The sequence below is a fragment of the Polyodon spathula genome, chromosome 11 (assembly GCF_017654505.1).
Source record: "Polyodon spathula isolate WHYD16114869_AA chromosome 11, ASM1765450v1, whole genome shotgun sequence".
In the NCBI taxonomy this organism is placed as follows: Eukaryota; Metazoa; Chordata; class Actinopteri; order Acipenseriformes; family Polyodontidae; genus Polyodon; species Polyodon spathula.
In genome coordinates this window covers 40,304,535-40,592,892 of record NC_054544.1, presented here as the reverse complement: position 1 = coordinate 40,592,892, position 288,358 = coordinate 40,304,535, and the positions used below count along the sequence as shown (strand labels likewise).

Below are 288,358 nucleotides of genomic sequence, written 5' to 3'. Positions count from 1 at the left end.
GTGTGAAGATTCAAACCGTTTGCACTTTTTGCTAATTTAGTCCAATTCAGCTATAGGAAAAAAACATACCTGGATAATTAATTTAAGACTGGAGGATGTGGATCTTGGAGATGTGTTTTAAACTTTATAAAGGTCATAGTTAATGTCAATGCATTCAGTGGATGGTGGTGGGAGAGATAAAAATGATCCACTATTTGTAGATACTTTTGTTCTTTGCACTGCGGGACACAGTGCTCACATTCATTATTGATATATCGAATGCCTTCAGTTTCCTGCTTCACAGCCGCCCCATTTACTTTGTGTCCTACTTCCTGAAATCTCAAGGGCAGGTGGAGACGAGTGCTAGGGAGGCCTGCTGCTAAATTTAGTGAAAGGCATGTGTCCCTAGATAGTTTAATATATGGTCTTGTGCAAATATACTTTGTTTTCTGTGGTAGAACAGTTACACATTCTACCAATTAAATCTCTTTTTATAAACAGCTCAGCAGCTACACATAAAAATACAAAATCATCAATAGAGGCTCCTTATCCTTTTAACATGGACTATTTATCCTCTCTAGTGATCAATTCTGTTTTCTTGCAAATATTCTGCCAATATTTACAATTGCAAAAAAAGGGGGTGGGCAGGCCGAAAAGAGTCTAAAATATTGTTTCTTTAAGTAAGTTTTTATACAAAACAGCTCTGAGTGCTAAATTGATACAATGTTTATCAGAATCCTCTAAACACAACATATTTGTTGCATTACAATTTGAAATCTAAGCAAGGTTTGTGATTATAATTATTAAAGCACCCCTATGGCTATGTTTTATTGAAGTGCCTACTATTTCAACTGCTCATTTATTTCATAAACTATTGCAACTTCACATTTCCACTATTGTACTGTAGAAACTCCATGGCAAAAAAAAAACTAACAGTACCCTGTGACCTAAGATTTCTGTAATTGTGGTGTTGTGAGGTTTTTATTATTGGCTTTATAATTTGTACATGACTGTATTGTATTCTTCTCTAGGTCAACGCTAAATGCTTTAGGTATTAGTTTCCTTAATATTGACCTATGACTTAATATGGCTGGCTTAAAGGCAATCTGACTTTTTTAATGTTTCTGTAGTACAGTCATTACACTTGAGTTATTGTCTTTAATGTTTGTTACACAGCTGTATTCCGTGTACCAAGTTCCATTACTGGTGCTATCCAGTAAAGTGAACAGTTTCACAGCCACATAGTTTTTACCTGTAGTTACACTAAATACATAGCAAAAGATTTTTTTACATATCCAATTTACTCCACGTTTAAAAACCACTCCATTAGAGAACCCATCTATTCTACCGTTAGTTGTGATTTCTTTTTGTTCAGAACCACGACCCCCTCCCATTTTGACTTCTTGTTTTTAATTTGCAGCCTCAAAAAAAAAAAAAAAAAAAACAGACCTGGGATGTAAAAATAATGTAATTTGCCCCAATCCCTGTATTGCTTACTGATCAACGAGACCATTATCTTCTATTTGTCTCACATTAGAGCAAATGTAAGTAATCATTTCATGGCTGATATGTTTTCCTGCTAATTATCTACATTAAATGAAATGTAAGTGCCCCTGTAATGAACTGATAATTAGCTTATTGAACAGGTTCTTTGAAATCATCAGCTGGATTGATTATGAATCAGATGATGAGTATGGTGCTAGTTATCTGTTAATTAGGCCATAGCCATCCTCAGATATATGAACAAATGATTATTATTATATTATTATTTTTATTCTTTACAGGTAATTTGTATTATGAGATGTTCCAGGGCATTTGTCAGGCATATTAGTAAGTTGCATTAAGATTCACCCAAGGCCTTGAGCATGCTGCTTGCCTAGATGTCAATCTAGCTTTGCTCTAAGAACAACATCAATCCTATTGTGTACAGAGTCAATGGCATTCTTGAACTATAGTAGGATAAAGAAATGTTTTCCCATGAGGGCAGCTTAGATGTTTTTGGAAACCCATCACCGCCAGACCTGTTGCAAGTATTACTATCTGATAAACAATCTGAGATGCCAACGTCATGTGTTAGTGTTGTGGAAAATCGAATGGAAAAATACCCTGATTGGTGACTTAGACAGATGCCATGTGGGAGCAATCTTTTATTGACTGGGTGATGAAGACCTAATTCTAGAAGATTTTGGCTTAATGCTCAATACACAGCAGTAATATATCATTCTCTAGGCCACATTCATGGATATCAAGAAAAAAAAAATCCCTTTTGTCAACAATTTTTCAAAACTGTTGCCTCCGCCAGTATCATAAAATGCAGTGGAGAGGGAGTATTCAAATTGGGTATTCAGTAGAACATTGCAGTCCAGAAGTAAATCTGACTCCAGCTGTTTATACGTAGATGCTCCTGTGATTATTACCCACAGCTTGGCCTTTTGCAACCAAGTGATTGAAATAGTAGATTATTGTTTAATTGCAATCCGAGTGCTGTATCAAACTTAATCGAAAGGCAGTGCTCAACAAATATATTTCATGCAGAATTGGAAATCAGAATAAAGTATGACCAATAGTCAGTTAGCTCTAATTGTATAAAGACTGACCTTGTAGTAAACAACCATCTTGGTTTTTGTACCACTTTCACGACTTTTGGTTTTAGTGTAACAAAGTACATGACTTAAAGTGAGAGCAACATCCATTAAGAACTGATGGGCAGATAAATGTTTCTGAGTTAATATCCATTCTGCAAGTCTGTCACTATGAATTTTGGATAGTGGCAAAGATGCCATAAACAACAGTACAACATCATCCATGGGGACTAAACTGAGACCACCAGAACTTTCACAGGCTATGCTTATATAAACATTGTGCTGCTTTGTATTTAAAAGAGAAAGCACAATCAAATACCCTCCAGTATAACTCAGATGCATGGTGGGTTATGTAAAATCTTCCTTTGATAGTGTGTTTGTTTTTATCCCCCCCCCCCATGTATAAATTCCACAACATTATTTTTTATTAGCCTTTGTCAGATTCTCTGTTCAGGGTCCCAGTCATCAGGAGAGCAGCTTTGATTGCAAGCAGGGCTCCAGCTTTCAGATGCAATTAGAGATAACAAAAAGCACAATGAACACAGACTACTACTATTATCAAAGCTGGGTCCTTTGCTCACCCTCCCTGGTTGCTAGTTGGATTAAAGCTCTCCCACAAACTATTGTAATGTAAATTGTATAAAGAGAAGTGTAAGTGTTGTGTGTTTTGGGGATTGCAGGCCAAAACCTACTGTGAAGAAACAAGAAGAGCAATCCAGAAAGCTGCAAAGATTGCAAAATGGGCTCCTGAGACACTGACGCCAATTTACAATAAATTGTATGAACAGCAAATTAGATTAGGGTTAGACTTATGGGAAGATACCAAGATTTTATTCCTTCTGGTAAACTGTGACCTCAGCAAAAAAGGGGTGCAAAGGCACCCCAGTGTGTTTGAAATGAACGTATCTCATATCTTACAAGATTGCAGGTTATCCTTACATGTGATTCAAGTTTAGAATTGTTTATCTTTATGTTGATAGCAACAACATACTTATACAACTTGGGGAAAATGGGACACTTCTGCTAACTGCCAGAATACATTGCTGAGAGTTGTGCAGCGGCTGAGAGAGATGTAGAAATGGTGTATCGCTTCTAAAATTATTGTTTTATCCCTAAATCTGTATTCATGAAAGTGTGCATCTATTTGTGTATAATACATTTCCAGCACTACATTTGATAATTGCATTCTTTACAACACCACGCTTATTACCTGATACAGCACAGTATTGAAAACATCATTTTATTATTTTTTTCCATCTTCAGGGAGCAAAAAAGGCATGTCTTTCTGTCACAAAGTTGGCCGGAGTGGGGGACGTCAAACCAGAAACAGGAACCAGGAAATAAATGACAGAGAGGTGGAGTTTGGTGGAGCTGAGCGAATGGTCTTGCTCAGCATTTAATAAATGAACAGACAGTCTGAAAATAAACGGTTGTAAGACAAACAAAAACACAGGACTCGGCACTGGTAGCCAAAATGAACAGACAAACAAAATGGACTAACACTAAACAAAACACGGTGAGCAGATATTTGAACTATTACTACTATTACTATTGCAATTATTATTTTTACCTCCAATCCCGTTCTCCACTCACCGAACACACAACCCCAAGTGAGTGAAAGCATGCTGCTTTTGTGCAGCTGTACGGAGACTCGATTGCTAATTAATCATTCAGTTGGAGTCGCGGTACAGCTGCACGTGAATTAATAAAGTGCAATTCCCCGTGCTCACATATTATTACTTTTTACTTGCACGTGAAGTGCTGTGCAATCCTCATGCCTAAATACAAATATATAATTTAAACACTTGTGTTACACAGACCCGTTTATATCCTGTGTACCAATGACTATTCACCAACATTAACACACAACACAAAATACACACAGGAGCGGGCACTTTGCCACACTTATACTGTATAATCACTTTGCCACTCATATACTGTATAATCTACCATGTGCAAGCTATATATACATTTCCAGCACTGCATTTGATTGTTGCATTATTTACAGTAGCTTGCATATTACCTCCTACAGTATAGTACAGTACATGTGCCGCCATCTTTTATAATGGTGCTATTTGGGCTTGTATTGGCATTTTTTAATTTTATTTTGAGGAATGGAGCCGTGTCACAGAGACGGCAGAAGTGGGCAGTGTCAGACCCAGGAAAAGGAATGAACACGAAGACAGATGATGTGAAATGATGATGACGCTTGCTTGCGCCGGTTTATTGTAAATAAAACGTTTAAACACGAAAACAGAAACAGGACACGGCACTGGTAGCCAAAATAAAAATGACAAACAAAAACGGACTAATACTTAACAAAAAACGGTGAGCAGCTAGACACACAAACAAGGTGAGTTTTAAATAAACAAGTATCGTGCTGGTCCCACCAGCACGTAATAGCAATTGAAATATTTACTTCTCCTACCCTCTCTCTCCCGTTCTCCACTCACCGAACACCCAACCGCGAGTATGTGACAATGTGCATCTATATATACTGTTGTGCTGGGATTCAATTACCAATTAATTATTCACTTGAATCCCAGCACATGAATTAATAAAGTGCAATTCCCCGTGCTCACATATTACTACATTTTACTTGCACGTGAAGTGCTGTGCAATCCTCGTGCCTAAATACACATATACATTTTTAAACACTCGTGTTACACAGACCCATTTATATCCCGTGTACCAATGTCTATACACCAACATTTAAACACACCACACGCAACACATAACAGATAATATACACAGGGGCGGGCACTTTGTCACATATACCCCCCCTGTGCAAAGCACACATGGCCTCAATGGCCACCTCCCCCCTTAAAAGCCCAAAAGTCCCACCCAAAGTCCTTGGCCAAAACCGGAGGCTTCCAGGGGCCCACAGGTCATAATGCTGTCAGCAGCAATGCTGACAGTGGGGTAGCATTCTCCTGCCAGGGTAGTCCTAGCAGTGGAAAGGCTGCTTGGGGTGTGGTCTCCTGATCTTCCCCCTTCTTCGGCGCCGGCAGCTCCCCTTGGTGGGGCTTCAACCACAGTTCTTCCTGCAGGGAAGAAACTCCAGAGGGAGCAGGTCTCCGGACCTCCCCCACGATCTCCGGCAGTGAAACTGCTGTTGGGGTTGGTGGTCTCCAGACCTCCTCCCCCTTCTTCATGGCCGGCAGCTCCCCTTCATGGGGTTCCGGCCACGGTACTTCCGGCTGTGATGTGGAGCGGCGGGCAACCCCAGGCGATGCAGAGGCATCCTTGGGCGAAGCGAGGCTGGCAGTCAGGACAAGCTGGGGTGCGGGTGTTGGCCCTCTTTTCGGCCACTGTGGCCGGGAGGTTCTTCCCCGTGCTTCCCTCAGCAGCCTATGCAAGGGCTGCTGAGGACCGCCAGTATCTAGTCCTGGTCCTTCTGGTGCAGGGAGAGGCAGCTTCTGCTCCTCTCCCCCTGATGGAGGTGGAGGCAGAGGAAGCTCCAGCTTCTCTCCTCGTGATGGTGGGGGAAGTGATACCAGCAGGCATTCACCCTCTGCTGGTGGGGGAAGTGATACCAGCAGGCATTCACCCTCTGCTGGTGGACAGGGACCCAGCAGGCATTCACCCTCTGCTGGTGGAGGAGGCAGAGGCAGCTCCTGCTGCTCTGCTCCTGCTGATGGAGGTGGCAGAAGCGTGTAGTCTCCTGCCAGTGAAGGTGGCGGAGGCAGAGGCAGCTCCTGCTGCTCTGCTCCTGCCGGTGGAGGTGGCAGAGGCAGCTCCTGCTGCTCTGCTCCTGCCGGTGGAGGTGGCAGAGGCAGAGGCAGCTCCTGCTGCTCTGCTCCTGCCGATGGAGGTGGCGGAGGCAGCTCCTGCTGCTCTGCTCCTGCCAAAGGAGGTGGGAGCGGCATGTAGTCTCCTGGCGGTGGAGGTGGGAGCAGCATGTAGTCTCCCCTTGTTACAGGGGACTGGTGCGGCTCTGGAGAGAGTGGTGGGACCTCTGCCTTCCTTTTCCCCTTTCCCCTTCTCTGCCACCTCCTCCCCTTCTTCTCCTGCGGCAGTTCCTCCTCTCCTTCCTGGTAGGGGCAGCGCACCACCGGGTGCCCAAACTCCCCACAGGCAAGGCACCAGCCCTGGTCCTCCAGACCACAGAGGAACTCCTCCAGGTCCTGGAAGCCATCTCTCCAGTCCCAGCCTTCCATGTTTTTTTTTTTTTGTTGTTGCTGTGTTTTTTTTTTTTTTTGTTTTTTTGACAAAACACCTCTCCTGGTCTGACGCTTGGAGGCGCTGTTATCCCACGCAGGACACCACGTGTCATAGAGATGGCCGAAGTGGGCAGTGTCAGACCCAGGAAAAGGAATGAACACAAAGACAGATGATGTGAAATGATGATGACGCTTGCTTGAGCTGGTTTATTGTAAATAAAACGTTTAAACACGAAAACAGAAACAGGACACGGCACTGGTAGCCAAAATAAAACAAGCAAACAAAAACGGACTAATACTTAACAAAAAACGATGAGCAGCTAGACACACAAAAGGTGAGTTTTAAATAAACAATTATCGTGCTGGTCCCACCAGCACTTAATAGCAATTGAAATATTTACTTCTCCTACCCTCTCTCTCCCGTTCTCCACTCACCGAACACCCAACCGCGAGTATGTGACAACGTGCATCTAAATATACTGTTATGCTGGGATTCAATTACCAATTAATTATTCACTTGAATTCCAGCACATGAATTAATAAAGTGCAATTCCCCGTGCTCACATATTACTACATTTTACTTGCATGTGAAGTGCTGTGCAATCCTCATGCCTAAATACACATACACATTTTTTAAACACTTGCGTTACACAGACCCGTTTATATCCCGTGTACCAATGTCTATACACCAACATTTAAACACACCACACGCAACACATAACAGATAATATACACAGGAGCTTTGTCACAAGCCTATATTTATTTTTTATGTTATGTATGCAAGTTCTGTTTGTGTAGTATTTGTTTAAAAAAAAAGACTGAAGCAAAAAACTGTATGCGCAATGAGACTTCATATTGAAATACAGGTATGTGTCAACAATCTATTTCTTCATTTTACAACATTTTGTACATGTTAAGATTGCAAATACAATATGCTATTTATTTGTGTAGTTGATTTGTGTTTGTGGACTTTTTTCTTACCAATTCAACACTTTGAGTTGTTTATGCCACTTAAAACAATTCTTCCTAATTGATACGTGTTATACATTCGATAACAAGATTGAATTGGTGGTTCATCTGGTGATTTGGCTTTTGTTACACTTAGTTCAAACAGTTCAAATGTTTGTCTCACATTGCGGGACTGTTGTCATGAGTTCCTCTGAGTTTGAGTTTGAAACCACTGACAAAGTAAGTAAAGATAATGGCGAATGTTTTAGATGTAGAACATGAACGTCACATGAAACCAGCAACACAGATCGTTTTGCCTAACCTAAAACAGATGAAGACTTAAATATCATTGCTGGTCATCGGTTTTCTAAAAGTACTCGGGCAAAATGTAAGTGGGCTATAAGCTTGTTGGAACAATGGTTAAAGCCAGGAACGAAATGCAAAAGCTGAGTTTAAATCTAACATCTGTGTAAATGATGGAGATTTACAAAGAGATGATGAAATCGCTGTTGTTCCTGAACCTGTCCAGAAGATATGTGGAATAAAAACTACAAAGTGGTTTTATGAAAATTGTATTAGAATATGGGGTAAACTGTTTAATGGATTCTATAAACCAGTTTTGTGTCGTTCTTTTGCTTTAAGGTATATATTAACTGCCTTCCATGTGAGCTCAGTTATTGCTAGGGTTAATTAGAAACATGTTTCATATGTTTTTAAATTGTGTAAGCTCTTGCAGAATAGACACCTCAACTCTAAGCAGCAGGCAAGCAATCTTTTATTGTGCAATTCCACATACAGCGCATTTATCCATTTTTAATATATATTTTTAAGTATAATATACTGACAATATTGAATTGGTTATTATTGGGTTATCTTCCTGTACGCTGAACTTTATTGAGCTGTAACATCTGTGTTAAAGTGTTAAAAGATTAACTTTTAGATTACATGACAAGAATAACAACGTAATTACACGGTAATAACATGTTAATATCAATGGCTTCCATCATGTTGCATGGTATCTGATGGAATTACTGCAGCATTAACTAAAAGTTGACTTTGTTGGTATGATAACAAGGTAATTGAATGTAGATATCCCGTAACATGGATTAGTTTACAGCAGTGTATGGTTATTGTAATGGATCTCCTACTAACGGCTGATGAGGTAATATTTCCGACATCAGGCACTTACTTACCTCTGAACTACAGACGTTTGTCTTGGATATTATACACCAGAGAGACACATGGAGAGATTTCTGGTGAATCATTGAAAAAATAATACAACAAGAATCCCTGAATTATAATATGCTTCCTATAGTATAGTGTGCAGCTGTGGCAAAAAGTTTTGCATCACCCTATAGACATTTTTCTTCATAAAGCAAATGAAACCTGCTGAATAATGTTACGTTAACGTACGGAATTACATACCACTTTGTAGTTTTCCATATACTTAAAGAAAAACGGAAAAATTGAAAAATGAGACATTTTGAAATCTAACATGCAAGACGTTTGGCCATAGCTATACAGTTATGAGAGTGTGTACAGTGTAGTAGTAATAATTGTATGTAAATCCACGTCAGATGCGATCCGTAGATTGCTTGTGCCTACCCTGAAATGTATCTTTTGTATGAAAAAATATAATGTCCATTTTTGGTTCCACATACGTGTATGAGTAGTAAAACAAACATTAAGTCTTAATAGCGCTAAAAGATTTAAAATCCCAAAGCTGCAACATCTTGAGCCTGAGCAACAAAACAAAAAATCTAATCCAAAGGATGTTAGTTTCCTTATACAATCTGCAAAAAAATATTGATGCCTCTCTGATTTCCTCTGACATTTGTCATTTGTGCTTTTGTTCTGCCTCTATTTATAAATAATATTTAAATCCAGATAATATTTGGTTTATAAGGTTCACTTTATTGTACTGTTCACTTTCTTGGAAGGGGATCGGAGAGCCCTTTGAGAGCCACCAAAATGGATTGCATTATTCTTGTTCAGTGCTTTGCAGAGAAAGATGTATGAAACCGATAACTATGACATTTTTTAACTGATGTTGCTGATGAAAATCTGTACTGACAGAATGTAAAGGTAGGAAATGGCTGAGCGGTGACCAGAAGAAGGAACTGAACACACAGGTCAGGTAACTGCAGTTTCAAAAAGATGCGGTGTGCGCCATTTATTAAAGAACGAAAATAAATAAAACGTTTAAACAGAAAACACTGCTCACAGAGCGAAAATAAATAATTAAACAAAAACAAATCTCGAACACAAAATACAAATATAGGTCAGGCTGGGCAATCGCCTTCACTGTTCCTATATCTTTTTTTAGTTTTCTCTTGTCTCTCTGCTCTCGTTCCGCCTCTCCAACACCCCACACCTAGAGGAGGGAGAGCTGCAGGCTTAAATACCATGGTCGAGGGGTTTAATTACTTTGTAATTATTCTATTACCCCTCTGCCACAATCTGCACGAGTTAATTAATTTGTGTGACTGCTGGCTAGTTTTAAAACGCACTAGCCGACAGCCACACATTAACACAAGGTTTTTAATATAAAACATATACAAAACAATAACACACTTCATTCATCGACATTTATATAAATAATAAATAAGCAAACACAAAACACAGTACAGGGGCGGAGGGGGAAACCCCGTTCTAAAATAAACAATACTGTACAGGGCTGCTCGCCCTGTTACAAAAGGGTTAAAGGCTTTTCAGGAAGTCATGTGGTAAAATCAAGCAGAATAGCGCTGGGCTATGTAGGTAATGGTTGAACTATGTACATTACGCTTCTGTGTGTTTTCTTGTATGTTCTGTTGTACAAACATTGACCCATGGTGGTTGACCTTTCTTTCCTCCACCACGTTCAAATTGCTCTGAGCTGGATGGTTATACAATATCATACCAAATGTCACCTTACTATTTTACTTATGTGAAAGATTTAACTGTTTTTAAAGGTTTGATAGCCCCTTTGAAGCAGGCGAAGAGACAAGAAAGGTATTTTTAAGCACTTTCATGAAGATTTTATTCATTACAAAAATAAAAACAAAAATGACAAAACAAAAACAAAACCTAACTCCCACATGGGGTGCTACACTATAATGTTTCACTTCCACTTATAACTGTATCGAACAGATTAGCTGTTTACCGACTGCAAAAACCTTATAACACACCAAGGTTTACACGGTGCCTTGTTCCAACTGACAGTCTCTTCTCGCACACACAGACTGCTCTGAAAAAAAAAAAAATACCTGCCTGCTACAGACAGGTGACATTAATTTAATTTAACAAAATAATTACACCTGTGCGAACACAAGCCCACTCCTACATTTCTCTGGTAGGGACAGAATTTAACCCTATCCCTGGTAATCCCCAACACATGGCTTCCAGGCAGAGATCTGCTCTGCCACACGCACTATTTAATAGTGTCTGTAATGAGACCCTATTTGGATCACAGAGTGACATGTGGTAATGACAAGCCTCATTGAAAGGAAGAGAAAGTTTGCATACCTACAGCTTAACAAAAACTCTGTTTGAGCACGATATTCAAAGTTGGCTGCCAGTAGAGTTTGCCTTCTAATAAAGAACGGTGTGGGGAAGGCTAGAGTGTGGAGGAATGTGGTCAACAGATTCATATTTTTTAATGCAAATCAAATTAACATATCCAACAACTAAAAACATGGTTGGGAAATCATGGGGCCAGTTCCTAATTGTCAAGAAAATGACAAAACCGTGGAAATTTAATTCACCAGAGGACAGAAGTTATTCCTCAGAGCAGTTTTTTAATTTATTAGAGTGGGCCATATGCCAAACAGGGAACAAATGAAATAACCCCCTCTTTATTACAAAATGGTACCCTTGGAAATATTAAATCACATTGCAATACGTAACTGTGGCAGGGGCACTGTCTTTAACTGGATGATGAAGTACTGCATAAGCTGGCAGTGCTACTATGAAATAGGCCCCAGAGGTGTAAACAATAGAGTAAATGTCTTGCTTTAATCAGTTTTGTGATAACTGGTCAGAGATCTTGTTGGAAGGAACTTAAAGATAATGGATTTTAGCAACCGATAATCAATTCAGAGAAATGTTTATAAATATGAAACAATATAAGCCTAAAATAAATACAGAGAACAAGAAGAATGAATTCCAGTAGCTTATTGAAAAGGTGCACTGAGGAAGGAACGTAATAGATTGTTAAAATATAGTCTGTGATTATTGGATACCAAGGTATTGATATATTTTGTATAAGTGCAAAATAAATCCAAAAAGATTATTCAAGATTTTTTTTTCCTTTACAGTCCGAGAGAAGCCGAAAGCAAAAAAAAAAAAAAATGTGGATCTGAGCAATATGAATAGTCCCTTTACCACAGCCGTAACACGGACAAGATAGCTGCTTCCGCGTCCAGCGCTCAAAGAAAAAAAATCGAGGACATTTGCCAAGCTTTTTGAGATGTTATATTAATAAAATAATGACTTGGACAGCATTGTTGAGGAGTTAGGTGATAAATCGAGTGATCAGGAGAAGATTTATCAGTATGCATTACTATGAAGAGAGAGAAATACAGCAAACAAGGAGTGGGGCAGGGCTGGAGATGCAGCACTGAGTGTCCTTTTCATATGCAGTGCCTTTTAAACCTGTTTTATTGTGAATACAATTACTTTTAAACAGGGTGTGTAAAATAAACAGCTTTATTTGACCTTCAGCACTTGACAGGCGCTGAATAAATGGATGGCAAAGGGTTAATCGTTCAAAGTCTTAAAAAAATTGCAAAATCCCTCAGGCTACATACAGTACTGTAGTATTAAAGAAAGTCATATAAACACAATATCTTCAAAGACTGACAGCAGATAGAGCTGGTGGTACCCCCTGTCTGTGCACACAGCTAGGCTTCCTCAACAGCAAGACTAAACCCTCTGAAGTTGTAAATTTCACACTGAGCTGCCTTTAATTGTACTCAGGGGTTTAAAATCATAAAATCATGCTAAAAAATACCCTGGAAAACATTATTATAGCTGACACAGTTTCTGCACATTTTTATTTCCATGTCTCTGAAGTTAATTCACTTTATTATCTCCAGCCTGCAACAGTTATATACAAGTCTTTCTGTCTGTCACACTTTTTGCATTTTTAAATATATTTAGAGAATCGCTTGACCAATTATAATGAGACTTGCTAAGGAAATCATGTATCACAAGGTATTGTGTATATTTTAATCTGATAGTATATAGAGACTTCCTATCTGACAATATGTAATTTGTCACATTTACATTTTTACATCTATCTAGAGAAGTTCTTACCCAGTTACTGTATGATGCAATGTGAAAAGAACATTCCAAGCACAGGTTTGTTTCATGTAATGAAGTGTTCAGAAAGTGTGTATCCACTGATATCTAATAATTTACATCTGCCATTGATTGCAATACAGTTACTGTACTCCAACTTGCAATATAGTTTCATGGGAAATAGTGTAATTATTTTTACCACTACTTCAGTAACTACTGGTGTGTTATTGCCCATGATTTAGAAAGCCAGCAGTGGATTATTAGCAATAGTGGTTTGACAGTGTTCTTGGTCGTTGACTGGAAGTGGGGATGGCTTTGCTTTGTTCCAACAGAGAAAGCTATGGATTAAATTGTAAGGTCCACTCAATAAGGGCGTTACTCCATTACACACAACTATTTTTTTTAGGTCAGCATCCCCATATCCCAAATAATCCTGCCCTGTACAATAATTGTCTTTGGTTTGGTAACAAAAGTCCAACATTCAAAACCTTAAAGCAGTGGTGGGCAACTGAAATGAATGAAAGGGCTGCATGCATGGCCCTAAACAGCCCTGAGGGCCACCCGACCCGACAACATAACCAAATGCCAGAAATTGCCAATATAAATAAATAGTAAAGAAATAATCAAATATACATTCACTGACTAAAATATAAGCAGCGTTACCATTTCAATTGAATAACAAATATAAAGCTATATTAAAAGTATTATTAACCATAGTTTCCACCAGCTTTTTGAAGTTCGAATAGCTCAGCAGAGACATCGCCATCAGTCTTTTGCTAATTGTTTGTTTATTTATTCCACTGCCCTGACCACTTTTCGAAGCAGCTGGTGTTTGACTCTCTGATACCCTAACATGTGCCATGTCTTGACAAGCAGGTTTTAAAATCATGAATAGAAGTTTTTTTTTTTTTTTTTTAATAAAGTGGTTTGGTATAACAAAGCTAGACTGCCTGAACATAGACAAAACGAGACCTTCCTTTAATGCCCCATTATCCTGGGACTAGAATTTTCTTCCACTGAAAGGTTACAATATTTTATACCTGCTTACCATCTGCCCAACCCACAGTTACGTGGCTCTATAGTAGAATTACAATACTCAATTTTGTATAGTATAAACTTGGCAAGTTGGCGAGGGTCATTATAGCGTTACGTGTCCCCACGTGCTGCTACAACTGTTTAAATAATGTACCTGTAATTTTTCTTTTCATTGTTAACATTCTGACAATTTTTTACACTTATACCTTTAAAGTCTGTTCAAAACTTTTTTCAAAATGACCACTCTAGTGCACTGGTGTCAAACGGATAACACAACAATATCATTTTGCAACTTTTTTTTCATCACTAAAACTTCCAGAAAACTTGCCAAATTGAACGGATTTGTGTCGACCAGCCCTATTTCAATAATTGTATCATGTTTTTGCTTTGCAACCCTGCTATTGTTTATTTACCTAATCGGTCACTGTGCATTAAAATGGATTACCGAGCGCAAGTAACGGCACTTGCGAAGTGCTTTATGAAATGCACACAGTGCCGACTTCTGAGTCTTCGCAATCTCTTCGTAATCTCATTACAATTGCAGATTTTTATGAAACAGGCCACTGGAAGTTAAGTGTCTGCTGGAACCTGAGGTACTGTCCCCGGTTGGATTGGTGCGTAAAGTCTGGTTCGATCGTCAACTTAATCTGGCACGACTTGGACGCGAGGCTGTCCGACAACTAACAAAAACATATTTTGAGATCCAAAAGGATGAAAACATACTAGAATATGTGTGCCTCACATATAACGAGTTCACAAACTCACTTCAAGATCTGGCTTCAGTCTCCATTGCAGCTGCTCTCCCTTCTTTCTTAGTGTCGTTTGAAACTCCACCCATCATCACAGCTTGTATTCAGTCCTCCAGTTTCTCGTGAAATTCACAATAAACTAACGTGTGCCATTTATTTTTAATAAGCAAATAATGAATTCAATTAAATTAAATTTGGGATTATATTACACTGCAGATGTATACACAATAAAAGTGACTGGTTTTGTCTTAATTTAAATGTGTTTTAAGTATTTTTATTATTTTCCGTGTTATAAGCGGTATAAACCACTACAGTGCGGTTCCGATGGCATATACCACTTCTGGGGTGGGAACCACATGGCCCATTGTGGTTTATACCTATATATATATATATATATATATATATATATATATATATATATATATATATATATATATATATATATATATATGCGCGCAAAGCATGTTAGAATAAGAGAGATGCAAATGCCCTACAGGTGGTTTAAGGTTTGTAATGCATCCAGAATGTAATTGTGCTCCCTTTACCCCCACAGGCCCGTTAGGTCTTGCAGCACTGCTCGTAATTACATATATCAGTCCAGAATCAAACTGTTTCACCTTACTTTTTTTAATATAATTGTACCATTTCTCAGGCAGCGGAGGAGTTAATCTGGGAACACAATAAATTTACTTGAGTGAAAATTGAATTTGCTGTGCAGGACTGTGGAGTATGCAAAAAAATACCTCATCATTGCAAATGGAATATGGAATAAAGCAGTTCTAATGTTCATTGTTCTGTAGACATTAGATGAGAGCTATATCTTCCACACAGCCTTCGAGGCTGAACAAGTCCCAGTAGAACGAAGGTTTGAAAAGAATCAGTGCAGTATTATTTTTTAATAAAATCGGAAGGTTAGAATAATGCATCAAAAGACTTTTATTTCCCTTTTGGTATAGTTTGCTTTTTGAAGGCAAATATACACTGAGTGTACAAAACATTAGAAACACCTGCTCTTTCCATGAAATAGACTGACGAGGTGAATCCAGGTGAAAGCTATGATCCCTTATTGATGTAACCTGTTAAATCCACTTCAATCAGTGTAGATGAAGGGGAGATAGGTTAAAGAAGGATTTTTAAGCCTTGACACAATTGAGACATGGATTGTGTATGTGTGCCATTCAGAGGGTAAATAGGCAAGACAAAAAGTGCCTTTGAACGGGGTATGGTAGTAGGTGCCAGGCGCGCCGGTTTGAGTGTGTCAAGAACTGCAACGCTGCTGGGTTTTTCACGCTCAGCAGTTTCCAATGTGTATCAAGAATGGTCCACCTTCCAAAGGACATCCAGCCAACGGTAGGCCAGTGGTCAAAAATGGCTCATTGATGAAAGAGGTCAAAGGATGCTGACACGAATTGTGCAGAGCAACAGTTGGGCTACAGTTAGTCAACTGACAGTCCAATACAACATTGGTGCCGAAAGACCCATAAAAGAATGCACAACTTGTCTTACCTTGACACGAATTGGGTATGGCAGCTGATGACCTAACAGAGTTCCACTTCTTTCAGCAAAACACAAGAAACTGCGGTTGCTGTGGATTAAGGAACAAAAACACTGAACACTGCATGATTAGAAAAACATTGCCTGGTCTGATGAATCCGGGTTCCTGCTGTTTCATGCTGATGGGTGGACAAGGGTATGGAGAAAACCACATGAGTGCATGCATCCATCATGCTGCGTGTCAACATTGCAGGCTGGTAGTGGTGGTGTGATGGTGTGGGATGTGTTTTCATGGCACACATTGGGCTCCTTGATAAAAGTAGAGCAATGTTTGAATGCTACAGGATATCTGAACATCATTGTCAATCAGGAGCATCCCTTCATGGCAGCAGTGTATCCATCTGCTAATGGATTTTTTCAGCAGGATAATGCCCCATGCCACAAAGCTAGGACTGTCTAGGAATGGTTCCACGAACATGACAGTGAATTCAGCTTACTGCAGTGGCCTGCCCAGTCACCAGATCTCAATCCAATTGAGCATCTGTGGGATGAAATGGAATGAGCTATTCAGAGTAGAGCTCCACCACCAGCCAACTTGACACAACCGTGGGAAGCATTGGAGTCAACATGGGCCAGCATCCCTGTGGAACGCTTTCGACACCTTGTAGAGTCCATGCCCTGACGAATTGAGGCTGTTGCGATATTAGGAAGGTGTTCCTAATGTTTTGTACACTCAGTGTAGATATAATTTACCGATTAAACAAAACAGTTTTCAAACACACACAAAAACACAAAAAAGGTTCACACAGTACCTTAAGAAAACCACACAGGTTTCTTCCCTGTGACAGCCTCTGTTCTCACAGACTGGAGACTGTGGCAGGTGGCAGTCATTCATAATTAGAGCCAGCTCAACCTCATCCTGGCTCCCTCCCGTAGCATTCTGGGCGATGTTTTGGTCCATCTCTTCCTCCCCCTAGTCTCTCACTATAGATATACTGATGCACAAAATAAATGCAATATATTTAATCAACTATTTTAAACATAGATATAAAATAAAAACCACAGAAAAGGTAACAAAAATACAGATCAAAAAATCATGATAAGTTTTCAGTTTGAAATGTGACACACTGTCAAAATGAAAACATTACCAAGTTGCTATCGGGTATGACCTCCCTAAGCATTGGCACAATCTTGGCAACGTTGCCGCATACACCTAGTCAGCCTCTGGATAGACTGAGATGATCCACCACTCTTCCTGTGCAGCTACAGCCAGCTGTCAAAGGTTGGCTGGCCACGGTTGTCTATTTTGGATGGCACTGACGATTTGGTCCCACACGTGTTCTATTGGACTAAGGTCAGGAGAAAAAGCTGGCCACAGCAAGACCTTGACATTGTTTTCTTGAAGTTGTGCAATTGTAATCCTAGCACTGTGTGGTCTTGCATTGTCCTGCTGGAAAATCGATACTTCAGGATTGGCTTGCAGGAATGGGAAAACTGTTGCCTCAAGGACTTTTCATTTTAACAGTAGAAGTCTCTGCTGACAGTGAGTTTAAAACCAGCAATAATGTATTCCTGTCAGTTAGGAAAACTCTTAGAAAAGCAGGTAAAAGACGAGGCCAGACACGACCCCCATAGTTCTATAATCAACTTAATCTGGCACGTCTAGGACGTAAGGGTGTCCGACAACTAACAAAAAACATCTTTTGAGATCCAAAAGGATTAAAATGTATTAGAATATGTGTGCCTCGCATACGAGTTCACAAACTCACTTCAAGATCTGGCTTCAGTCTCCATCGCAGCTGCTCTCCTTCCTTACTTAGTGTGATGTGAAACTCTGCCCATCATCACAGCTTGTATTCATTCCTCCAATTTCTAGTGAGATGGCACTTTCGATGCAGAAGTTCACAATAAACTAATGTGTGCAATTTATTTTTAATAAGCAAACAATGAATTAAATTAAATTTAATTTGGGACTATATTACACTGCAGATGTATACACGATAAAAGTTTCTGGTTTTCTCTTAATTTAAATGTGTTTTAATTATTTAAATTATTTTTCTTCCCACAAGGTGGTAGCTGTCAGGTAGCTGTGTTTTAAGCGGTATAAACCACTTCAGGCCATGCGGTTCCGACAATCTATACCACTTATGGCGTTATATATATCATGGGAACCAAACGGCCCATTGTGGTTTATACCTTACATATAAGATTTCTAACATTGAATCCTTTATCAGTGAAGAGATAAATTGGCAGCAAGATCAATTAATTTTTCTACACTGCTTTTGAAGATGATACACAGTTTGATTTATTTATTTGCACACAGGACCATGTAGCACAGTGTGTTGATATGATTAGACTTCACATTAGACTTTATTTTGATCCCAAAACCACAAATTGGTACTGTACCTGTTGTCTCAAAGAAACAAAGGTCAGGGATTGGTAAAGCATGGAGACTGCTTCAGGATCTCTTAAGATGGTGGTCCCTTCAGGTAAGCTTGAGTTATGTTTTCATAGCTTATACTGCTTATGTTATCCCAACTCTTGTGGATAACTAAGACTTCAGTCCAGCATTTCTTATAAACACAAAAATGACAGAATAGCCTTATAAATTAAATAAAAAAACTAGGATTAACAATCCATGAAAAATTAAGGATAGTTTTGCTAGTAGTTTTACACTGAAGAAGCAGTCTATACGTTTGTCTCTTTGACTTAGGTAAGCAAATCTGACATTTAACAAAAAAGAAATCCTCTTGGAAATGTACTGGTAAGAGTTTAGTAAGAAGCTTTGGGAATCTGGTCCCTATAGATGTATGATAATATGGACAGCACATTGCATATGGAGAGTAGAGTGCATGCTGACAGCAACACTACATTTAGTAAAGATGACATACTGAATAAAAAAAGTCTTTACAGTAGCTGTGCCAATGTGTTCAGGTCTTCGTGACTGTTTAGTTGTGCATGCCCTCTCTGTGAATGATTCTCATTTCGCATTGCGCACCGGTGTGATAAAGCTCAGAATCACAAGAAAGCTACGAATGGGGATTTTCACATTTAAGGAAAGGCTTTTGTCTACATCATTTTGTCGATTTGGTTTGCGCTAACAACACATGTGTTCAGTTGTTGCACATTTTATAAAACCAGGAAATTGGTCTTTTTGTTAACACCAACCCTGATAGTTTGATGTACAAAAGTCATGCAATCACTGATGCTTCAATCTAGTTAATCCTTTCATTCGTGGCAGGACCTCAAAGTCCCACATCATCTAAGTGTTAACATATGCCGTTGGAAATCATGTTAGTGTATAAATATATGTACAAAAAAAAAAATAATAATCCTGTTATGTTGTATACTCAATAAAGGAATTCCTTCTTCAGCTTGACAAAAAAAATCATGACTGAATTGGTTATAAAAGAAGGCTGGAGGAGATGGCTGTTACACACATTAGGTTGGTTTGTAGACCTACAGTTTACAGAGGGAAATTCTATAGCAACATAATGCCAGTTTCACACGCAGCACACCAAACTCTGCCATGATCATTTCCAGGGGGTCAGGACAGGTGACGGGCTCTTAAAGAATGCTGAGTCGACCAAAAGAGGTGCCATTCAGGTCAGGACACATTCCTATTTTTTCAAATAGATTAAACAAAGATATAACAGTATGGAATCTGTAGTGGACAAGAATTGCATATTCATATGAATTCCAGTTTCATTGAAGTAGATGTAATAGGTGTAATATCTGCATAGCTCATGTTTTGTAATTATTTAGTAATGTTTCTAAATTATCAAGTATTGAGAATAACACCATGACAGTATCATCCACTCCATGAGTTAATTATTTTAAAGTATAACCCTTTTCAAATTAAGTGTGTACATAGCGATGAGGAATCTAGTTGAGACTGTGGTGGAGGATAAAATAAAATTATTGTTGTATTTCTAAATATTTTCCTTGTTTTAACATAGTTATTCATTAGAAGTCAGTCCCCTAAGCAAAGAACAGTCACTTAACCTCATGTAATTATCTTTTAGACCAGACTGCTGATCTTACTGGATTAAGGAGTGGAGTTTGAATGCTGTACATATTGAAACATGGTGTAAAAAATGTCCATAGGTTTATAATGAATCCAAGTTAATCTATTGGAATTAATTTGACTTTACAGCCCTTAAATAAAATGTAGCCCAATGTTTTACTTCTTTTTTTTATCTGTACCACAAGGGGGCATAGTAGCTCAGCAGTGATTTCAGCTGCAGACTGGTCTAAGTGATATTGTGCACCACAGGATACACCCTCCTTAGTACAATCTCTCAGTCATGTGTCTTTGTTTGAACACAAACTGGGCGTTGGATCCCACAAGATACATTCCATTTAGCATCCATGCAAAATCTCTAGCATCAGCTACTCAGTTATCTACTCATCAGGCCTGACTGACAAATGTGATGGCTGCTTCCGTTCCATGTGGTGACAGCAGAGTGATAAGTTTTTTTTTACATATTTTTTCACATGATAAAAGTGCAATACATTTTAGATTCTATTTTTAAGCAATCAGTAGACAGAGTCATATTAAAACCAATAAAAATATGCTTATTTATTTAGTTTACCTCCAGTTTAATTGTATGTAACTCTAGGGTTACACCCAACGTGAAAGACCAAGCCACATAACTGCTTCAGAAACTTCCACGTATTGTAAAATTATATTGATGCATTATGATATTATATTGATGCATTGATGATATAAATAATAAAAAAAAACAGACTGGTATCTAAAGTAAATAAGTAAAAAATGTGAAAAAAGCAGGATTTTGACTTCGTATGGCTTTGTTTGTTTCAGAAATGTGTTATTTTAAAGCTAAATAGGCTATGTCTAAAAGCAAAAACAAATGTAATGTATATTTTAGATTTCTTATTTAAAGATCTTTTTTTTAAATATATGGAATTTACATAATTTGAGCTGTAATGTGTTTTAGGGCACTGTGCACTGGAGGATACAATTAATAACTTTTGTAAAAATTAACATATGTTAAAAAAAGTGAAATATGTTCATTTGTGATCTGTATGTACAATAAATACAATTAAAACATTTTCCTTTTGCATAATGCCTATGTGACCTTTTAAACGTTAAGCATGACTAAGTTTCTAACTGTGACAATTCGCAGCCAGTGGCCATATTCCTCTCACTTACTCTGTATAGTACCAGAGTGCCAATGTAAGCAACATATACTTGTAAAACAGAGTGACATTCCTTTTCTTAAATATGTGCTGGTTTTTGAATACCAGCCCCAGTTCATTTGGACCAGTCTGAACCTTGGGGTAAGTGACCAATTCCTAATTAAGGTCTTCAAAACTTCCGCGACTGTGACTTTCATTACTCTTCTCTGTTCCCTTATGTAATTGCACCTTCCTTTTTTTGTAGTTGGTGAGTTGATGCAGCAGAAGGCTTGCAGACCTAGAATGGGGGAGTGGAGAACTCCATCACAGACAGCTTTTCATAAATGATTAAGCAAGTTGCAAGCTGAGTAACTGTGCTTGGTGTTGAAAGAAAAGGAAAGACATGTGATTTGTAGGCCAGGCGAAGCTGAAGCAATCCCAGCGCCCCCACTGCATTTAATATTTCAGATCTTATAGATCACAGTTCTTGCACTATTTTATGAGCGAAGTTATTGTGTCCTCAGGTTATTCAGTAACACTGGACAGCACAGCCGCATTTTTTTTCTGAAAATGTAATTTGGAAACTTGATAGCAAGCTATCAGATCTAAAACAGGACTGTGGTCTGAATGAGTAATGAGTATCAATGTGTGTATACTTTGACAATTGAAATATGACATTTAAAAGAGTGGAGGGTTTGGAGAGGAAGATAAGCAGATTTGTGTTCTTACAGCACATCTAGAAGTGGTAAAGATAAGCGGGGAGTGTGATACAGCCTTTTAAATTTGTATTTCTAAATGTGTACATATGACTTTATAAGGAAAAAAAGGACGCTCAAAGCCAGGAAAAAGAGAAGTCAGTATTGGAACAGAACCCAGAGGCAAACATCTTAAGGAAGTTTACTCTTGTAAGGTTAGCCTCCAGGTATTAAACAGTGAATTGTTATCTCTCTAGAACTCTGACATGGTAGTTAAATTAAGATTTTTGTAGCCAGGGACTTTATTAGTCTATCACGTATGTTGTGGTGACGTTACTATGTTCAGTGCAGTAAACATACAAAATAAATCCTGCTTTAAGGGATTCACAGATATGTTTTGACATGCACATTAAAAACATGCCTGTATAAATGTACGAGTTGAATAAAAAAAGTGCTGGATTTCCATTTTCTATAAACAACTGATGTTATGCAAGCCCATGCTTCAGATTAATTTAACTGGTGACTGCCTTTTTCCTGCTGAACTCTGCACACTCCTGTCTGTCAAGGTTTTTCCTATTTTCACTATGACCATGCTGTACCCGTCCCAACTGTTCAACTCCCCTCTAGCACTTTCCAAGCAAAAAACTCTTCCAAATAGGGGCAGTTCATTGCCCATATGCTATCTAATGTCTGTGTTAATCATCTGCTGTTTACATTAAGGGCAGAACATAAGTTATTTCGGAATGCCACCGCCTAGTGTATTAAGTAAATACACTTGTGTGTATCGATAATTCCTTAAGAAAACAAGGGGTACAATATAAGAGTTCAACTGACAGGGGAGAATTGATTGCCATATGCACAATTTAGGTTCCAGGTTAATCCAAAGGAAATTATTTGTATGAATTGAACATCAAAGGCGTTTCCTCTTTTTATTAGGAGTTAATTCAGTCCGTCTCCACCCAGCTTGACCTCTGGTACATTTTTGAGCTGATACTAGTGTGTGTTGAAATCCAAAATTCTGCCATTATTATTATTATTATTATTATTATTATTATTATTATTATTATTATTATTATTATTATTATTATTAATGCCACTATGTCTACTACCTCCATCTATTTCTACAAAAAAAGAAAATCACTAGAAATGTTAGTAGCCCACTATGTTTTTCCATGATCATCATCACTTGATCTGAGACTCATTAAATCATTTCCCACTCTGAAGCTGTGATGCTTTTAATTATATTTTATGGCATCACAGATTGGATATGGGGTAGATCTGGAACGGATTGTTTTTTTTTTTTTTTACTAACCCATCACAAATAGAAAACACTTTGTGCGGCTCCTGCTTTCATTTATCATTTGAATCTTAGGTGGCAACCCATTGTTCCATCTCAGTGGCTTTCTAATTCTGGTCTCTCTTGCCATTTGCTCACAATAACGAGCCCTTTGAGGCTACAGCTGCCCACCAAAGCAGGTCTTCTGTATCAAAAATTGCATTTGTTCACAGGCCATTCAAGAGGTAAATACTCCATATTCTTATAATAAAAGTTAGCAGTAATAACCTGCAAGCAACCCACATTTTTACAAGGGTTTAATATCCAGTATAGCAAGTGCAAGCAATGGGGATGCAGAGTGGAAATGGATGTAGAGAGTGCCATGACATCTGTGACCCTGTGCAAGCTAATTACATCTTGGTAATTAGCTTGTTTGCCTTGTTACTGTTGTCTAAATAATGGGCGTAGCCAGTGTATATTGGAAAAGCACAATCCTTGTACCAAAGCTCTAATCCTTTCCTCTGTGTCCTAATGGTTCTAGCTGTTTGTGTAGACGTTTAGTTCCAATTCTTGGCTACTTTGTTTCTGTTGAAAACAAAATCCATCAACTTTGCTTGTCTGAAGCAATTGAAATATACAGTTGACCAAAAACATTTGTTTAAAAGTGAAGGAGCTTTGTGTAAAGTTAAAACATTTGCAGCCAGTTTCACAGACCCCTGTGTATCTAGCGAAACACTGTCTAATGGTGATGAAACTTGCCAAGAACCATGTTTAGCTCAATTTATTGAATGTTTAATAGTGTTACCCACTGCACTAAATTTGATTTTAAAACCAATAAATGTCACAGACACGATTGTTTCATGAATGTGAATGTGACATCATCTTTATGGAAACCATTGCACTCCTGAATCTTATAATAACTGATGCATCCACCAGGATTGTAGGCTGTACTGTAGGTTACTGTGGCAGGAGAATGCAAAGCCAATAGACTGACCAGGAGCCTTGTGCGGAATGTGGGTTTCAGTTCCTTCATGCTTTCAGTGATATGTCCCCCAGGTAGCAGACAGAGAGCAGCCAAACTGCAACAGAACTTGACACAAGCCCCTGGCCGGAATGCTGACAATTGAAATCAGCTGAAACCGCTGTCCAGGGTACTGAGGCTGGAGTAACTCCAGCTGACCAACATAGAGGAGAGTGCTGCTTTGTAGTGGTGTATTACGGTAGTTGCTATGTCTTTTTAAGCTTCTGCCCTAGCTCCTATTTTCTTAATTGTTTTTTTTTTCTTCTAAAGATTGTGTTTTACAGTTTTGGTGGTGGTTCAGATTTGCAGGTATATAAAATAAAACTAAAATGATAACGATTTTCTCTAGTCTAGTGTTTCTGCATTCAATGAGATTGTTTTGGCTTTTATTAATGTCATTTAAGGTTTGTAGTGTGTTTGGCACTCAGAATAGTCTACATTTTTTTAAGGAAATAAAGCTGGCGCACACATACATGCATGCATACACAAATTACAATACACCACACTTAATGCCATTTAGAAGCCACAAAACAGACCGGGGCCGTAGTGAATTGTGATGGGAATGAAAACTTACCATCTTGGCCAGTCTTAGCTAACACTTATATGGGCTTTAGACAAATATACAGTACCTATAGAATGTCTACACTCCCTTGAAGTCTACACCCCCTTTTTTCACATTTTGTTGTGTCAGTGCCTCAGAGTTTCATACATTTATATGTATACACACCATACTCCACACTGTTAGGGGGAAAAAAGTTTTTATTGAGAAATACTCCACCCCCCTGAGTTAATACTTGATGGAAGCACCTTTGGCAGCAATTACAGCTGTGAGTCTGTTGGGATAGTTCTCTACCAACTTTGCACACTTAGATTTGACAATATTTGACCATTCTTCTTTACAAAACTGTGTCAAGTTCCTTGGGGAGCGTTGATGGACAGCAATCTTCAAGTCATGCTATAAATTTTCGATTGGATTTAGGTCGCAGCTCTGACTGGGTCACTCAAGAACATTTACCTTTTTGTTCCTTAGCCACTCCAGTGTAGCTTTGGCTGGGTGCTTTGGGTCATTGTCATGCTGAAAGGTGAGCTTCTGTCCCGTTTCAGTTTTCTTGAAGAGGGCAGCAGGTTTTCCTCAAGAACTTTTCTGTACTTTGCTCCATTCATTTTCCCTTCTATCCTGACAAGTGCCTCAGTCCCTGCAGATGAGAAACATTGCCATAACATGATGCTGCCTCCACGCTTCACAGTAGGGATGGTATTAATTGGGTGATGCGTTGTGTTGGGTTTGCACCAAACATAACACCTTGCATTTAGGTCAAAAAGTTCCATTTTAGTTTTGTCAGACCACAAAATTTTTTAGCCACATGGCTACAGAATCTCCCGAGTTTTTTTTTGCATACTTCCAATGGAATTCAAGGTGGGCTTTCTTGATAATGACTTCCTTCTTGCCACCCTACCATACAAGCCAGATTTGTGGAGTGCTTGGGATATTGTTGTCATATGCACACTTTGACTCTTCTTGGCCATAAAAGTCTGGAGCTCTTGCAAAGTTGCCAGTGGCCTCTTGGTAACCTCTGATCAGTCTCCTTCTTGCTCGGACATCCAGTATGGAGGGACAGCCTGATCTAGGCACAGTCTTGGTGGTGCCATACACCTTCAACTTCTTAATAATCGTCTTGACCGTGCTCCAAGGCATATTCAAGGCCTTTGATATTTTTTTATACCCATGCCCTGATCTGTGCCTTTCAACAACTTTGTCCCGGAGTTCTTTTGAAAGTGCCTTTATGCTCATGGTTGAGTCTTTGCTTTGAAAATGCACTACCCAGCAGAGGAAACCTATAGGAACTGCTAAATTTATCCTCAAATCATGTGAATCATTACAATTTAACACAGGTGGAGGCCACTTAACTTCGTGCGTGAGCTGAAGGTGACTGTTTACACCTAAGCTAATTTAGGATTGATAATACAAAGGCGGTGGACACTTATCCAACCAAGTTATATCAGTTTTGATTTTTTAAACCATTTTCTACAAATTTCTAGAATATTTTTTCGATTGGAAGTTGTGGGGTAGAATGTGTAGATAAATGAAAAAAAAAAAAAAACTATTTGAATGCATTTTAATTCCAGGCAAGAAAGGTTTTTGTGAAAGGGGGTGTAGACTTTCTATAGGCACTTGTGGCACATAGAAAGTAAGCTGTGTAGAAATAAAATAGAATTGCCCAGAAAATAGGTACCCCTAAAAAAAATAATAAAACAACTAAACAATAATATAATTGTGATGGTGGCACCCCGTCAGTAGGTGGCGCTCTAAGGCTCACTGGCAGCCGTTTCATAGACTATTGTTGTTAAAAAACTCAATGGTGATTATATGAAGACAGGTTGCTGTATTGTGTAAAGTTCAACCGAACTTTTATTATTATTTTGCATTGAACTGAATAAATAAACATCATCGTTGCATAAAATACCAAAATAAAGGTAGAAAATAAGAATATAAACTGTCTTTAGGGCATATATAGTTCAGATGATGATTATTTTGGAATATTAACAAAGGATGAATAAGGATTCTGATAGATGTGTAAAGACAATGTGGATGTGAATAATTATTAATTATTGCGACCCGCTCTGTGCCATTGATAGTATTGCTATAATTATTAAAATCATTTCTAATTCAGAAAATGAAACAGAATGTCGAAGTTATTGTTATAATTCAGTTTTACTGTTGGATGTTACGGTTGAATGGTAAATCAGTAAGATTGTGATGTGTTTAAGTGGAAAGAAATCTGAAAACGCTTAAGTGAAAATATTATTTGCTATGATTTAAACAGAAAATGCACAGTAGTATGATTTAGTAAGTGGTTAATGACAAAGAATAATTATATAGTTGCATTAAACAATGGATAAATGAATGCACTATAAATGTAAAGGAAAAGAAACAAGTGGAAATGATGACGGTGAAAGTTAATAGGTAAAGCCAATCAGTTAGTACTTGTTAATTGTTTACAAAGGTGTACATGAATGGGAGTGATTATAGGCATTGCTACCATGTCTCAGTATTACTATAATACTGTATACTGTTTAAGTATGATAGACTATTGTTGTTAGAAAACTCAATGGTGATTATATGAAGACAGGCTGCTGTATTGTGTAAAGTTCAACCGAACTTTTATTATTATTTTGCAGAGACCAACAAGTGGAAGCAAAATAAATATGTTGCACCTGAATTGAAGTTGATTCTCATTCTGTAGGTGTTACACACTGTATATACAGTAATTCCTCACCAACTGCGTATTTGCCAACCGCGGCATTCACGGTTTTCCTTTTGTATACCCATTTGCCAACCGCAGCATATAGATTTGTATATATGCGGTTTACATATGACGCATCCGCATATTCTTTCGCGCTCCCATCTCGCCAGTATCTCCCCCTACCAGTACCAGCATCATCTCTCGCTTTGTCTCGTGTACTAGTCATAGTAGTATGCACATGCGGTCTCGTTGCTTCGTGTTAACTTAGTGTAACTGCCACAAGTCAACAGCACCCTGGCCTTCAACTCTAAGGATTCAAGGTAAATAAAACATGACTTTTTATTATGTTATAAATGACTTTTTACATGTTACATTACCAGTATGTTATAGTATTTGCATTGTTTTTATATTACTGTGTTTTTCATTTGTGTTTAGTGAAGGAAAATGCAACTTAGATAGGCTTTGATAAATGTAACCACGGCCATGGAGAACCTAATCCCCTGTTTCCCATAAGCTCTAGTATTTGCCAACCATGGGGGTTTTCAAGAACATAACCCCTGCGGTTGGCGAGGGATTACTGTATATGCTTTTGGACCCAACAGGTACTTCAACATAAGTTGCAATCCTTCATTTTTGAATAATAGCAAAAGTACTCACAGTAACCACTGCCCAGAATGACACATTGATATCTCTATGTGTGAAGTGCCAGTCGTGTTCTTTATATCTGAGGGAAATAAAAAAGCCTTTTTTAATAGTCTGCATTCTTGTGCTATGAGATGTTGTAATAGCTGATTGGTTCATGTTTTATCAGTCTACATTAGTTACCAGATAACCATGAACGACAATTGACGAGGAAAGGGCCAACATACTTTTGTTCCTCAGCCTACATTAACATATTGTCACAAACCATGCAGTAGGATCTACAGAGCCCAGAAGGATTGTAAAACTTTTGTAGACCTCCGTAGGTTGACCTCCTTTATCTTATTGTTCCTATCATATCACTTGGGAGAAAAATCCAATTCCCGTCATATCACTTTGAAAAATCCAATACGGAAAGAACACATATGTTAAATTTATTATAAATATATGAATGATTTCCATTACATGAGAGTAGGTGTTAATCATGCTGATTTGAAATCGGCTCTCGCTAAGATAAGCACCAACTAAGACATAGCTTTACAGTAAACTAATGTGGTCCATCTGTGTTTCCATCCATTTGCGTTTCCTTCCATCTGATGATGTAGATATCCTTCTGCCTGGTGTTGATGGCTGAAATATAATGTTGGTTCCAGGGATCAGCTTATTTTGCCTCCCCAGCACATTAGCACACCCAATGGCTGCGATGCTGGCTCCGGGGATCAACCCAGTGCGGTCTCCCCAGCGCATCAGCAAGACAACTGTCTGGATTGATCTAAGTAGGGTACTTCTCTAGGGTCTTCAAGTGGGCACCTTCCATCCTGGATATTTCATTGACTAACCCACGACACTTCAACAGGCCTCAACGGTGATTCTGGCATCCTAGAATCACCCCCCTCCGTCCCACACACAACTCAACCCAGCTTACTAACCAATACATCAGCATTTCTTTCTTTCTTTCTTTCTTTCTTGTATGCTTGAGATCCCCAACCAGTATATACAATCTATACTATTTTAAATGTTACATATATGCATCACATCTCCATATGTTAAATAAGCAAAACAGGAACATGCATGATCAAAATTAATGATATCATGCAACTTGGTTTGTATGCCATAAAAAAAGATAGATGAATGTGTGTGTATAGACAGATAGAATTAATAAGGAATAAATGTTCTACACATTTTTATGCACAAGTGTAAGTTAATGTACTGATTCCAAATATGAAAATAACGAGAATCAGAATTACAAGATTTGTTTTTTGTTTATTTAAAAAAAAAAAAAATAACAATAATGAAAAAATATCACTGTATATTTTTATTATACACAAGAAACATTTTTGTAAATAGCATAAAATCACTTTCTCCTTAAAGGTGCTTTTTACCTGGAAAGAGTACATCAAACATGCAGGTCATTTAAGATACAAGATAGCTTAGTTACACAAGACACAATTAAAGCTACCTTAGCACCCATATCATCTCAAGGGAACAACCCTTGAATAAATATTAGATTGTCTATCAGTTACTACAATACACAAGGGCTTATCTGTTTACTCTAGTCTTTATTAACTCATATCTATATATCTTGTGTTGTCTTTTCTGCAAAGGACACATCTTAGGAATTATACTTTAATCAGAGTGTTACAGTGTTGCATTTTATATTCTGATTACAGTGAGTAAGTATATACATATGTTATATAAATTGTGTGTCTATTCTAATGTTAATTTTCTTAATTGGACAATGGATAATATGTGAACATATGTAGTCATTTGTATAAAACATTCACCAAATGAAGGGGTATATTTTCATTATAAAAAACACATATTTAAATATATTTATGAAATAAATATATGGTTATTTCATAAATATATTTAAATATGTGTTTTTATAATGAAAGTATACCCCTTCATTTGGTGAATGTTTTATAAAAAAAAAAAACATATATTGAGAGCAATATATGTTACATATACTAACTCATAATCCTTATATTGAAAATACTATAAAATGTCATAACCAATCTATATATAATGTATATATGAACATATATGTGTACACCTAAAAACCAAATGAAGAGAAATAACAGCATATAAGTGTAACATATATTGCTTTTTATATATGTAAAATGTAAGTTCTTTCTGTATGGGATGATGAAAACCAGTATCTTTTAGATGTTTATTAATCTTCATTGTCAAGCCTCCACACATAACATATTGGAAGATCTCTTGTTCTTGATACAGCTTGAAGTGTAATAGTCCAGGCTTCTTTACCTCTCATAAGCATAACAACATGTTTGCTCTTTATTTGTATTCATTTTTTTGTATTTTGTTAATTTATTTTCACAGCACTCATCCCGAGTACCTTATTGTTTAGCCTTTTGTTTTCAGACTTTATTTTATCTGTGACTTAGTTTTAACCCTTTATCCTTTTTGTTGCCACATTATGTACCGATATGACAGCAGACGAGACCGCACAATATATCGTGCACACATACATACGGACCATTCAAATACACAATTGGCTCCATAGCTAGGTTTCAAATTAATCCACTGATAACGCCACTGTTTTATTGAATACTGACAGTATTGTATCATGAGGAAATACTATATAGGTTTCATTAAAGGCCAGCTGATCCGACATATTGTAGCTGTATGTTTTTGAAGCAAAATAAAAAAAAAGTCTTTGGATACTGTCTCTTTTTTTTCTGAATGATTTTATTTTTTCTTAAGTCGTGCCTTACAAAGTCTACTGTGGTAGCACACTCTGATTTGTAAATGTAACGAGTTCATTCACCTGCAAAGTAAACATCAATAAATATTTTTATATACACAATACACAGAAATGCTTTGTTATTCATTCTACTCACCCATTTGAACATCATGATTAAGCCCAGTTTGTAAGGTTTTGAGTGTTGCCGGAATGGATTTTTTTTGTTATGACATATTTTTTGTAAGAATAATAATTAATTCTAAATACGCTTCTAACATGTTAATTGCAGCCTACTATGATTTCTCAGTAAATAAACAGTCTCTGCACAATTAGCAACAGCATTGCGCAGACTGGACAGCTGCATAAAAATGGCCAGAAATTACAATTAACAGAACTGTTTGTCCCGCTGTGAACAGGATGGGTTTGCAGGGGTGACGTCAGGCCAGAAGGAGGACGAAGATCAACAAAGGTATGGCGGTGAATCTGTGATTCTACAGTGTCTAGAGTTTTGTTGTAAATAATACTAACAAACAAAAAGATTTAAACAATGCACAAAACAAAGGGCGCGTTGGCCAAACAAACAAAACAAACGTGGACGAACCCAACAAATACTGTGCTGGAGCTTCCAGCACGAAATAACAATTGTTAATATAATATCTCCTCTCTCCTGTTCTTCACTCATGAACACACAACCCAGAGTGAGTGAAAACATGCAGCTTTTATGCAACTGTACCAATACTCGATTGCTAATCAATCATTCAGTTGGAGTCTCGGTACAACTGCACTTGTGCTCGTAACTCATATTTATATCCAGTGTATAAACACCAACATTAATACACTACATACAACATGAAGGGGTGGGACACTCCACCATACCCGCCTCAGGTCTTTGATTGGTTAATCGTATCACCGGTCTGGCTTTAGGAAAATGTTAGCATGCCTTTCACAGCAAGAGTGCTGTGACGGTGATTGGCTTTCCGGAGTGCACCTGTCCACCCCTACGAGCAACCTATGGAATAGCCAAATAACACAATGGACCACAAGATGGGTCTAGGGCGTGTTTATACAATTAATTTACAGATGTGTGACAACACACAGCAAAGATAACAGGCAGGACCCCCCACCCCCTCTGCTCTTCATCCTTCTCTCAGTCTTCATTTCCATTCTTTGATGGTACACGTTGGATGCCAATATGAATGTGGAGCAGTCAAGAATACATATAACTGTATATGTAAACACACTACTGCTGTTCATGTCAATACAAGACTCGGTGATAAAACATAACTGATGCGCCCATCTAGTATGTGTGGATGGGGTGGCGGTTAGGGTTCTGTAATATTGTATGTTGAACATGGCATTGCAGTTGATGCGAATATCATCACTATCGTAACATAACACTGTCAAGCAGTTGATCAGAAAACCGTTGAAGTGTATTGAGCACTGCACTATTCATCGCCCTCCCCATAATGCATACTTAATGGGCTCCATCTGTGTCTGGCTGTGGTGTGCTCTCATTATCAATTACGATGACACCGAAACACTAAGCAGTTTATACCGCACATGGTACCAAGCTCTCCATGTAACACTGCTTCTACCTGCTTTGTATAGGTACCCAACTCCAGAGTGGACTGTTACTCCGACACTATTTGAGGCAGCGTTGCGCAGTTATTGGAACTAGCGCATCGCAATTATCGTGCAAATATTGGTATATTCAGACGAGTTAGGGCTTTCGCCCAATTCAAATCTGATTGCGCTATGTGCATATTGAATGTCCACCTAGAATACATTTGCATCACTTGTTTCTAATTACCAATGCATTACCATATACTAATAGGACTAACTATAGTATTAAAAGTATTGAAGGAACAGAACAGGCATCTGCACAACAGGGAAGGCAGTGTGCTGGACAGAGGTGAGTGCATATTTCCACACTCGTCTGTTGGGCATGGGAATATGCTATAAATGTCACTATGATATGAACATGTTATATATGTTATTATGGAAACCAAAAAAAGAGGCTTATTGCTTGTATGTTTTTGCCACAAATTGACTATGGTGATGCAGTATATAGGTTTGCATCACCATCAACTTTAGGTAAACTGGACTCACTGTATCATGCAGCATTGAGGTACAATACAAATACAAGATTTAATACACATCATTGTATATTATACGATTTGGTAGGCTGGACTTCTTTGGCTTTACGCAGGTTGAAGCACTGGTATATTCTGGTATATAAGGCTATTCAATGTAAATTACCCTCTTATTTAAATGAATACCTTATAGCTTTCCATAGTAACCATAGCCTCAGATCTCATTCTTTTTTTGCATTTTAAAATCCCCTATGCTCTTGGAATGAGTTCCAGTTCAAACTAAAGCTGCATAACCAGATATCTTTATTGCAATTTAAGAGTAAACTGCATGATTTTGTGACTGAGAGTTGTAATTGTTTTAAATAGTTGACTACTTTTTCATATTATGAATATTGTTTTAAATGTGATTTGTCTGCGTCTTAATTGTATTTTATTGTGTATTTGTTCTTGTTGTCTGATTGACTTGCTGCTACCTGCTTGGCTAGGTCTCATTTGTAAAATAGGTTTTAATCTCAATGTGACTAGTTAAATAAAGGATAATAATTATCTATCTATCTATATATATATATATATATATATATATATATATATATATATATATATATATATATATATATATATATATCCTGGTATTGACTGTTGATCTACTAAAAAACTTTTTAAAAAAATAGGAAGATATTGCATAGTCGGCAACCAGTTTGGGTTCATACAAGTACTAATATATTTGTGCAGTTTTTGCAAAGGCTTTGTTGGGCACACAAGCTGTCATCTTATATATATATATATATATATATATATATATATATATATATATATATATATATATATATATATATATATATATATATATATATATATAAAATGACGACTTGTGTGTCTAGAAAAAAACTGGTTTTCTGAATAAGGTGTCTAGAAGGGCTAGTATTCCGATAGTGTCTTAATACTAAGTGGGTATTTGGTATCACGTTTTTGGAATACTGGTATCCAGAATACGGACGGAATTCATTCGGAATACCCTATGTACATGGCATGGAATAGCTATTCAAATTTCCCACTATTCCAAATACAACTGGAATCCTGACAGAACAGGACAACCGGGTAGAAATATAAGTGCAGTCAATTGCACCTACCACACGTGGCAGGTGCGCGACCTCATAAAAACCCTGCATTATCTCCTCCCTATTTGCTCTGGTACTGGGGAATTTAATATGTTCCTCAGCACGTCGCAGCAACGTGGTTATGAACCAGTCGAGGTGGCGGGATACGGCTGACTGGGTGATCCCAACTGTATCACCTGCTACATTCTGGAAGGTCCCGGTAGCCAGGATACACATACAGACAGACACTACCAATTGCTCAGACAAGGCATGACTGCACAGGTTTGTTCTGGCCAAGTCATCATGCAGTATGTGGCATAGATGAGTCGAGACGATACCTGAACACTATCTGCTCATTGCTGAGCTCCTCATATGTGTGCCAATGCCGGTACACCCTTTCAGCATATCTTCGCCTATGTCAGGGTTGCTGTTGCTGGGTGTGGCTTGCATCATTCACATCCACATGTCGACGGACACGCTGCACATTTCCCATTGTTGCCTGTTTGTAGTCAGTGCTGGAATGGTAGTGTGCGCGGAGTTAACGCAGGCCTTTTACAATCCTTATTCTGCACGTCAAAAACCTGGTTTTGTGCTTGGCGCATACCTTCGAATATACCAGGATCACGCATGTTGTCGGCCACTCCCCCCTTATAACGCGATGCATATATTTTATTTCTGCACAGCACAGAATGAAATGTGACGCGCAAAAGGACGTTTCGAATATGGCAACTTGGCACAATTTTGGCACAACGGCCCTTTGCGACACTCATATCCCTCTACGTGGTGTGCAAACCTTTCAAAGTAGAATGTGTTTCAATATTCGGATGTTATCAATTTGCATGTGGGCTAAACTAATGTATTTTAGGCATTGTACCATATATCTTTTTGTTCTTTTTATACAGACACAGACCACATCATCCTCCATTAATAGCCTTGAATGTGACCCTGGCACTAGAGACCTCTCTCACTTGGATTCAGGTAACACATTCTTCATTCTTAATTAATAATGGGGCCATTCTGCAGGTACAGCAAGGCAGCTGTGCCAAGCTTTCTGAATTTACCAGTGTTTGCTGAGTTCAACCAACTGACAATTGTGCAGTAGAACCTGAAAAATAAGAACAATTAAATATCTCTGTTTAGACTATTGCGTTGTTCTTCTATAAGCCACTGTTTAGTTAGTTGTTTAGGGCAGTAGGTTGCTCATTTAAATTCCACTCAAAATGAGAAGGAAAACAAGTTAATTAGTGGCATTTGAGTCTGTCAGGTTGTGATATTTATGTAGTTTAGAGATGCATGTGTCTCAGTTGCGTACATACTTGTGAATTGTCAGAGACAAATTCAAGCCAAAGTTGGCCAAGAGCCAGCCACTACATCAGACCGTCTAAAAAAAAGTAATAAAAAAAAAACAGCACATCATTATCAAGAGTAATCACTCTCTGAAAAAGCAAATGCGTTGAGCCTTTTTGAACAATCGAGGTTACAAGAAAAAACCTTCATAACAGCTGCCAGGCAGCCATCTTGGACAAGTCAAGATCACATAACACATTTACCATAGCTTATACCTTTCCAGTTTCAAGTCAGTACAACAAATAATCCCAGTGATACAGTTGGGTATACTGCAGCATGCTGAATGACCTTGACTTTGACATCCAATCCAATATGGCAACCAATTTTCTTGCTGACGCAATTGCTAAAAAATGAGTGCTGTCACAAATAATTGCTTTTATGTGAACTGTTTTTTATTTTGGAACGTGATTAGAATTCGGAGAGTAGCTGATCAAAGGTGGCTGGCTGGGGGCAGGTGGGTTCACAATTCTGAATAATGTACTATAAATAAAATGACACATGAAACAAAAGAAAGTTGCTGCTGTTGTTTTAATCAATTACAGTACCTTTCTACTAAGATACACAGCAAAACACGTTTTTAGTTACCAAGTCACAGAAATTAAAGATAAAATTTGGGGAAGCGACTTCGATTCAAGTATGACTGATTTTATTTACATTTGCAGGTATTTTTTTTTCTTTCAGGATACCTGCTTTGTCATGGTTATGGTGACTGAAATACAGTCACTGCTCAGCTTTCATTTTGATTTTTTTTTTCAGCTCAGTTTAAATTATTATGCAGACATGGTTTCAACATCCCCTGTAATAGTTATAACAATTGCATTATGTTTTTTTTTTTTCAATTATGCCAGAGATTTTTCTCATAGAGCTGTCTTCATATCTTGACAGAATAGAATTTAAAAAATCCCTTACATAAGCACTTCAAACTGAAGTCTCTGCTGTGAAGATTATATTAAGTATTTAGGTTGGCAATTTCCATCCATATAATATGACTTTTCTCAAATGACAATTTCTCCTTACATATAATACAAACTGCATTGTCAAATATACAAATGCAGTAATTTTGCAAAATGAGGGGACCCATGTTTATGTATTAAGTAAGTCTTCCAGGTTTTATAGGTATCATTAAATAATTAACTGATTTGGACTTGGAAGGAGGTCATATTAGTTAAATTAAATAACATAGAGTACAGGTGGAACAAAGACTAAGAGGACTCCTGACCTCAAGAACTGGAATTGTGCTTCCATGATATGCGGTATGATAATGCAAGATAAGTAGTGTGAGGGGTATAAGGACATGCCAGGACCTTCAAAAGTGATGTTGTTGTTGTTAATTTTACCCTAGAACCCTGCTATAGTGTTCTATGCACAGAAACACACACACACACACACACACACACACACACACATATATAGTTATCTGTAATTGTGATTTCATGTTTGTGTTTTATACAGACTGAAGATAAATAAGAGACTCCCCATGTATTTACTTATCACAAGCCTCAGTACCGGTAGTTTAATTATAACTGTTTTATGTATCTTGTACCGGTACTTGATTTTACTCTTAAAGGTATCCGTATTAACGTTTTTTTGTAATTGCTCTTATTTGAAATCGTTCTTATCTATTTATCGTACTTACTATGTGCTCTGAATGAAATGTGCTCGTATAGCAACTATTTCTACAGTTTAACTAGTTTAACTGCTCTTAGTTGAATTTACTCTTAAATGTTATGTATTTACTGTGTTATTTATTTTGTTTTAATTTGAATTTGGTATTAGTTTCTACTGATTGTGTTGTACTTTATAACTGCTCTGATCTGTGTTGTGATATTTTGTAATGTGATTCTTTGGACTGTGGTATTTTGTAACAACTGTAAGTATTTCTTAGGTCTGCTAAGAAATGACAACTATAAGTATTGAACTATAGCTGCTAAGAAATAAGACGCTTCTATAATAATAATAATAATAATAATAATAATAATAATAATAATAATAATAATAATAATATAATAATAATAATAATAATATTGAGTTACCCTTCTGATCTTCTAAAAAAAACTTATTTGACAGTCAGGATATGTGGCATTCAGATGTTCACTTATGGTATTATGTGTCAGGCCAAGGTAGATTACAATGTAAACTGGCATGAGTTCCTGCTTGCTGGAATCCAGTGTAAACTGTGAAGACTCCATAACACATACACAGTAACTCCTGCAAATAACTATGTGCTAATCCATTCAGGGCCTTGTAACTTAACAGCAAAATCTTAATATCAATTATATTCTGCACAGGGAGCCAGCGTAGAGAGGCCAAAACAGGGGTAATATGTTCACTTTTTTCTTGTTTTTGTCAGAATTCTTATTCTGAATAAGCTGCAAGCAGGATACCACATGTTTTGGGGCACCAGAAAAAAGTGCATTACAATAATCAGTTCTAGATGAATCAAAGGCATGCATTAGTCTCCCGGCATCAGATACAGAAATAATTGGTCAAAGTTTGGCTATATTTCTCAAATGGTAAAAAGATACTTTAGTAACTTCTGTAATATGAGTGTCACATGAGAGATCAGGATCAAAGACCATGTGTTGCATGCTCACCCTAGTAGCTGTGATTTAATGGGGATTTCAGGTTCAGGCTTAGCCCTAGTGCATCAAATGTATTGCAATTCTATTTTGTTGCAACTTTATCCCCCATATTCTGACTCGCTTCCTAAATCTGTGTCCTTAGCTGGTAGAGATCACTATTTGGCATTTTGAGTTGCATGAGCATCCTAATCTGGACTGTTTCCTTCTTGCTGCCAAAAACGTTTTAAACAAGACATCAAAAGCAGTTGTGTTGATCCTCTGTTTTATTCCACTTACCACTTTAGAAACTGTTGTGCAAATTCTGGTAAGGCGGTATATCGGTGCAAGGCAAAACATGCTGTGATACATGTTTCTATTTTCTGTCAACAATAAAGTCTGGTGGGTTTTTGCCTTCAAATATACGTGGATCAGTGTTTATTTGGATATTTACCCCATATTTGTGTTCACTTTGCACCACTTTATTCGCACCAGTATCCATGGCAACCTCTGAAAAAACAAACACTGTGATTGGGAATTACATGACAGTTGATCAACCAATGAGTACTGAAACAAAGCGAAACGGACAGAGATTTGTGAAGTACTCTAAAATTAAATCTGATAATAACGAAAGCTCTGCCAATCTGCATGCAGTGCTTACACTAACGTTAATCCCAGCTGTGAAAGGATAGCGCCAGGAATGAGACTCAGAGTCAGGGAAAGCTGCAGTTCAAGCGTGTATCCGCACATTTATTACACAAAGAAACAGGAACAAACAAAGCAGGCGCAAGTGCCAAAATATAAGGTTAAACAAAACATTACAATACAATCAGTGCCTTCATACCAAACTCCAAAAATACAGTACATAAACACAGGTCCAAATCTTACATTCCCACACACACTATTTATAGAAGCAGGGCTTCTGCCCTGCCACATAGCTCACCCCTTGTACAACGCACATATGGCCACAATTGGCTACCTCTCCCCTTAAAACACCAACCACTCACCCCATGTCTGGTTTTCTCCCTCTGGATGCTTGTGAGTTGGTTGGCAGACAGGTTGGTTGGGGTTGTGGTTGAGGTGTTCCCCTTGCCTTCTCTATCGGCCATGGTGGTCTTGGGCCTTCTGTCAGGAGCGACTGTTTAACCCCCTTTATGACTCATGGGTTTCTGTGATGAGGTGCTCGTTTTAACCCCCTTTCTACCCCCTAAACCCAAGTGACTTTTCCCCGCTCAGGACTTTTCTGTAAAGGGTAGCCCCAATACTGGCAGCGGAGCTATGCCCTCTGCAGGTGGCGCAGCTGTCGGCGGTGCAGGGCAGGACAACAACAGCTCCTCCCCATTTGGCTCTGGAGACAGCTGGGCTTCTCCCTCTGCTTGTCTCTGGGAACGGCTGCCCCTCCTCTTCTTTCTGGCAGGTTGTTTCCCCTTCTCAGGCCCTCAGGCAGATAGCTCCTCCTCCTAATGTTGGAGGGGACAGCAAAGAACCAAGTGCCCAAACTCCCTGCAGGTGAGGCACCAACCTTAGTCCACGAGGCAGACGAGGAGGGTCGGCCAAGCATCCATCCTATGGAGCTTGGGAGGCAGAGAGGCCCACCTCTAACTTTACAGCGAGCTGGTCTTGGGCCTTTAGGCAGAGCCAATCGTCCGGGGACTCCATCTCATCCTTCGCATACATCATCACAAAACGAGGTTCCTTCTATGGGAATTCCTTTCTTTTGTGCCCAATCTCCAGGCAGGCCCTGCAAACTGCAGTCCTGCTCTGAGTCTGAGGGGGCTGTATCCCACCCTAACACCATGTGTACAAGGATAGCTTCAGGAATGAGACTCAGTCAGGGAAAGCTGCAGTTCAAGTGCGTATACACACATTTATTACACAAACAAACAGGAACAAACAGTGGACCACCATCACAAACCTGGTCCTATTTTTGTGAATTCGTCGCGCGACAACTGAGCAATCGGAGAACAGCTTCATATCATGTGTTTTGAAATCAAGCCTGTTTCACTTTGTGACAGGGTGCCCAACCCTTATGTGTATTTTATTATTTATGTAGGTATTAATTTGTTATTATTATTATTATTGTTATTATTATTATGTGCAGACAAACAAAAGCCGTCCAACATGATTATTTATTAAGATGACGGTGAAAAGCTGTGCATTTGTGCTTTGTTTATTTATTTAAAAACCTCATGCAGATGGTGACCATCTCCCGAGTTAATTCATTGATTAATTGTTGCTAATCGGGAGATGGTCAGCTGTATAAAAACCTGCAGCTTAATGCCCTGCAGGAGAGAGTGGTAAAGGCGAGATGCGAGTCTAAATTAATAGAGAAACAATTGCTATATCTAAAATATACTTGTTTAGAATTGTTAGTGTTTGTTTTACTTTGACCAGAGTGCCCTTTGCTTTCTGTTGTGTGTTCTTTTGTTTAAACTGTTTATTTTTTTAATTATTAAATAGGAACGCAGCAGCACCGTCTTGCCCGTACAACAATTGTATTGTTTCATTTCCTGGTCTGACGGCACCACTCACACGCACCACTCAAATAATAATAACAATAATAATAATAATAATAATAATAATAATATTAATAATAATAACAAATGAATACCTACATAAATAATAAAATACACAAGGGGTGGGCAGCCCGTCACACACTTTCACTGAAAATGGAGGTGAAGATCATACTTGCAGTATCTAATTTCCCTGACCATTTTGACAAGTCAAAGCAATTCTAAAAAAAAAACAAAAAAAAAAAAACACGTAATATGGGAGTCGATTTCTAATGATTGGGTGTGCCTGGTTTGTATAATTTTATACATGATTAAAAGCATATCGCCTAATACATTTCCGTATCGTTTGTTTGTTAGTAATCATGCTTTCTGAAACATCTGGCAAATCTCCAGCTCTCACGTCATGTTTGTGAAGCTTCTGGTGTGTATGGTGTTTTCGCAATGAATTTGTCGTGTCGCCCCAGTAAAAATTGCGTTGTGTCTGGTGTGTGAAGGCCTTTCCAGAAGGAAATGATGCAGCAGCTGCAGATTGTAGAGACAGCTGCACTCATTTACCAAGGGGTTATGCGTGACAGCATAAAAGGGGCTGGAGAATCACAATCTGCTCTTGCGCTTGATTTTTTGTATTAAGACTAGAAGGACCGTGTGAGACCCAGAGAAACCTGTGTATAAAGAATATTCGTGAGTGTTTTGTTTGTTTATGTCTGTTAATAATTGTCGTGTGTTTATAAACCACCAGACGACTAATACTTATCTGGAGCTGTCGCCTTGGGCCAGCGCAAAGCCGGAACAACACTTCACTGCAGTCACTGTAAATAATTGTTATTAGCCACCATGAGTACTACTGCACGCACCCGGACTGGTGACCGTGGCTAATATTATTGTAGGGCGGATAACGTTTTTATTACTTGAGCTGCAATCCCTGTTTCTGTTCTCCGTGTTTTACACATTTTTGTGTATAGCTGGAGCCTATTGTTTGGTCGCCAGACCGGGAATTACAAAAATAAAACGTTCTTTTTCCAAACCGGATTACAATTGTCTGTCTGTGATTATTCCTGCACTGCATCACCTCTGCACCTGTTCAGAATCAGCAGCCATTTTGCCACATGCACCAAAAGCAGTTGAATTATTTTACTTGAAAAGCCAAAGACCAAGTTTGCAATGAGATGAGACTCAAACCCCTACTGGGAGGAGAAATGGAATTACTCTAATGAGGGAAAGAGAATTTCTAAGAACAGCATACACACTCCTAATCAAAGTGACTAAATTATACTAAATTGATGTTGAAGGAGGCATAATAAACCAACACCCCTCAGCCCATCACCTTGACAACCTTAATGAGGTCACCGACTTTTATTATCCGACCCCATTATGATACACATTTAATGTCATGGTTATATTTTGTATGCTGCATAGGTCACTGGTGGGCCATGACTATGATTGCCCTTCATGCATAATTTAGGTTTAAATTCCACATGGTTTTTACATATTATCATTTCTAGTAATTTTCCCTTAGGTTTTAAATAAGAATGTCTTAATTGCATTCCAAACATGGCCTTTTTTTACCAAGAAAAAAAGGTAGCCCCAGAAATGAATATGAAATGTGAACCATTAGTGGCAGTCTGGCACACTCCTAATATCTGCCCTAGCATCCAGGCCCCTCAGAGGCACAAGTTTCAATATTCAACTCAGCTGACTGGCCCAAAAATTCAGCTGATTATTATGACGAGTCATTGACTGAAGTAAAATAAACTAAAGTTGTATCTGTTGCTAAAAACAGTTAAACCCAAATTAATTACTATATTTCTCCAGATATAACAAGCACCCTGTGTATATCACACACATCTCTTCTATACTGTCCTATGAAAACACCATTGTGTACTATGAAGAATACTATAACTGGAGTGTATTGTGTACCTTGTATATAACATGCAACCTTTATATATTAAGCAAAGAAATTTATCCAAAATGTGGAAATGGATCTGCATATATTTCAATAATGACAGTAATGAAGAGACAATGCAAACCCCAAACTACTGCTGTAGAACTATCCAAATGAGGACCAATCACAAATAAGCATGGACCTATTCCTGTTTATAGCTTGTATATTAGTTGGGTTGACAGGGACTGTCAATGGAAATTAGCATATTGGCTAAATTGAACATGCATCATGTAAGTGACACTTGTTATAATTGTATGTGTCCCTGATAAATATATACAATAAACAAATAAACAAACAAATTAGTTAAACACTTCTTAACTTACATGTTTAGATTTCTTCCACTCCTACATACGTTACATATCTGTACATTACTAAGTGGTATCTTTTTAAGCACTAGTTTTTTGGTTCATTGTTACTGTACGCCTTCAAATGGTAGAGGGGGTAACTTCCACTGTGTAGAATGGGGTTTGCATCTTTTATTCTATTTCATTTCTCATTGACCTAGTTTGGCTAGGATTTAGTTGGTTAACATCATGGCTGAAAGCCTGCTAAACAAATACAGTAGACCAGTGGTTTTCAAACTGGGATACACATACCCCTGGGGGTACTCGAGCGCTCCTCAGGGGGTACACGAGAAAAATCCTGTAATGGCGGACAACAGATTTTTATTTTTTTATTTAAATATATTTTTTATCACATTGTAGTACTTTGCGATTTAGAATTAACAATGTTGAATCTCTTTTCAAATAAAACCACAGCCATACCGGTGATTCCCTATTCCAGACCTATTGAGTGTGTTCATATCATATAGAGAGTGCCCATCAACAAGCTGTCTGGCAGCTGATTAACATGAACAGACGACTGCACTAAACATTAACATGTCAGCATTTTGTTAAAAGCCATTTTTGACTGCATGATATTAATGTCACCTTTCTACTTTAATCAAATTTAGTTTTTGGAAATATTCACTTCAAAACAATGTGCTTATTCTGGCTGGATTCGATACTGCACAAGACACACATAGCATTTTAAATGTCCAGCTCAAGTGTTAAACCATAACTTTCAAGTTAAATTTGTTGGAAGAAATGCACTACTTCTGATGAGAATTGCGTTCTGATTTTGTTTTAAATTAAAACCCTAATTTTGTTTTAAAAAGCATAACCTGTTTTTGGACTCGTTTTGCCACTTATTGGTCTGGATTTTGAAATAATTTAAATAGCATTTTTAGTTTTAATTGTATTTAATTTATATTAGTTTAACAGCAGTTTTCCATGAACAGTAATTCTAGCCCTTCCTCCTTCCCTGTGCCTTCTGAGCCAGCAAATCGAGTACTGTTTATTTTTATTTTTTTTAATGACTCATTTAAATTTTTTTTGTAACTTCAAATCCTATTCATTAATTTTAAAATACAGAATAACATACCTGCTGCATTGTTTACTAATCAGGGTGTAGTTTTACTGAAATCTGTGATAAAAACCAGGCACATCCATCACATTGGTAGGTAAGCATTTATATATATATATATATATATATATATATATATATATATATATATTATATATATATATATATATATATATATATATAGTTAACATCAGTAAGTACTTAAGCATAGTAATTAGAAAATACTTTTTTTTTTTTCGTTTTCATAGGCATATTATGACCCTATATGAGATGGGGGTACACGGTAGAGTAGATTTTTTGGAAAGGGGTACGGGGTAGACAAACGTGTACCCTAGCAGGCATTTTGTTGTACCTGGAGAGTACTAAAAGCAACAAAACTATTTGGCACAAAAAATGAAGCTATTCATGACTCCATGATATTCACACTTACTGTAGGGTAGAAAGTATTGAAATTGTTGATGCTGCCTCTGTGGACCGTCTTAATAGAATTCAAATCAGCTTAAACCAATTTTCTATGGTTCTGTTACTGCCAAAATGATTTTTTGTCCCTGTCAATCATGTGTTCCAATCTCAATGTTCTCTTACATGTATCAATGATATGAAGCAATATGCAACGCATACTAAAAGAAAAACTCCCTTTTAGTAATTGCTATTTCAAAAACAGGTGATGCATGACAGCAAAGAACGACTGCAGGGTTTGTTTGCGAACCACTTTTCTGAACCATCAAAACTCAGACTAATGGTTGATTTATAGCTTGTCAAAATTTGTCATTTTGATAGATACATTGAGACACCAAAGGGTGCTGATGAGAATGGAAATGGTTAAAAATAAGTCCAATCTAATGTTGTTACATACTGAGTGGTGTTGCCTGGATATGCAGCATCAATGTAATTGAATTGACTTGAAAGGTTTACCAACCAAGTCAAAACAACCATTACTGTGAATCACAGTGAATCCACACAAGAAAACACACAGACACACACCCACTCATGCACGCACACACAGACACACATATATATATATATATATATATATATATATATATATATATATATATATATATATATATATATATACATATACACACACACACACACACACACACACACACACACAATAGCTGGAAACCGATGATGTGTGTCTGTGCAACACCTCCAGCTATAAACCAGTTTAATAATTAAAAGGAAAAAATTCTGTGCAGTTTCTCATCAACTGATGGTGTTTCAAAGCTGTGAGATTCAAGATCAACAAGTTATTAGAATATTAAGAGGCTTTTCTAAACAGCTGACAGATTAATTCCAGTAAAGATTCTGATGAAGAAAATTATTTTGGTTACTTTATTATTGCTAATCATTCTGTCCATCCATCTTTATAATTTTGTTCTATATTTAATATTTCTCTTTAATATTTAAAATATAAACTTGTTCCACCAAACAGTGTTAAACAATGCATGTTTCTTCAGGAAAGAGAGATGAAACACAAATATTTAGCTTTGTATAGTTGATGCTATAGTCTTCAGTGTTGTTTTTATATAAGTAGATAAAGTAGATATTTGCTTAGATATAAACAAAAGCCCTGCCACATGTAAATAATGTATTAATTCTATGTATAGTTTAAATATAATATTGAACACATGTGTGTACTAGATATGGCAGGTTTTTGCAGTTGTAAATAAAGTTGAAACGTTTTGAATTTAAGTTTGGCAGGGATAGGGTTAAATTCAACTGTGTGGAATGTGGCTGGGGCTTAATTGACTAACTGATGATCAATTAAGCCTAGCCACATGGTAGTCTAGTCTGTTGGTCTAGTTTCAGCAAGCATGCAGTCTCATTGCTGTGTGGAGAGCGTGAGAGCATTTAATTTAGGGGATTTTGTTTTTAGTTGTTTTCTCACTGTGTTTTGTTTAGGAGTTATTTTGATTACTCTGTTTGTGTATGTCCTTTTGCACTAGGGCTATCGTTGCTGGGACCCTAGTGGCATCCACCTGTCCCTGCAACTGTGTTTATTTGTAATGAAACCTGGATGCCTCAGTGGTGTTGTCAACTACATCCCTCTGTCTCTCTCTCATCATTCAGCGGACACCCACAACAAAAGTAGCAGGTACCAAGACCCCTTGTTACAATACAAAATACAGCACTTGTAGATGTAAGCTCCTTTCCCGTCTTATTCCTAAAATGATAGACAGATAAGATGAGTGAATGACATACAATATATTGGCAGTGCCACAAGAAAATGCAGGCAGTTAGAAAGCACATATTTTTGTGATATTTTATAATGGGGTCAAATCATTGAAGTGCTGGTCCAAAAGTATTTTTTTCATCTCTTGTACTAATACTTTCTGTTGAAATTTGTCACAGTTTGCAAATACAGATGAATCCGCTTTATATCACGATTACCATGCAGGCATAATTCGTGATATAAAGCAGGTCAGAATATAAACCGGGTTTCACGTTTACCTATTATAGCACATTCCCAGTATGAGAAAAAAGAGATAACATTGAATTAAAGAGCAGTGTTTTAAAACTGTACACTTAGTCTTTCTTTATATTTAAACAAATGCATATAGTTTACAATAGGACAAATATGTTTTGTATCATCAACTGGAATGAAACAGTTTGTGTCATTATCTAAAAAGCACGAACTGTTGACTGATGAGAGCGATCAATTAGGTGTTGTACTAGAGATTAGTTTTTTTTTGTGAGACTGACTGTTAAACATTTGGTGGCATTGGTGTTTTGTAACTGAACTGTATCACATTAAGACTGTCCACAAAGCATTTGACAGGATGCACAAAATGTCAGTTTATCAGCCGAGATGATTATTGGTTGTTAGTTGCACTGGAAATTAATTCAGTAGCCAGGCTCCTGCCAGGATCATTATTTTTTATGTTCATCTGCAAACAGTTTAACTACTGCAAACAGATTCTATAATTTATAGCACTAAACGTCATGTTGGAAGATGAATGACCTAGAAGATCACCTTTTGCATTCTGTTCCTGTTTTGAAGAGGGCACATACATCAGTCTGGAACAAAGCGACAGGAGAAGCATGGAAATGCCTTATGCAGCACAGCAATTTGAACTGCGCTGTAGTGTATCAATGCAAACATCCTCCTCCAACAGACTTGAAATTAAATTCCGTTGGAACATTCTGATTCCACACGTTTCTGGCGTCTCACTTACATTGCTCTGTATCATGCTGAGATGTGTACTTCTGTTTGTGTGGTTTTCTTCATATATTCAATTTTATTAAATAGGCCACATGTCATCTTAAATCATCTCTTTTGTGAAGTGCAGTGTATGGCCAGAATGTATATTGCCAGATCTAATATCATCTAAAGGTAGAAACAGATATTGAAGTGATTGTAACAGAAAACAGAATTAAATTAATCTATCCTGCTTTGCACTTCCATCAACCTAATGTAGTATCAGATGTTTTGAAATAAAAATACATGTTTAGTGTAACACCATGTTTCTTTCAAAACTACACATTTAACACCTGTGCACTAAAAGGAACACAAAAGGCAAGATTAGTGGAATCATTGCGTTTGCTACAATTAACTATGATTTACGTTTTTTTATTTCTGCGTAAATCCTTATTGTACATTCATACTAACTATTCCACCCCACAAAAAAAAAAAAAAAAACGACATTTGAAAAGAGTCTTCAAGGCTTTCTGGGGGGGGGGGGGGGGGGGTAGGGAAGCATAACCATCTTTCACAACCCTCAATGGGCTTAAATGTACAGTTTCTCCTTGCTTCACCATAATTAGTGTTTTCAGAAGGAATTGAGTTGGAATCGTTAAAAAGCAAGGTGAGTTTTGATTAGGGCTGTATTTTTTTCTACAATTAAACAAAATGCTTTTGATGGAATTTCAGGGTCTAAGAATAGGTATTTCAAGATATTTCACCTTTAAACATAATATTTATTAAAGCAGAAAAAAATTGTTATTATAGAGCAAATGTTCCTACATATTGCAATGCTTACCTGAACAACAGTACATGCTAAACTGTAGAATATTTAATTTGTCCACCTTATGAAGTGTTTCAATAATTTACCATAGGCAACCTAAACTGGCTGCCAAGTTTCCTAAATGCAGTGTAAGAGGTAGTGCATCAGTAATATTTGCTGTATGCATTTAAGTGATACAAAATATGTATATTGTGAACGATCCTCGCAACTCACGCCGTTCATTTTCTTTTTAACTAGACCCAGGACACAAAAATTGATTTTTAAAGTGCTTTTGCGCTATTTTTAATAAACACAAATGAATATAACAAAACCAGCAAAACAGTAACAAACACCTAGCTCTCTCCTGGAGCTCTAACTAAGCATTAATATGTCCCTGACTAATACGTAGGACGGCTAAGCCGTTTATCTGCAACACAAAACCACTAACACACAGGCTTCACACAATGACTTACTTTGTAACGACTGTTCTTTCACGCACGCACCCTCTCCACTCAGCAGCCCTGATCAGTCTGACATGGCATTCTCACATGTTTCTAGCAGGGAGGAATTTTAACCCCCTCCCTTCTATCTCACAATATGTACACCATTCTTTCAGAAATGGGCATTTTCAGAGAACTCATGAAATCTGTAATATCCATGAAACAAATACAGCTTTACTGGGATTGTGATATAAACAGAAAAGATGATACAGTATAAAGTATCCATTTTAATGATGTGTCAGTGCTTGTTTGAAAATAACACTATGTGTGTCTTAACATTAAAACCTTTCAATTATAATGTTTTTACCCCACCCTTTTTTTTTTTTATAGGTGTCTTTTCGCATGTCCTAGGCCCGTTGTCCTGCTCAGTCTTGCCCCATTAGTTCTCAATACATTTATAAAACAGATAGATAATACCTGAACCTTATGTTTATGCTTTTATCTGTTAATCCCCTTAGAAGTTTGCAACAGATGCTAGATATATTCAAACCTGCATGTCATACTAATTTTGAATGCAGAACATGGTTTATGCACTCTGGAAAAGTGTACAGAAGTGTGTTTACTGGCACCCTGAAAAAACCTTTATCTCTGCTCAGGTGAATGGGTATATGCAGTGCGAGAGCTCTAGTGAACCTAATAAAAAGACTTATTGAATATTAAAAATACTTTTATTGTAGATTATATATGTCCCTTAAATAATGTAAAAAATATGCTCCTATTGAATAAACCTTATCAATCACGTAATTATCATGACTTTTCTATTAAGCTACATTTTTAATTAAATCTACTTTATTGCTTTACACATTCCAGTAAGCATTCATTTGTTTATACAAAATTGCAACTGACAGGAGCCTTTTTTGTTATTGCAGTGTTTGCTTTTTTTGAGCTTTAGTTTAGCAGCTCTGTTTTATGTGAAATAACCAGTCGAAAGCTGTGGTTACATCTTGTTATGCTATAAGTGCATTAAACAGAATGTTTTTTTTACAGAGAGGCACTGGCTTTGCCTCCTGTGGTTTTGTTATAAGTAACTGTTCCGCCAGTTTTTTGCTTGCTGTCTTTGAGCAGAATTGATGCAAAGACATCTTGGTAAAGTGGAGGTTCTGATTTCAGTAGAAGTCAGTAGGTTAACAGCTGTATTTGAACCACATCAGTCTGTATACCCGATCAAAAGTCAGCTGTATATTATAAGGGATTTGATTTAAGTTAAAAGCTATAGGATATTTTCACGGGACACAAAAACCATTCCACATTGTAACCAGAATCACAGAACAGTCAACATACTATTAGATTTAATTTCTGTCTGCTGATAGATAATATCAGGATTATTTGTCATTTCCAGCCAAACATGTTATTAGCACATAAATACTAGTCTCTAGCCATTGGACCTGTTCTTTGTGTTGGCAGGGTAGATATGCTGGTTTAAAATGAATATTTAGGACCTCCGTGGATAGCTCTTTTAGGTGTTTACCCATTCCTCAATTTGCAAATGGTGTATTGCATTGACTCATGTTCCTCTTCTAAGAAATACACAAGAAAAAACAAACAAGCAAAAAAAAAAAAAGAAAAATGTATTTGGTTAATTCATTAGCTTTTGAACCCTGACCCTGGATTTGAGTTGCATGTATGCAGCTATGAAACTGTTTGCCAATATATTAAATGTTAACATCAGTTACATTGGCAACCTTTGACCCCAGGACTTTGCTGTTTGGTTGAAGTTATTGGCTGTTCTCTTTATGAAAGAAATATATTTAATAGGACCATTTCTTGGACTTATTATATACCTGGCTACCCTGTGAAATGTAAAAAATCTAAGCTGTAAAAGGTAGAAACAAACAAACAAGTTTTTGCAAAAGCAGACAATTAAGTTTATATCTTGATAACACATTGTTCATCCTTTTTTTAATGATTTTAAAAGAACCTGTCTGTTTGTCCATAGTTAAACTGGCAGCCTAGGCAGCATTACCCTAAAGATTCAACTTAGGGCTTTATGCAGCACTAATTGCATTCCCCAAGTCCTATAGTATAAAACTTGATGTCAGATCAAACTGAGCATACCATTGGTCCCATCTGTAGTCTACAATCTACGGCAATCTGCAACCAGAAGTTAAACAAAAGTAACAAATTAATGTGTATAATTTGCATATATAATTATTAACAGTCCTCAATTAATTATACTGCCTACATGGGGTTTTTATGAATCCCATTACCCTTTTATATATCACTGTTCTCTTATAGAGGGTACAAAATTCAACAAAGTCAAGTAAAAGGAGCTGGAAGTAGGTCAGAATTTTACTGTAAAACAATAAAAGTAGGCCTAGGGTTGCACAACAATGAGAGTCATAAAGTGATCTAGTAATCTGGATTTATACTGCATCTGCAGTACTGTATATGCCTACTATAGTACATCATTTGAAAATGTAGTCAACGGCTATACTATGGGTCTCAATTTGAATGTGTCCTTTACTTAAAGTTGCTTCATTAGTTGTGTCTATTTGTAAAAAAAAGTAGATCGGTAATAGCAATCCTAGGTTTGTATTGTTAAAATCACTAGTTCTAGTAACACAAACACTCAATGCCTGTGGGACAAGGTGGCTGTGGGGTCTTTCCAATTCAGGCACTGTAAGGAACTGAAACTCTACAGACATAAAGAGTAAATAATTACAACACGAGATCTCATCAAAAATATAATTTTATACATAAAGGTTATAAAAGTGAGCTTTTATCTGGCCAAATGGTGTTTTGATCTGGTTTGGCAGTTATTGCTGCTTTATTGAAAGAGTTTTAACACAAACTTTATTTCACCGGGTCATCTGAGTGTTGTTTTATTGTTGGTTGCTCACTTTTACAACCTTTATGTTTGACACTACCAGTATGTGTTTGATACCTTTTGGCACTGACACATTGAGAGAGACAATAAAATGGTGAGCCCACACGTCAAATGCACTGAAAAGGTTAAGATAAAAGATGTTTGTTCCATTTTCCTCATTATAGTTTAAATTGATTTCAAACTCAAGCTTTTCTTGCAGTTTCTAAGAAGAGACTGCACAGTTTTCTCCTGTGTGTGTTGGCTTGCTTTTCTGAGAGCAGGGCAATGTCATTTTGATCTGAAATACTCATTCCCTGGACTCCCTCAGTCTGTCATTTCTGGATCCAATCCTGTGTGAGGATACTTTTTTTTCTAATATGACCACACTGAGGTTTTTGAAAACTAAGTTACTATATTGTATTTGAAATGTGTCAGGTCTGGGCTGCATGAGAATTCACTTAAATGACTGCATCGCAAGGTATTTGTAAATGTTAGGTTTCTAGCCTTTGTTTGTCCATTAGGGTTTTGGTGTCAGTGGTTTATGGGTTTTAAAGCTCAATTCTCTGAGGTTATATTTAGTCCAGAATTAAAGGTGAGTGGATATTATTGTTAACCAGCCAAGGCCTAAGCACTAACACAATGTGATTAATTGGTCATATAGGGGCAGAGCTTCCTTCAGCTCTTTACAGAGGTCAACCTGGAGGTAACCAGATGGCAACTGCCCTGACACTTTAATTGACCTCCTATTATTCTGCAGATACTGAAGATGCAATGTTAATGTTGGTATTACGTTGATTTATTGGAATAGAAAGAGTCCAAAATTATAATGCATTCTCCTTGCATGTGGCAGAGCCTTCTAGAAAGTCAAGTTATTCCTAGTTAAGGGTATGTAGCAGCAATTCCCAGTATTGCGTATCTATTGAGAAGTGCAGTATTGTGAAGGTCCAGTCTAGGTAATTCATTTAAATAGTACAGGACAGTATAGGGCAGTATGATCAAAGGAAGGTAACCCAGGTGCAGAATATGTTGTAGGTTCTTATATGTAAAGCTGTGCAATCCTATTTTTTGCTACATTTTTCCAATAAGTTTAATTAATCAAAAAGGTTTTTTTATTTTGTATCCATTTGACATTGGAAAACACCTCCAATCCTTACAGCCCCTAAAGCACAAACATACCATTGTATTAGAACAATAAGAAGTAACCTGTATGTAGCATGGACTACAATGTGCAGCTATACATTTCATTGTTATGGTTTATTGAAATTTAGCACTGCACTCTATAGGGATCATTTATGGGGGTATATTGAATGTATGAATATTAAAAATAAAAATATGTATAGGTTAGCAACCAATCCCTACACAAGAAAAGACATTTTCAGAAATTGCTAATTTTCAAAATTAAATTGACAGTATATTTTGTGTAATAACAGTCCAGTTTAATTGTGGTTTGTCTGTATGCCCTCTATGTTTACTTTCCACCTCAAACCTGTTGTATCTTGAATTACTTGTTATCTCTTTGATTGCCTTCAGTCCTGGAAGTAGAAGCAGCTGCCAACCGAGCAATGACTATGAGCCTTCTATCAGACTGCCTTGGTTACCATGATTAAAACATGTGACTAGAACAGAGAGATAGTCTGCTCCTCCATACTGCCCAATAATTAATGGAGGGATATAATACGTCTTAGGGTTGTCATTTGTGTGACACAGTAATCAATCATTTACACAAACCTTATTTGAAACGGGGAGAAAACATACAATATAAAAGCTGTGTTTAATATATATTAAGTTTGTATTGTGTGAGTGAATCAAGTACCAGTAATTGGATTACTGAAGGCTACCTAGTTTGTAAAATGTCCATCAGAATCTAAAACAATTTAATTTCTGATATCCAGCAAAACTATACATTGATTCTTGTTCAGTACCATTACATTCAATTGGCTCTGGTGCAGAAAATGTACATTTTCATGGTTCAAAGGATCCAGGAGCTAATTCATTCTTTTATTAAATTTTTTCAGGGGGATTTCCAGTGTATTTAGTACTGCTTTTGCTCCTTCCAGCCGCCTGAATGTTTTTCTTGTATTGTTTTTTAATCTATCAAGTCTCCTCATTGAATAAAAGGTATTCTACATAGTTTTAATGAAACTTCTTATTTTCATGGACTTTCTTATAAAGAGCAATACAATGAATACACCAAAATTCAGTGACAAGGTGTTCTTTAAATATCTGGTTATCTAATTTCGTTGGAGAGGGGGTGGTGAGTGACAACATATTGTAAGCATGCCGTATGCAATCTGTACTTACCATTGATCGGATAATTAAATGCGTGATCTTACGAATAGCACTTCAATGAAATATTTTCAAAGGCATCTAGTATGGACTTCATCATCTAGCTGCGTATCTGTTAGTTATTTTAATTTTCAGAACTGATGGGTACTGTCCATGCTGTCATGATCCCAGATGCAAGAATGATAAAAGCATGTTCATCGACTTACAAAACCCCACATGGGCTACTTCACTATCCTCTGAGGGGTTTTGTTCAAATCAGATACAGGTACCAAGAGCAACATTTTTCCTACAAATACATTTTAATTATGGCCTAAAAGTTCCAACCAACAAAACAAGTAACTGATAAAGATTACTGACATTTCTTGGCCTTGTATACAGTGTCAGCATCAAATAATTGCACACAATTATATTTTTTTGTTAACTGCCAGTTTTTGAAAGCACCATAATTCAAATGTAATCCTCAGGCCAGTGAACATTAGTCCACCATACAATTTGGCAAGATTCCGCACAATTATCATTTTCTGGTTTATAGAGGTGATGTATAGGGATGTTGCTTTCAAACAGATATCTGACTAGGCAGAGGTGACTGGAGTAATATAACAGCTTCTTAGGCAACTGCCATCCTTTCAACGTTTTAAGGTACAGTTATTCAGTTATTCACTTAGTCAGAAAATCTGAGTAATATTGTACTAAAGAAACTTGTTTGTCTGCCACAAGTTTCAGACCTACTCATTGCTCTGTAGTTTAAACCATGGAAGCACATGTACACATGTTATATTCAAAACCGTCAAGATACTCTTGTCGTGTGTTTCATGTCAGATTTTTGTAGGTAGAACGGGGTGGCTAACCTTGCTCAAGTTTGAGCTCATTGGCCAACACTATAAATCTCCCTAGGATGTACCACCGTTCTTTTTTTCAGAAAGCTTGTCCTTTATCAATCTTATAACTGATTGTGTCCTTGCTGTCTGAAAGGTCATACTGTGTCCCTTGAGTGACCAGCAGCCTAGAATTGTTTTGTAAGACTAAGGGTGTGGCTGTAAATGGTTTTTACATTAATGATGTGGAAATGCACACTAACAAAGACCTTTGGGCTTTTATCGCATTCCTTGTCTTCCAACACTGTGTGACATTTGTATTAATTCATTAGTGTATTTATTTAAAGAAAGGGATTCAGCAAGACTGTGTTATTTCTTTTCAGGTCCCTGTAGAGTGATTACTGATTATTTCAGTCATCTACTGCACATAGCTTGATCAAAATACCACAAACCAAATTACAAGAAATCCAAATTGCTTAGTTTTGTACCCATTTAGCTGTCAATAAATGTCCATTGTTAAATGAAACTAACAGGGGTTGAAACAGATCAGGGGTTGCCAGAGTTATAGTGCAACTTGAGTGTTATAAATGTACTGTTAAGTAACTTTTTGTTTTTGGTCTGGGAGTTGAACGAAAAAAACTCTTACACTGTCCATAGAATGTGTGGTTTTAAGTTTAGAAGAAGTTTTAAATTGTTCAGTAGTAATATATGACCATACCTCGGTGATCCACACTCTACTAACTTTCTTTAACGATTGTGGAGGTGGAAATATCTGTTTTCCAATATTTAATACACATATTTAAACACTGTTTGAGAAGCACCAGCCAACTGATCACTGACTATGTCTGTCTGTCTTGCCCATTGTATCTGAAAATGACTTGCAATACTTAGATGCACATTTCATGAATTACAATATACTATTTTAATTGTATTTGTCTAATCATGGCAGATTTTACACAAACCCTCTGCAATTCAGTCCGAGACCTCAAGATGTCTGTTTAACCAAATAAGTGCTCCAGTTAAACTGATCTGATGAACACGGTACATACACATTAACGAATAATTTAACACAAAATCATCCTAAAAATAAGTGGTCATATACAGCACAATTGGAAGATAAAGCATACAATCAAGGCTTGAAGTTTTAGGTGGAAACACCTAATCAACTTCATTAAAAAAAAAAAAAAAAAAAAAAAACTGCCAGATAGCTTGCAGTTTATCTGCAAGCTGGTACACAACTGTATGGGGAAACTTCATTTAGGTTTCTGGCCTCTATTTGCAATGATCTTCTCAGATACTCTTTAAGACACACATGGGGGTTGTAGACTTAGATTACCCCTTTGTCTCTTTCATGTGTAAACCTGTCTGCGTCAATTTTATTAAATAACAAGGGACTGCGTCAGTTACATTGGTTTTGAAGGGGACTTAGGTGTTGTATTGGATTCTTGATGCTGGGGCATGTAGAGGCATTAATAATACAGTAGACAAGGGGTTCTCAACCTTTTTCCTTCTGAATGGGACCAACACTTTCATGCTGCAGAAGAAGCTTGATTCTGAGGGAGCTGTCTGATGAAATGTCAATGAGCTCTTGTAACAGCTTTGATGGGACAGAGGGTGGCAGTTTAGCTTCAATTTTCTCACTATTGGGGTTTGTAGCCCACAGGTGTGTAGTGGCTTGTTCCGTTGTGAGTTCAGGAAAGTAAGTATTACATTTGTTGAGTAGACCAGACAAGTGTTCCGCCAGCTGCGATTTGATTACATCAAAGTCAATGTTTCGTTCCTGAATGAAAGAATATAAGAGCTCAAACATATCAGTAGTCCCCCCACAGACACAAACTTTCCAGAGTTATAGTTTCCTGTTGAATGCGTCAATTTTCACGCTGGGCAATAGAAAGTATGTAAGTTTTCCTTGAACTCTTCCTGCCTCAAGATAGCCATCTCACCTCTGTATGCATGAGCAAAGAATGGTGCTCTGTGTCCACTTCCTCACAAAGTGCAGCAAAACACCTGGAGTTTGTTGTGCTGGATTTAATCAAATTAACAAGTGTTACCTCTGTGTTCAGAACACTGTGAATACCTGGTTCAATACTTTCACATCAAGCACCTCTCAATGTAAAAAGCAACATGTCCAAACAGCATGAGGGGCAATAGCTTTCCGCTCATTGCTGCGACTCCAGCAGTACAGACCACAATGCAATTAGTCCAGCTGATTTCTGCTGAAGTCATAAAATCATCTAACAGTTTGAAAATATTGGCTGACTTTGTTGTCTTGAGCTCCTTGCAAAACAAAAAGTCTTCCATTATTCTCTTATTCCACACATAACGAGCATAGGCGAGTAAACGGGACATTTTAGAAATGTCTGTGGATTCATCAAGTTGTTGCAAAATCATTCATTCATCCAATCAATGCACTGAAATGTCTTCTGACATACAAGCGATCCGTCGTTTAACAGTGTCATTTGACATTGGTACTTTTGCCAGGGCCTTGGATTTCTGCTCGTATTGGATTTTTTTGCTTTAGCAATTTTCTGCGCCATTATGTACAATGACACTACCAGCTTTGTATCCACAGTAGTTGCTTAGCCTCTCACTCAAAAAATGAATGCTGCTTGTTTTTATATAAAAATATGTCTAATTTGGAAGGTTTCAAACATTCATTGGACAGTATTTGTACACATTATCTACTGCAGTTAAGGTATATCTCCACTTCCAGTACAAATAAAACCGAAATTCAAGTAGCTGTCTTTGTATTTCCTTAATTTTGCAAGGTTAATTACAGCTTTACGTGTTTGTGACAGGATGGAAGTGAGTGGTGACGTCAGGCCAGAAGCAGGAACAAAAAATACTGTCACCAGTACTGCAGGAAAAAGAGAAGCGTGGTGCGCCATTTATTAAAGAACAAAAATAAATAAAATATTTAAACAAAAAAACACCTTGCTCACAGAGCGAAATAAAAGTGATAAAAAAATAAATAAATCACAAACACAAAAATAACAAAACCCAGGTCAGGCTGGGCAATCGCTTTTACTGAACCTCTACGTTTTGTTTTTAATTTATTTTCTCTCTCTCCTCACGCTCTCGTACTCTTCTCTGTACACCCACCTCGAGCAGGGAAAATTGCAGGGTTTTTATGCAGGTGACCATCTCCCGATTAACAAAAAATTAATCACTTAATTTGGGAGATGGCCACCTTCTGCACAGGTTTTTAATGTGGATGGGACTGGATGGGAAACAAATACAAAAACATACGGTCACGTCGTCAAAACAATAACATGGCTCTCACCATCATTTTTAAACAACAATAAACACAAATAAATAAATCATAATACAAACACAAAATAAACTGCACAGGGGCAGAGTGGGAAACCCTGTTCTAAAAATAAATACTGTACAGGGCTCCTCTCCCCGTTACAGTGTTTAACTCACAACACCACCTCCTCGCTGTTCTTCTAGCCCTTACAGTTAAACTTGTTGGGGGAAGTTCTGTATCATCTTTATTGTGGGTTTTGTTTTTTTGATGCCTACGGTCGAATAAAAAAATGTATCCATATCTGGTATTTATTGTGTGTTTCCAACGATTTTTCCTCTGCTTTGTCATCTGTTGTGCTCCTGCTGAAATAGCTCAATCACACCATGTGGGAAATTCACTGATACAGGAGACAGAAGGTTGGAGTTTGAAATACCACTTGTTTATTTTCGCCACAAGGTGGCACGGTTGCACAGGTAAACCCAATACCAACGATGGTAAAGGGTTTTCTCTTGGTGCACATGCAGGTGCCCGAACTAATAATCGAAACAGAACGAGAAAGAAAAAATAAAAACATTGAAAATAAAACACTGTTAACAACCTACAAATAAAAGTTGCTGCTTCCTGCAGCTTGCCACAACCATCACTATCCAAAGCGGTTCGGGTCTTCAGCTATACTTTGCTATCCCCTCGCTTTTACTTACAGGGTTGCCCAGCCTTCCCCAGCTAAACTTGCCACGCCCCTCTCGGGTACATAATTAAAACAAAGTGAAGCTGCTGCCTTCTGCAGCGGGGCTTGCCTCTCTTCTTCCATTCCAGACAGTTTATCGGTGTTTAGGTTGTGTACTCCAGCTTTTCGTAACCAAGCTCCTGCTGTCATATTTTCTAGAAGGGCAATAGTGATGGGATAGCCAAGCATTACTTTTATAGGTAAGACAACACACCCTCACCCAGCCTCTTCGTGTCATTGCCATGGTTGACAGGTGGATCCAACAGGGCCCCTGACCTCCTCCTGCAGGATCATGCGTGCGTCAGATCGCCAGCACAGATCTCGCCCTGTTACACACCATGCATAACCCAAGAACGTGTTACGTAATCTGAGAACGGATCAATTTCTGCTCATGTTTATGACATGCTGAAGCTAATAGGTTTAATAATAGGTTTAATAACACATTCACTGGTTTATTTTTACAGGACTCCTTGAAACCTCCTCAAGGCCCCCTAGGGGACCGTGGACCCCCAGCTGAGCACCCCTACAGTAGACTACTCTTGGGGTAAAGGAGTTTGTCTTTTTGCTTGATTCAGAGTTGATATTTTCGTTTTGGTAATTTATATGCAATTTGGGTTAAATCCAAACACCAGAACTACCCTATCCATTCAAGTGTTTGGTAACCTGTGTCCTGAAGACATTTCAGACGTGCAACCCCGTACCCTTATCCCTCATTATCTTAATAGGTGCATGTGGAATTTACATCAGATTGGTTCAAGTCAGAGGAGAAAAGTTTGGTAGACATTTAGCAAAAAAAAAAAAATCTGCTGGGTTGTAAAAAAAAAAAAATCCAAAACAAATTAAACCTTAGAAAAAGGAAATTCCATCTAAACTGCGTTGTACTGTGTTTTCCACAATTTTATTGCTGAACAAACGAGTACAGTGCCAACTTCAGCTACTCTTTTAGAATAACAAGTGTACTCTTCAGAAAGCTTCATAAACAATTGCCCATTTTGTGGGTTCTTACATGAGCTGTTAAGATATAATGCTGCATTTTTATAACCACATCTAAAAACCAATGCTGCTTGGTGGAAAACCAAGTTTATGGGGATGTAGCCAGTATACAAATGTGTATATGTTGCTTTGGACTATTGCACAGGCACACCCATAAGAAATACAGATGTCTTGTACTGGGAAGGGGTGGCGACTGCGTTGTGGTAATTGGAAGTTGCCTATGTTTTGTGTGCTTGTTTTAGATTAACAGTGAACAGTTCAAACCATCCAACTCCCACCCCCTTGCACGATACTGCAGAAATATTCTTATTTACTTTTAAAGATAACGACCCACTATCCATTCACACTTAAGATCTAGATTATTGACTCTTGAGATCTAGAACCAGTTTCACGACTGCAGTGCATGGAAATAATTTTCAACTCCTCATAGCAGACCACTTATCTGGTACAGGTCATTGTGCTACATAGATGCAAACTATGTAATTAATAGGGTTGTCAAATCTATTTTCTTACCTTTAAAAAAAAACAAAAAACTATTGGAGTGAAACACTTGCAGTACATGAACTTAGAACTAAGTTCCTGTAATTGTCACAGTAGCATGGTATTGTTTGTGGTGTATTGAAAGTCAAGAGCCTTACAAACATGCCCCTATTAAATAAATGTTGGTAGACTGTATTTCGGTATACTTTATAATGGCCTGGATAACCTCTGGGCTTGTGTCTCACACAGTCATCAGAAATTCATACAGTATGACTCAAATTATATATTGATTTTAAATAGTGTCAGGGGTCATATTTGTGTGACTTTACAGGCATATTTTTAATAATAACGTTCTCTTCTATACCCCACAGGTTGTTTGGATCTCAGACTGACCACCGGACCAACCTAGGAGTGCACAGAAACCACACAGGTAAATAGGCAAAACGGTTATTCATTATTAAGGCAAACAACAAAAACAGAACACAGTTTTTTGTTCACAAAGAAATGTCAATAAACACACTTATACCCCTAAAATAACAATGGCTTTCCCATGGGTGCTAGAAGTTCAAATCCACACAGTAAATTGTCAGGTAAATAAGCAGTATAGTTCTGTCCCACCGGATGATTTAAAGATGTCCCACACTGTTTAGAAGGTAGCTTAGTTATATCCACAATAATTAGTGTCACATGACCTTCAATGGCTTCAGAGTGTCTCTTCCTCAAAGGACAAAAAACAATATTTTCCAAAAGTGGTCTTCACCATAATGCAGGCACTTTAATTTATTCACGAAAGTCCAACAGGCTCCTTGCCAATACTTTGCATCCAGATCCCACCCCAGCCTCCAGGGGGTGCTTCCTCCCTCCCTCTGTGACGTCGATCCTGCAGAAACAATTAAAACAATCCATCCTTAATAGTTGCTCTCCCCTCCCTGTCTCACTCTCTGAGTGGGGCTAAATCACTCACCTCACATTCGGCACCTCCCTACAAGAGCATTAGTCTTCTGACCCGGCTACTGATAATTTACTCTAGCAGGAGAAAGCCTTGTCTATCAGGCTGTCTGCAGGTAATACAGTAGTCCATCTTTGCAGTCCTTCTGGAAAGGAGGGAGAAAGAAGGCAAGCCCTGGAGACGGACAGAACTACAATGCGTCAGCACTCACAATACAACAGAGATATCTTCCAGTCCAACAGTATACTTATTCCATTCACAGTCCCTGTGTACTTTAGTAACTAGAACATTAGCATCCATCAAATGAGACACTTGCATAAACAGAACGAGTTACACCACTCTGAAACAGTATTCTCTTATTCTCAATAATGTAAGAGAAGTTAAGTTTCTTCATTGTGGCATGGAGTCTTCACTGCATTTAGCTGTGCCGTTTTATTTCCTTCTGCTCCTCTTCAAGGTATCTGTTATTTAGGATCCTGTGCTGCTGCTTCTTTCTTTCTTTCTTTCCTCCCTTCCTCCCTTTTCCAAAAATGGTTGCAGTCCAGTGTTCCCCCTGTCTGCTCTTCTCTGTTGTTTTTGTTCCAGTTTTATGGGGGAACTAATCAAGGGGTGCTGATGACTTGCACTTGACTACAGTTCCCAATTATTTATGACCATGCCTGTGGTAAAACAGTTAAAAATAATGAAACGCACAATATAAAACTACAATACAATTAAAACTTTGATATTTGTGACAATAGATGTTTAAATGCACTGATTAAAAGGGCAAAAACATGAATTATAATTTATTACTGCAGACTGATAAGGTCAACTGTCAATCTAGAGGCAATAAAACAGGCTCAAATGGTTTCTTATTATGCACTGTTTGAAGTCCCCTTCGTTATGCATTGCTGTTTGTGAAGGCCATCATTACTGGGTGGATTTTTTTAAATTAGCAGTTGGCTAGTCCTTAAGGATTGCTACACTAGTTTGGGTGTTTTCTGAACTCACTAAGACTTGCAGAATTAGATATTGACCTATAATATAGCACCTAACACCCCTGGGGTTCATTCTTTTTTTCTCATTTAAGAAAAAACCCAAAACATATTTGAACATAAAATATACTTTTTAAAACATGTCAGCAAACACTGTGTGAAGTTTAATTGTTGCTGTTTTTATACATATAAAGCATTCTTCTGTAGATGACGCCTGGTTGTATCTTTAAAATGGGGGAACGGAACAGAACTCTGCATTGCAAGATTTCTTTACCTTTTTTAAATATGGTTTGAAAAATATAATTTAGTAATGAAGTTTAAAATAGATACTTATAGTGAATTTATCATCTGATGCCTTTGGGATTCAATAGAAGATTAAGTATTTCGCCTTTTGTTTTCTGTGAAGTAAGCTGTTTGCCGCCATCCCCTGTCAATTATATCATATCTCTGTTAACATACAGTATGGTTGTTGGCGGTAACATGAGGTTTGGTAATGTCAACATCACAAAAATCATAATCACATGGGCAGCTTTGCAATCAGCTAGACCCAGCATTATTTAATGGGATGTTTTGCTAAATTCTAAGAATTTGATCTGTATATTTGTAAGTGCAGTTGTACTCTCAATTTTAAGATGTGAACTAAAAACTAATTTGGTCTCCTGGGACAGTTTGACTAATGGAAACCACAGCACCTTTTGATGACCAGACTCTGCCATTAGCCTGGTATCAGTGACTTATTAACATAAAAATCATTACTTTATCACAAAATTGCTTCAAATGTTATACAGTGTTAAAAAAAATAGGATAGGCTGAATCACCAGCTATAGAGAGAGATTGACAGGTTAATACTGTATTTTGAATGCTCGGTAGGCTTCTCTCTTCAGATAAGGAGAGCATCCCTCTCAGTAAAGTAAACTCACACTAATAAGGTGAATTGAAATACGCATATCTTATGTGCTATAAGAAGTTTTGGGTATCCATTCCTGAGTCCCATTCAAAAATGTGACCAGAAGCTGCACTATAGTGAGCTGCACTATAATCCAATCCAATCCAATGGTCATCTTTGTGGTCCTCAGCAATCTCAGACGACAAGGCACCCAGTTATTTTAATCTCTTTTATTGTAGTTCTTTTGAAAGACAGCCAGTTTGGCTTGAAATGCAGTAATAAAATTTAAAAAAACAGCAGCTGATTCTATATAGATCTAGTCTGACAGAACAAATACAATGGGTTATTTTCAATTGTTATTATTTTATTTTTTTTACAGCAGTTGTCCACCGTGTTTATTTTGATGCACATAAACAGGAGCTGACAATGAATATACAAGGAATTCATAGATTTCTTTCAGTTTTCTTTTGGAAAAGTACAGTACAGTCAAAAATCCAAACATCTACTGACATCAATTTTAAAACAGTTTTTATTCTAAAACACTTGAAATAAACATGGCCAAAATCTTTTTTGAATATAATATATATATATAGAATATATATAGATATAGCTATTATATATTAATATATATATATATATATATATATATATATATATGGCTTGGAAAAATAACCACCTCTGATTGGTTAAACAGCATCACTTGACCGTGCGTATATATAATTTATACCATGGCTTGCATACCGCTTCATACTGAATAAATCACTACTCACCACTGCATTCTAAATTCCATGACAAACTGCCATTTTATTTGTTGTTAGTTACAAAACCACTGCCAAAAATGAGTGTCATTTCACTTATTTCCTTTAATGTATTTGGGGATGAAAGAACAGACACAACAATTGATGAGGAACAGTTAAATGAAATAGAAGAAAACAAAGATTGAAAAAAACTACAGCATGGGCTGATTAATGTACTTAAAGAAAAAAAAAATCATTCATTTTATGGAAATAAATCCAAAAGAATCTCAACAACATAAGGAAATTTTATGCCAGTACAGTTAAACTAAAGACCAGTATTCAGTCTCCAGTTTTATAATGCTAAGCTGGACTAAACACATATTTTAACAGTAGAAGTTTTAATACCTCTGTTGACAGCGAGTTTAAAACCAGCAATAATGTATTCATGTCAGTCAGGAAAACTCTTAGAAAAGCAGGTAACGACAAGGCCAGACACGACCCACCGAATTACCGGCCTAGATTTTAAACATCTGCGGGAAACTGAGGTACTGTCCCCTGACACCGCAGTCGGACTGGTGCGTAAAGTCTGGTTCGATCGTCAACTTAATCTGGCATGACTTGGACACGAGGGTGTCTGACAAATAAGCAAAACATATTTTGAAATCTAAAAGAATGAAAACGTACTAGAATATATGTAAACTTTATATTAAATGCTTGCATATAACGAGTTAACAAACTCACTTCAAGATCCGGCTTCAGTCTTTCTCTTATCAGCTGCTCTCCTTATTTCCTTATCCACCCATCATCCAGTTGCACTCAGTCCTCTAGTTTCTGGTGAGATGGCACTTTCGATGCAGAAATTCACAATAAACGAACATGTGCAATTTATTTTTAATAGGCGAACAATGGATTAAATAAAATTTGGGACTGTATTACACTGTGGATATATGCACAATAAAAATTATCACCACCCCATGCATGGTGTATATCATGGGAACCGCACGGCCCGTCGTGGTTTATACCTTACATATATAATGAATCATAAATCAGTACTATCTATACACCTCCCATATTAAAGACTATAAGATTGGCATTGTCAGAAGACCTGTTCATTATACTGTACAAAAATCAAAACATATATATATATATATATATATATATATATATATATATGTGTGTGTGTGTGTGTGTGTGTGTGTGTGTGTGTGTGTGTGTGTGTGTGTGTGTGTGTAACAGAGCCTTCAATAATTACAGTATTGCCTATAAAATGTGGAGTCAACTAAGTCTTCCTCATGATAAGTTAGAATGAGAGAAACTTTTGTCAACATTTGTAGAATGTAAATCTAGTAATAGAAAAATATGAGAAAAATACACAATAATACTAAAGATCTCTTGTTTCTTAATTTTAAATACGGAACCACAAAATATTTTGTCAGTAACATTGACACCCTTACTGAATTATTTTTAATTTACATTGGGGTATTGACTTTAGAAAAATCTATTAAAGTGTAAAAGACACTTAATACACATGCGTCCGTATAGAGTCACAGGGTTATACCTTCGGAGAGTCTTTTGAATCCCATTGGCCCAGTTGTGTTTTCTTTTTGACCCTTTCAATACATTTTCAATGCACCATGTATTCCTGCAAAGTCTAGTATATCGTATATTTGATTAAAAACCCATTAAGACATAGAAACCTAAGCCACAGTTGACTCATGATTACGTTTACAATAGGGTTCTGTGTTACAGTGGATTGTATCACACATATAATTCAATAATTGTTTCGTCTGTCTTCACACCACCCCACCCAGTAAAAGATATAAAGCAAATATTTGAAAAGCTGGGACATATAAATAGTCATGGTTGAATTAAGGGATGCCACGTCAGGATACTGGAGCAGCAATGTAAAACTGAAATAAACGAGGATACAAGATAGTTCTGTGAGGGTAACCCAAAGATAATCATTTCTGGTAGTAGCTAACAAATGTTAAATGTCTACCATTGTGTGTAACAAATATTTAAATCATGATATTTGACATTTAACCATTTTAAAGAAAGGTCTCAGTTTCCATGCCTTATTGTCAGGATATGTGTTGCACTTGCACTTCCTGTGTCAAAGTATATTATAGTGACATAAAGCATGCCAGTCAATGGGAGAAGTAGCTGGTTGGTTAATAACAAGAAAGCACCATTGAAGGGGTAGGGATAATTTTACACCCCTGGTGAAACTACCAAAAAAGTGCAACGCTACCTAAAAAAAATGTTTACAAACATATATTTTTTTAACCTAGATTAATAGCATATTAGAATGAAAATCCATGTTTACTACTAGATATGTTACTTTCAAAACTGCACATTTTGAGACCACCTACGTAGTCAATTAAACTGCACAGCAAATATGATATTAGCTACAACCACTTTAAATGTACAGCATCAGCAATTACCATAAAGGCATGAGGGCAGAGCAGATTTGGGTTTTGACTACTGATTTTGGGCTGTTCTTGGAGTGCCCGTCTTATAATTTCTATAAGCTATGGCACTGACCAAGATATTGGGGGTCCATAAAGCCATTAACTCCTAAGTTTCATACCACCAAGACGTGAGATAAACGACTCTGTAATTTAATTCAAGGGTAAGGTATTCATTGACTTATTAACCATAAATAATTTGAAAGCAAGCAAATTGCATTGTTCTACATGCAACAGTGAGCTGCTTATGTCAATACTACGTAACAGTATTTAAACAGCCCCTAGAACAAGCACATTGTCCAATATTATGCTTCTGTTTCTCATATTTTTATTAAACAGGGTGCAAGACTGGTAAATGATAATATTGTGATAAAGACCAATGTGATAGTACCATTTGCTCATATTCTGTACTGGGAGATTTTAATGTGCTATAATAAGCAGAGAGTCACTACAACAGGATTGATATTGTGACGAGAAGGCGACAACACATTACTCTGACATTAAAGTCAATGCGCTGTAGTTTTGTTGTAGTTTAGACAATCCAGATCAATGTATGTGGATAAGCTAGAAATGTACTATATGGTAATGGAAGCAGTGCGTTAGTAAGCCAGCTAATATAAGTGTTAATAGTGTTTTCTCTGGGTTTCGAAACGTAATAGTTTGCTTGTGAAGCTACAGGGACTTCTTTGGATGAATGCATTTTTTGATAGCAGCATGTGTTGCTACTCTGTATGTAGTAGCCACCAACAGTAGCCATTAAGGAGCGCTGATTCTTATAAAGATGGTCACTGGCCAGTCCAGAGAAACCAGACACACCTGTGGAATGGAGATTGATTTGCACTAGATAGAATCTTGACAACTTTAATTATGTGATATTATATACAGTATGATGTATACCTAAAACAAAAGCATTTTCCTGATTCTTGTTTTTTTTTTTTTTTTTAAATACACTAGCAGTAAATATTATGGTGTCACCAGCATTGTAACAAAATGAATGGGAATGGGACATGTATTGCCTCTTTTATCCCACTCAGAACCCTTACAATCTTGGTAACCCTGAAAAACAAATCATCTCCTGCTTAAATATCTTCAAGACAATTTAAAAAACGTATTTCTGGCACTACTCTGTTAACAGGTTGTGTGTTAAAGGGCAGTCTCAAAACAGCTCTTATAAAAAAGAGGACCCGTTACACAGATGACATCTATGTAGAAGTTAAGATGTACTGGAATTATCTCATATAGGATTTCTAAAAGATTAAAGAAAGTTCTTTGATTGCTTGCCCTGCTTTTCATCTGGCCTGTGTCGTTAGTGTCAAGGCACAACTGGCTACAATGTCAAAAAGTACTTGGTTGGTTATTGACCCAAAAAAAGCATTAAAGGGCTGGAGTCAGTTTCACTCTCCAGGTGAAATGACCAAGTCGACACTGCAAACAGCATTTAAGCCAAGTACAGTAAGCATCATTATTTAATTAATTTATTTACAGGATTATATAGCGAATAGAAATGCATAGCAGGGAAATGTTTGGATTTATTTTGTTAGCTAAGATATGTAAACAAAGTACAACAAATGGAGTAAACAATTATTAAGAAATTATATTTTTGTAAACTGATGAACATGATTGTTGAACGGTGCTTCTAGTGTGTAGGAGCAAAGCTCTAGGAAGCTGTTTTCAAGAAGATTTATTGTTCTTTAATCAGCATGGCAGATGGTAATTATGAAAATGATTTGTGCTGATCTTTTTCCTTCTCTTTCTTTTTTTGTGTTATTCAGGGGTGTTTTGGAAGCACAGGAGGTGCAGTACTGTGGTTCAGAATTATGCCTTGGGATATTCTGGCTGTGTTCTATACAACTGAAAACAATGTGGTGTGCACGAGTGTTGATTTGATAGACATTGTTATCTATTGGTGGTATGTAAATTCAAGGTCTCATCTGGGTTGCAGTTGGTAAAGATCCCACAGAATTAGACAAGACACTGCCTTGTTTGTAATGGGGGTGGGGAGCACCTTCTTAATAACATCACATGAAATTATATGCAATTCCTTTTTCTTGGTTGGAGTTTAATATAGATTTAAATATATTTTAAATTCTACTTTTTTCTATTTTTACAGTAATGGCAAAAAGGTTGAAGGCCATGTTGGGTAACAATCCATGTCCAGATGTCTCTAATCCTTAGCCAAAGCTATTGTACTGTAGCAGACGTCTCAAGTCTCACTACTTTGAGGAACATTTTAGGCATTAGACTTCTCACTTCTAAAACAAAGGAAATTGCAATGCATTTTAGTGGCGTAATACCAAATCTCACTCCAATTTTTTCATATATCATGCAGTTGAATGTTCTGACCTTGCCCTCTGACCTTTGTGCTGCTGTGATGTTTGCCTCTTGACCAGATCGTCGTTGTCAATGAGAATTTGTTCTCAATCTTCGTATCTGGTAAAGTAAAGGCTAAATGAAAATAAATGAAAAATACCTGATATAGTGTTTATAATCAAGATTGTTTTGGTTACTGCATGTTGCAGTATCATATTTCCCTATACCTTCCAGTAAGTTTTCAAGAACAATAGCCTGCAGTTAAGTCATTCTGAACTAAGACTAATTGGTAAATTAAACCAGCTGTATGTGGTTGATGTCGCAATGGGTTTTCACCTGGAGAAAACCAGTGAGCACCTGAAAGACCAGAATTCTTGAAGCCTGAACCAGTAGCAATATAGAAATACTAACAATCTACTAATGAAAATCTTCTAGTACACTTGGGTCAGCTGAACCCCTACATTAAGTTATTGTATAAGAACAATCTTTTGACACTTAATGCAATGTGCTTAACATTTACATTCCAAACTAATTTCCAAATAAATCAGCAATTATTACAGCATTCCCTTAAGTGAAACAGGACCATACTTTGTTGTGGTGTTTGGATGAATATCAGGTCTTAGTGAAGTTACACATGGGCTTCACTATGAACTGTATGACTGCTCAGCACTCGAAAGCTCACGATGTTATGAAAATGACACCTTTTTATAGTTCAAATTGGTCCTGTAATGTTAATGATTATTTCAATAATGTATTTATTTTTTAACAGATACGTTCCATCTATTTTTAAATGTATTGATTGCTGTATTATATATGTGTCCTTGTTAAAGTGAAGATCTATAATATATATCTAAAAGTATATCTAAAAGGAATAAAACAAACTTATTAGGCAGCTGAAGGCCTGATCGCCTGATTCATTAAGAGAGTGTTTATGTACCAGTAGTCAGCACTGTACGTTTGCTTGATAAATCACAACATATGTGAATATATAAGACCAAGCCAAGCCACCTTATGCAAGCCATATGTTATTTTCAGACTTTGTTCTGTGGTCCAATGTTAGTAGAAGTATCTCTTCTCTTGACTTGTACCAAGCCTGTTAAGTTTAATATTGTGTTTAATTCATTTTGATGTTAAGCATATGCAGACTAGAAACCGCCAGTGACATGTTTGGTTCTGGTTGCACTGTTCATTCCACACAGTTGTCAGGGCAGGACATATTACAGGGTACATGTACAGGGTATACTATCTGAAATAGAGTTTGCTGATGTGGATAAACACAGTTTTTAGCACTGTTCTAATGCTTTCCCAGAATGCTAGCAGAATAATGAAACACATGAGAAACCCATAAAAGTCCAGCAATAGACATTTACCAAGGTTAAGTAATTAATTATATGCTCTGTATCCTGTGATTAAAGCAGTTTAATATATCACACATCAGTTAAATATATGTGCTGATGTATGTATTCCGCAACATGTGTTATCAAATAACAGAGATGGCAGCAGCTTAGTAAAAGCCGAACTAATAGCTGAAAATACCTCAAAATGAAAGATGTGGGTAAATGAAATCCACTAATAGAGTCAAAAGAAGATACTGTTTTGTACAGCACTGTACGCACCAATACGACTGGCTGTATGCCGGCACACTTGTCGGATTCTGCCTTACATAAGCACGGGAAGCTCTTTGTATTGCGATACATTGTGACACTTGAACCCATTGAACAGAAAGAAAAAATGACACAACACAGGGTGTCAGAAGAGGTTTATTTTACCTTGAATCTTTAAAGTACCTTGCTCCAGATATACCAGAGAAAGTATATCATGGTGTCAGTTTTTGTTATAGTGGTCATAGCATTGAAAATTCCAAAACCCTCAATTAAAATCCAAAGGTAAAAACTTGAAGAAGTTATTAAGTTTGTCACTGTAAATGACGGTCTTGCTGATTTTGTGATGTGGACTAATATATTCTGTGGCTGAGACCCAAATCTATATCGACTCGGCTCTCAGACATGATAGGCTATTGATTAGCCCACAGAGCCTTCTCACCCCTTGGGAAGCATGTTCAATAACTAGAGACAACCATTTTCAATTTAGTCAATTTAGAATGCATTATTGTTTTAAAACCTATACTTTTCAGGTAATTGGTACTCAAAGTGACATACTGAAGAGTCAATCTAAATTGTTTAAAGGAAAACCAAATGTTTTCTGCACTCCGAAAATAAAATATAAGTAGTTCTACTTTCCTTGTTTTGTTTCAAGTTTCCTACTTTTCTTGTTCTATTTGTTAATGCAGATCAGAGCGCTTGTTTTTGATGAACAAATTTGGTGGTTCAGTGGTTAGTGCTGCTGCTTCACAGCTCCAGGGTCCTGGGTTTGATTCCTGCCTCAGGGGTCTGTCTGTGTGGATTTTGCATGTTCTCCCCGTGTTCGCATGTGTTTTCTCCAGGTACTGTGGTTTCCTCCCACAGTCCAAAGACATGCTGGCTAGGTGGATTGGCCTCTCTAAATTACCCCTTAGTTGCCCTGCGATGGACTGACATCCCATCCAGGCTGTAGTCTTGCCTTGCATCCTCTATCTGCTGGGTTAGGCTCCAGCTCAGCACGACCCTCTATAGGATTAAGCAGTTACAGATAATGGATGGATGTTTGGTGCAATGGCATGTCAAAACATTTGTTTTTCTTAGTCTATGCTTAGTGTTATTTTATATCATTACAATTTGCTCTTCGAAGGTGTACATTTGGAGGGGAAGCACTTGAATGCTTTTTTCCATGTGCTTTCACATTTACATGTGCTTCATTGAGTAACACAGTGCTGAATATGTTTAAATATGAATCACAAATTAGTTTGTAGTTTTAGATTTTCACAATTTTGAAGGTTCCACTTAACTTTCTTGCTATTTGATAATATGAAGGCAGTGAGCTAGGGTTCTCACTACTTCTGGTCTCTGTGAAGCAGTCAACACATGCATTAAACAGTATGTAAACTTCTGCAATATAACAGCTTTACTACTGAACATGTTTTATTTAAAATGGTACAGCATTACACTGTGGTCTGTTCCTTGTATAAAAACACATACAAGTTATGTTTCATTAAACAATATAGATGTACCAAAAAAGACCACTTACTGTATAACTACACATTTATGACAATACAATAAATTATCTACAAGCTCTTTAATGCCACTTAAACAATGGCATTGTACACCAGGAATATCAAATTAGAGGAACATTCAAAAGCAGTGGCTTTGATTGAAATAAAATACAAAGCAGTGGAGAGAGAATCTTACAATACATGTCTCATGTTATTGATGTTAACCACCTGACTGCTACAATGACTTATTCGTTTCATCTTAAAAAGCTCTCATCAAAAGCTATGTTGACGGGTGCAGTCCACCATGAAAAAATATAACTAATAAACCTAACTTTGAATTTAGCCTCCTCAGAGCCACACATGATCACATTAATAATAATAATAATAATAATAATAATAATAATAATACACTATTTTATATAGCGCCTTTAAAAGCAACATCTGAAAGCGCTTTACAAACAAACAAAACAGAAATTAAAACTCATAAAAATGCCTTTCTATAAAAGTAGATCTTTAAGCTAGATTTAAAAGCATTAAGAGTGACAGAATCCCTATTCTCTATAGTGTTCCAATGTTTTTTTGGGCTATAACAAAAAGCCCTGTTGCCCATAGAACGTAGGTGAACAGAGGAATCCAAGATCAGCTGAGCAAAGGTTGCGTGAAGGGGTGTAGACTGATAAGAGATCAGATAAATACTGTGGAGCCAAACCATGTAAAGCCTTAAGTGGCGCCATTTCTCACCAACAGCCATTTTATATACACTAAATTGAGTAAGCACATTGTTTTTGGATCATGTGGACAGTCTTGCTGTGCTATGTCATTGCTACAACTGAAAGAAACAATATAAGATGTGGTTTCCTATACCTGATTATAGTTTAAACCACCTATATATATAATATATATATATATATATTATATATATATATATATATATATATATATATATATATATATATATATATATAATATGTTGCATCGGTCATGCAAATTACACATTGTCTCGAGGTAGTTAAATTGCTATATCCATACTTAAGGAGTATTGATTGTGCTGAAAAAGAACCAGAGGAACATCCTCCCTACAAGATGATCTAATAAAGGCACATTAACACGTAGTGTGTTGATTCTGGGAAACGTTTTATTCTAAAGGTTAATTGACTTCCATCATTTTCTGTACAAGCCAGGACATTGCTTGGTTGCAAGCGTGCCTTCATTTACTTGCTTGTGCAAGTAGCCATACATTGAGATACTGTGGAAAACTGCACACATTACTGTTGGAGGTGAGGGAAAACAGATGATTCTTCTTCACTATAATGTGCTGCCTGGTATATCTATTTTGGCAGTTCCTTTTATTTTTTGTGTTGTGCAAACTTTAAAAAAATTTCAAACAAGAGTTATTGGTTTTCTTTGACTATAAAAAGATGCTCTGCTTCCACAGAAGTGGAGCCTCAGTATATACAGTAGCTGGGGGCACTGGCTCAGTTTGCCCTGTGTGTCTGCAGGTGCAGAACCACAGCCAAAGTGATGATCATACGAATAGTCAGTGGCTAAAGAAAAGCCTCTGGTCACTATAGCTCTTCCTCTCCCATCTGGCCCACAAGTGCAATCAGGTAAGGGTTTTCTCAGTGATTTTGGATCTTTACAAGACCTTTTAGGAAAACCTGTCAGTCACTGAGCAACTGGCCCTACAGCTATGAAAGGAAGGCGCAGAGCAGGTGCTTATAAAAATCAAATCTGTTTTCACAGAGTACCAGCAGTTTGTCAGAGTAGCATGTGCAGAGAGGGACATTTACATTAACAAAGCTCATTGATTTTGAAGCTGTCAATGAATATTTCACACTTTGTCTGCTTTTTCACACGTGCACTGGGGAACTTGTTAGTGCAACCTTATGGGGTTGTAGACTTGTTTCTCTAGCTTATCCTCACAGCACAAGCTTGTGCCATGCATTCATGTTGCTTTTTTTAAATAAGTTCAGTTGTCATTTTAATGTTTACCTTTTACTTTACATTTTTATGATGCTTGAAATCATTTTGTTTTCGTTCATTTCCATGTGCTGTTCTTGCTACTTTCCAGCTACAATCATCTCTGCTGTTGAATTCTCAGTGCCTGGGCATTGTCAAATTTTTTCATTACAGAAATTGAAGTAACAAAGTAATCTATTAACTTTCTAGAAAAAAATAAATCAACAAAAAACTACAGCCACAGCAAATTTGGTGTAAAGAGACAGCTGTAGGGAAGAAGTAGCTGTATTCTTTAAGTACTTTGACATTCTCAGTAAAATGCCACACAGGGATTCCCCAAACACAATTCAACATTGCTGTTAGTCCCCCTTTTTATTATTTACCAAAATATTTCAAATACAATGATATAGATATTAGGGGTGGATATTGGGACTTAGGATATTATTGTAATATATTGCAATACTAAAGACAATATTGTGATATGTATTGGAATCCAACGTCGAATTATGCTGATGTTGATTATTTTTTCTACCAAAATAAAACCACATATACAAACTATTTCGTTATTTTTATGGAATTTTAAATATTAGAATATAATATGGCAAATTAAACTCTCACATGAAATGCCCAGTAACTCATTTTTGTTGGATCCTCTGAAATGTGTGCATGTGCTCCCAGTTTGAAAAACAGAAAAACAGTGCTGGTTTGAAAGCTATTTAAATGTAATTTTTACATTTTTATTATAAATAATATCTTTATTTTCATTTTATATTAAGCATGTTTTTTAAAAGTGCATCCCATGACTGTGGCCATAAACACGGGTTTAAAGCTGCTTTATATATCGGTCAGTGCAGAGACCCGGGGTTTGGAATAAACGACTGATCTTGCTTTTAAGATTTGATATGTATTACAAAAGCATAAATAAGTGCTACATATTTATTTAAAATAAAATAAAAAATAAGTAGTGTTATAAACTATTTATGTATTTGCTTTGCTATTTTTTTTTCTAACAACTTACAGTACCAGAACCACTGTTATTTTTTATTTTTTATTTGATGAATATTGGGGTTGCTTAATTAATGTCTATCATTATTCATCTCCTATGTAAACCCCAATCTCCCCAAGCTCCTTTGCTGTCTAGTGTTTTGCTTTCTAGCTAATGTGCAGACTCTTTAATCTAGCTTAATTTCGAAATATGGCTAATCCACGTTGCTTTGTTCTCCCATCCGATTTGGACGACTATGATCGGAATAATTTTTCCTATCTGCTCTGGTGATCCGTTCCATCCTGTAGCAGCATTATTGACTGCTTCACCTGCCTCTCTGAGTATCCAGTCTCCAGCCCAGCGACCGCACCACTCAAAACGCAGGCCTACCTCTCAGCTCCCCTTGCAGCTTCATTATAAAGATTGTCCCATTGCCTTTGGTGCCGAACCTCCTTTGGTCAAGAAAATCAATTGTCTTTTGCAATGCAAACAAACCCACAGTGCACATTATCAACAAAGTATGCTCTTCCTCCCCCCTCATAATGCAACTGTTTCGATGGCTAAATTGGATCTCAGTTTCTTGCAATTTCATAATTCAAGCCTGTCACCTTCCTGGTACCCATAATAACCCTGCTGATGATGCTTCTCGCCTACAAATATCCTGTTTCCACCAATCGGTCCCTTCGGCATCTCCATCCACTCTGCAAACCACACCTTTCCAACTGCTCATGCTCGACTAAACTCGGCAGTCTCCAACCTCCTGCAATCCAGCCGACGCTACATGGCTGCAGCCTTAGCCCCAGACACAAGATCATCCTACACTACAGGCTGGGCACCGTTCTCAACTTTTTGCACTCAAAACTATGCTTAACCCATCCTATTCAACCAAGTCAGCATCTTCGCCTTCATCGCCCATGCAAGAGACTCTCTTAATAATTCAAATCATACATCTCTGGCATCCACTACTCGTACCGCTTATTGTCTAGTCCTTCTCCAACCCTGCTTTCCATAGCTGCAGTTTGCTTCACGCTTTGAGGGATCCTCAAGAGCTCCCCTTCTACCTCCAACTCTTGCCTACCCATATCAACAGAAATCCTGCTTTCCCTAATTTCAGCTCTTCGGAAAGGCTACTTTTCCCCTTTTGAGGATCTCATCATGGAAGTCTAGAGCTTAACAGCTTTGTTCAGTTTTCTAAATGCTCAAAATTCATAGTTTCATCAGCCTCCAGCTTCCCCTCATCCGGCATCTGTTCATGCGACCTTTTCATGTTCCCTGACTCACACTTGACTGGCTGGCTCTGGACCTCCAAAACCAACCAACTCCATCAAGGTCATTTAATTCAACTATCAAAGATTCTCCAATATGCCCCTACTCCTCCATGACACAGTACCTCTCCCTTAACCCTTTGCAGTCCATTTATTCAGCGCTTGTTAGGTGCGTCAGGTGCAATTTATTTTCACACACGCTGCTTATTTTATAGGCCCTGTTTAGAATATATTTTTTGGAGTAAAACAGGTTTTAAACAACATCAGTACTGCATCACCAGCCAAGCCTCACCCCTTGGTCGCTGTATTTTTCACATACCTCTTTATAGACGTGCATCCTGATAAATCCTGTCCATTCACTTTATCACCAAACTCCTCAATAATGCGATCCATGTCATTATTTTATTACAATAACTTGTACCAAGTCAAAAAGCTCTGCAAATGTCTTTGAGGACTGGATGCGGAAGCAGCTGTCTGCTTTGTGTCCATCTCATCTGTGTGGTGCAGCTGTTAGTTCTATTGCCCACACACCCCTTTTTCCTGCTTCATTCGGCTCCTGTCGGTCTCACTCAGCCATTGAATGGTTTTCTCTGATTTTGCCGGAGAAAAAACAATTAGAGACATGCTTTTTGATGATGTTGGACAGAGTTAAACAACCTTTCCTCCCCTCAGACCCACTATTCATTGATTCTTCCTGCACTATTATATCCTGTTACTGGTTTGCATCCCATCTAACCACTCTTGTTTCCAGAACTGGCCCTCTATCCCAATCCTATACCCCTCATTCACTTAGAATCGGGCCAGCTATGTCCACTGCTAAAGCTAACATTAATCTCCATTTAGCCATTGAGGTGCAGGACCGCCACAGCAATCGACTCTTACATTATTTCATCCCCTACCGACATAGCTCATCAAAAAAAAAAAAAAAAAAAAGGCTACTATGCCTGGTGTGGAGGCTAGCTGACCACTGGGGTCACCAGAGGCTTTCTTCGACTAGGAAAGGGTTTTTTTCAGCTCCACTGAGCGGCAGATAACACAGTGTAACATTTTTTTTTTTTGTTGTTGTTGTTGTTTTTGGGTACTAAGTGTTATTTCCTAATTGCTTATGCCTCAAAAGTATAGAAAATGGCTATTATTCCCCACAAACTTTGCTTTTGTGACCAGGACAGTGATATTTCAAAATATCACTATTTCCAATGGGAAAACAGGCAAATGTGTGTCTTTTCGTTCATATGAAGTCAGAAAAAAACAACATATGAATCCAAATTGACATGTATTTATACTAAAGTAATACAAAAATGACTACAAAAGATTTAGAAGTGAGTAGTTTTTCGAGATTTACGATTATACTGTATAAATATCGGTATTGTTGTTCAAATACCAGGTTATTGTATTGCCTGATGAATATCGTAATATACTGGTATTATTGTACACCCCTAATAGATATACTGCTGCATCCTGGTACCTTTACTGTACTTCATCTAATTGCAGCTAAACCATTGGAGAGGCTTTAAATTACAACACATGGAGTAATTAAATACTAGAGTCACAGCAACTTTTGATATAGCGCTGTTTTTTCCAAAGTATTGACAGTGAGGAATATAATAATAATAATAATAATAATAATAATAATAATAATAATAATAATAATAATAATAATAATAATAAAAACAGACCTTAAATGAAAAAAAAAACAATGCAAGTAGTGATAAGTTTTGAAAGACAGGAAGAGTCAGGAATAGGTAGGGGCCATCCATCGGATAATTCAATGAGGCTGACTATACCCAGTGATATACATGGGGAATGTATTTACACTGATTCATCTAATTAAAACCAATAGTCTTGTTGGGTTTATTTTGATGCCAAAAGATATAGTAAGAGGTGTATGGATCTGGGGCCCATTCAGAAGAACTAAACATTGCGTTTTCAATAACAGAATAGTTATTAAAACTAATTAGAGACAGTCTTGTGTTTTGTTTTCACTTTATTTACACACTTTAGAGACTCTTTGTGTTTAAACAGCAATCCATAATAATTTTGTTTATGCATATTATACTTTACCACATAATTTATTCCAGACTTTATACTGCAGTTTGCCATCATACAATTGCACTGACATGTGTGTGCAAGATTTCTGTAAATCCCTGGGCATATGTTTAATTTGGTAGATGTGCCTTAGCGGTGATACTGAGCTAAGGCTGTGAAGATGCTACAGACAATGACAGGCGTCTCTTTATGGTTACATTCTGAACCACATGGGAAAGTTACACGCACAGTGAGATCATGTAGATTATTCTAGGCAATATGGCACAGTGATGGTGGGAGCATTTATAAATTATTCAGCACTTTATAGAGGACTTATTCAATATAATACACACATATACTGTACAATGATTGAGGGAAGACATGAATATTGAGGTATTTGTATATTTACGTCTTTGCTCACAAATTGATTATTTTTCAGTTGCCATAACGTATCGCCTGCATAATTAAATGCCTATGTATGATTTTGTTTTTTTTAAACTAAATAAACAATGTGGTTGCTGTGAATTCAAAGGAATAAGCTGTTGTTGTGACACCACTGGTACAAGTTATCCATTCAAATATAAGAACTATACACTTTTGGAATACCCACCTGCATAGTACAGATCAGAAACAATCCATTCTGATTCAATATCAGCTTGTTCGCCTTTCGATTTAAATGGATCTTGCTAGAATATACCAATCTGATTATAAGTATTTGTGCAGTGCACTCAACAAAGATGATATAACAGTTTTAAATCCTCTAAACCCACCGACTCAACACTTTATTTTTATTTAGTTTGATTCTCTATGGAAAATGATGTTAGAAAAATCACTAGTCTGTCAACATAATCAACATGATTGGCAGGAACAATACAGAGTAGAGCAATAGTCCCTGAACATATTTAAGCCTTGAACAGTCATCTAAGTTATATTTGGTCTGAGTTTGATCTTGATAGATTGAACAGTATAGGTTAGTCCTTGAGTTAAATGATTAATTAGGATTTCCAGTAAACTACTTGCACCATTGAAGAAAATAAATAACTGGGGAACACTGTCCTTTGTTTCCTTGGATTGAAAAAGCTTTTGAAGAAATCGTCCCCTATATGTTCTCCTTCTGCCTGAAGTTTGAGCATACCCCTAGACAATGTGAATGAATTAAAAAGTAGCTTCAGCATTTGTAATACAGACTCAAGTGTATTTTACAGTGCATTTTTTGTGCAGTTCTCTTTGGCTTGTCGCTGATGGTTGAGAGTAAACCCTCTTCTCTGCAATGTTTAAAAAAAAAAAAACCTTTAGCTTGAAGGATGAATGAAGGACAGATACCCACCAAGTATGGGTCTCATTGTATATATGTCACATGGGGACTCGTGACAGTGGTAGGTAATATTTAATAAATAACTAAAATAACCTCCCCATAGGTTTTTTGGATTTCGAGGTGACCACGAGACTATTTGACTACAGGTAAAAATCAGTTGTTTTCATTTTCCACACAAAATACTGAACACAGCAGAAATCACACTAAAAGCCACAAGATGGGGCAGAGTCTAATAAAAAGACATTATAAAACTAACTAAAATGTAATTTTTTAAAAAGTCACTATTATTCCTAAAATTATAAATACAAATCTCAATTTTACACTAGTAATTCTATGAAGTATCTTTGTTCTATTTACATTTGTCCTACCATTAATTCTTTAATGTACAAATTATTATAATTTTACCTACTTTACCCAGTTTATAGCAGTCTGTCAAATGGATCCTAGGAATGGTACATGACTGACTGTGCTCAATTATTAATTTGTTAAACAAAGATAAATACACACAATATTCAAAACAGTACATTAATCAAAATAAATTGCACAGGACAATTCAAAGAATATAATAATAATTTACATAAAAGAACAAAGACACACAATAATTGCAAATTATATACCACCCCACACTTGTGACATATCGTCAAATTAACAGAGTAAAACGATTGTTTTGGACGTTTTCAGCGTGTGCCTTATTAGCCAGTTTCGTGTAACCCAGACTTGAACAGCTGTCCTATGAGCTTGCATTTGCCCAAGCATTAAGTCTAGTAAACATTGTTTGCCAATTATCTTCCTGAATGTGGTTCTTTTCCTGGTTAATGTAATCCAAAAGGTGATCTATTTCACACTACAATCCCTCTGTGTCGGTTTACTGCAGTATTTCTTCATTTAACTTTCTGGAAGTTTTACTTTGTCAGAAAGGATGCTTTGTTGACAGTCCAGTTTGTTTATAGTGATACTTTTAGCTGTATGGGAAACAACCCCCTCCACCCCTAGAAAGCCTACAGTCAAATAACCTTTTTATTTATGTATTTAAATATACAGTACAATATTTAAAGGTAATCCTTTTTTTTTTCTTCTTAAAACTTGAAATCACCTATTAGTCTCCAGTGAGTGCAATCACTTAATATAAAGACTCTCTGAGCCAGAAAGGAAGACCTAGGGTCTTATTCTGAGGGCCTTTCTCAGGCAAGTTGATTCGTTCATGTCTTCTGGCTATAGTTAATTCCAACCTAAGTCTACAAAGCCTGGCTACATCTTCTTTCTATAAGATCAGTGCATTTATATGCCTGAGGTCAAGTTCACTTAAGTGTCCTTACTGGCTCCGTTTCATTGTCAGTCATTTAAAACACCAGTTATTAAAACAATTGGTGTTCACATAGTGACTCTGCCTAAAGAGTTGCATTTAAATAAAATATTAATTTATTAATAAAATTAATAATAATTAATTAATAAATAAATACATAAAATGACATTTAACCAGGATTTAATTCTGCACATACACATGTGCTAGAAGAAATCTGGGGAAAGGGGATCCATCTTCATCATAATCTTAACAACTAATGCATCCAAAGGTTACATTTTAATTCGCTTCAATTTAAGAAACTATCATTGATTTACAAAATAATAAAAGGGGTTAGAAATCTGTCTTTTGTGTATTTATCCTAAACATGAACCCTTAAATATATAGCACTTCAGCTCCAGGTGTGCAATCAGTCTATGAAGATGGTCTGTGATAATTATGGCATACATGGAACCAATTAAGCTGTTACATTCAGTTTGAAAGCAGTCAGTGAATCCCGATTTTTCTAATGCCTCATTATATGATGGATTCTGAATCAGACTGAGCTTCCCAGCTCTGGTTGTCCACTTTCTATTTTTTTTTTCTCTTTGTCAACTCCAGTAGCATTGATGTATGAGGCTACACCAAAGCAAACAATGCAGCAGTATCATGGTGACCACAAAAAAAGCAATACGCTAATGGGCTGTTTCTGTAACTAAAACATGACCTGAGGGTTTCAGGCAGCATAACACACATTGCTTCATTATTTCACTGAAAGCCAGGAAACATATGGTGCATAGGTCTCTCATATACGATAACTGCACATTACTGTAGTTTTGAATCTTAATTTACCTTAATTCTAAAGGAAAGTTAGAAGAAATTAAGGATTGTAAATATACAGTGCCTATAGAAAGTTTACACCCCATTTTAAAATGTTCACCTTTTGTTGCCTTATAGTCTGGAATTAAAATGTATTCAGATAGTTTTTTTTTTTCATGTATCTTCACATCCTACCCCACAACTTCCAAGTGAAAAAAAAATATTCTAGAAATTTGTAGAAAATTAATTAAAAATAAAAACTGAAATAGCTTGGTTGGATAAGTGTCCACCCCCTTTGTAATAGCAATCCTAAATTAGCTCAGGTGTAACCAATCACCTTCAAAATCACACATTAAGTGGCCACCACCTGTGTTAAATTGTAGTGATTCACATGATTTGAGGATAAATTCAGCAGTTCCTTTAAGGTCCCTCTGCTGGGTAGTGCATTTCAAAGCAAAGACTCAACCATGAGCACCAAGGCGCTTTCAATAGAACTCCAGGACACAGCTGTCAAAAGGCACAAATCAGGGGATGGGTATAAAAAAGATATCAAAGGCCTTGATTATCCCTTGGAACATGGTCAAGACAATTATTAAGAAGTGGAAGGTGTAGCCTCTGTTCCCCGAGGGGGAATGCGAGCAGTGGGCTGAGGATACAGAGGGGAGAAAAACGGGTAAAAAATTGGAGACAATTAAATTTAATTAAATTAAAAAAAAAAAAAAAAAAAAAAAGTAGAGGGTGGTTGGCACCACCAAGATCCTGCCTAGATCAGGCCGTCCCTCCAAACTGGATGACTGAGCAAGGAGACTGAGCAGAGAAGCTGCCAAGAGGCCACTGGCAACTTTGCAAGAGCTACAGGCTTTTATGGCCAAGACTGGTCAAAGTGTGCATTTAACAATAATATCCCAAGAACTCCACAAATCTGGCCTGTATGGTAGGGTGACAAGAAGGAAGCCATTACTCAGGAAAGCTCACCTTGAATCCCATTTGAAGTATGCAAAAAAAAAAACAGTCAGGAGATTCTGTAGCCATGTGTTAAAACGTTTTGTGGTCTGAAAAACTAAAATTGAAGTTTTTGGCCTAAATGCAAAGTGTTATGTTTGGCTCAAACCCAACACAGCCCATCAACCAAAGAACACCATCCCTACTGTGAAGCATGATGGTGGCAGCATCATATTATGGGGATGTTTCTCATCGGCAGGGACTGGGGCACATGTCAGGATAGAAGGGAAAATGAGTGGAGCAAAGTACAGAGAAGTCCTTGAGGAAAACTTGCTGCCCTCTGCAAGAAAGCTGAAACTGGGACAAAAATTCTCCTTTCAGCATGACAACGACCCAAAGCACCCAGCCAAAGCTACACTGGAGTGGCTAAGGAACAAAAAGGTAAATGTCCTTGAGTGGCCCAGTCAGAGCCCAGACCTAAATCCAATCTAAAATTTGTGGCATGACTTGAAGATTGCTGTTCACCACTCCCCAAGGAACTTGATAGAGCTTGAACAGTTTTGTAAAGAAGAATGGTCAAATATTGCCTAATCTAGGTGTGCAAAGTTGGTAGAGATCTATCCCAACAGACTCACAGCTATAATTGCTGCCAGAGGTGCTTCCACCAAGTATTAACTCAGGGGGGGTGGAGACTTATCCAATTATGATCTTTCAGTTTTGTATTTTGAATATATCATTTTTTTCTCAATAAAACTTTTTTTTCCCTTAACAGTGTGGAGTATGGTGTGTAGATAAGTGGAACAAAAATCCTCATTTAAATGCATGAAACTCTGAGGCACTGACACAACAATGTGAAAAAAGTTCAACAGGGTGTAGACTTTCTATAGGCACTGTATATGACTGCCATTGGATCAAAATGACATTTTGATTTATATTCAGTAAAATGATGTCCATCACTAACAAACAGTATTTGATTGCTGTGAATCCAATCGACTCATCAGTATTTTCTCGGTCTGCATCATCACAATTTAATGATATGAAGTTTTTACCAAAAAAAGAGTATGTTTGGCTAATAATACAGCACTGGTCGTATTTTTCTGAATAAATATTCAACTGACACTAATTGCATAGTCTGTATAAGATAAGAGCTGTACTATTCATTCTTAATAAGACAATATTCCACTATTGTAGACTGCTGAGGTAATGTCAACCAATCAGAGCGCCAATTTCAGCCTCTGCCAAAACGCATCTCAAACAAACTCCATTCATGACACAACCAGTATCTTATTGACTTACCATAGTTCCTCATTCTTAATATTGGCAGTTTGGAACAGTAAATGACTATTGGTGGGTTATACTAACACTCATAGGCTTCCAACCTCAGTCAATTCACTTGTACTTGTATTGTTATTCCCACAAACATTTGTTAGTGTTTAGTGGCTACCCCTGATCATGTTGAGAGTATATTTCTCTTGCACATTTTGTATGACCAGACTCGCCAAAACAAATGAATGATAAATGCACTCACAATGTGATAAGAGTAGCCACTGAACACTTATAAACATAACATGTATTATTAAGTAACAGACTACTTGTGCATGTAAACACCTGTGAATGAATGTCCAAAGCTAGAATTCTGAATACGTCTGTCTGCATGTAATTGAGAATAATAGAAGGTTATTAAATGGCTTGGAAATGTCCATCATCCTGATTGGTGCATGCATTTCAGTCTTGTATGGTGAAAAGAGGACAACCAATGGTTTGGATCTCTTACCATTCCAATCAGGAAACTCATTTACATATCTATAATTGCCCTTTTAAAAGGACAATAACATACAAGGCGCGCCTCATACCTAAAAACACACCTAACCTGTGTATTGCATCAATATATGCCATGCCTTCTTGTGTGGTGTTCCTCACATATTAATGTAAATTGTTCTGAAATATGTATTTGAAATAAAGAAGTAACTAGAATGCGGTTTGCTTAAGACAGTAAATCCCATTCACTTTAATAATTCCACCAAGATGTTAAGCTAGGGTTAAAGATGATCTTTCTGCATTAGCCTTGAGAACAAAAAACTATACCAAGAAAAAAACAAAACAAAACAGGCCAGCAGTTTGGAAGATTTAGTTTCCCATTCCCATGTGCTGTCATCTATGAAGTTTAACTATTTATTCATTTGAAAAGATTTTTGCACCTGATCATTGTTATGTAGGATCATCATGCTGTGTGTTACTGTTGAATACCTTCCTCTGACGAGGTGCCCACTTCTTGTGTATTTTATTATTTATGTATTTATTATTATTATTATTATTATTATTATTATTATTATTATTATTATTATTATTATTATATTGTTTATGTGCAGACAGACGGAAGCCGTTCAACATGATTATTAATTATTTAAGATGACAGCGAAAAGACATGCGTTTGTGTTTTATTTATTTAAAAACCTTGTGCAGAAGGTGACCATCTCTAATCTGGAGATAGTCATCTGTATAAAAACCTGCAGCTTTCTGCGTCCAAGAGGGAGTGGCAGAGGCACGACATGAGCCTAAATTAACAATGAAACAATTGCTTTATCTAAAATATACTTGTTTAGAATTGTTAGTGTTTGTTTTACCTTGGCCAGAGTGCCCTGTGCTTTGTTGTGTGTGTTCTTTTGTTTAAACTGTTTATTTTGTTAATTATTAAATACGAGCATAGCAGTGCCGGTTTGCCCGTACAAGCATTGTTATTGTTTCATTTCCTGGTCTGACGGCACCCCCCACATGTAACACTCAAGCCACCAGATCACCTGATTTCCCTAATTGTTTTGCACAAGTTTCATTTCAGAGAAAATAATTTGGTTGAATTAAGAACTGACATGTGGCAGATGTTTGGATAATTGGATAATCATCTACTGAAGGAGTATTAAGGGACAGCCATGTGGGGAAAAAAAGAGTGTGTTTAAGGAAAGCATTGTTTTGTTCAAACTGTAATTACTGTGCTCCCTTGCTATAAGGTGGATATAACGCTCCTACAGCATGTCCCCCAATTCCCTATACTAGTGATTCATGCAGCATTTCTGCAGTAAATACAGTACCAGTGTTCAAACTGTAAACAACTTTTCAGTCTAACTTCTGTTTATGTCTCTCCCTTTTGATAAAGTATCTGACCTGAAGAAAAACTGTGCTGGCACTTTATAACACAAACATCTTATTCAGCATTTGTTTTATAACTAAATAAATAGTAGGCCTATTAAGCAATAATGCTGGTATGTGAAATATATTTTTATAGTAAAAATGATCACATATGTATACTATATTGTAATTCCCACACTACATCATTATGAAAGCGTTTACTTGTATGATTTTGTTGTGACATTCTGCTGCTTTTATAACTTTCATCGTCAGACGTGAAAGAGATAAAGTCTTCAGTGCCAATAAACTCGAGGTTATTATTTGTATTTGCTGACACATGCGGTGCAGATACCACATCAATCGTCGTTTCATCAATATAGCCAGATGATTCTATAATGATGTCCTGGACCCAAGAAAAAGAATCCCTCTCACAAATAATGAGAAGAAATTGTTCCTGACTGTTCAGTGTACATGGTTTAAATGTCCTAGTTTTAATAATTTTGCAGGGTTCTTAAGTACCAAAACCACATGTTGCTGTATTCGTGCAAAAGATAAACTGAAAAATTCAGCACACAACACTGAGTTTGAACAGTGTTATTCATTGTAATCTTTTTCTCTTTCTTTGGTCCACATTTAACATATTCAAATTCAAAGTCTTATTTGGGACCTCTGCTGCTCTAAAAGTTGTCATTTCCAATTAATTGTGAATGCACTTTTTTTTTTTTCAAATTTATCAAGGATACTCTCAGATGTTGAAGTATGGCAGGATAACAATTATTTTTCTTCTGTAACTTAATTTTACTTGTATCATTGATTTAATCAAATAAAAAAAAAAAATCTCAGGCGTTCTCTTATAATAGAAAATAATTTATTGATTTTCATTTTTTTGAAGACAGAAGGTAAGTACATCTGGACTTTACCTACTAGTCCAAACATTGGCAAGGTTATTGTTTCCCTGGACTCACCTCGTTTGTATTTAAAAGTTAGGCTGCAGCATCAAATATATTACAAGCTTTAAGGACAAGGTCCAAATGGTTAGTTTAAAGTTCATATTTTTTTTAAAAAACAAATTAATCCAGGGAAAAGATACAATTCAAGCACCTTTTTATTTGTAATTCTCTCTCTCTCTCTCTCTCTCTCTCTCTCTCTCTCTCTCTCTCTCTCTTATTGTACTGTAATGTATTATTTTTGCATCCTAATTATAGAGATTTGATTCATTCAGCACTACATGCTACAATTACTTTCTGTGCTAAAACTAATTTAAATTTGCTTTCATTTAGTGGGACACATCAGATAAAGGATATGAGTTCAGTGTTCTAGGAGCTGCTGTATGCAAAACCTTCTCTTGAGCTAAATGTTATAGAAAAATGATTACAGCAAGGTTTTTAGCTTGATAATTATATTGAAGGAACTCATGTTTTTGATTCATTGTTCATTTTCCTTTTTATAAAGTCCTTGATGTGGGTCATGCTCATTTTTATTACTAGTTACCACAAGAGCCTCCCTTGGCTGTTTTACTACAAAAAGGAACTGCTCAGTATGACTATGTTACTACTGCTATTCTACAAAGAGAACCACTGATTTTGTGGAGGCTTGCATGCATACATAAGCAAACATATTAAAATACAGCAACCAAGAATGAAACAGCACTTACAGTGATTGAACAAACATTGCTAAAATGTAGTATCCAGACATGTATTATATTGTAATGGCATGGAGCTTTCTTTGTTTCCATGGTCCCAGTTCTATTGTATTGAAAGAGGTAGGTTAGGTCAGTAGTTCAGGAGAAGCAGATGTTTTTTTCAAAGAATGTTTTTAGTGACCTTTGTCATGTTCAATGCATTTTGGAGTAAAACAATTATAAACCTTTGTAACACAAGAAAGTTAGGTAAATACATATTTCAACAAAACTATTATCTTCACTGATTGTTAACCGAAAGATATTATAATAGAATACTGAAGCGAGCAACTGCCTCAATTTATAATTCTCAGTGGCCTGAATTAACATGCATGTCACATGTATTTTCTATAGAAGGCTATAGAACTGAGTAAAAGTCATCTGTGTCTTACTTAAATGACGCTTGAAATACTTTTTACATATATAAAGTAAAAAAAAAAAAAGAAAATCGAAAAACAATTGCCCAATTAAAACAGCCCTTTACCTGTGGCAAGCCTGAAAACACCCTCTCTACTGAAGCTTTCCCTTCAGAGTTTTAGTAATCACTTGCAAATAGAGGTCAAAGGGCCAAGTCTTGAAAGGAGACCAGATGGAGAATTAAGAGCTATAGCTACCCTTCGACAGATGAGAGTTGTTCACCAAGTTTTTTTTAAAGGGGCTGGGATATTGCTTGCCGAGTCAACTGTTGATTTCCACCACTTTGATTTTAGTTCAAAGCAAGAACAATTCTAAACAAAAAGTGATCCTAAATGGTTATTATTATTTATTGAAAATCAGAAATAAACACTTTTCCAAAAACACTGCTCACAGAGCCAAAATAAAAGTGTAAACAAAACAAACCTTTGAACACAAAATATGCTGACAAACAGAAACAAGCAACATGGTTCCTGCACGCACAGCGTTTGTTATTTTTCTTTTACTTTCGTTTTACTTTTCTTCTTGCTCTGCCTGACATTCTTTCTTCTTCTAAACACCCATCCCGATCAGCAAATACTGCAGGTTTTTATACATGTAATCATCTCCAGAGAGAAATAAATTAATCAATCCGGAGATGGTCACATTCTATTTTAAGTGTGCGTGGCCGACATTCAATTTGTCAATAATCACTGACTGCCGATCATATATTCTCACAAGCTGTCTGGCAACGAGAAGCTGTTAACACAGCCTCTGCCAAACCACATTTAAACTATACACTAATATTTCCCCTGTAAATAATCCCAAATAATACACAGAACAATAACAACAAACCATCACCTTCAAATCACACAATACATCTTGAAATCATAACAATACAATTATCTTACATTACATTTATTTACAAGCAGAGCTTTGCCCTGCCCCACTAACTACAGTGCCAATAGAAAGTCTATATCCCTTGAACTTTTTTCACATTTTGTTTTATCAGTGCATCAGAGCTTCATGCATTTAAATGAGGATTTTTTCCCACTTATCTACACACCATACTCCACAATGTTAAGGAGAAAAAAAGTTTTTATTGAGGGGGAAATATATATATATATATATATATATATATATATATATATATATATATATATATATATATATATATATATATATATATATAAAAATACAAAACTGAAAGAACGTAATTGGATAAGTCTCCATGCCCCCCCCCCCCCCCCCCCTGAGTTAATACTTGCTGGAAGCATCTTTGGCAGCAATTATAGCTGTGAGTCTGTTGGGATAGGTCTCTACCAACTTTGCACACCTAGATTAGGCAATATTTGGCCATTCTTCTTTACAACTGTTCAAGCTCTATCAAGTTCCTTGGGGAGCATTGGACAGCATTCTTCAAGTCATGCCACAAATTTTAGATTGGATTTAGGTCTGGGCTCTGACTGGGCCACTCAAGGACATTTACCTTTTTGTTCCTTAGCCACTCCAGTGTAGCTTTGGCTGGGTGCTTTGGGTCGTTGTCATGCTGAAAGGAGAATTTTTGTCCCAGTTTCAGCTTTCTTGCAGAGGGCAGCAGTTTTTTCTCAATGACTTCTCTGTATTTTGCTCCATTAATTTTTCCTTCTATCCTGACATGTGCCCCAGTCCCTGCCGATGAGAAACATCCCCATAATATGATGCTGCCACCATCATGCTTCACACTAGGGATGGTGTTCTTTGAGTGAAGCGCTGTGTTGCATTTAGTCCAAAAAGTTCAATTTTAGTTTTGTCAGACCACAAAACTTTTTACCACATGGCTACAGAATCTCCTGATTGTTTTTTTGCATACTTCAAATGGGATTCATGGTGGGATTTCTTGAGTAATGGTTTCCTTCTTGCCACACTACCATACAGGTCAGATTTGTGGATTACTTAGGATATTGTTGTTCCATGTACACTTTGACTAATCTTGGCCATAAAAGTCTGTAGCTCTTGCAAAGTTGCCAATGGCCTCTTGGTAGCCTCTCTGATCAGTCCCCTTCTTGCTCGGTCATCCAGTTTGGAGGGACGGCCTGATCTAGCCAAGGTCTTGGTGGTGCCATACACTTTCCACTTCTTAATAATTGTCTTAACCATGCTCCAAGGGATATTGAAGGCCTTTGATATTTTTTTTATACCCATCCCCTGATCCGTACTTTTCAACAACTTTGTCTCAGAGTTCTTTTGAAAGCCCCTTGGTGCTCATGGTTGAGTCTTTGCTTTGAAATGCACTACCCAGCAGAGGGAACCTTCAGGAACTTCTGAATTTATCATGAAATCATGTGAATCACTACAATTTAACACCGGTAGCAGCCACTTAACTTGGTTTGTGATTTCGAAGGCTTTTGGTTACACCTGAGATAATTTAGGATTGCTATTACAAGGGGGGGCCCCTCCAAATACTACCCTATGCCTCAATGTGGCGGAGGGGTGGCCCTGGGTGTCTGCTGGCAATGTACAGCAGGGAACAATCTCCAGCAGGTCCAACCAGGCTGAGAAGGCGCTAGACACCCAGCTAAATAGGGAGGTACCGGTCCTAGAGGCCCAGCAAGCCAAGGGCCGGTCAAGCATCAGCTACGACAGTGAAACAAATGGGCCCCAGTACCCTGCACGTCCCTGCGCCCGTTCTACGGCAGCGGAGCGATCAGGCCAAGGACGAGGGGCTGCTAAGAATCTCAGGTAGTAGGTCGTCTTCAGGAAACCGACCACGGAAATGGATCACCAACCTCGACATCGCCACCTTCAACGCCAGGACCATGTCGAGGGAAACCGACCTGGCAACCATCATCGCCGAAATGGCCAACATTAGGTGCAACATCCTCGGCTTGTGCGAGACGAGACGTCGAGAACCGCTGCACGTGCGTTGGGAAGACGGGTCGACAGTCGCTCTAGGCGCCGGCGAGGGGAACAGGACTGTCGGCGGCGTCGGTTTCATCGTCTCCAAGCGATGGGCGCCTTTCATAGACGAGGTTGACCTGACCAACTCCCGAGTCGGTGTGCTCACACTGCTGCTGCCCAACAAGACCACCATCCGCATCATGCAGGCCTACGCGCCAACGGCAGCTGCAGACGACGACGACATTGAGCTGTTCTACGAGGCTGTCGAAGCGCCCATCGAGCCACATACCACATCCTGATGGGCGACTTCAACGACAAGTTGGGTCGGGGGCTGGACAATGAGCAGTTCATTGGCCCGTCCAGCAGCGACGACCGGAATGAACGGGGTGAGCGGCTGGCAGCAATGGCCGAGTCCAACTGGCTCTACATCGGCAACAGCTTCTTCCAGAAGCGCCTCGGCCGCCGCTGGATGTGGCTGTCGCCCAATGGGGCGACCAAGAACGAGATCGACTACATCCTCTGCAGCCACCGCCACATCCTCCAGGACGTCTCGGTCATCGGGAAGGCGTTCTGCACTGGCAGTGACCACCGACTGCTCAGGGCCAAACTGGCCATCGACGCCAGGGTGGAGAAGCGCGCATTGGCAGCCAGCAACAAGACACATCGACAGCGGCAGTCCACCACCGACCCGACCGTCTTCAGGCACATCATAAACAATACCAACTGGTCGCAGACTGATGACAACATCACCAACGACTACGACCAATTCGCGAACAAGCTCCGGTCAGCACGTGATGCAGCTGCAAAGCCGAGCACCAACAATCGAGCCAGCCGAATATTGGACAACACCAAAGCCCTTCCTCAGAAAAGGCGGCAAATGCGGGCAGATGGCGCAGACCACGTCGAGTATGTCCTACTGTGCAAGCTGATCCGGGCGCGGCTCAGAACAGACCTGGAGCAGTACAAGAACAAGCTCCTGCTAGCAGCTGCCGAAGAGCGAAAGAGCCTGAAGAAGTGCAGACGGCTGATGCAGCAGAAACGCGGCCAGATTCCGGCATTCCGGCTAGCAAAGTCCCAGTCGACCCGCCCGACCTGCAACACAACACACTGCCAGCCATTCCGCCGGTGCTTATCAGCGAGGTCCAATACGCGATCAAGAAGACCGAGAAGGACCGAGCGCCTGGACTGGACGGCATCGAGATCGAGCTGTTCAAGGAGGGCGGACAGACGCTATGGGCAGCCTTGGCCAGCCGTTTCAGTCGCTACTTTGCGCAAAGTAAGATCCCGGACCAGTGGAAGACGGCCAGGACAGTGCTGCTGTATAATAAGGGCGACTGCGAGCAGCTCAGCAACTACCGGCCCATCTGGTTCCTGTGCACCACTTACAAGATCTTCACCAAGGTGCTGCTCAACCGACTGGCCAAGCAGTTAGACGAACAACAACCACTCGAACAAGCCGGCTTCAGGGCCGGCTACAGCACCATGGACCACATCCTTGTGCTGAACCAACTGCTGGAAAAGAGCCGCGAGTACAAGACCCCCTTGGTGTTCGCCTTCGTCGACTACGAAAAGGCCTTTGACACAGCCGAGATGAACGCCGTGCTACTCGCCCTCCAACAACAGGGCATCGGTAACGAGTATATAGCCCTCTTGCAGGAATTGAACAGTGGCTGCACCACCGACATCAACCTATTCGACCGACCACTGCGCATCACAGTCGGCCGTGGGGTCAAGCAGGGTGACCCGATATCGCCCAAGCTTTTCACCACCTGCCTGGAGCACGTATTCCGCCAGCTCAACTGGGACAACACTGGCATCAAGATCAACGGCCGATGGCTCAACCACCTGCGCTTTGCCGGCGATATCGTGCTGATCGGCAGCTCGGTGGCCGACGTGCAGCAGCGACTGACTGAACTCAACCAGGCCGGTGCCACAGTCGGCCTCAACATCAACATGGCCAAGACCAAGTGGATGCGAAACGCACAGGTCGCTGACAACACCATTCACATCGGCCAGAACCAAATCGAACAGGTCGACAGCTACATCTGTCTGGGCCAAGAACTGACGATGGAGCACAAGAACAGTCGCGAGCTAACGCGCAGACGGAAGGCCACCTGGATCAGCTACGCCTCCATCGCCGAGGTGGTCAACAACATGGGCAACAACATGAACCGGTGCGCCGCATTGTTCAACAGCACCATGCTGCCGGCTATGCTTTACGGCGCAGAGACACGGTCGCTGACTGCGGCCGACCGGCTGAAACTGGCCGTCACCGAATGGGCGATCGAGCGCCGGATGGTTGGCGTCAAGCGGACGGACCAGATCGGCAACGAGCAGATGCGGCAGATGACCAACGTCAAGGACGCAGTCGAGTTGGCTGACAAGTCGAAGAAGTGCTGGGCCGGCCACCTGGCAAGGAGGACCGACGGCCGATGGACACTGGCCGTGATTGAATGGCTGCCACTCGACATCAAAAGACCGCTCGGTCGTCCAGCCACTCGGTGGAGAGACCAGCTCCGACAAGAAATGGGACGGAATTGGATGTGGCATGAGACCGAAAGGCTTGGGTACTCCTCTGTGGTCTGCGTCGACCAGACTAATAGCTGGCGACGATTAACAGACCGAAGAAGAAGAAGAAGAATTACAAGGGGAGTGGACACTTATCTAACCAAGCTATTTCAGTTTTTATTTTTAATTAATTTTCTACAAATTTCTAAAAAATAAAATTCACTTGGATGTTGTGGAGTAGGATGTGTAGATAAATTGAAAAAAAACAATTTCAATGCATTTTAATTCTAGACTATAAGGCAACAAAAGTTGACAATTTTAAAAGGGGGTGTAAACTTTCTGTAGGCACTTTAAGTGCAGGGCTTTTCTACCTTGTCACATGCATACTAGAAATCATGGCAGATACAGAAGGTGTTGTATGCTTGAGGTATTCTTTTCTACTGTTGCAATTGTCATAGTCCTGTAAATGGGCTTAGGTGGGTAAATTACTTCCAGTACACTCAACAGGACTCTCACAGGTGTCAGATATTTAAAGAGTTTGCTAATGTCTGCAAATGTTATGCAACTTTCCTTGCATTGTGAATATATCTTGCATATAGTCAAAAGTCTGTGAAATTTAAAAGAAATGTAAGGAAATTCCTAATATCGCAAGACTGTGGAAATCAATACATTTAAATAAATGTATACAGGAAATGAATCGCAATGCACAAGCTCAGAATGCACCCAAATTATCCAGGTGTATTTGTGTTTGAGGTGAGACAATGGCTCAGAGTCTTTGAAAGCATAGAAAGGGCAACTTTACTTTAAAAGGAGATTATAATGATAGCTGACAGAAAGGAAGAAAAAAATAACTGGCATTAACAATGCGAAATGTAGAAAAAACTATACCACATGGCTCTGTCACTATAGTCTACAAATTACAAATAACTGTCATTTCTTTTTTTTTTTTTTTTTAATACATCAAAATGACTCCAAACCAAGACAAACCTGTTAGGATGGGGCTGTAAATCAATGAGAAATGTCTAATTATACTTCACAGATAAAGAAATATAAACTCATATAATAACAATGGTTTTTAATATATAAAGGCCGAGTAAGTGTGTGTTATAGTTTTCATGTTGTTTCATAGTGTTTTAGTGCCCTGTGAAGGCAGTTTGGTCTTCGCCCAACTTTCACTCACTCCCCAGGCAACATAAATGCAGTAGCAAGTGTTCCACAGGATATAGATGATATTAACCAAACATATTTGAAATTTGAGTTAAAGAGAAGACCACTTGAACAATGAAAGGGTTTCTCAAACAATTCACATAGAGGTTGGGAGCGCTCCATCAGTGCCACCAACATCTGTTTTTACTGTGCTAACTGAGAACTCATTTTTTGTATATTTAGCAATTGAACAACTAGGACTAAATTTAATATAAACAAAGCTTATAGAACTGTAAGCTTCTTCTTGGTTGGATGGTATTTACATACTATTTTAGCTTAGCAAATGAGTTAAGTGAAGTAAAAAATAAGTTTTCCTCAATATTGTGATTTGCGTAAATATTCACAACATCTTCATCTAGACTTGAGGAAAAAAACACTTGTGATTTAAAAATAAATTAGCAAGGAAATCTGCTTGCCCACTTGCTTGCAGTCAATATTAAACTGTTTGCAATAATTCAGGATGCTATTTTTATTGCCACCCTCACCACCACACGCTACCTGTATTGCTTGCCTTGGCTGTCTCGAATGCCTCTTTCCAGGTCTTTCTTCAGCCATCAAGTGTTGATTAAGGAAACACAATGTTGGCCATGTGTGAGGCCCAGCTGCTCATCCACAACTTTTGATGCATGTCTGATCCTTTAATACTTGACCACTTTTCAGCTGCCACAACTTTTATACCCTGAAAATGATCATGTAACTCCTGCAGGAGCACTGTGTTGTAGAACACAGTGGGAGCATCGCTTTCTCAGTCACATTTGCATGAATATTAACTCATCATGTGAATCACAATGGTTTGCTAAACTATTTTGCTTTTGCGTAAATTTGATTTCTCAAGAGTTAGAAAGCAGTGGCTCACTACTGCTGCACATTTAGAAGAACATGTTTCTGTCTTTGCCACAGTGTTGTGTTTGACATTATACCCAGACTGCCTGCAATCAATAGTCTAATTGAATATGAATTGACTGAATTGAATTTCTTTAGAAACCATCATTTTCATAATATAATGAATTATTTAGTACAGCTTTCTTATGAACTGCCAGTAAAAGTTCTGCCTTTTGGTTATTATTGACCATTTATATAATTGGATTAGAGTGCATTTCTGAGTTGTTGCTGTAATTATTATAAAGTGACTCAATTCTAGACCCAAACAGCAATATAACAAGAGCAAGAGCTGTTAACTACCATTTGTTTGTTCATTTATACATTTATAGAGAGAAAGAGAGAGGATGCTGAATGAGAGTTCATGGCATGTGATTTTTATTGGCTATAGGAAGATGTCCCAGTAAATCACAAGCCTCGTTTATGTAAGCTCCTAAGGCTAACAATCATTCAGTATTATGTTTATACCACAATTGGATTTTTAAAAGTAAATAGCAATACAATTTGTACATTTTTTCATACTAAATCAATTGATTCAGGGATTATTTTACCTGCCGGATTTTTACTTTCATTGTCAACAGTATATGCCTGTTTATGGCCTCTTTGCAACCATCAAAGTCTCTTGAGGGCAGTGACTATCTTTTACCTATTTGGTATATCTGCTTCCTGTTTATTTGTTTCATGTTGAGTGAACCATTATAAATAAGCGAGATATATATATATATATATATATATATATATATATATATATATATATATATATATATAGATGATGATCAAGTGTCTAAGTGTTTTTGAAGTTGTGGACCTAGTTAGAATAAACAAAATGAGTTTGTCAATCTTACAGAAAGTATTGCCAACATAAGCCTTTCCAACTAAGTGACACATTGTTTTAATTTATTAACGAAACAACAGCAGTTGCTTACAGTCCCTGGATTACAGAGACGCTTTCTTCCCTCTTCTCTCCCAGCTTTGAACCATTACGCGGTTAGAGGGTTTGGTGCTCACTCTGAACTGCTGAGGCAGCTAGAACCAGGCTTGTGGTATGTTTATGTAAATCAAGGTCCAATTTTTTTTTTTTTGTGCACTCTTTACTAAATAGATTTCTGAAGTCCTTCTGTCTATGTAACTTTCTCATTCTCATTTTTTCTGTTGAAAAAAATAGATGAGGCAGAACAAAGTATTTGGCTCTGAAATGCTTTATTAATGTTGATTTGGGAACATGCGCAGCTGTCTAGCATACTATGTACTTGGGCATGCACGCAGTACATTTGCCTTTTTCTTTTTATCACCAACCAGTTGCCAAACATGTTTTTTTTTTTTTTTTTTTTTTTATGAGGATGTACTTTACAAAGGTGTGGCTGATGCTTTATGTTGTATGGAACCTGCCAATATTGCTTTAATTAGTTATCGGCACAGTGAACAGCCCTTCAATAATTAATCTGTTTTTAATACTGAGGAGCTTTCGATTATGACAGTTTTTTGTTGGCCAACAAAGAGCCAACTCCTTTACTGCTACTATTTATAACAAAAAGAGTTCATTAATTAAGAAATGATGTAGCCTGACTTCTGGAAGGTCTATAAACATTGCTCTCATAGTCAGTAAAACAAAATACACTTCAAATTCATTCTAGGATGTTTTTCTCATCCATTTTTTCTTTGCACAGGCATTGGTTTTTGGGCCATCCTTGTGAGTGAAACTAACACAGCACACTTTATATAACAAGTACGATGCAGGGAAAGGAAAGCATGTTTCAAACTAAATTGAGCAGCTGACTTCAAAGCATTTGGCAAAACATTTTGCAAGGCAGTGTAAATTAGAACAGCCCAGCCCGTTAATTCTGAGTATGAATTTGAATGAATGCAAGATAGATTGTGTGAGATGGGAGAAAAAAAATCTGTAGCATTGAAAACTAAAGGTTATTGAAAGATAGAACACTTGTACAAATGGAGTCATCTTGTATGCAAAGAATATAATTCAGATATAAAAATGGCAATAGTGCCCATAAGTATTGACACTGTGTGGTTTCAGATGCACAACCACTCACATAACTGGATGAATGTACTGTTGCTTGTTAATTAAACAATTGTCAATGACCATACACGTCTTTTAACCAGTTGTCCAAAATACAAATAAACCAAAATAAATTGGTCTTGTCACCCTGTGGCAGGGGTGGGGTCTGCCCCTGTAAAGAATATGTTTGTTTGATTTGTACATAAAAATATTAATTTTTGATAAAGCGCGCCTAATTTAAATGAATGTGCAGCAGGTGGTCAGGTGTCAATTGAAGAATTGATAATCCATTAATCCCGGTCACCTGCCTTTTAGTAGGAGCAGCGCTCAGCCCGAGCTTGGTCATCTTTTGTTTTGTTAGCTGTTTTCTCACTGTTTTTTGTTTTTGCCCTTTTGAGTGCCGTTTCAATCACAAACCCTCTGTATCTCTCATTCTCTCAGTAGATACCCACACTGTAACAGAACACCCCTGTTACACACCCATTTTGTGTATATTTATAAAAAAAAAATTGATACAAAGTCAAATGTATTATAGTTTGTAGAACCTTATTAATACAGTATAAAAACATTGGGAGAAGTTATTCAAGGTATATATGGATTGCACATATTATACAATCTGTACACTATCTGTAGGGTATAGTATTTTATTAGTATTTTGTTGTGTTTTGGATAACGTAGTATACAAGAGGTGCTGTGCTTTGCTTTGCTTTGCAAAGTGCCTTTCAATTACACAGTTTAAAAGCTAGACAGTACATCATAACAAATGACAGGAGTGTAATCAGAATTTCACAGTGTTGACTCAAACCACATTTCCCTGAATGTCATGCTTCCAGTATAGATGCAGAACTGTTCTAACAATATTCTATTTTCATGATGATCTAGCTACATTTAAAAAGTATAAGCAGGAAAGGGAAGTCTAACGTTTGATCCTTGATTGGATAGCCATCAGAATTAAAAATGTGGACCATCATAGATCACCCTCTTAAACAAACATATGTGTTCCAGACACTTATTTATATAAATTAGTGAATGTATGGAACTTAAAAATGTAATCTCTATGGACAGGTCTTTAGAAAGTCACGGGTCTTGGGTTGTAATGCACTATGAAAATCAAATGAGTTTCACCATTCGAGGGAATATCAAACATATATTCTTGGCTAAATAATTAAATGTTTTTTTTTTTACATTTTAATTAGACTGTGCTGTCAAATAGTTGGTAATCTGTTTAGTAATACAAAGAGCCCAATAATGCAAGGTTGTTTCCAATCAACGTAATGTGGAGCAGGTTTGACATTTCACAGATTTTGTGTTTGTTTGTTTCTTTGAGCTGCAAGTATGCTGGTGGTGTCTATTTTAAAAGTTTTGACATTTTACAAGTAAGACATTTTGTTTTCTAAACTGGTGACTTGAATAACAACAATCCAAAGGGAATTCACAGTATGACAGTTAGACTTTAGAAAATGTCTACCCTAATGAGCTGAAGCTAGTTCAGTTTAGTTTCTAAAAAGAGGAACGTGTTATTTATTTTTTTGTTGTTGTTGAGGAAGGATTCAGTTTGTAACCATGACGTTCAGGTTCGCCCCAAGAGCCTTGTTATCAAAACAAAGCTCTGTGCACGTTCAATGTTTTGGGAGCAGCATTAATAAAAGTGCCACCTGGTGTTTAAATGGTGAGATAACGGCCTATTGGTGAATTATTGCACCTATAGACCAATAATAATAATAATAATAATAATAATAATAATAATCAAAAGATATGCAGACGCAAAGTCATTGTCCCTAAAATCAAGTAATCTGCTCTTTATTAAATAGTACTGGAGGTTGTATGTATGTCCCGTTTTTGGGCTGTATCTTTTTGGCCCCCTTGCTTTCTTGATTGTACAGAGTATCCCTTTCAAGTGCCATATTTACATAATGAGTGCTTGGTAATTGTTCCTTAATGTTTACTTGATAGTATGAACATTTTGTGAACATCTATTTTTATGTGTAGAGAACAGACTGCTTCTCAGTTATGATGAGGTTCAGCACCGCTGCGTGGGTGGAACTGGTTAAGGATTTCAGTGGACATGTACAACACAGTTAACGCTCCTACTGTTATTGTGCATGTGCTCAGAGATTAAGTCTGCCCAGCAGATGCAACTCCATGTTTGAGCCTTAACCAGGACTCCATCATCAGAGGCAGGGTGATTGCCACTAGCGCAGGGCTCCTGAGGTATTAACTGGGGCTCTGAAGTTCTACTCACTGTAACCCCAGGTTGTTCGATTTACAGTGGGTCTCCTTCTCCTCACTCCAGAGGCTACTCAAAAAAATAAACTGAATGATGAAAAAGCATTAATGCCCATAATGTCTTCCAGATTTCGCTGGGCCACTGGATGTATAATAGTTGAAAATCTATTTCGCTACAATACAGATGGCAGGCTTATTCTTGCAATCAGCTAATCACACTGTTGTGATGCTGTACTGCACCTGGAAGATCCTTGTACAATGCATAGGGAGGTTTAATTACAGTACATTGACTCCTCCATCCAATGAGTGACACAACCCCATATACAGGTACCACCCTGACCTGCTCTTCCCATGGGGCTATTACAGGCACTGCAAATACAAATAAGTAGATTTACAGAATCGGGGGCCAAAAATGCCAAATAATGCAAGTATCCTCAATGTTTTGCATTAATGAACAGTCCGACTTTTGTTATTAACGAGTGCTGTCATTCACAATTCTGTCAATAGGTGACATAATTTTAATAAGATGATGTAAAGAATGAGTCATTCTATTCTAATTTAATTTAAACCGAAATGTTAATCTTTAACAAAATAAGAAAGGAAGGCTTTGAATCTGCAAGTGATTACATCTGAAAGTGATTACAGCCCATCTTAGAGGGGGGGGGGGGGGGGGGGGGGTTTAGACGGGGCGGCACACCATTCATTTCCTTTGAAACCAAAATGTAGTAAAATGGATAGATTCCATATTCTTTTTCCAATGGAATCTGTATTATAGCCACCACTTTATCTGAATGGAATCCCTGTAAAGGAATTGCAGAGTTATTATTTTTTTTATCCAGTTATTATTATTGAAACCCCTGCTGTAGCCATCATAAACTAGAATTAGTACTTTGGTACAGTTACAGTATAAAATCCTATTTTTGTTTAAAGAAATCCTTACTGTATACACATACAGCATATATGAAGATGCAATGCATTTTTAAATCATCTATATCTAGACATTCAGTTTGATAATGTAAATGTCTGCATTCTATGTTATATACAGTACAGTATTATATCACCTGCAAAAAACTTAGCAGCAACATTTAAACCATACCCTTAATGACTTAATTGAGCCAGTTACTCCTTTGTTCGGGTATTAATCTATGTTTGGCATTTGCCATCTGCTGCTTTTATTTTTATCAATATTTGCACACTGCAGATTGATGCAGTGTACTGCTGTCCCACGCAAGCAAACTAACAATAAAAATCAACTGTCCAGCACACTCAAAACAGCTTCAAAATCCAGAGGCATAAAATGTACTTTAAATTCCACTAATTGAATAGCCCCACAGTGTGCAAAGTATTGTAGCGGCAGGGCAGCTGTGTCAAGACAATGTGGCAACATAGACTGTATCATGGACTGGGCAGAGGAATGGGATTGTACTTTAAAATGTCTGGACTAGTTTTAAGTGTGAGTGTCGGTGAGAGAGTGTAAGTCTATAGAATTTGTAGCAAGTGCCTGTTGTCTCTTTTACTCTTTTACTTGGTTGCCAGCTTGATTAGCCCGATGGCAGCTGTTAACTTGTGTATGAAAGTGGAGAGACACATCACTGAACAGGGAGGAGGAACCAACCACCAGAGCCAATGGCTGTGCTGTATGTTGAATGGACCAATGGTGTGGAGCAGGGGTGGAGCTACAGCCATAAAAAGGGGCACTGTGCTGCCGGCTGGGTATTGTGTTGTGCATAGTGATTAAGGGTTGTCCGGCTTCATGCAAGATAATAAACATGTTCTCATCATGTGTTTTTGTTGGGAAATAAGCAAAAACAGGCTTTGTAATATACCTTGTGTTTGTACCTTCTTTGTTTTTGTTTTTTTGTTTTTTTTAAATTGAATACAGTTTTATTTTAGGAATTAATAACATTAAAGTATGTGTTGTTTCATTGAAATAATAATAGACTCTGATGTAATATTTCAAGTTGTTTATTGGCTACAATGGATTCGTTAATTTATTTTTAACCAGATAAAAGTTTTTGATGAGTCCACAGTTCCCACTTCAACTTGAATATGAATCAATTGAAAAACAACAGTATTGTGTTATAGTGTCAATGTTTAAAGTATTTAAATCCCTAATTCATCCTTGACAATACCATTTTAATTTGCCTCTTAACATTGCATTTCATTTCTACTACATTTTCTTCACTTCAGAAATGCACTTGAGAGCAATGCAGACCAAGATGAGAAGAAAGCTGCTTTATTGTGCTGATCCTTAGGAGATTAAAAAGGACAATTAATTTAGCAATGGTAAAAAGGTATTTTAAAAAACTTAGGCCTTTAACTACAAAAGTAAAATATATAATGGAATATTTATAATGGAACGAAACTTGAGGTAAATTCTATTTCACTATAATTTTTATTTCACTGATATAAAGATAGGATCTTCACCTACCAGTGTGTTAAATCATAAAATGTGCTGAAGAAAATATTTAATGCATTTTCCTAGTGTCAACAGTCCTTGAAGTGTATGAGGTCTGCAGTTGATGAAATAGGCATGGTCTGTACCATGCATGTAATATGATTATGTTCAGTCATTATGTTGAGTTCAGTGCATTTAGTTTCAAAATTGAATAAGGAACTTTGATAACTCATAAAATTTTTAAACAGGAAATGCTTTGATAGGCAATATAAATTCCAAGCAGGAAGCTTTGCAGTTGCAAAATGTGGTTTTCTTGAGCAAGGGCATATGAGCTTCAAAGGATTTGATTCAAATCAAAACAAACCAGGAATGATGTGGTGTAACTGAACAGGCAGAAATTGTGTGCAAGTGTTTTACCAACATTTTAAGTTTATGTAAATACAGTGAATGCAAATACTTGACAAGTCCTGCAGAATGTTGTTCTGTGTTCTGTTGTTCTGTGTATGAATCAGATGCATAAGATTTATGACTTAACTGATGATCTGAGTGATTACTGCCTATGTGATACTACATTCTGGTTGGGTAGTGATAAAAAATCATATACTTTCGCTTGGGTGAAATGTGTTAACTTTTACATTCTTGAAGGGCAATGACTAGGGGTCTACATAAACTGTGGAGAAATTAAACATTTTTTTTATGGGTTGGTCATGGCATAAATAGCAAATGTTCTCGATATTTCCTGCATGTAGAATATATGCAGAGTAGTATAAAAAGCTTAGAAATACATATTTATGTTTAACTTAATAAAACAGTTTGTTTTGTTTGTTAAACACCAGAATGCAGCACCACCAACATTTGCAGTTGACCTTCTGTCAGTGATGTGAATATCTGTTGAGATGCACATTCTGCATCTATGGAATTGGTTGGAATTATAAGTCAGCATTTTGCCAACTTGTAGAGATTTGGAAACCGATCAGAAACAGAGTCCCAAAACTCAGTTACTTTTAACGGTATCTGGCATTCTTTGACAAAGATCGGTAAGCAGCACGTTTGTTGTCTTAATCTTTCTACCATCCAGGGATTGCTTTAATTAGCTCAGGGTCAAAGCACAGAAAACGCAACTGATTTGGATTAAAAATGCAAATAGTACTAAAAATGTAGGCAGCCGGTTGTTTAAACCAAGGTGGTAGCGACTGATCGTACCTGTAAAACCGATTTAACTTCTGAACACATCCAGAGTCACGTTGCCAGATGAACTATTTACTACCATTTGCATGTAAGGTTCCTGCTGGAAGCTTTTTTTATTTATTTATTGTCGGTCATCTTCATGCTATTTAACTGTTTAACTAAACGCGTAGACGACGATGATCCATCCACTCAGCCTGGTGACTGCCGCGTTCACTATGTCTACATCATACAAGGCAACAGACACTCAATCAATGATTGGATTGCTATCACATTACTTTAAATAACTGTTTTTGCATTTGCAAAAGAAGTTTTAAAACAATGTATTTTATGATTAGTACACATTTTATTTTGAATGTTAATTTCGCGGACGATGGCATATTTCACAATTTCCGCAAAATCACGAATTAAGTAGACCCCTAGTGATGACATTCAGGAAACCTCAAGGGCATCCAGTTGTATTTACTTCATCTAATCCTTAATTCTCCTTAATGTTTGTTTGTGCTTTCTGCTTCCTGCTTTCCAGGATAGCCCACTACCTATTTATACAAAAAATTTATACAAAGGTATCCTGCCAGAAGTAATGAGGCCGTACTGCAGGTCTGGTTACTGTTTAAACTTCATAAATGGAATGGCCAGATTTGAATCTGAGCATTCGGATCCAGTTTGAATATCAATTGGGACCTTTTATAATGTTTTGGCCAACAGCCTGATATTCATTATTGCAGCGCCCCTTGAGAGAATCCCTGTAAGGTTTGTGAAATTCACAACCACATTGGCAAAGACAAAGCATCTGATGTGTACGAGGCATCAAAGTGTGCCAGATTGCAGAAGTAATCAGTAATCAGGATGAATCTTACTAGAAATTAACAATTGCATTTTCAGTAGAATAGAAAAACTTATAACAATAATAGCATAACACAAATATACTATATTGAAAAATAACAGCATAGTCTGTTTTCTTATTTTCTTGTTTTCTTTTTTAACAGTGTTCAGTTGCTGAATAGTTGTCCGGCTAAGATAACACCCCTCTGGTGCTCTTATAGCCAGAGTGTTCTGTAAGATGGAGTTAGCCACCAGATACAATATGAATCAGTAAATAATTATGTATTAGTTGTCATGACACACATGCATCAACATATGAAATTAACTGAATAAGTACGAGAAAAGCAATAAGTGTATGTTAATAAACTATAATAATAAAGTAATTGCTAAATTAAATTAACACACCTCGACTGTTAAGAATTTGGGTCTGGAAATAAGTGAACTCAGATAAAGAGAACTGTATAAAATAAAACGTTGTTTATTAATCAATAACACACAGAACACACATCTCCAAGCACGAAACCCCGAGAACCCCCTTTTACACCCTACTAACACACGGCCCTGCACGTGTTGAGATCATTCAGTAAACACCCGTCCTTACAAGTGCTGATATACATTGTAACTATTTCTTGTGTGCTGTGCACGTGAACACACTCTGCACCTGCAGAGTAATACATAACACCGACACATGTTAAAAAATGCAGCAGCAACATAGAATACATGCACATTATTTAACAGAATGGTGAAGCAACTCACCAGAACAGGAAACACCAAATTTAAATTTTTTCTTCAGGAGCTCGAACAATTTCCAAATTTTTATAGCAAGACAAACAGTAGGTGCATTTTGCCATTTGTTTACACACCATTTTGTAGCGATGAGGTGCACTCGTGGAAATCAGAATACAAAACGAGGCAATGATATGACGGTGGCTCTGGAAAGATCTAATAAACCAGTCAGCGTGCCTCAAGACACTTTCGCAATGACAAGTCGCTTTTGAAAAGACTGAATAAACCATTTTAATTTAAGTTTGATGATGATGAGTTATCAAGTTACAAAACAGTACTGTATCCACTGTGAACAAATCGCTATCAGTGCCAAGAGGATGTTATTTTAAGCAAAGTTCCTGTTCCTTTAGCCGGAGTATTTACAATGGGTAAAATCAGTTTACGTATGTCAGGTAGCGAGATACATACCTTTTCTTGTTTGTTACTGTTACTGTTTGTTTCAGATTTAGGTATACTGGATTTACACATTGAAGTCTTTTCTTTTTTTGTGAACAATTATTTTTTACTTATTTTCCTTTCTTTTCTCCACCCCTTGGGAAGAGGGAAATGGGGGAGACAAAACAGATAAAAAAAATTATCACAACAATACAGAAATACAACATAATATCAAGCAAAAACAAGAATATTACAACGATACAATAAACTATTAAAACTAAAATATCAAAGAAATAATGTACCTTAATTAATTGAATTAAAGATATCCTAGGGGATATGACATACTATGCGCTTGATCTTATGTATCCCATGCTGCCATCGTGTTAGCAGTGGCTAAGTGTAGCAGAGTCGTAGATCTATCCAAAAGAATGAAAAATTAAAAGAGTATAACACAGGGGCGTTGTCTGAGAGTAATATATTTTGGATCCCTGTGAACTTCACAAACCACAAAATATTACAGGATACTTATTATATTACCTTGTAATGTTTATTTTAAAAACGAGCAATTTCACTTGAAACCAAATGAGCTTCCTGCACACATGCAATATCAACCGTTTTTCTTAAGAAATAATCTAAGCACTATGCTCTCTTTACAGGATAATTTGCCTCTCGCCTGGGTTCTTCATACACTTTCCAGTCAGTGTAGATTGAGGTGAAGCAATGGGTCCCTTGTGTGAAGTCGCCATCCAAAAAAGTAATTAACCCTTTGCGGTTCTTTTAATCAGTGCTTGTCACACGCGTTATGTCCAGTTTATTTTCATACGCGCTGTTTATTTTACATGCACTGTTTAAATTTATTTTTTTCTGAGTAAAACAGGTTTAAAAACCAAGTAATTGCAAAAGTATACCGAGTAATGCATCTCTAGCCAAGCCGCACCCCTTGTTCGCTGTATTTTTCACATACTTCTTTTGACGTGCATATTGAAAAATCCTCGTTTTATCAACAAACTCCTCAATAATGCAATCCAAGTCATTATTTTAATACTATAACATCACAAAAACCTCTGCAAATGTCTGTGATATTCGTTGAGCACTGGCTGCAGAAGCAGCTGTCTCCTTTGTTTATGTCCGTGTTATCTCTGTGGTGCATGGGGCCCATTTTTTTTTTGGCTTCACTCAGCTCCTATCAGTCTCACTCTGCCATTGAAAGGTTTTCTCAGCTTTTTCTGGAGGAGAAAAAATGACTAAAGACCTGTGCTTTACGTCTTTTTGAAAGGAAAGGGAAAATTGTAATGTCGGACCTCGTCCGACATAGGACCGCAAAGGGTTAACCAATTTTTATATAAAAAATAATCAGAAATTAATATAAAGAGCACAAGTTGTTAGGAAAGAGATCGAACAATTATTGGTGTTAGATCTCCTTCCCGACCTGTGAGGGCACTATGTAAAAGGAACGGAGTACCCTTAACTAAATGGCATGACAATTTATTCCTTAGGGTAGGTGGAAGTCAGTCATTTAGGAAGGGGGCAGAGCTACAGAACCCAAGTTCAATGACTTGGACAGGAGACGGCATGGCATCCGAAGATTGGAGGAGCGGATGCGCTCGTTAACCTAGGGGTCATGAGCGAGGGTATAAATAGGGGACATAGTGAAAGTGATCTTTTCCTTTGTACATGGTTAGCAACAACCCAGAAGGAGTTATTTGTGAAAGAAACCATGAGTGTTAGTTTTATCTTGTAATGCTGTTTGTTTGTATTGTCTGTTTCAAGATTACTAACACGATCCAGAGTTGTAGCTGCAAGACAGCATCAAACCCGGATATCACCACTCACTTCTCACTGAGGAACTGTCTTTGCACCACGAGCACATAATTCACGTACTGTCGGAACTGTGTTTTGTGTTTTGTGTGGGTGAGAAAAGACTGGATTTTTGGTTGTGGGTCAAACCTGTTGGATTTACAAACTGGGCCATTTTTATCATTATTATTGTTTACAGGTTTTGCCATAAGGCTCTGGACATTATAATCATTAATAAACACCATTGCACCTGTGAATCATTGTCCGTATAATTAATCCGCTCTGCACTGCACTCACCTGCACGTATTCACCACTTTGCCACAGTTGTTCAATTATAAATGAAATAGCGACGCAAGCAAGCAGCCATCCCAGCGTTAAAGTCGCGTGACCACCTGAAGTCCTTTCTTTTATTATTGTGTGACTATTCCTATGGTGAATCTTGAGGTTCAAACAGAAAGATAAGGAATTGGCATTATTTCTATATGTTTGTTTTAAATGATAACAGGAAGTCCAGAATATGGTTTAAAAGTGCAATTTTCAAACATTAGTATGGCTATAGCCAAATAACGTTTTTAGCAAGGATCTTTGGAAATGTCTTCATTTGTCCTGGTTTCCAGTATGTTTTTAAATAAACAGTGGTGTGTTGGCCTTTCTCTAAAGATTTAAGATTCATGGTCCAGATTTTCTATATATTGTTATAAAGAGCAAGCTAGCTTCACATAACGTATTGCTAATTTCTGGTATGTATGGGTGTTGTACAGTGCAGTTCATGTATATTTTATGGACCATGCTGCTCAGTACCCTCTGTCATGTGTTGCGAGCAATGTAGCCTTGTGCAAAAAAAAAACCTTTTTCAGTAAGCCATTCCTCCCTGGAGGCCGGCACGCTAATTGCCCTTTTTATTCACTTTGGCAAGCATTTGAGTGAGGCTCGGGTATCCCATAATGAAGGTGCAGCAGACATTAAAAGAAAACAGAAGCCCATCAGCTCTCAGATCAACTGTGACCTATTGAGTGTAGAACAATGGAGAACAAAGTCCCGTCCCGTCCCCATCTCCCACATCGTTGGGACGGGCTTTGTTTAATAGACTTATGTTTGTGTGTATATATATATGATTGGAGCAACTTGTACTGACTAAATGATTTGTATGACGGCCCTCACTTCAATGCATAACCACCCAATCTCTCTTTCTTTAGACGTCTGTCTTTAGCTCTCTCATTTTTACAGTGCTGCCAGAACCATAAGAAAATGACTTGCCAGAAAGAAGCACAAAAATGTCATTAGCTAAAAAAATTACTTTGTTGAAAATTTAAACCAACTTCTATTTACTATTGTGTTTTGTTTAGTTTTTTATGTAAGTATGCAACAAACTCATCAGGCATTAAAATAATATAGCTTTAAATCTGCCCTGCACCTTCACCTGCTAGTGACTCAATTTAAATCTGGGAATAAGTTTGGGGTCTGGATTTCACTGTAGTATTTGTGAGTCGTCTTTTTAGGTTATGAAGAAAGTAAAGCTACAGGGTATTCTGCACTTTTTCATGTACATGTACAATTAACAATATCCCTTTCCTTCTGACCCACTAAACACCACAGGATTTGTTTGAGAGAAGACTAATGAAATCTATAAATAATAAAAAAAAAATAAAATAAAAAATAAATAAAATAAATAAATAATAATAATAATAATAATAATAATAATAATAATAATAATAATAATAATAATAATAATAATGTGTTTTATTTTTTATGTTGGTGATGCAATATCATTCTGCAATGATTTCCCTGTAAGTATCTATTATCCCCATCAGATCATTCCCACGGTAATAGGATTTTACGTAGAAACAGTTCATAGTACATTTATTCTAATCATTATCAACATCACCATCATAGCCTATTTACTATCAATACAATAGAGATGAATTAGGCTATTCAGCTTCATAGCATGCCACTCAATGACTAACAGATCCTGTTAGAAAAGCAAAACAAAAAACAAATATGGCAGTTCCATAGACTTCAAGTCATGCATTGAAAACACTTGGTTGTAAAAGTTAAACGAAGCACTGGGTCAGTGACCAGTTTTCCTCCAAGGAGGTGAGCCCCTTCTCCAGGGACTGAAACATCACTTAGAGAAATCTGCACAACAGGCTCAGTCGGTTTCCACAACCTGCTAATTAGCTGTGGGAGAGAGGTGAAAGAAAGAAAGCATTGCTCTGATTATAGAAAAGGTGCTTGCATTTTGCTAAAAAAAAAACTAAAATATTTGATAGTTTAGGCATTAGAATATTATAATCGTACATTATTTATAAATAATATTTTCTCTGGATGTCTCTAGTGGAATGCAAAATGTGATTTCAATTTGGAAAATACAGAAGAGCTGGAAGCACATAATTTTGAACAAAAACGTTTCACTTTACATTGTCTCAGCCTGAGCCTGCTAGTTTGCTTGCATAACAGTTGATGATGTACAATACTGTATGTAACTGACAGAAGATGCTATAGTAACACACATGCCTTTTAACCCCAGATAGCCATGAAGTTCTGCTGGGTATTTATGGAGCCAAATATTGAAGAACTCTCTTACTGGGCACTTCCTTAGCAAATATATGTTTTTACCTTGCATTTTTAATTAGCAATACTGTTCCCTTATACTCAAACCCACAGAGAGAATATCTTATATCTTCTCAAAAGCAATTTAATGAAATAAAACTGAACGAAACTCAGTTACATGTATTAATTGACTGTAAGCTTGGCTTTACTCCTAAAAGACTGGTGTGGAGGGTGTAGTACTTATGGGAAGAGTAGTTCTATTTTAGATTATATTGGTCATGTATGATTTAAATCTTAAATTCTCAATCCCCAATTGACATGGGCAGTATATATGGCGCATGCAGAAAAATAAAACAAAATTTTTAATTTTTTCAACTAAATAAGTCTTCAAATAAGTCTTCAATGTACTGTATGTGGTGGTATCTTTATTTCAGTTAGGAAGTGGTAACTCAGCCTGTGGCTAAAACAGGTTGAAAAATGAGTAGGGGATATACAGTAGATGTATGTTGTCTGAGTGAACGTCTTGTGTGAAATGCAGTGAAACTGGTGTAGGTCTGGAGGTGAAGTTCTTGGTATTTTATTTGAGCTGAGAAAATTTGAGTTTTCATATTCCTCCAATGCATTGCATATTTCATTTGGTACAGTTTTTTTGTTTGTGTTTTTGTAAATAAAGTTTATTGAATATAACTTTGTGTTACATATGGCAGGTGAATGGCTATGTAGTGGCATGGGGACCCTCATGTCTGTGTGTTTACCTATGGGGAGCAACTCATTCAGTCACTGTGTTTTACCAGGATTGTAGCTTCTAATTATTTATATCTAAACCGCTGGCAACCACGTATGTGATCTGGGCTAGGGTTTTAATCTAGCATAAAGAACAGGAACTACTATGGGGGATTTTAATAGACGTATAGACGGGTGTGTCAGGGAGAGGGTTCCTGGAGTGGGACGTCCCTGATAGTGGCAGTAGCGCTTGTCTTGGTCAACTTTCATTTCTGGAGTTTTTGTGTATTCTTGCTGATGCACTCTACCATTGTTGGTATTGTCACATGCTCCAGAAGGCATAAGTACAAGCTGTCTCAATGGAATGTGATATAACCAGAGCAACTTCATACTTTCAGATTAGTTAGATGTGATTGCAAAACACATATGTTAAAATGAAGTTGGGCTGGGTGTATCTGAACTTGAAATATCACAAGTATTTATTTATTTATTTTATGAAAGAAATGTATTTGGTAGAACAGAATATCTTAAAATTGTATTTGTTTCTAAAATGTATTTGAGAAGGCTTGTGTTATTGGTTATGTTTAGTCAGATGTATTTCTGCTAAAATGATGTTCTTATTTTTGTGTAAGGCAAAACAAGGCTATACATTCCCTTTGATTTATTTTTAAACACAATGGGGATTTCAGTGATTTTTGTATTGACATATTCTGGGCGATTTATATATATATATATATATATATATATATATATAATAGATATATATATATATACTATATTATCATTATATATATCTCTATTATATATACAGCTCTGGAAAAAATTAAGAGACCACTGCAAAATTATCAGTTTCTCTGGTTTTACTATTTATAGGTATGTGTTTGGGTAAAATGAACATTTTTGTTTTATTCTATAAACTACTGACAACATTTCTCCCAAATTCCAAATAAAAATATTGTCATTTAGAGCATTTATTTGCAGAAAATGACAACTGGTCAAAATAACAAAAAAGATGCAGTGTTGTCAGACCTCGAATAATGCAAAGAAAATAAGTTCAGATTCATTTTTAAACAACACAATACTAATGCTTTAACTTAGGAAGAGTTCAGAGATCAATATTTGGTGGAATAACCCTGATTTTCAAGCACAGCTTTCATGCGTCTTGGCATGCTCTCCACCAGTCTTTCACACTGATGTTGGGTGACTTTATGCCACTCCTGGCGCAAAAATTCAAGCAGCTCGGCTTTGTTTGATGGCTTGTGACCATCCATCTTCCTCTTGATCACGTTCCAGAGGTTTTCAATGGGGTTCAGATCTGGAGATTGGGCTGGCCATGACAGGATCTTGATCTATTGGTCCTCCATCCACACCTTGACTAACCTGGCTGTGTGGCATGGAGCATTGTCCTGCTGGAAAAACCAATCCTCAGAGTTGGGGAACATTGTCAGAGCAGAAGGAAGCAAGTTTTCTTCCAGGACAACCTTGTACTTGGCTTGATTCATGCCAAAGCTGCCCGATTCCAGCCTTGCTGAAGCACCGCCAGATCATCACTGATCCTCCACCACATTTCACAGTGGGTGCGAGACATTGTGGCTTGTAGGCCTCTCCAGGTCTCCGTCTAACCATTAGACGACCAAGTGTTGGGCAAAGCTGAAAATTGGACTCATCTGGGGGTGCTTCAGCAAGGCTAGAATCGGGCAGATTTGTGAAGGGCGCATGAATCAAGCCAAGTACAAGGTTGTCCTGGAAGAAAACTTGCTTCCTTCTGCTCTAAATATGCTGGTGGCAAGAAAAAACACAACATACTGAAATAAGGAGTGACACACAAAGCCTCCAGGTGAGAAATAAAAAATATTAGCATATTTATTAGTGCAACATGAAGTTCAAAATGAACACACCTTTAGCTAGCATGTATGAGCCAGCCATGGGTGAACACATGTCCACAGGGTACAACAGAACAGAGAGCCATACCCCCAAAATAATGAGCATGAAACCTTTACAATAGTGGCAGAAAAAAGCCTGGGGTTTCATTTTGTCTACATTATCAACTTGACAGTTTTTCAGCAAGCTTTAATAACCAAAATAAAAAAAATAAATCAGCACAGACATGACGGGGTAACCTGCAATCTACCGGTAATGCTAATTCTATTCTTTGCACTTTTTTTTTTTCCAACTATGGCACTGAAAGTAGTCTTTGTTGCTCTGTCTTGGAAGGTCAGCTAGCCATACAATTATGATCGAGTGGTCCGTAAATAAAGTATGTACCCCTTTTCTATATCTTAAATACAATTCTAATCTCTTGTAAGTTATAAATAACATGTATAACATTGATGCTTCATCCTCTGATGAGACCGTTTTCAGATTTGTAATTTACCAACTACAAATCTGCCAAACAAAACATTGTATCTAAGTTGTCCAGGTGTTATATCTAAAGCTAAGCCCACACTTACCCCCTTTCGAAGCGCAGCGTGTTGTTAAGGGGTGTATTTCAGAAGAATGGAGCGGGATTCCACTTTCAAACAACTTGTACAGTAAGTGTCCTATTCCAGAGTATGCTGTTTCATCTGCCAGGTATCAGGTTTCAGTGGTTAACAAAAACTTGGTTGTTGAACTTTTCACGCAATAGAGTTGCTTTGGTGTTGAATCAGCTTATGTTGTTGTTGTTGTTTTTTTAATCAACAGCACTTTTTTTCTGGCTAGGGACATGCTCTACTCATGTGTTCCCATCTCTCCAAGGTTGAAAGAAAGGGGTTGGGCTTTACGGAAGAGTGGCCAGAAAAAAGCCATTGCTTAAAGAAAAAAATTAGCAAATACGTTTGGTGTTCGCCAAAAGGCATGTGGGAGACTCCCCAAACATATGGAAGAAGGTACTCTGGTCAGATGAGACTAAAATTGAGCTTTTTCGCCATCAGGGAAAACGCTATGTCTGGCGCAAACCCAACACCTCTCATCACCCTGAGAACACCATCCCCACAGTGAAGCATGGTGGTGGCAGCATCATGCTGTGGGGATGTTTTTCATCGGCAGGGACTGGGAAACTGGTCAGAATTGAAGGAATGATGGATGGCGCTAAATACAGGGAAATTCTTGAGGGAAACCTGTTTCAGTCTTCCAGAGATTTGAGACTGGGACGGAGGTTCACCTTCCAGCAGGACAATGACCCTAAGCATACTGCTAAAGCAACACTCGAGTGGTTTAAAGGGAAACATTTAGATGTCTTGAAATGGCCTAGTCAAAGCCCAGACCTCAGTCCAATTGAGAATCTGTGGTATGACTTAAAGATTGCTGTACACCAACAGAACCCATCCAACTTGAAGGAGCTGGAGCAGTTTTGCCTTGAAGAATGGGCACAAATCCCAGTGGCTAGATGTGCCAAGCTTATAGATACATACCCCAAGAGACTTGCAGCTGTAATTGCTGCAAAAGGTGGTTCTACAAAGTATTGACTTTGGGGGGGTGAATACTTATGCACGCTCAAGTTTTCTGTTTTTTGTCTTATTTCTTCTTTGTTTCACAATAAAAAATATTTTGCATCTTCAAAGTGGTAGGCATGTTGTGTAAATCAAATGATACAAACCCCCCAAAAATCTATTTTAATTCCAGGTTGTAAGGCAACAAAATAGGAAAAATGCCAAGGGGGATCAATACTTTCGCAAGCCACTGTACAAGTTTACAGCTGGTGATTGGTTTAGAAAAAAAAAATCGAATGCATAAAACAAAGCTGAAAGCTTCAACATTATCAGCATAATTTCCAGGACTGCATACATTTATAGTGGCTGACGGTAGCAGACCTTGACTCGGCTCAGTTGGAACCTACAGTAGATTGTTTTATGCACATAGGCATTTCTCACAATTATTAGACCCTTGGCCTTTACAGCAGCTGGTAAATTTGTTATGAGCCTGCTTTTTATTTAGGGAAATCTGCATCCATTCCACAGATTGCTCAATTGCCCACAAATAAGCCAGATGAATATAATGTTTCACAGCCACACACAGATAGTCTTCATCAAATTTATTGAAGCACAACTGAGCTTTAATGTAATGGTAATCCTTGTAATTGTTTCTGAAATATTTTACAAGATACACAAGATAGGAAGTGACAGTGGCTCCTTTTGGAGTCTACATGTATCTAAAAATGTGATTATTTTATCTGACAAGTTTATTCTTCTGCATTCAGATTTCCCAACAAATGCAACTGGCTTTTTATTTATTTATTGTAATTCTGTTTGCTTGCATAAACAGTAAAAGACCAAAGTATTCATAGAAGATTGTTTTCATAAACACTTACATTTTGATACTGCACAATATTTTCTACAAGGATCAAATATGTACATTTTTTTAAAAGTAATTCTAACAATTTGTCAACCAAAAGCGGTTATATTCGAAATATTCCAGATTGAAGATTTGGGGTCATTGGGGGGACCAGCTGAGCAGTGACAACTGCTTGGTATTAATCATGTTTTTGCAGCCTTGTATAGTATAACATATAGTTTATTCTCCTCTGTAAAGTCAGTGAAAGCTGTCTTCCAAAATGGCTTCCTAAATCAACATGCCTCATCAACACTTTCATAATAAATATGTCTTTCTGTGTCCTTTTTTTTTACTGGAAATCTGTTTTTCTACATAAAAGTTAATAATTATACACATTCTATGGTTTTAAATCAACAACACTGTACATGTTTTTTGGGTTTTTTTACAATATGGTACATTTTTCTTTCAGTCTGTTAATATCTATATGCTGTTATAGTAAAAAAGAAGACAGCATTCATTTTGTTTCTTAGTTCAAATCTATAGAATAACCTAGAAAAACAGGGAGCTACAGTACCTTGTGTGTTTACATTTAAGAGACAAAACTTGAACACTTATACATGTAAGTACAGCGTCAAGCTTAATTTTCCCAGTTTCAAAAACCTGACATCACTTCCATTTAATTCATGTATTGAATTCTCCAGCCTCATTTCACTGCATGCTTAAAAAGGCAGTGTAGTGGTAAGGCTTTATATCCATTAGTGGATAAGGACTACAGTTAGATCCGCCACAAGACCATGATCACATATGGATTTGACTATTAGGTTTTAGTTGAAAAGGTGATTAATAGCAACCAAAACTGGATCTACGAGATGTCTGTGTTGTTGCAGTGGAGCCTCTCGCCTTTATTTAATTTCCTTTGTGGTCTGACGATTTATTTACATTATTAGATTTTTTTTAAAGGAAACTTTTGAAGCTCATTGAGCAGAAATTCTTGTTAGCAAGGAAGTCCCTGCCCCCATGCTAAGATGCTCCTTAAGGGAATGCATTCAGGGCATGAGAGTGAAAAGCACTACCAGTACGTTTCCTTAAGTGCTGTAAGTCCAATAATAGGCCATGTTGCATCAGCACACCATGTTGACACGGTGGCAGGTGCAGCCATTCCTGGTTCATCTCTTAACTAATGAGCCCCCATCCAACATTCCCAGTTTCTCTATAGTGATGACACTGAAATTAGCAACACAACCATGTTACAGGTCATTCCTTTTATCATTAGTCTTGCAATCAGAGTTTTATAATTTCGTACAGCTAAACTTCTTTTGACAATAAGAGATCCAACCATGAATAAACTAAGTATAAAACTGCAATTGCTAATGCTTCTATAAGGAAGAAACTTCAGCTGAGAGCTCTGTGATGTATATTCTGTCAGCTCTTCAGAGTAATGCACCTGTAAACTATGGCCATTTCTATATTTTACAGATATCTAAGGAAGGTGAACTGCCCTGTTTTTTTTATTTTTTATTTTATTATTATTTTATTTTGTATTACTATTATAGTTATGGTTATGATTCCTGAACTGAACATGTGGAAACCATACCGGTTCTTGGTAAGAAGATGTTTCAGAGTCTCAGGATCATGTGATATTGGTAGGTGTTTTATTTTATGTACATTTCCTTTAATTCATATTAGTTGATAAACTGTTATGCAGTGAAGACGTAATTGAGGTGGTGTGGCTGGTAATATGAAAGCACTGCAATATAGAGAACAAGGCACACAACTTCAATTAAAAAAAAAAAAAACAAACAACTCATTATTGTAAAATCCAGCTTAAAAGATACATACTACTGTTTCGGTTTTTCTTATTCACATTTCATTAGTTTAGAGTACATAGAATCTCCTAATTCTTGTATTTTCATGTTACCAGGTAGCAATGCTTAACAAGGACTTCTGAGAATGTCCCTCTCCAGACGTTCTATAAACTAGATACAAAAACAACTACCAATGGCTCTCTCCATTCGTGTTGCTATAAACACCTTTCATTTGTAATATCAGGGTGTATCTTTCGATTCACAGCAGTGTCCAAGCAGGAAATGATTTAAACAACACAGGTTATCAAGGTCAGAACCATGAATCCTTCTCTGGGAGCAGATTTGCACTTCTCCAATATGCAGAACCGGGGCCTTCTGGTGCAATCAGGTTATGAAACCAGGTCCAAGTTAGGATAAATAGCTACACTTGTGTGCAACCTTGAATACAGGATAGGGATCTCCTGGACTCTTTTAGCTTGATTCAAAATTAAAAAGAAATTAAAGGCAATTTGTTGCGCATTCTACAATACACCAATTTCCATAATGGTGAGTACTTTCCTCTGAAGTCTTCAGAGAGACCTACTATAGATCAGCCTTTTACTCCTTTTATTACTGGGGCTTTAAGTGCATGGAAGCCAGAGTGCTGAAGACGAGTTATATCCAGAACAGTTTGATTGGTGAAGCTGTTAATTAGGAATAACAAGCATCTTGTTGAGTTCATTTAGTGTTTGTTATTTGAGGACCATATCGCTAGGTTATACTTGAAGATGTGTCCCTTGTGTCTGGAGGCTCTCTATACTGGAGAGGATCTTCTTCTGATGGCCGGCTAATGTAATTCCCAGTTTACCCAGCTCACTGCAAATAAACATTAAAAAACACTTGTTAGACATTTAATGTTCGCAAAAAGAAAACTCTGAAAAAGTTATGAGACTGATGTCCATTGCTGTTTATTTATGTATTTAAATTATTATGATGTTGTCCTTCCAATTAATATAGCATTGGAATCAGACTATAGACAACATGTAGTATGATGTTCACCTGATTCCAATAAAGAATTACTTTGAGACCAAACATTTTGTTTTGTGAACATGACCATGAATGTTATGCTTCCACAATGTCTCGGTATCAAAACGCATAACCATCAATATACTGGGAACTTCTCTGTCACCACACAAAAATAACGTATCTTCTGCAAATGCTTTGAGGTGTTTACATATTTATGATTCATTAATTTTGATAGATTTTAGATAATAGACTTTTTAGCATGAGTACTCATGGCACTTTTTCCCCCTTTTCTCCAGAATTGGTTCCTTCATATTTTCCCTTGCGTAGTCGTAGCTCCTGCTGTTAAGGACAGAAGATTCTGCTGTCCATTCAGCTGTATGGCCTGGCTTAAGCAGTGTGAAATTCCAGTCCCTACATGCCAGTGTAATTGAGGTATGGACACTTGCCAGATTCCACACTGCTGGGACACATAACTCACGGTGCACTAAAGCAAAGTACTTGAGTGCATTGTGGCCCCAGCCCATTGCCAGATAATTCCCCTTCATACTTGGCATAAAGAATGGCATAAAAATGAGCTACAAATTATTCCCAGTTAGAGGTGCCAAACACAAAGGCGACAAAAAAAACCCAAAACTTACACACAAGATTCATGACACTGTGCATATAAAGTTACAGTTACAATTGGCTATCTTGTTGAACATCTTCTCTGTGATCACTTTCAAAGTCCTTAATGTTCAGTCTCGGTGTCATATCTGATCTGTCAAATTTCCAAGGATTCTTTGAGTTTCAAGGCCCCTGCTGTGATATAACCCAGGCACTTAACCCGATGCTGTTTACGGTCGACTCTGCATACAAGCAAGCCAATATTTTGTTGAAACTGAAAAGTGGTACAGCTACATTTTATCAGTTGTCAGCATTCACCAATGGTAAACAGTTCAGAGTACCACTGGCTCAACAACAAGTGCAGACTGAAATACTGCCTACGTAAGATAAATGTAGTTGAATGTGGTTTTGTATGTGATTTTTAAGGACACTGGTCATATATACTTTTAAGATAATTTAGTTTTAACCTCACTTTCCACCAAAAACACAAACAAATATTACATATTGATTTGTAATGGGCTTGGTTTTAATATTTTACATTGTATTGTTAAGGAGATTATGCAGATCTGCAGTTCAGGGGGTTAGCAGAGTTGGAGGAACAGGGAGTGAAATCCCTACCCTATTTGTTCTGGTATTGCAAGTGAGAAATTAAGTGTCCTCAAGCTTGCTATATAATCTGTCATTATGTAACAAAACAAGCATAGCAAAATAATAAATATGGGTCTGTTCTATCAAGGTTGAGTTCTTTCCTACCTGGTGCTTATGTACAGCACTGACTCCAGCAAGATGTAGCCCGCTGAGGAAAAGTTGTCCTTGTATTGGCCCATCTTGATGGCGTCCAGCCATTCTTCAACAGTGTTGACAGTAAAGTCTGGTGTCATAGGGTCTTGCCTGAGAAGAGGAGATCACAAGAATGATCGTTGTTGGTGGCTGAGCAACTACAAGAATGGGATTGTGATAACCTGGACCTACTGAATTATCTATCAACCAGAACAGATGACCTCTACAGATCCAAAGATTCAATAGAACCTCTGCTGACACCCAGTGTATTCAGCGTTCACTTCAGCCCTCTGACTGGATGAGACTCAATGCAAGGAGCTTCCAGGCACATAGAATAGACAGAATCTATCACGTCAGCCCACCTTCATCCAATAGTATACTGTATCTGCTTACATTCCAGTAACAACTTAAGCAGATAGGATACAAAGATGACAATGGCGACAACAGAAATATTTCTGTGATCAATTTTACAATTCAAACCATGTCAATTTGAGACGCTGGAAAGTTTATGGACAAAGGACAAGTGTTTTTTTCTCATGTGATAGTCTGTATACCTACTGTAAGCCTAATTCCATCTATGGTACCTGAAGATGGGAAGAATAAAAATGTTTTATAAAGCCTTTAGTTCATATCCTCCACACCAGTGTCAGTTGTGATATAGACTGTTCACAAAGAACCAAATTAAGATAAACTGGATTCAATTCACAAAACATGGATGTGAAGACTTAAAGAAGACTTAGTCTGTTTTAGCCAGTCCACCATAACACCCTATTCTTTGTATCTAAGAGCTTCAGTGGTTCATAGTGAAATCTCAGGAGTCTGAACAAGCTGCTTTTTCACAGTTCCCTTTAAGTGAATGTATCCATTTCATACAGGTTTTTCAATAGCTCGGAAGTACACTGTCCATAATGGTAGACAGTTTATTTGTATCTGTCCTACTTAAACTGACATCCCCTGTCGGATTTCATCATGACAGAAACTTTGCCCAGTGAGATTAGGTTAAAACATATTTGGTAAAGGGTTTCAGTTAACTGTAACCAACTCTCAGATCCTTTACTCCTGCCAAGATCCACTACTGCACAATAAGAAATGTAACCCAAAAACCTATACTTTAACTGTGGCAATACATTGCTGAATAGATATTCACATCTGGTTCAGATTGGAACTGACGGATGTTCTAAGGAAAAATATTTATGCACCAAGTTTCTAATTGGTCCTGCAGTCTCTTACCACACTGAACTGTTGGCTAATTGCTTCAGGCTGCTGGGGGTTCGGATCAGCTTGTCGAGGGTGTTGACAATCTGCCCAAACTTGGGCCTGTCGCTGCGCCCCTTCTCCCAGCAGTCCAGCATGAGCTGGTGCAGCACGACTGGGCAGTCCATGGGTGCGGGCAAGCGGTAACCTTCGTCTATCGCTTTTATTACCTAAGGAGGCAGATTGAGGTAAGTGTATTTAATTAAATGCTTATCTGCAAGAATGTTTAAATCTACAAGGTAAATAAATGTGAAATTGTGTCAAATGCCAATTTAATATTCTATTATATCTGCAGTTCAAAAACAATATGGGATTGATTGATTTTTTTAAAATTATTATTATTTGTAATAGGTGTGTAATGTTTTCATTTATTTAAATTTATATGTAATATGTATAGCAGGTAAATATTATTTTTTTCCCAAAATGTTTTATCTGGGACAAAACAAGTGTGTCTGCACAAACCACATGCCTGTATGATTACAAATGCTTTTCATTTCCTGCATCTGACAAATTATTAAACGGTGATAACAAAAGAAAAATTAAAAAGTTCATATTTTTTGCCTAGAGGGGTTTCAATTATTCCAAATTTTTTAAACAAGTTTGTGCAGAATGCATAATCCCCAATGATGCATTGCCCTTGGTTTGTGCAGTGTGTGCTGGTGTAAAATATTGTATATCACCCATCTAACGGGTCACTGGTAGAACATTTAACTTATTAAGGATGCTGCACAGAGCTTTGAACAAATGTTCTGGTTATATAAATCCCAAAATACTTGCTGCATTTGACACACCTATCCCTGAACATTTTTACAGACATTTTTAGCTACTATAAATATCATTTTTTCCAGACCTAAGCATACAACATTAGTTTAAAATTATTTTACAACATATGGAAAAACTGCAAGGGGATTTGCCAAGTTGACTCACAAAGGGTCTAAGTTCCAAACATGTAATCTTTTACTTTTGGTTTTTAATTGCATGTTTACTATTTTACTTGAGTCCCCTATGTGTTCTATTCGATCATACCTTGGCAAAAACATGCATTCTGATATACTGAGACAGTATGTGCAAAAATTGGGCTGAAGTATAGCTCAGTGAATTGATAATACCCTGGTGGAAAACTACATATTTCAAAAGAAAAAAAATCATAGTGATACCTGATGCAAATCATAGTGATACTGTACCTGATTCATACAATGTGAATACAAAAGTGTGCAGACAGTATGTCTGTATAACTGTATGAGACAGCTGTGGAAAAGCAGTGTGTTTCTAATTTGCACGCATAGTGCAGGTGTTTGTTTTTTCAGTTTAGTTTAATATATTTATTTAGTGGTTTCCCACCAGGGAAATTATACTGATCACGCAGTGCCAACTCTGTCCTCCAGTCTCTTCTGAACAGGGACCCCTCCACACATTAATGGTGAGTTATTTGTCAAAATCTAATATGGGGAACCTTCTGTGGTTGTGCAGGAAACACATATTAGAATATCAAGAAATAAAAAAAAAAAATGGAGACTCATTGTAAGTGCCCTGTGGCACCATACTTTAATAAAGAGGCAAACCCCGCCAGCAAGATTTTACTGATGAGCAAAGGGCATTTGATAGTAAAGTGCAGAAGGCAATTCAAACTCAGGATTGTGTTCATTTATTTATTTCCACTTGTAATGGACAAGTTTGGGAATTTCCAATTTTCTTGTTCCAGAAAGGACATTGGTACTCACATCTTGATTGGACATTTCCCAGTACGGTCGTTCTCCATATGATATCACCTCCCACATGACGATGCCATAACTCCAGACGTCACTGGCTGAAGTAAACTTGCGGTAGGCAATCGCCTCTGGTGAAGTCCATCTGATGGGTATTTTCCCACCCTAAAAAGTACAAGACGAAGCTTAATGTCTATATAGTTGACTAAAGGGAAATACTTTTTCTCCTACTGTGTCTTCACTGGTAAAAAACAGCCAAACCTGATTCCTCCATTGACAAAAGAGGGTCAAGGTGTGTACACTAAACCCTTTATAAAGTAATCAAATGTGATCACCAAGCCACCTTGGATATTTACAGCCTACATTTGTCAGTTTAGGTTTTCAACCTTAGAGGCTTATGATCAGCTTTTCCAATGAAAGCTCATACTTTATTCCAGCCAAGATTGGCTTTTACACTAAAATATGGATCTTCCCTTTAAATGCTTTAATTCTGATGATGTTTCTTTTAAGCAAAAAGTTATGATGTCACAGAGACACAATAGATTTGTTTTGGTTAATGAGCCAGAGGAAAGCCTTACAAATGCCATGTGTTAGGTTTAATTGGGGTCGTCTAGACCTGAACAGGGCAATGTCTCTTCAGTATTAAAAAGCCCCTAGAGCAGCTCACAAAAATGGCATACAATATGTATTTCTTGAATAAAACCTGATTAACTTTCCAGCTTGTGGGCTTTTTTTTGTTTCACAGATTTTAATGAGGGGCCATGTAGCTTAATCTGTTACAACACTGGGCCATTCGTCTCATAACAACCCAGGATCTACTGAAACTAAAAGTAATTTCAAACTGATGGATGCTATGGAACAGAAGGTGGTGTTTTAGCTAAGTCACACGTGAACTGGCTTTCAAATCAATTTCAGTAAAAGCAAATCCACCTTTTATACTGAACATTTCAGAGCTTCTCAGAAAGCAATGTAGTCAGTTGGGAAACAATAATAATAAGTACATCTCAAGGTACATCACATTTATTTTAATTAAATGATATTAGTCAAGTGTGAAAATGAAAAACTGAGCCCCAAACGCATGGCAATCACTGACGAGCAACAGCATTAGTTTCAGTGAGAACTGAATCTTAAAACAAGGGGTTGACATGATATTGGGTGATGTTGAAATGTAAGTATCGCAAATGTGAGAACAATAATCTGAGGGGCAGAAACAGAAAGCTCTTGAAAGGAAGGTGATATGCCTGGTCTGTTTCAGTTTGAGGCTGATTTATAATATAAAATATTTCCATCATTCACAGGACAGCCAATCAATCAATCAATTGTGACACTGCTGTTGTAAAATGTCTTGTTTTTAGTGCCTTATAGGGTCAATCCTGCAAAACACTAGGCATATTTAGAAAGTGGAGGTAAACGGCCCACTTTGAAATGCTCAGTTCAAATGCCGCCTCTCCACTTTAACCCAGGAGATTGATCATAGTACTGCACTCATACAGTAGTGTCTTTACTGAAGGAGACAAAAGTTCATTTTGCTTCATTTACCTTGCTTACTCATTAGCATAACCTACCCTTGTAGTATAGGCAGCCTCTGGGTCATCCTCCAGCACTCTGGATAGGCCAAAATCAGACACCTTACACACAAGGTTACTGTTAACAAGAATATTCCTGGCTGCAAGGTCTCTGTGAACATAGTTCATGTCAGACAGGTACTTCATTCCAGAGGCAATGCCTCTCAGCATTCCAACCAGCTGAATCATTGTGAACTGTCCATCATGCTTCTGCACAAGAGAAGAATAGGGAAAAACAAGCTTTAAATCTCCCACTACTAGCTTGCCACAGTAATTGTTATTTCAGCTCTGGCAGTGTTCATAAAATATAGATCTAAAGCACAACAGGTAAATGCAGATCACATCTGTGAGCTGAATAAAAAAACTGATTCTGAGAATAAACGTCTATTCCCTCATTAGAAAAGCTCTTACTAACTGTGTGTGTGTGTGTGTGTGTGTGTGTGTGTGTATGTATGTGTGTTGAACTCAAATGCACTATAAGAACAAATCGTGTATACAGTACTGACAACAACTGACAGCTATGAAATAACAAACAAGGTAGTTTCCATTGGTTGAGATTTTAGTTGAAAATGGTTTAACAGTTATAAATTTAATCTGCTTACATTTTATTTAGTTCCTATGACCAGCATACAGTTGTATTTACTGACAAAAATGTGCATGTACTGTATGTATTGATCATACATGTATTTGGCAAATAGAATTGGTGACTTTCAACCACATTTGAATCATACTGAAATCTCAGTCCCTAAAGTCTCTGTATGGTTGCATACAGGGAGCTGTTTGTTTATTGTATTTTTTTATTGACAGTGTTTTGGAGCTGAAAATAGTAGCCTACAACAATTCACAAAATGAAGGCAGGTTGCCATTAGTCTATATGACCCAACATAGGGATTTACTGTACCAGGAATTATGTATCATTAAGTAATGGGCCCCATTATGCCAACCCGCTCTATAATCCCAGATAATTCCTCAACATGAAGGGTCTTACTGCTCTAACTCAATATCAATCTGTTGACAAGGAGCATTTGTACACTATTTTTATGGTGATGAGATCTTATGCAAATTGTTAAGGATTATGGACATGTTTTTTATCTGTTAGATTCAGAATATAAGGTGTACTGATTTATTTAGTATTACTATTAAAAAAAAAAAAAAAGCATATATGAAAACGTCAGTCTGGATTTCATGCTGCACATAGCACTGAGGCAGCCCTTGTTAGAGTAGGATATTATCTGTTGATAAGATCAGACTCAGGCTTTCCCTCAATTTTAGAAATCTTCTCCTAGGTCTATGTGCTATGAGTTAGTGCTTTTGATACTGTGGACCACTCAATTTTATTAAATCGTATTGAAAGCTCAGTGGGATTGTCAGGAGGTGTCCTATCTTGGTTCAGGTCTTATCTTTCTGATAGGTTTCAGTTTATCTCTGTTGGGGAGGAGAAATCGGTGTTGACTGCGGTGCTCCACAGGGTTCTATTTTAAGTTATTTTTTATTTTCATTATATATGTCACCTTTAGGTGGCATTATTTGCAGACATGGACTGAACTTCCATTGCTACGCTAATGAAGCTCGGTTATATTTGTCTTTAAGCCAGGAAATACTTCTGCTGGGGTGCTATTAACTGCTTGTCTTGCTGAGATCCAAGCGTTAGAGGTCACAGAACTTTTTAATGTTGAATTCTAATAAAACAGAGGTAATGTTAATTGTCTCTAAGAACTGACTACAAAATGTCAGTTTACTTGAGTTAGACTTTATCAGTCTCTCATCAGAACTGAAACTTGAATTTAGACATTTGGGAGTTATCTTTGACCCTGATCTATCATTCGAGACTCATATTAGGAAAGTTCTTAAAGTATCCTTTTCTTATTTGAAAAATATAGCGAAACTCAGACTTAATATTTCTGTACCTGATGCGAAAAGACTAATGCACGCATTTGTTTAATCTAGAATTGATTATTGTAATTCAGTTCTCTGGTATCCCAAAATGTGTGGTGTCTAGCTTATAGCTCATTCAGAAAAACACTGCTGACTAAAACCAGAAAAGATTAACATATTACTCCTGTTTTGGCACGTTTGCACTGGCTTCCTGAGCAGGGTAGAATAGGTAGATTGTAAGACTTTGATTTTAACTTATAAAACCCTAAATTGATTAGCACCCAGTTATTTACAGGAATTATTGACCATGTATACTCCTAACCACACTCTCAGATCACAGGATGTGGGGCTGCTGGTTATTCCTAGAGTGAATAAAAATAATATGGGAAGGGCCTTTTCTTGTAAAGCTCCTAAATTCTGGAAATATCTGTCTTTTTCTATCAGGGAAGCTGGGAAATCTTACTGCTTTTAGGGCAAGATTGAAAATGTATTTTTACAAAATAGTTTTATCTATCTTAGTTTTCCTATTTTACAATCCAAACCACATTTTATTTTTGTCCTTTTTTAAATACTAATTTTATTACATTTTATTTTTGACTCTTAATTGTTATATTTCTACAAACTAGCTTTGTTTTTGCAATTAAAACCACATTATCACATTTTTTAAATTATTTTATCAAATTCTGTATTACACTTTTAATTTAATGGTAATTGTTCATTTTCTTGTGTGTGAAAAGCGCTTTCAGATCCTTTTGATGAAAGGCGCTGTTGAAATGTGAACTTGTTGTTGTTGTTGTTGTAATAATTGCAAATGATATTCAAAATGTGTTTGAAACACTGAAGAACCAATTCCTGTATTTTTGTTTTTTAAATTGACATCTCTATTAGGAGGTAAAGACTGGTTTCAGTGACTTCAAAATCTGTCAGGCAGTAGTTTGTTTTTCAGGGGGGTTTTTTTGTATTATTACCCTACTGTTATTTATCTCCTGACCTAGATATGTGGGGTATATGCAGGTCTCAAGGGTTCTGCTATTGAAAATCACCAGACCCATTCCTCTGATGACACACTGACTGATGCCCTCAAATACTCAATTTGCAGTCTTGCTTTATCAATCATGGCTGATGTCAATATATTGCTCAAGTACTGTAAAAGTCTTAATATAGTGGAAAAATCAAAGATGTTTGGTTTTGCCTGTGATTTGATGCTTCATTGCTCCAACCCCTAATTAAATATACAGCTATGGCCACCTGTTTTGCATCACCCATATATAATTAAATATTTTTGCTGCATAAAGTTGTATGAAACCTGTTGAATAATGTGACATTAAGATATCGAATTACATATCACTTTGTAGTTTTCTATATAAAACTGACACATTTTAAAATGTGATATTTTGAAATCTAACATGACATACTTACTACCGGAACTATTATGGCTTCTGGTAGACTTTAGCGATATCAATTTGTTGTTTTTTCGATTACATAATATTAAATAAAAGATCTACATTATGTTCATATAGGTGTTTTTTTTCCCTAAAATATTAGGTGATGCACAACTTTTGGCCATAGCTGTATGTATTCAGAACAATACAGCATGAGCCATTACTCATAAAACTGACAGCATACTCATATTAGCTTGTATGTGAGCAATAGAGAATATTTATGCATTGTGGGGAAATACATGTTTTAGCTTTTTATTTAACATTTTTATTTCTATACATATGTAATTAAGATATCCTCGCAACAAAAGCACTAGCAATGCTTTGATTAATGAAGTTACTACAGAATACAGTGATGGCATTTGGCAATGTTGGGAGAGTAACTGTGCTAATATAGTGGAGCCTGATCAGCTTGAATGCTGAGGTTTGGGTTAAGTGGTGATCTCATCTACTGCACTTTGATATAGAGGTAGGTGAGTGCTACGATTGTATTACCAATCTAAAACAGGTTGACATTCTAGTAGATACAATTTCATAGAATATTGACTTTGATCTGTAAACACAATGATAAAACACCTCCATGTTCTGTGAAGGTGTACATTTACAGATGTCTTTATTGATCAAGTTTGCGAATCACGCAGCACAGCTTTGTAGGTGAAGCGTTGTCAGAAAGTCACGGCAAACAGCCAGTGCAGCTGATTTGGATTTTGAAGATTGTTGGTTTATTTTTATTTTTTCTTTGTGTTTCCTTGCTTCATGAAAACTACACTGACAAACAGCATGTTCAGTTCCATGCAGTTGCTTATGGAAAAACAAAAAGCTGTACATGTCTTACCTTAAGGAAGGAATCTAAGGATCCATTCTCCATGAATTCTGTTATGATCATTACTGGCTTGCCTGTAATTAAAAAAAAAAATACAATAAAAAAAGAACTGTGATTTATCACTTCTCATGAATGAGAGCCAAATGGAAACAAGAAAAAATGTCTGCAATTGATTAGTGAAAGCCTAAGACTACAAATGACAGCAAAGAAGTGATTCTGAAGCTTGGTTAAAATTTTAAGCTTATAAAAAAGACTGAAATCTCTTGAAATGCTTTGTAATTGGAGTCTTATCTCATCCTTTGTGTTTGCATTGGTGTCAATAAAGTAAAGAAAGATAACAGTAGAATAATTCCTATTGAAAACCTTAAATGTGTAAAGCCATGGAAACCAGATGTAATGTGTGTATTTAAATTACAAATATTTAATTGTGCAAGACCAGTTTAAGTTAAGCAATGTCATATGTTTAATAATCTGGCTACTAACAGGGATTTTAATATTGTTTAATTTAGACTATAAATAATAAAATCATTCTGCCTGCCATTAAATCAATAAACAAAGTAAGTTATGAGATATGGATATTTTTTATTACTGTACAAACTGACTTACAACAAATCACTGACAGCACCAATAACTCCCAATTTGATTCAGTTAATGGCAATGGCATATTTAAAAAAAAAAAAAAAAAAAAAAAGTAAATGCGCCTCATTTAATCTGTCCTCTAAATTGTGCCTCTTATTCATTATGACAGGGTTTAATCAAAGCTTTCAATAAACGTCAAAAGATAATTAGAGCTAGCAATCCACCAAGGATATCTTTGTCCAGAAATATCATGAATGTTAATGAGTTCCTGTTTAAGAGAAGAGGGGGGAGTCAAATGAAGGGTGCTTTATGATGGATTGGAGCAATGGAAACGACAAGGGCAGCAGTGGGGGATTCTTTCTGCCAGTGGGAATACTGTTCACCCCATCTCAATATGTCAGCTGCTACACATCATGCAGCTGAGCACCTGTGCTTACAAATGATTAAAATGCTCCCCAGATTTCAAGCAGAGAAAACACAGTGTCAATCATTCAATCAAGTGTGTCTCAGGCTCTCAACATGAAACCACTGGAACGGATTTCTTGATTACCCTTACAAGCTTCAACACATATCTTCAATTCTGCAGTTCTAGCATAAATCTGCTCCACCCCAAAACCCCCCTTACACAACTGCTAATCCTATGCATGAATCAACAAACTGTGCAGGAGAAGAAAATAATAATAGAGTATACAGCAAAGGGTTACCTGTTCTTCACAAAAAACGATAAACATGTTTATAGTAGAAAATCAGGTGCTGGGAAATGGTTGGTGTAGTTAACTAATCAACTGGTCTTTCAAATCATACAACAACCATGACTTTGGCACAGTTGATGATTTAATACATGGCAGGTGCATTGGCGGCAAACAAATCTCACAGCTGTCTAAAGTGTATCTGATTAATATATGTATTGAGTACAAATACCAGAAACCAAGCAGCGTAGATAAATATCTACACAGAAAAAGGAGCACATGTGTGCAATGAAGACACTGGTTTGCACATATTATTTGCTGCCCAGTTTTCCAAATGCTTTATATAATCTGCATGTAAACAAGAATTCAACCACATATGTTCTGAAGGTGTTTCCTTTGAATCCGAGTTTGGCATTTAAACACTGTACATTTGGTTTTCCCATTTTAAAACAGTCAGTTACAAAAGGATCAATTCTTTGTGCATGTAAAATATCCCCATTGTGTTCCCGTCATGCATTCCAGCTATGGCCTAATATTACAGCTCTATGGGTTTCACAAAAGCACAGTTGCTGAATGTACTGGACATCTCATAAACATACTGTATGCTGTACTGAAGTTTGGTTTTAAAACATGCCTCACACCCTTAAGCCAGCACCACAGGATTGGACCTTACATCTGTTGATAAATGGAGGGTTTCATTCACCATGGTCATTGATTCATCACACTTCATGGTCACAAAATCAAAGGAAAACCACAGGGTGCCTTGACTGAAATTAGATTGTGTTGGGGTGCCAGATATTATTTAATGGTACTTTAAACATGTAGCCTTAATATATAAAAACTTTGTGTGAAAAGTAGAACCCTTTGCACAAGTTTAATGTTAGACATTAGACACTGGTGTTAGGTAACTGTTAGATCTTACCTCCAACACAGCTTTTCTCCTCCCTCACAAGATAGCTTTGTTGTCAGTTTGCTGAAGTAATAAAACTAGCATTATTCTGTCCGCTTTACATTATCCTATATATCTCTATTATGCCTGAAAAGGCTGCAGGTGTACAGAGCGGTGCACAATGTTACAGCTACATTTTACATGAAGTAGCTGTCTGGGGCCAGGACTTGTAAATAAAGGCAATGTCAGCCGTGATGAATAGGCCTCATTTCCTGAATCTGAAGCTGCTAATGCTAGGAAGCATGTTGGAGACAGGGGAGGTCAATAACCACGCAAAAGCAACACAGCAGGAACCAAGAGACTAGGCCTCAACAGCCTGGGTAAAGGCTGTTATACATCACCCAAATTAAATCACTATCTCATAGTGATAAATTCCCTCCCTCAGCACAAAAAAAAAATCCAATTCCCTTTTACTTTTCTCCCATAGACTAATGTAACTGTCAGTCTTGCTTCAGTTAAGTGACCAAAGAGTACAAAGACTGAGCAGGCCTAATCTCTGATGTTGGCTCTTGTGACTGGTTTATCAAGGTGATGGATGGAAAAGCCAATGGCATTTATCTTTACTAAAGGGGTGGTCTTAAACCTGGATCAGACAGCCAAAAAGACAATGACCTGCATATGCCCAATGGGGACCTGGCTTTGGAAATAAAGTTGTTGCTATAAAGAAACATAAAGCCTCAGCAATAGTTAGCTGTTTTTAGGTGTTTCTTAAGGAAGTACATTTCTGCTTTGGGCTAAAAAGATTAGAAAAAGAGAAATTAGTTTTAAGCTATAACAGACTTTAACTTTTGTACAAAAGTCTGGTACTTCAGGTAAATCTTTTAAACTGAGGAAGAGGGATCCGTCCATACGTATGTGTTTAACATTTATTGTACATTTTACATATATTTTGAGAGATGCTTGTCCAATTCTTTTTTTTTTTTCAATTTTGTCGTCTCCAATTTTTTACCATGGTTTTCTCCCCAATTTAGTGTTCCCAATTATTATCTGTATCATCGGCTCACCACTCACAACCCCCCCGCCAACTCGGGGAACAGAGGCTGGAGCACGTGTCCTCCGAAAACTGCTCCTGCCAATCTGTCATTTTTCGCACTGCGGATCCACAGCAAGGCCACCAGACCTATAGTGTCGGAGGATAACACAGATCCAAGTCTCCACTGCAGAACCACAGGGGCTCTATCGGCCACAGGGGTCGCTGATGTGCGGTGAGCAGTGGATTCCCCTGCCGACCTAGGCCCTTCCCACCCGGGCAGCGCTCAGCCAATTGTGCGCCACCCCATGGGAACTCCTGGTCACGTTCGGCTGTGACATACCCTGGACTCGAACCTGCAATCTCCAGGCTATAGGGCACATTCTGCACTCCATGTGGAGCACCTTTACTGGATCCATGCTTGTCCAGTTCTGATGAAACATGATAAGGACATTCTTTGAGTTATTTAACACTTTAAATTGGAGGATATAAGAAGTCATCTGTCTGTATGTGTATCAATTATTTCCAATTAAGATTGGTTAGAGCATTATTTAGCACAGGATATTAAGTGCCTGGGATTGTTTACAGATGTACAGTATTTAGTGAGATAGTAAGCTGTGATGTTCTACTAATGGCTCTATTTTTTTAATCTATTGTTGGTCTGGGATATACAAGTCACTAACACTCTTGTTACCTTTAACATTTATGAGTTAAAAATCAACATAAACCTATGCATTACCCACTTCCCATAAGTAGAGGAAATGAGGAAGTGCATCTAATTGAGTTTAAGATCAAATGCAGTCATCCCCCAACAAAGATAAAAAATGACTAAGTAAAATAACATCTCTAAATATCTCTATTTTGCTAAATTAATGAATCAGAAATTGTATTTAATATTTTCAGCAATATTGTCCGAAACGTCAGATGAAAAGCAGCCATCTTTCATCTTGTTCACAGATTGCTCTCAGGAAGGCAGCTTAATGCAGACGTGCTATACCTTTGGACAGTCCTAGGGCAGGTAAAATCTCACTTGGTAAGAATATAATTGGCAGGAGGATTCACAACCCACAGCATACAATGAGAATATTGTCACGTAAAAGAAATACAGGTCTCAAAAAAGCAAAAACCCAATATCCCAGTATTGTTTATACACAACTCAATAGACAATTTAAATTCTCCGGTAAATGTATTCTGTTCAAATGTTAACTTTAATGGAGTTCACGGGCCATGAGCCAGGGCTTCACCCCTTCCTAATTTCACCCGTCTGTCATTATTGACTAATTTCACCTGTCTATCATCATTGACTCCCTATTTAAACCCAGTCACAGCTCAGGTCATTCTCTTGTGTTTTGCTTTTTCCCTCCTCCTCCTCCCTCCTCCTCCTCCTCACTTCTTTTATATGCCGTATGCCTCTGTGCCAGTCCCCTCTGGGGGGAGAGTGAGTCTCACTTCCCCGACCTGGAGTTCCAGTAACTCTGCAGGTTCTTTGTGTGGTAAGATGGGACCACCGGCCACACTATTCTTTTGCAGCTAATGCGCTATATCTTGCCTCAAGAAAGAAGGGTCTTACTTCCTACTTTACCCTCCTGGGACGTGGCCCTCTTATTCTTAGTGCTCAAGTCTCATAACTAACAATTATTCTATTTTCTTCCTTATGTCAGGGCTTCGTATGAGCCATTCCGTCTTCTGAGGGTCTAACCCGGTTGATAACTGGGACCCAGTCGCGAGGCCGAGCCTATACCGACTCTCCGCGATGTCAGAGGACTGTCTTTTCAGGGGCTCAGAGGCCATTAGGACTAGCCACGGCTCCATAGGGAAGGCTCTCTCGGTTGGAGTCCAGCCCGTCCTTTTCTCTCTACCTTGTCTAGAGGACAAGCCTCCAATCCTAAATTGCAAAAAACACTCCCTTCCTCTCATAGCCCTGGCTCAGGCCCCGTGAATGAAGTGTTTCAAGCATCACTGATTTATATGAATAAATGCATTGTGGAATTGGAGCCAGATAAACATTTCAATATGGATAAGCAGACCAGCTTGTAGGTTTACGTCTTGATAGATAATCTTAATCTTTCAGAATCATGGTTTAAAATAAAACCTCACACTACATGTATCTGAAGTAATGTATTGTTTTGTATTGAAAATAATCTTCCTTTAAATATTTGTTATTGTATCAGTACAATAGGGATCCGTCAGAAACTTTACCTGTCTGATCAAAAGGGATAATTTAACTGCAAGCTATTCATGTCAAATAGCATTTATAAATGAAGGAATCCTACAGGCATTCATCATTCAGTAACCACACTGAAACAGACACAGGTGACATTCATGGAATCCTGCGATACAATCGCACAGTAGTAAACTTGGTTTCTTGATCTCAAAATTGCACCTAAAGGCACGTCAGTCTAAGCATTGGAAACAAACAATACAAACACGTGAACATGTATTAACTGCAAAACATTTCCTTTAAATTATTATCTGCAAAAGAAATACGGCTTGACTAAAGGCTCTAATCCTTGATGATTTTATTAAGGAAATACGCTTTTATTCAACGCTTCAGGTTATTAAATTGATGTATGTCTGAAACTAACATGCTCTATCTATATCTCTTAATTACTCATAAACCTCCAATACTGAAAGTGTGATTAAAACTGGCCTGTAGAAGAGCTATATACAATACATCAATCAAACCCAAGTGTGCCATTGGATTTTGAGTGTGATTGTGATGTGTATGTGAGGGTGCCTGTTTACAATATCTGTGAAATAAGCTGTCAAATAACAAATTCTGTGTGAATATGTTTCAGATAAGTATATATTTTTGGTATTTGCCTTAAATAGACTGATCTACCAATCTGATATGTTGTATCAAATTGAATATCTATGTTATTAAAAGCAATGATTATACAGCATGGAAACAGCACAGTATGTATATGCCTTTACACAATCTAATTTCATATTTTTAGAAAGTACAGTGGCTCTCAAATGTATCCCCCCCCTTGGACTTTTCCACATTTTATTGTGCTACAACATGGAATCAGACTAGATTTAATTAGGAGTTTTTGCCACTGATCAACACAAAAAAGTCCATAATGTCTAAGTGAAAAATAAAATCTACAAATTGTTCTAAATTAATTACAAATAGAAAATAGAAAATAATTGATTGCATAAGTATTCACCCCCTTTGACACACCTAAATAAGCTCTGGTGCAACCAATTGTTTTTAGAAGTCACATAATTAGTTGAATGGAGTCCACCTGTGTGCAATTAAGGTGTTTCACTGATTTCAGGTTAAATACACCTGTCACTGGGAGGTCCCAAAGTTGGTTAGTACATTTCCTAACAAAAACTACATCATGAAGACAAAGGAACATTCAAAGCAAATCCAGAATAAGGTTCTTCAAAAGCACCAATCAGGGGTAGGATATAAGAACATTTCCAAGGCATTGAATATCCCCCGGAGCACAGTAAAGTCCACTATTAAGAAATGGAGAGAATATGCCATCTAGAACAGGCCGTCCTCAAAAACAGGCAAGAAGGGCTCTAGTCTGGGAGGCCGCCAAGAGGCTTATGGCAACGGAGTTACAGTCTTCCATGGCTGAGCTGGGAGACACTGTGCATACGGCAACAATAGCCCGGGTGCTCCACAAAACTGGCCACTATGGGAAAGTGGAAAAAAGAAAGCCACTGTTGAAAAAAACAAATCTCGGCTAGAGTTTGCCAGAGGGCTTGTGAGAGACTCTGAGACCAAGTGGAAGAAGATTCTATGGTTTCATCATCCTGAGAACACCATCCCTACCATGAAGCATGGTGTTGGAATCATGCTATCATCTGCGTCAGGGCCTGGAAAGCTCATGAAGATAGAGGGCAAAATGGATGCAGCAAAGTACAGAGAAATTGTGGAGACCTGGGACTTGGGAGAAGATTCATCTTCCAGCAGGACAATGACCCTGAACATACAGCCAAAGCCACACTGGAGTGGCTTACAAACAAAAAGGTCAATGTCCTCGAATGGCCCAGTCAAAGCACGGACCTCAATCCAATTGAGAATATGTGGAAAGAGTTGAAAATTGCTGTTCACCAAAGGTCCCCATCCAATTTGACAGAGCTTAAGCAATTTTGCAAAGAAGAATTGGCAAAAATTGCAGTATCCAGATGTGCAAAACTGGTAGAGACTTCTCCAAATAGACTCATGGCTGTAATTGCTGCCAAAGGTGCCTCTACCAAATATTGACTCAAGGGGGTGAATACTTATGCAATCAATTATTTTCTGTTTTGTATTTGTAATTAATTTAGAACAATTTGTATATTATATTTTTCAATTTGACACTATGGACTTTTTTTGTGTTGATCAGTGGCAAAAACTCCTAATTAAATCAATTTTGATTCCATGTTGTAACACAATAAAATGTGGAAAAATCCAGGGGGGGAGGGGTGTGTGAATACTTTTGGAAGCCATTGTATTTGCTGTTAATTAAAAATCCAAGGTTATTGGTGCATTAAAATGATACCAACTTTTAACTTGGCAGAACCAAGTTCAACATGGAGAACAGTTACACAGTGTAAATATCCATAAATCATCAACTAAGAAGTAAATCACCATAATATTGTATTTGCCTTGCAACAAAATGTAAAATCTAGTTCACGTTATCTTTAATTTAAGTTTGTATTTCCTACTAAAAACATATACCAGAACAATTTCATATACAAACACTGACTGTCCAATATACACTTTACACAATCCACTCCTAAACTCCTTTAAATTTCACATAATAAAAGGGAAAGAATTGAAGGAAATGCATTGTCCTTTCTCTTAATCTGGAGAGGCATGGCCTAAAACTGAGGAGGCTATACGTCTTTTATTCTGAGAAGCTTTTGTCTCTGATTTGAAGATTAGAGAATAAAATAAGTCAATTTCTTTTTCTTTACTTATGATACAATACAGCTGTAACCTGGAATCAGGCTGTAATTTTCAAATTTTAAGAGCCAATTTCTGACACTGCTAACCTCGGTGTCAATAGAGTATTGATTTTCCAATCCGTGTTAAACCAGTTGGCAGAAAATAGATATATCCTGGGTCTGTGTTTTAACAGCAGTTCATTTGAAATTCTGTTAAATTATCTCATTCCCTGATAAAATTGCTTTTTTTTTCAGAGTTAATCCCTTGATTTATTGAATGTGAATGCAGTATATAAGAGTCACTGAACTCAAGGTCTGGCCTGGTCTGTATCATTTCTATAAAGCACATACTGAAATAGAAATACCCCAACATGGCATCATAGCTTTGCCAAGTAGACAGCAGTACCAGAATACAGCTTTAAAAGTGTTCATTTCAAGAGAATTAACTGTAAGCCAAAAGAACACTTCTATTTACATAACTATTAGCATATGTGCAACACTGGGTTTGTTGCATTTATCTTTAGCTTGCAAGGTTATTGTTTGTTTCTAAGCATAAATGCATGTAATTGAATGACTGCCTCACCAGAGACACTATTTTCAGTAAAATATGTGACTTTACAGTAGAACTTATTTACCAGTTCTGTAAAAAATCAGATATCATGAAATACTTGTTCTTTTAGTAGTAGCTAGTATCTTTTCTACTGATGTTACTCTGAACACCAACACCAATGAGATGAACTGAAATGTCAATGACCAGAAGAATATTGGTATGTGCTTTGTATGTTGATAGTTGCAGAACCAGATTGATAACTGAGACACCTTACTGACTAAACCAACTTTCAGACAGCCTAGAGATAAACCGGCAGATGGCTAGATAACAGGTAACTGTACAAATAAAAACTGACTGACACAGGAGTAAATAGATATTCAGAAAGACAGCAAATGCAATGTGTAGATTGTTGTTCCATTGGTAAAACACCAATTTGCACAACAATAGGGATATCCGAGTGTTGCTTTGGGCATTATAGTCTCCTGTTGGTAACTACAGTTCTTCCCTCAGGGGCTATAGTTTCGCACTATGAGCCTCCTCTCCAGTCCATATATATATATATATATATATATATATATATATATATATATATATATATATATATATATATATATATAAATGTTGTTCATTTTTAGATTTCAAAATAAGTTATTTGTTCTACCACTTGAAAAAGACCCAATTATATTTCAATTAATTTTTTGTTTCCATTAATTAAATGTGGGGATATGTGAAAATGACAGCTGAGTCTCAGTTATGTGCCTGAGGTGGTTGACCTGACCACACATTAACTGCCACATGCAGCCTCCCTGCATTCTGTGTAACCTGTGCTGTGATCTGTGAAATTACTCCACTTGGCCATCAATTACCATTGGTATCAATTCACACTGGATGAAACCCATCTCTCAATTGCATTCTCCCCTTTTGGAGGTTCATTTTGTGTAGGTAACAAATCAGTTATGATGACTTTCATAAGCTCATACCTTTTGCTCTCTTTTCTCTTTCTTCTTTGGGGTTTAGGCTCAAGTTCAACTTTCAAAATAATTGCTTGAACTAATGTTAAAGTTAAAATATAATTTAATAAGTTGCCTTATGAATATCTTGTATTACTTTTTAATTGTGTCATCAAGTTTCATCATGTACAGCACAATGTATTATAAACCATTTAATACACTGACTTTTTTTTTTTTTTGTGTGTGTGTGGAGTTATCTGCACATAATAAGAAGTTATCAGGGCTGGTGAGGGCAGACACCTGGAACAAAAATTACAAGGGTCAGCTTCATCACATATGGAACTAGAATTGGGGTAGACCACTGACCCAGCACAGAATAAAAAAACATTTTAAAACTAAAATAAAAATGGAGATTGAGACGAATTGGATTTTGGATCCTAGGACCCCCCTGTGGTTGAGGATAGAGGGGAAAAAAAGCACCTAAGGACCAACCATAGGAAGAAGCTGCTGGATTTTGTCTGTGAGACTCCAAAAGCACAGCTGAGGGGTGTGTGACGCCAGTCCTGTGCTGGAGGAGGCTAAAGAAACCGTGACAGAGGTAGTCAGATGCATACTAAGGGAGCAATGGGAGGCAGAGCAGTCCAGCTTGGCCCAGGAGGGTGCTTCTGGTGCCAAGAGTATGGACACGAGGAGGAAAAATGCCAGTATGACCATAAGAAACCACTGGAGGAGCTGCTGAAGGGAAAGATGGAGCGGTTACTACAGAAGCCGGAAATTTCTGTGGAGAAGTACACACCGCGAGGGATCGTCAGCAGTCACAGGAAGCACTGCTGAGGAAAAGACAGTATGACCTGCAGCAACACATACAGACCCAGGATCAGGGGAATGAGTGGTTACAAGCTCAACAAGAGGAGCACCACAAGCTCAAGAACCAACTGCAGGAGGTAAAGAAAAGTATGGAGGTTCTCACCCAGGAGAAGGCAACTGCCATTGACCAGGCCGAGCAGTGTGAGAGGAAGCTGGCAGAGTGGGGAAAAAAAAAAAAAAAAAGTTTTCACAGAATCACAGCCCTGTCAAATCACTGCAAGGCAAGTTGAAAGAAGCAAGATGGTGAGAAAGAGTGATATTGCTAAACAGTCCAGAACCAAATCTGAGAGGGATAAGGTGTTTGATGTATACACAAGTGCTCTGCATTAAATATGTATTAGCTTTACAGCCTTGGATTTATACTTAACTAATTCCCTGGTCCAATTTGCAAAGTGGTTGTTAATTTCAGGGGCTGCATTCCCTTTTTTCACCTTTATATAGGGAATTTCTCCAACGATTTTCATCTACAGTAAGTGAAAACTTGTAAATTCAAATCTGTACAAGGAAGACATTGTTTTGTTTGTTTTTTTAAATGGCAAGGTTAAACTTGCACATTGCCATTGCATTTCCCAGACATAATATGCCTAGAGACGACACTGGGGAGAGTTTAAAATACAGATGTTCAGTTTGTTTCCTTTCCCCCAATAGAATCAACACAGAGCCAACATTTTAGAAGGCCAGCACTAGAGTTTGAGATCTAAGAAGAAAAAATGCAATTAGCAACAATAAATAAATAAATAAATAAATAAATAAATAAATAAATAAACTGCTTACTATTAAATATTCATGGTCATAGAAATGCACCCAATTATCAGATAAAAATTATTCATATTCACCACATTATAAATATGCAAAGTGCCCATAACAGCACAGAGGATTGTTGATTCCTGTAATATTCTTGTAGTGTTTTTGATAGTGTATTTTATAAAAGGAAAACAAAAATCTATACAATTCATATACTATCTGTTTTATTATCCCACTTCCTCTTCAGAATTGAAATTACTTTCTGAAGACAAAACTTTGAATCAAGGCAAAAGTAAAGATAGTCAGTCTGTCCAAAACACTTTATATGTACAAGTACAGCAAAGCTCTAAAAGATCCATATAAATATATCATACAAAAGTAGTACAAAAAAGAATCAAAGAAACATGTATATTAAAAAAATGTGTTATTGTATGTTAATAAAGATGTAACATAAAAAGGAAAACAAGACACAATTGGGACTTGTACTGCCATGTGTTCACAAGCTTCAAAAAGGGGGAGAGGGCAAAGTTTGTCCTGGTTCGCATAATACAGACATTTGATATTATTGAATAATATTATAATTAAGCAACATATAGAATTAAAATAATTCCTCAAACCAGCTTGGTTTGAGGGTCCTCCACCTGGCCTGCTGGACGAGACAATAGACCCCCCCATAACAGATAGTTGCAAGGGGTAGCCAAAAAGGTGGAGTTGCGGCAATGTGTATTGCTTGTCAGGACATTTCGAGGGGTTTGATCAAAAAGGCCTGTTTCTGTATATGACAGTGGAGGGCTTGTACATTGAAGTAAAAACAGTATGAGCTTAGTTACTTACACTTGGTCACGACTCCCTCCAGTCGGATAATGTTGGGGTGGTCGAACTGACCCATGATGCTGGCCTCGCTCAGGAAGTCCCGCCTCTGCTTGTCTGAATAGCCGGCTTTCAGGCTCTTGATAGCCACGTTAATCTCTCGCTTGCTGGGCAGCTTCAAGCGACCACTGCACACCTCCCCAAACTCGCCTGTTGAAAATTGAAAAGATAATGAAACAATGTTCCATTTGGACCTCTCAAAGTTCCATTGCTGCTTTCTTTCAACCCTTTGACATTTCTGGGAAACACAGGAGTTCTGAACTGAAGTTCTTATATAGTTCTTATAGAATATTGATCATTCCCTCATCTGTTTTTCAGATGGCTACTAATAAGGAAGATTTTTACAACAGATTTTTTTTTGTGTGTTTTAAAATATGTTGTGCTGAAGATTCCGATCTACGTACTTATTTTTTTTCTTTGTTAATTTGTACATACTGTAAGAATATTCACAAAGAGAGCATCTACTTTAATGATCCTAACAGTGACATTTCTTAATGCCACCATTATTTAACTGCACTAATGTGCTGTTGTTATCCCCCATGGGTAATTCATTGAGCCACTTACAGTATTAACATGAATGAAATCCACAGGACATTTGTATTTAGATCTGTATAGAATCTAGTGCAAAGAAATCTTTCATTTTGACTTCCAGGTGAAGCCTTCCACAGACTGCATTGCCAATGGTGCAGTTCATCCTTGTGGGGCCTGTTTCCCAAAAGCAACTTTAACCTAACCAGCATTGTGAAACCATCCTAAGTGCAATGTTTGCAACATACCATTGTCACTCCAGCCACTCTTGAACAACTACTTGAATTCACATGCGATCTGGCGTAATCTTAACATGTTCGTGGAGGTCGCAATGCACCGTGGGAACATAAAGACACAATTTAGATAGAGCTGCTATTCAGAGGATAGTTGCTTTGACTCATCAGCACAACCACAGACACCCTTGTAGTCGGCTCGATGCAATATAGTTCACATAAGTGAAATCCTGCCATTTCTTGCAAACCTCTTTGCCTCACGGTAGACCAGTGTTTGAAGCTTTTACTTTAATTGCAATTTCATACTTATTCTTTTTAGTTTGATTCATTACTTTTTTTTTAGTTTTACAGAATAATATATCCTTGTTTATTTCTACCAAATTTTGGGTCAATATATTTCATTTTTTCACTTTTGCCTGCATTTTCAACCAGTGGTGCATTTTTCGCTTGATTTACAAGAAGACTATGATTTATATTTAGGCTTATATTAGTTTCAAATGTGTTTCAAAGCCTAACGATGCGCGTGAACATCACAAACAAGCTGCACTTTCACGTGGGGTTTTGGGAAACACGTCAACAGAAACTAAAAGCAGCCGCATGTTCATTGTGACAATGATCATGAACTCCAGGTAATTCTGTTATCGGGAAAAGAGCCCCTGGTCCAGGCACCTCCAAAAGTTCACACCCATGCTTGTGGTGTAAAAACACATCAAAGACGTCTGTAGATTTCTCAAAGAAACTGCAACACGCCCAAGTAGACAAAGTACATTTAAACCTCATCTTTGACAACCATTCTTTCTTGTTTAAGGCTATTCTTAACACTGCCTCTGATTAAAAGACGGTTACACCCTGGAGTCCAGTCCTATTAAATCCTCTTTTTTTTGTTTAATCATTATCAGAACCCTGAAAAGAACTGGAGCCCGAGGGCATTTTTTAATGAGTGTAACTAAAATCTAGGTTTGCGATTATTAACACAAGGTTATTGAAGCTGTACAGAGGTAGCTTAAGGGACACTTTATTAAAAGTACAGAACCATCATCATCATTGATCTGTATGCAACACTGCATACATCTTATTAAAAACCGGTCTTGACAAGATCAGAATTGTACAGAGAAAACAATTACTAGAAGAGCTTGGTGCAATAAAATAAAATATTGGACAAATTCCTGAAAAAAAAAAAAAGTTAAAAATTATTTTTATTTAAAAAAAGATGTTGGAAAGAGGCTATAATCTGAAGCATAGTCCTAATTTTAGGTATCTTCGCAGTTACATGATAATATTAAGCATAAGACGTGCTTTGTATGTATCTTCAAAACCTGGGATGAATACTAGACTGTATATGAATACTTTAAAAAACTAAAACAAGCCATCTCAAAAGGTGAGAACCAATTTGGGATGCAGCTTTGTTCATTCTTTAACAGCACAGTAGTTATTGAAAGAATTAGAATCTTGGGATACAATAACATTTTTACATAGTTGTCAGTAACTTTTGTTTTGTATTGCTCTTACCGGCTCCTATTACCCTCTCAATTCGAATACTAGATGCCTCAATCTCCTTGGCAAAATCTCGAACAGCCTGATTAGGGTCTTCGTAAGTGTGTGGGTGTATGTAGGTCTTGCTCCCAGGTAGCTTCACTGTCAAGAGGACAGAAAAAAAAGAAAAAGAAAATGTGTCAGTCAGTCTCTCCTGTTCATTAAGAACCTGCTCATTTAGTCACGGGAGACACAGCTTCACTTTTAACATCATTAAGTATTTTCTTGGGCAGGCATTAAACTGCAATTTTGTACTGCAGATAGGCTTCAGAGAACAAGAGATTTCAACATGATCATTTATCACCATCTCTGCCTAAGTGCTTTGCCCCTGAAGATTTTTTTTTTGTCACCAAAATTGCAAATATGCCTGATATTTTGAAGTTCCAAATGCATTTTTCTTTCTTAGCGTGTGCATCCAACGAGCATATTTGTTCTTACACTTTAAATGGTGCCTGTTGACAGTATCTACAGTAGGTTCAGTTAACCCTATCTGAATGCTTACCTCGACCATGCTGGAATTGCAGTTTTTCCTCATCTGGATCTTGTTTCGCTTTGATGTAGCCACAATGCCTGAGAAGCAAAGAAGAAGGTATGCATCTGTTGTAGCCAATATCAGTATTAGCTTATACATTAGTAATGTTGTGTTCATAGCTTGTTGGATAAGACAAGAACATGAGAGTTATTATAGAGGCGCTCCAGAGTGGTTTGTTTAGAAATACACTGCTTTGAAAGTAAGAAGGCTACTGTGATGGAAATGTTAACAATGGCATGGGTGGTTCATCTAAAGAACAACAAATCATGGCACCTGGTTTTATGAGTGGCTAAATCCTGTGGATCTTTTTTTTATAGTTCTGCTATGCTGTATAAGCTCTTTTATGGTTGCAGTTTTCTTTGCTTTTACTCCATTAGAATAAATGTAATCAGTCATCAGTCAATTGCACCAGCAGAGACATTAAAACATGCCATTGCTCTAAATATAGCATGTATTTTTGAGTCTATGTCTTTAAATATAATTAAGGTGAAAAGCTAAATTGTGTAAGATTCAAATTATGTGTCAACCACTCTCTTGCCTACAATTAAAAATTATGCTCATTTGCTTAAGTGCCCATTTACAGCTCTGCATCTTTTTTTTTTACTTTCTAATGAATAAAGGTTATTAATTGGATGTATTTATATTTTGCTGTCCATGCTGTAAAAAAAAAAAAAAAGAAACAATTTAAAAACAAGAACAAATCTCCACACACGATATGGAAAAAGTCCTGGGAATTATTAGTATGGATATGTAGAACTGTTAATTCACACTTGTGTCAAGTGATTCTACTGGTCTGATGTTTCGTCCTGTTAATTCTTCAAGAAATACATTAACTATTCAATGTCTAGTTACAGTATTTGTTAATTGAAATGCCACATGTTACCCAATCATCACCATCTCCTTTTGTGACTAGTTAATTAAAAAATAAAATGACTATTTAAAAATGCATTTGTCCTGTTATGTTTCTACATAAAATGGCTTGTTAATGGATCAAAACCTGGTTTGATAAGCTAGATTTTTTAAACTACTGCTTCAGAATAAATAATGGGGCACAGAAGATCATAGATTTCCGTTTGGAAGGATACATTTGGAAGGATACGTTTACATTTTAAGATGTTTTGATGGTAACATATTTAGGTTCTAAGTTTGCACTTTCCAGTTCTACTTAAGTATTTTTTAAAAAATCTTGAATATCAGACAACCTACAGCATTCTAATGAGCACATTTTTACAAGACTGAAGAAAATATGAGGAAGGCAGCAGATCCCCGCTGTGAACAGAAGGCGGTTATATAGCGCTCAATAACTCTGAGCTCAAATTCAATTTTAAATTTGAATGTACACTTGAAAATGACATTAAGACTAAATAATAAAATATAACATAAATCAATTTTCTTTCTCCAGCCTTTAATATTACTTTTTTCTCTGCAATAACCTCTATCGAATGTCACAAAATACAATTAAAATGTTCCAATGTGCAGAAAAGATGTAGATGTAGACGCAATAGTATAGTACACATAGTTAGCTATTATAAAGATAAGCTATTTGAGATATAATACACAGCTAATATATATATTTTTCCTACTGATCAACACAAAAAATTTCCATAATGTCAAAGTGAAAAAGACAATCTACAAATTGGACTAAGCTTAGCTAAGCTTTTTTTATTTTTTCATTTTATTTTGCTTGTTACTTTTTACACAGCCGAGTAAGCAAAACATGAGCAGTACATGTTAGTTACATTGAGCAACTGTGGCAGTAAGAATAGAGGTCAGGGTCCACTGCCATGAGCTTTAACTCGTCCCTCATGGTTTAAAATCTAAAATCAGTAGCAAATGGGGGTGGTTGGGGGGAGGGCATCTGTTTATTTGTTTCCCTCTTCCTCAAGACAGCATGTGCCTGTGATTACTAGCCATCTACCCCTCTCTGGGCCCAACACAGCCTATTAGGCACAACACATGTCTACAAGGGGTGTCCGATTAGACCATTTGGTAAACGGGAGGTGACAATCAGACCTCAGGTGGGGAGAAATCTCAGAAGACCAAGACTGTGCTTCTTCTGCATCTGCTATGTGCTGCGCTGATGGTACATTACAGAGACACAATGGGGTCCAGCTCTAATTTACATACCGTGAACAACTGGGGTCTGGAAAGAATATTTAAAGCACTTTTATTAACTACTGCAGTGTCAGGTGAGAGAAAATATGATCATATGTAATTGAACATTTATTGTTTAAAAAATATTGAAGCTGCAAAAAATGCAGGTTTACTCTTTTGAAATGCTGCAAACATTACAAAATAAAATAAGCAATTTACACTAACTAATTAGCAACAATCAATCATTTGCTTGCTTAACGCTAGCTATCCACAAATAATAGACTGTTATCTTTCATAAAAACAGACTATAAAGAAAAACTATCTGTAAATAACTTCAAACTTTGTGAACAGGGCCAATTGCCAGTAACAGTCATTACTGTTGCCTCCTGGCAGTGTCAGAAGATACTGATTAGAAAGAATTTTGTATTGACAAAATGTCTATAAACAGTCTACACAACTCAGCTTTTCAACTTCTACTGATTCCATATAAACATAATGCCTTGACGTAAGACCTTGTTTTTAGTAGACAAGATTAAATACAGTAGACGACATGCTTGGAACTTTAAGAGCACCAAATTCAACCGAGTTAGTGCAAGTAAGAAAGATATTTCTGAGAACCTCATGTTGCCATTTTGAGATTTTTGTAGGCCACCCCCAATCTCTATACCAACATAATTCTGACACTGATATTTGAAACTCTACTGCATACTACACGTTCCACCCCTTTCCTTTTTAATTTGCATACTAATACAGTTTTAACCAGCTTTAACTGCAGGCATCTGTTTGTCTTTCTGAATTTCAATTTCCACTATCTTGAGTTTTATAGTGAAAATATAAGACTAGGTTCTGGTCATAATTATAATGGCAAACAGAGTTACAACCCAGAGCTACCAACATATTGCAACCTTGTTGAGCTAACTTTAACATGTTTTCCTGTCACTTAATTTACAAATAAAACAGTAATTGCCAGTTATTGCAAAGCTAACAGTTGGTCTCTGATAGACATTTTCTAATTCATTCATTCTTCCATTCCCCTGGAATCCACCATTGCAGGTTGTTTTTTTTTTCAAAATAAGAGGAGTTTTATTTACAGTATTAATTAATGCAAAGTTCCTTCCCTAAGGAATGAAACTAAAGCAAAGGAGTTAGAGGGCAGGACTAAAACGAAGGCATTAAACAGCAATAACTATATAAATTGCATGTCAGATGGCACTGCTACAGGTGCTTACAAGTTTAACATGATAACCATCTGTTTATTAGGACATTAGGCATCACGCCACGGTACAGAATGTGAAATTTATGTCTTAGTAGCTGATGTGATTGCACATGTCTGTTTTTCTAATACAATCAATGGTGTCACCGTTTGTTGTGTGGTCTAAGTAATTGTTGTATCTGATTTAAAAAATAACTCGGAAGCTGCTGGTAGATGTTTGCAGTACATCTTAAATCAAGAGTCAGCCATTTGATGAATTTGCTGATGTTCTTCGGGTTGCTTGGAGTACAACAATGTGACGTTGACACCTTCAAGTCAAGGTACCAGCCACGTTCTCTGTAAACCAGTATGCAGGTTATAAATAACAAAGGACAACCACATTAAATCCTTTACAAATTCAGTACCCGGCAATTTTGTATTTTGAAACAAATCTACAACAATAAAACAGACCAGACAAGATATAGAAACATATATCTAATACCTTATAGGTGGAAGCAGCAGGATCAACCCATCAAACCCTTGAATAAATGATCAACCAGATTCATGCTGTTTCTCAAATATTTTTGTTTTCCTTTTCATATTGAAGAGATTTGCCAGGGAAATATTTTTTTTTTAGATAATGAATGTTATACGGGTATTTATTTTGAGAAATTATTCTTGGTGCTCCAGTCTTCCTCCTGCCAGTGGTAAATGCTTATCCAGTGGCATCTGTTATGCTGTTTTACTTGCCTGGAGCCCTTTTTCAAAATTATCTTTTGTATTTCCCATGCTCTTAATTTTCATTCTGCTTTTTGTGCTTTACTTGGTTATTCTCATTTTTCTCTTGATATAAAGCTGAAATTAACCAGGGTCTATAATAGCTCTGTATGTACTGTAGGTAGCACACACAGGCAAAAGCACAGTAAAGCGGCTGGTGCCATAAAACTACAGGTCACTATTACTTATGTACAGTAATATAACATCATATGTTGGTTCTTCATAACCAGCTTTTCATACATTGGATTTTGATCTGAGGTTAAGAAGACATGCATGTTTACATTTTTCTGGTGAAATTGGGTTGAATCCTAATTCCATTCAGATTGCAGAATTCAGGCTTTATTGGGTAAAACCTTAAAGTCTGAACCTTAACCTTAGAAACAGACCTTCTTTTACACATGAAAGACTAGGATGACAAACAGAGAACATCAGCTGTTGTCTCTGGTATGTTTGCCATTCAAAGGGTCTTTGATTTCCTGGTTGCCTGGAATACAGAAGTCTGGCACCTGCTATCACTATGATAATCAGGTACCTACTATCAATATTATAAATCTTCTACCCAATTTACACCAGAAATGTAATTCAGTTTGGGGGCCCAGATAAGCCAATCGAATTGTTTCTATATTCCACACTTTCCAGTACACGTCTTTTAATTTAAATGCCACTACTATTTAAATAAGTCTACTTAGATTGCTCACCTTCACAGATTACGAGAGGCTTCACATCTTGTTTTAAACCCTTTGGGTACGGCAGAAAAAAGCTATAGCTGCTCATAAAAACTGAATATCATCTTTTGGCCAACATGTATTCTTCTATCTCATATCTTTCCATTATCTGTGGGATTTTCTTCCATTTGGAAGTCATTCAAATCAATCTTTTGAGGCTTTATACATCTGTAATTAACTCTGAACAGTTTAGACATGTACATGGAAATAGCAGCCCATGTTCTTGAAATGCATTCAGATTGAAGTTGTACAACACAGTATAGTAGCAATGTATAGCATTTATTGTATGTACAATGAAAGTCACTAAATAGTATACATATAGTACTACTGCTCATTTGGATTGTGTGCAATGTAGATGATATATGCCTCTGCCTGGAATGGAACTACTGAGGCATTATATTTTAAAACAATCCAATCCCTCATCAGCAGACTCAAGGCAATCAAGCAGTCAAACAAATGTGTTTCTTTAGCCTAAGTGTGCCTTGTATGACGGTGTACAGTGGCCTGTGTTACATAGAACTACACTTGAGCCAGAATCAGCTCTTGAATGTATTGCCTTCTACAATGCACTCATCTGCTTAACCATTCAACTTTGCTTAATAAAAACATAATAATCACAAGAATTACACTTTAAAGGGTAGGTGGAAGTGCAATTATTTTTTTAAATATATATATATATATATATATATATATATATATATATATATATATATATATATATATATATATATATATATATATAAAATGTACTAAACATGCGCAATGCTGTTAGCAACTTTTTAGGGAATGATTTGCGGCAACATTTTTAATTTGCAGTTCAGTCATAGATGAATATGCAACTATGGGTGTTTTTGCATAAATTCACAGAAAGGAAACAAAAAATGTGGAGATATTACATCTTAAATATTATAATGAGATGTACTAAAGCTGCGGGCCATTGCGACACTTACAATCACATCAATTTGTTAAGAGCTTTTGAAAGAATGTTTCAAACAATCAATTGTTGCTGGCATTTCCCAGTCTGCTTTTTCTCGGGCGTTGCCAGTTCTCAGTGCTCAATGCATTTTTGAGGCGAACACCCAAATACCTTTTTTTCCCTAAAACCAGGGTGTACTTACAAGCCTTGAAAACAAATTTCTATGCCATTTCTGGTTTAGTGTTACTGGTAGCCTACAGGCTAAAGTAAAAAGAAAGTGCCCTAGGCATTCATTTGAATTTACTACTATACTGTATACTGTACAGGCCTACTGTACAGATTTATATTTTTTTCATAATGTAGTGTGTTGCCTACCCAAAATACATTAGTGTTATTTCAGCGCAATGATTTACACATTTAAAATACACTGAGCGCTACAAATGTATGTGTGTGCGATTTTATTGTATCTTTTCTTTTTTTTTCTTTTTTTTTAAACCTGACACTTCTTTATGTCAGAACGACATACCCGGTTTAGCAAGGGGCTAATGTATGATTATGAAAAGCTTTTTCAAAGAAACACTTTTTTTATTTGGGGGTGAAGGTTGGGGCCCCATTATAGAATCTGATTAAACCGCCTTTCATTATTTAGTATATTGCGGCTCTCTTTATTAACATATTTTCTTTTGGTAAATACGATAAAATGTATACTTTGATGATTTTTGGACCAGTTGCGACTGGCCCATCTTAGTACATCTACCCCTAAGTGTTACTTTTGTCAGCACGATGTAATGTCTTTGTTGTACATGTAGTACAGCAGAACCATTCTTTTAAAATTCAATTTAGTAACCTTAAAAATAATAAAATAAAAGCAATCAGGAATTACTTATAGGATATATCTGATTGTGGAGGGACCAGAGTAAGAGCGGATATGTAAAAAGGCAGATGAATGAATCCTGTTTTAAATACCATTATACACAGCTGTAACAATTATTATATTCACACAATTATTGTTTTGCGATTCAGCTTTTATGAGGGAGCCCCCCTAAATTCCTTGTTTACAGTGTATTAATGCTTGTGACAGGGTAGCCGTCTGCTGTGTGGATGCGTGTATTCGCTGCTGAGTGACAGGGAGGAGAGCGAGACAGAGGTTGAAGCTGATACACCCCAAAGCCAAACAGGATTTATTTACATAGTGGCACACTGAACAGCAGCATGTGACACTACCAGCAATAGCAGCACATGAATCACACACAACACAGTGTCCGAAAACTTTGTTCAATAATAAACTAATGTTGCTGAAGAGGTTGATCATGGTGGATAAACGGTTAGGGCAGATATGTGATGTGTCCCCGACTATACACTCTTGAACTGCCTAATGACATCAAGATACAGTCAACTAAGTACTCAGACAGTACATTTGTTCAAAGATAATACTAAACTTGGGGACATGTATGGAGATACATGACAAAAATTGATGATTTGAACCGGTACAAGAAAATAACAATTTGTCATTTAGACGTGTTCATATCTATGTGTGTTCAAGTAAATTGTATGTTGTTCGTTCTTTTAGGTAATCTGGTTACTACCACGTAACCTTCTGATGTTCAAGAGTCAAAATCCATAGAGATCAAAGTTTGGAAGTAAGTGTTGAAAGTTTTAGCATGTCGTTTCAAATCTTCATTCACCGCTTTACAAACTCAAAGGCGGGAATACCTTAGAATAACCATTCAAAACTTTGTTTTGGATACTAAATGGTACAAAACCAAAGGAGATCCTGCAGTTACTCCAACAGTCTTTCACCATTAAAAAAAAAAAGCATCTAGGCAATATATTCATATTCAAGCAACAGTTACATCATATAATCCTTTTCTTAATATTTACTATTATGGCCCGCCATTATAAGATGACTGATTTATTCCTTGGAATGCGAAATGTTACTTTATAAGGAATGGCATTCATTATTAATTGAATGTCATATTTTCTTATTTACAAGATTCAGCTGTTGTACAATAGAGTCCAAGCCATGGCAGGACTTGATTACTTAATTTCAGTGTGATGTGGTTTTGCTAAACCAGTCAGAGAGAATGGCACACAGATACATACAACACATATTTTAATTTACACATGTTTAAACCGTGCTTTATTGGCATGCTATGGTAAAGCTTTAATCCTTTTATTGTATCATGGAAAAATAAGTTCATTCTGATAATGACATACTGTATACACTTTCGACAGCATCTGAGTTCAGCCTAGTATAAATAAAGAGTGCTGACGCTGGTTTTATAATGAATTAGGCATGTTTCTGCAAGTATGGATGTGAGCTAATTATCATCTTTGGATGCTACATACAACATAATAAGTCGTATCTAGACATCCTTCAAGGCTCTGCCTCAGTTGATGGTATTTTATGATGCAGTTTCATACCTAATCCAACGCTGTGCAAGTCAACACTCAATTAAAAACACATCTTTTTAAGACGGGAGATGGGTACAACTCACTATGTTACTGTGTAATAGGATAGGAGATGACCCAAGAGGTGTGGTCAAAATCCAACACAAGCACACTTGAATGCCAGTTACATACACAAAGGCACTGTTACATGAGTAAATAGAACAATAAGAGTCCTTTATTTAGAATCGAGCCATTGTCATATGTTTTTGTAAGGCCTATCCCTTCTTTGATACATGCCTCTGTAATTCTCTCTTATTGTGCAAGTTTCATAATCCTTTGCTTGCACGAACACTGACTCTTTCTATAAGGACAGGAGAATGCTATAGGAAGATCAGAAGATTTCTAATCATCTCTTGTGTGGCTTACAGCTAATAAGATGGTGTCAGATCAAAATAATTTCTGTTTTATTTCAAGACTTTAATCAAAACCAGTGAGGTTGGAGATTAATGTCACTCAACACAACCGAATTCATTCCTGTAAAAAAGCTAACAGAGTAGAATATGTATCCTATTATTATTCACTCAAATAGTCCTTCAAATGTTGGAAGCCTCAAACTGTTAATGTCATCAAGAACTAGACTACAATAAGATATGTCATGATGCTTCTGATCATATATCACAAATAAACGTTAATCACAGAGATATATAAAATATGATACATCATGTAGAGAAGCATTGCAACACAATGAATCATTATACCCTTAACGATAACCCCAGCTGCAGCACTTATATCTGTATCTGAACAGTGCACATCTATTTTAGCATTCCAGCTCTTAAACATCCATTCTCCAGCAATCAGGTACAGTGCCTTGCTGCGAATTAATCCTGAAGTCTGCTTCTCACACTTGGTGTTGTCTTCTCAGCTGGGTGGACAAGATACCCCACAGCTCTGAAGGGATGAGACCACCAAGTTCAGCCCCATTTACTCTGGCAATCAATGAGGTGACAGGTGTCACAGCTACAGCTATCCCTTTTTTATAATTGCTCTGACTGGGTTGGCTTTCTGTCAATTTTGTTTTGCAAGCTACACTTTTTTTTTCGTTTTTCTAATCCCTTGCAGCATTGCTAAAATGGCAGTGGATCTCTGTGCCGTTGTAAAGAGTTATCATTATGCTTTCACAATTCCCTCTTTTTATAACGCCAGAAAAATGGTAGGTCAAAGCAGATGCAATTACTTGACAATCCCATTAGGGATTCCCTTTTTTGATACACTACAGCATATCAGCTCCACAGACAAATTACGTCCAGGCAAACTTTGTGCATAGTAGTGAACTGCCGGTAAAACTACAAGGCTATACTTGTAAAGCACAGTCACAATCTTGAGTCTGTGGCTACTGTTAAAAACTGAAATGGAACCTCAGGATATACATCAGAATAAATATTTCCTATACATGTCAACAAAATACTGTTTGTATAGTGGTATTGCAATAAGTAAGACCGCAAAGATCAATGCAAAAAGGCTCATTGCTCCAATTAGAGCATGGTTTGAGTTGATATCTCAGTTGGCTATTGGCGCCACTTAATCAGTAACCTGGTAAAAGAATATGTAAAAGGGGTTCGTAACTAAATCCTGAATACAAACAGCTGATAAATGTAAAAAAAAAAAAAAGCAGGCCAATAGTAAATGTGTCTATTTTACTCTAAAAATGTTGTTTGCTGCTGAAACGTATTTTTACAATATAAAATGTTACACCCAGGCTTATATTTGGGGGTATCTAGATACAATACTTCTACAGTGCAGACAACAACTGTATCTCTAGTAGGACTGCAATACCAGCTATAACAAAAGTGCTTAGATTTATCCAGACTAATACTCTTCAGCTGTCGGTCTACTCCACAGGACTAATTTTAGACCGCATGTCCCAGTCTAAAAGACACCTGCGACAGCAAAGTGCCATTTGGCTGGTATGTTAACACGTTAAAGAAGTGTAACCAAAATCATTAGCAGTGATACAAACACATTTTAATTGCATTATATAAAAAAAAAAGTGCAATGAATCCTTGCCATCTGTTAAATGTATCAGGTGCTATCCACTCTAATTGTATACCCTTCGTACTGCCAACCTGCAGGAAGACCAACAGCCAAATTTATATTACAACAAACCAAGATTACTTTTAATGGTGCAAAAAAAAAAACTACAATGGCCCATCTGGCTTTAAAAATAAACCATGATAGCTAAAGTCAAGCCAAAATAAAGTACTTGATCAAATACAAATGCCATATTGATGAAATTATAGTATCTTGAGAAAAAAACTGTTTTTGTTATAGTCCTTATGAGCTATGATAAGCAAGGTTAATTAATTTAGTCAACAGTGCTAAGCAACAAAAAACTGTTTTTAGTTGTATGCAAAACTATGGTTCTGGCTATAGCATATTGCAGTGTGTCGTTTCCAACCATATGTTTGAAAACAATCATTCCAAATGCACGTAGGCATGTACGGCTGCCCTTTAAGCCAAAAATTGTGGAGTCAGAACCCTAAAACAAACTAATGAACATGCCAAGATGTGAAACCCTATTTACACTTCCCAGTCAATTCTGAAATAGTTTAGCTTTGTTAGCTAGCCCATGCTGACGAGCCTTAAAGATTTTTCGTTTTTTTAGTTTTATGGCTGGTATCTGGTGTCTCAGCTTGAAAGTAAGTTTGGATTTTATCCAAACAAATATCACCAAAGATTTACAAGCTATGTACGAGTAATATTACAAGCTATTACACATACTGTACACTGAAAAAAAAAAAACTCAATTATGAAGACACTTCCATGTCAAGTCAAAGTTGCCTTAAAAATAGCAAAGACATCTTAAACTTGGTTACTGTTGTTTGTGCAGTTTTAGATTTGGTTTCTGAGTACTGTTGTTTTTGTGAAACCCCTATAATGAAGTCTGAGATATAATACATTGAAGGTGATTAGTAATAGTTTAGGGCTTTAGCTCTGTATTTGTCTATAGACAAAATCCCCACAGAAAATGCATGTTAATATTGGCAACTACAAACTGCTATACACTAACCACAAATCTTCAGGGACTGGATTGGCTCCAGCATTTACCAAAACCTTTAGGTACTAAGTTCAGAGGGAAGGAAATATGTCGTTAATAAGCTACCAACAACCACTTCTTCCCAAAAAATCCTGTTGTTATAACACTATAACAGATCTCATGCTGTAGCTCCACTTGAACATGCAAATCTTGTTTTTCAAATGACGTCGTGATGTTTTCAGGTGACCCTCCTCAATCAAACAAAGATGCATTTTTTAGATCTTCATCAAAAAAAGCCCAACAACAATCCCTCACCTTTCTTCACCCTCCTTCTTAACCTCCTTTAAACTCGCCCATGTCCTGTTTTTTTTTCTGTTTTTCTTAATGAAAAATAATGTGTAATTTATGAAGATTTATCGACTTGCTTGTAAAACCAGGTTTGCAACTTTTACTTATTTGGCATCTATCCAGCACACTCTACTTACCTTTGCTCAGCTCATCTCTCTCTTTGTTTTCTTTTCAGCTCTAATGAGCCGACACTTTTAATACCGACTGGTCTCGTCCTCATCTACCTTCTTTATATTTTAACACTCACTCAAAATAATGTACATGGAGGCCCACGTTGATTAGGTTTCTGTGTGATCAATACTGACTTTTGCACTCAGGCTGATAGGCAATCACCTTAAATCAATTTTATAGGTCTTAACTAGAGACCTCAATATCGGGTTTCTTCTGATGAGGAACAGAACAATCTTTTACTGTTATTCCCAGGGTTTTATTTTAAAAGTTGTCTTGACAGTATTTGTATTACACTACAGTATGTAATACAATTTTTGTTCCTGGGTAGTAAGTGTTATTTCCTAATTGCTTATGCCTCAAAAGTATAGAAAATGGCTATTATTCCCCACAAACTTTGCTTTTGTGACCAGGACAGTGACCGCTGGCTATCTACAATTCTTAAAACACTAAAACCAAATACTAATGGACTCTATTTTTTGAATACCCCTGCGGACGCACTCCAGTGCCTGGCCTTGGAGGGTGGTTCCAGGAGACAGGGATTCTCTTTCCTTCCTTCTTTCCAGGTTAGGAACCTTTCCGTCCTCTGAGGGCATGACCCAGTCCACAAGGCCATGCCTCCAAGCATTCTCCGCAGAGTCAGAGGATGTCTATGTTTTCAGGGGGTCCCCGGGGGCTCATGGGGCTGACCTCCACAGTACGAGGTTCTTGCGGTATAAAGTCCGGACCCCATCCTCTGCCCTGGCCTGCAGGCCACTAACAGTTCAAAACAAGCACTCCTGGCCCGTAGGCCATCATCACTCACTCGAGGCTAAGCCTCTAAATACTAAGCCATGTATTCATACAGCTCTAGCTCCCGCCCTTGAACTGCCAAACTGCAAATTAATAGTCCTGCCTGCCTTTTTTCAGTGCTGCTCAGATAACTTCAAATTATAATGCATTGTGAAACATTTGCTCTTAGATCTCAACAATTCCCTGGTTTGGTCTGAAGTGATTTGATTAAGCATCTTGCAGTACAAAAACACCAAATTAAGTGCCTTGATGACTTTTATGAATACACACAGTTTTATTGGGATAAAATAGCAGTGGTAGGCTATTACTTCCACCTAGTTGTACAAAGCATGATCCCTGTGTTAATCAGGGCTTCTCATTTATAAATAAAGATGACTTGGGAAAAATAATAATAAAAAGTACAGTTCAATGTACAGGATACATATGCAGAAGTTTCTCATATTAAAGCCCATGCCCAGTATTCACATTTTCATTCACATTGAGGCTTTCTGACACTGTCACTAGACCAGGGGCAACTGTCATTATATTTTATGATTAGACATTCTCTTCCAATTCAATCAACAAGAAGGAAATTGGTGTGAACATTCACCAAAGACAACTTCAGAGAGTCACTATTTATGTCATTTATTAGCCTTGCTATTTTCTGTATTAATTCATTTTCTTAAGTTTGTATGTATATGTGTATATCTAGAAATAGGTAACACTGTGATTGCAATCATAGGAAGAGATACGAGACTTCAGTTTAGAGGGAGAATTAAAATCAAAGCAAGTTTACCCATACTAAACTCCATTCTGTTTTTGTGCCAACTGTTTTCCAGTAGATTTTAATTATTTTACTGAACTTTGTATTTCTGTATGTATGCTTTTGCATCTTCAATGTAAACTATTTGTTGGTAAAAGGTTATTTAGTGGCTGCGGCTTTTGCTGGCTTCAAGCATGTGGGGATTCAGTGATGAACAAAAAAAAAATAAAAAAAAGCTAAGATGAATAAAAATGCCTTACCTTCCACTGACAACAAAGCAAGCTACCAGGAATATGAGCAGCACTATCCCTCCTGCAATTGACACCGCGAGGATGGTGGGCTGATTTGGGTCTCCAATCGCAAGCATGTCTGCCAAAGGGAAGGGCAAGCATTGGTGTAAATACTGCAGCACTTTGAGTGTCTGGGATGTAAATCAAGACATTTCCTAAAATGTGATGTGCCATAGTAGACTTATGTAAGCTGCTCACTAACAATAATTGGAAAGCAGACAGACTTCAGTGACATCACAAGGGTAATAAAGGAGAAAGATATGCTACAGTAGCCATTAACACTGGAGAAGACACACATGTTTCCCCTTAACAATGCACTGGAAACTATCCGTTGTGGACTAGAGTAGTCAGTCATTATAATTTTTATATTGTGTGTTTCCTAGAACACCATACGCTGAACCCCAGACCAAGCATACAAGCCCTCACCTTCATGGCTGGTCTCCAGTTCGATTTCTCCCCCATAGTTTCCATAGCCTCCATCGGTGCGTGCACGGACCCTGAACACATACGTAGTACCTGGTTTCAGCCCATCCACTGTCATGCTGTTGGACTTAGTCTTCAAAACAGTGTAATTCTGGTCTCTTTGATTCTGCAAAAAAAAAATGTTGTGCAAAATTAATTTTGGAATGTTTAGTCTGCTAATACAGTGTATGCTTTTTTGCCAGTGTTAGGCATCATTTTCCCTTCATTGTATGGAAGCTTTCCTCCCTGCACTGAAATGCCAGTAAAGCTTGTTTTCTGACTTGGAAAGAAGAAAAACTGTGGAGGAATGTAGTTAAAAAAAATACCAATGCAAGTAAAATTGAATAATGCCATTAGATATGTACTGGTATTACTTATATTTTTGATACCAGCATAAGACTAAATAAGTCTAATGTGCTGTTATAGGAATAAATGGAAGATGAGCTGCAGCTTTAAAGCTGCTTAATAAACCGCCTGTTGTAATGAGGTTGCCAAAACTTTGCAAGCCTATCGGCCCCCAACTGTGTGCAGATTTACCCACATCTTATAATCTCCCAAGTAAATCATCAGCAATCATTTTATAACTGGCTCCTTATGGAGCTCCGTTAACCAATCCCTTTTCAAGGATGAACTGATGCAATCAGAAACCAAACCCAATTATGGCAGTTGTTGACCTACATAAAAACCAATAACAACTGTAAACTAACATGTTCTGACTGTTACATCTCACATAGAAGTGCCCCGAAATGCTACCACACTTTATGTCCAAGTGTCCAAGAGAGAGCACTTTCAATTTATATAATAATTTTAAATTGTGCGTGGCATATGTAAAGGGTGTTGGCTGCATCTGAAGACTTTCCAAACCATGACATTTATATGAACATATGTTGAGCTCATGTTAGTATATTTAGATGTCATATTTGTAACAGCACTTCAGATCGTACTCTGATGACATCACTACAATTTGTGTCGCTAATTTTTGTTTATCTGTGGTACTTATTCCTTCTCATTATCGCATGGATTGGCTTTTTATCCCTAGACTTGAGACTGAAAGAGATCGCTGCCCAATAACGCCTGGGAGCTCATTTAATGCATTTCTCACATAGAAACATAATGTGTTATATATAGCATTCCTCATTTTTGTTTTTTTATCTTAACAAATTTTTCCAGGGGGTTTATTTTACAAATATTAAAACATTGTCCAAAGTTAGCTGGTACTTTGCGAACTTTTGGGCAATCGTTGAGCTGACAGAGTTAGTATCTGCAGAAGGTATGAATGTGACATGAGCACAAAACAAGGCAGGTTTTCTCTTCTTGAAATCATAAAAAGAAAAGAAAATTGACAGAAATTGTCAAAGGTTAGGGGGATGCGTCAAAAATCACACTGGACATTTCCGTCAATGCGTTCCATAAGTTTACCAACTAAAGAATCATTATTTTCTGTCAAATATGTATGAGTAAGACTGTCGGTATTAGGCAGTGTTTTAGCTGATGTGGTGGGTAGTATTGTTGTAAGTCACCATACCTCTCTGCAATAAACAGTGGCTGTCCAGCAAAGCACAGAGCTCTGACAAACTCATTAACACAGTCATTCTGCAATCTCTTTTATTAAAGCGGGTGTAAAAGCCGCAGAAATTGATTGCTTGTCTCTCAGTTCACTTTTTTTGTTTTAGTTTCATGTGTCGCTTACTTCAATGTGTTATTTTATTCTGTTAGCATGAACATGTACCTCAATACAGCAGTATCTGCAACGCAATGCATCCTCTGCCTCATCTGGTCCACTTCTGCTATTTGGCTTTTTATATACTTAGAACACTCATTTTCTTTTGAATATTCATAAACTGATTTACATTTTCTACCCGTTCCTTATCCACTGAATTTATATTTTCAAGTAAGAATTTCAATATAGTTTTTGATCAAGCTAGTTACTACACCCAGAACTTGCAACAATAACCAGGCTTTGATTGACCATTGGCCAACAGAATCAGGTGATAATGTGTTTGTGAAGCAACAGAGAACCAATCACATGCAACGTTTGAGTGTTATTTCTGCTTATTACAATGTCAGAGTCAAAATAAAACAGCATTTTAATAAAAATATTTAGTATTTCTTAGTATTTCTTTAGTATTTCTTAGAAAATAGTACTGGGAAGATACTGAATAGTAGACTAAAAATCAGATATAAATCTGTAAAAACCAAGGTTCAGTTAAAAAAAAAAATCCTGAAATGTTTCTGTAAAATTCGGAATAAACTGGAAATGTGGAACGCTAGTTATACATTGCTGGTAATAGGTTTTCTACTTCTGTATTAGTCAAACTCTTTGCAAAAATACAAAAATAAGTTTTGTTTGCAATGGATACTCTAATGATCTGAGTAATAGGCACACCCCTAGGATAGAACAATCACATTAGGCGGTGTAGCAAGACATGAAATTACAAAATAAACCATTAAACAAATGATTTAGTCCACCATTATAAAGCATCACTATTGGAAAAAAAAAAAAAAAAGAACCCAATAAGCATTATAAAAACTGTTAGCATTTACTAACATTCCACTTACTAACCCTTTGGCATTGCCTCAGATAATCTGGACATCTTTTAATAAGGGTCATAGGGTACATCAAGTAAAAAGTGGAAAATTATGCTTTCCCATGTGTACAATAATTGAAAGTATGCTTTGGAGGTGTCTCTGTAATCACTGACCTTTTCATAGTAGATCACTTCATATTCCACTATGGCTCCGTTGGCTCGCTCTGGTCCTTGCCATGCCAGGGTGATGCTGTCCTTGCTTTTCCTCTCTTTCAGAATGACATTTACTGTAAATGGGAAGCATGAAGGCAGGTAACATATGCATCATCTACTTATTAGGAAGGATTAGTGTTATAATGCACTGGAAAATGCCAACTGTCCATTGTGGCATTTTGATGGCAGGTGTTTGTGATTAGCGTAAAAAAAAAACATTGCAATTACGCGAATCTTTTGCTGCTGATTTGATTTTATTCCACATCTAGCTAAAGTGGAGGTCAGATTGTATTCATTTACTCTTGGTATTGTTGTAGCCTGTTAATATGACAGAGGAACCACAGACAATTAAATTAACCAATGTGTTGTCATTATAACCTTAAAGTATCTTTTAATAGTTCACTGAGTAACAAAGATTGGAGTGATAGCTATTCAGCACAATTTTAACCTTTACAAAATTGATTTAAAAAATAAATAATAAGAAATGCTTGAAAATGCTTGTTGCATGTCGACTGCTATATATATATATATATATATATATATATATATTTATATTCCTTTAGATATTCTTGACAATACAGCTCTATGTATATATTTATAATTTCAAAAAAAAATTTGAAAGTTTTTAATAATTTAATAGTTTCTTGACATACACCTCTCCCTTAAAATTCAAATCACTCTCCAAAGTTTTCTCAAGAAAAGCTGCTGTTGGTTCATGCACATTTCAATGCAACACCCCTCAAGTCAAACAGGGCTCAACCAGAATCAATATCAAGGTATATCAAGTCAATATCAAGGTATTTTTACTCTGTTACTGGGGGAACACCCCCCCCCCAAAAAAAAAAATCTGTTGTTCTTTTTATTATGTAAATAAATTATTTATATAAATAAAAGTGTGTTTACATTCCTCCCCATTACTGTGGTACATAGTTTGGAGCAAGGTTTTAAAAATGGTGGGACCACAACTGCTGACTGTGTTCAATTTTTTAAAGCATAGTTTAAGACAAAACCATTGACCTGTTGTCTGTGATCATGTTTTTATTGTATTGTTAGCAATTTGTTGCCAATGGCTTTTTACAAGTAAATAATATAAAGAAATTGACATTTAAGGCAGAAAGGGACAGGTACATTTAAATGCTATAAAATATTCTATCTGTACATCTCTTAAAACCAAAACTGAGGGAGCCTCCATGTACATCTTGTGCTTCTCCATACAAAGCTGCTTTTTCTACAGACAACCAAACTTGTGGAAAAAAATAATAAGGGCAGCACTCAACCACCTTCCATGGGTACCAACACGTTTACTAGAATGTTAGGCCTTGTATCAAAACAGAAGAGATTGTGACCCTGATTGAGTAAACTCACCTGCTTGGCTCGTGGTGATATTGACAGAGATCCATTGTTTGGGGCTGGGGCTCAGGTCTGAGACCCCGTTGACTGCTTCAATGTCGAAGGTATAGTTGGTATGGGGGAGAAGGTCTGTGATGAGCACTTTGGCATAGGAGAGGCCGAACTGACGCGGGACAAAGTGGGTGCCACTACCACAAGGGCTGCACTTCCTGCCATCACTGGAGCACTTCCTGCAGTGGACACTGTAGCTCACATCCCCTCGACCCCCACTCTCACGGGGAGGGCTCCATTCCAGGGTAACCGACGTCTCGTTAATGGTGGAGATTGGGTTTTCTGGAGCAGACGGTGGTCCTATTGGGGTAAGAGAGAGTATAGACTATTAGGGTAGCACTTTCAAAGCAACCCCTACATTTCATTAAAAAAGAAACACAACAATCATGTGTTGTTGCTATAGACCCGTCATGAAAGTAATCACAATCAGTCTATTTAACCTTGGTAAATATGACACTCCTGTTATACAGCGCAAGAGTTAGCAAAGCTGTACTACTATAGGCACATGTGATTCTGTTAACCTGTATATCAGGTTGGTATGCCTGGCACAAGTTCAACCTCATTAGACTGCTGAATGTTACAGACTATAATAAAAATGTTATTTGGTACAAAGAGGCACTACTTCTGTGGGTTTTAGATCTTCTATCAGAAGTCTGTTTTCTTTGTCTGTTTTCAATATTAAAGTTGTAATACATGCAGTATTCACAGCATCTGTTGCCTCTGTTACTGTTTTTTTTTTTTTTAATCAGCTACTTTGGCTTTGTTGCTGTGAGCCAAGATGCATATGTATTGATGAGAGCAAGAAAGGGAAAAAAAATGAAACTGCTAATTATATATTTGATCTGTTGTTTTGTTCTAATTTAAACCACACATTTAATGCTGCATAATTTACAGAGCATGTTTATATCTTCTAGATATTGTATGAGCTTTCAGAACTAAGAAAAAAATAACTATTTCCAAATGAAACTTGTTATTCATCTTTAAATGAGAAATATGATCATTCATGTCACATGAGCACACAAGACAGGAAGCTGTAATAAACAACTTGGCTTCTATTCTGTTTGAGTAATTAAGGTAGAGAGTCCAGTAGCACAGACAGAAAGACATGTTTTGCAAATGTAATGATATATGGCACAAGTTAATGGTGACAGTCAATAGTCCAACGAGCCGCACTTAGCTACTTTTCCTCTTCATATACAGTTTCTTTGCATCATTCCGCAAGGGAGAGTTACCTGTTTACCTTAATGGATCTATTTGTGTAATTGGCAGTATGAATGCTTGTTTTCACAGTATAAGTCATGGACTGTAGACTGGCAGCTTGCTCGTGATGTCTTGTACTTGCCAGTAATCTAATATTTGAGGCTTACAACATTGCCAATATTTTACTGTTTCAAAAGCAGCTTCTGACAACAGAGAGGCAATAACTCAAGACAGACAGTGCTGTCAGATTACATAGCTCTTTATAATAGGACTTTATGAGGACTATTGGGTACCATCACTGCTATCCAGAGCCAGTCAAGTCAGATGCCCTGAGCATCTACCACCAATAGATGGATCTTAGGGGAAATTAAATGAAGGCTAGATGAGTAAAAAGTAAATATCATTCAATATCATAAAATAATACAAATAACATTGGTGTGTTTGGGTATCAGTTTATGCACTTATAGTAATTTATAGGTCCAGAGATTAGCCAACTTGCAAACGACATTTTGTTATTGACTCCTGGCTAAAGTAATCCCAGAACAGGGGTTTGGGCATGAGCCTCTTTTTAGGGGCTCCCTGTTTTAATTATTATGGTCTACCTCACAATTAGTTACTTTAACTGAGCCATCATTATTTTCTGGCAGCCAAAACTGCATAAACCAACTTTCAAATCTTGCCTAGTGTCTTCATTCATAGTCGGTTATCTTTTAATATATTACATCATATTACTGATCTTACCAGAAATTGATAGCCTAATTAATAAATAAAATCCCAGATTTGCTGAGAAGGCTTTTGTGTGTGTGTTATAATGGAATTATAATATGGTGACAGCAACACTGAGTAAGTTTACTGTAACAAATTATATCATATGTACGCATGTTAAAAGTGTTTGTTCAACTGGGATATATGAATTAATAGTAAACAATGCCCTGACTATGTTTCCAAATAATACAGGTCCAAGAGCAACACACTGAGAAACAAATGTATGGAGAAAAGTAATCTGTGCTTGTAGAAAGTTTGCATATATAGAATATTAAAGAGTAAGTATCTTCAGATGTCATTTTAATTGTTCTTGGTTTTTTTACATTTGCTTGTTTGGCCCTTGCTCTGCCGTTTGTGATGGATGGAATGAATGGATACTTTATTGCAACGCTTAATGCGAGTAGGATTTCAGGAGACAGAGCTGGAGGACTGATGAGAAAGCGGACAGCTCAGTATATCAGAGGACCTACAGTTAAGTGTGAGGAGCAGGGAGTTACAGAGGAAGGTATCTGATTCTTCAGATACAGGTCATCTAGTGATAACCCAGGAGTGGGCTGACTGTGGCCAAACACGTGCATCTGGTAGCAAAGGAATGCAGTGAGGACCGTAGTAGATCGGCCAAAACACATCTAGGCGAAGGCGAGGGACGAGATGCTCTTTCAACGTCACGAGACCCATGCGTGTGAACTACGATCCCAATACATGACATCAATAGGATGAGGAGCTTCGTTTAATATCTTCATTTAAAGTATCTTCAGATGTCATTTTAATTGTTTCTTTGGTTTTTTTACATTTGCTTTTTGGTTTCTGGTTTTGAATGGAATGAAAGTATGTATGTTCAGTACTGGCAGTTAGGATACTCAAGACAAGCTGAAAAACAAGTAAAGCCACATGTAAGTGAAAGTACAGAGGAATATTGTTCTTCCATAACATCTAGTATACCCAGGGATTGTAAACAACAGTGCATCTGGAGCAAAGGAATGCAGTGGAGAGTGCACGGCCAAAACAACTAGAAAGGCAGGGAGAGAGCGTTTCAATTACAGACCAGTTACTCATCCATACCAGACACAATAGGAATTGAATTTTTAATCTTTTTTTTTTTTTAATAAGAAAATGACAGTTCCTTATTAACTGGTCAACTCTAGTGGAAACAAGGTACTGCTGTCAACTTGCACTATATACAGTATGTACTGTACTGTTTGCATCTGAATGAAAAGGAATACTGCCACTTTGATGGGAGAATCAGCCACCTTCCTGACAGGATGTTTATTGAAAGCAGTGTGTAGAGAAAAGGTGATACGCACAACCTCTACACAACCTGAGGACACTTAGGCATTTTTGTTTTCTTTCTTATATTACACTGACCCAAGACCCTTATTAAATTCTCTCCTCTGCACCTTGGAAACTAATTAGCATATATATATATATATATATATATATATATATATATATATATATATATATATATATATATATATATATATATATATATATATATATATTTAGATATATATGTTAGAATTACATCAGTTTTGGATTTGATCTACTGATAATACACTTTCTTGTTCTATCTCCTTCCAAGAAGAGTGTACAGTTGGGTTCATCCAATGGCTTAGTGTAAGTAACAAGAAAGACCAGTGGTAAAATGAAAAATGTGGACAGGCCCAACCACCTTGTGCTTTATTGCATTGTAATAAAGACCATTTGATATAAGGGCGCTTACCATTCCAGACAGATTTTCTCAGCAAGAAATCAAGTTTTGACCTGTAGTCCAATGGGAGGATTGAGCTAATAAAATTAATATGCAGGAGAATGTTCATTTAAATTGAAGCAATGCGGACAGGAACTGATGTTGGTAGTAGCGTCCATCTGTTCAAACCCCCCTCAATTTTTTTTAACGGTTTTGTGTAATTATTTTTAGCAATTGTTGATACGGAGGGACGTATCTCAAAATCCCAAATAAGTTAATTGATGTGAGACTGGAATGATGGGGGAGATATTAACTCTGCCTGCCTCCACATTAAGTATATTAACACTGATTTTGACCAGTTAATTTTATAACCAGCTATTAAACCAAAATTTTCAAAAATCTTAAGTATATTTGGAAGACAGTGCTCTAAATCGGACACATATAAAAGTGTGTCCACGGCATATAATGAAATTGAGTGGCAGAATGATTCAATTTTTACTGGTGAAACTAAGGAACTTTAGCAGATAAATTGGGCTAAGGGTTCTACTGATAAGTCGAACAGTAGAGGGGAGAGAGGGCACCCTTGTTTGGATCCACGAGAGATACTAAATAAGTCTGAAAAGATTCCACCTGTGGTAACTCTCACAGAGTACAAAACTTGTATCATTCTAATAAAATTTGGTTCGAAAGCAAATCTCTTTAAAACACACCATAAACATTGTCATTCCAAACAGTCGAAAGCTTTTTCAGCATCAAGAAATAATAGCCCACTCAGTGAATTCAATTTTCCAGCTCAGCAATAACATTTAGTTAGTGGCACTTTAAGGTGGTACTACTAATTTTAGGACAGTGTTTACTTGCCATATCTCACATTACTCCCTCACGAAAGGTGGAGTTGACAATTCGCAAGGAAATAAGAAATGTGCTTCATATTCCATAGGTGGAATAGCAACATAAGATAGGGGTGATTTCCTTTGTAGGTTATAAAACTGTACTGTAAACACACCATTGTACATTTTGGAAATCAGACGCACATTTTAACAGGTAATGATGGAACAAAACAGTTTAACCTCATGCACTTTAACATAGCAAAACCGCAACAAGCAATAGTGCCCCACACAACAAATGCTTGTTTCTGCCACACACCATCCAAGCGCTTCCATTTGTAAAGAAAATTAGATACTTTCCAAATAGATGGTTACAGAGGGAGATATACAGTTCTGCAGTATTAAAAAGACCACTTAGAATATAACCAGTTTCAACTCTTACTGCATATGTTCTATTGCAGAATGTGCTTTATTTTAGCTTTAGCAATTCTGAGTAGTCATGATTACGTTAAGTACCCTAGAACTGGAAATGTGTTGAACCCTTGCTAATTATCTATTTATTTGTGTTTTGTATTAAGTCTACCCCAAAAGCGTACTGCTAAATTGCAGATTCTTGTAAAGAATAAAACTTACTTGTACAGGCCATAGACCGGGGGTCTGTCTCTGCCCGGTAGTAACCTTTCTCACAGATGCATTCTGAAGCACTGTCCAGGCTTGAGTAGCTGTGAGGTGGGCATTTCACACAGTAGGCATCCATGGCTGATGCTTTGTAGAAACCAGGTCGGCATGCTAAAAAATAAATAGATACCATCATTAGAAAACAACCACTGGCAGAAATAACTTGCAGAAAACAGTATATGTAGCATTAACCACAGCTAGTTTTACATAATGAGCTTTCAAAACCATTTCTGTTTATTGGTAAAAATACAGTACAGATTTAAGGGTATTGCACACACAGTAGCAAAAAACAAAAGTGTTGGAATCCTGTGTCAAATATATTTTCTTAACAGAGTAACAGCTTTTAAAAACATCTGCATAACAAGCACATTTGATAGATGACAGACCTAATTATATGTAACATCAACCAGTATAGCTTGTTTTGATTGTTCTGTATTTAGTTTTAAAAGTGTGGTTTTTGTTGTGTATGCTTTTAAAGGAAAGTGATTTTATTTTGTCAGTTCAATGTACTTTAAAGAAACAATCCCTTATGAGATAAAAAAAATAAACAATCTCTGTAATACTAGGTCTACATATTTTTCCCCACAAATTCTTTTGATGGAATTTAAAAGGGAAAATAGGGATATCTTATATTTTTTTATATATTTTTTTTTTAAATTTGTGTTTCTAAAATATAACAATGATAATGTAAAACTAGCCCAAGGATTACATTTGTGTTATGATACCAAATTCAGTTAGATTGCTAAGAGCTTTCCTTTAATGTGTACCATGCTAAAGTAAACACAGGTCCCACCTAGGCCTCAAAGTTACCCAACAACATGAAAAGAATAACTACACAAATATGAGCAGGGAAATATATTCTAAAGATCAACACAGCTTGTAACCCACTTTGCAACTGTCAAATGAAAAAGTGCAAGCTACTGTAGGTAAATGGTTTTACTCTAACAAAGCATTTCTGATTGGTATTGTAACATTACAATCATTGAAAGAGGCCAAATCACTTAGATTTAAGTGTATTGTGTACAACAGGTAATGACAGCATACGTATGGTGAAGTGATTTTAAGAGGTGGAAGGAGTGCTGATTGCATGCCATAACACAATGCAGAGTGCCCCTATAAAGAAATTATTTTTAAGGTAACAGTACAAAAGACTGTGAGTAAAGAATCACCATTATTGGTAATGCAATGCTTTGGGTGCATGACTAAGTCATCTTTCAAATAAAGTGTGAGTTGCTTTGTAGCTCAACAGTAATCTACACCGACAATCCAAATTCCATTGGATCTTAATCATGATGCAACTTACTGTATTCAATCTGTCTGCACCCCTGTATTGTGTCAATGAACTCTGGTTATGTACTTGCAGCATGATCACCATTCAACAGCTTTCTAGAAACCAAGCAGGGATTGTTTCCAACTCCTTACTAAGTGGATCAAAATGCTCCAATTCAATTTCTAGTTCAGTCCTATTCACTCCTAATTATGGTTGAATACATCTCTATGACAAAGCTAATATTTTCCTCTCATCGTCTGTCTCGAAATCTCTTTTTCTCAACTTTAATTCATGTTTAATGTTAGCATTTTGTTTATTCCAACATCCAGTGTACACTAATGAAGGGATTAACAATGTGTGTCTACTTGACTTAATACAAGCTTTGTAAAGAGGTGTTTGAAATGATCACACCAGATATAGATAACAATGAACATGAACCTGGTAATCAAAGTACTCCACAAATATGTATCTCTGGACAATGAAACATGGACACACACACACACATACTCATGCACACACACATGCACGCACACACATGCACATGCACGCACACACACATGCATGCATGCACACACGCAAGCAAACACACGCACACGCACACGTGCACACACGTGCACACACAAACAAACATGCACGCACACACATGAACACACGCACATGCACGCACACACACACACACACACACACGCACACACAGTCTCAACCACTACCACTGATAATCATGATAATATGATAACATTACAGGCACGTCCCAGCTGGAGCAGGATGATTCAGGGTTAAAATGGCTGGCAACGTTAACCTTCTGAAACTGCAAGCCACATTCAGTGATAATGGTATAATAGCTACCGGTCCTGTCTCCAAATCACAGAATGGCTACGGCAGCCATCCAGGCTTCAGAGCCCCTTGTGCCCTGTCTGGAGCTCTCCTGAAATACTTTTCATGAGCCACTTAAAACCCTTTCTCCATTTTATGCAATTCAACTGTATTCCCATAGCGCTGGATGTAAGCGAGCAAGGCACTAAAAAGGCCTGCATTTTGGTTACTCTCCAGAGGGAATGGAGATTTTGTATTCTGTATCCATCGAATATTTCAGACAAAATGTCCAGGGATTCAGTTTTCAAGGTTAGATTTTCAGACTAAAGCAAGTAGACCTGTTTATGCATGTGCAATATGTATTTTGTATGGTTGTTTATTTATTTATTTTTATACACACTTGACATTAAGTCACCTGTGGGAGGTATCATAACTTGTTTCATCCACACTTACACAGTGTAGAACCCCTATAGGAAAACATCTTCAAATAAAAATAGAAAGAAATAAAAGCAAAAAACACTCAGGCGAGAAACCAGTAGGGAAATTGATAGTCTTCATAGAAACTTGTAACATGCATTAGGATATTGGCGCACAGGTGACTAAAGGTTCTACATTAAGATTGTTGTAACTTATATCTTCAATAATCAATATAATCTCTTGTGTTTTTTTTTTTTCTTTTTTTTTTTCACGAGCTGATTATAAAGTCAAATGAATTCTTTGTGCTGAAGTTGAAGAGCTATCTACTACACAGAAATACAACACAGGTAGAGGCAACATGACAGGCAACCACATTCCAGGACTACAACCACTGGCCCTGTAGCTGACACAACTCAGTGTTATACAGGCATCATTGAAACACTAGAAAGAAACATTTTCACAGGGACCTACTTTGGCAGAGGGCATCCTTCAAAATAGCAAACCTTTATACCAACACTATTAAAGTAAATATAATGAACTGAATGGATGGATACATCTGGAAGTGTGAATCTCATTTATAAATGGAGCCTAATTGTATGTTGATGCAGTACATAGATCTTGTCTCGGTACATGTGGTTTTATTTCATTTTCAGGCCTTGGACTCTTAAGCCTACATTCTAAAGCCAGTTAATTATTATTATTATTATTATTATTATTATTATTATTATTATTATTATTATTATTATTGTTTAATTAGCTATTTTCAGTGAGCTCTGCAAATGACCCTTCTGCCACCCCCTCTGGAAAAATAATAGATTTTTTAGAATATACTGAAGTTTAGACTGTTGTCACATTTAAACTCAAACTGCAGTGAGTGGCAAGAAGCAAACCCAGGTTGGGGATAAACAATATATTCAAACTTGATTTAAATGTTGTTTGTCTTCCCCCCAGTAGTCCCGTGTTTTTCAATGTTACTGCAAAAGAGCTGCTTTTTTTTTTTTTAAATAATTGTTTTAATTGATTTTTGAAGTGGTACAAAAGATGAATTTATGAAAACATCACTAAATCATTTCACAACATAAAGAACGGAAAATATTGGGGAGAGTAGAGAAAACAAAGCATACAAAAATAAATAAATAAATAAATAAATAAAATTAAAAATTAAAAAAATGCAATCAAAAATAAAAATCAATAAAACAAAATATAGTTGCTTATAGGTCAAAGGGAGTTCACAGAGGTTGTGGAGAGGTTATAACATGCCCTACATCCCTATCCCTGCACCCCTCCCTAATTTGTAAAGTGGGATTAAAAGACTACCATGCAATGTTAAATCTATCAGCAGAACCTTGCAGGGTGTACTTTATTTTTTTCAAGTATAAGGAATTGTAAGACATCCCTGGCCCAGTGGGTAAAATAGGGTGGGGCAGCTTGCTTCCAGTTTAGCAATATGAGACGTCTGGCCAGTAAGGTAGCAAATGCCAAGGTGTCTGCTTGCACCTTTGTCAGCAAGACACAGCTGGGAATTACACCAAATAATGAAATAAGGGGTGAGGGATCAATAGATACCTGGGTAATTTGTGAAAAGCTCTCAGAAATTGAGATCCAGAAAGGAGCTAACCAGGGACATGACAAAAACATCTGAATGACAGAGGCTGGAGCCTGTTTGCATCCTTTCACAGGTCTGGTCAAGGTCTGGAAAGATCTTGTACATATGGATGCGGTGTACAATTTAAAATTGTACCCTTGATAGAATGAAATTACACACATATTGGTAGTATAATGTCCAGACTTCCCACTGTTTTTGTAGCGTGTCTAATGAGTGTGGAATTAATGCTGTATATCAAGGATATTGCTCCCTTGCTAATGGGATTTATTTTCAATATACTATCAATAGGGGATTCAAATGGTTGTTGAGGAAACTGTGCTACTCTATTTTGTAGAACTGAACTTGTAAGTAGCGGAAAAAAGTCGATCTTGGCAAGTTGAATTTTTTTGAGAGCTGGTCGAATGAAGCAAAACAATTATAAAAATATAGATTTTTAAGGGAATTAATACCATCTCTGTGCCAGAAATGGAATGTGGTATCCATAAGAGAGGGCTGAAACAGGTGGTTGGCACTGATAGGAGAGAACATAGAAAAGGATTGCAGGCCAGAATGTTGCCTAAACTGCGACAAAATTTTAAGAGATTTCTGTTAGCACTAAACTTAGAGGGAGAAAGAGGCAGGGGTGAACATAAAGGCGCAGATAAAGATTCCGACACACATAAAGCTGCATCTATTTGTAGCCAAGAAGGGTTCTCCTCCAGAGGCTGAACATGGAGCCAGTAAGCCATATTGTGGATGTTAGCTGACCAGTAATAAAATTGGAGGTTAGGCAATGCTAGACTCTCCAGGGGTTTTGGCCTTTGTAGGAAAGCTGTACGAATATGCGCCGTCTTTTAGTTCCAGATAAATGCAGAGAACTGGTCTTAGGTGCTAAAAAAATTTTTTATTTATGATGAATGCACTGGAAGAGAAATTTAGGGAGCGCTGACAGAAATATAATGAATCTTAACTGTAAATCTCCCTCCCGACCTGTGAGGGGGCTAAGCAGCGAAAGTAGAGTCCTTTGGACGGTCCGGCCTGACAGGGTCGGGAAGTCGGTCAGTCTGGCAGAGAAAGTATTGCAAGAACTTATTGACTCGAAAGGGAAATGACGTAGCAGCTGCAGATTGTAGAGACAGCTGTACTCGTTTACCAAGGGGTCATGCGTGGCAGCATAAAAGGGGACAGAGAATCACATTCTACTTCTTTGCTTGGTTTTGTATTTGAACCATGAGAGACACAGTAACAACTGTAAAATAATATATGTGAGTGTTTTGTTTGTTTGTGCTTGTTAGTAATTTACTTTGTTTGTGAATCGGGTGATCAGACGTCCTGATAAAATCGGGATCGTTCCGATATTAGGGGCTTTGACCCGCGTCCAGAGGCACCATTTGTCCTAATTTTTTTCTTATCAGGAAATTTCGTATATGTGGCTGCTGTACTGTCTCGTGGTGCAACAGCATACTCTACTGGTTTAGGCCGTGTTGTTTGAGTGAGTTGTTTGCATTGCATATGCGGCTATCCAATCACGTTAACCTGCAATCATATGTTGCGGTATGCATCTGGTTTTACTGGCAAAGTGTCATGGTGGCTGGTGTTGTTGACTAGTCTGTCACTAAAAAGAAAAAAAGAAAAAAAAAACTGGATTCAATCATATGACTGCATTGGCATTTTGTAAACTGTGTAAAAAAAAAAGAGCGCGGCATCACATGGCAGTGAGTTGGATGTGAAGCATCACGCCGGTGGGATACATTTGCCTGCTGGTATTATTATTATTATTATTATTATTATTATTATTATTATTATTATTATTATTATTATTATTATTATTATAATAACATTATTATTATTGTGACTATGAATTAAAGCTTGCGCTCCAAAATAAAAATGAATTTCACCATGAGCTGCAAGAGTTCTAGAGTTATGTCATCGGCAAAAAGGATGTTGTGCGCATGGCCAAGTCACATAGTAGGATTAGGGTTATAATTGGGATTTCATGGACATTTCGCAGAACTGTTTAAACATGAAGTGCATCTAGATAAAGTTTCATAGCACTATAAAGGCCTAAAAATTGTGATAGGTGCATCCTAACTAAAACAGAGTGCTGTCATTTGTTAAAAGGCAAGCATGCAACATCGCCCAACAGTTGCTGCTGACATTCTCTGTCTGATGTGGATTTACATACATTGAGACTGCACGTCTGCATCCATTGAATTGGTTGGAAGTGTAAGGCAAAGCTTTGCCAAGTTATACCGATGTGGAAATCAACTAGAAACTCGGCTACCCAAAAGTATCTGGCATTCTTTAATAAAGTCCATATATGCAGCACGTTCACTTAAACAAGGTTTAACACTCTAGTGTCCATATTTTTCACTGTTGCTATCTGGTCACGCTATTTGTGAATCACCAGGTGGCTAACACGTATCCGGAGCTGTCGCCTTGGGCCAGCACAAAGCCAGAACAGCACTTCACTACAGTCACTGAAATAAACCACCACGCGCACTACTGCACACACCCAGACTGGTGACCTTGTCCAGTATTGTTATTGTGGGGCCGATAGCATATGTTTATTATTTGGGCTGCAATCCCTTGTCTTTTCCCTCTGTGCATTACACATTGGTGTGTATTGCCGGAGATTTATTGTTTGGTCACCAGACAGGGATTATAAATAAAAGACCCCTTTTTCCAAATGGATTACAGGCTCCTGTCTGTGTTTGTTCTTGCACTGCATCACCTCTGCACCTGTTCACAATTAGCAGCCACTTTGCGACAGGAACATATTCATTTCAATAGAGTTAATGCAACCAATTAGAGAGGAAGAGCACAGCACATGTCTAGCTACCGCGCTCTAGAGGAGGGTAAAGTTTGATTTAAAAAGACCTGAGTGTGAGTGTGTGACTGAAATGTCTGAGTAAGTAAATTTGTTTTGAGAGGGTACTGTTTGGCTAATGCATTTATCATGAATAGCTCGCTTCTATTTAAATTTAGTTTATATCCCAAAATCATTCAATATGGAAAAGACATGTAGGAGTGAGGAAGCAGCATCTGAAATGTAACGCAAAATGTCACCTGCGTAGAGTGAGACCTTGTGCTCCCTTCTCGCACGGATCACAACCCGCACAGCCTGATTACTAAGCAGGGAAATAGAGAGGGCTTCAATGGCAATAGCAAAGAGAAGGGGGATTCGGGGCACCGCTTTCTAGTACTACGTGCAGGGGAAAGTATTTAGAATGAATGTTGTTTGTGCGGACAGAGGCTATAGAGGCTGAGTAATGGAGTTTGACCCAAGTATGAAATTAGAGCCAAACCCAACCACTGGAGGGCGGTAAAGAGATCATTTCACTCCATGCAGTAAAAAAGCTTTTTCCACGTCCAGCAAAATCAGAACCCTCGGGAAGCGGTAGAGATGAAGGAGTGAATATAACACTGAAAAAACACATTAAGTTAAAGAACTGGAAGAAAGCCAGTCTGATGCATAGATATTACGGATGGGATGACAGAATTTAGACAACGTCTGAGAATTTTGACCAGGATTTTAACATCCACATAAAGGAGTGAAACTGGGCAATATGATCTGCAATCTAATGGGTCTTAATTCTTTTTCAGGAGTAGCGAGAGCGAGGCTGTTGGCGGAAGATTTAAAGATGTAAAAAATTTCAAAAACATGGAATACAACAAGGGGGATAATTGCAGGGATAATTTCTTATAAAATTCAATGGGGATTCCATCTGACCCTGAGGACTTGCCACTGTACATAGATTTACGCATTTTTCAGTGGGATGCTCCCCCAGGATTAGCCGTTTTTTGGCTGTATTTGACTCTCTTCCTATAAAAATTTACTATAAATCTATTTTTTACAGTAGCATCTTGGAAATGATGTCCATTTCTTCAGAATACTGGGGAACATTATAAAGTACTTCAGAAACCATACAAACTATATATATATATATATATATATATATATATATATATATATATATATATATATATATATATATATAATATATATATATATATTATTCTTTAAAGTATTTTATTAGATACATGTATAAAAATGCGTTATTGTATGACCAGAGTGACATTACAATACTTCCTGAAAATTTTGTTGAAAAATATTGATGTTTGGGCAAATTACAAGACATCAATTCATCTGAGTGATTGCAATGACATATGTTTTTTTCTCAGAGTTGTTACAAGCAACATTATATTAAAACACATGAGACAGAATAAATGTAATTATAAGTCAAATACATCAGATGTGTTTCAAGCCTGTACTGTAAAGTACGGTGGCCCTGTAAGTCATCAAAACAATCGTGTTTACACGATCATGATCCTAGAAGCCACTTCAGTATGATCGCTTTAACACAATACTGGTCCTTAAAGGGTTAAAAGTCAGTTATTTCATCCAAAGAGAAGGGTTTATCCAAATCAGCTTCAGACTGCTGATCAATGCCAGGAGTTTCAAGTTGCTCAAAGAAAGAGTTAATTAATAAGGAAGATTCAGTACAAGATGAGAGAGAACCAGTCTGTGAATCTGGGGGACAGGTCCTCTTTCAAGTGAGGACTAACAGAGAGCAATATCTGCATGTCATGTTAGCTAGATGAAAGTTAAAGTCTGACTTGAAGTGGAAGAGCTTGGTTCACTGACAAAGTGATTTTGATAGAGGTTCAAATAATTTGAGACTTGAATATATGACTTGGGATTAGGGGGGCATAAAACAGAAAAAAAATATCCAAATGAGGGATTCTATGATTTGTACATTTTTAAATGTGTACATCACACATTTGCAAACACATCTGGAATGTTAATTTAACACAATCCATCCCATGCCTGACGAATATCATCAGTCATTTTTTTTTTTTTCAGTTGTGTTTTTTCTTTTTTTGCTGCACATTTTAATCAAGGACAGTACAATAGTTTAATATCAATGCCAATACTAGGATAACCTGGTATTTTAGCCACTCAGTTATGAATTTTCCAGCCAGCGTCTGTCTGTGACCCCCATGTAAAAGTCAAAGACAAGAAGGTAAACAGCCCAGCCTAGAATGTAATTTGAGTGATTTAGAAGCATCACCTTTAGTCTCCTAAAAGAGAACACTGCTTGTCAGAATCAGAGACGAATATATGGTGTAATTGCAAACACAAAGGGCACTGTTTTTCACTGTGCTGTAAAGATAAGACACAATGCCTTATTTAGTGAGGTCTCTAAAATATACCGTACATGGAATAGACTATAACTTAAATGAAGGAGCATTTACAACACAACCTAAAAATGAAGTTACTTTATTCTGACAGACATGGTGGCTTTCTACTGCACAGTATATTATTAATCCAATGAGAACAAACACATGGAGTCCATTTCAAGACATTTATTTAGTTTCGAACAGGTAGCATTGAGTCTTTTCAAGCAAAGTGTTTTTTTTAAAAAAAACAAAAACAAAAAACAATTCATGTTAAATGCCATATGCTTTTATTACAGGATATCTGTGTGGAAAGTAAATTGCTCTATTTTAAATACTGCACAAAGGCTTAGCCTTGTTTTTCTCCTGCATACACCTGCAGATGTAGTTGTCATTACAACTTTGTTCGAACAGGATCTTTTTCATTCTAGACATTTTTTTTTTTTTGTTAGCATGTCTTGTTTCTCTTACAATATGGATGAATAGGGTTGCCTGGATACCGCCAATTATTTAGTTTTATCAAAACTGCCAAATTTCATTATTATATAATTTCAATACAAAAACTATTATTTGTATATGCTGGCATCATGCACTTAAATGTATGACTGCTACTCTTTACTATATGTAAATAAAATTCAAAAAGTCAATATATCTTATTATTTGGTATTCTCATAACTAATGCTACTCTATTGCATCTGCTTAACAGTAAAAGCATTTTTTGCAGAAAACACACAATTAGAGTGGGTTGGGGAATCACTGATTTACTTCTGAGACTAACAAATTGAGAATGTTGGAAATCAAATTAGATTGATTGATTTCTGCTTATTTTGATTGCTACTAGGGGGTGCCAGAGGTCGTGGTTTTAATCAGGAAAGAAAGATGCTGATGCTCATGTGAATGGCAGTATGCCATCGCTCAAACAAGCACCTCTCATGAACAAGCATTCAAATATTGTCCTAACAGTGTCCAGCCCCACTGAACCTATTCCCCATAAAGGTAGAACCAAATACGATAGGTTTGTAACGGTTACAGTTTTTGGAGCACAAACTAGCTGCATTGTTTTTCCTTGAAATATAGGCTTGAATTGAGTCTCAAGTATAAGTATGTGCATTCTAAGTGTCTTGTTCATGAAATTTCTCAGTAACCTCAATAACAGGCCTGTGTTGGTATTTAATCATTGCAGTTGCTCCACATATTTATCAGGCTATTAAAATTAACTTGTTCACTAACCTTGGCTGGCTCTGGGAGTCTGTTCTTCTGAATGCTCAGGGATACCACAAAAGAAAGTGATTACAAAGCTTTAAACTGCACAATACTTGAAGTACCTAATTAATTTTAAATCTGCAGGCTTCGATTTCAGAGATCTAAACACTTGGACTACTGGGGAGTTTAGCTCGCTGCTGCCGTTGCCTAGATGGTGGCCTGGCCTGCTTCCACAGCTCTACCTCTTTGTTCCCATGCTGTCTGTGGTCTGGGGGTCTCCGACACACTTTGCATGCTGAGTCTCAATGGGCAGCTACTGCTGCCGGCAACCAGCTCCTTTCCAAAAAGAGCTTTGGGACTGAATAGCAACTGGTACCAGCTCTGTGTTCACATAATCTTGTAACCAAGTAGGCTCTCTCTCTCTCTCTCTCTCTCTCTCTCTCTCTCTCTCTCTCTCTCTCTCTCTCTCTCTCTCTCTCTCTCTCTCTCTCTCTCTATATATATATATATATATATATAGGTATATAAGAGAAGAAAATAATACTCTAAACCCTTATTGATAATCTATAGATAGGAGCACATTCTTATTAGCATCTATCCACCTGTAAGAAGGGTCGTGAGGATCCAGGCATGCTTCCTCAGGTCCGTACGAATTAGTGACTGCTTTCAACTGACGAAAGGGTGATTCACTACATATATATATATAGTGATGTATATATATATATATATATATATATATATATATATATATATATATATATATATACACACACACACACACATACACACACACACATTATATGCCGTATATTACAGTGTGTATGTGAGACAGATATAATAATATATAAAATCTCCAATAACCTCAGTTAGAGGACTTTCCTATTAAACATTAATCTCTCCCTGACTCAAGTCTTGTTTTTATGCCGATCAATAGCTTTTAGATGTAATGTTCTACGGCTATGAATCCGGGGAGGGGAGTAGAGTGCATTTGATACTACAAAAACAACTGTTTATTTGAAGAGATGATTCAGATAATTAGTGTATTTATGGAATTATGTTTGGCGTGCCAGTCTTTGAAAGTGAAACGTGGGATATTGAGAATAAATCCACACCTCTTTAAATATGTGCACAGTTTGATGGGGCGATATGACATAATAAGTTCATTTAAGTGATGAGTGACTATTTCATATTATGATCAAGTTGTGTAATCAATTACACACAAATGAATAATTCAGTATTTTATTAAGCACTTATCGTGGTGCTCTTCTTTTGCTCAGTCTAAATGAGCATCATTCAGATACTATAGTTTGCATTTGATCAGGTTTCTTGCCCACAGTCACAATGCACACACATGTGATAATTTGATTGCTGTACCATCTCTTTGCTGTTTACATTTTGTGAGCTGTACCATAAATCACACAGTAATAAAAGGAACCACAAAGGCATATTTTAAAGGGTCATGAAGTAAAAAGGACCAAGTGCAGCTATGCAAGCCACTATAGCCTCCCTGTAGTCCAGGCACATGCTTTCATACACATTCAGAATCTTCTCTTTATGTCTCTTTTTTCTGTGGAATCTTACATACAGTAAGTACCATACTATTAGAACAACATTTAACACCACAACAGTGTTGTTGTTTATCTATACTATACTCACCATACATGACAAAATTGGCTAACACTGTTTAAACATCCATAATAGTCAAACCTGACAATTTGGCCACATACAGTTTGGTTTAACTTGTAAATCAAAGTTAATTCTTATTACAATTTGTCAATTGTATTGTATTACTGTATAACCAATTCCATTACTGGTAAATTAATGACAAGACTACAAAGGTAAAATAGACCACATGTGGAAGTCAGTGAGAGACATTCATGGCCAGGTGTCGAAGGGAAAAACTTTTTTTTTTACAGCTAGAATAGTGAAATGTATCTGGATGGAGTAAAGCATCACAAGTGAATTTCCTCCAGCATGAAATAAGAAAAAAAAAACTTCTACAGTTACAACATGCTTTCAAGAGTATTTATATGGATTAAACCTTTACTTTGAGATCAACTAAGGAGAAAGCCAATTGACACTTCTGTGTAACTGTGGGTCACACTTGAACAGAATAGATTTTGAGCTAAATTGAACTCCGGTTCATTCTTGATCAAACAAACAAACTTAATTGTAGGCAGCTGCTGCACCTTCAATGCTTTAGTTGCTTTAGTATGTAAGCTTACAAAGCAGATGATGTGAATTCATAGTCTCCATAGCATGTAATATTAGGAAAAAATATGTGTACCCATGCCCTGCTTATGAAGAGATACACAGCAAAATGTTTCAGGGGGCTAAACAATCTCTAATTAACAGTGAGTATGATAGGGTCTGTTTGAAGTAGTGCCAAAACAATAAAAAACGTCTCACATATTGAAAAAAAAGAATGCTCCTTACAGCTATTCTGTAGGGTTAGGGGTGCATTTCCATGTTTTATTTTTAAAAAGAAGAGGCAGCTCATTCATAGAGGGAGAGAGGGCCTTATAATGGTAACCATGGAAACATAATTCCAAAATGGACCCCCTTTTGTCATTTTGGATCTCTTCCTTGACAGAAAATGTCCATGTGATTACCAGCCACTCGTTTTTCCTTTACTTAAAAATTGATTTATCAAGCTTCAGTAAAAAGAGCCCTGATGTAAATGGATTTGACGTCTTACAGAGAGTCCATTGGGGGTACACTTAAAAATACACTTTCAGCAGGGTACACTGTTGCACATTTTCAAGATATTAACTGTTAAAGCCAACAGGCAATTTAGCTATTAGGACTCTTAACATATTATTCCTACATGGATGGCCTTTTGTGTTAAGTTTCAAAAATGGCTATGCTCAAATATGCTCTGCCGATTTATCAAAGGCAGGTCTTTACAAAACTACAACTATTAAATAATTTTAATATTTGTAAAAAAAAAAAAAAAGTTTTTAAAAGATTCCATAATTATTATTTTTTTGAGGCAGATTAAAAGCCTCATTATAAAATCCTCTGCTTCATTAAGAGTCAAAAAATCTGTCAAAGGTACTACATATTTTCCTTCTCAGTGTGACTCCATGTAAAGATTGAAATGTGCCAAAGTTTTTTGTTCTTGCACTTAGAACAGTTATTACCAGCAATCATCCATACAAAATTAATAATAATCCTCACTAATTAATGAATTAATACTTATATATTTAGAGAGCAGGATTAGTGAAGAGTTGTATTACACATTAGACTCTCTTCTGACTGCTGATCCAACAGTAATCCGAGTAAGGCTTCCCAATATTTGATTTGAACTTGGCAGCAGTGTGTCAAGTTGTATCTGTTCCTTGGTCTTCTTGCCTACAGACATCCCCTTTGATTTGGCAATCCTTCCTTCATAGCCCTGAGTAATTTGTTGCATCTCAGCAGGTTAAGCAAACTAAGTGCTTTTTAAAGATTTCATTTGCCATTTATATCGATTTCAAGTGTGGACGAGAGATAAGCGCTAGGCAACAGTCCGATAACAATGAGAAATAATCATTCCCTTTTGCATTTGTGGTAGGCCGCCAGAAGAGTGCCAAGACACATCCATCAACATAAACACCTTTTTCTAACAGTAAATGGTAAAACAGCAGGTTGTACAATGTGCCAAGCAATCCGCACCATCACTGTAGGTGTTTTTTTGTTGCAAAGTCTTAATGAATAAAATGACACAAGTCCATTGTTCATTTTACTTTGATATTAATAGCCTGACTGGAATATCTTTCTTGAGAGCCCAAAACATAATTGCATAATTCTCACCATGCTTCCCAGTTTCAAGCCAACATCTACTTGAAACATCTATTTAATGTATTGCCAGTTAACGGTATGATTGTAAAGTGGAATGGACATGTTTCTCTAAACTGTGTTTTTGCTAATTTCGGCTTTCCAGATACCTGTTCGTATAATGCCAGCTTAACTAAGAAAACACTTTTAATGACACATTGAGTTGTTTTGTATTAAACTCTTATTTAACATGTCATTGCTAACAAAAGAAAATAGCTGAAATATGTTTGCTTGGAGGGTTCCAACTGCTTTAATATATGCTTTTGTTTACCCAGAGTTTTGTTTTAAAGATTTTATGAATGTATGTTTCAAGTTTTGGATGTCCTACTAAAAAACGCTTTCATAACCAGGCCCTCAAGATCAACAATGTAATTTTGATATGAATTTTAAATCCAGTGCTACTGCAATCATAATAATATGCATGGGATCAAATCAAATCTGACAGTTGCACTACTGGAAAAGCTGACATTCAGTCTTTTGATCTTTTTGGGTGTTAACAGGCCTGTGAACTAATGTGTGGAATGACTACCACATATCGTACAGTACAGTATAACAAGGTTAGTCTTCAGAAGGGCAATGGACCATAAATTTGCTTTGTAAAAAAACAAAACCCTTACACATGACACTTGGCAGGGTTAAAGTAAGTAAACCTCAACTGATTTGAACAATGTCACAGCTGAATGGCACCAATACTCAACAAGAAAGATTATTGATTACTTTGCTCTATTGCTAAACACAATTTCATATTGGATAAACTAAGAACAAGGCAAGTAGTGCAATGATTTTTAGATGGTCTCGTCCCCCCTCCCCCCCAAAAAAAGCACAGTGTACATAATTAACAAGCTTTTCATCGCTTTAATTACCAGTATGTTAAGACAACCATTAAAAACCTGACACCGGTATGATGATTTAAAACTCCATTTAAACTTCACATTCTTATTTCAGAGTCAGAAGCTCATTTAAGATTCAACCATACAGTATAAAACAGAAACTTTCTGAATTTTAATTCATGGCAGAGCAGAGCCTTTGCTTGCATTAGCATAGTCATCTCAGAGGGAGATCAGTGCAGGGTCACAACTGAACACCTGGGAACTATCTTCTCATTGACATCTACAGAATGGATGCCGGGAAGATTGGCAGCAATTGTAATTAACGTCTGCATTTCCCACCAGACGTGACAATGTGATTATGTATATCAGCGGACTTCTTTACAAGTGAATCTTTTAACGATCAGATAAAGACAGATACGAAAATGTGCAACGCTATCATAGAGAAGCCTGCAGCCACTGCAAAGCTTTGGGTTTTGGACTGTCTCTGTGTGCTTTACATCTAGTTTCATTATAGACACCAATCTCGTTGGTGTGAGGATTGCTTTATAGCACTTATTTGATGCTGTTTTCTTGCAACATCGAAACATCTGCAGCTCTAAATGCAGGATCTCTAACAGTCAAACTCCTTGTCAAGCCAAACATGAAAAAAGTTGTAAAGTAAACCAGTTAAAGATTGATTGCTATTGATGTCTATGAAACCAGCTCCATGTTTTAATGCACTCTTCTGTTGTAAGTGACAATTGATTATTTATGACTGTTGCAATGTCTTCAACTTTACTATGTGTTGTACTTTATTTATGTTTGCTTGTGACAGTTTACATCTGTTTGGGTTACCTTGCCAAGTCCTGCCAATATTTCTGTTAATGCAGGTTCTTCTTGCTTAAGTTTGATCAAATATTTACAACATTAAACATTTACAGGGAATGTACTGTTGGATCTACATGATACTGTTGCTCAGCTAATTGAAAGCATGTAATGTCTATTGCTTTTAATTATTCTTCATCAAGCATGTAGATTTGGATCTTTTTAGATTATAATCACAATCATATGGTTTTCATTCAATTCCGTTACACTCCGAAACAACCATTCTCCTCAGAGTCTAAATATGTAATGCCTCTTAACGCAGTGCATTTCTTTGTGAGGAGTCTCAATATTTTTGGATGTAAAAAATTAAACCCAGCACAGGGTCTCAACATGACTAAAGCACTGTGTCGTTGTGCGCTGAATCACTGCAGTCGTTAACGTTGAATTAGTGCCACAGTAAGGAAATGTAACATTATAATACAGTAACAGCATTCTTACTAGGGCTTTGGGTCTGTCTTCCTAAGTGATGGGGAAGGGGAGTTCACTCTAGGAGTGGGTAAAGCCATCATGTTACTGAGATTGAATCAGTGAAATTGTAACTATTTCACTGTCTCCTTGGCCATTTTTCTTTTTTCTGTTTGTATGGAGGAGAATTATGTCTTTGTCATTTTACATCATTTTAAAGGGTTTAAAACACACACACACACACACACTAAAGCAATAAAGTACTGCATATAAATCACTGCTTTCCTTTTCAGTTTAAGAACTGAGACACAAGAAAAAATTGATATAGCTCCTTGTCAAGAAGAGCAGGAGGTAAAAAGAAAGATCACACGTGAAAGAAAATCCCTGGCTTCAAATATGAAGTGTTACAAGAAAGATATCTATCTTTCCATCTCTAAGTGATTCAAGCTGTGCTGCAATGTATATATATGTGTGTGTGTGTGTGTGTGTGTGTGTGTGTGTGTGTATTATTTTTTTTCTCAGTGGTGCTGGAGGCACAGCTCTCGAACCCTTGTGGCTTGCCTTACAGCAATCACAACCCTGTTAACTTCGGTTCAGTCTGAATGCCACTGTATTGTGGCATAGGAGAGAATGGCTTCAAGCCCCATCTTCGTCACTTAGCCTTTAGTTTTGAAAGACGAACATATACACCATGTACACGTGAAAGAATACTCGAACACTTCTTTTTGCCATCATGTAGCATTAAAAGTTTTTTTTTTTTTTTTTCAGATTATTGTAGAGGTTACATGCCGATATATGTAACACAACTCGTTAGACTCAGCTTACCTTTTGTCAATGTATCCTACAGCATGAAATGATTGCTAATTACAAACTATAAGCAGGGTATTTATTTTTTATTAGGAATTCAACAATGCTTACAACATAACATTTAATACCAAAACTTTGAATCTTAAAATATTCAAGAATGAAAATATAAAAAACCATTGCTCTGTGACTACAACAGTTTTTGAATTGATTTCACCTTGGTGTGCTTGTGCTTTGTTACTGGGGCAATAGAAACTATCCCTCCAAGAGTGCTTTGTAGAGCTTACTTTACACCTTTCTGTCCAGCCATCAGCATTCCGGCATAATCTCCAGCATCAAAGGGATTCTATTCCAAACCTACAGCAGTCTACAGTCACAAAAATCCAACCTCACCAGGTTCCATCAGCACAGCCTATACTCCGTGACAGTCCAAAGGGCAGAATGATAATTTGTTAATTATAAACTACCAGCTGCTCATGCAGATGAGCTTTACGTATTGCAGGGTTGTTAACTGAAGAGCTCTAAAATAAGGAACATCATCCACTGTATGTCCTTGACAAATTGCTTTAATGAATATAAAAATCTCAACAATACCTTGCCTGGACAACATATTAATGTGCAGTACCTGATTCCCTCAATAAGATGTTTAAGTAAAAAATAAACATCACAGTAAAAATGATTGTTTTATTATTACTATGTACACTTTTACTTTGAAACAAGCATCTCTGCTAATGTCTGGTGTGCCAGACCCTGTAAACAATACCACTGTTGCATGGGGCCCCTTGATAACATTTCTCAGCATACAAGCACCTCAAGTTCTAATGGTGCCAATAATAATAACATAGATGCTTAATTCCATTTTGACACATAAACTGCTTTTATATTTTTAGCTTTGTTTTTTCAGTGTAACATTTCACATTGCATCTGTAATTTGCTAGAAAATATTTTTTTTTCAGTAAAAGACAATGTAATAATAACATATACTTTGTTAGTTACCTAATACCCCTTTCATGAATCCATTTGCTAATTACGTTTCATTTTCTCTAAAATGAAATAGAAGAATAGGAACAAAACACAGAAATCAAAATTCCTCCTAAATGCATTTTCTTCTGCATCCATGTGTGACATGGATTCATGTTGACAGTTTTCTCACAGTAGAAGTAACACAATGTCTGGCTCAAGAAAATAAACTTAACAGCTACTTATTTTTTGACTTTGAATATTGTCTCTGTTGTCTCGATTTCAACTGATATGTGTTACTTGTGTTACAAATGTGCATCTCTCCAAATGCATGTTGTTTGACATTGGCGAATTCACCACGAGATACTAAAACCCTGTTACAGTCAACGTTCTTTGAAACAATACTTTTATTAAATCAAACAATATTAAACATATGATCGTCTTCAAAATGTCACGAGAGAAAAAGGCTCCATTAAAAAAAACATTAAAATACAGAACAAACCCTGTTCCCTATTAACTGAGAACAGAATACTACATTTTACTATCAAACACGCAACAGTTCTCTAAAATACATAACAGGTGACGGCACTCAGTGACTTTGTATTGTGTCAACACATTCATGCTTCCTTTTTCTCAATACAGCCTTGTTCAACTGAGTGTACAGATTCAATCCTTTTTGGCAAATCCACCGCTACCATTGTGGAAAGAAGTTAAGTATTTAATACATTCGGAGTATGCTCTTTATATTTTTCAGTGATAAGCATACTAAGTAAAGGGGCTACCAGCAATTTGGAGAAGAAACACTATGTTAATATGTAAACTATCTATACAATTTGGAAAGTCAGTAGAGGTGGTCAAGACTATTGGATGGTATGTTACAACAAAATACATTTCACATCAAAAGGGTCTTCTTATAACGTCATCACTTCTTTGAAGACAAAAGGCTTCTCAATAAACAAACCATTTCTCAAAGATTAACCGGGTGACTAAAGCTAGCAAAGTTAACCCATCAAGTCTGCAAATTCATCAAGATTTCAGGTTGTAACACAACAAACTGTAATAATATACATATATATATATATATATATATATATATATATATATATATATATATATATATATATATATATATATATATATATATAATATAAAAAATGCTTGGAAATTGTTTCTGGTTTTAGTTACTGTATTTGGAGTTTAAACTTGGGACTTGTGCTTTTGTACAGCGTCTTATTTTTGAGTTTATGTTCGAATCTACAGGAAAAATAGCCCATTACGAGCCAGTGGAAAAGTTCATTCTTAAGCACTAACTTGCAGACCAACGATACACATTAACAGTCATAGCTACATTATAATAATACAAACTTTAGACATCATGAAGGTAAAAAGAAAACAAAAGTGCATTCGGCAGTCATTCTCTCTCTCTCTCTGGCCAAGCAGGAGGGCAACCTCCTGTTTTTTTAATAATAGTGTTACATATAAATATCTATTGGTAGGGCACAGACTCAATGCTTGTGAAAGGTAGGATGGTCATCTAAAACAAACACTGATGCTGACAATGCAAACAATGTACTAAGGCTGTTTCTTTTATACATTATTTCAGAAAGCGTAAGAGAAATACAGTACTAGGAAATGCTTGTTGTAGTGTCCAGCTTGGCTAGCCTATGTCATGTCCTAAGTAAGTTTCATCTCAGTTGGATAAGCAGTTCTTTTGGTACTGTTTAAAGTGTGAAAAGTTATAATGTGTTTATTTATTTTGTGGTCTGGTTAACTGACTAACACTAGGGCAAAATTTTACTCAAACCCAACAATTCAGCAGCTATTCTGTAACCTGAAATGAGTTTATACAGAGAAGCTTTTTAGAAGAATCTAACAATACAGCGTGGTTGATAAGGTTAAAAGGTTTTTGAAGCATGGAGGTATGTAAAAGTGAGCTCAACTTGAAATTAGGTTAAGGAAGACTAATATTATTCTTTCTGCTGAGACTTTTTTTTTCTTTTTAAATTAGATTGAACTCATAAAATGGAATTCACAGGACCTTGGAAATTAATTCCTGTCTTCAATTTGAAGCCAGAAACTAGGTTGATTAAATTAAGAGCTAGCTTCGCTTCAATAAGGCCCTTTCATATTAATAAAAAAGGTACAACTTCTAACTGCTAGCAGCGCCTACTGTAATTGAATGCTTTTACAATAACTGTGTGAGCTTTTCAATAATGATTACTCTCTGCTTCCTTTTATTTCATTGAACAAAATATTAATAATAATGTGTCACACCCAACTAATCTGAAGTCGTCCTACAGGATCTTTAGTCCACTTGTTTCTAAACTGAACCTAGGATGCTTCAATTTATATTTAACCCTGATCTAACTCCATGTGTGCCTACATACAGTATACATTAAAGACCTACAGTATTGTTGGCATTGTCTAGCTGTCATGGCAAAGGTTTGCTAGTATGCAATATAAGTGTCACACAAGCAATAAAAGACATGTGTGGGCATATGCATCCCAGGTGAGTTTCAAGTTTGTGCTCCTGCAGGAAAATGTAAAAGGCATTAAACAAAGTCTGTTCTATAGCTAATGAGGACACGCAGAGCAGTTAACAGCTAGGAACACAGAATAATTTTTCTGTTTAAAATTGAATGTGATTGTGGGACACTGCAGCTTTAGCACTACAGGCAAACCCGCTACATATCACCCCTTAAAATGTTACCCTCCTCTTATTATCACCACATTGAATATAATGGGAGTCAATGGGAATAAGATCTTGATAATGTCACTGTGGTTGTTATCACACTGGTTAATATTACTTACATTAGAAAATCATACAACTTATTTTCACTTCGCTCACTATCAATTTGGAAAATAAAGCATAAGAATATAGGCTTTACATGGGAGTTTCTGTATATTATTGAAGTGTTCTGAATAAATTACAGCAGCATACAGCAAACTGCAAAGTGTATGTTTGCAGATTCCTTTTGTAATGGTTTTGTTTGCGTACATTAAAGAAGACTGCATATTGGAAAGAAATGTTATTAATGAACACTAATCAATGCAATACCTAATATTACAAACCTTGTAGAAAGTCTTAGACAGGATGCGATGAGACTATTCCATGAAGAGCAAGAAGACTTGGATATTGATCAAATTGATGTTGAGGTATTCAACATTGTATTACTGTACTCACTTCACTGGAAAAAAATAACACATATAGGGTGGGTGCTTGCATGACTACTCTGAATCTACACGTCTTGTACATGCTCTTACCTGTAACACTCATCTGTTTTACACTTCTTGTATATGCTCTTCCCTATAACAATCATCTGTTTTATACTTCTTATATTTGCACAATGCGTAGCTTTAACTGTAATTGTAATAATTACCTTCTGTGTTTTTATATTTCTGTTTTTTGTAAGTTTATTGGTGAACTCCTGATTAAGTCAGTGATGTTTAGTGTCACTATTTCTGCTCAGAGGGTTAGACTGAACGACATTTGTTTTGCTGTTGTTCACACCTCCTGCGGGGACTGAAGCCCCTCAGTTTATTGGCAATCCCTGCTGGGAGAAGTGGGACTTTAAGAATACTTGTTGGTCCACCTAAAATCTGTTAGAGCCTTCTTACACAGTCATCAGTCTGCACTAGCTTACTGTTACTCTTTGGTTCCCAGCTGTGGGATGCCCTGCAGTTCAGACTGCATTTCAGAAACTAGGTCACTTTCTATGTGGAAGTGTGGTCAGTAAACTGGTATCCTCAGGAACAGTTTTGCCTCCTGTGAGGCTTGCTTGAAAGAATTGAGTCCTTTCTTTTATAGTTTTATTGTTGTTCCATTTTCAAACAAAATTCCTCGCTGGAAGTGGAGTTCCTGCCTGCAGTACATAACTGAAGTATTTGTGTATGCTAATGTTTCGTATTTGTTCAAAAATCTGTAATAAATAACTGATCATGAAACAAAACAAACACACACACATCTGTGACTTTTTGGTTAGGGAAGTGTGTCAGATGTATGCCTCTTTAACTTTTTTTCACTAGCTGTGTGTCTTCACAACTTATTGTGAACTGAAAAGCATTAGCGGCATCCATTTTACAACCTGTCCACATGAGAATATTTCTATGAATTTCTTTTGATGTTACTCCCCACTGCAATGGAAACTGCTGGAAAAGAAGTCACATTCAGTTTTGCAGTTGAAGGTGTCTAGACTGATATTTTACATAAAAACTTTAGGGGTTTAACTGGGGGTGAATATTTCCTTTCTGAAGGGTTTTTTTATGACCGAGGGAACTATCCCAAAGCAAGCACGTTGGCAGCAAAGAATGTACAATTTGGACTGGGGAAAGACTTGACTTAAGTTGCAGAGTCCCAGAATTGTACACTTTTATAAATAATGTGCTTGTTTTATAATTAGCCTTTCAGGCTACTTTATGTAAGAGCCTGCTTAGCTTGTTCATATTCCCCAAGGTAGTTCTCATTGTAGGGATGAATGCTTTGTCTCCCATTGAAACATGATACTATTTTAGAAGTTTAGAGTCTATAAATGTCATAGTTCTTAAAACAGAATATCAAATAAATGGTTCCCTTGTTGTATTAATAACATTTTACAGGAAACTGATGCTGATCAGCTATACTGAAGCGCCTGGTTCTCTTGAGACCCTGTCATTGGATGTCCCTTCTGATTGCACAACAGTCAAGCCTCTCTGTTTTTGAACCAGGCTCTGTTCAAAGGGAGACCTAGGAGGTGAAAGGCCAGTGCATTAACGGGGAATAATCAATCACTGTGTGCCACCCAGTCCCTAGACAACTGTGCTGTGTTTCAGATGCATCGTTTGCTGACTTGTTTGATCAAATTAGACACACTTTATATATATATATATATATATATATATATATATATATATATATATATATATATATATATATATATGTATAGTCGACATTTAAAGAAATTGTGACGCATTGATTTGCAGCCAGGTTTTTTCTAAATGTGCAATCATTTCATTGTTTGGAAGTTCAAATTTGAAAGACCCTTGACCTGATGAGCACTTACTTTACACTTTAGTTTGTCATATACAATGCACAACCATAGCAGAACAACTTGGGCAAGTTTGCATCTAGATTAAGGAAGGAGGGTGAACCCTGAAGTTCTTCAGAAATCTAAACTGTTCTTTGTTGGTAAAACCAGTTGATACTACATTGCTGAAAGGCACTGGTTTAACATTTCCTTTTCTTCTTCAGTTGACACTTCTGGAAAGATTGCCTGTTCCTCTTGAAAATGCACAGGCACAACAAGGAAATAAAGCAATATGCATTTGAAAAGTTTCATTCTACCACTGAAGTAAAAATAAATAAATAAATAAATAACTGTCAGTCTGCTAGACTTGTACAATTCTTTAAAGAAACTAGGAAACTTTACAGTATGCACTGTTAAACACATCTAATCCTGTTACCTTGTCTTCCAAGACTTTTGCTTATGTTGTGCCTGTTATTACATAGTTATTCTAGATTGTTGAAAACGGAATGTTCTTGTTATTTACCACAGTCCTTTTTAATTGTACAATAAAATATAAATTACGAGTCATTGTGGCAGGGCAGTAGGAGAGAGCCCTGCACATTATAAAAAGGGGGCAGGGCAAAGCCCTGCTATTGTATTATTATGATGTTTTGTTATTGTTTGGCAGCATGGATGGGGTTAAAAGCCCCATCATAAAAACCTTGTGCAGAAGATGACCATCTCCCAAGTAATTCAATAATTAATTGTAACGAGAACGAGAACAAGAACGAGAACAAAAGCGAGAGCGAGAGTGATAAGAGTCTGAAACAGAAAGTAAACTAAACATAACGATAAAGACAAGTGAAGGCAATTGCTCAGCCTGACCTTAGTGTTCTGTGTTAGTGTTCTGTGTTAGTGTTCAGTGTTAGTTTTTTTTGACTATTTCATTTGTTCTGGGTATTTGTTTTTGTTTGAATCTTTATTTTGCATTTAATTAAAAATACTTGCACAGCAGCATCCACCAGCGGGAGGAGAGGAGCAGGAGCTACATCTCCCCCTACAAACATCACCAGGAGGAGAGTAACAGGAGCTACCTCTACCTTCACAACCACCACCAGAGGGAGAGCAGTAGAAGCTGCCTCTCCCTTCACCGCCAGAAGGACCAGGACAGGATGCTGGCGGTCCTCAGCAGCCCCTCCATAGACTGGTGAGGGGAGCATGGGGAAAAACATCCTGGCCGCAGCGGCAGCAAAGAGGGCCAGACCCCGCACACCAGCTTGTCCTAACTCCATGGCCAGGGGCTCCCCTCCTGCCGTCACCTCTCAAGAGTCCGCTGCTGCCATTGCCTCCCGAGGATCCACTGCTTCCGTCGCCTTCTGAGGAACCGCGGCTGCTCTGTCTTGTACTCCCCGGGGATGCCTGCACGTCACCACCCTGGGGTGCCTTCATGTCATCGCCCAAGGATGCCTGCCTTGCCCTGCCAAGGATGCCACACCTGATCCGCTCAGGAATATCACGCCCGCCACCTGGGGTTGCCTGCTGCTCTGCATCTCCTGGAGTTGCCTGCTGCTCCGCATCATCTGGGATTGCCTGCAACTCCACTTCGCCTGCAGTCGCCTTCAGCTCCGCTTCGACTGGGGTCCCCAGCAGCTCCGCTTCACCTGGGGTCACCGCCAGGTCCGCTTTGCCTGGGGTCGCTGCCCGCTCTGCTTCATGGCAAGAAAATACTGTGGCTGGAGCACCCCCAGGGGGAGCTGCCAGCTACGAAGAAGGGGGGAGAGGTCAGGAGACCACCTTCCACTGCAGCACTTTCGCTGCTGGAAGTACTGTGGCCGGAGCCCCAACGTGTGTGTTTTGTTATTGTTTGGCAGCATGAATGGGCTTAAAAGCTTAACATTGTGCAGAAGATGACCATCTCCCGAGTTAATTTGTTGATAAATTGTTGCTAATCGGGAGAAGGTCATCTTCATAAAAGCCTGCAGTTTTCTGTGCTCGTAGTGGAAAGAAGGAGAGCGAGAGAAGGAGTAAAGATCAATGAAGGCAACTGCTCAGCCTGACCTTAGTGTTCATGATTTCATTTTATTTTATTTGACTATTTAATTTGCTCTGTGTGTTTATTTTTTTCTTCAAATCTTTATTTTATTTTTAATTAAAAATAAGAGAACAGTAGCGCCGTTTGCCCGTAACTACCTTTGTGTTTTGGTTTAATTTCCTGGTCTGATGTTACCACCGCCACATCCTTTAGCTACAGTCTTCCAAAAAGTGGACCGATAGCAAAAAACATGTGCTTTACGTAACTTATCTAGTAACGTAATTTAAATAACTGAAATGGGCTGCTTTATGTACTGTACCAAGGTGAAGAAAAACAATGCAAGCCTTCAGTGTATTTTTGTCTATAAAAGCCTGCCTCCTGTAGATCAATTGAATAGAGCCCATGGTGCGCCCACCCACGCCTGACCTATAAAAACTTAACACAATCTACAAAGGACTTGCTATATTCTCTTAGCTTATAACTAATCACCTTTCACGTGCTGATGGATAATAGCCATGTCCAGAAGCTATTCATCCTTAAGAAAATGTCAGACACACAAGACTGCTGAAAGATTTGATTTAGAGTATTAGTAAAATGGTTTTAATGAAAAACGCTGAGGTGATTCAGCTTGTGTCAGCATACATTTGCCTCTCGTCCTGACACCTAACACAGTGCAGAACAAAAAGGAGGTGCTGGTCTGTCCAAAGTGAGGCAGACCCACAGCTGCTATCTAATCCCTGGTGCTACTTTACCCCCCGCCTTCCCTCCCTCCCTCCTGCATGCACCAAACAGTAACAGCTTACTAGCAACGTGCCGCAAATGATTCTATTGATCCTGTGTGGTGACATGAAAATGTTTGGGTAAATAAAAAAATCAAGGCCTGTACCTTGTATATCTATCTCAAAGCCCTTAATGGCAAGGGTCCACCAGGGACTCTAAATGCTGGAAGGCAAACACATTAAAAAGTTTGCTGTTTGTCTGTTTGCTTTATGATGGCATCCCGGGAACGTATGAGAATGGTCTCATGTAAAAGGTTTGCTCACCTTGTTTGTGTCTCTAATTCCAGTTCTCTTGGGCCAGATGTACCCTTGCCTTTAACTAAATAAAAATGTGGTTGCCTTCTACTCCGCAATACTGTTATACTGACAATGCCTGAAAGTTCCTTTAATTCAAATCTAACATTAAAAGCTTACATATATCGAAATATGAACAAGAAAGTGTTTTAGCTAGTCACCTCATTCAAATTTCATTACCAAAACACCAAAGGAAAGATTAACTACAATGACTTGCTGTATTCATTTCAGACAATACTGAATTATTTTAAAAATGCACTGCAAGGGGTATGGCACTTTTAACCCCATAGTTTAGAGGTAAATGTGCTATGTACTGAGTAGCCAACACAGTCAATAGCTTAACCATGTTTACAACAGTACTGTAGTTGACCAAAGTTTCCATAAGTTCGACATATTTTACTAAAAGATTTTACACTGTGCAGTGTTTGGGAATGTTTACATTTTATATGTAATTCAAAATAGAGCACTGTGTCTTTAAATCTAAAGCTTTATGCTTGTAAAACTCCTCAGACCATTTTTTTTCTTGTACTCACGGTATCAATTACTGAAAAAGAACTTAAAATAAAGCGAGGATGACAATGTGAGTGACGCACAGGCCAGGCAAGCAGGACTACTTGCAGCACTGGAGACTAAGGCTCGTGGAAGCCGGCCCTCATACGGCGTGTCATAGGCACCTGGGAGACAGATTGCATTAAACTTGCATTAATACTGGCGAGTATAGTGCTTTCCACAGAACTTCAATTTATGTTATGCCTGAAAGTGAAATGAACCATTACTGTCCTGTAGTTAGAGCTACAGATACATGTCTCTAAGTGAAAGCCAGGATCAATAAAGGAGTTCTTCAAGGAAAAACAAACCCCTCCTTTCACCCAAACAGCAATGAAACCTTAGCTGAAATCACTAATGCGATTTCAAAACTAACAGCATTACCAATTCCTTCCAGGTTTTAGTTTCTTTTATTTGCGCCTTTTTGTAACTTTTTTTTGTGTGCATCCTCTAACCCTTTCAGCTACTGTTTTGACACAGGAATAGAGAAATGTGTCCTTCATTACTGGTTTGGGTATGCCAACATAAACAGAAAAAAAGTGATTATTTTATATATCTTCTTCAATAATATTTTTCTTTCTTTTGTTTTAAATAGATTCTTAGCTTGGTTTCTTGTCTAGACATTAAATGATTTTCTGGGACACTTGACAAACAGTAAGAGTTTTAACCCCAGTGTTCAGCCTAGCTATTTTCCAATACAGTTCAATAATACTTTGACCTAGATTAACAGTAGAACCACCACAGCAGTCATTTGGATGGTATGAGGTTTTCAAATTTACATTACTCTGCATGTCTGAAAGTTATGCAGCTGTCCTTTTATGAATTTTCCTGAATAAATTTATTTAAATACCCTGACGGCGTTTGAAAGGCAGGATCACGAAAATAAGGAAATTATAATCCCACCCACCTAGAACCACCAGAGCTGTCACGTCATTTTGACTGCCTTTTAAATATATGTTTTTATTTTGAATATAACCTATAATATTCTATTTTATTTTATATAAAAGAATGTTGTTTTCTCTACTGGACCTGACAGCCATCAATTCCTTTGTTTTGTACAAGGAATGCAGGAGAGATTTCATCTTGAAGCTAAATTAAAGCCTACTTTTGTTTTTACAGTTTTGAATGTACATATACCTGTTTACCCCTGTTTACACACTAGTTTATTTTGAAATGTTTCTTTTATTATAGTCATTCATGTTTTAAGCAGTGTTTTATATGTGGTAAGTTAGAAAATATTTTTATGTTTAATTGTTCATTTAAATACAGCATTTCGGCTGTGCAGATGTTTGATATGATGTGCTTGACTTTTGAGTTGTATCCGATAGATTGTCTTTAATTTTAATATTGATGTTGTTAAAAATGTAACCGTCATAATGACTGCCGGAGTCAGTTTTAGTGTTAAAGAATCTTTCTTTAACCTAACAGATACGAGATCAACGTGAATGGAAGTGTGCGACAGGTAAGGCTTCTGGAATCATTTCATTCTGTCCATTTAAGCAAACATCTTAAATAAAGGTTGCTGGTACAACCACAGCCTTTCACTGGTCCAGGTTACTAAATCTTAAACTGACTCCATCTGCCATTGTTGGCGTGTTGGACTTTGTGGTGTGAGGACTTTTGAGAAGGTTTGGCATCCCTTAGTGAATTTGTAAAACTCTAAAAATGTATGTGGATGAGAGTAAGGCTAATAATAATAGAATCTATAAGAATATTCAAAATTAATTACTGTTAAAGGAAACCTATAACACACACACAGTTATATCTATCTATCTAGCTATCTATCTGTCTGTCTATCTATCTATCTATCTATCTATCTATCTATCTATATCTATCTATCTATGAAGTAACTTAAAAAAATGATGGTGATTAAGTAGATTCAAGAAAATGCACAGAGTCCTTTTCTTCAATCAGTTGTTAGGTTTATTGAAATATGCAGGAAGTATGGTACCAGGTACAGGACAAACAGAATACTCATCATTACAATGTTTGCATGACATTAAATACCCTTCAGTATAGATGGTCCACCTCCTCTTTCTCTGATATGAACCAATTGCAAAGGTAATTTAATTTATTGTGTGTGTGTGTGTAGTCTAGTGTGACAACCTCTGAATTCTTCACACTCCTGGAGACAAAAAGGTCCATAAATCTGCCTTTTGTTATCTTGTTGAGACCCTTTGATCCCAGTGGCATTATCTCTTTCGATTTCTCTGAAGTCTTTATAGCCTGGCCCCTTCTAGTCCACAGCATTGTTATCTTGTAATCAATGTTGGGCAAGAAGCTTGTAGACGCAACGTCTCTATCAATGGTTAGCAGTACATGCAATTTGAACCAAACAGTCTGCTATCTGCAATATTAGTCTCCTTTCAGAAAAGAACACCAGTATAGCTCTGCCAGTCCACATGCGTAGCAAACTACTAATCAATTCTCGATCCATGTTTTCCAACATATTTTATATATATATATATATATATATATATATATATATATATATATATATATATATATATATATATATATATAGTACATTAGGCTTATGCTATGATGCTGGTGTTATTTGTGTACATTTATTTATAAAAATCATAAACATACATCCAGCATAGCAGCCCAGAGTAAGTGAACGTGTACGTCCTTAACCCCGACAGCTAAAGCCTTTCCGAGGAATGTACAGAAACAATCATAGCATCATCAATATTAATTATCCATCTGCACTTTAGCATTAAATAAGTGTAGCCTTTTCCCAGAGCCTGTGCAATGCAACTAGAGTGCAGACCTATTTAGCTGGTATGGGCTTCATAGACAGACTCCTTATACATTCTAATATGTTCACATTTGCTATCAGATAAGTAGAAACGAGGCACTGAACTGATTTCCTTAAATACAAAAGAAAAGAAGGAGAACAACCATGTCCCTGGTCATTAAAACAAAGTATTCAATCCACTGCTCCTGCTATAACCGATATCCACTGCTGGGCTTCTGAAACACTGCATTGATCTGCCATAAGTGGAAAGTTACCCACACGCACTACCCATATCATTCTCAAGCAGCACACGTTTAATGCTCCACCTACCACTGCTGTTTGGAATGGAAGTGGAGCAGGGTGCATAAGGCACAGGAATAATTAGCAGTATAAACTGCCTTGTGAGTTCACCCTTTCAATCTGGAGTTTGAAAACCTCATCCTATTGGGGACCATCTTTGTATTAAGAAGATTTTACTCCCTTTTAGCAGCTGTTGGATAAAGAGGTCAGTTTAATACTGGATATTTAATAGAGGTCAATGTGACTAGTCAAGTAAGCACAATAGAACAACTAGCAGATAGCTGACCATAGAGAAGAGATTGTCAACTTGTGTCGTAGGGGTCGCTGCCATGTTATCATTTGGACATGAATGTGGGAAATGTCCCTAATGCTATTTGCTCATAAAATATAATCTAATTCCACAAGGCATAATCTTACACATTTTCATTTTCCTAGTTACTACTTGACCATGACAATACTTTTAATGTCATTGTGGAAACTAATGGTGGTCACATTGAGCACCCCTGCCAAGTATTTCCATATAGTCCATTCTGTGTGCATAAAATAGTACTATTCTTACTATAAATGAATTCTTCATCTAATTCCAGTTATCACTACCATGGAATAATGAGAGGATACTGAATGCATCATGGAAGATATCTGACCATTTCTCATCCCAGCTGAACAAAAGCTAAAATTGCTCATATTCACAATGTTCAAAGAAACATAAGTACATGCTATACTGCCAAATGCTAGTCTAAAATGTGTCATTGTATATGCTAGCAAATACTTTATAGTAAAAGGAACTTCTCTCATTCCTTCCTTGCATACTTGCTAACATTTGGAAACTGTTCAGCAGGACACTCGTCCGGGAGGGGTGGGGTGGGGGTTATAGGCATCATATAGAAGGGAGGGTTCATACGCAAAAAGCACACATTATCATATAATAGACGTATCCCCCACAACTCAACACCACATGACCATCATGACAGTAAAAACAGACATAATGAAGTGTTCTTACCTTTGTATAAGTTAGTGATCAGCAGATTTGTCAGCCGCACGAAGAGCACAGCGTGTGGTTCTCACTAACTTTACTGTGCAGAATTTTTATTTTTTCTATGGGTAAATATTGGGAATCTCATCCTATGCATTGGGATGCGAGACATTTGCTAGGAAATTGGGACTGTCCCGACCATATAGGGACTGTTGGCATGTATGTCCTTGTATTCTGGTGGCAACTGCAGAATCAGTAGATATCAAACAGAACTTGTAAATCACAAGTAGACAGCATAAGACAGCATAATTGTACACCACTTCTAGATCCAGCAAATTATGGTAAAGGAAAAGCTGATGGAGTTACCCTTTTATAATTGCATTTTTTTTCTTTTCTGGCTAGGGGGGAAAAAAGAGTATTTGTGACACTTTTTTTGCCTTTCTTTAAAAGGACTGCATTGCTGTCTTTTGACTATCTTTTTTCTTTTTCTTTTTTCTTTTCTGATCGTGGCAGCTGGTTTCAGTTGTTTTCTTTATCCAAAAGGATGACAAGGCCTGTTTGACATCAAGCACCACAACCCTTCAGAATGTGTCTTGATTACGAGATATTTGGTTCAAGGGCACAAATGTTAACTTTTAATCTTATCACAAAACACAACAGAAGCTGGTGATAGTTAATCACCTGAATGCTGTCATCATCTGAAGCAATAAAAGATAGCTTTAGGACATTTTACAGTAGCATCCGCTCTACATTAAAAACAAGCAGTATTTAACCCTTTAAAGCTGCAGGTCTGTATGGAGACTGCAAACATTATCAAGATTGGATAAAGACAATTTATGTTATATATATATATAATCTATATATATTATATATATATTATATATATATATATATATATATATATATATATATATATATATATATATATTTTTTTTTTTTTTTTTAAATTTATGTTTAGAAATATGTTACTTCAAATTCAGTCACTCATTACGACAGGTCATGACAATGACACTGGCCTATTTGACAGGTACTCCAGTATGCGTCAGAAACTTCCAATCAAGCTCACAGTTATAGCCATAAAACTTTATTCTGCCATCTGGTAAGAGGAGCCAAAGGAAGGATATTTTACATGTTTGTGTACAGCAAGTTATCATCTGTGTTAATGTGTAGGGTTTATTGCTGTGGCTTAATAATAAATGTACAAAATGATTTAGTCGATTTGCTGCACTTTCATCCATAATAAGTCAGCATCAACAGTAGTGTACTGTACTATATCTGTATTAAAAATGCATTCCAGATGTACACCCTTGACAATTAGTCAAGTTTATGAAGTCAATAGCTAGTTTCCTTGTTCATCCATTTACAGACGTATTCTTTGTCTCCCAACCACACACTAGACAACTGCTTAATATCACTCATCGAATGGAGTTCATTTTCCTCTGTTCATGCTCTTATCTATGAAGTGCATTTATTTAAAACAATTTGTAGATTTTATTTTTCACTTTGACATAATGGACTTTTTTTGTGTTTACCTATGGCAAAAACTCCTAATTAAATCCATTCAGATTCTCTGTTGAAACACAATAAAATGTGGAAAAGTCCAAGGGGGGGGGGGTGATATATGCTAATATATATATATAATATATATATATATATATATATATATATATATATATATATATATATATATACACACACACACACACACACACACACACACACACACACACACACACAGTACTGTGCAAAATTTAGGCAGGTGTAAAAAAATGCTGTAAAGTAAGAATGCTTTCAAAAATAGACATGTTAATAGATTATATTTATCAATTAACAAAATGCAAAGTGAGTAAACAGAAGAAAAATCTACATTAAATCAATATTTGGTGTGACCACCCTTTGCCTTCAAAACAGCATCAATTCTTCGAGGTACACTTGCACACAGTTTTTGAAGGAACTCGGCAGGTAGGTTGGCCCAAACATCTTGGAGAACTAATCACAGTTCTTCTGTTTTAGGCATCCTCAGTTGCTTCTCTCTCCATGTAATCCCAGACAGACTCGATGATGTTGAGATCTGGGCTCTGTGGGGGCCATACCATCACTTTCAGGACTCCTTGTTTTTCTTTACGCTGAAGATAGTTCTTAATGACTTTCGCTGTATGTTTGGGGTCGTTGTCATGCTGCAGAATACATTTGGGGCCAATCAGATGTCTCCCTGATGGTATTGCATGATGGATAAGTATCTGCCTGTACTTCTCAGCATTGAGGAGACCATTAATTCTGACCAAATCCCCAACTCCATTTGCAGAAATGCAGCCCAAACTTGCAAGGAACCTCCACCATGCTTCACGGTTGTCTGCAGACACTCATACGTGTACCGCTCTCCAGCCCTTCGGCGAACAAACTGCCTTCTGCTACAGCCAAATATTTCAAATTTTGACTCATCAGTCCAGAGTACCTGGTGCCATTTTTCTGCACCCCAGTTCCTGTGTTTTCGTGTATAGTTGAGTCGCTTGGCCTTGTTTCCACGTCAGAAGTATGGCTTTTTGGCTGCAAGTCTTCCATGAAGGCCACTTCTGACCAGACTTCTCCAGACAGTAGATGGGTGTACCAGGGTCCCACTGTTTTCTGCCAAGTCTGAGCTGATGGCATTGCTTCACATCTTCCGATTACGAAGGGAAGTAAGCATAATGTGTCTTTCATCTGCTGCAGTAAGTTTCCCTGGCCGACCACTGTGTCTACGGTCCTCAGTGTTGCAGGCTTCTTTGTGCTTCTTCAAAAGAGCTTGGACAGCACATCTGGAAACCCCTGTCTGCCTGAGAGAGACCTTGCTGATGCAGTATAACTACCTTGTGTCTTGTTGCTATGCTCAGTCTTGCCTCAGTCACCTTGTTAGCTGAGTTTGGCTGTTCCTCACCCAGTTTTATTCCTCCTACACAGCTGTTTCTGTTTCAGTTAATAGTTGTGTTTTAACCTACATATTGAATTGATGATCATTAGCACCTGTTTGGTATAATTGTTTAATCATACACCTGACTATATGCCTACAAAATCCCTGAATTTGTGCAAGTGTACCTAGAAGAACTGATGCTGTTTTGAAGGCAAAGGGTGGTCACACCAAATATGGATTTGATGTAGATTTTTCTTCTGTTTACTCACTTTGCATTTTGTTAATTGATAAATATAATCTATTAACATGTCTATCTTCCTACATTTTTTATTACGAAACTACACTGATACAGTGCTCATCCACACATTGTTAAGTCCAGGTATAATTGTTGTGGCACAAATATCCAATCCTTTCAGTTAACATAATACTGTATATATCAGTATTCATTAAAAGGACTCACAGTATGATTCAAATCCGTGCATTGCAACCCTGAGATTTTCAAAATGTCTTAACTCTTCTTATTTTTACTACTTGACCTTTGAGGTGTCTAGTGTTCTATAATAAATCAGGAACAAGCTGGTACAGCTGGTTGGAAGCAGAGCACTTCACTGAGATAACCACCCACATTTAAATCATAAGTGCTCTACATTTTTTATGCATTTGATGAATTGGAAGTTCAATTATATTCCATGTTATGAAAGCTGACCCTAAAGCCCCTTTCACACTGGCACTCCTACCCGGGTCCGGGCACTGATACACATATTGTGCACTTATGTCCGTCATCCAGGCCAACCCTGTTTTATCAAAAGCAGTGTGAAATCACATACCCGACCTGTATGACACCGGGTCCTAACCTGGGTAGGTTCTGAGCCAGGTAGAGGATGCCATTGTGAAAGGGACTTAAGTAATTGTCTTTTCGGTGAAAAATATCAGGTGCGACTGTGTTGTAAGTAGTCTGTATATCACAGTACAACCAGCTGCATGGAGAGTGCTTAACAAATTTAGTTTCACATTAAAAAATTAAAAAGCTCTGAACAGACCTTATGGTATATTACTATATTTACTACTGATTCAGACTGATGGAATTGTCCAAGATGTTTTGCACAATAATATTATTGTACATCTTTACCACAGACTCACTCACCACCATCTCCTTTAATCAGTTTTCCAGCTGGGTGGAATTGAAACAAAGGAAGGTAAAATGCCACTCTGTAAGACTGTAGCAAAACTCAAAGTGGGTGACAGGAGGTAGATGGCGCTTAATCGTCTGGAGTCTATTAGGTGGGCATCTCTAGCCAGGGGTTATGGCCTGTCACAAGGGATGTCAACTTTGAGAACTCTGTTTCTACACCAATAACTGGAACTGACAACCTGTAATTGTAATTGTAAATTGCAGGGAACACAATAGCAGCTGAACTACTATTAGTTGTGTATGCACAGCAGATATGAAGCAATTCCAAAGAATACTGACGTGAGATAAATTACAAGACAAGAACATTTTAACAAAATAGGGGCTGGAAAAGGACTGACGAGTGACAGTGCATAGTTTAATGAACAGTGTTCACATATTGAAGAAAGAGAAAAAGGAAGCGTGGATCATAGCCTTTTATCTTATTATGAACGTATATTCCAAATGTTTTTGAATTAGACCTGTGGATGATCACATTAATCCCACATTACTATTTTCTTAAGAAACTTGACAACATGCATGTTCACTTGTCTCTTATTCCTTTCACTTCTAGGGGCCAGGGTTCAAATCTGACTCAGGTTGCAAGAGAAAGGGGGTTGGTGATTTCAAGTAAACAAGATGGCAAAATTGTTGCTCAGATCAGGGTTGAGTTGTGGGAAGCTCCATTACTCATACATTGAAAATACTAGAAAAATATGCTTTTGCTAGTGGAAACTTTTTTGTAATTCTACCATATTAATCTAATTTGAAGATAGCTGTGAAACATAAATACTTAAAACAAATGTATACTTCAAGGGAATGAGTCCCCGCCACGTTTCCTTAATGGCTGGTAAATACCTGTAGAATGTTTAGACAATCACAAAACAAACAAACAAACAAACAAAAAAACAAACAACATGTATCACACTGCAGCTGAATTAATAATAAAAGGCATTTGCAATCATTTGTTTGTCTTACTTGAGGAACAACAATGAGACTTTGAAAGAAACGCTGCCTTTTAAAAGTGAGACTGGCTTTGTTTTCTTATTTATTATGATTTCTACAGGTCAAATGTCAAAGTAAATTAAATATTTAATACAGCTTGGGTCTTCTATTTCAGTTCCTCTTTAGTTTAGTATTACCTTTATCACTTTTATTTTTACAGGTATATTCAAATAAAATTACATTTTTAAATACTGTAAACCGGCTTTGTAAATTAATTGCTTTTTATTCAGTATTTCCTTAGGACCATAGGTTTGCTTCCTTTCAATAGGTAAGATGACGTTTTAAACAGCATTGGTCTGTTTGCATGCAGCCTTGTTGTATTACATACTGTAGACGAACCTTTTATAAAACCACTTTTCACTGCTGTCGTCTAATTATCATAAAGGATGTTAAAAGCCACAGCTTGCCCATCTTTATTGTTTGTGGTTTAACAAATTAACTCGTGTATGCATGTCACTTGAGATTAAATTGTTCACAATTATTCTTTTTTTTTTCAACCTACAGTAGTTTATATAGCAACCTTTAAACATAAATGTTTTAGGGGGTCACTTGGTATAATTTCTATAATGGGAGCCCAAACTTTACCTGGAATAAAAAACCTCTCTTCAGAAAACAAATAGCTTTTTCCATTGTAAAGTTTGGACTCCCGATCATTATATAATTCCTTTGTTTACTCTGACACACCCAAACATTTTTCTTCAAGTACAGTGAATCCTAACAACATTTCATAAGAACACACCCATTATTTAAAATGTAACAACATGTTTACAATGTAAAAACACTAATCAAACTATGAGGTTAACACAAGGATCTCTGATAAACTTTGATGCTGGGTCAAACTTCAACCACTGGTTTTAAAAGAGACATTTCCCTGCTGTAATTTACATGAATACAGTATGTTACATGGTTATTGGATGGCCAATGGAAACTTTTTATTTATTTATTTTTTAAATATAAAAATGGACATTGCATTACTATATTAGATTGGTTTAATGGCATCTTTACTAAACTGCTAATGGTTTGTAGACAACAATGCTGAATGAATTACCTTTGTTTTTTAATACAATATTTCTTTTAAAGTTGTTTATATTTTTTACTAGCCATTAAAAAAATTGAACAGCACTTGCTAACATGTTAGTAAGCTAGATGTTATTGAAACAAAAAACTGCTCATTAAAATAAAGTATGTACAAAATGGACTTGTAGTTATATCACAATAATCTACACTAGTCAAAAATGAGCATTTTAGTATTTAAAGTGTACTGGTCCCCTCTCCTTTAACTCCATTTCACCACTTGACTCAATCTGTATAGCAACAACCATTAGAAAAACAACCTGCCTTAAATCAGAAAACATTTTCTTCATAAGGTCTGGGTTTCTGCCTTAAATAAACAAACCCACCCACCAGTACAGTAAAATAAACTTAGTGGGTCATGGGGCAGAAACACTCCGAGCTGACAGGTACCTGAACAGCACTCATTTCTATGCCACGGCAGTAACTGGTTTTGACAGAAGGAGACGGGATGGATGCTGCAGTGCAGCCCTGGGGAGTCAGATCTGAGCAGGAAGAAATTTCATACTGAGAGCGCTGAAAAGTGTACGCTTTAAAGAGACAAAAAAGGGGTATAATACATTTACCTAAAAAGTCTATAGTGTTACATCTGTTGTAATGTAAGTGAAACCACACAAGCCCAAGGAAACCAGCAGGTAATGCAGCAGTAATAAGGACAACCTTTGTAGCAGGCTTAGCTAAAGTGCAAAGTAAAACACAGTCCTATGTCTTGGCAAGATGTGCTAACTGAAGCCTATATGAGTCTAATAGGGACTTATTTAAAAGAAAGTGTATACCACGGGACTGGATGCAACTTTTACATGTCCTCAGCATTCTTCTGTACAGAATATATTTGTACAGACTGTTAGACTCAGTTTGGTTTTGGGATGTATTCAGTAAGCTTTAGCACAGGTGGATAACAGGGACACTGCATTGCTGCATATGGTAACCCCATCCTCTGCTTAGTGATTTGCAACTGTAATAGAGCATTACTGCACTGCAATTTCTTGACAAATCCAACACATCAAACATAAACGCCCTTTTATAAAGCATCAGAAACTCTCTCAACCTGTGTATGCAGCTCTTTTCAAGTCAGCTTTTTTTCAAACAGCTTCAGACAAAGCTTTGTTTATTCATTTCCCTGTGAGACAAATGCCACAGATATTAAACCAGTTTATTATCTTGTCAGGCTGCCCGGGGCCCCACAGTTTTAAGCTATTTCAAGTCCAATAGAGTGAATTGTAGTGCTTCACAAAGAGAACCTGCCTTCATAATGCAGAACCACAGGGCATTTTACAGTGTTATTATGATACTGTATGTAACTTATCTAAAATTGATCTTTTAAATGGTTTATTCCTTTGTCATTTAACCTCCAGCCTTTAGAAACCTCTTAGAATATTAATGCTGTCTTCAAAGATGGAAACACTACTCAATATGACACACGTTTTTAAGTAAATGTAATTATTTAACAGCCCTAATTCTGGTGTATCCATTACTGAATAAATTACTATTTTACAACAGTCAGTCTAAAAGAACATATTTGATTTTCAAATCCAGCATGAAATCAGATATTCATTATTTACTGTATATGCTTATTATATTCTGGTTTTATTTTATGGTTCCCATCGTCTGATTTGATTTGATCTGAAGGTCTCTAGTGTCTTATCTGATTTAAGTGTTGTTGGTCTTGATCACATTTTTTATGACTGAATTTCATGTATTACCTTATAGTAGCAGGACTTCATTGTTATCTAGCTTTTAACTAAATTGGGTTATCTGGTTTAAACACCCAATAAACATTGCAGAGGCTGGCTGAACTGTTGCATATTATTATCAAAATTAAAACCGGACCACCTGCAAAGCCCAACTGAGTCATCAGTCTGGTTGTCCTGGAGGACGCAGATATAAGTACTGCACTTATATAGGCTACAAAACACACTGTAGTTGTTGTTTCAGAAACTACATTTTCAGTTTGTAAACCAAGTTTTTTTTTTTCTTTTTATTAAACTTATTTTTTTTTCTTTTTATCCAACCTTTCAAGTCTCTCTGACTGAAAAACCCCTAAGCTCAAAACCTTGGACTTTACTGAAATGGAAGAATATAATTCACTGAAAGAGTAGAACAGCGCCAGTGGTGGAGGCAGGATTTAATTCCTGGCTGGGCCCCAAATTTTCATGGCTAGGCCGTTTATGACTTAATGACATAAATGTAATGATATAATTACCAACATGGGTACTGAGGACACTCAGTCTATACTGTCAGAAATAGCACCATCCGATTTACCACAAACAGGCATAAAAGCACAAATTCTGTTATGTTAGCGAGCTTATATTTAAACAGCTCTCATACAGTGACTAAAAAAAGGTCAATACTTCCCTTTGAGCTTTAGAAAAGTGTCAGTTATATGGGAACAAAAACAAAACAGGAATAGAGGCATGAGTTGAGCATAACATACATCTCAGCTGCATCAGTCAACTGAATTCAAATTTATAAAATTAAATGTAGGTACTTACACTACTGGCGCATTTGTTGATCGTCAGTTTGTTTTCTTTTTACAATAATGTGTCGGGACATAGCTAATGCGTAAGACACAAATATAGCTCCGGTTTACTGCAAAGTTGGCTAAACGTTCTGTAGTGTTATATTTCTTAGCAGACACACTTATCCTTACGCGACTTACAATTGTTACAAGATATCACATTATTTTTTACATACATTTACCCATTTATACAGTATAAATAACTAAACAGCAGCTCCACAAGCTGGTTGCTTGCGTGCCTTGCAGGGAAAGAAAAGTTCCTGTATGTTTGCTGCCGACGTGTTTAATTTCGATACTGTGCTATGGAAGACGCAAGATCGCATATCTCAGCCATCCAATCACCAATCTTTTTTTCATAACCATGACAACGGTAACCATGACTCGCCGCAGCGGATTACAGTCTGATACAGTTTGGCATGAAATATTTTTAATTGTCAATAACTCCATAATTGGGTGGGCCCATGAGCAAAATGGGTAGGCCCAGGCCCCTCACGCCCAAACGTGGCGTCTGCCCTGACAGCGCCCCTGAATAGGAGTACCTCATACATGGGTAGAATATATAATCATTATGATTTGAAAATATATATATATATAATTCAATTTAAAAGAAATCTGCAATTTGTTGATCACTCTGAAAAATAACTCCAAAAAACCCATTAGCGCCTGTTGCTGAAAAAGGCCATTGAAATTTAAATCAGTTATGACGTGTGACGTTTCTCAATTGAAAATGCACATGGCGTCTACTTTTTTCTGAAGGTCAAGACCTTTTGTTTACAGTGGTTTACTCTGAGCCTTAAAAGGCTTGCATCCACACCCCTCGTGGGAGACTGGCATGCAAGAAAAGTGTTTGAGGTGTTTTTAATGGACTCATAATTAACAGCCTAATGTATTATGCTTAATGCTTTTTGTAATTATCTGAGGACAGGCAACAAAGGGCCAAAGAATATGGAAGAGCAGAGGATGCCAGGGTGTGCTTTTCTTTTCATTTTTACCATCTGCAGTTCCTTCTATACTAAATCACTTGGCTAAACTCTGGGATTCCACAAGTACTGGTTAGTTTATTCAATACCGTGCAGGGATGAGCGATGGACTTCTCCATTAGTGCCATTCATTTAGATTAATCTTTAACCCCAGTCACTAGTGACTTGTATTTACAGTCAAAGCACCAACAATAAACTACATCAAAAATGAAATGAGGGAGCTTTTACAATTGCAAAGGTTTTAAAAACATAATCAGGTAGTTGGTGTCAGGAAATGAAGGGGATACTATATAAGCAACTTTCTTCAGGAAAAAGAGAAAGTCATCTACATATCTTTGTAAGCTATAAGATATACTGTAATAAAAACCTTGAGGTGGTTGGTTTTGCATTACATAGGATTACCATTAGATATTGCATTTATTTAGGGGATCAGACCAAATAAATGGCAGTAATGAATTTTCTGGAAATGTCAATTACACAATGCCAAGCACAAAATCTCTCTTCTGAACTGTATGTACTTTTAAATAAAATAATGTCTTACAACTGTAATCTATAGGCTTGTAATAACACAGTGACATCACAATATGTATGTCACAATACGATATCACGATACATGTTAAGGTCTGTATATTTATATATGTATGATATATAATAAGATCAAATGATCATTCATGTTAAAAGACAAAAATAAATGACAGAAGAATATGTACACATACCACCTACATCCTCAGTAACCTACTGCACCCTACCACAGCACATACACACCCATAAAGTGCTGAGGTCTCTTGTTATAGGCGCAATGTTAATGTGGAATCCCTAACCCTTGTCCCAGCACTGGCAGGTAATCTGCTTTATACCATTATCCTCTATTTCATTGTATCCTTCAGAAAAGTATATTTTGAATCCTGTTGATGCCTTTCCTTTGTTCCCTGCTTAGATTAGTGTAATGACAGTGACACACATGTCTTCTTTTTCATTGGGCTTGTACGACCCACAATGGTCCTTTTACACTATATCTTGTATAAGAATTGCTCCCTGGGGCTTTTGTTTGAGTTGCAATATATGGGCAAAGACATCTTGTCATATTGACATGTGTTCCCAGTCTGAAGACATATTTTATGGTCTGTATAGACATGCATATTAAGAGATATGCAGTAGAGTGACCTGGTCAAAAAGATTCCCACAGTTTTAAACCAGATGGACATCCTCTTTTTTGTACCCTCAAAATTCTGGAATCTATGAACAAGTACACCGTAGCATTAATATCAATGAGCTACTTAGTACCTCCTGCAAACAATATAGCTTATCAAGAGCATATCTCATTCAGCCACTTGTACTCAAGTACAATAACACCTTTTTCAATCTGTGCAGGATTGTCATTCCTCTCTTGGAGTTATGACCTGTGAGGTTTAGCATCTTGGAATTGGTGTTATCCCTCAAAATCACATATTGTATTTTTTCTGTAAAAACCACAGCAGGCAACTGCTAATATAACACCACTAATCTGCCTAGAAGCTAGACAGGACAAAGCTTTCTTCTTGCAATTTAAAGCAGTGAAACATGTCTTAAGAAAGCTACAGCTGGAGACCACAAAAAAAAGGTTATGATCCTAATTAATAATAATGTATTACACATTCTGCAGAAAGTTAAAAAGTAATGGATGTGTTCATTGGATAACTTTCCAGCCATCTCTTTACTGGTACACTGTTCTAATTGTAATCTCATGTTGAATTCACAATTTGAACCCATATCTATTAGAGAGATATATCTCAGGGCTTAAAACTAGCCCTGTACCCAGTTCTGGGTTACAGAACATCCCTGGTTTAGGTATCGTATTAAAATGACCAGGTATTGGGTTTTGAACAATCAAGCCCTTACTAAATCTGCTCTCAACTGATTACACTAATTTAGCATGAACAGGTCACACCTGAGTCTATAGATTTACTAATAGGAATTGTACTGTACATGCCGCTGTAAGGGAAGAACAATTTATTTAACATCATCTAGCCATTATACAGTATATCAATCAGCAAATGTCTATAAGCCATGTTGATTTAAGTATTTAACAATATCTAAAACTCAGATATAATTCTTAGACATACAGTATTTATCATCATATCTTTTCACACTTACCTGTTTGCCCCCAGGGGACTCCGGGGTGAAAAGGTAAGTGCATTCTAATTGTACGTTTTGCCCTGGGTTGAAAATTCTCAACCCAAGTCTCTAGCAGGGGTGAGTTCGCCCCTGGTTGAGAATTGAAAAATGGGATGAAAAATGAAATATGAATGCAACAGGATTACGCTCGCCTCGGGTTGAAAGCGCGTATGACAGTAGCTACAAAACAAACATTGAGGGGCAAGGGTCGCAAATCAGTGCGTCCTGGGATGAAAATATGTAGTGTGAAACGATCGTGTCCAATCTCACTTCATAGACTGTAGAGTGTGGCAAACAGGGGAGTCATCCTGGGGCCGCCCCATGGCGACTCAACCCAGGGTTGGACGGTGTAATGTGAAAACGACTGTTGTCAGAAATCTCAAATAAAATTTCTCAACCTGTCTAGTTCCCCAAAGCAGACAGTAAAATTAAGCACATTCTACCCACTGGGTCTTAAATGCATTAGATTATTCTCTATGCAAAAGCAGACTTCAACCACAAAACTATACTAACCTGGTCACCTCTGCACTGTAGAGTATCACTCCAAACCCTTCAATACAGATACTATAATCACAGTCACACAGCACAAAACACCAGTAAGTAAAAGTACATACATTATGAACTTGTGTAATAATTGTGTAAAGTATTTCAAACTTTAAATCAAATGAGCAAATGCCCAAGACTATACAACCCTCCATAATGACAGTTTCCAGCATCCTCCATATATTAAAAAGGTTTACTCACATTGACAGATGTCCTTATGCTCTTCGAACCCGGGCTTGCAGACACAGCGACCGATGGGAACTAGCCAGCCACCGTCAGCGCTGCAGTACATTTTCGGTGTGTCAAACTCCTCTGAGCTGTTGACACATGATCCGCGGACCTCCACCAGGGCAGAGTCGCCTCCAGTGACGGTGTCGGGAAACTGTGCCAAGTTCCGCACTGTCAGGGGACATTTCTTGTAGAAGACCCTGACTGAAACCAAGGCAATGCAGGCCCCCACATCCTGAAAGGCCAGGTAAAAACCTTTCTTGCTCAAGAGGCTGATATCCCGCACTTCGGTGTTGAGTTTCATCACTCTGTCCCCTACGTCCACTTGGGTGAAACTCTCATCTGCCGCGATGGTATCTATTTTGATGTACTGGCTCTCCTTGATGAACCACAGGTTGCTGTTGTTAGACTCATAGTAGTACATGTTAAAGGTCTCTTTGCAGGTGCCCGGCACTCCTGGCAAGCTGTTGCAGTCGCGTAGCGTGAACTTGATCTCGATGTAGACGCGCTGGGCACCATCTCGGGGGATCCATCGGGTGCGAAGCCAGTTGTTCTGGTTGGCTTCCATCACGTTGCACACCTGGTAGGTGCGCATGGGCGTATTCCTCTCGTCCATCACGCTGATCTCCTCCCACTGTAAACAGACAATTCTTTATTTGAGAGATCACTGCATTACAGCACAAAAAAGTGAATGCTTCTAGCATTAAAGAAGCAGTGAACTACAACTATATTAAATGTCATACTGAACTGTGATACCTTTATGTCAGTTTACTTCATTGTTTCTAAGTATGGGCAGATTTTTACCACATGGTATTTTACAGGTATTGTAAATGTTCACCATAGTCTCTCATGAGCTTACAGTCCCATTAAACATGCACATTTTAAAACTGTATGGAACAGTACACTTTTAGGCTCCACTTGGTGACAGCTTATAGGATATATATATCGATATATATATATATATATATATATATATATATATATATATATATATATAATCATGTTTTATTTACCAGATTTTAATCTCACCCACTTCCCTCACCCTCCCTTTCATAACTGAAAAATAATTGTTCTTCTGCCTCAGTGGCTCTGACTGACAAGTGATTGACAGGAAACAGAGAAAGGGGGGTTCAGCAGGTGGTAGTGATTGCCAAATTGTGCATGTGAGTGTGTAGGGGGGTAAGGGAGTGTAGCGTAACTTAGATATGATTTCAGTCCATCTGTTTTCACTTCTGTGCTTGTCTGTAATTGAGAACTGCAAGTTATGATAACAAAAATGTATCTTAGTTAATCTTGGTTTTAACTGCATATTTAATTGATACAATTACTGCATCCATCTCAATCACTTGTTTTATTACTGATGCTATTTATTTATTATTATTATTATTATTATTATTATTATTATTATTATTATTATTATTATTATTATAAGTTATTTATTTATTACCTATAAGGCTTCCATGGTCTTGGACTTCCTTATCTTCAATATCTGCTGACCCCATATGTCTCTGGTTGTTTCCTGGGATCGTAAAATGCTAATCTTCTGACAGTCAAAATTAGTTTGAACTTTATTTGCTGTATTATATTTGTATTATTATTATTATTATTATTATTATTATTATTATTATTATTATTATTATTATTATAAAAAAAAACCCAGCATAAAAAAAAAAACCCTGTTGTCCTATTGTCTGGATTAATAGTGTTGCCCTTCTTATTTACTTAACACAGAATTATAGAGAAAAATTCCAGCAGTATATGTTAAATTGTTTGAACCAACTGCTAAATCACAATGTCAGTAAGTGTTTTTATGCCAATTTACGGTCACCTTAATAATTTAAAATGTTAATTTATATATATTATGATATATAATATATATATATATATATATATATATATATATATATATATATATATATATATATATATATAAAAAATCATAGTAGTCATTAGAGAGATCACAGGCATTGCTCTGTTTCATTTTGTTGTGCTGGCTTGCTGGCATATTATAGAACACTTTCTTTGACTAATCCATAGATGCTTTGAATGAGAAGAATATTCTATAGAAAACAGGTGATGCTACATTGATACACTGATAAAAGCCTGGTGTATTAATAAAAATTAAAAAAATTTAAAAAGGAAATGTCAAGAAATAATAAAGACAAACATACAATTAACATGCGTTAGAAAAAGAAAAAAATCTCCAAAGAAACTAACACACGACGCAGAAGTTAACTACAATTAATTGACAGCGCTAGTTGAACATAATCATTTTAGGTTTCATTCAAAACAGTGGATTTTACACAGAAAAGGGTCAGGCTTTCTTGGTAAGAATTTATATTAGAGAATGGAAAACTCTCTAGGACCACCTCGATAGTTTTAAAAGTAAAACATGAGCATTCCATATTATATGAAACTAGCTCTGCAGCACATTAAAAAGACTTGAGTTTTCATCAGTTTCAATACATTTTTTCTTTTTTAATTCAATAGTTTCTCATGGGATGAGATTATTATCAGTGGTTAAAATCAAAGTTTATCACAAGGATTATTTCAGGCAAAAAAATTATGCAAACATTGCACTAGAAAATTTTTTTTAGTAAACTGGTCATTTATTTTAAGTGGGGGCATTGAGTTTCGCCTTTAATAAGCAGTCCACCTGGAAATCAATTTCAGCCGTCCCCTCACTAAACAGAAAAGATGGCAGACAAGGGGTTTAGTTAAACCTTTAATTGGTTTAATTTAATTTTACTCAGCAACCATCCAGTAGTTAAGAGTTTTAACTCAAACGGTTTGAAATCTTGGAAATGTCTTACTTAGGAAAAACTGTCTGTGAATGAGATTTTCCACATCTGGTACTGGGCAGTTCTGTACAATTGACCTACAGGTCAAGTGGCAGATGGATCACTGGCTGAGACAAACATTCACTGGAGGTGGTTTAAGAGCAGAGGGGAATGTGTGTCTTTTAATCTATTGGAAATTAAGTTGTTTCTAAATCGGGTGTCATTTTGTCAGATAAATAAATATGTCTGGTAGATTTTACATTCAAAATGGTGACTCTGTAACACTGTTCAAATCCGGCGAAAACACAGTAACTACCTTGAATTTTCGCAAATGTCTTCAGGTGACACTTCTGGCCTCCTATAAATTTTTTGGTTTACTTTTGGTTATAAACTGTTGATTATAGATACAACATGTATTATTAAATGTAGTCTGAGATTAGACTAAATGTGTACGCATTTTTTGTGATGGCGTCTGTTTGTCCTGTAACATGACTTTAAAATATTTTTCTCTGATTAGTACACTCACAACTCCCAAACACAAGCAAATACAAAGGATACTGATTTCATGAGCAGACTGGCAGCATTTACATTATAGAGAAGAGGGTAAATGCATTATAATCTTTCTGAGGATCATTACATCAACTATCACCTGTGCTGAAACACCTCTTGAGATGTTATAGTAGACTTTTATATATTTACTTACAAGCCATTTTCTATTGAACTGCCGTAATTGTTGTATAACAATGACCTCCTGACCTGAAACTGGCCTGCATGCGCTATTGATTTTCCATGCTGGTGAATAGCAAATTCTGTTTTTTCCAACTTTTTTGTATCAATGCATTGATAATTAAACATGGTATTTGAACATAAATATAATGTTTATAGTTAAAATAAGTAAATTAATAAATGTTACCTTTTTATTTTGTTTTTTTATTAAAGTCAAGATTTTCAATCAAACACTTGTAGCTGTAATAGTAAGTAAAGCACCTGAAAACACTTCAAACATGTCATAATGTTTATAAACATCATGTGGCTCATTGCTGGCATTAAAATAAGCAGGAAAACTATCACAACAGTTCAGAAAACAAATATCCAGCACTGTTGAGAGAGAATCACATTTACAGTTTTCTACTGACACTGTAGTTCAGTCTACAAATGAAGGTGTTTTAAAAATACCTGTTTATCTTATTGCTGGCATTACAATAACAATAAAAACACGTTAAACAGTTTAGTTACAGCAATGTCATGTGAGAGTAATCCTGTTTACAGTACTCCACACATGAAGTTTAGCATTATACTGGCATTACATTAACCAGAATAAAATATCAAACACGTTGATTAAAAAAAAAAAAAATAATAAAAAAAGGTGCCTTGACTCATTCGTTGCTACACAGGCTCATTTCCATGATCGTGGAAAATCAGTAGCCCTACCCGATGACGTCTCCATTACCAATACAAAATGACTTGTGTTCATCAACTTAAACTTGAGCAACATATTATCTTTCTATTTTTCTACCTATTAAGGTATTTTGTTCTACTGTATCCTAAAGCACTAACTAAACTAAAGCACCCTTCATTTTGATTTGTCTGTTAAATGTGAGTGATTAGGAATAGCATAGCAGAGACAGGAGACCAATGGCCTGATCCATAATGTAGTGTGGGATTTAGCAATTTTCAAACTGTTAAGCAACTACTTGTGACTCATTAAGACTATGCTGTTAATTTATTTTTATTTATTTTTCTGGGGGGGGGGGGGTTCCCACTGTGGCAGCTGCTTAAACTCATGCTGAGCCCCCTGCTCAAGAGTATAGACCGGCAAACTGTACTTTTGCCATTAATTATCATACGAATACCTTTCATAATGTTTATGCTGCATGCAGCCTAGCAGAATTAATTGGTTAATGCCATGGATGGTACTGAAGTGAATTAGCTTTACATGTAAAAACATGATCTGCAAACATTTCTAAGGGAATAACATAACTAAACCACAACGTTTGTTAAATATAATTTAACCATAGTTCTCTGGCAGACCCTTTATATTTTCTGCTGTGGGGATGGCCAGGAGCTTACTTGCTTCTCTTCATTGAATGCCAGCAACAGTCTCACTGACCATGCAAACCTGGTTGCGTTAACCTGCATAAGTACTTCTGCACTGTGACCAGGCAGCCTTTCATTGCACTAACACAAATGTATTATTCAAATGAATCTGACTATTGAATGGATTTCCTTGGTATGAATCTTTTTTTTTTCCCATGCTGGAGTGGGCCAGATTTCAGGTTAAAATCTATAGAAATCTATAAAAAGTTACCTATAGGTGTACTAATATCTGTCAGATATATTTAATATTTATATAATATATATATATATATATATATTATATATATTTATATATATATATAATATATATATATATATATTTTTGCATGATAGTTACATAATCTATAATTATACACAACCTATACTGTATGATTACAAGTTTCAGGACACTAGAGGTTCACAGGCCATTGGTGCTCCCTTGGCCTATGCTAGTTTGATCAAAGATGTGAAATTAGTTACTTACCCCTTCAGATGGATATGCCACCCAGCCCAGGTCTCCAAGAGCCGACATTGAGTCCAGCAATGTCACTGCAGATAGCATCAAAAAAGCAAAACACGGTTCAGTATTTCTGACACTATATCAAAAGGAAAAATTCAAGCATATGTAGGCCTTCTGGGCAGCATATGTTATTTATACATTCATACGTACATGTCAGCCCCCAGAAAAGCTATCAAATGACACCATTCTGTTCAATATGTGAATGGGTAGTTCGACCCAATGTTCAAACTCTCTTTTCAGGGGTTTTCTGGTATTCGATTTTATACATTTTCCAAAATACAACCAATCAAAACTGGTCTGGTGCTTTCACGAGATTTTGTTTAAACTCTTTTCCTACTGTTTGTATACTGTCCTCTAAAATAACATAATTCAAATTAGTCAGGTTCCATTAAATATCTAGATCATACTGTCTTTCTGTAAAACAAGTATGGAAATAAGGTACAACAGCTAACTGTAAATGTGATAGAATAATATGCCATGCTTTCAACTTAACAATTAAAAAGCATGTGACCATTGCGCTGTTTAAATTGCCTTTGACAACCTGTAATTGGTTGCCCTTAAGTTTCTGCACTGTGCATCTGACTTGGACAGTCTTCTTTGAGCCATTGAGCCCTGGCTGATTCATTTTTGATTACATTCAATACACAGCTGTTGATTTTAAAATGTGATTCAACATGTTTACATTCCATTGAAAACAAGAACAAATGTTAATAAGCTGCATTTTTCTCTGGCTGTGTATCAACACTTGTGCTGATGACCAGGTTCTTCCAAAGTCTCTGCTCAGCTTCTCACAAAGGAAACAACAGGGTTCTTTAACTAGAATATAGAAAGAAGCTCTTGGAACTGCATACTGTATACATTTGGTGAGAATTTTTTTTTTTATGTACTGGATGTCAAATTTTTTTGCAGAAACTATAGGCAAATGAAAGTTTGGATAGTGTTTTCAATAAAAATTTAGCACTACATGTAATACTTTTTTTTTTTTTCAAAAGCATTGGCTATGTAAAAAAAAAAAAAAAAAAAAAAAAAAAAAAACTGTTGCCAGGTTACACTTTTGCTTTGCCTTTATTAATAATATTTTTTTTAAATAAAGCGGAATGTGCTGGTTTAAAGTAGACACTAAACCAGTACTTTTGGTAATCTCATCTCCATATACTTTCCTTCATTTTATCACGATGAAATATGTTGTCAGCTAAAATAATGACTGCATGTATTATGTTTAAGCTTTACTAAGTGTCAAAATATTGACTTTATTTAGTTAACGTACACCACCTGCCACCCCTAAAATGATTAAGCAGCTAATATGATGCAAGACAGCCCCAGAGCTACACTTTCTAGATCCTTGGTTAACTAAAACAAAAACAGATATTGCTGCTCAATGGAAAAAGAAACAATTAAAATAGCCAGTGGTCAAATCGATCAAGGATTTTAACTGGGAACTCAATTCGTGCAAGTAGCCAGGTGCTTTATGAAAGGCTATCAGAAAGATAAAGTACATAGACTAGTACATGCACATGGCTAAGGCAGCTGTTCAAGAAGAAGGCTATGAAGGACTCTTGGGGAAACTTGAGTGGTTATTACATTTGTATTTAAAAGCTGTTAAAATGCCAGCCTCAACTTCTTGGGAAAAGGGGTCAACAGTTAACGATGACCTGTGCTGCGTTGACTCATTCTAAACAGTTTTATTTTGGCAGACAGGTTTTAACTGTTGTATATTTATAGTAATTCTCCTGGCAGACAACTTTTTGACAACCTGTGCTAAGTAGTTTACAAAGAATGGGACTCCTACCCGGGTCCTAACCTGGGTTCTGGCATAGTGTGAAACCATGTACCTGGGTCGTACCCGAGTTGACCCGGTTCGGCAGCAACCCACCGCAGGATGTGGGTAGATGCTCTTTGATCCGGGTCGAGCGACACAAAATGCATGACGGCCGTCCGTAAGCCGATGCAATAAAAAACAGCCACGCCTGCGTGACGATTTCACTTCTGCAAGGAACACTTCTGTTTATTCTGTTTAGCCATACTGCTGTTGATTAGACAGCATGAGTCAAACATTTGCTCTTAAGCAATCAATGCTTAATGAATACAGTAAACAGACTGCATTAGGAATGTTATATCTTGCTAAAGCAAAGTTGAAATGGGTTACAAAAAGAGAATACTAACACAGGTCTGCACATATTGCTCTGCACTACTGGGAACCATGCAAACCAGCATCTTTCCATATTCTTACTGTGCAGCATTCTTCATGTTGTCTGATGCCAAGACAAAGACAGCACAGTGCAATCCAACTGTTAACACTACCTAAGGTATTCAATGAAATGGTTTAAATGGAGAGATGTTCCTTACAAAGGGATGATCTTTAAAATGTCTGAATGGTGAGCTGAATGCTGGTTGCAAAAATGGAAGTGGCTTCCCTTGTGTTGGTCACTGTACTGTATATCCTTGGTTCAGCTGAACAGTAATGCAACTTCAGATTATTTATAAACATAAGCACTTTAAATGTACAGTATCTGGATCCAAGCTGACTGCAGGCCTATTTATAACTCTAGCAGAAAAAGGCAGGCAGATTGTTTCACTGATAAGACTGTGAAGCTAATGTACTGACCCTCTGTTGGGGTAAGAGGAATATATTAATGATGTGTTCATGAATTCCTTGGACTTATTTAAGGAAATTGTAGCCTGTACAGTATGCGAAATAATTTATACCCCCAAAATACAAACACTTCTCTCTCTTTTTCATTTATTAATTGAGCATGTTATTTGTAACATAATCCAAATACCGGTAAATTTAGAAGTGTTTTTGCAGTCTAGGCTTCATAATACTGTATAAGTAAAGTAACAGTCACCAGGCATTTGCCAAAACCCAATTTTATTTCACACAGCATGTTTATGGAGTTGAACTGTGTGACAGATTTGTGATTAGTTCTTCAAGCTTGTCGCATGCGATTTATGATACAGAGCGCTGTACGTCTGCCTTAAGGGATTGACCCAAGGCCACCAAGCTCAGAGAAAATGAAACCTAAACGAGATAAGAAAAAAAAACATCACTGTGAAAGACCAGTGCATTAGTCACTGTCACCATATCAAATTCAAAAAGGATCTACTACACATTATCAAAAAAAAAAACACTGCTCCACATTAACTAAATACAAAACTATTTATTAAAACACCCTAAAACAAAAACTGGCCCCTATGAATACATTTTTCTGATTTCACAAAATAAGAAAACCACACAACCAGGAAATATGTCCTGCCTGCATCTCATCAGATAATACGGCCAAGTTATTTTTAGACTCAACCAAGCCACCCTATTTTTTGCAGGCGAGGAGCTGTAACGTGAGAATGTTGATAATACCTAATTGAGATTCCATTATATGCTGATATACGCTATTATTTCCCCACCGGTATGGGATTTGGGAATATCATATTTAGAGGAAATATGGACCCTTTTGTACTTTATTGATTATAGATGATGTCACTACATGGCATCCATAATGACTTGGATAGCCTATAAACTCATGACATTGTGGCCTCAAGATTTCTTCCTCCTTTAACATGACCTAAAAAGAATATTCATTCTACTTCCAATCATTTTTTTTCATCAGTTACTGCTCTTTTTTTGGGGAGGGGTTACTGAGACATCTCTTTATTTTTCCCTCAAGAGAGTAGTGGTTTTATTTTTCCCCCAAGTTCTTTCATATTTAATGTCCAAGTACATTCCAAAATATGCCATTTGATCTGCAAACATACATCTTTTGACCCTTCCAAACGTTTGTTTATGGAAAGGTGGTAGGCACTTGGGGTTTCACCTTGTGTTACTACACATTTTATTCCTAAATCATCATTTAGGACACTCCAGGATGTTGAAAATCCTTGGGTGCTGCTATCCAGTCTTCTTTGAGATAGGAGGCACTGGCACAGAAACAGAGTCGTGCTGAAAGCCCAAGGGGTGGTTACACTATATCTAGTATATTCCATGACTGGGCATTTCTAAAAGTTTTTAAAACAAAAACAGTAACAACAAAAGTAAAATATTATCAGTATTAATATGACGATTTCATTTAGTGCAGCTAGCTTATTCTATTAAAAGTGTCTTCCATAGAAATCAAAGATGAGCTACCCCAAAGTAGAACTCTCAGTATTTACTGTACTGTTGTTAACAGGTGCCAAGACTGAAATAGAAATAATTGCAATTATTCCCCTGCAATTTGAATATTTTGCCCACAGTTCAGCTAAAAACCTAATATTCTACAACAAATCTTCAGTTCAGATGTAAAAAGCAGCATAGCATTTCCCACAGTGATTTAAAAAAAAAAAAAATAAATAAAAAAAAAAAAAAGATTATGCATGAATTATTTCACCTTTACTAAATCAATAGTCCAGCTCAAATATTATTTAAAAAACATTTCAATCTGATTGCTGTTGGGGACCAGTGACATTCTATCTTGTTAAATCCAGGAGGGGCAGAGTCTTGAATGACGACAATAGCGCCACAGTACAGTCTGGAATGCTGGGTCTATCAACCTGTCTATCAAACGTGGGGAAAAAAAATCTTCAATTCCTCCCCTAAGCCATTGGCAGCAATGTCATAACACCTAGTCACTCAAGCAGTCTTTCCAGCAGCTTTTGTATTATTATTACTTACTTCTATGGGCACCGCTGCTATCTTTGTTTAGTCCATTTGTATCATTTACTGTGACTTAAATATCAGATATGGTTCAAAGTAGGGCAAGCTATCAATTAATAAATAGTGTTCAAACTATGAAAGGTTCTTCACTGTGTGTGTGAAAAGTCTGGTGTAGTGCACCCACCCTGAATTGCACCCAATCAGTGGACGCACAGAGCAGCACAAACAGCAGGTAATGAGTTTATTAAGATATTTTCAAGTGAAACGTTGTCTCCCCAATACTAACATCAGACAATTCAGACTCCATTGGTTTTACAATCATTTCTATTGACAAATACAAGACAGTTTGTTAAAACGCTCCTTCTCTCAGTGTTTCAGATCTGCAGCTCTCTGAATTTTCTAGTTTAATCCACAGCCCTGTCTGAATAAAGCTGCTTTAGTCTACCTGCCAAACTGCAAAGCCCTCTGCCAATACCCCAAGAGTTTAAACACATGACAAAAGTGGAATCAATTCATTTTCTTTAAATAAATCCAAGTTATTTGAAAGATAGTGTGTGTATCTTTTGGCATGTTGTGCTTTAAGGCCCAATACCTCTTGTAAAAAATATTTGGCAGTAGGTGGGTAGACCACAGGCAGGAGTACTGGTCATGGCTTTGTGCCACTATGTAACTGGTCTGCATGCAACTGGAGCTGTCGCAAATTTCCAATCCCAAACACATACACCAGGGCCATTTCTCACAGTTACGGGTTCAGTTGTCACCCTCGGGGGTAGAAAGAAACAAATGTGTGGTTGACTGCACATCGTGTAGGCATTGGCTTTCCTTTTTGGTATCTGTCAGGCATCTTACAACTTAATAAAAAGTGTTTCTACTCATCCCTGTATATCTGATCATAAAGAGCCTAATCATTTCTACCAAGTAAATGTTGTGGCCTTTCAGTGTTTCACAGAAGGAGCTGATGCTGACGGGCAGTTTCCCAGATATTCATTTACACTTATGACTGGCCTCCTCACACCCTGGGGATTTAAAGCTTAATCATCGGCTGAGCTAGAGGTTAATTGCAGAATGATTCATTTGTCCAACACCAATTACAAATCCAAGCAAATCTAAAATGTTGACCGATTGATTCTGTATTTTTATTTTTTTTTCTGCTCTTATCGTAATATAGTCTTTCACCCTTTTAGCTGGACCATAGAACAATTGTAGCAACAAATGAAGTTGTTCACCAAAGCCTGGAAAGCCCAGTTTTGCCTCTAATATTACAAGAGGGCCATATTTAGTAGTATTTACATCCCGCAATCATGTTAAAATGTTTGCAATTCATATACAAAGTAAAGAGAAACAGCAATACATAGATTTCTGCTGTGAGTTTCTGGTGTACTATTTTACACAAATACATCCTCACTACATTACAACAAATCTTTGTAATATTGAATATCTTTGTAAGTTTGATTCAGGTCAAGGTTTATTATTTCAGGCGTGCCTGTTCTGAAATTGTATCTGATCAGCTTGATTTCAAAATGCACCACTGTGCAAAAAGAAATGCAAATGCATGTCTATTCAATACATTTACTTTAAACCACCAATACATCTGTGGTGCATTATAGTATCACTATGACACTGTCCTTGGGAACTAAACTCTAGGACCTTTTAGAGGGTGTCACATTATAAACAGCTAAGCAAAAGTACTGTTATTTACTGCAGGTTTGGTTAAGGTTAATGTAGTCTTGGAATTTTATTGAGATATCCTTTTTTTGTTTTTGTTTTTTTGTTTTTTTTGGAATTGCCAATTGTTTTTTTCCCCTCCTATTCAGAGTATGGTGCATTAAACTTGCTTCTTTGGTATTTGAAATCTTATGCATTGAGTAAAAAGTCTGAGACACCAAATAAAACATCCCACTCCCTTTAAGAGTTAGAATGCTATTAAGGTCTGCCACTGTTTAGATCATTAAACAGTTTTGATTTTTCTTATATGATATAATAAAAGGACAAATAAACTAAAACTTGTGGGGGAGGGGAGGTAAACTCTAATAATTTGATTGTACAGCTGGATTAGTAGATACTAAACAAATAGTTATTTGAAAAAGTGTATAATTCTTTGTGATAATAGACACTGTGCCCCAATGGCTTGGAATACAATAGAAAGCCTTTCTCCTCTCCTTTTCAATTCCTTGTCCACAGAGACTTAAAGCAATTTCCATATAATGGCTGCTGTGGGGAGATGGTAGAGCCTAGGAGCAGGGGACCACATCGCAAAACAATTACTACAAGTGCCAGTAATTGGCTGACATCTGAGACCCTGGAGACTGACCTAACCCATTAGCCCTGCGAGAGCGGAACTTGCAGGCTAGGTGTGATAAACATGACAGAGCATCATTGTTATGTGGATTCAGGAGACTTTGGTCTCTAGTGCTGTTCCACCCAGACACTTTCAAAAGCACAAAACGTGCCACATTTAAAATGAAAAGAATAAGAAAGAAGTTAGGGAACCAAAGGAGATATAATCATATGTGCTGATTGAGGTTCTTTCCAAATTTTTCACTGCTGTTTGTTATAACAAAGCTGGAACACCTCGGCCCCCGACTGCTACAGGCCCTATTAAAAATCACCTCCACTCCAGGTAGCCTAGCTCTTGCAATCTGCACCTGCTTCCTTGGAAGAGAATTCTAACTAAAGTGCCTTGTCTTCTCCGTTGACAGATCTTCAGCTGGTTTAAAAAGCTGCTCACTGTTGAATATCAACCACTATAGCCTGTTGCTTTCAAGAATGGCTTTTTACATGTAGACAGCTCACTATTACCAACTGTATGAAGTGCCATTAGGATGCACTTTATCAAGTGTAATTTTGTGTGCATGTGTGTGGAGATCTCTCTCTCTCTCTCTCTCTCTCTCTCTCTCTCTCTCTCTCTCTCTCTCTCTCTCTCTCTCTCTCTCTCTCTCTCTCTCTCTCTCTCTCTCTCTCTCTATATATATATATATATATATATATATATATATATATATATATACAGAGAGAGAGAGAGAGAGAGAGAGAGAGAGAGAGAGAGAGAGAGAGAGAGAGAGAGAGAGAGAGAGAACATATAGGATATAGATTATCTTATTAACGGAAAGGAAAGGTTATGCCGTCAAGTTTTTCTGTCTGTGAACTTCAATTAAGAAGACTTACTGCGATCTTTCCAATGTGTCTAGTTAATTGTTTTACTCTTAAAAATGTTGTCAGGATCTTTACTAAAAGCTACATTATATGTGATATTATTTAATAATAGGTTAACTTTAGGCTGCATAGTTTACAAAGTTTACATTTAATCGCTGGCTACTTTATTATATGTTTTCTCGTACATGTACTTGCAATATATTTGCAAGTATTAGCGAAAGAGAAATAAATTGATTTTGTATATGGGTTATGACATAAGTAGAAATAATTTATCATTTGTCATGCGATTTATTTTTATGTGCAATTATTTGTGTTTAAAATGTAATAATAACAGATTCTAATACAACATATTATCTATTATTTAATAATAGGTGTTAAGTTTAATTCCCAGTTTACAAAGACATGACAAACTCTCACCAGAGTTCTCATATTAAATTTGTAATTGTTGTGGATATTTATATTTGGTTTTCTTCATACAAATAATACAGCAAAAGAGAAATAAATGTGTATAATTTATGTGTTGACATACTGTATCAGAAATCATTATGCATTTGTCTTGTATAAGACATTAAACTTCTATAGATAGATTCCCTGTCTCAAGCAGTGAAATTCTTCACTCCGAGAGATTTAGAACTGAAATGGAATTAAACTAGCGATGAAATACACTCATACATTTTCAAAAAATGTAATATTTAATAAGCATGAAAGAAATCTCACTAATAGCTTATTGTAACACAGTCAAATGACAATTCCATGTTGTTGAAATTATTGAGTTGCAATAAGTGCTGCAACAAGTGCAAGAAGGAGAGTGGGTTGGGAGAGGGGAACAGGGAATGGACTCGCCCCTGGACTCGCTACTAGAGCGGGGTTGTAGCTCCTCTCGCAGCAAAAAAGTAAATACATTAGAACAGATAATAGGCTTATGATAGGCTTATAGATAATAGACACATAATAGGCTTAATATTTATTTAGTTATAAAACAAATTCTGAATAAGATGTCTGTGTTATAAAGTGAGAGAGTGAAACATACGTTATACTGATAAGTTGTTTACAGTTTGCACAACAGTACTGTATTTACTGTTGAAATATTGCATGAATCACTAGTAAAGGGAATTGGAGGACATGCTGTATGAGTGTTATATCCGAGGTGCATTAAAACTGACAGCCTTATAGCAAGGGAGCTATATACTGTGTGTGTTTTCAACAGTATACAAAAACACAGAGTAGGCAGACAGAGAGTAATTCAGTGAGACAACAACCTGCTAGGCCTAATAATGACCTTTGACCTCTCACAAAATGAATCAACTTATAATTTCAGATTCTGGGGTTCCCATAAAGTACTGTAGCACACCAATAAGGCATTTAAACATCTCAACAAAGCCATCACTTACAGAAGGATTCCTACGGTTTTCTGCTGTTGCGAAAATGCATTTAGTAAAAGGATTAAAGGAATATGGAGTTAACCTCATATAATGGGGTTAACTGTGGAACACTATTAAAACTCTGCTCTCTCCTGATAAGAGTGGGGGATCTTCTATTTGCTTAAACAGGAGGTATTCTTTCCTACTAAGATTGCTTCCTGCTGTTCTTGTTCCTGAACAGAAGCCAATAGACGATGTTTTAAAAGCTACCAATATAGAAGACGATCATTGTTATGAGTCATGTATTCCCATGCCACGTGGGCAAGATCAAAACCTCTAGTAAATCAGTTTCAAAAGGCTGGTCACCACAGACATTTTTCATTTCCATGATATTGACCTTATACCATTGAAGGTACTATTGATGCATGGTGAGGATAGGGGTATGTTTCCTGGCACAGTAAGAATAATGGCATTAAAATAATAGCATTAACTTAGCATGTTCTGAACCTGACCAGTAAATGGCGTATTCAGTCGCAATCCACTTCTCTTCGTCACACCAATCCCCTATTTTTAACAAGACGTTTACAACAGTAAAACATTGCATAATCTTTTCTTCAAAAAAAGCTTGAATCATCAAGTACTGTGATATTTTCCTTCTGGTCGTTGTTATTGCAAACAGTTCACCCATTGACATATAAATCAAATGACAATAACTGGAAATCTAAAGAGCAGTACAATAAAAAAAATAAATAAAAGAGCAATGCTTCCTACTTTTCAGGGTCAGAAATAGATGGACTGAATGAATATTGTCTATTTAATTAGACCTGTGTGATTAATCACGTTTTAGTTAAAATATGTGTCTGCCAATAAGTACATCTATTATAAATTAAACCAATTAAAACACCTTGTTGACCTTTGCCTTTTGAAAATGGCTTTGGAATCCCTTATAAGGAATACCTAAAGTGTAGAATACTGTGCATGTGCTCTGTGGTGCTGATGCTGGCACAAATATTTAACAAACGGGACTGGGTGGAGGATTCTTCAGACATTTCTTCCTTTTACAAACCAAACAACGGGCTGTTGACCAGTTAAAGGGGTTGAACAAAACAGCGAAAAAGAAGCACCTGCCATACCACTGTCAATGGTGTGTTCCAGGGCAATCATTGGCAGCCAGTTTCCAATTGATTCAACAAGACACAATATACTATGCATTTAAATTGTATTATTGGACACACAGCCATTCCAGAATGATGGCCTCCTCTATTTCATATGGACAAATTAATCAAAACTTTTGAGACTGTTACTTTTGAAACATCCTTGTCAAGACATTCCATCAGGGAGATGCAGTTCTACATACACATGTCATGGGTTGAAACTCGCACTAGCCCTGCACCACGTACTGGAACCCTTGTTTAGGAATATAATATAATGACTAGGTGCCAGGACTTTGAACAAACAGGACACTGGTAAATCAGCTTTGAACTGATTGCATGTATTACGTCATGAATAAGTCACACCTGAGTCTAGAGGTTTACTAATTGGAGTTTGTTCATACAGCTATAAGGGAGGAATTATTTATTTAACATCAAACCTATGTTCATTTAAATAAAAGTTACCTGAAGGTAGTTCTTAAACCAAGGACTGGGTGCAGGGCTAGTGCATATAACCATCGATTTATAAGAGCGAATTTACGCAAAAAGGATATGCTTTTTGTTGTTATTGTCAAACTCCTGTATCTGATTATTAAAAGAAAAAAACACATGAAATCAATAACAGCATCACACATTACTATCCTGAGCTGCAAAAACCGGTGCCCGTGGGATTCTTTTAGCACAAGGGAGCTTGCAGATTGCAATTATTTGGCTGATATAGACTTCTCAAGAAACTGATTATTTTTCCTTGTGAATAGTGTGTTGCAGAATAGAGGAAGTGCACAGGCTGTCATCATTTGTTTAAACAGATGTTCAAGATAGACATACCATCATATTTCACTATACATAAAACAAACAGGGCCCAAACCTATTAGACATCAAAAGTAAAACATATGCCTTTAACGTGCACATTGTTAAAAAATAAAAGGAAAATGGCCGGCAGGCCTTCATCAGTTTTCAGTTCGGAAAGCATATGAATTAATTAGACAGCATTTAGGTTTGTAGGGTATTAATGGAAAGATGGAAGTTAAAACTGAGAAAAGTGTGGAGAAAGTAGCAGAGATCCTGACTAGAAATGCTAATGGTAGCGTTGTGTGCTGCTGGTTATGCAAGGACGATTTGAATGCTCTCAGCTGTTTAATGTATAATTTAAATCACATGGATAAGGTTCATGTCAGGCAAGACATTTAAAAAATTTGATACTAGCCATATAATTGCTTTTGCCAAGTGGTGCACTGGGTCAATGCACTGTAATACATTTTATAACAGTAGACCTCTGTATATTATAGTGCATGCATATGCATGTGTATGAATAGACAAATAGGCTTCAAAAAAAGCCTTCTATTTTTTGTTGATGGCACTGTGACTGGTTTCTTGGTGAAATCTAATTAAAATCTACCAGTCCCTGCACTCATCAACACCCCTATTATAGCTCACGTAACCAAGGTGAAAACAACAAATTATGGATGTCACCCAGGTGTGATGCTGATAAACCTCACTAATGAGGTGCCCCTTGAAAATGGTCTGCATCTGGTACCAAACAAAAATACTGCAAAGCAACCAGAACTGCCAGTAGAAATTATTGGAGCGCCATCTACTGGTACAGGATATCAAATGCAGAAAAATGCATTTCTCGCCCTGTGCATTTTAGACCAAAACAGGGGTAAACCTTGACTTAGACTCGCAATGCTTTTCTATTTGTTTAATGTTTAAAGAAAAAATTCAACTATTTAAATCAAAACGTTCTTTTAAAAGTTGCGTATGGCGTCTAAGGTTTCCAAATTACTTATAGGTTTGCCATATGTGCAAAAATACGTGTTTAAAGATTAGTTTATGATCAAAATGCTACGTCAATCAGTGCAAAGAAAAAACATATTTAATCAGTATTTAACTCTATTACTAATTCGGGTTTAACAACACAAATACATTTAAACTACTGCACTAAGAGACAGAAACATATTGTACTTTCTAATAAAACTACATTCACGATTAGAAACCCCCACACTGTCTAAATCATTGACGCTATATTTGCGGCTGCTTGAAATTTTGGGTAGATAAGGTGACATTTGCATCCTACAGCAAGTGCTCCAAGCGCGTCTTTTTTTTTTTTAAATGTAATTTTTACAGATACTCTTCTTCAAAGCTTCACGTTCTGAGTCCAACATGTAACTGCATTTTCTATAAGGTACGATCTGGTTTAATAATATACACATTAAATGTTATAAGTAATGTGGCAATTGTAAATGTCCACATTACAATTAAAAAGTAAATACTTGGAAATGATTCTATAAAGAAATACCTGAATATACCAAATTTGCATTAGGCAATGCCGGACCCATAATTCATTCCCAATAGGTAAATATTTACCTTTTTACTGCACCCAAGCAATGTTATTATTATTATTATTATTATTATTATATTATTATTATTATTATTATTATTATTATTATTATTATTATTATTATTATTAGTAGTAGTAGTAGTAGTAGTAGTAGTAGTAGTAGTAGTAGTAGTAGTAGTCGTAGTCGTAGTCGTAGTAACAGTAGTATCGTTGTTGTTTTATTATTCAAACAGCGTCCAAAACTTTCACTCCAATTTTACATTCCGCCAAACTATTTGTAATTGAAAATATGCTCCTTGTGTGTTGTCTTACCGATTGTATTACCAATTCAAAATGAATGCAAGTGCCCTAGAAAAAACAAAAACAAAAACTTGAACAATTCTCCGTGCGTCTTTCCTGCTCCAAGCCTTACGCATCATTCATTGCAACCACAGCATCCACAGTGGCAAATGGTACAGAAATAAAAAAACAGGTTTGTGGCAGAAATCAGTGTTATTAATTGCATTAAAAGAAGTCCTTTAACAAACCCTACCTTCATTCTCAGGGTAAGTCCTTAAAGCCTGGTTTGGTGTTAGCATGTGAAGAGTGAGCAGAGAAGGATATATCCATAGTAAAACCATTTTCAGGCTACACTGTGCGCCAGCATCCCTGTGTACAAAGTTACACAAGCTGAAAGAATGAGGGAGAGAGAGCAAGAGAGATGAGAGCAGACGGCTGGAGGAAGGAGGATCCACTGAGAGCTCGGGCTGTCAGTCACAGCGGGGTGGCTTACAAGGAGACCCTGGGAATCGAGCCACATCCTCTGTTAAAGGCACATGCTTCTGGGTCGTTCGGCAACCCCTGGATGCTGAAGAACTCAAGTCTCAGGTCACAGATTTTGACGGATGTGCGTTATGGTGATACCGAGCGCTTGAGATAAAATAAGGTATTGCAAATGTATTTTTTAGCATAGAGGCGCAAAAACTTGTGCTTAGCAGTCAGTAAACTCTTTTAGTCATCGTTGTGTTCTTTTCTAGCACGTTTATGCGTCAGTAAAACACAATAATACTATAGTTGTAGTTACTGTTCCAGATCAGCGTCGTTTAGGGTTTTTTTTTTTTTTTCTCACAGCCTACGTATTCCTTATTAATGCACCAGATCCCGTGGTTAAAGTTGAAAAAAAAAAGGTCAGAATAACCAAAACATTATTATTATTATTATTATTATTATTATTATTATTATTATTATTATTATTATTATTATTATTATTAATTATAAATAATAATAATAATAATAATAATAATAATAATAATAATAATATACACACTGCTGTGCAAAAGTCTTAGACATGTTGCATTTTTTCAAAGCCTCCACTAGTGTTTTCTACTATTATAACAACCTTGACTTGCATAAAGAAGGAAAAACACTGAGTAAAACAGCTTGCATCACTCGGTTTTCAAGGTGTGGTCTTGGAAACTTAATCAACAAGTACAGAGAAATAGCATCTGTAATTGGCAAACCCAGGACTGGAAGACCCAAAAAGCTGTCTAACAAGGATGAGCAATAACTGAAGATAATATGCGTAAGGAACAGAAAGAAGACAAACATTGAATTGACAACAGAACTGGTAGAAGGCACAGGTGTCGTTGGCCATCAAATCAACAGTACGAAGGTCACTGTTGAAATCAGGACTTAATGTGTTGCAATAAGAATACCTCTGTTAAGAAAGGGGAACAAGACTAAAAGGCTAAAATATGCACAAGAACACAGAAATTGGACTATGGAACAATGGTCAAAGATACTTTGGACTGTTCACGGATGGACGACACCTGTGTCTTTCATCACTTGTCTTCTTTCTATTCCTTACGGATATTATCTTCAAATATTGCTCATCCTTGTTAGACAGCTTTTTGGGGCTGCCAGTCCTGGGTTTGTCAATTACAGATGCTGTTTCTCTGTAATTGTTGATTATGCTTCAGATACCACACCTTGAAAATGAAGTGATGCAAGCTATTTCACTCAATGTTTTTCCTTCTTTATGCAAGTCAAGATTGTTTTAATAGTAGAAAACACTAGTGGAGGCTTTAAATAAATTGTTGATGCTCATAATGCATTAGAGTAGAAAAATGCAACAATTGTCAATTGTTTTACTGATTTAGTTAATCCTCTGCACCTGATCGTAATTATAAATTAGAGACAGGTGCAGGGTATTAAGAGAGGCAGCCAGACTGATGAGCCCGACTGCGTGTGTGTCCAGTCGTATTGAAGAGCCCAGTATATGAGAGAAAGGAGCTTAGCCGCCTCCGTATATAGTATATATAATATCTATATGTTACCACCTAACCCCCGCAGTTCGTTTGAACAATATTCTAATATCAGTTGAACAGGTCTTTTTGACCTGTATATATATATGGCCGCCCTACAAGGGTTTTTACCCTCGAGGTATAATTAAAATGCTAATAAATTTAATATAATTACCTGCAATAGAAAAATTAGCCTATATAATATATAAGCATATTAGGGCTGTCAGAGTTAACGCGTTAATGCGTGCGATTAATTTAAAATGCTTAATGCCGTTAATTTTTTTGTCGCAATTAACACATTCCATAGTTCAAGTACAACTCCACGCTCATGCATTTGTTTGTCAACCGAATTCTTGAATGTAGATAAAGCTTTTTTGACAAAGCAAGCTTGAATGATGCAGAAAGCTGCTAAAGGGCTTTTAAATGGCCAGTTTTATTACATAACACTTACAGATGGATCTTTGGATAAAAGCAAAGTTATTTGCATCTACTGTAAGGGTGAATTTGTGTATCACCGAAGTATACCGAGCCTGAAGTATCATTTACAAGCAAAACACAGAGTTCGCGCCGGCAGCAGTAGTGAGAGGACTAGCAATGCAGGAGAGCAGCAGCCTACTCTTTTAGAGTTCGTGTGCAGGAGGCAAATGGTCACGTCAACGAGCCACAAATTAACAAACGCAATAGCGAAGTGGATAGCTGCAGCTTGCAGGCCAATTAACGTTGTGGAAGATGACGACCTGAGGGACATCATTTGGATTGCATTGAACGACTCAACGTATGAACTACCATTGAGAGCCACCATCGTTACGAGGATACACGAGCTGTATGAAAACGAGAGGGCTAAGAAAGTGGAGGAGTTGAAAAATACACAGGCTGTTGCCCTCATTGGAGACCACTGGACATCGATGAGCAACCACAACTTCCTCGGGGTTACAGCGCGCTACATCGATGACAATTGGAAACTGCATTCACACTCTTTGACATTCATATAAACAGAAGAGAGGCACTATGCTGAAACATGCACTGAGAATTTCATGGATGTAGCAAAGCAGTGGAACATTGAACAGAAGGTTACCACACTTGGAACAGGCACAGACACAGAACATGATTGCAGCTGCGAGTCACCTGCCTTTTGAACACCTGCCTTGAACCACACACAGTCTGCAAAAGTCAGTCACAGTGTCCCTACAGAAAAGTGGGTTTGACAATGCCCTAACCAAATGCCGAAAAGTAGTTGGGCATTTTAAACACAGTCCATCAAACGCTGCAGAGGTAGAACAACAACAATGGGCAAAAGAAGGAGTCACTTGCACAAGACTTCACAACAAGATGGAATTCCACTCTGGAAATAATCAAGCGTGTGCAAAGAAACCAACAACAAGTGTGTGTGTGTGTGTGTGTGTGTGTGTGTGTGTGTGTGTGTGTGTGTGTGTGTGTGTGTGTGTGTGTGTGTGTGTGTGTGTGTGTGAGAGAGAGAGAGAGACTTTGACTTTTAAGATCCTTTATTTAAATATTCCAAATAAAATCCATTAAAATTCAAATAAAGGTAAAACACAACAAAAGTTAAGATTCCTACTGCCTCAGCAAAATGTAAAAAATCCTAAAATACATCGTGTTCTCCTTAAAAACTGATTTTAAACAAAATAAAAGGATCATTAAAAAATCAATATTAAACAGTGTTTTTTTCTTTGTTGAAAACAGATAAAAGCCAAAATAAAACACTGTAAAACAAAAATTAAATAAAATTAGAACAAAAACTGGAGCTCCACCTCCTCACTCACAGCACACAAGGCGTCTCCCACACACCACCTCTCTTGAAAGTCCTCCAGGTTACTGACCAGTTTAAAATACTCAAACTCTACTCTGATCTGGCTGACCACGAGCACCCTGAACTGAACAACTAAACTGGTCAGTCCAGAACCAGAGAGTTGATTTTTCCTTGTCTTTAAAATAGCCAATTTTGCCTGTCCAATTATAAAATTAATAAGAACACACCTGTTTTTCATTTTAAAACTGTATAGAACCCCAAAAATAAAAAGCTCCTTACTAAAAACGACCCCTAAATTATTCAGGATTCCCTGCAGTAAATTAAAAAGTGGCCGCAGCCTCTCACACTCACTGTAGGCATGAAAGAGAGTTTCCTCTGCTGAGCAAAAAGCGCACTGCTCATTGATGCTGGAGTCCACTCTATGGAGAAACCTGCCTGTGGACACAATGCAGTGTAGAATCTTGTGCCCCTCCTCTACAGCCAAGTAAGCTCACCACTTAGAGTCTACAAGACTCCTTAGCCTACTATACTCTGTGGCTTTAATACACAATTTGTATATATGTTTTCCACTTATTGTGTGAAAGATAATTTCCTCCACATTCTGCAATTTAAGCAAAGTCCCTCCATTCTCTCCACCCCCCTCACCTTCCTCACCTACTGCTGGTGACACGATCATCCCTGGAAATAAGGAAAGCTGTCTCTGCTCTGTGCCTCTGGACAACTCCTCCCTCAGGACTGCCTTGAGCCGAGGGGAGAGGCAGCCCCTCAACTCACCCATCAGTCTTTCTACAAGCCTCTCTGAGTGCCAGCCTAGCTGTGCAGTTAGCTGGGAGGCAGTTAGCCAGCAGGAGAGCTCAAGGTTTAACAGGTGGACCATCCTGGTTACACCTGCTTTTAAAAAACTGGCACAGAGCGTCATCGACTGGAGGAACTTAACTGGAAAGAGTGGATTAAAAAATAAGGGCTCCTCAAACAGGTCCTGCCCTGTCAAGGACGCCACATCCCTTTCCACCCTCACCAGCTGCCAGGCTTTTAAAATACTTTGATAAAAAGGAGGAAGTCCTGCTTTACTAAAACTGGTGTTCTCAATTAAAAACAGGTGTTTTCCTAACCCCAGCCCCCCAACTCTATTGATAAGGAAACAGGCCAGCCTCTTCCAATGAGCCTCCTCCTCAGTGTACAGGAGTCTCTGAAACGCCTGCAGTCTGAAGGCTGCCACCCTGCTGGCAATGCTGACTAGCCCCTGCCCCCCCTCATCACTAGGGAGGTAGAGGACTGCCGGCCTCAAACTGTGTCTCCCGCTCCAAAAGAACTCCAGCAACACTCTCTGGATCTCCTTCACCAGGCCCTGGGGTGGGTCCAGGCATACCAGCTTGTGCCACAAGCTAGAGGCCACCAGATTATTAATAACAAGCACCCGGCCCTTGAAGGACAGTTGAGCCAGCAGTCCCTTCCACCTCTGCAGCCGCCCCCTCACCCTGTCCAACAAACCCTCCCAGTTCTTTTTCATGTAGTTTTCTGTTCCGAGGTGCACCCCCAACACTTTAATACCTGTTCTGTTCCATTTCAGCCCCTCAGGCAGGAAAGGAGGGGTGCCCTCATCCCAGCTGCCTGACAGGAAGGTGTCACATTTTGCCCAGTTTACTCTGGCAGAAGATGCTCTCTGGAACTCATTTAGAGTCTGCTGCAGTGCTTGGACATCTGCATCCCCACTCACAAACACAGTCACATCGTCTGCGTAGGCAGACACCTTCACTGTGGCAGAGGAGGGTGTGGAGGGCGAGGAGGGCACTGTCCATCCAGCTAGCCTGACCCTCAGCAGGTGCAGCAGGGGCTCTATAACCAGTGAATACAGCATACCAGACAGGGCACAGCCCTGCCTTATACCCCTGCACACTGGGAAGGGCTGACTCAGCCCATTGTTGATCTTTAAAATACTAAAAATGTTGGAATATAAAAGCCGAATATAAGAAATAAAACCAGGACCGAACCCGAAGGCTTCCAGTGTATGAAAGAGGTAGGTGTGGTCGACTCTGTCGAAAGCCTTCTCTTGATCCAGGGAGACCATTCCTACATTAAAATCACAAATATCACTTACAGTTAAAAAATCTCTAATAAAAAATAAGTTATCAAAAATAGAGCGACCCGGTATACAATATGTTTGATCCATATGTATTACAGTTCCAATAACACTTTTTAATCTATTAGCGATTGTTTTGGATAAAATCTTTAAATCAGAACATAAAATTGACACAGGTCTCCAATTCTTAAGCTGGCAAAGGTCTCCCTTCTTGGGCAGCAGTGTAACCACTGCCCTACGGCAGCTAAGAGGCAGTTCCTTGTGGCTGAGGCTCTCTCTCAGAACCTGGAGCAAATCCTCCCCCATTATATCCCAGAAATTATTATAAAATTCTGCTGGCAGTCCATCGATCCCGGGAACCTTTCCGCTGGAGAGCTGCTTGACAGCGGCGGTCATCTCCTGGTGGGTCAGCGGTGCGTCCAGCTGAATCTGCTCCTTCTCACTGAGGCTGGGTAACCCCTGGAGCAGCCGCTCAGTGTCCTCTATGTTGCACAGTTCTTTATTATAAAGTTCCTTGTAAAAACGCACCGCCTCTCTGCTGATTTCCTCCCGGGTGTGCAGTTCTTTCCCACCAGGAGTCCTGATACAGCACAGCTGTCTACTGTCCGCTCTCTTCCTTTCCAGGTTGAAGAAGAAACTAGTGGGGGCATCCATGTCTCTCAACTCCATGAATCTGGAACGCACAATCGCCCCCTTCACTCTTTCCTTCAGCAAGCTCCCCAGCGCGATTTTCTGCTCTTTTAGGTTCTCCAGGGTCTGTTCTTTAAATTCTGAATTTAAACTTTCCTCTAGGAGGAGGATTTTGGACTCCAGTTCTCTCACGGCTGTGTTCAGTGACCTGGTTGCATTTATAGTATATTGTTGACAAAAACATTTAATTTGTATTTTGCCAATGTCCCACCACTGTCTTAAATCTTTATATTGTGCTTTTTCTTTTTTCCAAATTATCCAAAAAAGTTTGAATTGTTGCTTAAATTTTACATCTTGTAATAATTTTACATTGAAATGCCAGTAAGATGCTCTGTGGGGTTCTGATTGAATTATTACTGTAATTAATAGACAGTGGTGGTCAGAGAGACTACTGGGGATGATTCTTGCTTTGATAAATTTATGTAAATCGTTTTTAGAAGTATAAAACCGGTCTAGTCTTGCTCTATATACACAGTCTGTGTGATACTGAGACCAGGTGTATTGTCTTGAACTGGGGTGCAGGCATCTCCATATGTCAACCAGGTCACTGGACTCTGACAATGCAGCGAACTCTCTGGAGGACTGAGGGTGTGGTTCATCATTATTTCTATCAATATTAAAATTAACAGTACAATTAAAATCTCCTCCTAGTACCACCACATCATTATTATTAATATTAAAAAGAGCTTGCTTTAATTTCTTAAAAAATAAAATTCGTTCCCCCCCTCTATTGGGGGCATAAATATTAATAAAAACATACACTGTACTGCCCAGCCTAGCTCTTACTTTTAAAATCCTCTCTTTCTCGATTTCATCCATATCTAGTAAAACTGCCCCCAGGCTGGGTTTAAAAAACACGGCTACTCCTGCACTAGTACTAGCGCCGTGACTCATCACGCACAGCCCCTTCCACTCCGCTCGCCACGCCTCCTCATTCTCCTGATCCGAGTGCGTTTCCTGCAGAAACACCACCCCCGCCTACTTCTGCTCTAAAAACTCGACTAGCTGCGCCCTCTTAAAACACTGTCTGCAGCCATTAAGATTAAAAGAAACAAAAACGCACCTTTCCATCATAGCTAAAAAAAACTAACACACTAAAACAAGTAATAAAATAAGTTTCATAAAACACAGCCATTTTTAAACAAGAGATTTTGAACCACTGTTAAGATCCTTTTTAATTTTCTGAACAATTTTTTTTTAATCTATAACGTTTTGGCTGATCAAATTGTGGCTTGTTATAACGTGAGCGGAGTGGAGAAATAACCTAAGATCAGGGAAAAAACTCTCTATTTCTACTCCCCTTTTCCCTTTTGTTTCTATCATAAAATCATTTACCTGCTCAAGCGTGTATAACTTTTTCTTACTGACGGGTTGGCTATCAGGGATGTCTGAGATAAGCGAAGAGTCAGAGAGCTCCCCTTCCATCTTATCCGCGCTGTCCTCTCGCTCGCCCACGAGAATCCGCTCCTCCGCAGCTCCCTCCGACTCCTCGACACCGGTCTCTGCCACAGCCATCACTATTTCAGGTGGCTGAGATTCAGCTAGCGGTGAGTCTTGCACCACGCCCGGCTCACCCTGCGCTGTGTTCTCTTCCTCCGCGTTGGGAGGGACTGACGCCCCGCCTGGAGCCCGCAGTCTCCCTGTCTGCACGGGTTCGGAATTCTGCACTGGCTGCGCTCTGCCATCCGGCAGCTCTGCAGCCTTCCGTTGAAATCGTAACTTTTTCGCTACTACCTTGAATGATTCTTCACCATTCTCAGTAGTAGCTGTATTATCCTCCGAACCCGTCAGTGACAGACTGTGGCTGGGTCTCTTTGTGCGAGACCGTGGTGTTGGTGGTTCTGCTCCAGTTTCCTTCTGGATCGCCCCCTCCTCGGTCAGCACGGGCTCGCTCTGCGGCTGGGGTGCAGGAGCCGACTCTTCCTCCCACTCACCCCCAACACCCCCGACTTCCTCCCCGCCAGCATCGCCCTGATCCTGCCCTGTCTCCGCTCTAGCCTCCTTTCTCGGGCAGGCTTTCCTCTGATGTCCCTGTTCTCCACAGTAAAAACACCTCATCGTCTCCGAACTGACAAAAACTACACAATTCATCCCTTCTACGTTAAAATTCCAGGCAACATTAATGACTTGATTAGGATCATTTAGTAAGACAAACGCCTGCCTTCTAAACGACATGACGTGCCTAACACTGTTATTTTTGCACCCCAACGGGATTCCCTTAATCGGGGACATCAGTTTACCAAAACGAGCTAAATTCTTTTCTAATTGCTCATTTTTTAAAAACGGAGGCACATTAGAAATAATAACTTTCGTAACCGGGGTTATTAGAGGGGAAACCTGAACAAATTCACCTTTCACTGTAAATCCTTCCTCTACCAGCTTGTGTACCAGAGACACCTCCACTAAAAATATTACCAGCGCTTTATTCATTCTTGACGCCGACATAATATTCTCAAACCCCACCACCTCTCCTACTGCCAGCAGGCACTCCTCCACCGAAACCCCGGGGTCAGGCAGGCAACGAACCCCGTGTCATGGGTGAGAGAGAGAGAGGGGGTGTGAGTCAGTGAGAGAGAGAGGGGGGGTGTGAGTGAGTGAGAGAGAGAGGTGTGTCTGAGTGAGAGAGAGTGAGAGAGAGGGGTATGTGAGAGAGAGGTGTGTATGGGTGTGTGAGTGAGAGAGAGAGAGAGAGTGTGAGAGGGAGAGGTGTGTGAGTGAGAGAGAGAGAGAGGTGTGTGAGTGTGTGTGTGTGAGAGAGAGAGAGAGAGAGAGAGAGAGAGAGAGAGAGAGAGAGAGAGAGAGAGAGAGAGAGCAAGAGTATTTGTGTGTCGTTGTGCAACAAGCCTCTCACAATTGACAGAAGTGATTTAATTATCTTCCACTGCAGGTACTTCACTGAACTCCTGGGAGGAGAGAAGTTCATTTCCTGCACAGTGGTGTTGCCTGCTTTGTGCCACCTCTCTCGGGTGATGGAATGCTCAGATAATGACCCTGCCTACGTGGTAAGATTCAAGAAAATATTCACAACAGATCTGGAGAAACGCAAGGAAAACACCAACATCACATGGCTGAAAATCGCCACAGCACTTGACCCAAGGTTCATGGACCTGAAGTGCCTTCCCAGAGCTGAGAGGGGTGAGGTGTGGGATATGGTCAACAACTTGCTAAAAGAAGAGAAGCCTGCACAGCAACGCATTGAAGCAACAGAGTCACAGCCACCAAAGAAAAAAGCGGCCCTCTTCTTGTGTTCAGAGTTTGAGTCCGATGAAGGTGAGGAGTCCATTGAGAGATGTGTGGAGCGTTACATAGCAGAGCCCTGCATCAACATGGAAGACTGTCCACTGCAGTGGTGGTCACGGCATGCAGGGGTACACAACAGTCTGACCCCTTGTAGTAGGTAAACATGCCAATTTGGATGAAGAATAATTAAATTAGCTGGAAGATAGCAAAACAGAAATATATATATATATATATATATATATATATATATATATATATATATATATATATATATATATATATATAATATATATATAATATCACTGTCTTTCAGGACTGTCTGAAACAGAATCAAATTGTCTCAACTGTGGAAAATTCACAGTAAATACAAAGGGATTTCTATGGAACTGTAAGAAATGCCAAGGGGAAGAATATAACATTTCAAGCTACATTAGTCTCCGAGCTTGAATAAACTGCTATTAAATGAAAACAAAACGGGGGAATCTGTCAAAATACACCCTCACCCCGACTTCATCACTTTAAATAATGTCTTTTTAACGATCTGTAAACGCTACAGAAAAAAACACCTATGCACATTATCTACCCCTCCATCATAGAATTAAAATGAAATCTGAGATGGCATTGAATTATTATTTTTTTTCCTCCTGTCCCTCAGTTTTGCTGAAACAACAGCATCTTGCACTGTGAGAAAAAAAAACATGGTTTCAGTGCTGTCTCAACACCACCTCCTGGTGCATCTTTTCAATGCCAAAGTACAAAAAAAATATTTACTTACTTTTGCGTGTTTCAATTAAATACATTTACTCAGCTTTACTTAGTGTGGTTCAAAATGGGTCCGTAGCCACTGCCACAGTGGCCAACCACAACACGACGACTGGTCCTGATTCCATCACCACCCGGGGATGCCTTCACTTCACCGCCCAGGGATGCCTGCATCGCTCCGCCCAAGAATGCCTGCCTTGTTTCGCCCAAGGATGCCTGCCTCGCTTCACCTAAGGATGCCTGCATCGCCCCGACCAAGGATGCCTGCCTCGCTTCACCTAAGGATGCCTGCATCGCCCCGACCAAGGATGCCTGCCTTGCTCTGCCCAAGGATGCCTGCCTCGCTCTGCCCAAGGATGCCTGTCTCGCTTCACCCAAGGATGCCTGTCTCACTTTGCCCAAGGATGCCTGCTCCTGATTGCCTGGGGTTGCCTGCTGCTTCGCATCGCCTGGGGTTGCCTGCTGCTTCGCATTCCCTGGGGTTGCCTGCTGCTTCGCATTGCCTGGGGTTGCCTGCTGCTTCGCATTGCCTGGGGTTGCCTGCTGCTCCGCATCACCTGGGGTTGCCTGCTGCTCCCTATCTCCTGGGGATGCTTGGTCCACATCGCCTGGGGTTGCCTGCCACTCCACATCGCCTAGGGAGGCCGTCGGCTCTGCTTTGCCGCAGGGAGTACTGTGGCCGGAGCCCCAGAAAGGGGAACTACCGGCTACGAAGGGAGAGAGTTTAGGAGACCACCTTCCTCAACAGCCTTTCCTCTGCGGGATTGGACTAACATACTGCCAGCCATGCCACCACCGGCAGGGGTGCTGACAGCATTTACAGCCATAGGCCCATTGAAGCCCCCCTTTCTGGCTCAAGACTCAGTGCTGGACTTTTGGGCTTTTAAGGGGGGAGGTGGTCGTTAAGATCATGTGTGCTGCACACAAGGGGGGTATGTGGCAGTGTGCCCGCCCCTGTTACTTCTTTATATTTATATGTTGTGTGTTGGTGTATATGCATTGTTGCATGGGATATAATGTGGGTTATGAGCATGAGTAATGTAAAATATAGATTTGTATTTAGGCACAAGGATTGCACATCACGTGCACGTGTATTTACAATATAATCGTAAATCTCGAAAAACTACTCACTTCTAAATCTTTTGTAGTCATTTTTGTATTACTTTAGTATAAATACATGTTAATTTGGATTCATATGTTGTTTTTTTTCTGACTTTATGTGAATGAAAAGACACACATTTGCCAGTTTTCCCATTGGAAATAGTGATATTTTAAAATATCACTGTCCTGGTCACAAAAGCAAAGTTTGTGGGGAATAATAGCCATTCTCTATACTTTTGAGGCATAAGCAATTAGGAAATAACACTTACTACCCAGGAACAAAAACTGTGTTACATAGTGTAATCAATTGCTATGTCGTGCTGGAGGACCAGCATGGTACCTGTTTGTTTGATGTTCGTCCCTGTGTGTTAGTGTCTGTTTGTTTTGTTTGTCTGTTTATTTTGGCATCAAGTGCCGTGTGCTGTTTTGTTCAACCTTTTAAATTTTCTGTTTGTTCATTTATTAAATGCTGAGCACAAGCAAGTGCTCAGCTTCACCAAAACTCCACGTCTCTGTGTGTTGTCTCGCTTCTTCCTGGTCCGTGACATCACCACACACCTGTGCACTGCGACCATCCTGTCACACTGTCCACTGATTTAATTTTCTTTTTGCATCGGGGGTGTTTTATCGGGTTTTATGGATTAAAACCAAAAATCAGAAGCCCTGTGTATAACACATGCTCTGGATGATTCTCTGTTGTTTTTTGGTTTTTGTTTTTTTGGCATAAAGCATTGTTTTTTCTGTCAGAAATGCTTCTGAAAAAACTCCTCAAGGTTGGTCACAGGCAAGCATACATAATATCAGTGTTGCACAGAATTCAGTTTAAAGTGCTTATATACAGCATGGGCTTCAGTGTTCATAGTAATGATCAGCCCTGAGGAAGCCACTTGTCCTGGAATAGTAAGCAAGCATGGTAAATGATGACATAAGCAGAAATGACAGTAGAGAACCATACTTTAACCCTTGCAAAACCAACCCAGTCTCACAAGAGAAAAGTCAACAGATTAACATTTCTGCATTTCTGCTTTCTGGGGGAAAAAAAACATTGCTTGGGTAACATTTTCACTTTCAACCATGGGTCTTTGCGGCAGCTTTTGTCGAAGTTCTATTTTTATATTTATTTTCTGTGAACATTAGTTTATGGATAATCTTGTTTTCTTTTAAACTAAATAAATTGTTACGAAACAATTACTATTATTTTCATTTTCATTCTGTATATGGTCTTGTACTATTGCTAAAATATACACTGCTTTTTTTCTTTATATATTTACCCGAAACCGCACATCCAGAGCGCGTCTGCCAATGAAATTAGAAATATGGCTAAAAACAAAACAGTATTCGGTCAGAAGCTTAAAAACAAATAAGCTAAATGCTCCATGTCTGTCTGTGTAGTTTGGTTTGAATGTGCCACCCCTGATTGCTCTCAACGTCCCATCTCTACCTAGTGGCCACAGAGCAATAATCTTTGAGACCTGAAATTGAAAAAACAACATATTTTAAATAGCTGTATAATGCTTCTGTCTTAGTGTAAAAACCAGGGTCCTAGGTTCAATTCCGGCCTAGGGGTCTGTATGTGTGGAGTTTGCTTGTTCTCCCCGTGTTCAGTGGGTTTTCTCCAGGTACTCCAGTTTCCATCCAAAGACATGCTGTTCAGGTTGATTGGTCACTCTAAATTGCCCTGCGTGTGTGGTGCTCTGCAATGGACTGGCATCCCATCCAGGGTGTATTCCCACCCCGTGTCTGCCAGGCTAGACCCCTGCTCACCACAACCCTATAAAGGATTAAGCGGTTAATGATAATGGATGGATGGATATTCCTTATAGTTACTTATTTTTTGCTTATTCATTTGGCATGAAACCCGATAAGGACAGTTATTCAGAAATCAGAATATAGGATAAGGAGATGTATGTCTCTAATGAACTTGCTTCGTCAGAGCATCCTGAAGTCAAAGAAATCATGTAAGAATGTGACCTTTCTATTCTGTTAGCAGGTGGAGTTGAAAGGTTGCAGTGACAAATAGAAAGGATCCCATATTGAACAGTAAGACCAGTTGAATGTTCGTGTATGAATTTGTGTGTGGGTGTGTGACAAATCAGAACTCAGTTATCTCTCTTTATTGTTATTGGCTTCTTTGACTATATATTTGCTGTACGTATTTTACAGTCAGCCTTTTCACTTCACATTACCTGGAAACAAACAAATAAGTAAATAAATAAATACAAATATTACTGACAAGAATGCTTGCATTGCTAATGCTCATCATCTGCTGTCATTATGGTAACAACACCCTACCTCCTTCCAATGATGATGTAATACTTAAATATCCACTTGCTGTCAATTTACATATCATAAAAATAAAAGTTTGCAAGACGAGTGCTAGTCCCACTAAAAGGAACATCCTGCTCCAGGAACCTAATACTCTATGGTAACCCTCTCTATACTGTTTGGGATCAACATTCCAAACTGACCTACTTCTGGGCTCCTGGAGTCCTGACATCCTCACAACGACTCCGGCCTCTTCAAAGAGCCTTTTCAAACATTCTCAGCTGGGCAATGCCTTCATGAGCACCACCTTGCAGCGGAAGGGTTTTGTGTGGTAGTTCTCTCCATGGAGCGGACACTCTCCTCTTCAATGTCAACACAGCAAGCTTTCACTCAGTTCCCATCTGTATGGCTATGGTCGTGCAGTAGCCTCGAGGTGTGACGTAGACGTCTTGTGAGCTGTGCGCAGCCTCCCCGGGCATGAGGACCTCCTGATCAACTCAGCAGTGGACGAGCCTACCTGCTCAATTAGTTGCTTAACAACGTGTCTCCTGTTGCGCATCCCAGCTGCTTCCATAAAGGCACACATGAACTGAAGAACCAGCGACAGGGTACTCCCTGTCACAGTGATACACATAGAAAAGTATAAAAGAATCCATCACAGGACTCTGGTTAAAACCTACCTTCACCTTATCTAAGTATAATAACTGTATTTCCCTTATTTTTATATACAGTAAGTCCAGATTCTGTTGATCTTTTTTTCTATGCCCATCTGCCTGTCAAAGAGAATCTGCCGGACTTCCTTATTCTAGTCAAATAATGTGCCAATGTGACCGTTCAACTCTGCTGTAAAAAAAAAAAAAAGAAAAACCTAAACGTCAGTTAAAGCAATTTACTCTTTAACAATTAACTGTGTTCCCTGGGCTTGAGCGGGTTGAAAAACCTGGCAGTGTACTTGTCTCATTTGTAGATAGTTATCGTCTCTAATTCTTCCCACTTCTCCTATGACTGAATTCTTCATTAATGATGTTAATCATTGTAATCTAAAACAGATTAATTAACACTGCTTTTAGAGCTTTACCTTCACATTTATGATGCATTGTTAAAGTATCATATCCAGTGTGGAATAAACAGCATGAAGGAGGTGTCTCATTAGATTCCAGAGCTGCTAATGAGCTTGAGGTCCAATGAGACAGTTGGTATCAGCACATGTTATAAAATGTGGCAAACACTCCCATCAATGTGAAAATGTACATTCTTATCAGGTGTGAAGAAAACACCTTTGGTGTGAAGTAATTACCTCACACTAAAGCTAAATGAAACCTGCAAAATAGATTTGTTCTCATTGTATTGCCACCTAAATAAGGCTTGACTGTTACAAAGGAAGTTTAAGGAGACTGCTTTGGGTCATGGCATTTTGATCTGCTTGCCCAAATAAGATCCTAACACAAATGGTCTTGACAAGACAACGCATAACTCAGTCATATGAACTTGTGGTCTATTAATTGTAACGGGCAGTGCTGTTTGATGCACTGCAGTTAAAGATTCTGACCCCTGTCTCTGAGACAAAGTTAAAAGCTCTTTAACCATGAATGAAGACTAGCTTGGTTCTTTTGTATAGTGGTTAAGTAGTGGTCACTGGTTCATGCCCAGCCTCCACCCTGTTACAATATGTAAAACCTGACTTGTCAACAAAACTAAAACAAAAACATATACATTGTAGCTATTGCCACCACCATATATTAAATGCTATTTCTGTCAACAGAAGCTTAATTCTGTAATTACCAGTAACCAGCAGATGAATACTTGTTAATGACATTTCTTAACAGGCCACGTTGTTCAAACAGGAGTCAGTGATCATGTGCTTCTATGCTGATCGTTTTACCACTAGAGGGGGTTGCTGAGTGTATGTGGCACTGTTCTGTTGCTGCCACAATAAAAGCTCCCAAATTTATATTAAGAAAGTATTTAATATCACTCTATAATATCTGAGGAGTTGTTCTGAGAAAGTATAAAGTATCTCTCATTTTATTTGCAGAGATCTATTGAGGAAATATTTGATATATTTACAAATTTGCATTGAGGTATTTTATTTCACTTGCAAGTTGCAAGTCCCATGGCTTCTTTTTTTCAAGAGTCTTCTACAGTTTTCACATTGCCTCTCTTAGCTATAGGACTTGTTAAACTAAACTAAATGAACTCTGCAAGGGTAATGACATTGCATTGGCTAATAGAGGATCTAGTGGATTAAATTGCACTAATAAACGCCAGTGAAATAAATGTGCATGACGCTGATTTGCCAACATTGCTTAATAACCAATTTGCAAGATTTACATAAAACATGGACACTTCATCAAGTTCAATAGGGACAGTCAGTAAAATATTGATGGGAACTTCTCACCAGTGTACTGTATTACTTTCAATTATCTCACAATTAGCTGATATTGGCAGGCTGGGGTCATCTTAATGTGATGAAGTCTTGGTGCTCTAAAGATATGATAAATTAGATTCTTCAGTCTTTGGGAATTAGAAAGCTGGATGGTATCAATATTAATACTGGATATGGTATGTATATAACACAAACAAGGTGCTGACTGACATGTATAAAGTGTTTGTTTTTTTTAATTAAAAATGTTGACAAAATGGGCGAGAACATTAATGAAAGCTAGTTTGGCAGTTGTGGCAGCCAGTTAGGTTTGAATAATGTAGAAAAATACATGTCATAAAGACATGTATTTTGTAGGCTGGATACATTGGGGTATATTTAAAGAGTTCACTTCATCATGCATTTCTGTATTTCTGTTTTGTTTAAAGTTATTATTATTATTATTATTATTATTATTATTATTATTATTATTATTATTATTATTATTATTATTATTCATTTATATTTTGTTTGGCAATTATTTTTCTCATCTTTTGAAGTTTGGGAATACCATGAATAAAGTGTTTTAATATATATATATAGAGAGAGAGATTTAGTCAGTAGGCCTAATAACCAACTAACTACTACAAACTGCAATTAAGTAATATGTGTGTTGTGTTTTTGTGCAAGACTTTTCAAAATTATTTTACAGACAGTTAAAATATAAATATCAATTTAACAATGTGGGTCAACTTTTGGCTTTTAAGCTACTTATGCTGTTAAGACTCCTTTGTGTACTCTATATAAATTAATACTGTATGTGCCTAGTTTAAAAATGTAACAGTAATGTTTACAAAAAAAAAAACAAAGAAAAAAAACTTGCAGAAGCTTAGCAGATCTAACCCGTTGTGTTACAGCAAGACCTGATGAGGAGAACAGAATTTTGACTTTCTAGTCAGCCTTTCCAACATGGAAGGAACAGTTCTCACTTCTATCCCTGGAGTCTATAGCATGTTTCCTAAAGTGATGGCATGTAATAAAGCTACACCTTTTATTGTCCAAAAAATGCTGGCTAGTTTTATCTCTCTGGATTTGCGATCATAATCTGTGAAAGACTGGCAGTATAAGAGACCAAACAACCTCTTTTCTTTTCAAAAGGCAGGGGACAACAGAACAGGCAAAATGTGACACAGCTTCTCATTGTGTTTCACCAGATTCACACAAAACTGTATTCTACTCAAATTTGAAAGCAGGATAGCATTGCCCTGTTTCATAGTGATTAGCCCAGCCAACCTCCCAAATCTGGAGCTGTTAATTCCCTGTAATTTTTGGCGTGTAGCACAAATTTGAAAGGTTAGTGACTCTTGCCACCAAGCACATTATTGTTGGGGTGGATTAGCCTGCTTTGCCTTCGTCCTGGTGAAGCCAGTCGTGCCATGAAATGTAAAGGTCAGGGAGCAATGAAAAGCATGTCTGCGTTGGCTAGACCTTAAACATATTCATCTCTTTCAAAGTCAGTCTCTCATGTATTAATGTCTCTATTGTCTGAGGGAATGCTTAGTGGCAAACAGCTTGGTGTTCACACTTAAGGAAAAGAAAGGATTGGGAGGGGGGGAGGGTAGTCATTCTGAACTTGCTTGCAATACCTTTATTATATCAAAACTTGGCAGTGTCCAGTGTATTGGAGGTGACCAGAAAGGGTCTTTTTACCCACTAAAAAGATCCTTTAGTGCCTCCAGACAAACGAGTATGAAAGCAGGCAGGCTAATTCATCATGTCCCAAGCCAAACGACAGACGGTGAAAGGGAGTGTGGGAAAGCAGTGTGCACAATACTTACAGCACCTTTACATCGCTGTTGTGTAGGCATCCTTGGACCATCCTTCTGTCCTGTGGAGATATTTATTGAGTTTGCTCAAATTATTGTCACTGGGAGCAGGAGTCCTCCATTGCAGAAATTCATTAGCAAACCATTTTTTTATGGTTTTCAGTTTGCATTGCTAAATGTCCTTATGGCCGAGGATACAAATGCTGTATTTACTATTATGTTTGCATTGTGCATACCAGAAGAAAATTTCACTGCTTAGAAAAAAGAAAAATGAAATCTCAGCAAGGCAAAATACGTTACTTAGAATACAGGGCTGGACTGTTGTAAAAGTGTATATGACATTCGAGCCAAGTGCACACGTTCCAGCTAGTGCTTTCTACAAAATCTGTTTTCTAGAATGGTCCAGATAAACTATTCTTTGTCGATATGGAAGCACCTGCCAACCGCATACTGTATCTACTACCAGCGATATAAAAAAATCTGTCTTGATCATCATCATTGCAACAGACTGACAAAGGACAACATTGTCTATTACTGAAAATAAAATAAAAAATCCAGGGATACCGAGACAGTTGTTTGAGTGACATCAAATATTTTCTAAGCTGTACATTTGTTTTTAATAGTTTTTTTGTTCCCCTCAGGAACATTTTCCTTGAAGGTCATAGTGGTTAGTCTTCTCTAACAGAAAAGTAGTGAATGTAACAGGGCAAAAGCCCTGCATGTGTAAATAATGTGTTGTTTATATATATATATATATATATATATATATATATATATATATATATATATATATATATATATATATATAAAATATTGAATGTACGTGTGCACTAGATATGGCAGGTTTTTGCAGTAGTACATAAAGTTGAAAAGTTTTGAATTTAAGTTTGACAGGGATGGGGGTTAAATCCATGTGCAGAATGTGGCTGGGGCTTTATTCACTAACTGATGAGCAATTAAGTCCAGCCACATGGTATAAAAAAGGAGCTGAAAGCAGATAATTTTGTTCTAGTTCCAGCAAGTGTACAGACTCTATATGGTGTGGCAAGCCAGGGTGAGTGAATGAGTGAGTGAGTGTGTGAGTAAGTGAGTGAGTGAGTGAGTGAGTAGCGCAGGGTTTAATTTAGGGGATTTTGATCCCACAGCAGTTTATTTTAGTGTGTCACAGAGTAGGTTCCGGAGCGGGACCTCCCTTTTAGTGGGAGCAGTGCTAAGCCAGTGTTTGGCAATTTTGGCAAACTTCAGTTTTTAGCTGTTTTCTCACTGCATTTTGTTTTGCATTTTTGGAGTTATTGTCTTGATTACACTCTGTCTGTGTCTGTGTATGTCCTCCTGCATTAGGGATATCATTGCTGGTACCACAGTGGTGGCCACATGTCACTGCAACTTTGTTTACTTGAATAAAACCTGGATGCCTGAGTGGTGTTGTCAGCTGCATCCCTCTGTCTCTCTCTCATCATTCAGCAGACACAAACAAACCAAAAGTAGCAGGTACTGAGACTCTCTGTTACAGTAACTTTGGAAGATTAATGGACAGCTAAACAATTGATAGTGATAAGACATTGAGTACCTTAACATTACTTCCCACTTTTACTTTTTTTTTTTAACACATTAGTTATCGTCTTTATTGCAACTTAATGTGATGTTTGCTATTGATTAGGATTTTACAAGGCTTATAATGAAATTGAAGGCACATCACAGATATCTTAGAGAGGCCAAAGTTTCTGATACTCCATTAGAAATTATACATATATAACCCTCAATTATTCTGATATTGTGTCTAAAGAAACTATACATATTGGTTTGAACTTTTCCTAAAAGCACTTGCGTAGAGTGCAGAATGCGCCCTATAGTCTGGACGTCACCGGTTCAAGTTCAGTCTATTCCTTTGCCGACCGAGGACGGAAGCTCCAAGGGGGTGGCGCGCAATTGGCCAAGAGCTGCCCAGGGAAGGGAGGGCTAGGTTGGCCAGGGTGTCCTCGGTGCACCAGCGACCCCTGTGGTCTGGTCGGGCACCTGCGGGCTTACCTGTAAGCTGCCAGGGCTGCATTGTCATCTGACGCTGTAGCTCTGGGTGACTGCATGGTGAGTCTGCAGTGTGTTAAGAAGCAGGTGGCTGGCGGCACACGTCTCGGAGGACAGCATTTGTTTTCACCCCTCCCGTGTCAGCGCAGGGGTGGTAGCGGTGAGCTGAGCTAAAAAAAAAAAATTGACACTACTAAATTGGGGAGAAAATAATAAACTTATTGGAGAAAATTAACTTATATATGATGATTAATATTTAAAATATATATATATATATTATTCATATATATAAAAATAAATTCAAGTCTGTTAAAAGAAGAAATGTATTTGTGAAATTGAGTAATCAGTGATTTCTTGTAACATTCTCTGAGGACATTCTGCATGGCAGTCATACAGTCATAGCAAAAGCTAGTGTTCAATTCTTTGCAAATCAGCATCCAGAGGAGAGGGCAGGACTGATGTGCAGCAGTAATGAGTTCTTTTGATAAATCTAGCTGCTGCATCCTGATGCTTTATATGAATGTTTTTTGTGTAGACGAGGGCAATGCAGTTTCTTTACGTTTTAATTAAATCAATCAATTAATCCAAGCATGTGAGTAGTTAGGATAGTAAGTGTAGCAATAGTACAGCATTCAAGAAAATAAGAATGTTTACACTAAAACTCCATAATTCCATATACGTTACCTTGGATCCTCTCTGCTTGTGGTGTTTACAGTGATATGATTTGCTTAAGGTGGATGCATGTGTCATACGATCCTGGAAGTTCAGTCAGAGTAGATGTAAGAGCCTCTGATCATTAAACCATCTTCAAAACTCAACAACAAAGCCTGTTTTGCTATGCAGATGGTCTGCAGTTTTGGGGGGATGCCAAATATCTGCTTCATCAATTAAAAAGAAAATGCTAAAAAATTGGAGTATGTCATAGGTCCGATATCTCCAATTATTTTCAATTTACAATCTTTATTTCTGTCACACACACAATTTTTAAAAGAACAATGGTTCAAATGGAGCCAATGGGACTTTATTTGAAATCACTAATATCAGTCCAGGTAGCAGAAGGAAAGTATCTCCAAGCAACATATAAACAATGGCATGCCACAAATTTTGTGACTGACACTAGACCGCTTTTCTTTAACTGTTGTTATGGGCTCTGTCTCACCCAATAGCTGGAAGGATCTCCATTTTCTTCTCAGTTGAAAGACAGCATCCCCATTACACACAACATTCTGTGCTCGTTGGATGCAGGATTTTAACCTTTGACGTTCATTCCCTAAGGGAAGTTTGCTTTCAGCCAATCTTTCAACACACCAAACACAGTATTAAATTAAAATGTGTGAGTTTGATTACAAAAAGGAATAATACCTCCCCTGCATGTGCCCTTTTGAAAGGGGAAACACATTGAAAAAGGTTAGAAGTTAAAGTGATGAAACCGTTGTACAATTGCATATTTATGAATTGTGCTTTTTCAGTTTAATTTCAAAGCACACTGAGCCACCAGGATGCATCAGCTGCATTATTGAGATATGACCTTGTAATTTTCCAATTGGGTTTCAGTCACAAATAACAGGTTAAATAGGGTTGCAATCAAAGTCCCTTGATTTGGGAGACCTTGCTGTTTGTTTTAGATTATGCGTCAAGAGGCTTAAAACTTGACCTGCCCCAAACAAGGTGTTTGACATGTTTGGAAACAATGCTTTTGACTGTGCCATTAGGTCTCAGCGGGATTGTCTTCTACCTCCTAGTGGGTGGGAAGTCAACCAAACCTTGGGTTAACCAACCATAAGTTGGCCCGGCATTCCCAAGTCATTAAGATATTCTCAGTTGGTTGAATAACCATTGTGCATGTTGGAGATAAGGTGTGGGGGACTCAATCTTTTCAACTACTGGGTCTTAGGCTGACCCTTGGATGATTTGGAGCAACCCAGGATATCCTGACTTAGAATCCCATGCGGTGTTGAAGTTTCTCCAGGTCCAGATGTGGTGAACTGTCTTGTGTTCATAAAAGCTATGAGCATGCTTGGCAATAAAACAGAATGTGTGTATGTTGTTTGGAAGGGGCACAAAGACCAAAGCAATAGCAAGGCTCTCAGGTCTCTTTATAACACCATTTCCTGTATGGCCACCTGTGGAGAGGGCTAATGTAACAAGCAGATAAACAAATACAGACTTTGTTACAAAAGGATCTCTATGGAAGTCTGCAAGGTGCCAATTCCTCAATGATTACTGCCTCTAATTCCTTCTGGGAAGTTGAAGTAGGTAATTGTAGCATTCTGGAATGACTCATATAGTCATACCTTTTGAAACCATCATTTTATAAAAGTGGTCAATGGTATAGTACTGACAAGCACAATAAATCAGAAAGAGGTAAGACAAAATATATTAATAACTACAGCAAATTTGATAAACTGTAGGAAAAGCATAGCAAAACTATAAAATCACAGCATTAATGTATGTGTTAAATGCTGTGATATTTTGTTTGTTTCAGTGCATTTGACTTATACCCACGTACAGTGAGTCATATACAGTATTGCACTTATCTCACAGAAACTGTATGTCTCTCACTACCATATATTTCAATATTGAGTAGAACAGGGTGTTTGTTCAACAAAGTAACCTGGACACCTAATCGTGATCATTTCATTCATGCTGAGTGTCTGTGTCCTTGCTTTGCTGCTCAGAGGTTCTATAGATCAGATTGACCTTATACAGTCGCACCGGGCACAAGTAATAACAGTAATCTTCCATTGAAATCTAGACTAATATTATTATTATAAAGCCTGCAACCTTCACCGCATATTAATCTGCCCCTCAATCTGATAGAAAACTGACACAACCTGCTATTATTAGGTCTACAGTACTAACATAGGTAATGCAATCAATGGGCAACATTATGTGTTTATATATGAAATACCCCCAGCCTCTGTCTGTACCAGATTTGATTTGTCTGAATAGTATTTGAGGGAGAGTCACATTTGCACCCGGTTTTGTATTTCTGTGCTTTATTATTTAACACTGTGATTTGTGGTATTTAACATTATCTTTCTGACCAGATAATATCATCATTTCCATCTGTAGCCATTTGAAAGGATGTTGGGATTTCCCTTACTTTTATGTATTTGGTAGGGTTTCAGTCAGGGCAACTTCTGTTAAAGAGCATGTAGCTTCTATTGACATGGAAATAACAAGAAACAGTCCCCTTCGATTGATTAAATAAAAATGGCACTGGTTTGAGGGCTGGTGTAGTGTGAACACAGTTTTAATTAGTGTTTATTGTTATTTAATGTACTGTACTTATTGAAATTGTTTTGCTTGGTTCCTGTACTGGCACTTGAGATTTAGCATCCAGAAACCTTGCACACTTTAATGGCAATGCAATGGTAGTGTTGCACAAGGGCAGCAGCAATAGTATGAGTCATTGGTGGTAACACTTTGTATTGGTATACCAAAACTAGTAATTACATGCCAGTAATTGAATTGCTGGACCAAATCAGCACTAGCGTGCTACAATATCATACTTTTCAATATATGTTGGCTGATGGCAATGCTGAGGGTTAGGGCAATACACTAATATTATTTATAGCACCCCATTTTAAACACTCCTAAAGAGTACTATCTAATTTTAGAGGGAGGATTTGAAGTCTTGTTTGAATGTGGTTCTACTCAGCTGTGTGTTCAATTGTAAAGTCAGTTTCTTCTCTGACAGTAGGGTTGCTGAAAACCTTTTCCTACAGCTACTGGATGGATGAACTGAATATGTACTGTAAGTACATACAGTACAGAACATCTTTCTTTGTTGAAAAGGTGTGCTATACCATCCTGGTTTGTTACAATATAAATAGGCTGAAATAATGCAGGAGGAAATCTCAAAACGATTGGTAAATTACATTTCCACAAGCTTCCATTCACAACCTTAACAACCAAACCATAATATTGTCATGGTGATGCTGTGTGACAAAGTGCCCGCCCCTGTGTGTATTTTCTGTTATATGTTACGTGTGGTGTGTTAAATGTTGGTGTATAGTTATTGGTACACGGGATATAAACGGGTCTGTGTAACACGAGTGTTTAAAATGTATATTTGTATTTAGACACGAGGATTGCACAGCACTTTCTACAGTGCTACACTTTCACAGTACTTCACTTCAAAATGTAATATGTGAGCACGGGGAATTGCACTTTATTAATTCACCTGCAGTTGTACCGAGACTCCAATTGAATGATTGATTAGCAGTCGAGTCTCGGTACAGTTGCATAAAAGCAACATGTTTTCACATACTCGGGGTTGTGTGTTCGGTGAGTGGAGAACGGGATTGTAGACGGAGGTAATAAGCTCACCGTGTGTTGCCTGTATAGTCCGTTTTGTTTGTCTTTTTGTTTTGGCGACGAGTGCCATTTCCTGTGTTTTTTGTTTGTTACAACCTTTTTATTTTCTGTTCTGTTTATTTATTAAATGCTGAGCGAAAGCATTTGCTCAGCTCCAACAAACTCCACCTCTCTGTTACTTATTTCCTGGCTCTGGTCTGATGCCACCCACTTAGGTCGTCTTTGTGACATGCTTGATATTAATATATATATATATATATATATATATATATATATATATATATATATATATATATATATAATATATATATATATATATATATATATATAGCTCTGGAAAAAATTAAGAGACCGCTGCAAAATGATCAGTTTCTCTGGTTTTACTATTTATAGGTATGTGTTTGGGTAAAATGAACATTTTTGTTTTATTCTATAAACTACTGACAACATTTCTCCCAAATTCCAAATAAAAATAATGTCATTTAGAGCATTTATTTGCAGAAAATGACAACTGGTCAAAATAACAAAAAAGATGCAGTGTTGTCAGACCTCGAATAATGCAAAGAAAATAAGTTCATATTCATTTTTAAACAACACAATACTAATGCTTTAACTTAGGAAAAGTTCAGAAATCAATATTTGGTGGAATAACGCTGATTTTCAAGCACAGCTTTCATGCGTCTTGGCATGCTCTCCACCAGTCTTTCACATTGATGTTGGGTGACTTTATGCCACTCCTGGCGCAAAAATTCAAGCAGCTCGGCTTTGTTTGATGGCTTGTGACCATCCATCTTCCTCTTGATCACGTTCCAGAGGTTTTCAATGGGGTTCAGATCTGGAGATTGGGCTGGCAATGACAGGGTCTTGATCTATTGGTCCTCCATCCACACCTTGATTGACCTGGCTGTGTGGCATGGAGCACTGTCCTGCTGGAAAAACCAATCCTCAGAGTTGGGGAACATTGTCAGAGCAGAAGGAAGCAAGTTTTCTTCCAGGACAACCTTGTACTTGGCTAGATTCATGCCAAAGCTGCCTGATTCCAGCCTTGCTGAAGCACCCCCAGATCATCACCGATCCTCATCTGGGGGTGCATCAACAAGGCTGGAATCGGGCAGATTTGTCTTTGTGAAGGACGCATGAATCAAGCCAAGTGCAAAACTTGCTTTCTTCTGCTCTGACAATGTTCCCCAACTCTGAGGATTGGTTTTTCCAGCAGGACAGTGCTCCATGCCACACAGCCAGGTCAATCAAGGTGTGGATGGAGGACCAATAGATCAAGACCCTGTCATTGCCAGCCCAATCTCCAGATCTGAACCCCATTGAAAACCTCTGGAACGTGATCAAGAGGAAGATGGATGGTCACAAGCCATCAAACAAAGCCGAGCTGCTTGAATTTTTGCGCCAGGAGTGGCATAAAGTCACCCAACATCAATGTGAAAGACTGGTGGAGAGCATGCCAAGACGCATGAAAGCTGTGCTTGAAAATCAGGGTTATTCCACCAAATATTGATCTCTGAACTCTTCCTAAGTTAAAGCATTAGTATTGTGTTGTTTAAAAATGAATCTGAACTTTTTTTCTTTGCATATAGATGTATATATGCTATGGTTGCTGAAAAATACAAGTTTGGTAAATTAGTTTTTCTTATCTACCGATAGATGCTGATAATTTCAACTCTGGACCCAAAGACGACAACTTTAAATTTGTTTATTTGGTGGTTACCCTAGGTTCAGCTCAATATGTAGCAGATAAAATACATTAGTTTTCAGAGTTCTGTTCTTCATGTAAGTGAAAACTGAGGTAAAGAAAGATCCTACTACAGGTCAGCCTCAGACAATTAAAAATAATATAATAATTAAAACTCAGAAACATTTAAATTCTGCCTTATACACTTGATATACAGATTGCTGTGTGTTAAAACAATATAAAAACAGAATACACCTAACATGGGCTGAATAGATAGTTTGGTTCCGTCTATGTAAAAAGTGTTTAAAACCTTCTGAAACACTCCTTTAAGCCTCAGCATACTCAGGAGGCAAGTCTGAAGAACGATCAGGTTGGGGTGTAAAACCCCATGTCTGTAAATCTGTAATGGGAATACCGGTACCCAACACTAGAAGACAGAGGAATAAGCTTTTATAGTGTCTTCTATGCAATCTTAGTTTATTTCTGATTTTCAATGCTATCATTTTAAAATAGCTTTTGCGTATTTCATTTGTTTTTATACTTGCATGCTGACATGGTGCCCCCTCTATTAAGACTTTTTGTTGTTGTTGTTGTTGTTGTTGTCTTAACTACGTCACCCCTTAATTATACCATGAGTAAGGGAAGCTCCGAATTAAAATGTCTCCCATATAGTGTGACCCCCACTTGAGTCCCTTTCAAACAAGTGAAAGAATGAGGAAAATGTGCATATGGTTTAAACCTTACCCAACATAGGCAAGGTGTTATTTAAATACAACAAATTCAGACAAGAGAATAAAAGTCTAATTTTGCTTTTTAGTACAGATATCTTCTTTTCTAACTAACAACAGTTATTGTATGCTATGGTAGGTTCAAACCTAAAAAGAAAGCATGGATGGGTTGATAAAGCACAATGAAGTCAGGGCAGCCTCTCCCATATGTCACCGTCACCTGGAGACGAGACTGCTCAAAGCAAGAAAACAAAAAGTACAATAAGTGTTTTACCAAAAAGACAGAATACAACCAAATAGTGACTGACAAAATAAGTGCTAACTAATCTTCATTCTGCTCAAAACAAATTATGAATAACTTCAACACAACACGTAAACACTAGGGGACAGTGTGATCTGGAGGAGGCTGAAAACTGAACTCCACAAACACAATATTTGTTGTTACAATGTTCTTTTTTTTTAACCCAAAGGTTTGCACTCAGGTTTGTTAGCTTACAGTCTTCTATTAAACCTATATAATTGCCAAGTGTATAGATTCAAATATGGTTTCTTAGAACCAAACAGAAAACACAAGACAACAAGCAAACACGTTAGTAAAAGTATATATATATATATATATATATATATATATATATATATATATATATATATATATATTACTATAGATACAGTACAAATGCTGTTTAGAAGCTACAAACTTCGATGAATGAATAAGGGAATTCAGTGAAAAATTTTTTAAAAAAAATTAAATTGATCTTAGAGAGTGTCTCTGATTTAAAAAAAAAAAAAAAAAAAAAAAAATTCAAACTTGACAAATCTCTGACAGGTATACTGTAATATATAAAAGATGCATTTCCCTGTTGCAGAGGGGTTAGTGCCTTGTACAAAATCACCCTGGTGGTCACTTTCGACAATTGGTGACCTTCACCCTATTGATGGGGCTAGTGGTTTTCAACTTTCTTGTTTTCACTGACAGACAGATACAGTTTCTGTTGTTTTTCTTATATCAAAATAGATCAAGACGGGGAATACAAATGTTTGTCCTTCATGACTAGAAAAAAAAACAACAGCTGTTGTTAAACTTGACAGTAGACAGATTAAACAACTAAATGAGAAAGTCAGTGATCAGATTAAAATTGATGGCCAGTCTTTCCAATTATTTTTCTAAACCATGTATCATTTAGCCACATGACTAGATTACTCAAATGCATTAGAGAAACACCAACAGAAAACCACTGAGTGTGCTATAAGAGTCTGAAGCCAAACAGTGTAAAAGCACCACTGGGTGGCATTTAAAATAATACTTGCAGGCATGTTGTGTTCGATTAAAGGTGTATGTATATCTATAGCTGACCTTCTTCTCAATCAATAAATGCACTAGAGTGTTACAAATCATTATATTTTACGCCTCTGTCTTTAATGCAGCTTAATAATTTGTTTAGCAGAGTGAATGTCCATTAGCATAGTGACTCTTAGGTCTGAAATCTCAGCTAAAAGAAATTAGAATAAATGGCACAACAGCACTCAAACTATCATTACACAATAAGATGTGTAAGAAAATGGCAGTCAAAACATGACAATGTTCAATAAGAATATATTTATTATGTGTCTACGTGAATCCTTTGCAATTTACAATATGTATCATATTTTTGTATAATGTGCAATATATGTTTACAATATCCAATATATTAAAACAGATTGTTAAAATTTTGTGTAACTGTTTTCATATTTTTACACACATTAGAGATGGAATCATAAAACCCCACAATATATCTGAATATACATCCAATTTCTATACAGAAAATATCCATTACTAAATTCAGTAATGAATTTCAAATCTACAGCGATGCTTGTTATATGTCCAATAGGTAGCCAGAATACTGTTCTGATTGACCAAAGATAGAATACTGTGGGTTATGATTTGTCAATTACTGCACATAACTAAAGGCAGGTACTGAAAATATTGTATTATATAATTAATATTGTACCACAATATAACACGTTTAAAAAATAAGCTCAAAATGTTTTAACAGGAAAACTTTAAGAAACATAGAGGGGTGATTAAATCAACTAATACTATATTGTTTTGTGACCAGCTTTGACTATTTTATTACTGTCATAGAAGGACATGCCATGTCAATAGCAAAAGAAGCAACAAAGGACTTTAGGCTGCAGTCAGAATTGAGACCAGCACTGAACACATAATAGCAGGAAAATTTATGTACAGTATATGAAAAGCCTTCAGCTAACAAGACTAACTGTTTTGCTCTGTGCAAATATCCTGTAATGCATAAAGCATCCCTGCTGATAGACATCAGATCAGGAGGACTGATAACAGGTTTATAATAGCTTCTAAGAATCCAATATTTACTGATGTTTAACAAGAAACAGTGTCAACCATAATATCAAAATGTAATTCGCTCTAGAGAACACACTTACTGTAACTGCAGATTTACACAACGTCCCATAAAACAATGTGAACAGGCTCAATATTTAAATCTACAGTGCTGGCAAGTCAAACCAGGGCTGCCCTGGGTTCACATATAAGCCAATGTTGTGGCAGATGTTTCTATATATATATATATTTTTTTAATTTTGGTCCAACCGTTATAACTTAAATTCTAATGTACCATTCTAACTTTTAAAAGCTTCCAAATTGTCAGTAGGTCAATTGTATGGCCTTGAAGCCCATGTTGAATCAATTCAGCACACAATTATTATTTGAAACGTGATTGTGCAGAGTAATATAGTCTTATTTTACATTAATAGCACCATAACATAAATCAAACCAGAATGGTCTGAATTTTGCTTTGTGCTCTAAATCTGGAATTAATTAATTAGTAAGAAAAACAAAAACAACAAAAAAAATAAATGTGAGTTCTTAGTGTAAACCTGAAGCTTATTTCTATTGATGTGATACACTCCACCTGGTGGTGCAGCTTAGAACTTTACAGCAAATAGTGTTATAAACCAATGCCAGGGTATTTGGAGCCAGATTTAAAAAGCTATGCCCCAGTTTATTATTTTTAAAGATAAAAATGGTTAATGATACACATAGTGAGAAACCATTATAAGTGCTACAATCCAGGTACTTTATTTCTTGTTTTGAACTGTTGCTGTGTTATTTATTTATTTTTTTTTTTTTAGAAAACTTGAAGACATTTAAAAGCACCGGACTTAGTTTATCCAAATACATGTTCAGGTATCTGTTTGAAAGTAATGGTTATGGTGAATTCTGGAAATAAACACTTTTTTTGCAGTAAATGGATTTATGAGGACATGAAATTATTACATAATGAGTGATGCAGTGAGGTCCACAAATAAGGGGATTCAGACCAATCAGAAGACCCCACACTGCAGGCCAGGAATGCAGCACTGCAGCCACAGTAAATTACGAGGTCAGGAAAATGTCACCATATGCAGCATCCTGTAAAACTGTCAGCCCCCCCCCCCCCCCCCCTGCTGGTTTGCAGTGCTTGGGGTGGGATGTTAATAATCTTTTTTCCCCCCAACTCAGACCACTTTCTTACAAATGTCTTGTTGTCCCTGAATTGTTTCATATTTTAAGGAGCTAGCCGTCTACCAAGAGCAGTTGTTGTCTATTAAAAAAAACAAAGGAAAAAAAACTGCACGAGACATTTAATGCCCACTGAGACCCCTTTTTTACTAAATATCGTAATAGCCCTGATACAAATCCATTATTAAAAAAATAATCAAAATGTTCTAATAAGCAAGGGGTCCCACAAATGTGTGGTACCCTTATTGTTATCCATTTACCAGTAATGCACAAAGACTGGGTGGAATATTCTTCATTTTACCTAAAAAAAAGGGGTGTCTGCAATGGAAAGTGACAAGATAGGTATCGCATGCACTGCTGTACCAGGACACTATAGTTACAGTATGGGATATCAACTACTGTACTGCTTGGAGCACAAGAGAAAGGTGGATTTTGTGCAATAAAACAACAAGGCTTATATTACTTTTCTGGGCATCATTATCAATATTACAGTTTACCCTGGTAATTCATTACAGTACTGTACTATTGCTGGGTCTCAGATGAAAAACATAATTTTTACCGTATAGTTTTCAACAGTGTGTGTTGAATTTCTGCTTGATGTGTTAAGCATCTTAACAAGAAGCATAGACCCCAAAACAAGCTTTGGCATTTTCATTTGTTTTTGCATTGTTTTGTTTGAGAAGCAGGTCACCTTGTCTTCCAAGAGGATTTCTTACATTTGTGAGGAACATGTCAAAGAAAAGCAAGTCAAGCAGCAAAGCTCTTTATCCAAAATGATCATTTCTCGATCGGCCTGTCCTTTTATCTGCTGTGAAGCGTATAATTTCAGCAGAAGCGCTTCAAGTGCAAATTAAACTGCTTATTGACTATCCATATATCCTGCAGGAAGGCTCTCCCTGCTTGTCACATGCAGAAGAGTACTACAGATCAGTCTTTGTCACTTCAGCCTTATCCATCTTCTGCCTCTCAATCAGCACTTTCTGCATTAGGGAGGGAGGTTGTTTCATTTGAACCTTAAGTGTTAACCAACTTGGCAGTGCTTGTTGCATGTCACCCTGTTGGGCACTACATCAGTTCAGGGTTTCTAATGAATTGAGTTGCCTTGGTGCCTTGAACAGCTGCTAGACAGTTATTGTTACATACATGATTTTTTTTAGCATAGTACTTAAAATACTTCAGAACACCCCCTTACTTTAATAGCACCCACCCTCTTAACGATGGCTGTCTCGTGTGCTACATATTCTTACAATTGTTTTATATATACAGGACTGGAACTGGAATTGAATTAACCAGTAACATTTGTGGCAACTTAAAATTGGTAGCTGCTTATCTAGCGAGAAAGTACATATCATGCCTAGCCTGAGGAGGCTCCAAACCACCATGAAGCTGTGGACTGTTTGGTCTGAAATTGTTTTTAGTTTCTTTGGGGTGGGTGGGAGTTATTTGTTTTTGTTGAACAAATGCATGGACAAAAAAAAGAAAATCTGTCTGTTCTGAGGGGAAATTATAACTAAATTGTATGTATTTTTTGTTTTGTAATGATCCAAAGGTCTATGGCCAAGGATTAACAAAGAGGTCTGATTACAAATCCCTAAGCAGACAAGGCTCAACACAGGCATGGAGATTAAGCAGCAGTGTGCTGCATTGCTACAGCACTGAATAATGTCATGAAATAAGACCAAACACAAAGTGTGTTGTGTTGTCTAATATGGGAGAAGTGGCAAAAAAAGAAAGAAAAAAACATGTCAGATGGTTCTGTGCAGACACTCAAGAACGGGGAACACCAAGAGTTCAAGCTCAACACCAGGACCGCAGTTAAGACAATTCTAGTGGCAAACTCAATACTTAGACAGCTAACATGACCCAGTAAAGTGTTATATGTAACAACAACCATAATTCATGGTCAATTTATGGACACACCAGCAGTGAAGGACGATACTACAATCCCGGGTGTATATGTGGTTTTTAGACAAGCATATTCTGGGGCTATTACACCTGAAACTGGCTACTAGACGTGAAACAGGATTTCCTTGCCAGTTCCCCATTACTGTTCAAAGGATTGCAGAAAACTAGTAGGGTCACATAAGACTGAGCTTGAAATAGGGGTCATCCTGAGAGAGAAGGTTACTGGGACGAATGAAAGATTGTGCGTGAAATCAAATGTGACAGAGTGGTGTGCAGGAATTGTGGTGGTGCTCAAGTTAAATGATAAACGAGGAAAATGAGACCCCTTGTTAAAAGGGTGCCCCAGGCAAGTTACAACTGATGTCCATACAATAAACTTAAGTTACATTATTGACCTAAAATCACGTACAACCCATCACGAGCTAATGAACAATTTTAAAAACTGTTACAGGATTCCTATATGAAAAGATGATGGATTTTGATTGATGAGAAATTAGCCTGAATATTCCTATGTAATGAAGTTAAAAGAACTGCAATTATATTTAGCACCTGTGTGACCAGACAGCTGTGTTTGGAAGCACAAAAAGACCATTTTGGGCACAATCATGAGGGTTGATTCAATAGCAAACTGCCTTCTTTTAAAAAATAAATAAATAAATAAATCTTTATGTAGAACTTACAGTTGTTATGCATGTATTGTATATAGTTAGATTTTTTTTGTTGAAACGTTTTTCTGCCTTAGCATTGTTTTATTATTACTGAAGAAATTAGGATTGAGAAACTGGGAAGTTTTGATTTGTACCTGTTTTATGTGTGGGTTTTTTTTCTTCTCCATGGAGGGACGAGTGGATATATACCAAATGTTTTTTCCCTCCAATTATAAAACCACAACAATAATAGACTATTTCAATAACCAGCCTAAACAAGCATCAGCCAAATATTGTTTTTGTTAGATGAAGGAAAGGAGAGACAGAAAAACACAGAGAAATGTTTTCCATGTATTGGATCCTGAAACATCAATTTTTAATAGTTGATACTGAGCCATTTCTAATTCTAATTTTATAATTAAAACCATATTTTTTTTTATCTCTTTTTAAATTTCAGTTTTATAACATTTTGTTTTTTAATTTAATGGTTTAATTGTTCATTTTTCTTTCTTGTCTGTGTGTGTGAAACATTTTGGAATCCTTGGGATGAAAGATACTACAGAAATGTATTGTAGCCAATACAAAGTTTGTAAGCACTGCCTTTGCAGATTACCTCTATCATTCATTATTATTCAAAAATAAGGTAAAACATGTTAGAATCAAATAGTGCCTTCAACAGGACACTATTACTATAAAAAAAAAAACCATTTAAATAATGATTGATTAAAAAGCACCGAAACCACAAGATTGCCATTCACCTCATTCACATTTTCAAATTGTAATGATCATGTTTTATTAGGTAGCTTTAATACAAAATCAGTTTCAATATAGGCCTAACAATTCTGGTCTGGCAAGTGCAATTCAAAAATGGGTTTCCATGCAACGAGAAAAATCTCTTGTGTAAAATGCTTTTTTGGGTTTCCATTCACTCAATTTATTTTACTCGAGTAAACTGGGCTTTTCTCCCGACATCATGCAAATGAATGGGAAAGGTGGGGTTTGTAGATTACTAGTGAACTTTTGTGAAAATGTGGTTTCCATGCGCAGAGAACTGGTACACGAGTAAATCTAAACTGCTGTAATAAAGCAAAATACCTTGTGCCTGGCTGGTTAATAATGTGTTTTACTACTCTTGCTCAAACTGTTTTCCAAATGTCATTAGTAGTGAATATTGTTTCAACTAATGTTTCTTACAACTAATTAATTCAAAATAAACTCAGAGGTATAAAATGAACCTGACCAACAGGTATTGCAGATCACCATGGCTGAAAACCAGCGGAGACGTTTCAGGCAATACAGCATATAGAGGATCAGGTGATGCTGCGTATACTACCCTGGCTTAGAAACCGTACCTGTCCAGTCGGCTGACAGCTGCTGAGGAAGCATTCAACACCACGCTTGAGCAAATATGGGTAGTGGGCACTAGAAAGGGAGGTGGTGGATACTGATGAAACGGACTGAAGTGCAGCGTTAGTTTGTTCCCAAAATTGGCACTACCTGCTTTGAGATAGACGCTGAAGGTTACCAGTGTTGCCAAGTCCACGAGAAACAAAAAGTGACACTGCCTTTCAAAACAAGCCCAAAACAAGCGAACCAATGTTAGAGTATTGGAGTTTATGCAAGTTCCAACCAAAAATTAGCCCAGTTCTGCTTATTATAGGCGGACTTGGCAACTGTGAAAGTTACCTTAGCCACCAGTTTCAATTGAACAGGAACGATCTGAGGAGCCTCTGGGTGTCAAAGATTCTCTCCTTTCTTTTTAGTTGTGTTGGATTTACTGTTGTGTCAAATATTAATGATGCAAACAAATAAAACACAGTCAATACATTCATTTGCAATTTTATTTGGTCAATTCTGAGAGAGCATCAACAACTTGTTGAATGCTGTTGCGCTGTTTTGGGCGATCGAGCTGGCTCATGACATCCAGTTCACCAACTATATTTACTAACATGGAGGGCAGACACGCTTTGTCTTTGTACGTAGCTGTGATCAAAAAAAGGGACGGGAATTAATTCAGTTAGACATTTAAGCAGCAAGGGTATTCAAACCGCTGCATTAATATTATAACACAGCCATAACACAGTTCATGGTAAGTGGTTTTATACAGAACTGTAAACCCACAAGAGATATACAACATGTCAGAGCAGACATAGCAAAACACAACAATAAAAAAAAAGCCGCTCACATTATCATTTAGGTGAACTACACCACTGCTAACCATAAAATCACCCATCAGCCACTACTTTCTGCCGTCTTGGAATCCACAATAACAACTGACCTGCTCTCTTGCAATATTTATAGTTAAGGATAAACACACTCATTAACATTAACACGTGAAATACGGGTTTCCATGGGAAACTGGGCGTGGATTTCCCATGTGTTTCATCATTTACACGAGTAAATGAGATTTACCCTATCCCTCTCTATCTGTATATCTATCTATATCTCTATCTCTCTATCGCTATCCCAAACGTGCATGCACATCGCCATTTCACATGTAAATTGACCTGCATGGAAACCCCATGAATGACAGATAATTATCTTACTAATTAACTAATTGTGTTTCCTGTCAATTATTTACTGCTTCACACAATATGAACCCAGTTTTCAGAAACTGGTTACCTAACTTAAACTAACATCAGCAATTTTCTTGCTTTCATACACCTTGTTCTATTCATATTCTTCCAGACGCCTTTTGATTACTGAATTTTATATTGTTGGAAAACATGGATCAAGAATTGATTAGGAGTTTGCTACGCATGTGGACTGGCAGAGCTATACTGGTGTTCTTTTCTGAAAGGAGGCTAATATTGCAGATAGCAGACTGTTTGGTTCAAATTACATGTACTGCTAACCATTGATAGAGACATTGCGGCTACAAGCTCTTGCCCAACAATAACTGCAAGCTAACGAGATAACAATGCTGTAAACTACAATTAGCACAGGCTCTAAAGACTTCAGAGAGATCGAAAGAGATAATGCCACTGGGATCAAAGGGGGTCGCAAGAAGATAACAAAAGGCAGATGTATGGACCTTTTGTCTCCAGGAGTGTGAAGAATGCACTGAGTTCAGAGGTAGTCACACTAGACTACACACACACACACACACACACACACACACACACACACACTCTCACACAATAAATTAAATTACCTTTGCAATTGGTTAAGTGTCAGAGAAAGGGGAGGTGGACCATCTATACAGAAGGGTATTTAATGTCATGCAAACATTGTAATGATGAGTATTCTGTTTGTCCTGTACCTGGGACCAGACTCCCTGCATATTTCAATAAACCTGGCAACTGACTGAAGAAAAGGACTCTTTGCATTTTCTTGAATCTACTTAATCACCATCATTTTTTAAGTTACTTCATATATACTGTATTTTGATTACTATACATTACGAATACACCTTATTAATGTATGGAAACACAGAATTTCCATACATTAGTCATAGGGAAATACAGTAAAAATGTGGTCGTGGTATAGAGTCAAGGTTTGATTGCAGATGTGGGAGTTAACTAAGATTTTACTAAGACTTTAATTGACAACTTCTTCCAATTCTACCATAAATGGCTATTTCCAACATGTCTTCTATAGCACATATCAATAAGTGTACATGCTAGCTGTTTTGCACAGGAGACTCTCTAGTCAGCAGATTTCATCAAATGATTTGTATTGACAAGGGCTGCAGGAGTCCCTAAAGTTTAAACGTTCCTTTTGTAAAGTTTCACAGTGGGCATATATGTGCAATTCATTGATCAGATTAAAGGCATCAATACTGTACATATGATTTATAGTTCACTAGCTGGTCGCCATCTTGTTTAATCATCACACTTCCTGCCATAGAAGGCTGAGAATAATTGAATTTGCCTAATCTTGTCTTGGCTGTGAATTGTTATGCAGGCTGGCTGTATAACCACATATAAAACTGAAACTGTGGGAAAAAAATCAAGATAAAAGATATTCTCTCTTTTGGTGCATGTGAATTTAGTGTTCAGGCTATAGTCGCAGGGCTCAAGGGCTCCCAGTTCTGCTGTGTGCACCTCCTGACCTGTCATTCAGTCCTGAGTCTCTCTCAAGCAGCCACATGCGTTGAATTGTGTGGTGTTTGTTGAAACGTTTGTTGTATTTGACGTGTTATTGCATTTCAGGAACAGTAGAGATGGAAATGGTAAGAAAAGTAACTTTTCTAGAGATGTTTTTTTCCCTTTTTAAATGTACTTCAATTTATGTTAACTGTGTTTTATATATTTTATTGCAATCATACACATATGCAAGTATATACAATGTGTGTATTTCAAAGTACCCTGTTTTACATTATGAAAAATCAATGTTATTCAGACAAAAACAATTGATATATGTATATGATTAAAACATTCTACAATTTCTTATAGCTTGAAACCAGCACCCTATAGTATTGTTTTTAAAATGTATTGTGCTATTGCTAAAAGAATGGGGTCTATATTTTCTACTGTAGGCACATTTCTCACTCAGTGTGGTTACTGATGTATGACATTGGCAATATGTTCACTGTGGAAAACCAGACTGGATTTCTTAGCTGCCTTTTTGTTTTCAGACTGCTAAATCAGGGGCACAGTTTTTCTTTTATTGACCACACAATGCCTTATTTCAAATGGCTCATTTCTATTAAACTAAAAAAGAAAGTAACATCCTTGCATATTTATTTCAAAACATAGTTTGTAGCTTACTGGTTAGTTTTCAGTTTTACTGTTCAGTATACAAATATATTTTCTCTTTGTCATCTTTTTGTTTTGTTGTGTCCTCCATCATGTAAAGCAGGCCACCTGATACAAATCACATGGTAAAAGGACATGGCAATTATGCTACTGAGAAAAGCACATCTGTGTTATAATTTATTGATGGAGGACATCTTCAAATCTAAACAGAAATGTGTGATGTCAAAGCCAGGTTGCCTAACCCAGTTTAAACTGCCAGAGAAGCACAGAAATGCACGCTTCAAGTGATTATTTTCCATGAAAGGGCATGGTCACTGAACCATCAAAATAAATATCTGGGGCATGATTTGTCAAGGTTATTTACACATAAATACAATTTGCACCTATTTTACAAGCTGATCTTATTAATTAACTAGTAATAAAATGAACAGTTTTATTTGACTTAGACAAAAATTAGAGCAGGCCTGACAAATCGGGTCTCTTTTTTTGTCTGTATTTATTTATTTTTTTTATGCAAGCATCAGCCAAAAAAAGACTTTATTGAAAAATATTCCTTCTTTTAAATAAGACTGCAATTGTTTTAATATATTTATCCAGTTTTCCTGGAATTGACTGTTTGATTGCAACTTACCCGTGCTGTTTTCAGAAAACATATTTATATCTGTCTAGACATGTGTACTGAGGCTCAGTTGTGTTGTAAAGACACATTGGCACATGCAGTCATAACAGCCCGCTTTCTCCAGAACCATCAGTAACACATATTACATTTGAAACATTTTAACACATTAAAATCTAGCAATGGCGGGTTACTTCAGTCCACTAAAACCTTTTAATCTAGCGGCGTGAGGAAAGCACCTTGGCTTGAAAGTCTAAATTGGATACTAATTTGTAAATGATCTACTTACTGTGTAGTAATTTCTTTAGAGAGAGCTGTTATTTTTGGGAAAATGTAGCTCTTTCTCGGAAATGTAACTTTTAATGGGTTTTAGGCAATAATGCAGTACAAACATATAAATGTAATAAAAGCTGAACAAAAACCCATTCCTGAGTCTTAATTTAGGCTTACTGGAATTTTTGCTGCTACTGTGCATTATTTACAGATCTAGGATTCCCAGACTATAAGAGCACTATAAATGAAAGTGTGCCTGTCGGGCTAACCTTATAAAACATCATATCTAGAAGCAGCAACCATTTTAAATGTGCGACAGTAACACTGTTGAGACACAAATGTCAATTTAGTTTAGCTACTAATGGTTAGGATACCAACATTTTGGAGAGCTCCATAAAAGTTTTTATTATTATTATTATTATTATTATTATTATTATTATTATTATATATTATTATTATTATTATTATTAATAAATCAAAGTGAATTGAAAAAAAAGGTATTTAGAAAAAGAAATTCAATACTTGTGGATTTTTTTTTTTTCCCCCCAGTCAAGGGACACTGCATTTAGTATATTATATGACAAATGTATTGAATGTAAGTATTAGGAAAATATGACAAAATAATGACATGCTATATGTGTTTAAACGTTAGTGGCAGGGCCAAATTAACCCATCACTGGGCCTTCGGCAAGTATACACTTGCGGGACCCTTACCCCTGAACAAACAGCCACACACAAATATACATACACACACATCTATATACATTATAGCCTTTATAACTAGCTCTCCATCCTTTTACAACGGGTAGAATTCGCGGGTTTAAGTTATTATGAATGACAGAATTAAAAACATCTCTTTTGGATGTGCTAAATTTCAAAATAAAACCGGAAAAAATGGCAGCCTGTGTTAAATCCTGTAGTACAGTTCGACAACAACTTTTCCTGTGTTACTGAATAAAATGCCAACAGTTCAAACAAACAAGGAACACTGTATGAAGTTGAAAAAGGTAATATATAGAAGTGTGCTCAAAGTTTCTTTCACTAATGGTAGCTCCACAGTAGTCCACAAAAATAAATAGTAAAAAGCAAACATGCCTATACATTGTTGTGTAGTCAAATACGTTACAGTTTACTACACGCAAACTCGTCAATGCGTCCTTGTTTCTTTTTTGTTGATCGGGTGGGTTTTGACTTGCTTCATTAAAGAAAATGCCCTTTTCTCAAGAGTAGAGAAATCGCCTATGTTTTGCATACAGGTAAGTTCAGGTGTTATGGTAGATGCACCCTATAGAGTTCTGTACCCTTGATGATTCCATGCCGACACAGCTGCAGTTTTCAAAGACAGCTGGACGTGAACGCTTGATGTTTCTGAACAGTTTTTACATGTAATACAATGAAAATGTGTTTTAAAAGAAAAATTGTATGAGGTTACTTTAATCAAGAGGTTGAACGTACTTTAAATCAGTGGTTTTAAATGTAGTGGTGGGAGTCGATTCCCAGAAGAGTCAATTCCCGATTGGGACATTCGAAATTTTGAGAATCGATTCCAAGGATGAGGAGTCGATTCTTTACAAGGGTGGGGGTGGGGGCAAGGCCGGGTGTGGCATGTTTTGTAGAGCCGACCTGCAGTCACATCCAATAATATTAAAATTCGCTTTTTGTCATCATGATTACATGTCTAAACCAATGTAATGTATGTTTTAAAACTAACTTTTCCTTATATAGAATTGTGGGAGGGTAGTGGGTGGAGCTTTTGGGAAGGACCAGAAATGACAGCACACAGGAGCCGGAAATGGAGATTAGTCCTTAGAGCCCTGTATCATCAATGGTATCAGGGCAGGGTTTTATTTTACAAAAACAATAAAAACAGAACAGTCCAGTATTGCATAAAATAAACAAGAAAACCACCTGGAATACCAGCAATGGTAAACTCAGGTTTGAAATAAAAAGAGTAAACAAAAATGTCACGGTTACAAAATAAATAACAACAAAGGAAGCACTGGGTTTCGTTGTGGTACTGCGGTGGGTTTCCTCGGACCGCTTCTTAGCTCCCTTTCACAGATTAATGGCCAGTCCTCGGTTCCTCACTCCAGTAATCCAACAGTGTCCAAGATTTTCAAGCTTCTGTGAATAACAGCAGTGAATGAAAGCAACAAAGCAAGCACAGCATGTGTTTTCAGTTCAGCCCAGAGAGCACAAATGGCAAAACCATACTGCTTAAATACTGCCAAGTCCCACCCCTGCAATCAGCACGCTGCCCCACGTCAGCCAATCAACGAGAACAGCACAGCTGATTGCAATGATGGGACCCGACGGCCGCATGGTTCTACCTTGGGCCAAGATGGCTGCCTGACCCGGAACTTCCTGCATGGTCAGAGTTCAGCCTCCTGATCCAATCACGGTCAACCCTACACAGCGCTGCCGGTGGTCGGGAGGGCAAATTACGACAGGGACTCCTTCCAGTCCTGTCACAAGAATGAAAACTGTATTCTATACACCCCTATTTTAGGCATATTTTTGCTCACATTTTTTTTTTTTCTACTCTTCAGCTGGTCGAGTTTTTTTTTTAATTGTGCAAAATGGCAGAAAGTGGATTCAAGGGCGAGGAAAGGAAAAAGGTGAAATGCCAAATATGCAGGAAAATTCTTGGATATAATCAAACGACATCTCTGAAGGAGAAACATCTGAACATTTACAACAAGGAAAATACTGGGCATGATCTACAGGTACCAGTATGTTTATTTTTGCTCCTACATAGTATTAATAATGATACCTTTTGCAATATATATATATATATATATATATATATATATATATATATATACACACACACAATCAAAGTTTTAAACGATGGTTTGAGTATATCATATCAGTTTATCAAATAAGTTATGAATATACATATGGAAAGAAACAAATCACAACTTGACTATGATGGTGATGATTAATATTATATATATGACTATTATTATACCAGATTATTATTATTATTATTATTAATTATTATATTATAATATTATATATTATATGCATCGTCACAGGAGTGGATTTGATATAATCCCATATTTAAAGACGGAAATTTACTGTTAGTCAAATGTAAATTTAGAGAAAGACGTAAATATTTATATTACTAAATAATGATTTCATTCACTGTCGGAATATATATATATATATATATTATATATATATAATATATATATATATATATATCTATATATGATGCGTTCTTAGACTTTTTTACGTAGTCGAAAATGCATCAGCTACTACTGAAGGAGCTGCTCATTTTTTTCTTGCATAGTGTTAATAACTGATGAGTTTAAAAAAAAAATAAAAAAACGCTACAGTCTTGAAGCAAAGCAAGTGAAAATGGCTATGTTCCTACACTATAACCTGCCAAAAGTGACAAAGTGACAGCTTTTTTGGTTGTTTGGTTTTATTTTTGTTCTTTTTTTTCCAATTTTTTATTTTATTTTTACTTTTTGTAAATTAAAAAGCAGACCAAATTGTGAACAGTTTTGTGATGCAATAAATACGATTGTTGACACAACAGTATATGGGAGTGTGACAGAGCAAAGCTCTGCCCTTTAAATTGGCAGGGATGGGGTTAACTTCCCCTACCTGCCTGGGTTTATTATGTTCAGGTGGCTGGGGTTGATTAGTTGATTAGGTTGATTAACGATCAATCAGCGCCCAGCCACCTGATATAAAAGGAGGCCTCTGCTTCTCATTTGGAGGGAGGGAGTTGAGGAAGCAGGTTGGTGTTTGTTTTGTGGGTTTTTGAATTTTCTAAATCCAGTGAAGGCATTGCCCAGCCTGGAAACTTTATTTTTGTGAGTTTTGTTTTTGCTTTATTTGTGTTTGAGTATCTGTTATTTTGCCCTTGTGCACTTTATTTTTGTTTATTTATAATAAAATAGTTATTTTTTTTGAACTGCAGTCTGTCTCTGGGCCTCTATCCACTCGCCAGCCTGCCACATTTGGTGTTAGCAGTGGGATAGCGCCACCTAGAGGCTCAGAGCAGTATTTATTTATTTTTTTTTTTTTGAAAAAAAAAAATGGGAAAGAAGAGCAGACAGTGGAAAAGGCAGGACAAGCAGCAGCTGAAGAAATGTAAGCTGCTGCAGCCACCGCTGGAGGACCCGGCCAGCCTCTTCCCCTGGTGTTCCTGGTGTGGGAAGGAGGACCATCGTTGGCGGTCCTGCCCAGACGTGCCACCGGCAAACTGGTGTGGCCGGTGTGAGGAGGACGGCCACAACTGGGCAGGATGCCCCTACAACCAGGCCCAGGAAGAGGTGCCGTGTTCACCCCGGGCATCAGGGGCCACCCCACTACCTCCAGCACCACCACCTTCACCACCGTCCCAGGAGATCTGGGACTGGTTGATGCACCCTGAGGCAGACCTCGTCCACGATCTCCCCATAGTTATCAACACGCTGTGGCGTCGAGATGGGGAGAGGTGGGAACAGTGGGAGGAACAGCACCACCCGGCCTCCTTCCCAGAGGTTGCCCTCATGGTGGTTAATTACCTGGCGGTAGACATGGGAGATCCACCGGTCACTCCAATAAAGAGAGGTGAGCCGCCTTCCCGAGAGCCAGAGAGGGGTGAGGAGCTGCAGTCGCTCCCAGAGCCAGAGAGGGGTGAGGAGCTGCCGTCGTCCCCAGAGCCAGAGAGGGGTGAGGAGCTGCCGTCGCTCCCAGAGCCAGAGAGGGGTGAGGAGCTGCCGTCGCTCCCAGAGCCAGAGAGGGGTGAGGAGCTGCCGTCGCTCCCAGAGCCAGAGAGGGGTGAGGAGCTGCCGTCGCTCCCAGAGCCAGAGAGGGGTGAGGAGCTGCCGTCGCTCCCAGAGCCAGAGAGGGGTGAGGAGCTGCCGTCGCTCCCAGAGCCAGAGAGGGGTGAGGAGCTGCCGTCGCTCCCAGAGCCAGAGAGGGGTGAGGAGCTGCCGTCGCTCCCAGAGCCAGAGAGGGAGGAGGAGCTGCCGTCGCTCCCAGAGCCAGAGAGGGAGGAGGAGCTGCCGTCGCTCCCAGAGCCAGAGAGGGAGGAGGAGCTGCCGTCGCTCCCAGAGCCAGAGAGGGAGGAGGAGCTGCCGTCGCTCCCAGAGCCAGAGAGGGAGGAGGATCCGCCGCCGCTCTCAGAGCCCGAGAGGGAGGAGCCGCCGCTGCTCTCAGAGCCCGAGAGGGAGGAGCCTCCGCCGCCGCTCTCAGAGCCCGAGAGGGAGGAGCCGCCGCCGCTCTCAGAGCCCGAGAGGGAGGAGCCACCGCCGCCGCTCTCAGAGCCCGAGAGGGAGGAGCCACCGTCGCCGCTCTCAGAGCCCGAGAGGGAGGAGCCGCCGTCCGCCGCTCTCAGAGCCCGAGAGGGAGGGGCCGCCTCCGCCGCCCGCCACCAGCCGAGCCGCCGCCGCCGCCGCCTCCGCCACCAGAGGGAGCCGGGCCGCCGCCTCCGCCACCAGAGGGAGCCGGGCCGCCGCCTCCGCCACCAGAGGGAGCCGGGCCGCCGCCTCCGCCACCAGAGGGAGCCGGCCGCCGCCTCCGCCACCAGAGGGAGCCGGGCCGCCGTCGCCGCCTCCGCCACCAGAGGGAGCCGGGCCGCCGTCGCCGCCGCCTCCGCCACCAGAGGGAGCCGGGCCGCCGTCCGCCTCCGCCACCAGAGGGAGCCGGGCCGGCGCCGTCGCCGCCTCCGCCACCAGAGGGAGACGGGCCGCCGTCGCCGTGCTACCTTGGAGATTCGGGGCCCCCTCAACCAAAGAAGGCTTGGGGGCTCCGACATCAACCCCGCCCACCACCACCCACCATAACAGCCCACCCAAGGGACATAATTGGACTCTTGGGGGGAGGGGGGTGGGGAGGGTGGGGGGAAGGGGGGAGTTGGCCGATTGCGGCCAGTGTACTTTGTACATGGGGGGGAGGTGTGTGGCAGAGCAAAGCTCTGCCCTTTAAATTGGCAGGGATGGGGTTAACTTCCCCTACCTGCCTGGGTTTATTATGTTCAGGTGGCTGGGGTTGATTAGTTGATTAGGTTGATTAACGATCAATCAGCGCCCAGCCACCTGATATAAAAGGAGGCCTCTGCTTCTCATTTGGAGGGAGGGAGTTGAGGAAGCAGGTTGGTGTTTGTTTTGTGGTTTTTTGAATTTTCTAAATCCAGTGAAGGCATTGCCCAGCCTGGAAACTTTATTTTTGTGAGTTTTGTTTTTGCTTTATTTGTGTTTGAGTATCTGTTATTTTGCCCTTGTGCACTTTATTTTTGTTTATTTATAATAAAATAGTTATTTTTTTTGAACTGCAGTCTGTCTCTGGGCCTCTATCCACTCGCCAGCCTGCCACATTGAGTTTCTTTTTCTTTTATTTATTGGAATCAGAATCAACAGAAATGGCTTTGGGAATTGATTCTGGTATTGACTCCAAACACTTTGGAATCGAACACCCTTAGTTAAATGTGTTATTTTATTTTGCCACAGAATTATTTTTGCTTTGTTTACAATATATGTTAACCTAAATGGTGGTTCGTGGGGTGGAGCTAGGCCCCTACGCCCTATCATCTTCTTCCATCAATTAAACCTACTCTATTTAACGCTTAGCCATCTACACGTAGTTGTCCTGTGTTTTTTCATTTCATGTATCACCACAGACTCATATCTAAATCAATTATTTGGATTACAGAAGAAAACTCACCTGCAGCATTTTTCTTTCTAGAATCAGCAAATCTCTGATGATGGTGCCCCCTCTATCCAGCTGATGAAATGCTAAAGGAATCCACCCGGTATCCTGTTTTATCCTACCAACATAGCGACTCTTCGACTCCACACAACGCTGACCTCCCCTATCAACAGGAAGCGGTACAGTACTTGATCATGCTGTTGCTGTATCTAGTATTCTGACTGCCAGAGAAGTTATCCTTGGTATGCATTCCCAGCACATCTTTGTAAAGATTGACACATTCACAGAATTCTGAAAGCTTGGTTTGTAAGTTATTTTCTTTTCTGTTGCAATCCAGTACTGGAGGAGCAGCAGCAGTGCCATTCCCTGAGCTGGTTCAAGCTGCTGACATTTTACTCTCAGTCTGCATTGCAAGATCCAGTAGCACAGATTATCTTTCTCCACCTTTATAATAGCTAAAGACAGCAAGTTTTAATCCAGCTCTCAACGATGCCCTTCGGTGCACATTCGCCTGGAATCACTCATCAGCATTTACCATTCTCAAATACTTTAATCTCTCAAGATCTAGTGATGGAAACGTTCTGGTTAGCCTCTGCAATTTCTATGAATCATACTGGCACTGGATGTTTTAAGAAAGCCCTTTATATCTAAACTCGACTCTATTTGTTCCCCTATTCAGAACTTTCAAGTCAAGAAACACGCACCACTATCTTTGAGGGACCATTTTAATTTGTAATTCGCATTTTCCCCAAGATCAGACATTTCATATTTCGATTTACTTGCTCTTTCATAAACAGTAAAAAAAACTTGGATTCCTACATTAATATTTCATTAGAAGCTAGAAAAAACAATTAAATGTGGTTGGCTCACGTTCAACCTTGGAACGGCCTGTCTAAATTACATTATTTCATTTCAGCACTTGTTGACCTGGCCTTATTTACGAACGCTTAATTTAAGAGATTTGGAGGGGTTTTTTTTTAACAGTTAATGGTTTTCTAGTGGGGTTTTTTTTGTTTTTTTGTCACTAGAAATTGAAAACCTATTACTGCATCTAAAACAGTCGCAGCAGCACATATGGGGTCATCTTTGATCAAAACAGCCCATGCATACATGGCAGCAGCACTTGTTACTTCCATAACCCCTCTTATGTCAAGGGCTGGAACATCTATTGACTTTCTGTTCCCAAAGCAGGATTAATCCAACTCCATTTAACCAGAACTGGATCATGGCTTTCATAGTTAATGCAAAATAATCTTTACACCTGGCACCAGCTACTATCAAATCCTATTTGTCAGAAATTCAACACAAATATCGCTTGATGTCTATCGCTTCTTCAACTGTACTATCAATCCCAGATTGTCTCCTCTTGCGAGGAATTTCCAAGTGCTCTCAGGCACCATTTGTTCATCTGGCTGTCTCTATAGATAATCTAGGCAACTTGATTACTTTCTCCGCCAAGGCTGCTTTTCTCCATTTGACAATTTAACTATGGAAACCATATGCCTAACAGTATTTTTGGGTTTTGAGATGCTCCAAATATACAGTTCCTTCTATTTCCAGCTTTCCTACTCTAGGTATCCTCTGCAGTGACCTGAACCTAAACCCAAATCTCCTTTTGACCCCTTATTCGTCAATGCAAGCAGGTCTGTTTTCTGAAGACATTGGTTTTGTTCTCAGCTCTCCACTTTGGTTTCCAGAGCAGGTCTTCCCCCGCAATTCTACAGTCTGCATTCATTCAGAGTCGGGGCAGCCACTTCAGCAGCAAGAGCAAAGATTAATCAACATCTAATAAAAAATATGGGATGTTGGACCTCATCAGCAGTCGAAGCTTACATTTGTTCTTCACCAGTCGAAATAGCATCTGCTCATCACTCTATTGCTAGTATGTCCACAGTGGGGATGACCTATCCGCCTGGGCCACAAAAGGTTTCCTCCTAAAAAATAAATAAAAATGAAAGGGGGTTTTTCCTTTCCAATGTGCAGAGTGTCTTCACATAGTCAGTAGGGTACAGTTACTAACTTGGTTTTCTTTCCGGTTCGCGAGCCTCTTCGTATGCCGGGTAACCTCCAAGATGGTGGCCCCTCCTCCTGTTTGTCGGGGCTCGTCAGCGACAGAATGTTGGGCCATTGAAGAGCTGGAACCGCTTTTACGTGATAATATTACTAATCAATGTGTTTTCTTTCTGGTTCGCGAGTTTCTTCGTGTCAGGTCATCTAGGTGACAGTGCCCCCCCTCCTGTTTGTGAGACTCCCTGCCTTCGAAGAACAAAGGCTCTCTTTATATATTCTATTTGTTACTAACATTATATCCTAAACATTACAGCAGGTGTCTTAGCTCCGCCCCGTGAATTGTTGCAAGCTGTAGCAGAACTCAATGGCAGTGCTTGAGAACACAACAGGGCTTGGGCACAGAAATATCACGCATGTACGTCCAGCAATCTTTTAAATCTGCATCTGCAAAAGCATGGAATAATGTGGAGATACAGAATCCTATGGGGCAGTGTTACAGAAATCTGTGTAAACCTGTCAAACAATTTGATTTTGAGATACATGCATTGATTCAACTTTCAGTGAGTGAAGTTTTTACTGTCAAATCTGTATGCAAGAAAAAAAACAACAAAAGAAAACACAACCGTTTTGAGCCCCAACCCCCAACCCCGCCTCCCCCCTCCTTGAGTTCGGGTCCTAGGCACATGCCTAGTTTGCCTAGGAGTTAATCCGGGCCTGGTTAGTGGTTTTATTTTTAATAGTGCAAGTCCACACTTGCTGATCTGTTGATATTTTGCTCCTTCCAAGTGTGAAAGCTCCGAGGAAGGTGTGAATACTATGATATATATATAAAGTCATTGAATCAAACTAGTATTGAATGTTATATAATATATATATATATTATATATATATATATATATATATATATATATATATATATATATATATATATATATATATATATATATATATATATATATATATATATATATATATATATATATATATATATATATATATAATATATATATATATATATATATATATATATATATATATATATATATATATATGTATTATATATATATATCTATATATATATTATCCATATATATATACATATGTACTATTATATATATATATACATATTATATATGTATATATATATGTATATGTATATATATATATATATATATATATATATATATATATATATATATATATATATATATATATATTATATATATATAATATATATATATATATATGGATACAAATACTTTTTCTTGTAAAACTACTGGAAGAAACACTTTTCTTTGTATTGAATAACTACATTTTGTTCTTGAACTTATTAACAAAAACTCCAATAACCATTTACTATTGACATAATTCTAATTACCTCTGGATTTTATTAAATTTAGACCAAATTTTTAAAATAAATGTCTTGTTTAGAAGAGATCATAAATGGGGGAAGAGGGGAAGGGGGGCATTAGGACCCGGTAGTGGTTACTGGAGTCAGGACCAACTCTAGTTTAAGGCAACTTTCTAATTAATTTTTAAAAGGGTTGTGTTTCAGTGAGGGTGGTGGTGAAAATGTGTGACCAGGGGAATTTGTCATATATATATATATTAGAAAATACTAAGCACAATTGTTGTTTTTTAACTGTAATACCCCACAGAAATATGTGAGAAGAGCATTTCCTAGGAGTTGTAACCAAGAAATGTATTAACATTAACATTATTAATAAGCACAAAAAAATGAATATAGCCCACAGTTAGCTTCCATTCCTCAGGTAAAGCTTTAGTCCTGATGTTGGCTTAGTTTCCACCTTAACACATCTTGCTACTCCAGATCCAAGCTCCAACCAAATTCCCACTATAAGGTTCACTTAGCATACCAATCATATGTTAAATATATGCAAATTGTGTTTTTTAATAAAATAATTATCATAACTCATTTTCAATGGAAAACTGCCCCTGCATTTTTTCTATTCATATTTTTCACCGCTGATTATTACCAGGGCCTTTTCCACTTCAGTGAGTTCAAATTAAAAGCAATATGTGCCGAGACTCTGCCTTGTGTGACCCTTGCCAGCTGGATTTGAGTAATTATTGCCATTCCCATTCCCAATCCCAATGAATAGCCCTGCTTGCTCCCTGTAGCTGATCAACCAGCAACTAACTGGAGCACCTTGAAGACATCTTCAGCAATGAAGCCACACATGTAAACGGTAATAGGTGTGTGCTGACCTGATGCATTTATAGTGTAATTAACACATACTGTATGCTGTACATATACAGGGGGTGGATAATACAAAGAGGCAACACCTGTAATATATCATACTTTGAGCCTGATTTTCCAAACTTGGTAGATTACTCAGAGTAGGGGGTTAGGAACCAACTTTGAAATTTGTGTATGGTCTTTACCTTGTAAGTTTCCATTGAAAGTAGTGTCATTTTGCAATTGAGTAGTGGAATTTACAGCTGAGGATAGACCTACTACTTTAGCATCCTAATTGATATTAATTTGCAGGCAGACAAAGCACTTTCATGAGTAAATGCAGTAGCTGAAGAGGATGGAGAACAAGTTTTTCCGAATAAACCAAGTCAAGATTTTAGAGCACCTGCTCTAACCAAATGAATTCATATTCCTGGTGTTTATTTTTTTGTCATTTCATTGTTTTAACTGCAACAAAATCACATTAAACATTGCCATCTGTAATAATATGGACTTGTTTATTTTGATTGTGCTATCTTTTCCATCATATAACTGACTTATGTGTTATTGAAATGGAGTCTCTGACATGTATTCTTTAATATACAAAGGCTGCATCCCATCTGTTGCTAGTCAATTTCATTCACAATGAGGAAGACAACAGATCTATTCGTCTTTGATCGTGAACCGGTAGTAGGTTGACAGGCACTCAGTTGACATGTCCATGCCTCCAGTCTCTTTGTCGTAACTCTTTAGGCCATTCTGGAGAACAGATTTCAACCCCCTACATAACTGGATTTATTACAGATGGCAACCATTAAGGAATGGTTCCTCCTTGCAAACTTGCAGAATTAGCTCCACCCAGACCCCCAGAATGAGTGCTGTCAGGGCTGCCCGTGGTTGCTCTACGCCCTACTGACAGTGGTATGGTGGGTGTTTCTAAAGTTTGTCTACCCCCCTGAAGGTAAAAAGAGTGCCAGACTGTAAAATAAGCGGCACTTTTTAGAATAATAATATCACAAGGATTCATATTAACACAGTGACAAACAAAATGAGTTTATACAAACACAAATTAATTAATGAGAAAGATTGCAAAGCCTAATTATAAAGCCAAAAGCTGATCTAGCCAGATAGAAATGATTACAGGATGCCTAAAGGTTTTTATCCTGTTGAATATTAAGCAATGACCTTTTTCTTCAGGGGGTTTGTACCACCCAGTTTCTGAGTGCTGAACTGGATTCTGCAGTGACCTACCACTGGGAAGAAACAAGTTGGTTAAAACTAAAGAAGGTGCAAGTAAACAAAGGAATAATATACTAGTATAAGAAGGGGGGGGGGGTGGTTAAATTAAAAAGCTGTATTTGATTTTGGAAGCACAGCAAGCTTTAAATGTACTGTATATGGGAAAATACATTTGTATTCATTATTCGTTTCATATTTAAATAAAATGTCACATCTAATATTCATTTATTTCATTGCATTATGTGTGTGCATGAATAAAATACAGTTTGCAGTCTGATACCTAATGGCTTGTACCATTCCGAATTCAGGGCATTCCTTTCTATATATACATATGCAATACATACTATACAACAAATAAAAAAAGTAACTAACACTGCACAATTCTTCCTTAAGAGGCAAATGAATAGGACCCAAACCAAACAAATTCCCAATACTGGTGTACTTATGTATACCCTGAACCCAAGACAAACCCAGTTCCACATGCACAGCTATAAAATACAGATTGTTAGCTTGTAAAAAATAAGGGGTTACATTTCTATTACATATTATATATTGATTATGGAACAACGTAAGCACTCTGCTAACTATTTAATATATACTGTTCCTATCTATAGCCCAATGGAACAGAAATCGTTAGTAGTGTTTTTTGGAAACCACTGGGCACAAACTTTATTTGGGGAATCACGGATGTTAGTGTAATCCCAGACTCAAACCTGTAACCTAGAAAACAGAAAATTGATGAAACTTGGCCAACAAAATTGTATTTATACATATTTCTTTCCAAACAACGTGTTGTGTGTTCTCTTTTGATTTCCTTTCCTTTTGACCAGCGATGACAGTGATTCCATTGAAGTGCATTGAAACTATTGTATTGCTTCAGTATTGTCTTTAGCACAATTTAGAAGCTGCTACCCAGTTCCCTTGCAAAGTGAGAGTGGAGCCTACTTAAGCTGACTGAATCTACTAATGGTCAGTCTACAGGTAACCCGAGTTAAAGGCAGCTAGGTAAGTGATCCTGCTTCAAGTAATTAACATTAGCTGTATTTAAGTAAGAGTATAAAGGTGGTGTTGTTTTAATTAGGTGATCTAGTGTTTGTGATTAATACCAGTTGAGTGTGGTTAAATTGAACACAGGTTGATTTGTAATTTGATTGGTTTCCACACAACGTTTTGTAGTTGTGTGATCCCATTAAAGTGCATTGAAACTATTGTATTGCTTAAGTATTGTCTCTAGTGCAGTTTAGCAGCTGTTAACCAGTTCCCTTGCAAAGTGAAGGTGGAGCTGAGTGGATCTACTAGTGGTTTAGTCTACAGTCTACAGGTAACCAGAGTACACCGCCAGCTCTCTGCTTTACTGTCTAACCACTTTGCTCGATCCTCTCCAATGTGGTTTCTGCTCTGCTCTCTCCACTCAACTGCTCTCCTGTCTGTCACTAACTTGCTAAACTCTGCCCCTGCTGCCTTCTCTCATCTGTCCTAATTCTTCTCTATCTCTCTGCTGCCTTTGACACTGTCGAGCACTCTATTCTCCCATCCTCTACTGCTCTGGCCTGGTTCTCCTCCTTCCTCTCCGACCGCACCTACCAGGTAACCAACTTCCACACCTCACCCTCTCTCAACAGAAGTTCCCCAAGGATCAGTCTTGGGTCCTCTCCTCTTCTCTCTCTACACCTGCCACCTGGGCCCCCTAATTGCATCCTATGGTTTCTCATACCATTTCTATGCTGATGATGCTCAGATCTTCCCCCCCCCCCCCCCCCACCCCACCATCCCCTCCCGTATCTCTACCTGTCTGTCTGCTATCTCCTCCTGGATGCACTTGCATCACCTCAAACTCAACCTCTCCAAATCTGACCTCCTTTTCTTCCCCTCATCTTCCCCCTCCTCTGATCTCTCTATCTCCATTCCTCTGGAACCTCAGAGTAACCCTGGACCCCTGCCTCTCCTACTCCCAGCACATCTCCACTCTAGCATGCACCTGCCGATTTCTTCCTGAGCAACATATGAAGAATCTGACCATTCCTCACTAACTACTCCATGCAAATCCTCGTCCAGGCCCTGGTACTCTCCAGCCTAGACTACTGCAACTCCCTCCTGGCCGGCCTCCCTGCCACCCGTCCGCTCCAGCTCATCCAGAACTCCGCTGCTTGCCTGGTGTTCTCTCTGACTCACTTCTCCCACACTAATGCACTGCTCTGCTCGCTCCAATGGCTCCCGATCACAACTCGCATCCAGTTCAGGACTCTTGTACTCTCCTACTGATGCCTTGACCAGACTGCACACAGCTACCTCCATACCTTTATCTCTCCCTACACCCCCACCAACCTCTCCGTTCCGCCTGCACTAGAAGACTGGCTGTACATCCTCTATGCTCCCTTGCTTCCAGAGCTCACTCCTTCTCCACCCTTGCCCCGCAGTGGTGGAACGACCTTCCTACGGATATCAAGATTGCCCAGTTCCTGACCACGTTTTGGCACCTCCTCAAGACACACCTATTCAGACAACACCTGTAAAACTCAACTCTTCCCTTCTGGACAATATAGCACTCTCCTTTAATACATTTTAACTTGCACTTATCTGCTCCCTATTATACTGTATTTAATACTGCACTTAACCCAATCTGTAGTATTTTGTATTTCACCTGCACTCATACCTTACCCTGATGTAACTGTCAACACTGTTATCTGCACTTGAAGTGCCCCGATAACAAATTGTACAGTGTTTTGTGTTTGCTCTTATTAGGACTGAATTCATTATATTTTGTATCTTGCTCTTAATTGTACTGTAATTCTTGATATGTTTTTTTTTGTACACAACTGTAAGTCTCCCTGGGTAAGGGTGTCTGCTAAGAAATAAACAATAATAATTAATTGTGAAATGTATTCTTACATCAGTAGACAGAGCTGATGGTGGCCTATTTCTAAAGCGAATCCATTCCCATACACTGTGGCTTTAGGGCCATCGTCTTCGGGTCGATAAAGAGCTTCTTTTTTTTTTGGATTAGTTTGTTTTGATGAGAAATCAGTGTGGGTGCTGGTATCTTTGTTTTGATGCTTGTTCACCCTGGGTGAGGTCTCTGATAGCCCCTGCAGGCCTGAGGTGGAAATTGTTGTGAATACAGCACATTAAATTACATACAGCCTGGTCACATAGAGGAATCGATCTGGGATTAGAGCCACACATTACTGTCCCTTCACCCTGTTGATAATGACAAATCAATAGTAAGTCATGCAGAGTTCTCTGTCTTGTCAAGAGCAGGCCTCCAACCTATGTATACTCCCCAACCAAATGGGAAGACAAACACATATTCTAGCAGTCTTTTAGGTTTCTTTGAAGACTACTAGAAATCATAGAGTGTATAACCCCAAATGTCAGTTTAATTGCTTTTTTTATGGTCTTTGTAATCATTCAGAGTGGGTCTGTTGGTACAATTCTGAATTATTATTTTCTTTGTATCTGCCTTTAGCTAGTTTTGAACATTCGCTGAGCTTGTCTGAAGAATCCTAAATGCTGTGTTTTAGCATATTCCATTCAAATCATGTGACAATATGACCTTTCAATTCTGCCAGCCCCAACCTCTCTTCATATACAGTACTGGACATAGACAGAGAGAGGTTGGGCTGGCAGAGAAGAAAGGTCACATTGTGACAGGTTTGAATGGAACAAGGAAGGCTGTTCAGTCCTGGCACTTCTCCAGACAACATTAAAGTAGCTCAAAGTCAGGTAAAGGCAGATTTAGAGAACAATTATAATGTCTAAATCTCAGAAAAACTAAAATTACATTTAAAGATAGTTACTCTTTAAGTGTGTACAACATTTATGGTTGCTTGATGGAAAATTACCTTCATGCTGTTTTCAGTATTTGTTCAGATTTTCACTTTTTCAATAATGAAATCAATACGAATTTGGAAGACAAGCATTTCAGTTAAAATTCATTGACAATTGTGGACACTGTGGTCTGGCCTCACACCTCCTAATTGGCCTCTAATAGAGGATTGTGGCAAAGTGGTTTTCTGTATATTGGTGCACAGGAGTGATATGGTGAATAATCAACAGAGAGGAAATAATCTAGTTGGAACAAATGTAGAGCAGGGTGTAAATAATAACGAGGTTACAGTCCCAAACAATAAACATGCGTATCCTTCCCACAATGTATTAACGCAGTCATCAGTACTGGGTCCATGCAGTAGTGCTCGTGGTGGGTGATACAGGTTTATACGTGACAATAGTGCAGTGTTGTTCCGGGTTTTGTGCTGGCCCTTGGCGACAACTCCGGAACGTGTTAGCCATCTACTAATAACAAACAACAACAATTAGTGATCAAACAAACAAGCACTCATGATCCATTATCACAGATCCTTTCAGTTTCTATTTTTAAACACATGATCCCTTGGTAAAGGAGTGCAACTGCCCCTCCAATCCGCAGCTAGCTGGCCGACTTCCCTTGAACTCTGGGAAAGAATTGTAGGGCCAACCCGTCCAAGGTCCTCTGTTCTCATTACTTAGCGTCCTCACAGGTCAGAAGGGAGATTTACCACCAAGAATCACTCTATTTCTGTCACAAGGATTGCAGTTCAAAAAAATAATACTTTTATTATAAAGAAGCACAAAATAAAAGGGTACAAGGGCCAAAACAAAGGGATTGAAGCACAAAGAAAAACACAAAACAAGACTTACAAAAATAAAGGTTTCCAAGCTGGGCGATGCCTTCACTGGATCAGAAAATACAAAAAGCACAAGCACAAGCACAAGCTTGCTTCCTCAGCTCCCTCCTCTCCCTAATGGGAAGATGAGGCCTCCTTTTATGTCAGGTGGCTGGGTGCTGATTGATCGTTAATTACTCCAATCAATCCCAGCCATCTGAACACAATAAACCCAGGCAAGTAGTGGAATTTTACCCCATCCCTGCCAATCTATAAAGGGCAGAGCTCTGCTCTGCCACTGGCCTATTGTTTTAACCTCTCCATATCAAGGATACAGACTGAACACTCTGAGATGTTGTCATTACAGTTTGTACATATCTGTTTCCTATGGTTCTTCAATCAAATTACATTACTGTTGTTACCAGTCAAAATAACCCATTGTTTTAACCATTGACTAAACTTTTTCATATCCATTTCCAGTTTACCTTCATATCTATTTAAATTTATTATTACAAACTATTCCTTCAGAGATACCATTCCGCTTACACTATGCTCCCAGGTATGCTTTTTTTTTTTTTTTTTTTGTTCTACTATCTGTTTTCTTCCCGAATGTATCCCTATTACCTCTTGGTGTAAATGCCAATAGTAAGTGCCTCTGGTCTCACTGTAATTCCATGTTATTTCCTAAGCAGGTTGGTTTAAAAACATATCCTTGTTTGATAAGTTCTGACCCAGTATAACTAAAATGTGTGGCACTGCAGCGCAGAGGTTAATGCAATAATGGATTGCCCTTTATGATATCTAGTGTGGTGTTTAAAGTTCTGTCTGGAGGTGGCACAGAACAATGGGTGTTCTTTTATTATATTTCACAACAGAGTAAACCAGACAGGGTTATTACCACCAGGATGTTTAATCTTTTTTTTTTTTTAAAGCCATGTTTATATGGTTGATGGAGGCAAAGTTTATCAGAGTATTTCTATGGCTTCTGAGATTCATGTTTTCACTATTTACCAGAATAATAGACTTGCATTGCCCTCTAACACTAACCTTTAGTATAAAGCTTATGAGGTTTTCAGGCAGGAAATCTATTGTACAAATGCCTAGTACATTGTTAAGCTACAAGCACAGAGTTCTCCCCAGGCCTTTACAGCCGGGCAGGCCACAAGGCGAAGTGTCTGTCACCGCCCATCTTGCAGATGCTATTGTGCCTTTAACAATAAGGATTGACTGTGCTTCTAGCAGACTAGATCACTTGCATGTTGCTGGGTGAAAAAAAAACAACTGTTGGAACCACATGACAGCTGTGTTACGTCTTGGCACAACATTTAACCAATCAGAGAGTTGAAGGAGCGGGTTCTCTTTCAATTCGAAAATAGCCATCAACTAATGGGTATCTCGGTCAGGTGATAGGATTATGCTGAGCTTAATATAAAAGCTGCCTTTAGGCCCTGTCCCCCGGGTGCTGAATGACTATGCAGAGCGTAGGAAGCTCAGTCTCTTTTGCTTCAGGCCGCAAGGGCTACTGAAGCGACCTCGCTGCTTGATGGCTATTTTCTCTTTCAGAGAACCGGGGTTGCATCCGCAAATTTACGTTCTATTTCAATTTGAAAATAGCCATCAACTAATGGATACTGTGTACCAAAGCATTCGTGAGGGAAACCATGCGGCTGCAGGACAGGATAGGTCTACATGTAAAAAGTAGACAGAACAGAGCCTCAGCGTCTGGTTCGAAAGACATATGTCCTAACACTGTTCTATGAACAGAAGGTCTTTAACAGTACGATATCGTACCGGGATAATCTTACCACATGAGTAAAGCTGGTGAGTGTACTCAAAGAGTACAGCAGTCTAATCCAGAGTAACACTAAGTGGTCTCTTCCACTGGTGTAACAGAATCCAAGACCGAATCTCCACTTGTGACCCCTGGTTCTTGTTTCTTTTTTCAGGCTGAAAAAGTGCCTTGGGTCGACATTGTCAATACCTTTTAGAATTTTGAATGCTTGAATTAGGTCGCCACATAGTCTTCTTTGTTCAAGACTGAACAGATTCAATTATTTTAGCCTGTCTGCATATGACATGCCTTTTAAGCCCGGAATAATTCTGGTCGCTCTTCTTTGCACTCTTTCTAGAGCAGCAATATCTTTTTTATAGCGAGGTGACCAGAACTGAACGCAATAGTCAAGATGAGGTCTTACTAGTGCATTGTACAGTTTTAACATTACTTCCCTTGATTTAAATTCAACACTTTTCACAATGTATCCGAGCATCTTGTTAGTCTTTTTTATAGCTTCACCACATTGTCTAGATGAAGACATTTCTGAGTCAACAAAAACTCCTAGGTCTTTTCCATAGATTCCTTCTCCATTTTCAGTATCTCCAATATGATATTTATAATGTACATTTTTATTTCCTGCGTGCAGTACCTTACACTTTTCTCTATTAAATGTCATTTGCCATGTGTCTGCCCAGTTCTGAATCTTGTCTAGATCATTTTGAATGACCTTTGCTGCTGCAACAGTGTTTGCCACTCCTCCTATTTTTGTGTTGTCTGCAAATTTAACAAGTTTTCTTACTATACCAGAATCTAAATCATTAATGTAGATTAGGAATAGCAGAGGACCTAATACTGATCCCTGTGGTACACCACTGGTTACCACACTCCATTCTGAGGTTTTTCCTCTAATCAGTACTTTCTGTTTTCTACATGTTAACCACTCCCTAATCCATGTACATGTGTTTTCCTTGAATCCCAACTGCGTTCAGTTTGAGAATTAATCTTTTGTGCGGGACTTTGTCAAAAGCTTTCTGGAAATCTAAATAAACCATGTCATATGCTTTGCAATTATCCATTATCGATGTTGCATCCTCAAAAAAATCAAGCAAGTTAGTTAGACACGATCTCCCTTTCCTAAAACCATGTTGACTGTCTCCCAGGACCCTGTTACCATATAGGTAATTTGCCATTTTGGATCTTATTATAGTTTCCATAAGTTTGCATATAATAGAAGTCAGGCTTACTGGTCAGTAGTTACCTGGTTCAGTTTTGTTTCCCTTTTTGTGGATCGGTATTACGTTTGCAATTTTCCAGTCTGTCGGTACCACCCCTGTGTCAAGAGACTGCTGCATGATCTTGGTTAGCGGTTTGTAAATTACTTCTTTCATTTCTTTGAGTACTACTGGGAGGATCTCAACCGGCCCAGGGGATTTGTTTATTTTAAGAGCTCCTAGTCCCTTTAACACTTCTGCCTCAGTTATGCTAAAGTTATTTAAAACTGGATAGGAACTGGATGACATGTGGGGCATGTTGTCAGTATCTTCCTTTGTAAAAACTTGTGAAAAGTAATCATTTAATATATTTGCTATTTTTTTCTTCATCTACGATTTTGCCATTTGTATCTCTTAAACATTTAATCTCCTCTTTGAATGTTCTCTTGCTGTTGTAATATTGGAAAAACATTTTGGAATTGGTTTTAGCTCCCTTAGCAATGTTCATTTCTATTTCTCTCTTGGCCTTTCTAACTTCCTTTTTGACTTGCGTTTGCAGTTCCGTGTACTCTTTCTGTGTACTTTGTTTTTGGTCCCTTTTTAATGCTCTGTAAAGTGCCTTTTTTGCTGAATTTTTTTTTTAATTGATCTATTAAACCATTTTGGCAATTTAGTTTTACATTTAGATTTGTCTACTTTAGGGATGTAATTGTTTTGCGCCTCTAGTACTACATTTTTGAAGAACAACCATCCTTCTTCTGTGGGTGTTTTCTCTATTTTACTCCAATCTACTTCTGTTAGTCTCTGTTTCATACCTTCATAGTTTGCTTTTCTAAAATTGTAAACCTTAGCTTTAGTCATTACTTTTGGGGTTTTAAAAAACACTTCAAATGAGACCATGTTGTGGTCTGAGTTTGCCAGTGGTTCTCTGACCTCTGTTTTAGTTATTCTGTCTTCGTTATTTGAAAAGACTAAATCAAGGCATGCCTCCCCTCTAGTCGGTGCCTTGACAAATTGTGTTAGGAAGCAGTCATTTGTCATTTCCACCATTTCAATTTCATCCTTCGTGCTACCCACTGGGTTTTTCCATTTTATATGGGGGAAATTGAAATCCCCTATTAGTATGGCTTCTCCTTTGCTACACGCATTTCTAATGTCATTGTATAACAGAATATTTTGCTCACCATCTGAATCTGGCGGTCTACAGCATGCTGCTATTATTATGCCCTTTGAATTTTTGTCTGTTATTCTGACCCATATTGATTTGGCTTTATTTTCTTTGTCCAGGTTTAACACCTGGGCTTCAAGACTGTTTCTTATGTATAGCGCTACCCCTCCTCCTTTTCTGTCCTGCCTGTCTTTCCTATACAGTGTATACCCACAAATATTATATTCGTCCCCATCACTCTCAGACAACTAAGTTTCTGTAACACCTATCACATCATAGTTACTTGTTAGTGCAGTAGCTTCAAGTTCTAGAATTTTGTTTCTGATACTTCTATCATTTAGAAAAATACATTTAATGGTTGTCTTACCTGAGTTGTTGTTCTTGTTTTGATGCGGTCTCCCTTCTGTTTTTTGTTGATTTCTCCCCCCTTCCTTTCTAGTTTAAATGCTTCTGAACCTGCTCGAGGATCTTTTCTCCAAGTAGACTGCACCGGGCAGAGCATGTGCAACCGTTGCTCCTCCAGAGAAGAGAAGGGAGGAGGATGGAACGCCATCCACTCCACAGATTGTTTCACGTGGAACAGGGATATTACTTTTGCTACATGGAGACTCTAGACCCATCTCCAGTGAAGCGAGTGTAAGAAGGGTGCACTGAAACTGTATGCAGCTTGCTCACACATTTTGCTGAAGCAATAGCCAGCAAAAACATAGTCTTTAAAGGACATGAGCTTCAGATCCACAGTGTGCAGTGGCTCAAATGGGGCTTTTGTAAGGGCTTCCAGCACATCAAGGCACCATGAGGTGAGACTAGATGTCCTGGGAGGATGGAGCTTCCTCACACCCTTAAGAAATTGGGATGCCAGGAAATGGTTTCCAGGCGATAACCCATCTATGACCGTGTGACAAGCAGATATGGCTGCTAGGTACACCTTCAGTGTGGAAGGGGACCTACCGTCAACTAATAGTTTCTGGAGAAACTGTAAGATAACTGCCATGGAGCAGGTAACTGGGTCCTGGCCCTGGGCCAGACACCAGTCCTGAAATAACTGCCACTTATACGTGCATTGTGACCTGACAGAGGGAGCTCTCGCACTCTGAATAGTGGCAATATCTGGCGATGACAGCACTAGAGCTGACAGGCGTTCCTGTTCAGGGGCCAGACCCATAGTTGCATCAGCTGGGGGTTCGGATGCCACAGATCGTCATGGGCCTGAGAGAGGAGATCCGCCCGCAAAGGGATCTGCCTCGGCTGGCCATGCAGGAGTTGCAACAGAGTCGACATTAAGCTCAACATAATCCTATCACCTGACGGCGATACCCATTAGTTGATGGCTATTTTCTCTTTCAGAGAACCGGGGTTGTAACTGCAACCTTACGTTTTCTTTGTTAAGCAATTTGATAGGCTAAAACGTTAAAAAATAGCTGACAATGACAAAAATAGTGACAATGAATGCAGGGTTTTCAAAATAAGCAGGCGATTGATGCAATCCTCAACCTAATACTAGACATGTGTGGGCTACTTTATTAAAAAACATATTAAGATAATTTTCTGGTATTATCACTCAGTCCTTTTGTTGTTGTACATAATAGATATACATATGCAACAAAAAATATCATAAAAATATGTAACCCAGGTGCTTGTGAGATATATTGGGGGTTCATATATATAGTCTGTATGTCTTTAAGAAGAAAGGCATGCTGGGATATCAGCTTAACTATAGGTATATAAACCTAATTTGCCGTGCTTTCGAATTACTGCTTGTTGATTGTATGGTTACTTACCCCCAACGTAACCCAACAACCCCGGTCATATTGATGTTGTCTCTTACCTTCGCATTATGGATTTGACTCTCCAAGCTTAGACCAGTCTATGATTCGTGAGGAAACATCCTGACAGGAATCATCTAAAAACCACATCCATATTACAAACGCTGCAATGTTTCATTTTGCAGCAATCCCTTCTTCCCAGTCCCTCTGTCGCCAAATGTTTTGCATTCCAGTAAACCTCATGCTCAAAATCCACAAAGGTAGGAATGCAAATTATAGTCATATTGTTGCATAACATCAAGTTCAGGACTGCGACACCTTGCTTCTGCAAAAAACCTATGACGCATATCCAACTGTAATGTACAGCCCTTGCTATTACATTGTAATAAATCTGTACAGCAGGCCTATAAACAAATCAAATGAATACCTGTAGCACACTTTCTTTTTACTTTAGCCTACCGGTAGCACACAAGTAATCATGCTGCTGCATTTCACATATTACTCTACAGTGTGAAAATAGTAAGATTATTTTTTATTAAAACAATATCATTTAGCACATTTTCTTTTTTAACTGTACCTTACACAATTAACAGAAAACAGAACACACACTTTACAGAAATAATATGTTTTTAATTTACATAGACAATTTGACAGTTTTTTTTTTTTTACTTTCTTGTTTTGTAGTCCTTTCCTTCCATTTCAGACATTCAGATTTTAATTTCTTTTTATTTGGAGGTTCTAGAAGTTTGACAGGTTTCATTTTTGATGATTTAAAATTGTATAATTATAATAGGTGTTCAGGCATTATGATAGATGTTATGATAAGGAGCCTCAACGAAACGCTTGTCAAATGAAAGTCTTGATTGTTGGAAAGTAAATGTGCCAAATATAGGATGCCTTGAATTGGCAAATTTGTATAATGTTGAGATCAGCCAATAGCTTTTGGCTTTACAAAGCACTGGCAAGACGGAAGCCAATAGGAAATGAGAAGAGCCGGGACTAAGGGAACAGGACAGACGCAGGAAAAGAGAAAATATAAAGGGGAAAGATCTGAAAAGTTTC

The 288,358-nt window shown here is 37.6% G+C and overlaps 1 protein-coding gene across 1 annotated transcript; it reads right to left on the bottom strand.

The window, feature by feature from the left end:
- Window positions 1-112,905: 112,905 nt before the first annotated feature.
- Window positions 112,906-226,561, bottom strand: LOC121323554 (ephrin type-A receptor 3-like). Its single transcript, XM_041264673.1, has 17 exons — window positions 226,379-226,561; window positions 213,178-213,242; window positions 207,811-208,471; window positions 164,442-164,597; window positions 159,291-159,626; window positions 157,887-157,999; window positions 155,149-155,311; window positions 154,693-154,801; window positions 141,224-141,291; window positions 140,698-140,823; window positions 138,392-138,577; window positions 126,382-126,443; window positions 122,233-122,442; window positions 120,683-120,832; window positions 118,938-119,131; window positions 117,681-117,818; window positions 112,906-116,174 (listed from the first exon to the last, which is right to left on the bottom strand). Exons 1-17 carry the CDS (start codon window positions 226,464-226,466, stop codon window positions 116,075-116,077), a joined length of 2,925 nt encoding a protein of 974 aa, XP_041120607.1. The 5' UTR covers window positions 226,467-226,561; the 3' UTR covers window positions 112,906-116,074.
- Window positions 226,562-288,358: the final 61,797 nt, after the last annotated feature.

What these genes read in the sequence shown, in the direction of transcription:
- LOC121323554 (XM_041264673.1), bottom strand. Translation starts at nt 226,466, where the DNA reads ATGGTTTTACTATGGATATATCCTTCTCTGCTCACTCTTCACATGCTA. An exon ending in CCGGTCTATGGCCTGTACAA is followed by an intron (nt 159,627 to 164,441) that starts GTAAGTTTTATT and finishes TTACCCCAATAG; the next exon opens with GACCACCGTCTGCTCCAGAA. An exon ending in AAGTGATCTACTATGAAAAG is followed by an intron (nt 155,312 to 157,886) that starts GTCAGTGATTAC and finishes TTTTTTTTGCAG; the next exon opens with AATCAAAGAGACCAGAATTA.